At 38.4% G+C, this 229924-nt stretch overlaps 19 protein-coding genes and 1 pseudogene across 48 annotated transcripts; 8 read left to right on the top strand and 12 right to left on the bottom strand.

The window, feature by feature from the left end:
- Positions 1-3914: 3914 nt before the first annotated feature.
- Positions 3915-9485, bottom strand: LOC103718899 (phosphoinositide phospholipase C 4-like). Its single transcript, XM_026809247.4, has 9 exons — positions 9134-9485; positions 8188-8384; positions 7528-7663; positions 7238-7450; positions 6544-6773; positions 6137-6254; positions 4798-4950; positions 4637-4723; positions 3915-4498 (listed from the first exon to the last, which is right to left on the bottom strand). The coding sequence occupies exons 1-9, from the start codon at positions 9449-9451 to the stop codon at positions 4208-4210; spliced, it is 1743 nt and encodes a 580-aa protein (XP_026665048.3). The 5' UTR covers positions 9452-9485; the 3' UTR covers positions 3915-4207.
- A 4473-nt stretch (positions 9486-13958) lies between these two features.
- Positions 13959-15225, top strand: LOC103718906 (protein DOG1-like 4). The gene has a single exon (XM_008807918.4). It carries the CDS (start codon positions 14392-14394, stop codon positions 15223-15225), a length of 834 nt encoding a protein of 277 aa, XP_008806140.1. The 5' UTR covers positions 13959-14391.
- An 11312-nt stretch (positions 15226-26537) lies between these two features.
- Positions 26538-27892, top strand: LOC103718923 (transcription factor bHLH52-like). The gene is made up of 2 exons (XM_008807940.4): positions 26538-27442; positions 27695-27892. Exons 1-2 carry the CDS (start codon positions 26693-26695, stop codon positions 27890-27892), a joined length of 948 nt encoding a protein of 315 aa, XP_008806162.3. The 5' UTR covers positions 26538-26692.
- Positions 27893-29047: 1155 nt separating this feature from the next.
- On the top strand, positions 29048-30838 carry LOC103718465 (uncharacterized protein At4g08330, chloroplastic-like). The gene is made up of 2 exons (XM_008807306.6): positions 29048-29267; positions 30097-30838. Exons 1-2 carry the CDS (start codon positions 29185-29187, stop codon positions 30485-30487), a joined length of 474 nt encoding a protein of 157 aa, XP_008805528.1. The 5' UTR covers positions 29048-29184; the 3' UTR covers positions 30488-30838.
- Positions 30839-33888: 3050 nt separating this feature from the next.
- Positions 33889-44211, bottom strand: LOC103718471 (uncharacterized). Its single transcript, XM_008807319.5, has 6 exons — positions 43451-44211; positions 43315-43342; positions 35084-35311; positions 34910-34973; positions 34761-34820; positions 33889-34232 (listed from the first exon to the last, which is right to left on the bottom strand). Exons 1-6 carry the CDS (start codon positions 43561-43563, stop codon positions 34174-34176), a joined length of 552 nt encoding a protein of 183 aa, XP_008805541.4. The 5' UTR covers positions 43564-44211; the 3' UTR covers positions 33889-34173.
- Positions 44212-44919: 708 nt separating this feature from the next.
- LOC103718477 (C2H2-like zinc finger protein) lies at positions 44920-46541 on the top strand. Its single transcript, XM_008807330.6, has 3 exons — positions 44920-45503; positions 45614-46040; positions 46137-46541. Exons 1-3 carry the CDS (start codon positions 45362-45364, stop codon positions 46330-46332), a joined length of 765 nt encoding a protein of 254 aa, XP_008805552.4. The 5' UTR covers positions 44920-45361; the 3' UTR covers positions 46333-46541.
- A 451-nt stretch (positions 46542-46992) lies between these two features.
- On the bottom strand, positions 46993-63010 carry LOC103718487 (uncharacterized). 14 transcript variants are annotated; one of them, XM_088703512.2, is made up of 10 exons: positions 62758-63006; positions 54871-54998; positions 54078-54465; positions 53538-53983; positions 49118-49251; positions 48340-49029; positions 47852-48258; positions 47640-47738; positions 47400-47546; positions 46993-47262 (listed from the first exon to the last, which is right to left on the bottom strand). In XM_088703512.2, exons 5-10 carry the CDS (start codon positions 49212-49214, stop codon positions 47122-47124), a joined length of 1581 nt encoding a protein of 526 aa, XP_088559638.2. In that variant the 5' UTR covers positions 49215-49251; positions 53538-53983; positions 54078-54465; positions 54871-54998; positions 62758-63006; the 3' UTR covers positions 46993-47121. The 14 variants fall into 14 exon arrangements, with proteins under 14 accessions (XP_088559638.2, XP_088559637.2, XP_088559635.2 ...); XM_088703511.2 differs by lacking the exon at positions 62758-63006 and adding an exon at positions 55092-55932; XM_088703509.2 differs by lacking the exon at positions 62758-63006 and adding an exon at positions 55092-55932 and having other exon boundaries at positions 52972-53983.
- On the bottom strand, positions 60887-74107 carry LOC103702920 (serine carboxypeptidase-like 27; annotated as a pseudogene). Its single transcript, XR_015968407.2, has 9 exons — positions 73833-74107; positions 73519-73745; positions 73312-73397; positions 72955-73216; positions 72410-72536; positions 72195-72290; positions 70304-70409; positions 69994-70176; positions 60887-64446 (listed from the first exon to the last, which is right to left on the bottom strand). The product of XR_015968407.2 is annotated as a serine carboxypeptidase-like 27 (transcript).
- Positions 74108-75943: 1836 nt separating this feature from the next.
- Positions 75944-80177, bottom strand: MLO3 (Seven transmembrane MLO family protein). The gene is made up of 15 exons (XM_008785507.5): positions 79848-80177; positions 79647-79704; positions 79402-79559; positions 79205-79321; positions 79029-79089; positions 78468-78556; positions 78324-78395; positions 78133-78221; positions 77974-78023; positions 77848-77888; positions 77595-77768; positions 77176-77211; positions 77025-77092; positions 76746-76806; positions 75944-76559 (listed from the first exon to the last, which is right to left on the bottom strand). The coding sequence occupies exons 1-15, from the start codon at positions 79953-79955 to the stop codon at positions 76395-76397; spliced, it is 1347 nt and encodes a 448-aa protein (XP_008783729.3). The 5' UTR covers positions 79956-80177; the 3' UTR covers positions 75944-76394.
- A 9995-nt stretch (positions 80178-90172) lies between these two features.
- LOC103702875 (protein THYLAKOID ASSEMBLY 8, chloroplastic-like) lies at positions 90173-91294 on the bottom strand. The gene has a single exon (XM_008785506.6). It carries the CDS (start codon positions 91134-91136, stop codon positions 90420-90422), a length of 717 nt encoding a protein of 238 aa, XP_008783728.3. The 5' UTR covers positions 91137-91294; the 3' UTR covers positions 90173-90419.
- A 1323-nt stretch (positions 91295-92617) lies between these two features.
- Positions 92618-98793, bottom strand: LOC103702874 (putative serine/threonine-protein kinase PBL26). The gene is made up of 5 exons (XM_008785505.6): positions 97534-98793; positions 94484-94665; positions 94180-94369; positions 93533-93924; positions 92618-93437 (listed from the first exon to the last, which is right to left on the bottom strand). The coding sequence occupies exons 1-5, from the start codon at positions 97667-97669 to the stop codon at positions 93057-93059; spliced, it is 1281 nt and encodes a 426-aa protein (XP_008783727.1). The 5' UTR covers positions 97670-98793; the 3' UTR covers positions 92618-93056.
- A 2579-nt stretch (positions 98794-101372) lies between these two features.
- LOC103702873 (E3 SUMO-protein ligase SIZ1-like) lies at positions 101373-136669 on the bottom strand. Of its 7 annotated transcripts, XM_088703516.1 has the most exons (18): positions 135766-136264; positions 134243-134456; positions 134014-134094; positions 131468-131510; positions 130131-130209; positions 129820-129979; positions 127282-127415; positions 122869-122937; positions 118831-118918; positions 116665-116740; positions 113901-113974; positions 113541-113648; positions 106222-106383; positions 105079-105183; positions 104913-104993; positions 104050-104833; positions 103636-103959; positions 101373-103154 (listed from the first exon to the last, which is right to left on the bottom strand). In XM_088703516.1, the coding sequence occupies exons 2-18, from the start codon at positions 134249-134251 to the stop codon at positions 103012-103014; spliced, it is 2520 nt and encodes an 839-aa protein (XP_088559642.1). In that variant the 5' UTR covers positions 134252-134456; positions 135766-136264; the 3' UTR covers positions 101373-103011. The 7 variants fall into 7 exon arrangements, 5 of the variants coding, with proteins under 5 accessions (XP_088559642.1, XP_038980897.1, XP_008783726.1 ...); XR_603369.4 differs by lacking the exon at positions 134243-134456 and having other exon boundaries at positions 101373-102681; positions 102795-103154; positions 103636-104833; positions 135766-136669; XM_039124969.2 differs by lacking the exon at positions 134243-134456 and having other exon boundaries at positions 135766-136669.
- Positions 136670-143387: 6718 nt separating this feature from the next.
- LOC148702812 (uncharacterized) lies at positions 143388-144215 on the top strand. The gene has a single exon (XM_088703517.2). The coding sequence runs from the start codon at positions 143504-143506 to the stop codon at positions 144080-144082; it is 579 nt and encodes a 192-aa protein (XP_088559643.2). The 5' UTR covers positions 143388-143503; the 3' UTR covers positions 144083-144215.
- Positions 144216-145543: 1328 nt separating this feature from the next.
- On the bottom strand, positions 145544-151083 carry LOC103702872 (elongation factor 1-alpha). Of its 2 annotated transcripts, XM_039124970.3 has the most exons (3): positions 150965-151083; positions 147329-147795; positions 145544-146682 (listed from the first exon to the last, which is right to left on the bottom strand). In XM_039124970.3, exons 2-3 carry the CDS (start codon positions 147788-147790, stop codon positions 145801-145803), a joined length of 1344 nt encoding a protein of 447 aa, XP_038980898.1. In that variant the 5' UTR covers positions 147791-147795; positions 150965-151083; the 3' UTR covers positions 145544-145800. The 2 variants fall into 2 exon arrangements, with proteins under 2 accessions (XP_038980898.1, XP_026658713.1); XM_026802912.4 differs by lacking the exons at positions 147329-147795; positions 150965-151083 and adding an exon at positions 146776-146970.
- Positions 151084-153474: 2391 nt separating this feature from the next.
- On the top strand, positions 153475-158216 carry LOC103702871 (mitochondrial import inner membrane translocase subunit TIM14-1-like). Its single transcript, XM_008785498.5, has 3 exons — positions 153475-153647; positions 156314-156492; positions 157697-158216. Exons 1-3 carry the CDS (start codon positions 153645-153647, stop codon positions 157851-157853), a joined length of 339 nt encoding a protein of 112 aa, XP_008783720.1. The 5' UTR covers positions 153475-153644; the 3' UTR covers positions 157854-158216.
- Positions 158217-160089: 1873 nt separating this feature from the next.
- On the bottom strand, positions 160090-166900 carry LOC103702870 (protein IQ-DOMAIN 3-like). 3 transcript variants are annotated; one of them, XM_017841722.5, is made up of 6 exons: positions 166447-166900; positions 166054-166196; positions 165614-165958; positions 163929-164117; positions 161398-161517; positions 160090-161215 (listed from the first exon to the last, which is right to left on the bottom strand). In XM_017841722.5, exons 2-6 carry the CDS (start codon positions 166126-166128, stop codon positions 160463-160465), a joined length of 1482 nt encoding a protein of 493 aa, XP_017697211.4. In that variant the 5' UTR covers positions 166129-166196; positions 166447-166900; the 3' UTR covers positions 160090-160462. The 3 variants fall into 3 exon arrangements, with proteins under 3 accessions (XP_017697211.4, XP_008783719.4, XP_088559644.2); XM_008785497.6 differs by having other exon boundaries at positions 163896-164117; XM_088703518.2 differs by lacking the exon at positions 166447-166900 and having other exon boundaries at positions 163896-164117; positions 166054-166275.
- Positions 166901-174266: 7366 nt separating this feature from the next.
- LOC103702869 (uncharacterized) lies at positions 174267-190767 on the top strand. 3 transcript variants are annotated; one of them, XM_008785494.6, is made up of 7 exons: positions 174267-175642; positions 185206-185623; positions 186745-186889; positions 188031-188146; positions 188217-188295; positions 188697-188930; positions 190039-190767. In XM_008785494.6, exons 1-7 carry the CDS (start codon positions 174535-174537, stop codon positions 190387-190389), a joined length of 2451 nt encoding a protein of 816 aa, XP_008783716.1. In that variant the 5' UTR covers positions 174267-174534; the 3' UTR covers positions 190390-190767. The 3 variants fall into 3 exon arrangements, with proteins under 3 accessions (XP_008783716.1, XP_008783718.1, XP_008783717.1); XM_008785496.6 differs by lacking the exon at positions 190039-190767 and adding an exon at positions 189382-189656 and having other exon boundaries at positions 174350-175642; XM_008785495.6 differs by lacking the exon at positions 190039-190767 and adding an exon at positions 189478-189656 and having other exon boundaries at positions 174350-175642.
- A 353-nt stretch (positions 190768-191120) lies between these two features.
- Positions 191121-196628, bottom strand: LOC103702868 (E3 ubiquitin-protein ligase RSL1). Of its 2 annotated transcripts, none has more exons than XR_015968408.2 (3): positions 195808-196623; positions 192187-194589; positions 191121-191530 (listed from the first exon to the last, which is right to left on the bottom strand). XR_015968408.2 is itself a non-coding variant. In XM_008785493.6 (3 exons), the coding sequence occupies exons 1-3, from the start codon at positions 196507-196509 to the stop codon at positions 191329-191331; spliced, it is 1683 nt and encodes a 560-aa protein (XP_008783715.3). In that variant the 5' UTR covers positions 196510-196628; the 3' UTR covers positions 191121-191328. The 2 variants fall into 2 exon arrangements, 1 of the variants encoding a protein (XP_008783715.3); XM_008785493.6 differs by having other exon boundaries at positions 193811-194589; positions 195808-196628.
- A 7456-nt stretch (positions 196629-204084) lies between these two features.
- Positions 204085-206385, top strand: LOC103702918 (LOB domain-containing protein 1-like). The gene is made up of 2 exons (XM_008785557.3): positions 204085-204345; positions 205314-206385. Exons 1-2 carry the CDS (start codon positions 204085-204087, stop codon positions 205665-205667), a joined length of 615 nt encoding a protein of 204 aa, XP_008783779.1. The 3' UTR covers positions 205668-206385.
- A 5887-nt stretch (positions 206386-212272) lies between these two features.
- LOC103702867 (interactor of constitutive active ROPs 2, chloroplastic) lies at positions 212273-218011 on the bottom strand. 4 transcript variants are annotated; one of them, XM_008785492.6, is made up of 5 exons: positions 217846-218011; positions 216880-216935; positions 215553-215733; positions 212681-214324; positions 212273-212550 (listed from the first exon to the last, which is right to left on the bottom strand). In XM_008785492.6, the coding sequence occupies exons 2-5, from the start codon at positions 216897-216899 to the stop codon at positions 212545-212547; spliced, it is 1851 nt and encodes a 616-aa protein (XP_008783714.2). In that variant the 5' UTR covers positions 216900-216935; positions 217846-218011; the 3' UTR covers positions 212273-212544. The 4 variants fall into 4 exon arrangements, with proteins under 4 accessions (XP_008783714.2, XP_008783711.2, XP_008783713.2 ...); XM_008785489.6 differs by having other exon boundaries at positions 212681-214327; XM_008785491.6 differs by having other exon boundaries at positions 215553-215736.
- Positions 218012-229924: the final 11913 nt, after the last annotated feature.

The following is a 229924-nucleotide window of genomic DNA, read 5'->3' on the forward strand; positions in this document are numbered from 1 at the left end:
AAAGCCCAAAAGCAAGGAACTTTTTCTACTAACAGAGCCATCGGTTCCGTAATAAATATAAAAAAAACAAAAAAAGAAAGAAAGTCGCACATGATTTTCTCTTTCTTTCTCATCGAGCCTCTCTATCTATTCTCTTCCTCGTTAAGCTATATCTTTCGTCTGAGGTCTTTCTTCTTCTTTCAAAGTTTCTTTCTCCCCCAATTAAATCTCTCTCTCCTTTTTCAATACTCTACACTAAGGGCTTGTTTGGTTTGCAGAAAAAGAAGAGGAGAAAGTGTGGTCAAGAGAAGAGTAATGAGATGCCTCTTGTTTGGTTGGAGTTTTTAAAGGAGAGAGACGAAAAAGTTGTATTCCCATAAAAAGTGGAAAAACCAAAAGTACTTTCTCATTGTTAGGGCTGGAAGTGGGCCGGGCCGGGTCGGGCCAAACCCCTACCCAAGCCCGGCCCGAATTTTTTTTCCGGGCTTCGGGCCGGGCCGGGGCCCGAAAAATTTTTAAGGAACAAGGCTCGAGCCCGGCCCGAGCCCATTTGGGCCCTAACCTGGGCCGGCCCGTTTGGGCCAGCTCGTTTGGGCCAGCCCGATCCCGAGCCCGGCCCGATCTCGAGCCCGGCCAGCCCGTTTGGGTCATAGCATATCCTCCTTTGTGTTTTTTGGCTTTTTCTGATGTTTCATTCTCACCTGCTTCCTTATATTACTAACAGCATTTTTTGTTTGAAGCAGCAATCATGCACGACATGCAAACAAGTTCATGCTATTCTTGAACAAAGAGAACTTAAAATATCCTCTCTTGTTTCATTAGAAAAGTGAGCAACTGATTGGCTTTGTGATTATTATACTTTAATTAAAAGCAGATATCCCAGAGAGTCCAGATAAGCAAATATGTAGGCAATGATAAGAAGTAACATCTGTCAGTCAAAGTGAACCATCTGACTTCCAATACTTGTTAGATTTAGACAAACCTATTGGTAGCAATTTGACATTAGAAATATTGCTTTCATTGTTGTAGAAACAACAATATGTTACATCGAAAAAATGTAATATGTATACAGATCTTTGGAAAATTGTATTCAATTGGTTTGTGTCAAAGGTGCTTCACTAAAATTTGCACCAATGTAGAAATACAAGCCAACGAATTCTACTTTGAGTTATTGGCAAAATCTATCTGCTGCTTCAACACGTTGATACAAGTGGAGTTAATTACAAGTGGAGTTAAAATTTGTTAAAAACCATACTCCTTTGATGCTCACAACTAAAACCCTGCTAGGCTGCTACCGAGCATAATTATAAAGCATAAAGAGAAATCATCAAACAGTAGTGCAAGGAGATTAGGAGAAGCCGGAAGCGGAGAAACCGGAAGGAGAAGCCGGAAGCGGAGAAACCCTAGGTCCCTAGCTCCACGCCTCCGCCGCTCATCCACTCTGCGCCTCGGCAAATCCCAACCAAAACGAAGAAGATCCCAACCAAAACGAAGAAGATCTCAGCCAAAACGAAGAAATCGTACCTCAAAATCTAGCTTCGCCGACGATAGGGTGGCCGGGACGGTCGACGACGACGACGACGACGATGACGACCGGAGAAATGGAAGAGTGGACGAGCGGACCACGCCTCATCGCTTGCACCGCTCCACGCGCCGCGCCTCGTCGCCTCCACCGCTCGTCCGCGCCGCCTCTGCAAATCCCTCGGGTCGAAAATGGTGACGAGCGGAGCGACGGAGCGAGTCGCGATTCAAGCCTTTAGGTTTTCCTTTAGGGCAAATTGCTGATACAGTGATACGGGCTCGGGCTTGGACGGGCCGCGTTCGGGCTGAGTATGGGCGCGGGCTTGGGTCGGGCCCGGGCCGGGCCAATGAGATACCCGAGCCCGGCCCGAAATAGAAATGGGCTTAATTATGCAGCCCGAGCCCGGCCCGAAATGCATTGGCCCTAGCCCATAGCCCGGCCCGCGGGCGGCCCGACCCGATGGGCTTCGGGCCGGCCCGAGCCCACTTCCAGCCCTACTCATTGTCAACCAAAAATACTTTCTCAGGCATACTCTTCCTAGAAATATGCTTTACAGAAATCATATTTTTAGAAGAAAAAATGCTTTCCACGAATCAAACAAGCCCTAAAGTGTTTCTGGAATTAAGGTATGATATGCACAAGCTCCTTTGTTGGAGCGTGACACCTAAGTCAATAGCCTAAGTCAAACACACTTAAACCAATATTTTCAAGTCTCCTCTGCGCGCTGACGGGCGAACCACCGCTACCGCATGGCGTCCAACCAATGCCACGCCGAAATCCGCCTTCCAATCAGATGGAGGACTATAGATTCGGCCCCAGCCGCCAAGGCCAATCCATATCCCATGTCCCCCCTAAAGCATATCACGGGGCGCCGCCCTTCCCATCCTTGTCTCCATATAAAGTCCCGAAGGAGAAGCCCTATAGAGGCCATACATGTCCGAGTATTCCTCCTACGACGTTTGCTGCTACGTACTAATCCTACCCTTCTATTACGATGGCTTCTCAAGCGGCCAAGCAGGAGATCTTTGCCCACTTCTTCGACTGCTGGCTCGTTTTCAGGCACCAAGATTCTTATAGGAGATCGCGGTTCCTCCGCCGGCGGTTGGCCTACTGATGTGCAGTGCAGAGAGGAAGACGAATGGCGGGTGCTTGTCGGCACAGAGTGTGGCAGCGAGGGAGCGAAGAAAGAGGATCAGTGAGAAGACTCAGGAGCTGGGGAAGTTGATCCCTGGGGGAAACAAGATGAACACAGCTGAGATGTTTCAAGCTGCCGTCAAATATGTCAAGTTCTTGCAGGCCCAAGTTGGAATTCTCGGGCTCTTGAGCACCATTCGGGTAAATAACTACGGTCTTCACATTTGAATTAGTTATAGCTGTTCCGCTTTTGATTTTGTCTATCGCCAGGGCTAGGCATAGCCCAAAGGCCCAAGGTTGGTTGCAGAGTGATCATTTTTATTGCTTGAGAATAATGGTGGGGTCGTTTGAATTTTGTGTTTTCTATCTTTTCTCCTTTTTTTTTTTCTTGTTTCATTACTTTTTTTTTTGTTTGTCGCAACAATTAGAAATACAAAGATTATTTTTAGGTGGGATGAAATAGGAGGAAGAAGTTGTCATCCAATCTTTTGCAAGCTGCCCTTGTATTTTTTTTGACTTTGGACCAGATATCTCCAAATTCAGAGAGAAGTTTATGGTTGCAAAGAGTAGGCCTTTCATTAAATAAGTGAAGATCTTCTGAGGCAATATGGAAGATAGCTTGCTGAGGAAAATTCTTGAATATAGAAAAACTATCACAACAACACGTTGAGCGAAAGAGTAATGTGCTGATCCTAAAAGCTGGTGCTGCCGTTTGTCAGCCAACGCTCGATTCTCCGCTCCTGTGATATGTGGGAGATGGCCGGATGGCCGTCTCTCAAGGATGGGATCATTAACTTGACACCATGTAGCTGGTCCCGTTAATGGGAATTGGTCTTGAAAACAGGACATTCTGCACTAATATGGCATGATTTCCACAAGGTTTCTTCCACTCCTAGTTAAAAAACCAGAAAAATATGCCAACGACATTGGGTGAGATGATAAAAAGGTATAACAAATGTCATATTTAAGCAATATTTCTTAAGACTTTCATTGGCAACTGCCAACAAAATGTAAAGCCTACAAATCAGAAAGAGTTGGTGTTATGAATTTTCCTTTTTAAAATACAGTAGTTATTGATCACGGTGTCCGAACCTAATACCTAAGGTTTTTTATATTCTTGGCTTGATGTTCTCCATGCGTTATGAAGAGCATAAGAATGCCATCTCACAAAACAATTAATCTGTAATAGCTTGAGATCTGAATCCAAAGAGTAGAACGTTCTGAATAATCACCGAGCAAGCAATCAAGCAATCACCACAAAAGAAGGGGAAACAAAAGATTTGGAAGATAAAAATTTTGAATGGGAATCATTGCAGCATTTCATTGTTGCTGCTGCTGTCATGAGTATTATTCTTCTTTCACCATGTACAAGATCTAAATCACAAAATTACGAATATCATAGTCATTTAGATGTCCACTGAACTGTAGGAATGCATGTTATAGTCTGGAACCCTCCTCAATGATGTCCAACAAACCACAGCTTCTGCAGCAAACTGCACAATGTTATAACGCAAAGTGGTATAATTTCATGGTTAGGGGAAGTCCAGCAGACAACAAAGCTCCGCTACAGTCTCAGACAAACTCGAAACGCACGAGCAACTTTGCAGAATTTAGCTTTACTCCCTTGCGGTCGTAGAGCGGCACGGCTCGGACCCCCGGCCTCAATTCTAATACAGGCAGGCAGGTCTGTCCGCCGAAGTCATTCTGGGGCATGTTAAACTTATGGACTTCGAAACTCAGCAAAGCCAGTTCTGGAACAGTTAATGGGAAACCAAATTCCTCATCCCATACTGGTGTCCAATCATCAAATATCGTTCTCGTCCTCTTCTGCATTGAATCAGCTGGCACTCCAGCTATCCCTACCTGGAAATTGAAACACAAGTTGCTTCCCATGTTATATATCAACAAGATTGCACATCATATTAGTAACTGTGGCATGCAAGGTCCTAGTTAAAGATGAGCACAGAAAGCAGGGTGGAGACTATGGTTTTAAATTCTGACCTTCATATAGAAATCCGGAGGGGAATAGGGATCAAAATGCAGATGCTTAAAATCCAAGCGCCATCCGTCTCCCATATATACTTTAACCTGTTATGAGCATATGAATCTAGGAAACTTGGCAAAAGGAGGATAGATGCATATATAATTCACAAATGACCGACCTTTAAGGTTTTCTTCACAGGTAATCTTGCTTTGGGATCAAATACCTGACCATTTGGATTGGCCTCTAGCAAGAAATCAGGCTTTTTTACATAACCACAACCACCATTGGCTCTGAAAAATCCATGCATCAGCCAAAGAGATCTTCCATATCCCTATCAAAGGGGAAGACAGACAAACTAATCAGTCATGAAGTGCCAATTTGTGGAAATCCTCAATATATAGATTAATAAGAAAATGACATATGGGATTATCTGTGCTAGGGGAATTGAGTTTGGACAAAAATGGCAACTTAACTTTTTTTTTTTTGTTTAGAAATCAACAATAACAATTTTATTCATGTGTTCTTGTATTTGAAATTCATGTGATAATCTTGTGTATGAATTTCTTCTGGTTTCTATAGGAATTTTTCTAATTTTTAGCATTTTTTGTGATGATTTAGGATTAAAGTGGAAAAATATAATAAAGAAATCAGTTTGTTGAGTATTTTGTGTGATTTTATTTGTAAAACCCTGATTGCTGTACACTATCTTTTCCGCTCATATTATTTATGAACATTACTCTCCAAGTTTTCCCTTCATAATTCCAAGTCGGCAGTCGGCGGTGTTCTATCTCATCAAACATAATATGAAAAACAGAAAAAAAACTTATTCTAAGAGGTATTCTAATTATCACTAATTATTGATCTATGATGAGGGTAAAGAAAAATAAATAATGCCCATCTTAACAAGCAGCCAGCAATTTGACAGACCAAAATCTAGAGAGAGAGAGAGAGAGGCAACAAATATCAGACACCCAATAGTTGAAGAATTTGCTCATTCGGTATGGTAAGATGTAGTTTGCAAGTGAAGATGCTTAACATTTGCATAATTGCTTGTTTTAACCAATTAAATTTACAAGCTGCCCGAACTTTTACCATGTAGTATTTGGTACCGTCATCCAAAGGTGTCCTGCTCGTGTTTGAAAACAATGAATCAGCATAAAGAAAGTCTGCAAGGGATTTTTCTTTTTTCTGTCAAGGAAAAAGATGGGGCTAACAAAGTCTGCAAGGGATGTCTGTAACCACCATTTTGTTGTTAATATATGTATATAAACCTTATATAAGCCTCAATCTTAGCAGAAAATTTGATAAGTCTCACAACAACTATAATGTTGTTTCTTATTTTAAATCAAAAGTTTGCTGAATATTTCACATAGCAAGGATCTCTAGTTCTCATCAATTTACCCATCTGAAATTCCAACACTGATGTTTTTGTTAAATATAAAAGAAAGATCATGAGTTATGCGAGCGTAACTGATCATAGCAAATTATCAGCTCACTTGTTGAGCATGGAAGCTAACCTGCATGTTAAATGCAACCATCTGTGCACCATGCTGCCACCCAAGCAAAGGTTTGTAGTTAGAAGAGGTAATACGTGTACCTTTCGGGTATATCCTGATCAAATTCTTCTGAGTGAACCTATGATGCCAAGCAGAACAATTCTCAGTCAGATTAAAGAGGACAAGAATGTGTCAGGCTAGTCTCCTTTCTGCAGCTTCTGCTACACAGCATAAATTAAAAAAACACTAATTTGACTCATCTAGAAAATAAAATAGAACATCTGCAGGTGGTTACAGAATTAACTTGGAATCGCCATGACAAATGGGTGAGCTTTGTTCTGACATCCAAGGAAACTATCCCTTATGACCTACCAAACCACATATTTAGTCTAAAAAAGACTGATATTCATTAAGAATGTAAATATTACCTTACTACGTCAGCTCTATGGGATACTGCTGCCTTTCCAAACTCCTGCTCGCTCAAGCTAAGCCGCCTTACTTTGTCATGATCCAGCTTTAGCGACTCTCTTAACCGACCTTTAGGTTTCTGAGCATGAATAGTGATAAGTAGTCTGTATCGAGGTGCTGAATTCTGCTGGAAGAAGTCTTCACCATCAGTATCTTCCTCCTGATCATGATTGTTCCGTTCGTGATCATTCTGCCAGAGATTGATGGCATTCAATGGTGATCAGTGTCAATGCGTCATATCTAAGTTCTGAATATAAAGCTCTAGGATGAGCAAAATTTATACATGTATGGACATATCAAAAAATTCAGGCTCCCGAAGTGGGCCTCAGCACCCAGGCCAAGAGACCGAGCACAAGGGCCCACAATGCAGAAGCGGTGTTGGTTTACGGTTCTCTGTGTTAAGATCTTACGATGCTATTAGCCAGTCTATAGCACGATAACCGAAACTAGAACAAGTGACTATAGCCGACAATGCTTTCCTTCCCAAAGTGACTAAACTAAGTTTGATATAGGAAGTTGTTAATGTAGCAAAGCTTTTTGTGCCATACAATCGGTGTTGATCTTCATTTTATACATTTTCTTAGCAACTGCTCAAATCGGTATCCTATAAATACAAGATACATCATAACATGAAAGAAAAAAATATATGTGCACCTTATCATCATATTCGAGTTCAGGTTTTTGTTCTGCAAACTCCTGTGCCGTTGTTCCATCATCAGATGTTACCTTTCCCTTTTGAGAGTTGTTCTCCTTAGGTGGTTTACTTGAAATAATGATCATCTTCTTAAGAGCATCTGGAGAAGGAAAATCCTCAAGAGTTTCTGTCTGGGGGTAATAAAGCATGTCTCCAAATGTTCCAGTGATCATCTGAAAAAAAACGAATACTGCACTTAAAATTAAGGATCCAGAGAACTATAAATTCAAATGTAGAAAAGCATACTCACCTCAGCTACTTTATCCTGAAGATCTGGGGTGAGGTGGTCCTCTAAAGTTATCACAACAGGGTACTCCGATGCACAAAAAGCATACTCTTTAATGGACCTCAAACATTTGAGGAGTTTCACTGGTTTTGTCAGTGTCCTTCAAATGCAGTAAGTAAGCTACTAAGGGTAGTTGCAACATGAAGGAAAGAGTAAAATTTAAAGGCTTTAAATTAAAGATATATGTAATCAGCTGATTCTATAGTTGGTAGCAGAAAGAAAAGGCCTAATCGGCATACAAAGAGCACTTTTTCAGGCCTTGTTTCAAATTATGATTTCTAGGAAATTAACCTTGTTAGCAGTGTCTTGGAGAAAACAGCATAGCGAGCATCCCTAGTTAATAATGCTAATATTGTGCCCACTGTTGAAGAACAAAACTATCATCAAGTGGATATTGAAATTAACTATAGATGGATGGATAGATAGATAGATAGACAGACAGATAGATAGATAGGATTTTCAAAATTCTCTTACAACATCATCAACTACTTCTAAGGTGGCGAATATCTGTTGCTCGAGACAGCTAGGTTGCACATTTTATGCAGAATCCACAATCTCAATAACAAGTAATATTGAGCATCACAACAATACCATCAATAAAGATTTTGATAGAACTGGAAATACCTTCCATGGAAAACTTTAACATTATCTTTTGCAGAATTTGGCCACAAATCCAGCTCAATTACTCTGACACCTCTCTGCAACGCTTCTATGATTGGGACATCACTGCACTTGCTATTAAGCTGGTTTCCGGTCAAATATGAATTATGGCCTGTGTACATGTAATAATGAGACAATGGAGCAGTCATATCTTGGCGAACCTGGAATAAAAAATTATTTTGAAACGCCCCATGTTAGTACCAAAAAATAAATAATAAAAGAACAACTCTTATTCAAACAACTATTTTTACTTTAAGAGATATAAAAAAAAAGCAAATTAACATAAGGTTCGCAGCTCCCATGAGAAATAGTTTTGGAGGAAAATATCAGATATTGTATGATGGTCTAAGTTATGTTCATCACTTTACAACTAAAGTATTACTGTAAGTCCATGGGTGGTCCATATAAAAGTACCATAATTTAACTTAGCTATGAAATAAAAATTTTGCTCTCCATTTGTGTGGAATACGTAGAAAATGCTTTGAGACACCAATTGGTGAATGCAAAATATTTCTTGCGCTCACATAATGCTGCTCTGGCCGCTCGATATTTGGCCATTTTCTGCGTGCTGCACTACTTTTCACGAGTTATATGCTAGTCCCTTGGCTACATGGAAAGTAAACTATTTGTATGCATGAATTAGGAGTGCAGATTCTTTGCAATCTTAGTTAAGATTGCACGAGATATATCCGACCAGGATATGGGGCAAATTAAGGCACATATTATGTTCTCAGAAACCAATCTTTCATTTCATTATAAGAAATTTTTGCATGATGAACATATTATGTAATCAGAAACCAACCTTTCTTTTCATTGTAAGCAATTTTTGCATGATGATGTATTTATTAGCGGCATAGCGCTATGCCGTGTCTACCATGTTATGTTCTGGGTTCGCGCGTAGGAAACGGACCTGTGTCCGGATGGGTGGGTTGAGCTCGTCGGAGAAGAGGTAGTGGCTGTGGAAGTCCTCCAGCGTGAGGAGTGGGCGGCCGAGGCGGTGGTGGAGGCAGTGGACATGCCGGACCCGGTCAACGATCAGCTTAGCGTCGGCGAGGGTGGCGCCGGCCTCGCCCTGGGCCTCGGCGAGGAAGCAGAGGAGATCGTCGGGCCCCATGTGGTTGCCGCCATCGGTGTAGGCCTCGAAGGCCGCCTTCACGTCCGGCGGCGGCGCCGCTTCGCTCCGCCGGAACTTCTGTGTGAAGAAGAGGCAGTGCTTGTAGCTCCCCATAGGCTATTGCTGGACTTCTACCAGCAGAATTCCTTCAGTATCAATGCCGGTTTATAGCTCCGAGTTTGGGGCGCCAGCTCGATCTCTGATATTTTCTTAGTGGATGACATGAATGGGAATCTGATTCCGGTCGGCAGCGTAATGATTGACGGCAACCCAGGGAGGGAATTTAGCCAACCCTTCAATCGCAGCATCGGATTAATTTACATGAAAAGTGATTCGCCGTCCGGACTTTTCTGAGATCGAGTACACACTGGGTAATGCGAGGAAGATTTCGGAGAGAGAAAAAAAAACATCTTGCATGAGCATGATGCCAGCCTGCTTCGGTAACAACATGAAGTCATCTCTGATCAAACTTTCAATAAAATAGTTTTTCGAAAGCATGCATCACATAATTGCTTAGGTTAATATATGAAATGAGACAACAGTCTGACTTGACGTCCCTTCTTACGTGAGGATCGATATTTGATAATTTTACCTAGCTCTGTTATCATGCCAGGTAATCATTTAATTCTAAAATCTTCAGGATGAATTTAGTAAAGCAAATAAATTTAATAATAACTTTCTTGTGCTTTGCAGCATGTTTGTTTGAGCGGGCTAAGCCACATTACTCATGGAACCAAAAATTTATATATAGGATGTTTGAACTAATGTTTGGTGGTGAATTTCTATATTATCTTTCATGTCATTGACGAGAAAGTCATTTTTTTTCGATCACTCAAATATATAATAAGGATTCATGCCTTGCACGAGATTTGGTGGGGTTACCATCAAAGTTCCCCCTAATTGTCTTCTTGGGATGTTCTCAATGCCTCAAACTAAAACTATATCCAAGCTTTAGCCTCATGCTAATAGCCACCTTAAGATGGGAGCAGTGATGACTATGGTTTCTTCTCATTTTCATCAAAAAAAATATTTTTTGGTTCCTTCTCCAGCAAGTTTTATTATTTTAAACATCGAAATGATCTCGAACATTCATCCTTTTATTCGCGTCTTCTTCGACAACAGGTGCACATGGGTGATGTATCCAATGAGTTTTTTTTAAGATGACTTATCCATCTTCTTTTGGATTAAAATAAGAAGACTACTCATCCATGTAGCCAAATTCCATCCCAACAACAACCATACCGTGCACATGGAGTGAATCACTCAATTAGCTCCACATGGCCAGGTAGAAAGGACTAAAAACAATTTAAGACAAATTAGAAAAATTAGAAGAAAAAATATTTAAGGATGCTCTTTACATAGTGAAAATCTAAGAAAAATAATCAAAAAAAAATATTAAAGTGATCTTTTTATATGAATTGATAGTGAACCTGCCCATCCAATTGCGTGCTGGAGAATAGGATTCTCAAAGATAACAATTAAGGCTCCTTAAATTGACATGCATTGATGATCCGCCTAAAAGGTGAGACTTTTTGCCGAGTTGATGCCATGGGGAGAGAGAATCTATTTTTATTTTTTTAATTTTTGCTAAGGAAATAAAACCATAAAAGCAGTGAAGCTCACCTCTTCATGCACTAAGATGGATTTGATGCATGTGGAATAAAGTGAAAGAAAATCATATGACCGGCAATATCTTTAATTTTGGAAAAAAATCCTTTCCTTTTCCCTTTGAAGAATGGAATTTAAGGCCAAATGGAAAGCAGCAAGAACCGACTAAAAATAAAAACACTTGTCATTATCATATAGCTTCGTCTTGGAGGACTCCTTGGCACTATGTATAAATGGAAGGGATGAGTGGGGCCCAAGGAAATTCTACCTCGGGGAACAGGGAATGTTGCCGAAGATCATGATTTGGCAGTTTCAAGTTGGCGTTTTCGAGACTTTACAAGCCGGTCCATCCCAGTCCATCACTATTTCCTAGTCTAAATTATGAATCTTCGGATCAATATCTAATGTTCATATCAATTTTTCAGAAGCTTGAATATTTTTTAATAAAATTTAATTTCTATGTATACCCTCATCCCATGATGGATTTGGAGTCTTGATTGAAATCTTTAGCAAGTCAGGTTGCTGTCTCCAATAAGTGAACTCAACAAGTCAGTTCTGGATTGGCTTGGTTTGGATAAAATATATTTTTACTGAGAAATAACTCAGATAAGCAGATTCTAGCCTCCATGGCCAATCCGAAGCTTCATCTTTTCCTAGCTCACTGAACACTGACAAACAAAAATCATATGAGGCAGGCAGTAGAGAAGGAAATATGGGATGGACTCTCCATATTTTTCCTAGTGCCCATCTTAAAGCAAAAGCCCAAAAGCCAGGAACTTCTCTTACTAGCAGAGTCGTCGGTTCCGTAATAAATATATATAAAAAAAAGAAGGAAAGAAAGTCGCACATAACATCCTCTTTCTTTCTCATCAAGCCTCTCCATCCATTCTCTTCCTCGTCAAAGCGTCTTTTTTGTCCGTGAGGTCTTTCTCCTCCTTTCAAAGTCTCTCTCTCCTCCAAATCTCTCTCTTTCTCAAGACTTTGCACCAAAGAGTTTCTAAAATCTAAGGAATGATGTACATATCATTCCTTATGTTAGAGAAAGCTAAAAAATTGTGCATTATGTACTCGTACTGATAAACATCATATTGTAAAAACTGTACATCGATTTATCTAAAGATGTGTATTGGCATACTAGATGGCTTAATTTACTTGTTGTGTATCATCTAGCCATATAGTGTGTACCGGTAAGAAATATATTTTGAAAATTATATATTGATTTACTTGGAGGTGTGTATTAGATCACTGCTAGGTGTGTATCAAAAAATCTTGTAGTATGTATCAAAAAGTAGACGAGTATATATCATTTAACCATATTTGTGGATTGACGAACATGATATTTTGGAAAGTATGTATCACTTTACTTGGAGGTATGTATTGGGTTGCTAGATGACTAATTTGCTAAGTATATATTACTTGACCATGTATCATATACTAATGAACACTATATTTTAGAAACTATATATCGATTTACTTAAAGATGTGTATTAACTTGCTAGATGACTAATTTTTTTGGTAAGTATCATCTGGCCATGTAGTGTGTACCGGTAAAAGGCATGTTTTGAAAACTATGTATCGATTTATTTAGATGTGTGTATCAAATCACTGGTGGTATGTATCAAAGAAACTTGTATTATGTACTAGAAATTTGATGAGTGTATATCATTTAACTATATAATATGTATTGATAAACATGATGTTTTAAAAATTATTTATCAATTAGCTTGGATATGTATACTGAGTTACTAGATGACTAATTTTGCTAAGTATGTATTGTTGGAAAAAAATTGCAACCAAGGAATAATGATGCCACAATTTTTTTTTCTCTACAACATAATTTTTAATGTAGAAAAATCCTTATATGTGAAGAAAAAAACTATGGGACCTAGTCTAGCCAAAAACTTTTATTATTTAAAATATTGGGATTACAATAGATCCTCTTTAGTTCAACTAGAGGCTGCACAAACATCAACAAGATTTAATCTTAGCTTCCACAACAAAAACATTCATCACCAATAAGGCGAATTTCAACAATAAATAACAAAATATAGAATAGATCTCACCAAGTATTGATGCTTGAAATAATCAATAGAGAAGGCTTTTTAAAGATCCAAATCGTTCAATTTGTAGCTCTCAATGTCGGAAACAATATACTGAAATTTCAGCCAAATCTAGATACAATCAACCATCCAATCATCTCACAAAGCAGCACCTTTTCTATCTCTTCTTCTTCTCTATTTTTTTCTCTCTTCTGTTTAACAAAGAGCCATGCACTCTCTGGTTTCCTGGCAATTTACTCATCCAAGCCGCCGGTTCCTTCTTATCTCGTTTTTATTTTAAATTTAAATGAGGTAGCTCCTATATTAGGAGGGACCACACTAACATGTATCAACTAATCGTGTATTGTACATCGGTGAATATCATATTTTAGAAACTATATATCTATTTATCTAAAGATGTGAATTAGCTTACTAGATGGCTAATTTTCTTAGTATCTATCAACTGACTATTTAGTGTATACTGGTAAAAAGCATATTTTGAAAACTATGTATCGATTTATTTGAAGATTGTATTAGATCACTACTGGGCGTGTATCAAATAAGCTTGTAGTATATATCAGAAAGTCGATGAATATGTACCATTGAACCATATAATGTGTACCGATAAATATAATATTTTGAAAATTATGTATCAATTTGCTTGAAAATATGTATTAAATTGCTAGATAACTAATTTACTAAGTGTATATTATCCGATCGTGTACTGTATATTAGTATACCATGCACTGAAAATTATGTATCAATTTATCTAAAGATATATATTGACTTACTAGATGACTAATTTACTTGGTATGTATTCTTTGGCCAGATAGTGTATATCGGCAAAAAAAATATATTCTAAAAAAATAAAAATACCCTAACTATTTTTTTATTTTTTAACTATATTTTTTAATTTTTAATTATATAATTTATAATTCTATTAGTAGAAGAAGTTTTCGGGTTCGACAAATTTAGTACCTGCACAGGATCTTTTGTTGGAGCGTGACACCTAGGTCAGCGAAACCGCGTCCTGCAGGGCGCCGACTTGAGCAACGTGTCCATCGTCGCAGAGGGCCGGTGCCGGATCCAAATAAACAACACACAAACGAATATTTTCAAGTCTCGTCTGCGCCATGACGCGCGAACCACCGCTACCAGATGGCGTCCAACCAGTGCCACGCCGAAATCCGCCTTCCAACCTGATGGAGGACCATAGATTCGGCCCCAATCGCCTAGGCCAATCCATATCCCATGTCCCCCCTAAAGCATATCACGGGGCGCCGCCCTTCCCATCCTTATCTCCATATAAAGTCCCGAAGGAGAAGCCCTATAGAGGCCATACATGTCCGATCGAGTATTCCTCCGACGACGTTTGCTGCTACGTACTAATCCTACACTTCTATTACGATGGCTTCTCAAGCGGCCGAGCAGGAGATCTTTGCCCACTTCTTCGACTGCTGGCTTGGTCAGCTCGACCGCGACCTCCGAGCCCTCCTCGCCGCCGACGAGCCCTCCCTCGACACGCGGCACCACCCTCATGACGACGCCAACGACGACGAGCACCAGCTCCGGTCTCTAGTAGAGATGGTGCTGGGGCACTACGAGTACTACTACCGCGCCAAGTTGGCGTCGGCACGGCGCGACGTGTTAACCATCTTCTCCACCGCCTGGGCCTCCTCCACCGAGAAGCTCTTCCTCTGGGCCGGCGGCTGGCGGCCCAGCGCCGCCTTCCAACTCCTCTACTCCGAGCTCGGTCGCCGGATCGAGCGATGCCTCGTCCAGGGTGTACTCCGGGTCCAGGACCTGACTAGGCTCTCGGCCCTCCAGCTCGAGCAAGTGGATCGGCTCCAGAGGAAGACCATAAAGACCGAAAGAAAGATATCGGAGGAGGAGGCCAAGGCTCAGGAGTTGGTCGCGTGGCCACAGATGGTGGAGATCTCGCATGAGATCACGGAGAGCGGGCGAGAGGTGGCGGCGATGGAGGAGGGGTTGGTGGGAGCGAAGGAGGCGATGAAACGGGTGCTGGAGAGGGCGGACCAGCTGAGGATGGAGACGATCAAAGGCGTCGTGGGGATTTTGAGGCCGCGGCAGGCGGTGCAGTTTCTAGCCGCCGCCGGAAAGTTGCTCCTCCGGGTTCATAGGTTCGGAAAGGTTGTTGACGCGGCCGCCGCGGCGGTGGCCGACGGAGTCGGCTACCACCGCTGTCCTCTCGTTGGAGAGGAAACTACAGGTAGTAATTAAGCCTGAACAAGGGGTAACGGAGCAGCAGAAATATGTACGGGAGGTTAAGGGAAAGGGGAAGGGCACAACCGGGGCGATGCCTTATGGCCCTTGGTTGGTCACACACAGAATTCGCCCCCCTCGTCCGGTGCAAGCAGGGAACCGACCGAAGAAGAGTCCTGAGTCTGGTGGAGGGTCGACTTCAGCGGCGATACCGGCGAGCTCGGAGATGAGAGCGGCGGTGAAGGGAAAAGGTGCTGCTAGTTGCTCGGAGGATCGAGACGGCTGGCAGACTCCATCAAAACTTGCCCGCCGAAAAGCATCCGGGAAATCCTATGCGGGTGCTCCCTCGGTGGTTCCGTCCGGCGGAGCGGGTCGACCCGGCGGGGCTGCTTCTTTTCAGGCTGAGTCGAGTCGCACCAACCATGTCCGGGCTCGTGATGCGGTCCAGCCATCTGGTGAGCAGGAGAGGGGGCAGCATCCGGAGCGGGTTAGCCAGAGCCCGACTCGGGATGGGGCTGGAGTCAGCTCGCATTTGGTCGACGGGGTCCAGTCTGATACACCTGGGTTAAAGGGTGCGGATCCGAGCTCATTCAAACGGGTGAGGAGCCCGACCTCTGGTCTGATGGTGTTGGATGATCTGTATCTTAACAGATCCGACGGCTTGGAACTTCCGGCAGAGGGGCAGCGGAGATTCGAAGGCAAGGGTCGCCGGCGATGTCGGAGCTCCCCCCCACCTTCTTCGCCGGAGTCTGGCCGGACACCCAGCACAGGGCTGGCAGTTGGGGGAGGACGCCAGGGTGAAGAATCTCGGCCGGGCGGGACTTCTCGGCTCGTGTCCGCGGAAGACTCGTCGTCTCCGTCGGCTGAGGGAGGCTCGCCGTCGCCGGAGATGGAGGGTGTGGCGGCGCAGACTAAGGCAACGGGAGGCAAGGCTGGCAAGCTGGTGGCAAAGGAGCTATCGGCCACTGTGAAGGGGTCTGCTACTGTGGCTGAGGCGTGCCGGATGGCACAAAGGAACAGTGTGCAGGGGGATGCTAGCCATGTTCAGCTGCTGCTCCAGGTGATGGCCTCTGTGCAGAAAAGTTCAGAGAAGGTGAGTTGCGATGTAGGCTCTTCAGCTAGCAATGGGAACAGCTCCAAGGAAGAGGGCTGTGCCGTCATCTTGAGTGATTTATGAAGATCATACTATGGAACTGCAGGGGGGCAGGGAAACCTTCCTTTGCTCCGGCTTTCCGTAGATTAGTTCAGCAGCATAGTCCAGACATATGTGTCTTGCTTGAGACCCGTTTGTCCGGTAGTAGTTTACAGAAGGCTAGGAGAGCAGTGCCGAGATCTTGGGGTTTTTATGCAGTGGATTCCATTGGGCTATCGGGTGGAATAATAGTTACTTGGAGACTAAATTTTGGCAATTTGGACATCTTCAACATGTGTAATCAAGAAGTCATCATGGTGATATCTGAGGGGGGTAGACGGCCATGGATATTTGCAGCAGTTTACGCTAGCACTGACTTCAGGGTCCGGAGGACATTGTGGGAGGAGGCATCCAGGGTGGTTGATCAGGGAGCACCAGTGCTGATAGCAGGTGATTTTAATTGCATTGATGATCCACAGGAGAAAATGGGGGGGAAGAATTTCAGTTACAATAGGAAGGTGAGGGAGTTTCAAGAGTTCATTTCTGGGAATGGATTGATTGATTTGGGTTTTGTGGGGCCAAGGTATACATGGTGCAATAACCAACAGGGCTCGGCTCGGGTTTGGGAGAGACTAGACAGAGCTTTTGCTACAGCTGAATGGATTCAGGAATTTCCAGAGTTTCGGGTCAAGCATTTGCCGAGGATTGCCTCGGATCACAGCCCTATATTGGTGAGTACGGAGATCCCTATTCCACTTCGTTGTCCTTTCATATTTGAGAAGTTTTGGTGTTGTTATCCCCGGTCTTGGGAGGTAGTGAGTGAGGCATGGGGTATGCCGGTGAGGGGTGACGCGATGTATCGAGTTTCTCGGAGGTTGGAGCTGACAAGGAGACGATTGATGAGGTGGAATAGGGATGAGGTTGGGAACATTTTCAGAAGGATAGAGGAAATCGAGGAGGCTATCACTAGACTACAGTCTCAGGAGGTACTGAGGGGAGGGTTATTGGCAGGGGAGATGACAGAGCTCAGATCTCTTCTATCTTTGCATGATTCTCTTCTTCGTCAACAAGAGATATTCTGGAGGCAGAAATCAAAAGTTCAATGGATTTTAGAAGGGGATCGAAATACTAAATTCTTTCATCGATCTACACTAGTCAGGAGGCAGAGGAACAGGATCAGGGTCATCAGGGGAGAGGATGGACAGTTGACAGAGGAGCCGGACAGGATTATACGGGTGGTGGAGCAGTTCTTCAGAGCTAGGTGGACTGAGCAGACAGGGAGTGGGATTTCCACAGACCTACCCCTGCCTTCGGTGGGGGTCTCGGCGGAGGAGTCTTCGGTGTTGATTAGGCCGGTTACGGGGAGGGAGATTCAGGAGGCAGTATGGTCCCTTGCGGGGGACAAGGCACCCGGCCCGGATGGTTTTCCTCCGGTATTTTTTCGTAGATATTGGATGCTAGTTGGGCAGGATGTGATTGAGGCTATCCAGCAGTTCTTCCGTACGGCGGCGATGTCATCTGATTGGCAGAGAACTTTTATTGCCTTGATCCCCAAGAGACAGGACCCTACCGAGCCGGGCCACTTTCGCCCCATCAGTTTGTGCTCCACTTTGTATAAGGCAACGGCTAAGATCTTAGCTGTGAGATTGAGAGACATACTACCCAGGCTCATTAGCCCAGAGCAGGGAGCTTTTGTCGCCGGGCGGAGCATTACTGATAATGTGCTCATTGCCCAGGAGTTTATGCATGATCTTGGTAGGGCTCCTAGACGGGGAAGTTTAATGGGGATCAAACTTGACATGGAGCGGGCATATGACAGATTGAGTTGGGACTTTGTTCAGCATTCCCTACAGAGCTTTGGTTTCCATGAGACATGGATTAGATGGGTTATGGGATGTGTGAGGGGCCCTTCCTTTGCTATATTGGTAAATGGGACCCCTTCCTACTTCTTCGAGTCCTCTGTTGGTCTTCGCCAGGGATGTCCTCTATCTCCCTTACTCTTCATTATGTGTGCTGACTCTCTCTCTAGGGCTTTGCGGAGTGCCTCGGACTCTCAGCGGCTGGAGGCATATAGACCGGTACGGGGGACCAGGCCGATATCCCATCTATTATTTGCTGATGATTGTTTACTCCTGGCCCAGGCGACCAGGCAGGCTGCTCAGGTGATTAGATCTATTGTTTCTGATTATTGTGCTGCTTCTGGACAACGAGTCAATCTTGCTAAGACAACGATACACTTTAGCCCGAAGATCAAACCACAAGTGAAGGCAGCTATTTTGGTGATTTTGGGGGTTAGGCAGCAGGACAGTGGCCTGAGATACTTGGGAGTTCCGATTACGGGTCGACGACTACGCAGAGGTGATTGTCTTTCACTAGAGACCAGCTTCAGACACAGGTTGGAGGGTTGGCAGACACATACTTTATCTATGATGGGTAGGGTTACCTTGGCACGGACAGTTTTGAGCTCCATTCCGATTTACCTCATGTCTAGCTCCATACTCCCAGTGGCGTTATTGAGATCATTTGAGAGGCTTATCAGAGACTTTATATGGGGCAGGCGGGGTGACAGGGGTGGCATTCATCTGATGGCGTGGGAGGTGGTGTGCCAGCCGATTAGGCAGGGGGGCTTGGGCGTGACTTCTTTGATTTTGAGACAGGAGGCATTGGCGATGCGGCATGCAGCCAGATTTCTATTGGAGCCCGATAGTATGTGGTCCTCCTTGATGAGGGCCAAATATGGGAGACTGTTTATTGGCACCCGTGCTGGGCGCCACTCGTCCCCTATTTGGAGGGAGATTTGTGCCAGAGGTCCGATGGTGCTGTCGGCGATCAGATGGGCGGTGGGTGATGGTCGATCCATTGATGTACTCGAGGACAGCTGGGTGACGGAGTTTCCTATTAGTCAGATGCCGACGATGGTGGATGCAGAGCGGTTGCAGGGGTTTAGGGTATGTGATCTGATTTATCCCGGAGAGGGACGATGGCACGAGGGCTTGATACGGGAGGTTTTTGGAGAGCAGTTAGCGGCGAGAGTCATGGCATTACCTGTTCCATCGCGGGGGGAGCCGGATAGACTGATTTGGGAGCCGACGGGCAGATCGGGAGTCCGTGCCAGGGATCTTCTTGCTCGGATCGACACGACGCCTCACAGGCAGATGGATGTGGGTTGGATATGGAGGTTGAGGCTGCATCCTCGAGTAGCGCTCTTCCTTTGGAAGGTGGCTTGGGGCTGCCTTCCGACTAGGAGTGTTCTGGTTAGGCGCGGTCTGAGGATGACACAGTATTGTGAGGTTTGCCCGGAGACCGAGGAGACTATTCACCATGTCTTACTTCTGTGCCCTAGGGCTGTACAGATCTGGAGCAGCTTATCTGGGCTCCCACTTCCGAGGTGGGAGTTAGTGGAGGATTTGTTACAGTTTCTGCGGGATTCCACCAGGAGGCCTAGTATAGTACGACAGGGGATTATGGCTGCTTATTTGGCATTTCATATATGGCTGGACAGGAATGGACGCTTGTTTGAGGGGCGAGGGTCGGCCCCGAGGTTTGTGGTGGACAGAGCTATGACACAGGCGGCGGAGGTCTTCTCGATTACTTCATTGAGTTCATCTTTACTGGCTAGGGATATCTGGGGTACCTCTCTTGCTGCTGCAGCGACTGGGTATGCTTCTCTTTCTTGGGTACCCCCACCCCCTGGTTATCTTAAGATGAATTTTGATGGTGGTATGGCCATGGATAGAGCTTCTGGAGGAGTGGGCTTTGTTATCAGGGACCAGTACGGTAGGTTGATTGCAGCTGGTGGTCGGAGCACGCCAGGATTGACGGTTGTTGGGGCAGAGCTACGAGCTGCCTGGGAGGGTATCCGATACGCGAGGTGTGTGCTGGGGGCCGACAGACTATGCATTGAGGGAGACTCTGCTACTGTGATTGACTGGATACGGGGAGTGGATAGATATGGTGATGGTCATCCCTTGATTCGGGATACACGCAGACTAGTTCAGGAGTTATTAGCTGTCCGGATTGGTCATGTATATCGTGAGGTGAACCGAGCTGCAGACTGGGTCGCCTCATATGTTGCTCGTCATTCCGGGGAGGTCATCTGGACCAGCCTGGCAGCCGTTCCCCATTTGCTGCACTGTCTTTTGTCTTCTGATCTGGCAGGATGTACTCAATCTTGAATTATTGGTTATGAAATGCCGTTTTGACCAAAAAAAAAAAAAAAAGAAATATGTACGGACAGCATCGCATAGTTACCAACATTTACTGGGTTAAATTTTGTTGCTTTACGTTATGTTATGTTAGGCTAAAACTCCGTAACTTTGTGGTGAACAGGTTTTCTCTGTTTTTAATAAAATCTTTTTACATAAAGTAAATTTTGTGATTAGTTTCTTGTGATCTCATAGATAACCGAACAATTAATCCAAAAGTATTTAAATCTTATTTTAAGATTACTTATAAGTCTCCAAAATGCTGATATAAAAATGATGCCAAATTTAAAAAAAAAAGGATAAAAACAAAAATATCATCCTTTTTTGTCACTGTAAATATGCATTTACATGCGAAGATTTGACTCCCCGGTAGCTTCATATTATATTAAGCTGCTTCATGGACCTTCCTTCGTCATATATTATATTAAGCGCCAAAGTACGTAGCTCATCCGGTCAGCGTTCAACCAGTCCCCGAGCGGTTTGGGTACAACGCTTTCTCAAGAAACTACAAATAGCGCCGCGGACGCTGCGTCCGCGAGGGGAAACGTGAAGCCGAAATTACCATGTCCCGTAGCCCGTAGAAGAACGATAGACCGTGCCGGTTTCATGGCTTTCTCGATCCAATGGATAACAGTGAGGCAATCGCTTTCGAGCCATGCCGCAGCCCAAATCGTAGCCTCCCAAGGGGCTCGAAGCTCAGCCAGCACTCAGCAACAAAATGTTCCAGATTTAATTCTTGGATAGAGAGTAATTCCTCAAACTCTCTCTCTTTAAAAAGATAATAAATAATGCTGCACTTCCCATAACCATGAAATCATACAACTTTGTGTTGTGACATTGTGCAGTTTGCTGCAGAAGCTGTGGTTTGTTGGACATCATTGAGGAGAGTTTCAGACTATAACATGCATTCCTACAGTTCAGTGGACATCTAAATGACCATGATATTCGTAATGTTGTGATTTAGATCTTGTACATAGTGAAAGAAGAATAATATTCATGACAGCAGCAGCAGCAGCAGCAATGAAATGCTGCTATGATTCCCATTCAAAATTTTCATCTTCCAAATTTTTCGTTTGATTGCTTGCTCAGTGATTATTCAGAATGTTCTTCTCTTTGGATTCAGATCTCAAGCTATTACAGATTTAATTGTTTTGTGATATGGAATTCTTATGCTCTTCATAACGCAATGAAATCATACAATGAAATGACCTCACTAATAAAAGCATGCCAGACATCTCGTCTCATTTCACCACCAAAATCAAGAAATTCCAATACCCAAGTTCCTGACCTGATCAAAACTGAGTCATCAGATCTATTATGCACTTCCAAGCAAATAATGTATCAATACATATAGGTCAAGAAAATAGCACCTGATGATGTTCGTTACCACACAACCAAGCCAATCATAGTCATGATGCAAAGGGATGATTGGTGCATGCAAACAGGATAGACACGGAAACACAAGATGAACACTCACTCAAGTCCAGAAGAAACAGAAACAGCAGAGTCAAATAGTTTCAATCCAAATGGTCCAACTCTTGCTTTCTCAACGCATGAACCATGATGTGTAAGATCTAGTCTGATAGATTTTTTAGTACCTGCCAGTCCAATGGCCTGCCAATATCAATGTAAAGGAGGAGCAGTTGTGGGCAATTGTATAGTAACCAAGTTAACGAAATACATGAACCGAAGAAAAAGAACAGGCACCATGTAACTTCACTGCGTGGTTGCAGGTAGATGGAACGAAGTGATCTATCATAGCTAACTACAGAACATTTTATTGGCACACAAAATACTGGAATAAGAAACTGCAGTGAAACAAGAAGCTAAAATTTTTTTTAGTACATGGATGCTCCTGTTTCTGTCAGCAAGATCCAGCATCAATTGCCATTGCTAGATGCTGCAGGAAAACCAACACAACTACTATATTCTTAACTCCCAAGTAAATGTTCCTGCCAGGAAAATCTTAAAATATAATAGCTACTACCTGTTCAAGCTAGGCTTACTTAAAAACACCAAGTAATGGAAAAATAAGGGAAAACAGAGACGACTGCTAAATATTTTTTTTTTTTTTTTTGGCACAATGGCGGCTCACACCCTACGGGTGTGGATACGGCCGGCAAAATCTGAAACAAATAAAGCTAAAAGAGACTCCGACACTGTGTCGGACTCCCTCAAAATAAAACCTCCAGAATGGTGAGCCGCATAGGAAGCGACCCAATCAACTGCACAATTCGCTTCCCTGTAGACGTGTGTAGCCTGATAGGTTTCACACGCCTGCAGAAGACTGCGAATGTCCAGAAGCAACGGTCTACCCTCACCTGCACGACCTCGGCCCCTGACCCAGTCAATCACAGTGGCCGAGTCGCCTTCAAGAATGATCTGGTCTGCACCCAGTATCTGTCTCGCATAAGATATACCCTCCCAGGCGGCTCGGAGCTCAGCACACACCACCGACCCCCCAACGCCACTAGCCTGGCATCATGATCTCGAATGACGAAGCCTACACCTCCACCTCTCCCATCAGCTGCCATGCTACCATCGAAGTTCACCTTCAGAAAACCAGGGGGTGGGGGTACCTAGGATACGAACATATATCTGGGCGCTACAAGAGCAGAAGGGGTACCCCAGATGTCCCTGGCCAGCCCGGAAGGTGGCCTCACAGCAGTACTCAGGAACTCCTCTGCATGCAAAAAAGCCCTGGTCACCACCATCCCGGGGGTGAGCTGCGGCCCTCAAAGACTCGTGCATTCCTGTCTAACCAGGAGTGGTAAGCCAGATATGCAATGCAAGTCCCTCTCTCCTCCACCCCGGACCCTCCTCCCGGGATCTTCAGGAAGCGAAGGAACTCGGCAATGGACGACCACCTCTGCCCCGGGTCATAGGAAATCCGTGCACACCTCCAAATCTGAACGGCCCGCGGGCACTCGACTATGACAGTTCATCACATGTAGACTGATGCCTCATATAGACTTAACTGTTATTAGAGAAGCCATAGCAGATGTAGTTATTTATTATTTTAATCTTTTGATTGATTAAAATAAGAATATAACTGTTATTCGTAAGAATTACATGCAGCGTTTCCAGTTGCTAGTAAATAATATAAATAGGTACAGAGATCATTTACATCATAATTGGACAGTAGTCCATTTAGCAAATTTATTAGTAGCAGTGCATAATCTTAAAGGTGAGCCATTTGAGTAGTAGAATGATGAACAGAATCAGTGCAGAACAACGGAGATGGATAATTCAGGATCTCATGTTATAAACCTTCCTCTCTCTATATAACTTAAATCACTTCTAAAGTTTCCACATGACCACAGAAACATGGTAGCGGGTGTTTTTCTTTACAAACAGGAAAGAACAGAGGGGTGGAGACGGGAAGAAAAGGAGTTGCGAGTTGCCAGCAAGGGGACAGAGGAGGAGCACGGCAATGGATACATACATACTTGCAGGAGATCCATAAACAAATGCAAAGCAAACACAGAAGAAACAGAGCAAAAGCAAGCACGTACATAGTTTAGTAGACGTAGGAGTGGAAAAGAGAGGAAGAAGAGGAGACAGAACAGAGAGAATCTCGACAGAGAGAATCTCTCTACCACCGTGATCAAATCTGGGGCTCTTTCAAAGCGGCCGGGAATATTACGGGAGAGGAAAAAGAAAGGGCACGCGGCTTGGGACACGCCAACGGAAATGTGAACGGTTCGGATTAACGTTTGCAATAAATGGACAGGAGGATATAGTGCGTCGGTGTTATTTAATATATTAATCTGAGGTATGTGGATTCCTTTTCCTCTATTTTTCCGTTAACAACCTCCTATCTCTCAGCCTCCCCCTTCTCCCTCTCATTAACCTTCGCCTCTCTCGCTCGCTCGCGTACACATTCTCTTAAGATTGTATTAATGAACCTCAAACATTTGATGAATTTCACTGGTTTTGTCAGTGTCCTTCAAATGCAGTAAGCAAGCTACTAAGGATCAAATAATGTAGAATTTCTATTTCACTTGACTATGAAATAGAGATTTTTTTTCTTTTGTTTTTTTATTCTAAAATATTATTAGCTTTTATTTTTTTTCTAATCCAGTTGTAGAATTATCTTTTTTTTTTTATTTCTAAAAAGACACCTATCACCTAATTTTTGGATAAGATTGTGACAAAACATGCTCTCCAGTTCAACCAATGATTTTGTCTCTTTCCTTTGCTTACAATAAATAGTATATTACAAGCTTTTTAAAGAGCAGAGAGTAGATAATGGATTATTTATCTACGAGATTTCTGTCATAATCGTAGAAAAATTAAGCTTTTAATCATCATTAAATAGAAAAGGCTAACATATTCAGTTATCAATTTAACAGTAGGCACTACTTAGTCTCATTCACCAAGGGGCTTGATTGCGGCGATTTGGTTCTCAAAGAAAGGCCAGGATCTCAAAATCTCTTTCTTCTTATTCTTGGGTTCTTTCGTAGATTTCTAATTCTAATAATGTCATTAGCTTAGGATGATTTACAATACTAACAAATTTTCACCAAGTTTTTTTTTTTTTTTAATGTTCTTACCATTAGGTGATAATTAAGATCAATACACCTAGAGAGAGAGAGAGAGAGGGGCGGCGGTTATAAGGGAGGTGGCGGAGTGGGCGGTTAATGAGAGGGAGAAGGGGGAGGCGGAGAGATAGGAGGTTGTTAACGGAAAAGTAGGGGAAAAAATCCACATACCTCCCTTTCTTTTTCCTCTCCGTAATATTCCCGGCCGCTTGGATAGAGCCCCAGATTTGATCACGGTGGTAGAGAGATTCTCTCTGTCGAGAATCCTTTGACGACATCTATAGCCGACTTGGACCGTATCTTCCTTGCAGGTATGTCTCCAATTCTCTCTGTTATGTCCCCTCTTCATGCTCTCTTTTCTACTCCTACGTCTACTAAACTATATACGTGCTTGCTTTTACTCTGTTTCTTTTGTGTTTGCTTAGCATTTGTGTATGGTTCTCCTGCAAGTATGTATGTATCCATTGCCGTGCTCCTCCTTCCCTTCGCTGGCAACTCGCAACTCCTTTTCTTCCCATCTCCATCTCTCTGTTCTTCCATGTTTAAGAAGAAAAACACCGGCTGCTATGTTTCTGCGGTCATGTGGAAACTTTCGGAGTGATTTAAGCTATAGAGGGAGAGGAAGGTTTATAACACGATTCTGCATTGTTCTGCACTGATTCTGTTTAGCTAGAGGAAATCGTACTGAGAAAATTTCATCATTCTACTACTCAAATGGCTCGCCTTTAAGATTATGCACTGGCGCCGGGGTCGGTGGTGGCGGCGCCGAGCAAGGACTTGAAGTCGGCGAGGCCCACCTCGTCCTTGTTCTCGGTGGCGCCGTCGGCTCGACCGGGGTTGGGCCGCGGCCAGGAGGCGGCGTCCTCGTCGGCGCAGGACGCCGTCCTCCATCCAGACGATGCCGTTAACCCGGGAAAGCATGGGGTGCTCTGTTCCCCCCCTGCTTCTAAGGTGGAGAGCTCACGAGAGAGAAGAAGAAGAAGAAGAAGAAGAAGAAGCAGGGGGAAGGCAATGAGTGAGAGAGAGAGAGAGAGTAGGATGGGAAGGGCGCTTGGAACGTCCTGCTATAGAGGTAGACGTGTGGCTGTCTATCTACACTGCCTTCTGTCAGTAATTATTATTGCACCGTGGGAAGTCCCAAAATGACCCTGGAGAAGTTACACCGGTAAGGCTGTGGAGAATTTCGATGTATATGATCTCTGTACCTCTTTATATTAATTACTAGCAAGTGGAAACCCTGCATGTAATTCTTACGAAAATCTTCGACCACGCGACAGAAAACACTTTGATTTATGCTTATTTTAATCCATCGAAAGTTTGAAATAATAAATAGTTACATCTGCTATGGTTTCTCTAATAACAGTTAAGTCTATATGATGAAATGTCATATTTAGCAGTCGCCTCTGTTTTCCCTTATTTTTCCATTACTTGGTGTTGTTTTCGTTTTTTTTTTTGGAACATTTTTACCTTACAAAGAGTAAACCACTTGAGTTTTATTTGGTTTTGATTACAAAAGAATGCTTCTTACGAGCATATGATTGATGATTAGTTTCTATGAAGATGGGTGCAATCTTGTTACCTTAACTTGTCCCTAAGTCACTATTATGCTAATGATTGTTCCATTTTTTTTACCCATTAAAGCTGTCAGGCTCTACTGTCACTTCATGGCGTTGAGCTTCCACTCCAATTGGGAATCACTGGACCATCCAGGTCCGGAAATGGCCCCATTTCATGAGCACCAATCTGAAGTAGCCGACGCGCTCCTTGGTTTCTTCTGCGATCCTCTTGAGGCTTCGTGCCTCCCCATTGACTCGCTTTTTGATCCACCTGATGATCAATTCTATGCCGAGACCGACCCCTACTCGCTCACTTCCTTCAACCACCCCTCTCTCTCCGCTCCCTCCTTGCTCTCCATCCCACCCGACGACCATTGCGCACCCCGCAACGAGCTGGACCTGTACCAATGCCCCAAGCGACCGAGGAGCTGTAGTGATCTATACCACCCTTCTGATCTCATGCTTGAGGCCAAGTCCTACAATGGAGCAGCAGCTGCCGCGCCGACGATGGCTCGTTTTCAGGCGCCAAGATTCTTATCGGAGTTCGCGGTCCCTCCGCCGGCGGTTGGCCTACTGGTGTGCAATGCAGAGAGGAAGACGAATGGCGGGTGCCTGTCGGCGCAGAGTGTGGCAGCGAGGGAGCGAAGAAAGAAGATCAGTGAGAAGACTCAGGAGCTGGGGAAGCTGATCCCTGGGGGAAACAAGATGAACACAGCTGAGATGTTTCAAGCTGCCTCCAAATACGTCAAGTTCTTGCAGGCCCAAGTTGGAATTCTCGGGCTCTTGAGCACCATTCAGGTAAATAACTACTGTATTCACATCTGAATTAGTTATAGCTGTTCCGCTTTTGATTTTGTCTATAGCCAGGGCTAGTCGTAGTCCAGAGGCCCAAGGTTGGTCGCAGAGTGATCATTTTTCTTGCTTGAGAATAATGTAAATGATGAAAGATTTATTCATATTAAGAACTAGAGAAAACACCTTAAAGATACTCCTTTGCATGGTTTTGTATGAAAAAAAAAATTGATATATCGTATTGGGGTGTGTGTATAGGGTTGGAAGGCATCATCGCAGGTGGAGCAGCAGCTTCAGGTGCTGCTTGGTTCTACAACCATTCAAGAGAAGCTGTATGGTGAAGGGAAGTGCATGGTTCCAAAAGAATTGGTGGAGGCCATGGCTCAGGACCATGAGATCAAATCAAATCAGTTGATATCTAGAGATCTTGATCGGTTCACTGAATCCATGGGATGAATAGATGGTTGTGGTGCAAATTAGTTTGTATTACTGATTAGTAGTTAGAGTCATTTTTTTTTTTTTTGTGCCTTTTCTTCTCTTAGTTAAGCTTGTTGTAGTTGTAATATCTTTTTTCCCCTTCTGTATATATACTCATCTTTCAACAAACCAGTTCTGTCAATGTCCTTCTGTACAAAATCAACTTTTGTAGCATCTGTTAATCCCCCCACCCTACTCCTAGATTGTGCTTCCTATTCAAGTAGACAGCAACTTTCTGCTTTATTGAAGGAAAAAAGATTCAGAAACCTATATTTGGGATACAACTATAATCTGTTTCATTTCGTTTATTTTTTCAAGAATCATGTTTCATTTTGTTTAGTTAATTTTATATAAGTTTAGACTTTGGCAGCATTCATATATAGGCAAATATCCCCTACAACTGTAGTGAATTGCACCAACAACTGCTTGGGGTTCATAGAATTGCAAGAAGGTATGATGCTTGGCCCATGTGGTGTCCTTCACCAGTACTCTCTTGGCACCACTCTTTTCTAAGCTTAACCTAGTAAGTTTCCTTCCAACTAAATGATTATAATTTGTAATGGACAAAGAAACATCTATCATTAGATGATCTTGAGATGGCAATTTAGCCGACATCCTTTCTTATTTGAAGCCATGACTAAAAATTTGAAAGGCTAACAAGATCAATGAACGAATCCACAAACTTATTAAATGTGTTTCCTTATAACATCATACGAAAGTAATACAATTATCTTCAATTGTTAAAACAAGATTGCATTGCCTCTGCTCTTCATCATACAATGCTTGCTCATTCAAGCAATTTATTTAAATTGAGCAATTTTCACATACATCTTTTTCTTTTTAATAAATCGACAGCCTAACGGGAGGATGCTCTCATTCCTGTGAGATCATTACAAAGTATCCTTCATGTCTCATTAACCACTAGAACGGTAGTAAGGTACATAACATAATAATAATAATAATTAGGTTAATGATGGAAAGAGATAAAAAAACAAAGAATAAATACAATAACAAATCAAACCGTCGTACCAGATTAGGCAACAAGATAGCGTAATTAAAAAGACTAATGACGCGGACCGGCAGTGGGAAAAGCATTGCATAAAGAGATCCGTTTGGCTCCTCCGCGGCGTACTTTACACCTCGACCGTGAAACCTCTTGTCTCTCGCTCTCTCTCTCTCTTCCACTTTCTTTCTCTTTCTCGAAGGCATCGCCTCCTCCCCTGTCCACAGCGCCGACTACTGCTCTTCTCTCTCTCTCTTCTCCGAGTCCGATGTTTCTCCAAGACGGCTGCATGTCGGGGACCCCGGCAATGGCTCTCCATTCGTACCCCTCCCAAAGAGACGTTACTTATAGGTGTCTTTTCTTTCTTTCTCTTCTCTCTCTTCTTCTCCGTATTCTTTTTTTCTTTAATTTTTCCTTCTTTTCTATCAAGAAGAAGAGAATCTTGAAGTGATTTCTCTGAAGGTATTGAAATTTGTTTGAAAGATTGGAGCTTGGCCAGTGAATGATGAGCTCGATTGCTCCTTCTGCTAGATTAAGACAGCCGCTGTCTTTGCTCTCTGTCCTTTCCTTTTGAAAGCTGAAACAGAGGATTGAGCGGTTCGATTCGGGGAGATTAAGGCAAGCTTCCCCAAATTTGAAGTATTGAGCTAAGCCGGGCTTAAATTCTGACCCTTTGGAAACCTGAGAGGTTAAAGGAAAAGAAATTTTCTTTCTGTATCTGGTAATTTAGTCGTAAAGATTTGTTTACATAACCTTAATCATGATCTTTCGATCTCAAACCCCCAAAATAAAACCTTTTTCTTCTCATCTCAAGCCTGGCTAGCTGATGATCAATTGCTCCTTTTCTTGGCGACAAAAAGGAAAATTTACTTCTCTTGTATTCTTCTTCTCCTTTTTAAGCTTTTTTTGAGGAAAAAAAAACGATTTTGGTGTTTCAATCTTCATTTGCTCGGCCGAGCTTCCCCAAATATAAGCTGGGCTCAGTTTCTAATCCTTGGAAACAGTAGATTTTAGATTTTAGAGCTAGGCGCAGTTGCTAGCTTTCTTTTACGAGGAAGTAATTCGCGAATTTTTCTGTATCGGTAATTTGGACGGTAATTCCTAGTTTCATGTAAGCTCAGTCATGATCTTTTAGCTTAGCAGGCAAATCTTTTGATCCACTCTCAGAAAATTCTTGCAGCTGTGGTCACTGTGGGTATGCCTTGAATCTAAGCTCATCAAATCGGAACACCACCAACATCGGATTAAAGTACGGGAAAGCAATCAAGAAAGGAGTTGTGTCCTTCTTCTCAATAGACGAGAGTCGGTTCTCTCAAACAGATGAATTGAGGTGTCTACCTTACTTCAATTCGAAGAACTCATGGGGTCTCTTCAGGCATAGGACCAGACTCCTCTGCCGCAAGTGTGGGAGCTATATTGGTAGTGCTTATGAAGAGAATTCCCCTCCAATTGGGTCGGAAAATTCAGACTCGAGCTCTGCAAATGGGGCATCTGCTTGCAAGAAGTACAGTATCAAGATCAGTGCACTGCAGCCATGGTCAGATGACTCAGGTATTCCCCTTTTCACATGATGGAAATGAACAAATAATGAAGGGCCTTTAATGCTGGTTTGTCTCTTGGCTTAAGGGTTACATATAAGAGGAAAGAATGGAAGGTGGGAAGATGTCGGGCATGTTTGTTATTGTTTTGTTGACCTCAGATGTACAAAGGTGTTTTGGTTATCGATGGGTCGTCTGTGAAGGCATATGATAGATGTGCTTTCTTTTGCAATTTTGTTGTGTGCATATGATGGAATTGGAAATAAGATTTTGTGTGTTGTCATGCTTATTTTTGTTATCTGTCTTCTTTGCGGAAAATGGTAGTTTAAATGTATTATAGTCCATCCTTTTCTAAATATCAGTATTCGTTAATTTGTTGCTGCATGTTCCCATGTGTGTGTGTGTGTGTGTGTGTATTCAGCTTTATGAATTTAATAGTTGCTGTTAGAATGTTCGATGAGAGAGCACGGTGATGAATGATGATAGATATTTTTTAGGGCAGCATTCTTTGCTCAAAAATTTATTTACAATAATGTGATGAACAACTGACAACTTGATAGAGGGGCAGTCATGCAGTATGAATCATGGGAAGGCAATGTATTTTCTGTCTAGCTAGAAGGTACAGGGTTGTTCCTTTCTTGATTTCTGACTTTTTTTTTAAGTTTGTGCTGTTTCTGATTTGTTCTATTCTACCTCACATTGGTCGATACATTATAGAGACGCTTTTTATTTCTATTCTGTCGTCAATATTACTGGTTAGAATGTAAAGGTGCATCCGACTGACAATAATTGCATTTGTGTGGATGCATGTTGGTTTACTGTTATAGGAAGACATTCTGATTCTTACATTCTAGTTCTGTTTGGCTGGCCACAGATTCAATTTGCCACTATATTTTTCACTTCTTAAACCATTTAACTTTGTCTCATCAACTCAATTTTTTTGGGTGACAGTTCTTCTTGCTTCTAATAGAAATTAAGAAGTTAGCAATATCCTTCATTTTCATGAGTTACTCAAATCAACATGACACATTGCTTGGGAGTGAGCATTTTTGCTTTTAAGATTCTGAATTTGGACCTTGTAGACCAGTAATTGAATTTCTTATACGAACATCTCTCAACGAGGGGGTTTACTTTCCTCCAATTTGTGCTTATAAATTCCTAGAGTGCATGTTTGTCCTTTGGGGCTGCCTTGATTGAATTTTGAGCTCATCACGAAAACATGGCAACTGTATGTAAAGTTCATTTATTCTATTATTTTCTCTGCTTCCGTCTTGAATAACTAGTAACAAGAGCAACCTATAACATGCGTAGATGTTTAATTGGTTTATAAAGACAATGCTTTACAGCTCAGCCAAGATAAAATTGGCAAATCTGAGTCTCTTGTACTCTCTTTTATTCTTTATAAATTGGTTTATTGTCTCTGAAATTTGAAATCTCATATGGAGGTTTCTTAAATTGATCTGATTGTTCACTATCTTTCGCCGTTTAAGTTCTATCCCACATGGTCATAAAGTCATTTTAGTTCTAAAACCACTGTGTTATTGTTAGCACAATTGATGGACTTATTTTTATCACCTGTATATCTATATAGCTTATCTCCTGACTTTCTTTTGACCAAGACTTCTAATTAAACAACTACACAAAAAATTTTTACACTATTCCCTACATCACTATATCTGTGACAGATAATCTGTCTATCACAAGTGCTTCCAAATCTTAATATTTATGCATCCAACATGATATGAATCCATACTTCACCCTCTGTGGATTGTTTTTAGTGATCCCACCTTCGGAAAATCTAACAAATTTCTCATTCATGATTTTGGGAAATTCAAACTCTTTATTTATTTGAAAATAAAATATCATATGTCAAGCATGGAAAATGTTTTAGCCACTATTTGGACAGAGAATTCCCTAATTTTCTGTTACACTGCTTTCCAGTCTTCATCTGTGCTTCAATTCTTTAACACAAACAAATAACAATGAGATTCATCACTGAATTAGCAGCAGAAGCAGAAAGCTGTATGAACAGCAGGAAGTGTTATAACCATCCTATCTTTATTTTAGTTGATGCGCAAATTAAATAACAGTATAAATCCTAAGTAACAAAAACCAAAGAAAAGCATTTACCAAGACACATTCTGCAATAGCCAACCCAGACTACCAGTCATTCCGAAATGAGTTGAAGAACGCAGAAACTCCAAACGAGGCTCGCAGCGGAAGCACAAGCAAAGCCTCCTGATGCTGTACATTACTCTTTGACAACACCAGAGGCGTCAGCTGAATCTCTTCTAGGGCCCAATGAAGACCCTCTGAAGGACCAGCAGCACTCTTCGTCTGTCAAGGTGCAGCAGCTGGGACTGAGGATCCGAAGATATCCAGTCAGAGTGCCTGATCAACCTGGTACACTGCAAGCTGGTCATCGGAGTGTATATGGTGTTGGACATTCCAGTGTATACAATCCCAGTTGATATGTTCACCTTGTTCCCCATGGTCGTCGCATCCGATGGGTACTGGCCATTGTTGGCATTGCTTGCCTGTGTTCTGATCAGGCAGCTTGCCTGTTTGGATCTGGTTCACTGTGATAGGGAAAGGGATTTAAAGTTGGTCAGTGAGGGATTCAAAATTGGTGAAAGCTGTGTGTGTTGGAGTTAGCAAGTTGGCTGTTGATCTGATCACTGACTTGAGTGCTGTTGGATAGTTGTATCATTGTCCCACTGCCCGAGTTTCACGAGGATAACTGTGATATTTTGTCAGACTTGCTGGGGCTGGAGTTGATGCCGGCTGCCCCTTGGTCAGAGTAGTGCATTTGAGGACAGGCACAACCTCTCCATGCCTGATGCTTGGCTTCTCTTTACTTCTCTTGGGTTTTTCGAGTGGAAGACATGGTTCTTGTCTTGATTCCTTCTATCCTCTTTCCTCCTTCCACGCCCTTTTGTTCCACCTCTCTCACTCAGATTCCAGACTTTTCTGTTTGCCATTTTTCATGATATTGCTTTTTATGATCAATATCCAAGCAAAGATATCAAAGCTTGCTGGTTAGGTAGGAATTACTGATTCTTCCAGTTTTATATGAAATTTTCAGTCGATGAAAACAGGGCAAACCGATTCCAAATTTGAAGGAAGAAGTGCAAGAGAAGTGAAATTTGTAACTCATGGCTGAGCAGAATATAGAGGTACTTATGGCAGAACAGCTTGTTCTGGTCTTTCGAACTGCTATGAAACGACTTATTAGCAGATTAATAGATCATTTCGGAATCCAAACCAGAAAATATTTTTCTATTACGAGATAGACAATGGAAGAGTTATGGACGGCCGTTCAACCTTTTTTTATGGCGGCTCAAGAGGCGCTGCCGCCGGTGCCCCATTTGAAATGGTAGCAAACCAATCTGCTATACTTATACAAAGATGCACACTGGGAGACTAACAAATGCTACAATGAATAGCTTCGTGACAAGTTGTTCTATCATAAATGCTGCAATACAACTAAATCGCCAATCCCGCCATCTTGCTTTTTCCGAGTCATACATTATTTGACTCAATAAGGAGAGATGGATGTCCAGTTACACTGTTTGCTTATAAACCAATTAACCAAATGAGGCTTCTAAACTTTACAGAGATAAAACACGTATACAGTGCTTGAAGGTTCAATTTTTATAGAAACACGATGTGCCAATTGATGCAGTGATCACAACGTATGTTTGAAGAGAGTATGCAATTCAACTTTCTAATACTTCAGCAATATCCACGTAATGCTTGTGAACCATTTTTCTGTAATCTGCAAGGTCAACAAAAGCATTGCATTTAGGGTCAATGCATCAAAGGCCCTAGGAAGCAAGTGCCAAAATGTGTGTTGAAATTGCTCATAATCCATGAAGCTCAAGGAGTATATAGTGCAAACTGGTAAGTTTGGAATCAATCTATAGGTTATAAAATTCCGTCGCAAGCATCAAAGCTTGAGAACTATCACGAGGTAAGCTGCCAACGGTTACAAACTCAGAATTCGGGTCAAGGTCCAAGGCAAGGAAGATTTTTAAAAGATGGAACTATCAGGGGAATACTTAGCCAAATCAGCCAAATTAAAATCAACTTTGGTCAAAATGACTCTCCACTCCAGGAGACTATAGAAGGTAACCAAATACTAAATATGTTAAAGAGGATAAAGATCCTCAATGTCCGATAGCAACTTCTCCTGGACCAAACACAATGACAGACCTCCATTGCAGTTTACTTGTATTAGAAATAACACTACACTAGAAGATGGATAAAATGAACAGTTGAAAATAATAAAGACAGAAAATTACACCTTCTTGGCTGCTCCACAGTGTCGCAGCATAGCTATTGAGAGGACTTTCATTATTGGGTTCTGCATCAAATAAGTCAAAATTAGTTTGAGATGCAACTACTTGCATGAAACTTGCAATCCATAACATGGCACAGAAAAAGCCAACTGACCTCCTAACAAGCTCTGAATGGACAACAAGATTGTTCTGCAATCATACGCTGAAGACCACATATCCTAGGGAAGAATCCAGAGATTGCACAGCAGATGACTGGATCAGTTCTAATATAGTAAATAAAATTCAACAGCTATTGCCTACCCTTTAATTTGATCAGGCTGCAAATTACCTGCAGAATGTCTAAACAAATGTTGCCACAATGATCGATGTTTGGATGGAAGCATGGGGTCTCAAACTTAACCAGGGGAGGCTTAAAAGGGTAGTCAAATGGAAAGCGCAACGAAAGCTTGTAAGATAAACCTTCATATGGAGTTCCTTTACTTCCTTCAATAGTACCAATCCAAGAGAAGATGTTTTCGCCTTCAGGAAAGGCTGATACTCCTACATCTCCACTCATCTGTTATATACAGGGAGATAAGAAAGAAAGAAAAGAGATCCAATAATCCAACTGTCAAGGAAAGGAGCTACGCATATTAAATGATTTGCAAATGCATTAGTAAGCAGTTCTGTATGCATTGACACAAGATTTTCTTGTTCAAAATAATTACCCAAACAACAGTCAGTTGCTACTGCATAACCTAATTTACAAGGTACCACTGCATGGGATGCGAGATAACGAGAGGAAACACTAACCATGATCGACAAATATCTTTTTTTTTGATATAGGTCAACAAATATCTTTACATCTACCTGGGATCAGCTTTATACAGCAATCCGTCATCTGGTCCTAATTAAGGGAATATCCCCTACCTAGGTCACTTCACCACTTCCATCCATGTCTTAACCACCTCCAACACCCTCAAACAAAATTAGATTATGCTACTGCATAATCTAATTTACAAGGTACCACTGCATCGTGGTTCTGCCAAGGGATGCGAGATAACGAGAGGAAACACTAACCATGATCGACAAATATCTTTTTTTTTGATATAGGTCAACAAATATCTTTACATCTACCTGGGATCAGCTTTATACAACAATCCGTCATCTGGTCCTAATTAAGGGAATATCCCCTACCTAGGTCACTTCACCACTTCCATCCATGTCTTAACCACCTCCAACACCCTCAAACAAAAAGCCCTCTTAACATTTCTAACACATTTTATTTTGGGAAGACTGCTAACAGTAAAATTGGACAACAGATAATTCATCTCACATGTGTAGTACCCTTGGTCACTCATCTACTACAGTACAAGGAGACAACTATATATGTGAAAATTATTTTCTATCTCCATCTATTTCACAGCCACTAAATAATCCGGAGACTTCTTGACCTCAACTCTGCACATGCTTGATTGTCCAAAAGTCTAATCTGTCCAAAATATGTCTTCCATGGAAGTAAGGTTTGGGAGGAAGGTTCCTTCTCCTTACAGCTCATCCATGTCTAGGCTAAACCAGAAATTGGACAGAATGACCAGATGAAATTAAGTAGCATATGTCATTTCATAAGTATATGGAGATTCTATAGCTTCATCTGCAGATTTAGCTTATGCTTTATGATACAAAATGTTGCGCAGTTAGAAAACAACATGTGCACAAGATGTGTGTAGCTGTAATAAGAATGTTGAAATGGATGTATGGTAACATAAAATACATAGAATAAAAAGTGCAGTCATTCATAAAAAGATGAAGGTAGCATCAATTGAGGATAAATTGAGAAAAGATAACTTTGATGGTTTGCATATGTACAATATAAACTTATGGATACATCAGTACAATGGACCTCACTCAAAAAAGCTAGTCGAAATGTATTATTTAGGTTCTTTGGCTCTGTATAAGTACTCAAAATCTATCCAGTGCGTAGCAAATGTGGGACTAAACACACACCCACACAGGTCCTCACATACTCTCCTTATTTATGCCATGGCATCCTTGCCAGGCTAAGGGTTCAAATCCATTCAATCTAATCAAAAGCACCACGATCGGCCCGTGGTCAGTCCCAATAGATCCGTGTTGCAGTGTCCTCCAGTCCACATAGGCCATAGGCTGAGTTTGCTTTGATACCATTTCCAACAACCCAAGATCTCACCCAAAAGTCTAGCTAGAAGATATTATTTGGGTTCTTTAGAGTTGTATAAGTATCCAAGATCTATCCGGTGGCTGTGGGACTAAACACATGTCCGCGCAGGTCCTCGCGAATATATATAGAAAGAAAAAGGAACAGACAAAGACCGAAATCACATGGATGAAATAGTAAGGACTTGTATCGCCTCAAAAATGTGGCTCTAAACAAAGTGGAATGAGGAAAAGGATTCATGTAGCTGACCCCAACTAATTTGGGATTAAGGCAAAATTGAGCTGAGTTGAGTTGTGAAGATTCTGCAAATTATGTACTACTCTTTTGCAATTTTTTCCAATCCATCATATCAGCATTGTTTTTTGATGATTGCTCTGGACAGACTGAAAACATCAACTGCATAAAGGTTATACAATTTCTTTCTTGCAACATATGGTTGGCACAGCAGGCTAAGAAAAATCTTCCCAAGGGGAGATGCAATTTTACGTTCAAGCCTTCAAGAAGAGTAGTTCATGCCTGAAGCTATTGATTGGCTAGTCTCGTATACCTAGTTTCAGGTTCACAATCACCTAAATTTTATACCGGGTGATGCAGTAGCATGTTATCCAAAGCTTCAACTTCACTCTGTCAGAGGATACTACTGGAGGGAACTGAATATTAAGCTCTTTAAACCTGTCAAGGGGAAGTTTACCAAAAGCTGCTACCTGCTCAGTAAAAGGTTGTCGGCAATGCAACTAGTGTGCAAAATGAACAAAGATTAGAATATGAATGTTTCCAAGGGTAGACAGGAATTCAACACTTAAAGAATCCAAAATAATTCCTTTACATAGCCAGGGGTCCTAATAAAAACTTAATTTAGTAGGCTTCTAACTCCCACCACAAATTTGATGCGCTTCTCTGCATTTAAATTTTGAGGATAGATTTAAGAGGAAAGAATCAGCATACAAGACTAAATCCAAAAACTTTTATCACCTACATAACTCTCCTTGTCTGATTGTATCCAAGAGGGATTTTTTACAGAAAGAATACCTCAGATGAGCTCACAATAAGTAGCTCTCTTCCATTAATATTTTAAAGATTCAACCCATCTTTGTTCTATGTTTGCAAACAGTAGACAAATAAATTAAATTTAAATCATGCTCTCCACTCAATCTTTTGACAGACTAGTCCTAAAACGACTTTTCAATTTCTTTGATGATAGCAGAAGATGGGACTTTGAAGCAATCCAACCAACAGATTAGAGAACAGATTAACTCCAAAAACGCTTCTCCCTGTCAAGGTATGTCGCCATGGTTTCCTTTCAACGGATTTAGGATGTCTTTAACTATCGTTCAGTTCTTCCTCCAAGGAACAACAACCTCTAATCAAATTCAGGCTTTAGAACCTCTTGATTCAAAATTTCACTGAAGAAGCTTCAGAATTTCTAATAGATCTATGGTCTCCAGTACTACAGGTCATAAGAAAATAAACATGGATAGTGATTATACACTTTCCATCTTAATTGGATTAGTAAGTCCCTTCATCGGAATAGACTTCCAAAAGACGAGATAGACCTTAAATCACTAGTGTGAAGGAGACACTGGTGTCTCCTTGTCCAAGGCCACAATGTTGAAGGTGAAGCATGCAACTTATCCATTTGTCATGAAATGATATCTCATTGAGCATTACTATCAAAAATTCTCAGGGAATAACGGCATAGGCTTTACGAAACAATCTTGAAGCAGGACTCAGTTATGCTACCATAGATCTGAAACTACTTGATGGTTAATAAGCAAGTAAAATATCACCCAAGACACTCTCTTGTTGAAGGCAGATCAACTTATGGGTTCCATACGCACTGTCATAAACAAAATACCATGCAAAAGATAGTTCTGATATCAGCACCAGCAGATCTTAGAATGAGAGCTCGGAAGGTTTGAATCTGTTTCTTGAACAGTTACCAAAATTAAAATTAGTTAATGCCCCAAATTAAAATGATAGATAATGCCTAAGTCACAAATATAAATGGCGTATTAATGACTGCCTGACAAGTATCATATTTAACAATATACCAATCATTTTTGTAGAGACTGTAATTGTAGTGGATCTATCAGGGATAGAGACTTTGTCAGGACCAGCAGCATATGTACTAGATACGCTGTCACATAATAATGTATATATAGTTTTATAGCCATATTATACCTCTTTCATTCTAAGCATTCTATGAATATAGATATAAGCCATGGAATGGTGTTGATTCAGAAATGTTTAGAAGAGATCTCTGAAACAATCCTTAATTTCCTTCTGGTTAGAACTCTGAACTCTTATTTCTGCTACTCTCTTCTAGATGCTATTTCTGTCTAATCTAAGCAGCATTAACGAATGCAACACTGATCCAAAGAACTCTAGACTTGATCTTGTTTGTTCGACTATAGCAACTTGCAAATGAAACTAGTTGTTGCATAAAGAGCTCTTCCTTTTGAACTAGAGGATCTGATATCAGACAATTTTGACATCTGCTCAGCTTCTCTTACGAGTTCCTCTCTTTCAAATTACTGACCTGATCGCTCAGCAGTTTAAATGTTTTGCCCTTTTCTTATCACTCTAAACATAGGAGTACCTTTGGCTCAATATCCAAGCATGAGAAACTACAGCAAGAAAATCTTCTTCTTCAGTCTGTTGGAGCAAATCGGACTAGGCGTAGGGAAGAGGGATATACACAACATAGGAAACAAGTGGTGAAATCTGAAATTTATTTCATGACTTGAACATACAAAATTGGGCCCAAGTATAATACTATTTATAGGCTCCAATGGATCCTTTTAGCTTATACACTATTGATTACGGCTCTTCAAGTTTCCAACTCTTCATCTACTAGATACTTCATTCAATACAAAATCTTCATCTACCAAGTATCTAATACAACTCTGCGCTACCAAAGGACTTTTCAGCTGCTATAACCGTTGACTAGGACATTTGACTAGAAGACTTTTATTTTTTCATGTAGGATGGCACATAGAACTACCCATGCAGACCATCAAGCTTAATTTCCAACACAGGCCACTCATTAAAGCATTTAAAGGATTCAGCCACTACTAATGATGACATCAGAGCCAACTAGAATAGCAGTATGAACAAATATCTCCACAAGAAAAGAGATCTTGAAGCTTAGCGAACAGCATTGCCCAAGCAATTGGTTAAAGTTTTCACTAAAGCTTAAAGAAGTACTCACCTTTGCCTACCAAGTGTTTGAAACTTGTCAGTTTGGGTTCTAAATCCATGTATTGTGTGAGCAATCACTTTCAGGTGTTCTAATATCTTTCCACTCTACCGGTCTGCCTGAATTGGATATTACATGTAAGTTTGGTTCCAAGAAACATGTGCTGTTGATCTTATTTTACAAACAACCATTTGGATGTTCATAAAAGAGGCATCCAAGTGCATGAGGCCCCCACCATTGTAATGTCTAGAAACGATTAGATGCATGCAACCTAACCCTGCATGCAATGAGGCTATTTCTATATTTCGAACCTATGACACCTAGATTATAATGGAGCAATCTTACCATATTGCCAAGGCTAGCCTTCATTTGGTGTTCCTAAAAATTTGCAAAATTTTGTATAAGTACCTGACATAATCCTTAATAAGGACATAATCTGGAAATCACAAATGTTGAGTTTTAGATAAGTGGAAGGCATCAATTATGTGACACAAATAACTTCTGCTTTTTGTTCAGGTGAACCTAAATAACATGTCAACCAATTATCTATATTCAGGTTGTCAAATTGCAGAAGCAAACCTGAGTACCTTTTCTTCAGAATAACATCAATGTTAAGCACTTTCTTTGATTTGCAGAAACTGACATATGGACTTCAGTCTCGTCTTTTGCTTCCTTATAGTTTCCATTGTTTGTTCTCATAGTATTGTACCACCAAAAAGATAAAAAGTCAAATATGGATTGTAAATAAAACAATATCATTTTTCACTTCACCTCCGTGCTATGGACTTAACTAAATTCCAAAAGGCTAACCTATCAATCATACAAAATAAGAAACTAACCTCAATTCTATCATCAGGAAGGTCTCTCCAAAATAAAAGATGCATCCCTCCTAGTAAACCCGAGCCTCTAAATTAAGTGGAAAACTAAAGAACTAAAGGAAAAGGGTGGTGGTGGTAATCTCTTCACATCAAAAATTAAGACAAAATCTCATTGCGATCCTTCCCATCTTCAGCCCAATCTCCCATAAGCAATATTTTACAAAATCCCTAAAACTAATAACTCTATAATTCAGTCATTTTTATTCTGAGCTCATATATTGATTTCTGAGCATTGTGAATACAAGGTTGATCCTACTTTTATCCTCTCTCTCCACCCAATGTAAATTCTCATGAAAGCACCGCACATATAATTCACATTTAGACTAAAGAACCAGACAGGATGATCAAACTGAAGTTGGTCAGAGTACCAGGATTTCATCACAATAATGAACATGTACCATAACTGACCATCCTAGAAGCATCAGTGCTTGTGATAAAATCAACCTGTCACCTTTTGTTACATGATCTGCTAAAAGATCAATCATCTGACTTTAAATATAAGAGATTGGAAACCCTTAACAAAAACCTTTACTAGTACTAGTGAAAACTGAAGAAAATATTTGTGAGCATTGAGAATTAACAATTATAAATTCATTACATAAATTTCACTGCCCATTCTCTCTAGTTTTTGCTGATACCTAATTTGGACATACCACGAAATTCTTAGTTCAGTTTTCAAAAGTTTCTTTGAGGTTGATTATGTTGATTTTATGCTTAAAAACAAGCTAGCCTTTATTTTTCATTGTAAAGCATTTTTGTAACCGCATGCCTTAAAAAATTATCACCGATATTACCTTTAACACAAGCAATGTGATCCCTAAAAGTAAAATTTCCAACTTACAACTTTTTTGTCCAAATGCTATATGTTTCACTTAACATGCTTTCTGGCCTAGCATACCCTTGGTTATTCACCTCACCATTATGAACAAGATCAAAGAACATAGCTTTAAGAGCCCTTGAAATAGATGATATGAAAAGAACACTTGAAACTCCATCACCAGATAGTCCAAAAGAATATGTCAAAACTTTTGAATAGCATGTAATCAAGTCTATATGCTTCATTTTATTTTATTTTAATCAAGCATAGCAAGCCAAGCCATGAGACTGGAGCTAGACAAAGTGCCATGAGGTGACTAACAAACAATAAATAATAAATCAAGTAAAGGATCTTATCAAAAGGTTGTAGTTCTTGATGCTTGTACAATAGCAAGGCTGTTAGTGTTGGAACATTACAAGGTGCCAAGTTGTCAAAATCCCATAATAAAGCGAATCTAAAAATACGGATTATATATTAAAGAAAAACTTTTAGCAAAGTTATGTTGAATGCTTATGTTGAATGTTTTTCAGCATATATTTTATAAAGCAAAATTAAAAGCAAAGTTTCCATGAAAAATCACACATGATTAATGAGGCATCTATCCTTGATTATGTCAAAGTTAAAGACACAATTAACCTGGAAAAGGAGCATGTCCTACCGAGGCAATTGATCCATCATAACATAAATACAACTGATCCCTGATTCAAGGTCATTTATGCCTCATTACTACGACCCAAAATTTCTGAAATATATTTCCCAATCAAGTAGTGTATGGGAAGCAATCCTATAACCAAGTAGAATCCTCCAACAATCAGAAAGTCTTCAACATGCCTAACATACAGGTCAAGTAGAACAATCCAGGGAGCGAATATAATTTAACAACAATCAACCTTTAATAGGTCAAGCATATAGTTGTCCAGCTTAAGTTACAAGAGACACTCAATCCATTGTGCAGAACACCAGAACGCATAAAAAGAAACTGAAAACATACGGATTTTTTTTTTTTTTATAAAAAAAATGGAATCTTCTCTCCAGCAGATTAGCCTGAGTCTGAAACTTTCCAATTAATTCCCGTCATGCTGTGATCCACCTTATTACAAGACAATTACTCCTATCAAAATATAAGAACCCTGTGGACCTCAAATTGCAAATACACCAGTAAATGCCATCCCATCTTCTAGTCCAAACAAGAGAGGACAGGCAGAGAAGGGGGAAAAAAATCTGATTTTCCCCAACTTGCAGTGCTGTCATTCTCAAACTCATATCAAACAAGAAATCCATTCCCCGCCAGAGAATGCGATTACAGTCAAGAAATCAAAGCCTAAGAAAAATTCCACAAAATTTATCAAAGAAACACAATATCTTCCCAATATCTACGTTGCTCACCAAAGAAAGGGATCCAAAACCACCAAGATTCTCGATTTTCGATTCAACGACATAAAAAGAAAGAAATAAGAGAAAAGAGGGATGTGCAAGAAGCCAAACGCACCATGAGAGACATCAATTCCTTGTGGAGCCTGCAAGAAAGAAGAAGTCCAATGAGAGATCGAATCAAAACCAAAGAAAGCGAGAGAGAAGAGATCCAACAAGCGAGAAAGATCGGCGACAGGAGGCGCGATCCGAACCTCTGGGACACCGAAGTGGTGTCGACGGGATTGGGCGGCAGCTTGGGCTGCTTCGAAGACCGTGCCGGCGAGGACGGCGCCGCGGAGGCGTTGTCCACGTTCCGGACCTCCATCCCTTCCAATCCCCTTCCCCACTCGATTCGATATCTCGCGACCGCTCTCTTCCTTCCGTTCTTTTCTCTCTCCAAGCCTTATGGGACCATTTGATGAAGAATTTTAATAAGCGAAAAGAGGGGAATTAGAAAGAGACGCGTCTCGATAGCTGAGAGAAACCAAGCCCGGCAGGTAGCTGCAGGCCTGGTGGATCGCACGTTACAACTGCTGTTAATTCTTATCCTGCCTGGGTGGCGGCGGCGGCGGCGGCGGCGGTCGGCTGGTCTCAGAAAAAAAAAAAAAAGCCGCGATTTTTCTTTTTGCTATTTATTTATATACACCTTTTAGAATTAAAATGGAAGAAAGCAAATCATAACAACTAAAAAATCTTCTTCAAACATGTCAATTATTTGGCTTTCACCCTTTCAGTTCATTATGTGAATAGGGGTGCGTACGTACCATGTAAACTTTTAGAATTTGTGTGTTTCGACGTGTACATTTAGAAGAATTTAAATTTGCACAATCCAGCATCTTTACTATAGCAATTTTCTCTCATAATACATAAACTAGATAAAAAATAATTTTTTGCAAAAAAAAAAATGAAAGACCTTGCATGCTAGTTCACGATTAATAGCTTAATATAAAAATTCTAGATAGAACTGCACTACATATATTGCTAACTATCATAATAATATAAAGATTATATATCAATCAAGTAACTTTATGATCAGATTTTGGTATTCATAGCTTTTGTCATACACTTAATCGAATGAAATGCTTAAAAATAACCATATTAATCAATTGAATAGAATGTATCTCAATATCTATCTATATTGTAAATAAACCTCTATTCTTTCCGATATCCATTGGTATTCTAAATAAATTTTTATTTTTTTATATAGTTGGGCAAATTTAGATTCCTATAAGGCACGAGCTTAGGTGCAACAAAATAGCACCCACATGGTTGATTTTTTTTTCTCCTGCGGTCCCATCCCACATGGAGTTTTTTTTATCAAACCTCATGTGTGACTCAACCCTTCTTATTTTTTGTACATCGGTTTTTCCAATCTTAGAACTCTTCGCTCCCACATCTCCCTTCTTCTCCTTGGATTTGCGGTTTGCTCATCAAAGAGGATGTTATTCGTGAGTTTTGATCTTGATACACCTTCACAGCCAGATTAGCTTGCACACTGAGATGAAATCGGTCGGGATCTTTTTGCCTCGGTAAGACTCTCAAACAAATCCACCTAAGAACTCGTGGAGGACCACGAATGAAGTCAAGTACAATGTGCTGACACTTTCAATGGACTCGCTTTTTTTTTTTTTTGTCCAATTGAATCCCCATCCGACAGCTACGCAAAGATTAAAGATTCATGATAATCTTGACGTGGATAACGTGTCAGTGTAACAGTCGTCTCCAACAAATGATCCTAATCCTATCCAGTGGACTTTGAGAGGAGACAAGTTAATACATGACCACGCGTCCAGACATACTATAATTTTTTCCTGTTAAGTTAATGGTGACGGGATAATCCAGTAGGGAGCAGAGAATAGAAGAAGATGGGCGGACGGACAGGAGACGTGTCTCTGGCCTTCCACGCTTCCCGGTCTCCGCAGCAAGCTATTGGCTCAACAACGAGAACGCGATAAACCGGGAGTTCCTCAGGCACAGAAAAAACCGCCGCCGTGTCTTCTTGGTTTCGCGGTGGCGCCGCCCCTTCCATAGTTTTCTTGCCAAGCCTGATCCAATACTGGAGTAGGGGAAGCGGAAGAAAAAAAAAAGTTCGCTCCTTTACGCTTTGGATTTATGCGAGAGAGATGACCGGAGATGAGACCCCGGACTCAATTCCAAACCCTAACCCTAACCACAATCCCGAGTCGAATCCTGAAAGTAATCGCCAGGCGGTGGAACGGACGGCGGCGGGAGTCAAGAGAAAGAGAAATCTTCCGGGAACCCCAGGCAAAGTTCCCTACCAAGCTCCCTTCTTGTCTCTCTCCCTCTTTCTCAGTTTCAATCGATGCGAGTCCTGTTCGATTGATCAATAAAAATTCAATTTTTTTTTTTTTAAGATCCGGAGGCGGAGGTGATCGCGCTGTCGCCGGAGGCGCTTCTATCGGCGAGCACCTTCGTGTGCGAGGTCTGCGGGAAGGAGTTCCGGCGGGACCAGAACCTCCAGATCCACCGTCGGGGGCACAACCTGCCGTGGAACTTCCCCCAGAAGAAGGCGGCGGCGGCGACGGAGGCGGTCGGCGGGAAGGAGGCGGCGAGGAAGCGGGTGTACGTGTGCCCGGAGGAGACGTGCGTGTACCACGACCCGGCTCGGGCGCTCGGGGACCTTACCGGGATCAAGAAGCACTACAGCCGGAAGCACGGGGAGAAGAAGTGGAAGTGCGACAAGTGCTCGAAGAAATACGCCGTCCGGACCGACTGGAAGGCCCACAGTCGGATCTGCGGCAACCGCGAGTACGAGTGCCTCTGCGGCACCCTCTTCTCTAGGTATGCATGGTTTTATACTAATCTCTCCCATTCTCTCTCTCTCCCTCCCTTTTCCTCGTGGATTTTGTAGAGCTGAGAAAGAAATCATTGGTGCAGGAAGGATAGTTTTATAATTCACAGGGCGTCGTGCGAGGCGACGGCGGAGTCTCCGACGGCGGCGGCGACGGTCGATCTTAGCTTCAAGGCGAACGCCGTGAATAACGAATTGTTGTTTCCGAGCTTATGGGGACAGAGCTCGTCGCAGTCTACGGGAGTGAGGGAGGAGCAGAGGACAAGTGGAACAGGCACATGATCCGTCATCTGTGACCAAATAGATCGAAAGGCATATCAAGAGTGTCAAGGAAATCGACTTCATGTTGTATCTGGACGCAGAATGTTTCCAGGCCTTTGTAAACTTCCACAATATTTGTCAGGATTTGATGTCTACTGATTTTAGTTTGTACACCTTTTGCTTGTAATCGAATGGCAAAGCTGTGATGAATTAAACGGAGGTTCTCTCTAGACCGCAAGCCTTAATCATCTGCCTCAATGTTAGCTTTAGGAATCACATTGAATTGATTTCAAAAATTGACTCTTTTTTGTATTTTTGTGTGTGTGTTCTCTCTTTCGAGGCGTGCAGCCAAACCAACTTCAACCCTCACGTTTTCCATTTCAATTCTCAACTAGGGACCAGCATCAGTAAAAAAATAAAAATACCAATTAATCCAAGCATAAGCATTTACAGTTTGAGGATAAGTAATCAAGAAGTTTGACCAGTAGTAACAGCGTCATCCTCTCTCGTTTCCTTATTTCTCCGGCACCCAAACAATGCTTAGAGATTTCGTTACAAAAATTTTTCCACGTTACTCGTGTATTCGCATAGTGCCGTAGTAAATAGTTCCTGAGCAACGCATATCGGATCTCATCCCTAGCATCATGCAACAAGAACAAAATCTGAAACGCCTGCAACATATTAACACGGAAGAAATGCTTGTTTCAAATCTGTAAACATGTCATGTCCACCATTGGCGGGAGTATGTACAAATGAGGAGAGTGACTAGATCTATCTTAACCATCATAATTATGGAGAAACCATTTATTTTTACTTCATATTATCTTCCAAGGCTGAGGCTTTGCAGATCGGGCAGGCATTCTTTATCAGCAACCATTGCTTTATGCAGCTGGCATGGAAATCATGTCCACATTTTAGTCTCCCAATGCTTTCCCCATCTCGGTACTCTTCCTGTCAATTCAAAATGCAGACCCATAAAACAAACACCTAGTTACGTTATTGTAATTTAGTCAACAGAAGATTAGGCTTTTCTTTTTAATCAAGTCAATTAGACATAAATCTCATGGACGTGGTTGAAGAAACATTACCAGGCAAATTGCACACTTCAATTCTTCCTCGTCATCCTGATTCTGTTTGCAAGAATAGTATATCGTCTCCATCAAGCATCTTGAGATGGCATCTGACGACAAGCCTGTGCTGACATTTCCAATTCTTTCTCCCAGTGCAAGCAGCTCCTGTGCCAACCCCAATAACTTGACATTGTTAGATGATCTGATTGAAGGGAAAATAAAAGGTAATTTTCTTCAGGAAAAAAAAAAAATCCCGACCTCATAGCTCATGCTGTCGATGTCCAGTCTCATGTCACGGTGCTGATCAAAGAAATTCCTGGAATCATAGAAGTTTGACCGGTCCATTATAGCTACACCCTGCATAAATAAATCAAGACGGATAAGTCTTCTTTGGTGCATGCTAAGTAGCATTTTTTATTTCTGGAATAGCCAAAAGAAAGCTTGATTTCATCAACTAATAACATTATCACCTCAGAGATCCATCTACTGCGAGTATTGTCCTCATCTGAGAATGACTGGAATCTATCATAGAAATTCCTTGCCCTTCCATTCCTCTCATTATTATGCCCCATAATAGACGGTGGTCTTGGATGTCTAGGAGGCATCGCAGTTTCCACTCCTGGCCGCCTATCATCTTCCAAAGTGGCTGCAAAACCCACAGATGGGTAGTTTGGAATGGCCCTGTAAGTTCTTTGACTGTAACTACTGTGGGCCAGCCCTGCGCCTCGTGTTGGAGGACCCTGGAGACTTGGCATGGTACTCGGACTTCTACTTGCAATGAGATTGGTGTGGTACCCACCATCGATCTCCATATTGTTATCGGTGACACTGCTTCCCGCAAGGGACTGACTAATCTCATGATTGAAGGAGCTAACTTCTGCAATTTCCAGAACCATGTCGGAAACAAATTAAGCAGTCAACTTAAAAATCCAAAACCAAATATACTAATTAGACTAACCTGAAGAGAGAACCGTTCTTGGGGGATCCATAGAGACAGAATTTTGGCTCCAATGTCCTACCACACCCAAACCAGCAGTATTCACTGTTGCTTGAAAATGTTGAGGCAAGTTGTTAGATGCATGAACCCCAACTGGGATGGTTTCCATGTGACGGGCATGATTATGTCGGCTCCTGACATTCCTCCGGGGTCCTTCTCCAAAAGTCAAAAGATTGCTGCTTCCATAACTAGGGACTGTGCTAACGGGCTCCCAAGGCCAGCAATGAGGACCTGATAAAGGCTTTGGCTGTAATTGCTCATTCGACATGGGAAGATTGGAAGAACTACCAGCACTATAATATCCACTGGTGTTCCCCCTGTCAGAAACTATTGCGAGTGCTGGGATTTTTCTTTTGTATGATGCTCTTCCATAGTCCATTTGAGGATTAATTGTGCTGCCTACATCCCCAATTGCATGTTGGTTGTAGAAAGGAGGCCCATGCTGAACATAACTTGGTGGAAGCCGACTAGAGCTGGCAGCAGATGGAGTATGCAGGTAGGGATCATGTGAGGGTCCAACTGCCATGTAATTTGGAATCTCTGAAGTAGGCAATGGAGGGTCATTTGATCTAGGAATCATGTTAAAATAAGCCACTGAATTCACCCCATTGACTGCTGCATTCTCAGAAGGACGAACTAAAGAACCATTTTCTGCAAATCAAATTTCAAAACGTGTCATTCAATAAAGTTTCCAAAAATATTTTAATAACATCCAGAAGCATGAAATTGACAGAAGTACCCAAGTTCAGGTGAGAATCAGGGTGCGGATGATTCCAGATTCGGTCATGATCCATTTCAGACATTTGAGATTGATTAACCAAGTGTCTATGCCCCATAGAAGATGTTGCCTTGGATCAGAACAGCATATGGAGTCTACAAAAAATATATATCAAAGATCACCATATTCAGCAATTGTATTCAAGGTTGTGACAACACATTCAACTGAATTGCACCATGCATGCAAAAAAATGATAAGAGAAGATATCCCGGATGTTTGAAGCAGCATTTCATGGAAAATTGTTGTCAATCATATCAATATAAATATGCATTGCGAACATCAATTTAGAAGAACTAATTCTTTCATTGAATGAGAGAAGAATTAATTCTTCACAACAATAGACAACAAGAATCACTGACAAACAAACATTGCAGCATGGCCTGCTATATCCCTGCCAGCCGATAGCTGATGTAGTGCAACTTTTGCCAGTGATGAGGACAGATGCACAACAACCCACAGAAGGCCATGTAAAATGGATGAAGACATGTTACAGAAACCTTTTCTTTTTGGCCAGACAATTTATGATTGATTAAGATGACATACAGGTATATCTTGAATGAACAATAAATTCACTATGTCATCTTAAATCAAATGCAATATGCACACATAATCTGGATACTATATTTTACATTTACATATCCAAATATATTTTTCCATTATTTTGAAAATATCATCTGTAGAAAGGTTGAAACACATCAAAATAGAAAAAATAATAAAAAGATCACATAACAAGATGACCAATTCCAATCATGTAAAACCAGATGGCTTTTTTACTCATACAGATCCTGGTACAATTTGAGATGAGCACTGAGGAGAATGAGGCAAACCTCATCTTTCAGCTTCCCAAGAAGAATATAAGTAGGGAAAATTAAATCAGCCAATGTTTTGATAACTAAATGCCACACCAAGAATAAAAAGGAGCAAATTAACATCCAAAAATCCTTTTTATCAACCACATTTGCGAATTCCTTCATCCACAAGCACATTCCAGTAACAAATTGTAGAACTGGTTCAATGCTACCTTCAAGGATTATCAAAACATTATTTGATATAAATATATCTTTCTGAGTCCTTAACTTTTATTTGGTACGAGCTTGAGAATAATACGATCCATGCAATTACACCATTTGGGTCAACCGTTTCATAGGTTCTCCCCCAGTTTATTAATTGAACCATATCATTTCTTGGTCATGTGGTAAAGCTGAGTACCATGCAATATACTGCCAAAAATAAACTTTAACTTCCAGTAGATTTGCAAATTTTATTTGAGCTTAGGTTCAACTTCCTTTATTTTCAAAGATAATAACAATGCTACAAAAGTGTCTTCTGATCTTGTTTCAGTGCCTGCACCAAACACTCAAACACTGAGATAAAAGTTCACATAGAAAAAGGTTCATGCCTAGCGAGCGCCCAACTTCACTTCTCACTAGTGACAAAAGTTATCTCAGTCAGCTATTATCATTTTTTTAATTGACAACCTTTTTCTTGATTTTATCATTGTAATATGAGAAAAAAGTTTTTATTTTTTGAATTTTTACAACTTGTAAGAAAATTCATGATTTTTTTTGTGTTTAAATTATATTGATTTCTAAAGTTTACTAAATTACTTGCTCATAAAACTGTTCCTGGGATTTGTTAAACTATTTTTTCAAATATATATTTTCATAATTTTCTAACAACCCAGCCCACACCTAAAACCTTATTTTTTTTAAAAAAAAAGATTACAAACTCTTGGTGTTCTAAATCTTGAATTCATGACTATGCTAATCACCATCTTGCTCATATTCTCGACCAATGGTTTTGAAGAAAATCTCATGGTTTTTAGCTAATAACTGTTGCTACCCAAACTTCATTTAGGAGTGTAAAACCAGAATGCCCATGGTAGAATCAAGTGCCTTATGTATGCTACACCCATCTGGTGCTCTCCCAACAAGCAATATGCAAAAAGGGTGTCCACTCCACCATGAAATAGCAAAGTCCAAATGCCCTTCATATTTATTTTTTCCATCTATTTTCTATCTAATCTTACTATATTATGGTACATGATATGAATTTTCACCATATATGCCAAGCATATCTGAGTCTCTCCTTGCAGCCTAAGTAGCTATTCCTTAGAAACGAGAATAACAAGAAATCATAACAACATCAAAATGCTGAAGTTGCACAAAACCATCAAATTCCTTTTGCTTCTATGCAGATTTCAAATCAATATTCAGATTGCAAATTTACAGGGAGTCATATCATAATAAGCATTCAAGTATATAAGGAAAGAACTTTTAACATGACAAAAAAAGGACCATACTCCAACTCATCTGCCTTTGTTCAAGAGATAATAATGAAAACAAATCCAGTCCAACTCTACTATTACTTCTAACACAGTAACCTTAAAATAAGACAGCAACTAAAACCTAAGAGGTTAGCTGCAGCAAATGTGACCAAAAAGATACAATAGAAGCTAATAATTGGCTTTATGCCTGTTATCACCTTTCTACCATAGAAGATGTCTCACTGTATTCGATAAGCCAATAATACAGAAATGCTCTAAGGACAAAAGACCATTTTCTTAAATTAAATGGAATGGCATAATTTTTTACAAGCGACTAGTAAGAAAACAGAAGGCAAACTTCTTTTTGGGAGAAAAAAAAAAGAAAAAGACACCTACCACATAACCTTATCCAAACTATGTGCCAAAAGGATAAGCAGCCTTTTACAAAGAGGCAGCAGCAGAAAAAACTGATATCTGTACTAAAAAGTTTAGTGCTATTATACTAGTAATAAGTGATTCTTATGTCTTCGGTGAGAAAGTATACCCAGTTTTAGCCAACCTTAAAAACAATAAATAGCAATCTCCTACTATATCTCCATGCTATGAAAGCCACAATGGGAACTCAAAGAAAAGCATGGAAGAATTTTGGAGTGGAAACAAAATATAGATCTTAAAAGTGAAATAAAACAAATTCAGAATAGACGATCATAAGGATTTTAGAACTGATAGGTGGTACTTGCACATCTCCTGCCACAAACTATGTTGCAAGGTTATGACAGCTGTAAGAAGAAAAGCCCGTTCATCATCTGGCCAACAGAATTTTTTGCAACAGAAAGATTATAAGTTACAAAACTGAATAGGAAAACTAATAAAGCATAAGCTGGTAATAGCTCAAACTGAAATTTTCGTTTATCAAATTGCATGTAACCCATGCATGCCAACTGAGAAAGTCTTAGATTATCTTTCAAATCATCTTCTTTCTTCCTTTCTTTAACCCATATTCTTCATAGTTCTATGGTATGGAATCTGCTTTTCATGTATAACGGGTAACAAAGTGTTCTCCTCGTCACAACATCAGTAATAGCATCAGATAAAACAGAAAGATCGGGCAAACAAGACAATTAGTATAAAACATCCACTCCCACTATTTTGTTAAGAGTATATTTTGACACTAAAGTTAGCATATCTAAATACTCATAGCCAGATAGAGAGGTCAAATCTTATATTCCAGTTCATGTATATAGAAAATAAAATGCCCAATCACTCCAAGCAGCTGTTGTTCATCATAAAGCTTTTTAAGCACTAAGCAGTGATGGAAGCCAAGTCAGGGATTTAATTGAGCATACTGCGATGTCATCTACAGCAATTCATGGCATACTCAAAAATGTCAGTGGCTGTTAGATCGTGGATTGAAATGCATGTTTTTAGATACAATCCTCTCAAAAGAAGAATAAAAAAAAGAACAATTCACATATACAGATTATGGCACTAGAATACTAGATCATATACCAAAAAGTCTAGAAAGGCAAAAGCAGTCGGGCAAAATTACATTCTTCATAACACAATTAGATTTAGTCTGAATCATTGCCTAAAGCCTGGCAGACAGAACCTCTTCTGTTGCGTACCTCCAAGAGATCCATTTGCAGATGCCTACAGAACCTGTCTTGTCTTGTAAAGAGCCAAAAGTATGATAGACAAGAATATGGACTTATATCTGTAAAAGATAATGATCTAGCTACAAGAATAATCTGAGTAACATTTTCAGAACCTTTTCAAAACTGCAGCATTTTTTATTCAAAATCACCACTTCGAGAAAAGTGGAAATGCTTTCTATTGATATACGTTAATAACACTGTCCAGAACCTCTTTAACATTACCCAATAACTTTTCTATAACTGGAATTGAATACCAACAAGCCACAATGGAAAGAAGAGTGAATTCAAGCGAGAAGCAAACAAACTCTACAGAGTGAAAACAAAATGGAATTATACAACAGAAATCCTTATTTCTTAGACATCATTTAAATTCTAAAAGTGACTAAATATGGAAAACCTTGCAGCTCTGTTCAATAATCTCAAAAAAACTTTACATAATTAAGAGATGTCACCACTCAACTGAGATTAGTTGTCATAACAGTAACCCATTCATGGTCCTCAGACACCAGGAGCACATGGTATCTGAGAATATGGAAAACCTTGCAGCTCTTTCTATCATTTTCACGGACCAATGAATGATCATTAAGATGGATACCTCTGCCAAGAATATCAGATGAAAGTAAATTTACTCCAAACCGCATGCAGAACTTCCAGAGACCAGCTCAACCAGCTCTCTATGCAAAACCAACCAAAGATAGTTGGCATGCATTAGAGCTACCACATCGCTGCAAAAGCGATCAAGTCTTCAGAAATCCAGCCACCATCTGAGTGCTCATCCTAAATACTATGCTAGAAGGAATCACAGAATATTCAGTCACCAAAAGAATTCACATCTTTAGATCACCCTCGGTTTCAGCAAAGGTATAGCAGTCTGAAGGCATGAAGGATGACGAGAAGACAACTTGTCTGGCCCAAAATTGTGAAATAAGCCTTTGGTAAAACAGTCATCCCAGCTTTGAATAAAATGTAAGGAATCTTAAAACGGTAATGACTAACTCACCATCTCCATTACAGGCATCGCCACAACTTACTAGGTTAACCCTGGATCAAGTCATCAAGGCTCTGTGGCATGAACACCAAACACTTTGCACTAAACTCAGAGAAGCTAATTCTAAGGATCCAGAATGATTGCAAATTCATGCTTTGATGTGGAAATCGCAATAGACGACTCCAAGGAAACATGACCTCTGTTTCAAGAAGCATCATGGTGTCTGTTGCTATATTTGGCTCAATATAGACAAGACTGATATGATGAACTTATTTTACACATCCACATGTGAGGCTTACGTCATAGAGCCTCAAACTGCTGCTGCTCACACAATGATTTTGATGGAAAACTCAAGATCTCAAATCCTTGTCTATATGGTACAATAAGGCCAACAAAATGCCTGCAACACCATTTAGATTCAGTTGAAGACTGTCAAAAAAATGCCATCAAAATAACCTACCCTTTAATAGAGGTTAACCTATGAATGATTATTGTCTATATAAGCCCTCTTGAAACAAATTGCTCGTCTGATTTTTCCAACAGAGAAAAAGACAGAATTTAGGGCTGGAAAAATCTTAAACTAGAACCTTTTGGTAGTTGATAGATGATGCAACGGCAAAAGGTCCCCAATAGCTGCTAAAGATTTTTATGCCCAAGAAAAATTAAACCTATTGTAAAGCAGTATAAAATGGTAAACTATGACGGCATAAATTTTAGAGCAGCCTAAGATGAGAAAAGAAACTTATCTGATGATCTAACTATAGGATAGGAAGATACAAAGGCCAAGTTAAACCAACTACCTCACCTGTGACCATGAATTATGTCACATAAGTATTAAATGTCTCCAATTTTCCAAGTTGACCAATTTTGTGATATAGCCTATCATGAAGGCTTTCCAGCAGTTAGCGTGAAAGCAACATACACATTAATCACCTATAAATATACATGTTAGTCAACAAAAACTAATCTTTGAAGGTAGTGACATGTATGAAAATACTAACAAATCTAAGGGTCTCTGAGAAGCACCAAAAGTGATCAACTGAAGCAGCAATGAAATCTGTAACAACCCGGTGTAGGAACATCTGGAGCCATTGAACCGACACTTCTTAACCATATTAAGAGAAACATTGTTACTTCAAGCAACCATATATTTTGTTTATAAGTGACTCCAAATAAATATTCTAATAAAAAAGTAATATAAAAGGAGAAAAACAAATTAATGAATGATATGATAAACCCATCTTAAAAAAAGTTTTGCAATATTCCACCAGCAAAGTCACTTGAAAGAAAAAAAAGATAAATGGAGCTCAGAGATCATTAAGGCCTGGTTGGGGAAAAAGATTGTTAAGGTTTGTATTGTCAATTATTCGCCACTTAATTAATGCTTTGCACAGGAGTACATGCCTGAGATATGAGTTGGCACTGTTTTGGTAAAAGAAAATATATTTAATGGAAAAGTCATACTTACATGTTTTCAATATTTTCACTGAAATAAGGATTTTCAACAAAATCTTCAGACAACCTCACTTTTCTGATAGCCTAAAGTAGTTTGAAACCTTGGTTGTTGTTTTGTCCAGAAGTAGACATATTTGATAATGGAGAGGTGAGTTGGCTCAGTCTTGGCTAGAAGGAATTAATGGACACAGCTATAAATATTTTGTTGATGGCTTGCGAACAACCAGAAATACAACGAAAAAGATCCTCAATTTCCCATTTTTTTATCTTCAGTGCTTCAAAGGTCATTGACACGGTCACAATATCATCTGAATTATTAGTGTAACATATAGTTCATGGCAGATTTATTTTCGTATTTAATATCTGTACTATTTAAATACTATGTATCAATATAGCCCATAATTCTTTTTCTTTTTTCAGCCCATATGACATTTATCATCTTTCATTTTGTTACCAAAAGATTCATGGAACTTTTATATGTGGTTTCTCTCCAAGCATAACCCTACCACTGAAAATTGAATAACAAGAAGCTGATTACAAGATTCCAAGATATCACGTCAACAAGGGGTGATATTTAAAGACCATGACAGTCTGTCAAGATTAACAAAATGTGTCTAAGTAGCTTCTGTCAAAAAGCTCGAAGTGTTTGAAGTGATCCAATCAGAAGGATTAGATGCTTTAGGGTAACAAACATCAAAGTAACACAGAGTTAAAAAAAGGAGTAACGACAATTAGACATCGTGCTTTTGCAATTTCTGGTAAGATTTAAAGGGGAAAACATGGCTCTCACTGAATATAAGAACATATTTCAATGTAATGCCAGAAGTGATCTGACATTCATAAGCCAATATGCATGTACTTGAGACAATGGGAGTAATGCCCCCTATAAGAATACTTGTCATGAGAGTGAAAATTTTCTTCTGATGATAGGCCCAAACCAAGGGCAAGCTTAAGCCCTCCTCTCCTACACATACACAATTGAACCTTTGGTTGGCACAAATGGGTGTGTATTGTGTAACTCACAGAGGATGGTACATCATTCAATAAGACAAACATGAGTACAAGTAGATAGAAAATGGTACTTTTGTAGTTTCTGCAAGAAAAGGCAAAAGGTAATATAACTATAGCGTGTGAAAAGTAAGTCTAGTAGAAGACAACTGCAACAAGGCATCCATGAGTTGATGGCTAGCAGATCTCCTGGAATCAAGAACCTTGTGTTGCATACATCAAACAGAATAATAAAAGACAGACAAATGCATAAACAGTGTGATTGGATGAAATGGAGATGTGTTTGTAGAAAGTAAAACAATTGTTTCAGGCAAGTGAAATGAATATAAAGCAAAAAAAATGCTAATATAGATGATGATGGAAAGCCAAATGAAATGGCATGTGCAACAAAAATTAAGCGATGTTCTGGCCAGGAGAAAGCAAAAAAATTTGCAGAATGCAAGTCACTAGAGAATAAGAGAAGATTAAGTAGGTAGAAAAGCTTGAGATGAAGCAAGAAGAAAGCTAGTCTTCTATTTTTTGCCAGCTATGATTTTATCACACATCATCCTCCTGCCAGAATATGTGAAGACCAAGTCCAAGCTGTTGGCTCAATGAAAGGAACGAAGAAACTGAAAATGAAAGATGAGCCTTGAAATGAGAAGTTCTTCCACTGGATTACCACGCCATTATTAGAAATAAGAATATTAATTGGACATGCAATCCAAGACCGTGAGGCATGCTAAAAATGAAGCATCATGGAATACTGCTCCTATAAAAAAAATTGCAACAGAAAAGAAATGGCTACTCAATTTAGGAATGACTACAGATGCAGGTGTACATCCAGTTTTAAAATGTTGAACTACTCTAGATATGATGAAACTATGACTATAGAAGTGCAGTCAATGTCGAACCAGAGACTGCAATGTTCTTGTCACCCTAAATAAAGAACTGAAAAGGACATTAGCACATGCTTTGCTCCACAGCTAGTGGAATTCAACAACAATGCGGGCAAGTGACTAGAATATTACATCTGCAAATTGGTAAGCACAGTTCAAAGGAGGTCATAGTCAGGATGGCTAAGCATGACCAGTGGCTCAGTCAGCAGACATGCATAAGAAATTAATATTATATTTCATCCTTCCTTGTTAAGGAGACATTAAAGACCTTCAGAAGCATCTCATCCGACCTAACTTAGAGACTTGAAATAAATATTAGATTAAAATCACATGAGCACTCATTCCTGCAAACTTAGACCACAAAATAGTCCTTGATTTATATAGTACCTGCAAACAAGAAAATCATTAAAATAAAACCTTATTGCATAGGGTATTGGGGAACCAATCAAACTTCACAAGATAGGCATGGCAACAACCCTATAACAAGTGGAAATTCATCAAGGTGCACGATGACTCAACCACAAAATCTAAAGAGCAATGATGTTATCGATAACGAACCAACCCTCACAATGATAGATGTCCACTGGAAAAAATGGTAAAAGGGAAATATGTGCAATATTTTAAACAAATAAATTAAAAAACATCCATTTCTACTTTTCCCCCCTTTTTTTCTAAAGCCACATTCTCTCCTTCCAACTTGGCCCTTAAAAAAACAAAAAAGCCTTTTAATCTCCTTACCCAATCAAACCGCTAAAGATAAGCGAAAAAAATAACAGTTCCCTCCTCACTATTGCAAAATTGACCCCAAAAAGGATCTAAACAATGTTTATAGATCTCGTATTAGATCTAGGTTCAATAATTATAAATGATTTGGGCTTTATTTTAAGTTAATCGTTTGTTTATTTTATTGCCTTAGGACTCTTTTTTAAAGTTTTCTAGAGTAGGTTACTCGAGTCATATTCTAGAAAAATTCAAATTAATTTTTAGGGCAATTTCTTAAGTTTCATTTTAAGTAGAATATTTGTCTAAACATCCTGCTTTAAAATCTAGGTTGTATTTTTTAAAAAAAAATATTTGGAGTCACCGTAATTAACATTCTGAAGTGATTCAAATGACTTTTCCTGGAGTTTTTCAATAAAAAGACAAATTTTATTATTTTGTGAAGTCTAGTCATTTCTCATTTCAATAAAAAGTGATTTTATTATTTGCAGCCATTACGGAGGTCAATTAGGAGTTTTCATTTGAGACAAATTTATAAAAATTAAAATGTATTGATAATCGGGAGTTATTTTAGGATTAAATGACATTACTTTGCAATTTTTTAGCATCTAAAAATAGGGTCAAGAAAAAGTGATTTAGAAGTTAAATAAATTAGTTCCTTTATGCAGGATTTCTCTTAATAATTGTCTTTCTGCAGTCTCAAATTCCTTTCCCTTTATTCTGCCCTTGAACCATCTCTCTTGCCTTAGATACCTCTTTTATTTGATACTGTTTGTTCTTCATCAAGAAAATTTATTTTAGCATGTTACAAAATTCCCTCACAGCTCAAACACTAAGAGCCTGCATCACTAACACTTTTTCTTTCCACATTGAAGGAACTCCACTCTGCAAACTGGCCAAACAAAGATTTGGATCTTAGAAGGGTCTTCTTGTATTTTAAAAAAATAAATGATCACATCCATCAAAAAATCAGTGAACTTCACTTACAAGTTCTCTACTCAAAAGTGACCGTGACAGTCTCCTCCTTCACAAAAATCACTCCTATTCAGCATGTGCAGCCTTTGATTCTTAACCTTAAGTTGGCATGTGAAAATATTACCCCCTATGATGACTGACCAAGCAACAATCTGGATCTTAAAAATCCTTCACCAACAATCAATATCTTTGAAGAAGAGATACAGCAAGACTTCATTTAGAATGGAAGGATGCCCAAACACCGACCAACCTTAGCCATAGAGATTATTTTCACTTAACCAAGTGATAAATGCAGAAACTTTAGATATAAAAAGTAAATCCATTGAAAATATTAGAAGACACAAAGTAGCCTAGAGTAATCTACACTAGGTTCTAATCTCTTGCACTATTTTCTTTTTTACCTACCAATAGGCATCACAAATATCTCCAACGCGAAGAATAAATATCCACTCCTAATAATGATGACGATGATGATAACAATAACAATAATAATAATAATAATATGATGATGATGACGACGACATACTAGATGATCAGAAAACTTAAATTTCATGGCTCCTAAACTTGTTAATAGAATAATGTACAGTGATCATAAAGAATTCCAATTTTAGAAACAAATTATATAATACAAAATAATATAATACATCATCGTTTGAGGGGAAATTTGCATTTAAGTAATAGTGTAAAGAAGCCAAAAACTATGTGAGAGGTTGGGAGAAGACAACCCCTTCTCCTAGGTTTTGCACTTGAGCATACCCGTCACCTCTCAAGTGTTCTGATGCACAACAATCGGTTTGTCATGTTCTCATATTCCCTAGCGGACTGATTACAATTATAGGCACTATTGAGAGAGTCATTTATCTTTCCACATGTGGTGGAAGGACAGATTCAACATTTGGCATATCTTCAAGTTGAGTAAGCATAATAAACCCCAAAGTCTGAGTATCCATAAATCAGCATGTTCGAGAAGTGCTCGGCCTAAAGATGCTCAAGTTAACACGTGAATTGATTCGAATCAAAATTGTCCATCCTGCGTCACAGTAGATTGATTTAGCCAGATTGTCCTACTTAAGTAGCTCATTATTTATTGCAAGATTTGCTGTATGGGTCTGTATTAGTGCATCCAACTATATCATACCATAACAGTATCGAACCGGCATACAGTACAGAGGGCATACTGACACTCACTATGCCAAACCAGCCCCTATGCCAAGCATACCAACACTATAATAGGATGGTACTAGTGCCATCTCAATTTATTGTATGTAAAGTAATCTAAAAAAGCTTAGAACTAAAGCATCTTTTGACTTATTAACATTTCATTTACCCTAAATACTACTAGTAATCATTAAATGTTATCTCTAGCAGGGTAAATTTAAGTCTACTAAAATCATCATTGGTGATCATACCATATAACTATTAAGGAACTTTCTCAGCCATAGCAATTATTGCAATAAAATTGCAATTTTTGTGAGACCCAAGCAACAACTTTTACCATTTTCTCCAAACACCTCGGATCACAAATTATATGCTGATAGTAAAATATATAGAAATGAGAAAATAGAATAAACATGCTATGTTATTTTTAAAAAATCAAGAAATTTAAAATAATTCTAGGCAATTATATGCACTTCATATCTAAACACATAAATAAATACAAAATTCCATATAAATATCATTGATACCTCCCAATTGCTGCAGTGATTATGTCTTCATATAAGAAATTTCAGAAGAAAAAAAATCAATTGCAACTCGAAACTTTTCTACAGATTAGGTGTCTTTTGCTTTGTTTTTTCCTTTTTTGCAGAGTATGTCTGTCTCCAAGTCAGCAAGCTTTCAGTTCATAAACCTAAATTTAAAGTGCTTGGCTGTACTTAAAAATTTGCCCATTAGGGTAACTATATAACCATTAATGATGCACAAATATGGCTTCGTTCATCCATTTCTACATCACTTGTCTAATCAAGGCAAATCATGCCTACCCCATCCTGTATCTTTGCTTTGACTATGTTCCATCTCAACAAAATTCAAGCAACTACTAACTGGAATTAAGAGCTAATGTAAAATTCAACAGCAGCAACAACAATAGGGAGTTAAAAAATCCAAATTTACCATACCATTTAGAGACTTAAAGTTTCTAATTCCAGTTCAACAACTTACAGCATCATGCTTCTCTGAAAGTTCAATGACACCAAAGTCTTGTGTATGGAAAATTGAAGAACTTCAGACTTATAAAGTAACTAATAGAAACTAAAGATTTTATTAACAAAATTGACAAAAATGAAACTGCTCCTCAGGATACATAAATCTTCATAGAGCAGGAACTTTTTAAAAATGTAGAAACCAGTGCTTGAGATTGCAATTTGAAGAAAACAAGATCAATCAACCAGAGTCACTCTCCTATTAATTTTAAAGAATCATAAAATTAGCATCAAAGAAATACATGTAGGTAGTGAACAACATGCATGGATAAAGATAGTGCTTGAATCATGTTCACTAAGTTATAAAGCTCAGCCAACTTCACATAGTGTGGATAAATCTCACTATTAATCATACTGAGGGTGAATACCAATTGATGTGATAGTCTTTGCTGGGGAAGTTCACCTTAAGGGAGAAGAATTCATAGATGGAATAAGGGATTGCAAAGTTGATGTTAGATAAGATACTATATGATATGTGATCAAACAGCATGAAATTTTATGCTGCCTCCTGAACTAGCCATTAAGGATCCCTATAGCAACAAGCATCAGTTGTTTTTAAAAAAGAGTACTGGCAATTTCAAAACTTTTCTAGTCCAACAACCATCAGAATGTCATCACATAACATAATACCTAACCAGGAAAATCTTGGAAGAAATACCGTCAAAAGTTTACTGCAGAAATAAGAAGCAAACAGTATACAAAGTGCTATTCTGACATTAAAAGGCCCGAAAATATAATCCCTTAAATAGAATCTGCAACCCAAACAGAACTAGAGAGCATTTAATGCCTCTGGAACCCCTGAAGAACACCTAATCTGGAAAATCTTGGAGCTACTAACAGCAAAACTTAAATGCAGAAGCCTGAGATAAACAGCATTGAAGGGTCCGGAATCTTATCAGTTGTTTAGAAACGCAAACCGATTTCGCATAGAAAAGCAGATAACTGCCCAGCCTAAATACTTGGGTTTTTCCTGCCAAAGAAGGGAACATAAACAGAACTGCACAAACCATGAAAAGACTAAAAATCATCCCCTTTTTCTTGTACAGAAAAAGAATGACACCATCCCTGCTACGAATCTCAGGCATAATTACTTCACAATATCATCATCCAAGTTCAGAATAAAGAAAAATCACCACACAAACACAGAAAATATCCAACAAAACATAGTTTCGTAATATACAGTCCGATCTGACGAATATCTAACACAGACAAATAAAGAAAAGAGGAAAAAAAGATTAGCAAGATATAATCAAGATTACTGGAGAAAAGAACCAAGAAATCCAAACAAAAATACATTTTCAATTAAAAACTCAAAACAGATTATTATACATTAGAAAGAAAGCATAATAGCAACGATCTAGACATCAAAAGAACGAAATTCCCTAACAAACAACAAAAATTTGTGGATTGAAGGAAAATTCCACGGGCGGATCAAGACGGAAGGCTGCGTCATACCTTCCGATCGTATCCACCGATCAAGATCGCGATTCCGAGTTCCTTTCTCCCAAGGGAACGAATCCGAGAGGCAATCCCCCTTAATCCGACGCTTTGCCTAGGGTTTGCTGGAGGGGCGAGATTTGGGGATTTCGACGGTCACGCCACCGAAGAAAGCGGAAGCCAGACAAGGAGGAGAAACCACAGGAGAACTACGGAGACAAGGAACCGCCCTTTAATACTAAAAAAAAATACCACCCTTCCACCCGGCCACCATCCACGACCCTTCCTCCCCTGGTATTTATAGTGGAGGCGAGCCGAGGTCAGGATTGGTTTAAAAATAAGGAGAAAATAAATCTAAAATAAAGGAATAAGGTTTTATTTCTGTTCGTGGGCACAGGGGCCCACCAATTATGGGGCACGCGGAGCCACGTGGCAGGCAGGCTTGGCCGCGGTCCAGTGTTCCGCCGGTTCTATCCATACCGTGGGCCTCCAGCTGGCCCTTCTTTAACCCGTCACCTGCGAAGAAGGGCGTACAGGTACATCAGGGGGTGGGTCCCACCTTGGTGGATGTCACCATGGTGACACCGGCGAGATGAATTTGATGGACGATGAGTAATTAAAGACCCACATAAAAGTTTCCGCACGCCCAACTTAATTAAATCCATATCAAACCTTGGAATTACCTTTAAGTCCTAATAAATTTTTTAAATATGTCCAATTACACAGCTTATGTCCAAGTACATAAATTCTAAACCTGACATTTATGGGACTCTTTTTATATTTCTTTGAATTTTCGTTAAGCTGTTTCTAAATCTTTTACTATTTATCTATTACATTAAAATTAATTATTGGTTTTTTTGAATAGGAGCTATAACATCTAACCTAAGCAGCAGCATAATTGCTCAGACATTATACAATATTTTGACCGATCCTGAGCGCTACAACCGCCTTCTTGAATCTTATTCCTATACATTGCGATAAAAATGTAACATGATAATTATATGACAATAGGCAATTTATCCATCTGCCAATGCATCGGTTTTCATTAGACACCAAGAGTTCGGCTCGGAACAAAAACTACCAAAATCTATTTATATGACACATTTTTCTCCAACATTAGGTAGGAGATTGTCCCACGTTTCTGGCAATATGGGGAAAAGGAAAAGTAGCTCGTGACCATAGAATTTTTTTGCTAAGTTTGAATGTAGTTATTACTTTTTTGTGGTGGTTTATAATTTTATGTATAAAATTTTCTCAAAATTATACCATTGTATGTATTAACCGGTGGCCAATAATAATGAAAGCATGAGAAATGGCCCAGGAGCACTTACAATTAGGATTAGATTATTAAGCCATGACTACGAACTTGGCTAGTCCCCACAACACTCATGACCACAGCAATGATAATTTATTCCAAGTATAAAATTCGCAAGGACGTGGTAAAGTGTTAAGAGGAAATTGAGTATCTCCGTAAATCTTTGCATTCGAGATGTGAAACAAATTGCTGCATCACATATAAACTAAGAATTACAGAAATCTTATAGTAAAAGGTTAGCTAGAAACGGAGAGGAGACAAGTTAGCTGATGTTTACCGAGAAAAATAAAGGTTAGCTGCCGTGCACGATGCTTCTCCCCTTGCTTGGCTGACACTGTGCAGGTTCCAGGAGCAATACGGAAGCTATGCATCAAATTTTTTAATCCTCTTTTCTGTGAGAAACAAATAGAGGAATCCATCTTTATTTTGTGCGTAGGGATATCCAAACACCAATCAATTACTCGTCTAACTTTTGGTGAAAAAAAGAGCCATCATAAGCAATGAAAAGAACCATAGCTCGAGTCCATACCAGAGTCCAAGAAAAAGTTGGCTCACCCAAAAAAAAAAAAAAAAAAAAAACTAAAGAAAAAAGGTCTTAATGTCTTAATAGTAAAATGCCATAGGAAGCCACCTGTTACATTGAACATCCCCTGGAACCTGAAAAGGAGAGAAGGCGAGCTAGCTGCGGTGTATACTCCACTTCAAACGAAAAGTATAATCCAAGGCGTTATTGACTTCTTAAACTTGGTCATTCAGCAAACCAAACAAAGAGCAGCAAGAAACACGTTCAATTTGAGGAAGGTGCGATGCTTTTGCGCGGTCAGTTTGCTCCTGCTATGAAACTTTGACTGTGCAATCGCACCTTCCTCGAATTGAATGCGGACGCCCGTGGGCTAACAGAGGACAAGGGGCACTCATCGCCCCCAGCGAAGCCAGCCCGTGCCTCCTCCTATGAAACTTGAACTGCCTTAAACCACACCACGTGAATTACACACAATAAATTCTAGGAACATAAACCAGCAATTTCTGATGATAGAACTAATAAAGCTAGAGGCCTGGGGGATCCCATTCCTCCAACAAATAGACAATTTATGATACGTTGGACTTTCGAAAGCTCCGATGGCATGCATGTGAGATTAGGCCTAGAATGGGCAATATTGGATTGAAGTCGACGGGCCCAACCGACTTCGGTACAATGCTAAAGGAAGAACCAGAATAGAGGATCACAATAGCGATTCTTTGCTCCTTCCTCGAAGAGATAAGTCCATGGATGAACCTCGACTCCGTGGGGAGTTTGAACGGCCGCCAGCTGTTCGATCGAGCCCATCCGCCGCAAGAATCGTGGCGGAGCAATGGCCCCTCACCTTATCCCTTTGGAGGTGTCCCCTATAAATTCTCTCACCTCTCGGCGATTATCCTCCACCTTCGAGCTTCGCCGAGCCTTTTCCTCCCTCTCCTCCCTCCTTCTTCTCCTTCTCCGGTGACCGGCATGCCACCCCAACCAAGCACCACCGCCTAAAGCTCCCTTTTCTTCCTTTTTTGTTCAAGTGCTCTGTTTTCTTTGTTCCGAGACTCCTCCCTGTTTCAAGCACCGCCGCCACTAGTCGCCACCGGTTGAGCAATCCGCAGCCAAGATCGTCCATCTCCGCCACTCGCCGGTACCAAAGATGTTCTTAGTTTTTCCCTCCTCGCCCTTGCTGTTGACGGTTGGCCGTCGACCACCCAATTTTGGCCGCCGCAACCCTTCCCCGATCTCTTCCCTCTCCTCTTTCCTCTCTTCCTTCCCGACTTCTTCCTCTTCTTAGTTCTTATTTCTTCCCATACTTAATTTTTTGTATTTATTTATTAATCCCTATACATATATGGCTTTCATTGTTCCTCCCTCGTTGCTAATCTCTCCCTTGCCTATGGGCCAAATGTTGTGATGATTTATGACTCTATGACGGACCAAACCCAGACCCCTGTCCGACCCTAAACTAAGGCTCTCTCCTCGCCATCTTTCTCTCTCTTCACAGGCTCAAGAATCCTAGTGTAAGCCTTATTTTTCTTATTGGTCGGATCCAAATTGACCCAATTTGGAGATCTTGAACTGCCCCGGTATCTAGGCAGTAGACCGGCCCATTACTAAATTCCCAGCTAAATCTTTTGAAATTCGGTCATTTTTAATCTTTACCTGACTAATTAAATTCTCTTTGCTCGGACCGACCTGGGCAGTCGGGCACTGTCACCTGATCGACCTGATTTAGAGGCATGAGGCCGTTCTCTAATAGTGTTTAATTTTGACTTCAATTGACTTATAGAATGATAATGAAATCATATTAAAATAAGTGCACTTGACCCGTCAAACTGAAGTAGGATTTTTGAAGTGAGAAGAGGTAAGTAACCTAATGCTTCAATGAGTGTTTTTTGAATTTTTGGTAAAATAATAATTAGGTTATTAAATTTGAATATGATATATGTTTTATACTTAGTTAAACGGGTCAAGCATGTTGATGTTATGATAGTAATTATTTTAAAATATGTTATGTTAGATTTTGAAATCTAAAAAATATGACTGAGCAAAAAAAAAATTGTATATATATTCATTTTCTGCATGGTTATGATTTGACCCCACCAATGGAGATTATTCGTTAACCCTGTCAACTTGTAATCTGTGAGAAACTAGTTTCGACACCACACCACCGGTGATTATAATGGTGATATTTGGATACTGTACCGCCGGTGGATAATAATAGTGGTATTTGGTACTTTGTGCATTGACACATACTATTGGATTACGTGGCCATAGCCTAATATCTGGTTTCTGGTATTTCTTTATAAAAACAATAGTATACTTCAAAAGAAAATATGCATTATTCGAGAAATGATTTATTTTCTAGTCAATATCTTGTGTTTTTAACTAATTTTTTGGCATGCTTTGACACCACTTTGGGATATTATGTTGCTTACTAGGCTAGTGTAGCTTATTATTATATTTTTTTCTGTTTTTCATTTCTAGATGCATAATTGTTCAGGACTTGGAGCTGGTTCTTTTAAAAATACTTTTGGTTATTGGAGTTTTAGTCGGTTTAGTTAGAACATTTTATTTGATTTATGTTAGTAGTTAGCATATATTAACTTATGTCACTTTGGAATTATTGTAAGAATCATTTGGATAAGTTCTTAATTGAATAATTTTTCAGAAATTATTATTACTTTGATATGATCTGTAGCCCTATACATATATGCAGGATCTATTTTGCTCTGGGTTCGGGGCATGATAATGCAAGAGCGAAAGTGATAGAAAAAAACTGAGCAAGAGAATATCTGAGGCCTCAACATAATTCCAGGTCAAGAACATGTTAATTGGAGAATAATCAAGTGAAAAGAGAAGATCTTAGGTCTCGACATAATTTCAAGTCAGGAACATGTTAATTGGAGAAGAAACGGCATGTTGGCAAATGTCTTTTGGATAAGAAGATTTGCTTACAGAATTGACTGCCAAGGTTAACATGGTTAAAAAGCAATTTTAGGCAAATCAGCTGCATGGCAGAAAGGTGTAATTATCAGAAGGGAGAGAAAAAAAAAAGGACTTTGAGAGTTGAAATTGAATGAAGTGGATCCAAAGAACCTGATCCTTAGCCTTTTCAGTGAAACAGATTTGAGTTACCTTGCTGTTTATAGGCTCAAATTGGGACTAATGAAAATTTTAGCAAGGACCATCTGCTTCTCCATTTCAATACTATCAAATATTTTGAGTGCCAGATGATCAAATCCCCAAAGAAGGCTTTGATCATCTTCTGTCAAACTAGTCTGTTTTTTAGCCCCTCCCTCTCCATTATTTTATTCAAGATCTGCACTTATTCATACTTGTTTTTCAAACTTGTGACAAGTTAACAAACTATTCACCAAGAAAATGTTATTGACAAGAAAGAGCCCAAGCATGACTGACCTTCATCAGACTCGCTGAGTTCCTATTAGATGAAGGAAAGGAAAACATACTAAGCGTATTTGAAGCTCTATTATAATTATGCCATGGGAATGCACGCATCATACAGTAGAAAGGATGCCAACAGGAAAAGGTCCGAAGAATATATCGGTTTAACAGCAGACAAACAAAATCCAGCAACATGCCATGTCGTGTTTTACCATGGAAAACAAAATAAAAGCAGGAGAGCAAGCAAACTATACTTCAATAACGAAGATCACACAACGTTCAAGTCTCCATTGATTTTGGTCCCCCATTCTTTTTAAATCCTTTAATCTCTAATTTGAACCCTCTAATTATTTGGGTCCTAGTTCTCAGGGCCCCTTCTCGCTGCCTAATACTAAGCAACAGATCTTAGAATATAAAATTTCCTTTTAAATCATACCTGATGTTTTACAGGACATACCAAAGGCACAACCCTGCTTCATCTGCATAGTATTGGTGGAATTCTCATCAATCTGTCCGTTCCAATATAAGATAGAGTCAAGGTAATTAAATTGATAGGTTAGAGAATCTATTGTGTGCCAATTCTAACAACATACTCAGAAATACTGTTCAACTGAAGTTGCACTCCCTTTGGCCCAACACAGTTCTCCAAACTTTTATTCTCTAGATTTTTCTTCTACACCATAATACCCAACCTCCCTTAGTATCATAAACTAAAGCTTAAGCACCCGCAAATTGGGAAAAAAGGAGCAAACTTTTGGAACGCTAGTATCCACTGGCTTTCAAGGAATGGAATATTACCAAGCACCCTCCACTATTTCAGATAGTATTTATGGTTCTACCTTTTTCTCTGGACACAACGGGAGGTGCAATCCATTTCGTGAATTGGTAGGGGAGGCGGTACAATGGAATTTCATTCATTCAATATTGATTCCCGTAGTTCGGGAGTTCAAGCCAGGCAAGGCACAATAAGGGTTGGCGAACATGGTAGGCACATTACAAATCAATACACGAAGAGGTGCCGCCGTGAAGATCTAGGAGTGTGAGCAGTACGAGCTGAAAGGCTCTCATACTGTTTGGATTTTTAGTACAAGTAGCTACAGGTTTTGCTATGACTTTTGACTATCGTCCAACCGTTACAGAAGCTTTTTCCTCTGTTCAATACATAATGACTGAGGCCAATTTTGGTTGGTTAATTCGATCAGTTCATCGATGGTCAGCAGGAATCCACAAACCATTCCGACCGACGATCAGAATTTCTTCGAATATGTCCTTGAATTTATTCGAGATTTGAGCAAAACTTTCTTGTTCTAGTACCAATAGGTGATGATTAGTGCACTAACCGACTCTTGATTACCGTTTTTTGCTTACTCTTTTTTGGCCTGGAAGAGCGAACGATCCACCTGGACAACTAAACTGAGACTCCGACTTCTTGGGCCCCCCACTGGAGATGAGATGACGGGGAGCCTTTGGAAACTGTCGTGACGCTTTGGTGACGAAGGTCACCGGGGTGACGGTTTATGGATGGATTCCGTGGTAGTCTCTGACTCCCTCCAACTCAATCAATATCAACAACATGTCGTGACCATGACGGTTAAGCCGACTGTAATCACTTACAAATAACACACTTAAGGGCTTTAGACTCTTGGAGAAGGAAAAAATCGACCCTAGAAGCTCCCTAGTCTGATCAGCACTTGTCAATACCATTGTTGCTCCTGAAAATATTTTCTTATCATTACCAAGACGACATACCTCTAACTCATCGACCATCAAGCAAGGTATTTTGAATCTTTGCCTCTCTACCGCATAAGAACCAAGAATTTTTTGCTCTTTATTTGACATTCCAAGCACAAAGTCAAGTAGGTCACCTAAATCTATTGTTTATTTTACTCTTTCTTCAACCATCCTTGCCTACTCAACACCAATAGCTTTGTCTTGTTGCTCTCTTGTTTCTTATTTAATTAATGTCACCAGTATTTTACTGAAAAGAAAAATAAATCATTTTCTCCTCTCTCTAAAAGCTTACCTCTTTTCTTGCCACTCGTACTATCTTATTCAAAGAGGATAGCTGCTGGGCATGGGCTTATTCTGTAAGAAATGTCTGAATAGTATCAGATCTTGTTCAGGGCGATGGAAGTGGAACCTCATGTCCTGCTCCAGTGATGGTCAGTAAAGTAAGACCTTTAAATACTTGACTCCATCCACCGACCTATCACATGAAAAAGACAAAGGATTGAAAAGAAAAAAAACAAAGAAAGCAATTAGACCATGAAATGGAATCTGCAGTTTAATTATTGGCTTAAGGGCCATTCTGAAGAGGGCTTTTTCGAACTGACCTTTCCATGGTCATACCATGGATACCAGCCGATGAGGGCTGAGAGCTTGAAATGATCTATCGAATATCTGGTTGCAGTCACAGGGACTACCGCATCTGTGTCTCCACTGTCAAAGGGTGCAGTTGAAAGACAAGTAGTTAGAAGCAGCATGAGAAGTCAGTGCAATTGACGCATTCGAAATAGTTCGCACAATCCACAGATCTGTGAAATTATCTTCATCCATCACCAAGAAACATACAATTTAATCCATCATTCGTCATCTAGTGACTAGCAGCTGTGGATTTATTACTAATACCAATAGCTCAAGCAAAGAATTTATGCTCTTATGATATTCGTTCTCTTTATTTTCAACTTCTAACTCCAAATTCTGGACAATGCAAAGAGATTACTGGAAACAGTAGGTCTTGTCTTACTTTTCTAGGTGAGCCTAGATCACTTGATATCTAGAAGAACTAACAAGATAAACTTAAAACTTACTATTATCTTACAAGACATCTAACATTACCATCATTCATGTTCATATCTAGCTAGAGTAACATAAAATGTAGCACTTCTGTTCGGGTTATTTTCTCTCTCTCTGTGTGTGTGTGTGTGTCTGTTGTCTGTCTTTGGATAAGCACATTTGAGAGTACAGTTTGAAGTTTTTTCCTGATGCAATTACAAAATGTCTTGAACACTTCAATTCTCTATTTTCATTTTGATAGGCTTTGGGTGAGGAAGTACTCAAAGCAAAGTTTGTCAAATATATTTTCCTATTTCAAATACAATTTTTCATTTTCCTTTATTTTCGGACTGGAGCTTGATGGATATATTAGTTATGTGATCTTTTCCTTTTGATTTGTTTTATTTTTTAGATTTTCTGGAAAGCAAGTATCAGGCTGCCATATACCCATTTTGAGGTTGACAGAAGTCTTCGTAGAAAGCTAGCCTAAGTCAAATATGATAACAAGTAGGTAAATGCTAAAGTAGCAAAATGAAAATCATGGACTTCCACACAACTTAAAAAGTTGGAGAAGTGCCCAAACAACCACAATATTCACCACTTCCAATTGAAAAACAAATTGTAGTGATTTATGCAGCTGTCAAGGTCTTTACTATGCAAACCAAAAACTACACCTTCCCCATCTCTCTACCATCGTATGGATCAGAATCCTAGAAATCCACTTATTTTAAAACTTTATTTGATATTGTGAAGTTTTGTACTTAAGCTTCGGACCATACAGAAGACCAATGGTTTAATATATATAATGACACAGACAAAGTCTGAAATCATGATTGGTAAACAATAAAAGAAATAGAAAAACAATTAAAGCACAGAAATTCCCACATCCTAGATGCTGATATGCTGCATAATGTGAGGCAAAAGATATAAGCAAGTTTTCTTATTGCCAGGCAAAACATTAAAATTCTATTATCTAGACTTCATCCTGATACAATAAGTTTTGAACATTAGGCAGCATAAATAGATCTGAAATACAATATTCATTTAAGTAGCGAGCAGTAAACAATAAAAGCATGACCCACATGCACAAAAAAGTTATATGTCTCTCTTTGCAAATGAAATGCATGTGTTGTATTTTTTTTTTTTTTTCTGGAGTTAAACCATATAAAGAGATAGTAACGAATTGCTCCCTCCGTCCTTAGCTTTCTTCCATTGTTTGATTTTTGGTAAGCAAGCTTTATTCTAGTGACGACCCATATAAGCTGGAAATAATAGTCAATTCTAGCAGACATCCTTTAATGTAAGCCTTACTGAAAAATTATGCATTGTAGTGAAAAGTGAGGATATAATACGTGCTCCAATTGTTACACAGCCAGTCAGATGATTTGGAGAGTTCATTCTTAAAATCAGATTTATATAACATGAAATAATTTTATTGAGAGTGCATACTTCAACACTCATACTCTTAAACCAGCTGCAATTAGCTCTTGATAAATAGGAAGCATGGATCTTGGGGAATCTGCCCAGTAGTTTCCAACAAGATCTCTGTCATAGGGCACATTAGAACAAACTTTCTGATATTAGTTTAAAAAAGAAGACTTACCTGAAATTCCACCAATGTTAAAAACACAAAAAATCATGTTCTCTACAATAAGAAAACAAACCTGCATGTTTCCCAGGCATAATGAATTTCAGTAACATTAGCATGGAGTGCCCTCTGCACTTCCGGGCGATTGTAGTATACCTTGGCATACCTATCGGTGCAGGGATCATATGCTCTGGACATCCAAATTAGAAATAAGATGTAGAACCAAATGTATCAGATGTTGAAAATGTAGGACCATCTTAACAATTTGCGCTAAATTTAAATTGTATAGCAAAAACTCTCGGAGTCAATACCATGAAACATCTGAGTTGGCCAAAATATACACTCACTAATCCATATGGGAGAAGAGCATAGATAAATCAAGAGAACTATAGTAGCAGAGTCGGCATTGCTTAGTTTCAGTACATCAAAATTGGACTGCTATGCAGATCTATCAATCTTCACCAGTTTAAAATCACATTGTAATGCTCCAAAGTGCATTTATTTGTTTTAATTGTTGTGAAGAAAAGGAAGATGAAAATTGCAAGATACTCCATTTTCCTTCATAGACAAAAGCTAGAAAAGTTTTCAGGAAAAGCAAGCTGGAGGTGTGCAGAGGTCTTACATAGCGGCCTTTCAAGTTGTGTTTGAGTGCACAGGTGTCATTGCAGGGGCGCGTGTATATGCTGTATGGATCAATGTTGCCTTGTTCTGCCTTAGCAGCATTGAGATTCTTCACACACACAGCAAAAGGGTGCTGAGACAATTGGAGGTCGCAAGTAGCCCTAAGATTATGATATGTGGCGTCTGAGATCAGGCCATGGGTCCAACAGGACCCAAATTTGCCCATATAATCATGGTAATCATCAGCAACAGCATTCCCCACCTAATGAAACAATTTATAAAGGAAAATGTTGAAGTCCAATTGCACCAAAGCACTAGAAATAAAAAGGAAGCAGCCACCAGAAACTTCTTATTTACCATGAAACCCTAGATATTAATGATTGGATTCTGAGCGTCCTTGTTCTTCCGAAAGATGATGTGGGACAGTTAAGGAACACAATGCCCTGAGATGCAGTTGATGATTGATAAGAAATCGAAAGAATGATACAAATATAGATCAATTCAACGTTCAAGAAACAAAAGTGGATAAAAAAAATAAAAAACAATTGATCAGTAAAATAACACCTGCGTAGCTCTCTCCGGCAATATAGAATTCCCGATACTTGTTTTGCGGAAACCTCTCAAACCAATTCACAAGAAAGCATATGCATCCATAGCTAGAAGAAGAAACGACGGTAACAAACATTCTTTTTTCTTCTAACAAACACTACAATGGCAGAGAGAATAATTCGCATTATTCGAATAGGAGAAACCAACGCCGGCCGGCGACTCCAAGAAGCGCATATTGGCCACTAGAAGCACCGTAACAAACAAAAATTGAGAACCAACTGAAACCAAATCAGCTCAAGAACTGGTAAAGCAGGGGGCACTGGGATCACCATTGTTCCAAGCGTGGGGATTGAGGTAGAGAGTCTGGCCATCGGGGCGAATCCGGAAGCGGCCGAGCTCCTCGGAGGCGCCGTAGGCGATGGAGGAGCAATCGAGGCTCCGCAATCCCAGAAGAAGAATAAATGGTAACAATTTAGTTGTGATCGCGATAGTCTTAACGGTAAAGAAGACCTCCATTGCCTGTTTGGGCTGATGCGAGCCCCAAGAGGAGAAAGAAGGAGAGGAGGGAGGTGCGATTACCTCCTTCCCAAAAATGAAGAAGGGATGGGAGGGAAACGGGCAATAAAATTTCAGCTTGCACAAAGTTTCTATAAATAATAAAATTAATAGACTTGATCATCATTAAAATTTATTAATTAATATATAACGTATGATATCACTAGATTAATGTACATGGCCATCTCTAAAGTTCTCTGCTCAGAGAAATTTGGTTATTAAAATTTTTTTATTTATTAAAAAATATATTATATTCCAAAAATAATTAAAAAATAAAAAAATCATGCTATGTGCATGATATGGGATAATATTTACATTGCCGATATTAATGGCAAAAGTTTTGAAGCTCAACTTGTGCTAAGTTCTTCATTCATTGTACAGATGATACCCATATTAATGAAGGAAGTTTATGCTCAACTATAATTAAAGTTCATTGCTTAATATGCAACAACAAAAAAAATTGGTTATTGAAGCTTTCTATTTAGTATAATCTATTGCAGTGCAATATTTAATTTTAAGAATTGTTGGAAAAGGAAGAAAAATTCATGCTATGTGCGTTGCACATGTTATATGCTAGTATTTATTATATATATCTAAGATGGAGGCTCATCTTGTACAAAGTTCTATATTTGCCTGTATTAATATGCTCGACCATCATTAAATAGCGGTGCATTGCATAGGTTATATATTAGTACATCTAAAATAGAGGCTTGACTTATGTTGAGTTTGTCATCCAGCACATCGATGCCCATATTAACGATAGGGCAAGTTAATTGGAAGTAGCATATATTAAATTCAAGTCCTTTTCACATTTTATATGATCACTGATGGCAATAAATACATGCTTCTCACGTTCCAAATATATATCGGATTCAAATCCTTCTATCTATAATGAAGGTTTAGTTTATGCAGAGTCCTTCAATTACTGCAGATACCATGTTAATGATGGATAAAATTTCATTGTAGCATCGTCTCCAAAAAAAAAAAAATATTGAGGAATATAATACTACGGTCATTTTTTGTTATAAATATCCACGGTACTTTTTAAGCGGATAAGTAAAAATAGATCTAAAGTTTTCTTTGAGGTTACGTAGAAAATAATCCCATAGTAAGCCGTACATTAGCATTGGAATTTTTGTGGAAGTTGAAAATAGAGGAACTAAGTGAGGAGAACGATCGGAGATATGGAGGCTGACCTCTCAGTAGCTCTTAATTTAATATTAGATGAGAGAATCAGGGAGGAAGGGCCCATGGAGCTGGGTTGAGATGGCCATTGATGGATGGAAGAAAGAAACATCTCAGAAGTTGACGGAAGAAGCGAGTATTCGGTACGGACAGCGACGGATATTTTTACTCCCCGGCAAGCGGAGGAACCACTCATTTGGAAAGGAACGAGGGGCCCACAGACCGATGACATGAGGAATGAGCTGGGCTAATAGATGGTGTCGGTCGATTTCATTTGTTGGCTTCTGGGTGCCGCCTTGGACTTGTCGCTGATGACCGACCACGAAAAACTACCGATTTGGAGCCGCTCCGTTTTCCACCTGACTTTTTCTGTGAATGCTTTTTTTTTTCGGAAGGAATGAGACATTTCGGTCTGGTTAGTTTGTTCTATCTGCATGACTAATTAATTACAAGGAGTGGGATGGAATAATCTTGATGCACGCTACTGTGACCTAAATAGTTCTATGATGAACATGGAAAACGGTGTTGTAATGGTACAATATTTTTCCTCGAGCTGGACTTCCATGACAATAATATTGGACCAGAGTGTAACGTGGCTGAAATTTCTATTCATCAGTACTTGATAGCCGGTAGAAATTTGATGCTAATGGACTATTGAGTATGCTTGCTGACAAATAAATCATATCATTTCCACTCCTGCTTTTATTATATAGCATCAATTTATTTTAAATATTCATCCTGAGGATTTAAGAGAGAAGAAGTTAGGTTTTCCAATTCCATTCTTTTATACATCTTGAGAAAAACCCTATCTTTATTTTAATATACAAATAATTGTTTTTTTTGAGTCTAAATACATAATTGTTATTGAGAAAGAATTTTGCTACATGACAGGTTCATATCTTTAGGCCAAATATTTTTTTTTATTCCCATATCTCTTATACTAAGGAACCAGCAACAAAAGAAAAACTGGTAGCTGCAAAATTCTTTGTTTTTTTTTTTTTTTTGACCTTCTCAACTAAAGATGAACATATGGACCTCTAGATATATGGAATCATGCAAGATTCAGTACAGCCAATGTAAAGTTTCCTGCAGATTAACTGCTTCCTGGAGATATTTGTATTTACACACAAGATATCATAAAAGAACATATGTTAAGTGGTAGTCCGCATTGATATCCTGCTGTCCTGCATATGAAATGATGTTGGATTCTTGCATGTATGTTGCTTCTTTCGCTTTCTTGTCACGTCTTCATACCATCTTCTTAAGACTTCTCTTGTTCTATCTTCAAGCATGGATGGCTTGAAATCTGAGCCCATCTGTTATAGAAGGAACATAGCTAAAGTCTCAAATTGTAAGATTTTAAAGGGGTCTTTAGTAATCTATTATGATAAGATCTAACCCAAGCATGATGTCGATCCCTGTATGAGTAGGACAAGTGACGACATCGAGATCTTAAAGGATGAATACATATTAAAGTGGACATTGATTGATCGAAGAATTACCTGAGATACAAGTGCATACAGGGGAAGAGTGATGTAACTAGAAAGGAATTGAACAACCATCCTGAGGTAATGAAAGATAAAGGTTAGATTTCATACAACAAGAAGTCCAAATATCAAAATATCTTCTTAAAGTGATCGTTTGAAAATCTAATCACATAGTTGATGTTGGATGATCTTTTACGCAGATTGCTACAGTGAATCATATATACCTTAGTTTTGAAATGGGAAAATAAAAACTAAATCATTTGAAAGAGAGACTTATGGATGAATTCAACTTACGCTATCGTCACCCTTGCTATGGTGATTCCCAAGTTTTCGTGGTAACAAGACTTCAAACCAAATTCATACTGGAAAAGTCGAAATAAATTGGTTAAATTTACACGCAAGAAAATGCTGGCCTAACTTAAAGGGATGACTGGAGACTGCATACCCAGATCCAAATGAAGAATGTGAGCTCAAAAGCATTCTGTACAAATAAAAAATAGGTAGGCTAAGCATTATTAACTTTGAGCAGTAGTAACACATTCAAGCTATATATGATAAGAAAGCAGTAACTGATGTCATTTCCTTTTTTTTCTCTGAATGTGAATCACATTAAATGGAGAAAATTGCATATGTGAGTGAAGGTGCGGGCGAGGTTAATGTTTCTTAGTTCTGTATTCTCGAAGATTTTATATTGGACTTGCTTCAGTACATTTCAGGAGATATAGGAAAGCAATAGGCTGGAAATAAATACAAAAATGTTAATTATATCTTGAGGAAAAAATGAAAGGTGTTCTTACGTGTCGAGATTTACGGTATTTATACATCGTAGCATACTAGGCATTACTATTCTGAATGAAGAAATACCTGAAAAAAAGATAAATGGAGGAGAAATAGGATCAATCTAGGGTTGCCAAACCAGAAAAGATCATCATTTGGTTGCACTGGAGGCGCTCCTGATATTACAGTCCTCTGCTTGTCTAGTTGAAGAGCCATTTTAGTAACGATCATATGGAGATTCGCTCCCACAGATAATACAATCTATTTGAAGAAAACAAAAGCTACTGAGAATTTCTTTAAACAAAATCAGTGCAATAGATTTCTGTCAACTTATACTTACAACTAAAGGCAGGAAGGATAACCAAAAGTACGAATACCATCCTAGAAATATTACAAACAAATATCAACGATGTGCATAAGAAATCAAAAAGAAAAAAAGGATATTTAAAGAGTATCTGATACTCACTATGGATATCAATAAGCATGAAAATGACCATCAGGAACCACATGAAAGGGCTGCCAGAGAAATAATATTCCATTTATGAACGCTCACTAACTTCGCTGGAAAATATACTTAGAGAAAAATTCCAAGTGAAGCTACTGCTTTATGATTATAAATTAAAACCTGATTCTAATCACAGTTTTAAAGTCATCATCCAATGCTCTTTTGATGTACTTCTGGAAATTAAATGTTCTGCGCCTGGAGAAGTGAGCCTGCATTTTGTTGCCAACAGTTTTATCTGATCACCATAAGTCATGCTTTATTAAATTCAACATATTAACTGCAAAATGTTGGTAATTCAGAGTTCTTCTTACCGAGATGAAACCATTCCGCAATGTGAGATAGTCCACTTTATCTACTACATAGAATTGCCTAAAGAAGCATCTCTGTTCATTTCACATTTATTAGACTCAATTTTGGGCAGTCGAACATTACCAAACAGTTTCGCATAAACTTACAATCCACATATAAACAGAAGTTGTTGTCCACGGATTTACATGTCTTATTGCGAATGAAGTGTCCCTTGTGAATCGAAACCTCCTTGAGTCTGCATTGCAATACATTAGATCAACAGTCTTTTTCCCCTCCCTAAAGTGGCATATAAGCACAGTGCTGTGAATGTAGTCCTCGGAAAGAAGTACATTAGCAGCATGATATTATCCCTTTACAGGACTAATCCACTTAAGAAATCATGCAAACTCTAGTATCGACTTTTTTTGTTGTGTTGCAGACTTAATTTATGAACCAAAACTTCGTAAGCATACAGAAGTCTATCCTTCATATCTCAAAAGATATACGAACCATGCGATGCACACGCCTCAAATTAGTTCAGCATTTAGGTGTGTGAATCGCATGGCCGAACTGGTCTGCTTTCGGAGTTCATACGAAGTCGGGGGAATCGACTTAGCTTAATAAATGAGGAAAGAAATGGTGGATGAACAACCCTACCGAACCGTCCAGTTGTAACACTTTACACAGATAACATCCACTGCTTTCAGGAAATAAACAGAATTACTGACCATTGGCAATCTGGTACACAGTTGTTGCTGTCTCCTTCTCCCAAGCTTTCCAACGCCTCGTCTGTCATTAAAAAAACAAAAACAAATATAACATTACTAGCAGCATGGAACACTAGAATACCAAGAATTAGATGATGGTAAGGTTGACATTATGTATCCAAGTAGTTTAAGAATACCTTAACTCTTCCGAGAACCATGGTGACTACACCGCAGAGGACGTGCACGACAGCCAACACAAAGATGAATATATGGAGCTGATGGACCCCTTGTTGGCTCACCAGAGAAACCATCCCCTGCAAACCAATGCACTTCTCACAACATGCCTCAAATTTTAACATGTAAAGAATGAGATCCTCTGTTACAAAGCATTTACTCTAGCAGCACAATGGCCAGAAGAGGAAGAATTGGTTTTGTCGTGAACTTTGCTGCAAGGGAGCAAAAAGTCTGCTGCTTTGGTTGGTATGCAAATATATGAAATAGGTTTCTGGACTACAGCTAGGATTAGAGATAACAATCCCAGAATCATCAGCTCTGCACCTCAATAATTGCACTAGATGTAAGTGGATATGATAAAAAGACTATAAGGACTAAATTATTAGTCTTGTGACTTCAGCATACCCTCTTTGAGCTTATCAACTGCATCATACAATGAGATCTTCTGACGTCTCTTGAGCCACTGCAAGAGAAATCAGAAACACTTAAGAATGGATTTTGGAAGGTTACAACAAAATAAGAGGGCGATCTATTGAGTCTTCCAATAAGTAAAAAAGGAGTGCTCGATTTGAATAATGGCAGGGGGGAGAGGGGCACAGAACTTACGGTGCCAGCAAAATCGATGGAACGTTTTAGGAGGTATGAGATAAAGATTGTGAAGAAGAAGATTGTGGCAAAAGCCCAGGTTGGTGTATGCTCAAGGGAGACTGCCATGTCCCTCTGGAAGAACTAGCTCGAGCAGCTGAGGAAGAATGAGGGTGTGCATTAATAGCAAGATAGATGGCAATCGATGACGTGGAAGTTATAGGGCTACTAGTGGAGGTTACAACTGGTGGTTTGAAGTAATTCTCAGTTGCTCAAGAATTGGTCCAAGGTTCAGTCCTTTCTGCTGGTCAAAATGACAGAACTTTGAGTGTCATTGGCCAGCGTGAGAGAAAAGATCTGGAGAGTGATTTTGTGTCGAAGCGTCAACGAAGTTAAACCATTTTTCTAGGCTTCCATCTGTGCATGTATGACTAGCCTTAATGCAACAATCCAAAATGTCATAAAAAAAAAATAGGCAAAAAATATTTTTTGCATTCTTTCATTTTATATAAGTACCTAAAATCTGTCAACAAATAATCGAGGTACGACTAAACACATGCCTATGCGGATCCTTACATACTCCATTCGTTTAAATTCTGATATTCTCGTCAGATTAAAAATCCAAATCTATTCAAATCCAATCACAAACATAACGTTTGGCTCGTACTCAGCTCAAATATATATGTGTTGCAGCATTCCCAACTTAGGACCTCATTCAAAAAAAATAGCCAGAAAGTATTATTAGGGTATCTTGATCCTGTATAAATACCCAAAATCTACCTAAAAAATAAACAATGTGGGATTAAATATATCCCCGCATATGTCTTCACACTTAACCTCTTCCTTTAGCTCACGGCATACGTAATTCTTAGACTAGTAGTACTAGAAAATGTTTAGCAAGGGACTACTAGAAGTCCTGTGCCGACTATACATCCAGCCTCAATATTAGTAGCATGAGATTTTGGTGATGGTGGTTAGCTGGTGTCTATGGAAAGGAAAAAGAAACAATAGTTTTCAGTTTCACAGCGAAGTCAAAGAGTATGGCGTCCAAGAAATGTCTTCTTATTTAGAGATTGGGCATTGTTTGCAGCTGACAAGCAAATTGAGGCCATCAACACCCTGTCATCTCTTATTGCTTTTTTTTTTCTAGCCTTATGCAGTTCTCATCGCTTATTCATGTTGTAATCTATGACTTCCCTCCCTAGCTATTTTTCTACTCTATATGTGTTAGAAAATATAAAATATATAAATAAATCTACCTAATCCTATAAGCTTAAGCTTTTAGGATAAGTGGTGATTTCAACATGGTATCAAAGCAGAGGTCAGAGGTCCTGAGTTCGAATCCTATTTCTGCACTCTTTAACCCCATTATTAAAAAAATTTCACATGCCTATTAAGGAAAGTCTAGCCCATATGTGAGGGGAAGTGTTAGAAAATATAAAATATATAAATAAATCTATCTCATCCTATAAGCTTAAGCTTTTAGGATAAGTGGTGATTTCAACAATATGCACTCTTAAATCTTACCATTAAAAATATAATAGGCTAGGAATTCCTAGCTCTTTTACTCGAAAAAAAGAGAGCAGCAGCTGAATTACAAATCTTGACAATGTTCGCAAGAAGAAGTCAGATACATCAAGGATTTTTGGTCTATGAGCGAAAATTTTATTCATCAAAAGAGTTAAGCTTTTTTTTTTTTTTTTTGCAGAAAAAGAGATGCTTCCATCAATTCTTATTTGAAGAGAACAAAACAAACTAACAAGCATGGCGATTTGATCCAATTCAGACTAAGTAGATAATTAATTTTCTTTCATCCACTAATGCTGTCTTGTTCATGAGTGTATTTACTTTGATGAGAGATCACCTTCCTTTTTATTGGGCCAAACATCAATTAGCATGAATAATCCTTCTGGTAAGAAGGAAAATAGAACCGCACTAGTCACGGCCATGAGGTCAAGATCACTGATCACCCTTCCATCAGAACATATGATTTAACTTTCATGCACTGACGAGTATAAATTATGAAAACTTTACTCACAAGATCCCACTTCTAAAAATACAATACAGTAGCTGAGGAGAACAAAAGAGGAGAACTTAGACCAAAGAGATGAGGTAGCAATTCTATCACATTGACCATGAATGAGTATTACAAGACAGAGAAGAACGCAGAATATACTTCTTCTTCAAAATAAGAGAGAAGAATGAATGTTATCATTGCTTACATAAAAGATAAGCTCTAGTCTAATGCAGAGGTTACTCTAATAACAGTTTAATTATCTCTCTTGTAGTCTATCCTACTCTTTTTTTTTTAACGAATATAACCAGTCCCCTCCTTTGCTTTTGTCCAAAGATCAATACTGCTCCAAAGATAAAAAATAAATAAATAAATCTACTTTAGCATGCAAACAATTTTGCCAAATTATAGTGACCCGGTCAAGGGAGCTGTAAATTCCTCTTCTATCAGGTATCCAATTTATCTTTTTCAGAAGAATCAAGGATTCAATTTACCAAAGTATATCAATTATTTTTTGGATTAATCTCTCTCTCTCTCTCTCTCTCTAATATTCCATGGAGAAGAGTCAAGGCAAAGTCTTTTCAGTTTTCACCTTAAAAGGACATGTGAGGAAGCACGGCTTGGAAGACCGGTCAGAGTCAATAAAAGGATGCTGCGTTAAAACTCCGGTTGGGACTTGGGAACCGTGTGACTTGGAATCTGAGATTCATACAAAAGGTGTAGGTGGGGGCCAGGGTTTTTGATCTTTCTGGTGTAACTGCTCTGATATATGATCATGCTAATGCTGCCTTACTTGGCGTACGGGAAAATAATTCTCATGCTCCAAATTCAAATACGAAATATAACACGGCTATGCAGTCAAAACGTGTAACCCATAATAATATGAGGCTAAATATTTTATTTAATTTTTGAACTCATCTCATACAAAATATAATAAATAAAAATCTAATTTTATTATCCATTACATGCGATCAATGCTGGTTCAGAGTGTCTACATCCAAACATAAGTACCAAACTCATAATCAATAATATTTAAAAAAATCATTAACTACAAATTCATAGTCAATTTAATAAACTAAAATTTTTCTACAAAATTATCAAGCTTGCTAGTACAAATTCCAAACCTGAACCATCCTTCGTTCTTATCGACCCTATCCGTCTGGAGAGAGAAAAATAAAAATAGAGATATATGAGCGATATAGTTTAGCAAGTAAATTTTACTCTACCTTACCAGATCGAGCATAAGTCTTTCTATCTTGATGCATCATTTAAGAAAAATAACAGATATTACAGAATAAAGCATTTCATAGTATAGTATATTAAAACAAGCCATAAATCCAATCATGCATGTGTAAATCATCCATCTTTCATAACATAATTTCAAGTTTATTTTGTAAATAAATTCGTAAATCATTCTTCACGTCATTTAACCCTATCATGGATCAAAACATTTGATCTGATCAGATCAAGTCGAAATTCCACCAGGTAAAAGTATAGCTCTGATACCAACTTGATCCGATCGGGAAGAAAATTTTCTTCAATCTGTTCAGCTCGAATCTCTCAAAAAAAACTAGAAGAAGATGGAGAAATCTTAAAAGTAGGGTTTTAAGTCTCATTTTCTTTCATTGGTGATTCTTTCACACCTCTTAAACTAAAGTACATAGTCCCTATTTATAATATTAGTGAGGTCCTCCCTTTACAATTTGGGTTGGATTTCTGTTCTAGTTCAAATAGGACTAGATATTCAAAAATAAATATGATTAATAATTTTAAAAAAAATTAAATTTTTTGAGAAAGTAGATCTTAACTTTTACATCAACTCTGCCTTCTGTCACTCCGTCGAATTCTTATCGAATAAAGAGCTACGCTCGGTCAAAGTCTTATCTAAAAAGGAAGCTTTAGATTTGACTAGCCCCTTTTAGAACCTAAATGATAGAATTTCGGCTTGATTCAACCTCCTAGGAGGTTGGCCCAAAATTATAGATCTCGAAAAGATACCCAATTTTTTTTTTAAAAAAAAAGATCATCTCAATTGAGCATCATATAAGTAGGTTATGGTCTCTAGAAATTTGGCATGCGACTCGACTTTCTGATGTGGCAGATCTTGCTTCTGAACCATATCCAGCCCTGCTCATAGTAGCCAAAGTAATTCACATCGAGTTTATGATCCTTCTGAATTTTCATAATGACTAAAGTATACCGCATCGAGTTTGGTGATCCTCTTGGATACTCATAGTGGCCAAAGTGATTCACATTGAGTTTGGTGATTCTCCTAAATACTTGTAGTAGTCAAAGTAGTCCACGTTGCTCACAGATATTCGGCCTACAATCACTATAACCCATGATGGGGCCATTTTTGTGATCGACAAGATATCATAGTTCATATTTACCAACTTTAACCCATTGGCAGAGAGCCATTTTCATTGGATGCTAGCTCCAGGATGTTGATTTTCTCAATTCAAGAGATCATACATAGTTATCTAAGAGCTTTTACAAAATTATATATCTTTTTCTTAAAACATATACATATATATATATATATATATGAAAAATACTAAATAGCATGATCAAATTTATATTTCATAATAAAGCTATTTTTATTAAAATATTCATAGAATTATTTTTCTTAATAAAATATTATTTTCATAATACATAAGTTGATCCATAATTTTAAGAAAAATATGATATTTTTACTCACAAATCATATGCATGAAAAATATAATGATTTGAAAAATAATAAGGAGCATAAGATATATTTACTTTTTTCACCTTAAACCATCAAACTTCAGTTAAACCTATTTAAAAAATATTAATTTTTGTTCAATGATTTTAATAGAATTAAAATAATAAAGAGGATGGTTGGTCGGGTGACAGTGTTCAGCGGCTCCAGACAGGTCAAGTCTAAGCTACTCGATCATTAAATCATGGGGTATGGACTTGATCAGGACTAAGGTCGTTTGATAGGATTCATCATCAATGGATTCTAGGGACACTTAAGAAGACTGGGGTGATTGATCCAGTAGGCAACATAGGCACCAGGACAGTTTAGGACCTCTTTTTAGGAATCAACTCGGGTTCATAGATCAGATCGATAAGACTCTATACTAGGATCCATAGGGTTGTTTAGAGAGAGAAACAAAAAGAAGAGAGAAACTAGAGGGAGAAAGGAGAAAATAAGAGGAGAGAGAACCGTGAGGCTCTCTCTCTCTTCTCCTTCCTAAATGAAGGAGGGTGCTCAATGGCAGTAGCCGCTTGTGGCCGGCAACCCCCCAATGGTTGATGGCCTATGCGATGCCGGTAGCATGCCACGCCCGACGACGGCTGACCGAAACGAGAGAAAAAGAAGATGAAATAGGGGAATCTTGTCCGCGATCAATCCGGTGATTCGCCGGCTGGATACAAGATGGAATGCTGGCTTAAAAACCAAAGAATGAAGAGAAGAAGCTTACCTTGCCTTCAATGAGCTCCTCCAGCTGGATCGATGGCGAAAACCCAAATATTTCCCATAGATTACTTAGAGATTTAAGCCTTAATTGGAATAGCTCCCAAGGTTGATGCCAAAGGAGAGGGAGAGGTCCTCTTATAGATGAAAATTGGCCCAAAGAAGGTAAGATTTGGTTGCCACAGTCCCCTCCTCCCGGCAGAATCGGAGGAAGAAGTGGACTCCTGTTCGAAGTTCAATCCTTCCTCCAACACGTGCATGGCCGTGTGAGCCCTTGCTCACATGGGCTTGCGGCCCAATCAGTCCTATTCTTCCTCTGCTAGTGTACGGGCCGTGTGAGCCCTTACTCACATGGGCTTGCAGTCTAATTCATGTGCGAGCCGGTCAATAGATGTGGGCTCTGTTTTTGTATTCAGGTACTTTGCTTGGCCACTTTATGCGCATGTTTTGGCATTGTCTTTATAAAAAAAGAGAAGCAGCAGCTAGAAGCTTGATTTTCTACTTTCTCATATGGACATCCTTTTGAGTTTTTTTTGTAGAAATACTTTGCAAATGATTTTATAAAACATTAATTATTTTCGGAAAAAAATTGTTGCTTTGGAAAACACAGAAGCACTTTTAATGTAATATCCACGAATTATATTGAAAACCTGAGGGAAAAAAAAAGGAAAAGTAGGATTCCTTTTTTCGTAAATGAAGTTTTCCTGAGTATTTTATATGTTAATTTTCTAATAAATAAATAATTATATTTCTCTATATAAATATCTTTTTCGGTTATCTTTTTGCAACCGAACATAGCTTTAAGGACGTGTGCATGGGTATGGCAGTACTCGTCCCTGTTTGATTACGTGATATAAGTCAGCCAAGCAAAGAGCAGTAGAAAACGTAGAGATTGTACAGTTCTTAGAGGCACTAGCTATCCTGGTTTTTTTTTTTTTTTCCCCTTTCTTTCCCCTTTTCTTTTCCTTTAAATCCGGTGCTTCTTAGTAATTGCATTTTATGTTGGCTTCTTGAATGGCACATATGGGATGCATGTCCTCTGAAAACTTTTGAGGCAGTGTTTAGTTGCATTAACCATCCATTCTTACATTGATAAACGAACAATATCAAAACTTTTCTGGTGCCCAATATTTTTATGTTGGGTTCTTGAGTGACTGTGACTTACATATGTGATGCATGTGCTCTGAGTTGCATTAACCTTCCTTTTGCATACCGATAAAAATATGATTATTTGCCTTCCTTTTACTTTCTTTTAAGACGACCATGAGATTTTTGGTTAAATTTTTGTATTGCTATTGTTGTGTTTGCGAACCGAGGCCTCTATGCTAGTTTTAACTAGCTTCTGGTGAATAATGATTACATAGCCTCTAAGAAATATTTAAACCAAACATGGCAAGTAGACTGATTTGAATTGAGATTGAATATATAGTGCTCAAGACCTCACCTAACCTGAAAGTTAATAGTTCAGGTTTATTGGCTCTATATAAGTATCTTAGAAATATCTAATGCACAAATGATCTTAGATCGAACATACTCTTGCACGGATCTTCACATACTGCTATCGCTTAAATCATAGCATCTTCACCAGTCTAAAGATTCAAATCTAACAAAATTCAATTACGTACACCAAGATCGGCCTATGGTTAATCCCAAATGCGTTCATGCTACAACATCCCTTTGTCACATATGGGCCGTGGACCGGTCCACTTTGATATTATTTATAACAATAAGGCTGCAACCAAAAATACTAGATGGAAGATATTATTTGAATTTCTTTAATTTTGTATAAGATCCACCTATATAGATCCCCACATACTCTCCCATTTAAGTCATAGTATCCCCACTAGACTAAGGGCTTAAATTCAGGATCGGCCCACCCTTTAGGCGACTGAGGTGGTCGCCTAAGACCCCGGCATAAAGAAAGTCCACCACACCGCAGGGAAGGCCTTAAAACAAAACAGAAAAGAAAAATGCCCTCTTAGTGAGTTTGCTTTAGGCCTCCAAATGCATTAGGCTGCTCTTGGGCTTAATCTCAAACATAATCACATCTTAAACACAGTCATATACCATGATTGGATCATGGTCGGCTCTAAAAATGGCCATGTTGCAGTGTCCCTTGGTCTACATGGCCATGAACCAAGTCTACAAATCCAGAGCAAAATTGTTTTGCCTTTCAAGCAGGGTCGATTTGTCCTAATTTAGCTAGGTTAGGCGGAGAAAAAGGGGTATCCACTCTTTACCCTGTTGCCTCTAGGTGAAAAGTGGGTTGCAGAAAGTTGCTTCACAGAATAACGTGGAAGAAATTGGTCTATTTAAACATATGCGGCATAAACCGAAACCAAACAGGCTTTCGAATGAGATCAAACATTAAAGCAGATCTAATTAAACTACTTGTATTTGACTGCAGAATAAATTAGCCTGGAGTAGATGGCTTAACTTACTCCCTACCCATTTTACACTGGAATAAACTACTCCATCTCATGGTCCTATAGTTCTACTTTGTGTTAGGTGAGAAAAATTGCTCTACCAACTTTAAAAATTATCCACTGTTCCCTTTCAAAAAAATCTGTCACTTTTTGTTTTGGTCTTTGGTTGGTGAAAGTGGAATAAATGGGTTGAAGGGTCCCTTATTCCCTTTAAACCTCCTTTAATCCCGAAGCAAGCATAGCCTAAGAGCAGCATCTTGCATATGTTCCTAGATATGATTTATAACACAACACTTTCTGAAACACAGGTCTTGGGCTTGCCAAGTCTTACCACTCGGGCCTTGTTTGGTTTAGATGCATGCAACCTAAGGTGAGACAACCTGACATATTCGAGGAAGATGAAGAAGGCGGGCTTTGGCGAAGAATAATGACAAATATAGTTAATTGGTTACAATGAAGAACATAGGAAAGATAAAACGAGATCAATAGAAAAGTTTAGGAAATCGTTTAATAGTCTAAGCTATCAAAAAATTTAAGAGCTTGAAGGCTTTGAAAATTCTGGATATTCTTTTGAAGCAAGATCTTGGCAGGAAGTTTGACGTGGATAAGGCTGAGGTGCTTGCGTCTGGAATGGAATGTAAAGGAGTGATTTTGATTATTACTTTTGCATGATAGTTTGTAGAGAGATACATCTGTATTAACAAAGAGTCACCACAAGTGCTTGGATAATGTTGAGAGCATTTGGTTAATGCTTATTCTCAAGGGTGCTATGCAATTTGCCTTTCTCTCAACGGAAAAGGATTCTTTGCCATGCTGAAGACTTTAATTTTATTAGTTGGTTGCTTGGAGTTTATATGATTCTTACTGAAAAGCATGAGTTAGATATGGGATTTTTTTTCAAAATCTTGCATTCTTATAGAGTGTTTCTTGTTTTTTTTTTTTTGTTGTTGTTGTTGGAAAAATCATTCCTATTCTGAATTCGGATTTTACAGTTTTGGTAGAACATGATAGATAGCATGAAAATGGATTCTATAAGTTCATTTCTGTACCATGCCTTAATATAAATGAGGTACATTTTGCTATCTATATTTGGGCATAAGTGCATTCTTCTTCTTAGAGAGGCTTTAGATTGAGGTTTTAAATATCAGCACCAAACCTGAAACTTTTTCCATCTGAATGGTAAGGAATCAGTTTCGGAACGAATAATGCTCACCAAAACTAACAGCATCACACAAAATTAAAAACTATCAGCACTAACCAATACATCCGGTACCGGTATGGTAGGTCAAATGGTACATACCTGTATGAATGGTCTCGGCATCCAAGCAACCATACCATCGCCAGTTCTGCATTGGAACTGTACAATACCAATGGTGCTCTTCGTATCCATGTTTATATCGATACAACTGTAGGCAATTAGGGAACAACCGTATTGGAAGACTCCGTGGCCTTGTGTACAATGGCTTGCACGCCATGACAATTACAAAATTTCCATTTTTTTTTTGCCCTTAGTAGTTTCATACTCTGATGAGATTATGATTATATGTTCATCTGACCTTTCTTATGCCTTAGCTAGAAAATCTTTATGAGGAATATATGCTATCGATCCCATTATCCATCAGACAGATGGACTTTCTCAAATGGCTGTCCATCAAAAAGTCTGTCTCGCATGAAGATCTGCAGTCAATCTTCGAAGTAATCATTTGTACCTTCATCTGAGGCATCCTTATTGGCAACAGGATAAATTTTGGTCAAATTCTTTTGATACCACTATGTACTATTCCTATGCTCGCCCGCTGTTTTTGGTTGAATGTTTCTTATGCTGAACTAACTTTCACTTTGACATGTCATTAAAGTTCATGCCTCCCTTCCTACCTTTAGTCATGCATCAGCTGCTATTGCTTAAGCTTGTTGAGAGCAAGTTCCAGATTTCATTATTTAGCCCATTGTTGTTTTGTGCTAAACATAGTAGAAGCACTATGTGCTTATTTTAAGTAATCACCAGCGCGCACAACATAATATTTGCCTCTGTTTTCTTGTGACTAGATGGCCATCTTTGCAATGTACAGGGAAATGTTATTAAACCCAGGTTTGCTTGTCCTGCTTGTAGTAGGGAGACTTGTGCTGCTTTTCCTCAATGGTAACTTTGCTCGCTACATGTATGTATGCATGCACAGAAGACCCTCCACCAAGGAAGAAGAAACCTGTGTCCAAAAAGAAGATGAAGAGGGACAGGCTCGAGCAGGGAATTTCTGCTACAGGAGAGTAAGATTTTTTTTTTTTTTTCATTAATTTCGAGTCTGATTCTTTATTAAAGCTTAGTACATTGAGATTTCCTTTTTCATTGTGAAACAATGAGGATGATAAGGTGCATTAATTGTATTCTTCTTCATGTTGTTTTCTGTACGCATACCCTTGCCAATGACATTATAAAAAACTTTAACTACTTGAGCTTCTCAACAAGTTGACATAAAGAAAATTATCTATATAAGAACGAATAAAATGTTCTAGCAGAAGCAGAAAAGTGCATGTTTGTTGCATTTTCAGTCTATCTTCTTCCTTCTAGGTTGAAGCATTATTTACAACTCTCATACAACCTAAAATGCCAGCCATCCTGTGAAAAAGAGGTGCTCTGGTAACCCATTTTAGCAAGCATTCTAGGTCACCGATTTGAAGATAAACTAACCCGTTCCATTCGGCCGAGCATTTCATCAAACACGTAGCAGCTCACTCCTTGACCCACCATTTGACCAAACTTCGAAATCCCTCTCCACCTCATCGGCGGCCTCTCCCTCACCCATTCCCCTGAGTCCTTTAATCAAATCCTTAAACAAGAACTCATCGGGAACACAATTCCTTCTCTTCAGCTCTCTGTACATATTCTTCACGGCCTTCCCACTCCCCGCCCCAATCAAAGCCTTGAAAACCCGAGCCAACCCTCTTAAATCATCCGCCGAGAACCCATCTCCCTTCTCCCGCGCCGCAAGCAGGTCCGACACCGAGAGACCGATCTCTTCCCGCATTCCATTTCTCGCCATCGTCGCGACCATCTCAGCGTAGAGGGAGTAGTCGGGCTTGGAGGAGAAATCCTTGCGCGCGGCGACAAACACCTTGCCGGCGAGGCGCCACTGGCCCTGCCGCCGGAGCTCGGCGAGGGCGGCGACAAGGTCGGGCTTGAGAAGGCGGATGAAGGCCGTGGAGACGACCTGTTCGACCTTGGAGTCGTCTCCACGGGCGCGCTTGAGGGCCTGGACCGCGAGGATGGCCTCGGCGCTGAGGGTCCGGCCGCGGAGCAGCGGCCAGCGGTGGTCGCGGGGACCGCAGGAGATCAAAGTGGCGGGGAGCTTGGAGTTCTTGGGGAAGGGGCAGGTAAGGCGGACAGAGCGGAGAGTGAGGGGTGTGGATGGTTTTAGAAAGCCGGCGGCCATTGGAATGCTGTCGGTGTTCTTCGTTTCTTTTGTTTGCCCGGGAAAGAGGGAAAGGGAGGGGATGGGTCGAGACCTGCGCGGACCCAGAAAGGAGGTCTGGAGATGGAATCTTGATGAGCAGATCTTAGATCTAGACCGTCCAATGAATAAGACACCGGCTTTCCTTTTTGGCTTGCATCTCTTTGTATGTCAAAGAGTAGCTATGGATCCAGATTGGTTGCAGCCGGATATAGTCGGCTCCATAATACTTTTGTTTCTGGTGATGAGCTTAAAGCTACTTGAGAGGGTATTACTTAGCGTGATTTATCCTGAAAATCGGGTTCGCCTAGAAGGAGATTCGACGACTGTGATTGGATGGATCCAGTGCCATACTAGGATTGGCGACAAGCACCAACTGTTGCAGAACATCTGCTATTTGTTGAAAGAATGCGAGGCCTCCTAGGTTGCCTATGTCTACCGCAAGATGAATGAGGCCACTGATTGGATCGCATCGTATGTTGCGCAATACTTTGGTGCCTAAATTTGTAATCGCTATGAGTCTTCACCACCTTCTCTTCGCTACCTTCTTCTTCTACTAAGATGGTATGATGTATCCAGCCTACCAAAAAAAAAAGTAGCTATAGATCTTTGCATCGTTAGGTATTTATTTGGCACGTGTGGTTCCATGAAAAGAAAAGTGTAAATAGTTGACGTGAAAGAAGTAATTAAAAATTTTAATTATCTATCAAATAGAAATAAATTACTATTATTGTTTAATTTATAATTTAATTTGTTTGTATTAGTACATGCAAGTTGTAGGGTAATGCATGTATGATGGTGAGAGTTTTTTGAAGCACATGGAAAAAAAATGGCTAGTCAAAGAAAAGAGTTTATAAAAATAAAAAGTCAATATGGTTTTAAGTAACGCAGACTAGAATTAGAAACGGAGTGAAACTTATAATGGAAAGAGTCATCCTTTCAGAGTTCTGTTTTATGTTCTTAGTGATTAGAGATAGTCTTTGAATCAGGCTATGGTTATGTCCAATATCATTTTTCAAGAGAATAAAAATGAGTTCTTCATCGTACGGGACAATTCTATCACTCTTTTGTTATCTATAGCTACTTTTTATTTTTAACATTCCTAAATGGTGCCAACTTATTGAGTTACTAAAATCTTGCATCGATGCAAGGGACTAGGTTTGCTATTATATTGACTCTAATATTTGACTAGGGAAGACAAACAAAAGACATACATCTCCTAAGTGTTTTTGAAGGAAGATATATTAAAAGCCCAACGAAGATCTTTAGCAATATTACCATGCAGAAAGAATGAAAGATCTCTTGGACCCGGATACACTCTCAAAAGCTTTGCTGTTATCACCAACCTTTCATTCTGAAAGCCTGATGAGCAGATATCTTCCAGTCTGATTACTCCATGGCCTACACATCAGGTAGGAACCGGGACACTGGACGGTTTGTTCATTGCAACATGGAAGAGTTCATAAATACATGATCCTGCTGGAACGCGTAGTTCAGCATCGAAACACAGACATATATTACTCGCAATGCAGGAAGCACGATCGATTCCTGATAGACATTAATGAGCGTTTTCTCTAGCAGCCATTAACTCGATCACAAATAGCCAATAGAGAATTAACATGCTTGAATGAACATAACAGAGCTCCTAGTTCCAGATCACAATGCACATATTTGTCATATGTTCTCATGGTTCACAAAAGACGACGCATTTTGTGGCACAGCATAGGAACAGGGTGCAAAACGAGGTCCTGCTTTTGCAATGCATGGCCTGAAATCTCACTCGATGTACTAGGACTAAGCTCAAGCCAGCCATGATCACCACACGCTGAAAACGAAAGAAACCTTTTGGGAGGACATTGAGCTATGAATGCAGTTTGAGGAACGCGCTTGGGTCGATGCATTTTACGACGACTCACTTCCATGTTTGGATCCCTGCTGATGCCTGGAATTGGAAGAGCCCCATTCTATAGCGTCTGCGACGGCACGCTCACGATCGACAGAACTCTCCTCATCCGACGATGACTCCTCATATTCTGACCGCTCTTCTATTGTTGGGGACCGGAGAACCGGAGGGGGGCTCATCTCAGGAGCGACCGGGGCAGTTGCGAGGAAGCTCAAAGCCATGACCACATCGGCCATTAATGGACGAACTGAAGCCTCTTCCTGCAGACACATCGCGGCAACAGCAACTGCTTGGTTTAGAGCTTTGGGTGGGTAGTCGTTTTGAAGAAGTGGGTCGAGCAGCTCCGGAAACCTCCTCTGATCTCTGAACATGGGCATTGCCTGTCGAAATGAAGTATTTGAGTTAGAGTTGATGGAATGCTACCCATCTATGGAAATGGTATTAAGGGTGCATGAAAGAGTTCATGATTTCACACCCAAGCGACAAGGTTCTGTTCGCGTGTTGGTTTGGCGGCGTCGATGACTCTTCTCCCTGTGATTAGCTCAAGCAGAACAACTCCAAAACTGTATATATCTGACTTCAGAGTGAGATGGCCTGTTCTTGCGTACTCAGGTGCACAGTAGCCGTATGTGCCCATCACCCTCGAGGAGACATGTACTTTGTCCCCGACGGGACCGAGCTTTGCGAGCCCAAAGTCCGAGAGCTTTGGAGTAAAATTTTCATCTAGTAGAATATTGGATGGTTTGAGATCACGGTAGATCACAGGTGGGTTGGCTTTATCATGCAAGTACTCCAGGCCTTGAGCAGCACCATAAGCTATTTTCATTCTAGTATACCAGCTTAACGGTTTCTGATGGGGTGGTAAATCTGGGAAGATAAAAACCATGCATTACTAACTGAAGCTCAAGTCTGAAGCAATAAATTCAAGAATGCTATCAAATTTGATCGATAAGTCAAAAGGAAGTTGACATGTTGAATCCTTAAAGATAGGACAACTTCCAATGCTAGATCATGTCAAGAAAAACTTCAAAAGAAACAAAATCATATGGTCAGTTAAATGGCTGACAAATGCATGACAAGCTAATAAGAAAGTTAAGGACTAAATGAATGTAACAGCTGTACCAAGTAGATGGTCTTCTAAAGAACCCAGATGCATATACTCATAAACCAAAAGCCTTTGATCACCATCTGCACAATAGCCAGTAAGTTTGACCAGATTTTGGTGATGAAGGAGACTGAGCATTAGAACTTCTACGGTAAATTCTTTGTTTCCTTGCAAGCCATTCCTGTCTAATTGTTTAACAGCCACAATCTGACCAGAACAGAGAGATTAGCAGAAAATTTATAAATATTCCCAACAGAATGAGGTCTCTTAGAAATATAAAAAAAAAAAAAGAAGAAAAAGCATAGCATAGGTTTCATTTACCTCGCCACCATCAAGGCAACCTTTATAAACCCTGCCGAACCCTCCTTCACCCAAAAGACATTCAGGTCTGAAATTCTTGGTAGCTGTAGCAAGCTCGCGGAATGTAAATTGTCGTGCTGCAATATTTCCATTGCCGATATCTTTCTGGTTTGCTTCAGTTGGGGCCTTCCGTGTGGGAACTTCTGCATGGGAATGTTAGACCACAAGCCACCCTTTCATGAGAAGCAGAAAATGGTTAATCAAAAGATAGATAATTGAGTTAATGTTAAAGTTCTGTTATTGCAGATTGCTTTAAATTGAGTCACTACCATTACCACTAAATATACGTGAAGCGACAGCATTCAACTAACAAGCTAAAATGTTCAAATTTCTTAAGGTAATACTCTCCTGGTACAAATAATTGCAGAAATTAAGATTGATGTTATATATATAAGGTTGACTTTATGTGAGTTTTAAATAACACCTAATTGTAAGTCCCAATTTTGCATAGAATAGGGTAATGGAGAAACGAATTGAAGAGCTATCACTTATAAACTCATTTTTTAGGTTCCAATATCTGTTAGTTTTTCCAAAACAAGTATTACAAAAAGCAATCAAACAAGAATTTTAATGAAACATAATTATTTATTGTTTTAATTGTATTTTAACAAAAACTTGCGAACAAACAGCATATAGCATAAACATATTCTCATTTCATAAAAAACACATGCGTATAAAAGTAGTCATAAGCTGATAGTTTTTCTGCATAACCTACTCTCTTACTCTTACATTATACTAATGAGAAGCACATTGAAATGCACAATGCACCTTATAGGCCATTCATTGTTTATATTCATTGACTTCTACTGTTTGATCAATGGCTCTGTACTCTGATAGAGCACAATCTTCGCATGAATTGAAGAGGTTTGAGAAGAAAATAGATGAGGAAGAATTGGAAGAACAGAAATCTGAAAGAGAGAACAGGATAGAATGAATAAGAAACATAAAGATGCCATGGTTCCAACTTCCAATAGCAGCCTAGTTTTGTCAAATAATGTCCACATATTTCAAAATGTGTGCATCGTGATATAGGCCAGACCTTAAGTCTGACATTAAACTGAGGTAGAAGCTGCATTATCTATGGAATAGCTCACTGAATAAAGTGGACAATGCTCATGCCTGCTTCAAGCTGCAGATTAGGTGTCAGCTAGTCATCAAATACTACAAAGAGCAGCTAAACATTTTAATTTTGGAGATTTAAGATATTAGGTCCATCACTTGTTATATGAGACAGCAATCCTTAGTTTTACTAGGACAAAGTCAACGATGACAACGACAGAAACAGCAGAATGAATCATGAATGAATCAAAGAGGAAGTACCAAAGTACTGGATTGTCTAGAAGCCAAGACCTGCCTACATGGATGAAGCTTAGAATCACAAAAGAAAGACACTGAAAGAGCTGCTAGTGATGTAGTCTTAGTCTACATCTTCTTTTTTTTTTAAAAAAAAAACATATTATTTAACATATCAGATTGGAAGTGATTAAATTTGGAATTGGGATCACATATGACTTAGCACTGCCTTGAATGTTAACCTAAATTATAACTTGTCATCTTAAAATTAATTAGTTCTGCAAATACCAAGCATGTATTCCAGCAGTAGCTAAAAGTATGGCTACCAGATTTAGATGCATAACAACCAATCATGGTTGGAAAATATATTGCAGTATCAATTACCTAGCTCATGCGAATGACCTTCTGCAAAAATATTTTTTCTATAGATTAAATTTATGCCTCATTTGGAATGGTTTTCTCTTCTCCATGCAGTAGTTGTATTTTCCTCAAAATGTTTGATAAATAAATTTAGAATTTTGCAAAAAGCACCATAAGCCCCATGGTGCACTGTAAAGATAACCATTACAAGCTCTACTATCACTTTGTGCAATCACGAGAAAGAAACAATCAGGGTTTAAATTCAGATGTGAATATAAATTGTGAGGACCATGCGGGCATGTGTATAGTTCTACAACGGCTATGCACTGGGTAAATCTTAGATACTTATATAGGGTCAAAGAACTCAAATAATACTATATGGCTAGCTTTTTTGGATGAGGTTCTGAGTTTGTTACAAATAGTACTAGAACGGATATAGTCCATATCCTATGTGGACTAGAGGATATTGTAGCATGGGTCCATTTGGACTGACGATGGATTGATCGTGGTGTTTGACAATGGATCTGAATGAACTTGGTCCGTTAGCCTAGCAAGGATGCCAGGGCTTAAGCGGAGGGAGCATACGAGAACCATGTGGGCGTGTATTTAGTCCCACATCAACTATGCACTAAATAGATCTTGAGTAGTTTTATAGAGCCAAGGAACTCAAATAATACCTTAATGAGGGCCTGGGTTGTTATAAACCACTCAAAATAACACAAACAATTAACAAAAGTAAAAGAAACCTAAAATTTATGTCATCATGGCTCTAGATGCATGATGACCTAGATTGCTATACCGGCTAGGCTTCATGTCATCCAGTTGCAGTCGCATGGCCAAGCTCATCCAGGAAGATGAAAGAAATAGAGTACCACTTATTCATCTGACAACATTTGCTTCTTATGCTTGTGGAAAACTTCATGATCGAAAAGTCTACTTCCAACCAAGTCAGAGCTTGAGCCTACATTCTTGTGAGCTGCAGTTAATTCAAACTTTCCACTAACAAAGTTAAATGGGTTATCCGGAGCTTGTCATTTGGTACTGTTCTCCCATCCCATTTTCAAGGCACAGGAGAAGGCATCTTGGTGACTGAGCATTTAACCTCACGCGATGGAGGGACTAAAACTGTTGAGGGATTGTTCGCATTTTCCATTTACAGCATGAAAAGGTGGTGAGAGGTATACCAACGAATGACAACTAATTGGATGAATCTGTAGTAATACTATGCAAGTAAATGGTTTTTGAATCTATAAAGCAATATATCCATTTATCATCTTATGGTAGAATATAGAATACATTTGAGAAACTAACATCGATGGGATTATGTTTTGATCAAAGAGGAGGCAAGAGAAGCTCACCAGGCTTTTTTGTCAAGCCTCTGCCCTTAACAGAACCTGATGCGGCCGAAGCTGCCTCCTTCCTTAAGCCATGCTTCTTCTTCTTCTTCTTCTTCTTCTTCTTATCGTCAAATTGAAAACATGGGAAACAGTTCATCTCTCAAAACAACCACTGCAATCTCCCCCTGAGCCTCGAAAGCTCCTACCAAATGTCCAAACACAACCTCCGAACCTCCAAACAATCCCCCCACCGTGGTCGCCGAAGAGGTAGAACACCCCAGACCAAGGTCCAAAATTTCATGGAAAGAAGTCGAACACTTGACAGACACAGGAAAACCAAATTGAACCAGTCTTTGATTTCACTCACTCGAAAGATCGATCTTTTCCTACAAAAACACAGATCAAATTGAGCCCAAGTCCCCGAAATCCTCAAAAGATGCAAACTTTCAACATCCAGTGCGAGATTATTCGGGCCCAGGTCACAAGAAGATCCAACCAGATCAAGAAAATCCGGAGAGAGATCAAACCAAGCCAGGAAGTGACCCCCAAAAGAGTCCAAACACCTTTCGGGGCGATCGGACTCCCGAAGCTGGGAAGGGGGGGAGCGGTCCGCGCAAAGGGGAGGTCTCTGCGGGCGAGGAGGCGGATCAAAAGGAAGGAGAAGGAGAAAGATGGCGCTTTTGGGGGAGTTTGGGCAGCACCGGTGGCGCCTCCGGAAGATGGGGAGGGGATTTGCGGCCATATTTGAAGCCGCGCGAAGAGGGCCAGACGTGGATCCAAATTCGCGGGAGAGGCGGAGGGTGGAGAGAGAGAGCTGGAACGCGCGAAGGATCGAAGTAAATACCGCTGGGATTCTTGGTTTAAAAAGGGAAAGAAAGGAGCGAAACGAGGCGGGGTCAACAATGGTCAGTTGCTCCGTCGGAACTATTTAAACGGAATAATTATTTTCCAAACTTCTTTACCAGCTAAAAGACATAATCGATTATCTTTCCAAATTTGATGCATCTCAATCCACAACCATTAACAAGTAGCGGCCAAAGATCGAGAAATTTTGATGTTGTTTATCAGAGGATATATTGTTGTCAAAGATTTATTAATGAAAAGTCCTTCGAGCCTACATGTAAGCAACTCTGCAGCTAAATATTTCAGCAAACATAAAAACTACACCTATTTCTAGGACTGTCCGTCTTCATGTGAACTTCATCTTGGCTTTCGATCAACACTTGAGACATCCAAAAATAGAAGTTCAGTGCATTGACTTGCCAAAATCATGACCATACCGACTGTTACTAGATTGCAAGGATCTACAGTATAATATTTTTTCTAGCATTCTAGGAGCAAGACATATTGTGGTGTCGTGCACGTTTTGGAGCTTTAGAGACAAAAGGAGGTGGACAAGCAAGCAGACTCGCTTACATGTATCCAAAGAGACAGAAAGATAGTTATAAGATATATAGAGGAATGGTGATGCCTAAATCCTCCGAATTCAGACAGATTTTCAGATTTCTAAGACAACATCAAGAGAATTTACCATTAGAGTGATTGGAAACACATCCATAAATGCAAGCCAAACAATGTAAGATACATATGCAGCTAGTGTTGCGTAATCATTTTACCTCAGACTTCAATTCCTATTCTTCATTATTGTAAGGCAATGAGATCCAAGCAGAAATTGTTTGATATGAGTCTCAGTTCTTTTTTGAGGAGTGAGACTTGCTGGTTTTGGTATTCATGTTAATATTGGTCGTTTTGATCACCTCCAGAGAACAGATCTTGGCACCCACCATATGTTTGAAGCCGACGTCCCAATTGAGACCCGTTGGTTTCCTCTCACCGAACCTCATCTGAGCTGACTTCAACATAGATTTAATGTTTGCTCAGGAAAAAGAAGGGAAGAAGAAGGCATATATCTGTACAATTATATGGGAGGATTATAGCAACCCCATGAAACAAGAATCAAATAATAGGTTCTCACCACACAACAGGAAGCAGATCATGGCATCGGCCAAGATGGAGATGCCCCAGTTTTAAACAGCAGCGGGTCTGACGGCGTGGGAGCAGGTACCATAGTCAGCAGGTGAGGCACAGCACCACCCTGAGATTTGCATGCACGTATGTACTAAAATTATATAGAACATACCGCAAATGGGAAAATGCATCAAGATGACACAAACTAGAATGCTTCGACCAGGCAACACTGCTGCCTAATAATCGATATAATTTAAACTGAAAAACAATTATCGCATGAGATTGATATTCGTTCAACATGTCAGCAAAGATACTTCAGCTATCAATTTATATTATATATGTTTTGCAATTCCGGATGAATTCATCCACATTCACTACGACATGGAGGTAGTCAATAAGTGACTAGAGAAGAAGGAAATGATCGAGCAAGGTTGTCCGCATTTAGTACGATGTAGAGGTCATCAAATGATCGAGTGATTGTCTTAAACAAAAAGAAGGAAATGGATAGATACAGGATATCTGGGCAAAGTGTCTCGGGAAAAGTTACGTTCCACAAACAATCTTTGGAAGCTCAGTGATCTGGCAATCTTCGCACAACTATGCCCATGCAATTTCCCATCAGTCTTCTAACCCAAGCATTAGCATCAACTTTTACCATCTAAGAAAATGCTCGACCAAAGTGATATGATAATTAACGACAAGAGAAAATCCTGCCAGGATTACAATATCAACAAAATCTCCTGACAAAAGCAATCACGTAATGCCGATGGATCATTGGAAACATTACAGATATTAAGTACCTTAATTCCAATGAAACACTACATAATCGTGACCAATTTTGTGATTTCCCAAAAATAAGGCCTTGTTTGGGAAAGCTGTTAGCAGTAGAACTTTTGAAAGTAGATCTATTGGAAGTAAAGCTTTCTGAAATAGAGCTTTTATAAAAAGTTGTTTGCTGTTTGATAACTACATTTATAAAGTGTTGTGGCACTTTAACATGTATTTGGTAAACAAACTGAAAAATTATTTTTGTATGACAAAATTTCTATAAAGGATATTGCATAGTATTATACAACAGAGCATAATAAAATATAACATATATTAATGCATAAATATATAATATATTAAAATGGTACTGTAATGTAATATAGTATTATTATAAAATAGTAATATAACATTGTATACTATAGCATAATAATTTAATATAATATTAAATTATTTAACATAACATATCAATGTGTTATGTTATAGTATAATACAATAACAAAGATACAAAATGCTATAATTATTAGCGTATATTAATTTTTTATTATATAACATAATATTAAATTATTGATATAACCTATTAATATATAATGATATAATGTAATATAATATTATATTTATAGTATAATACAATAATAGAAAACAAAAATACCTTTTTTTACATGGAAGAAAGTCTAATCCACGGCTAGAATTTTTTATTAAAACTCCGATTTATAAAAGAATAAAATATGTAATTGTTATATTTTATTATGAGTATTTTGATATAAAAAAAAACTTTCTTATAAATCTCAAAACATTTTTTTTCGAAAAGCTCCAAAATGGAGCTTCTCCCAAAAGACTGTTTTTAGCTTTTTTAGAAAAGCTAAAAGAGTTTTTCAAAATTTTTACCAATTTTTTTTTTTTCATCCAAAAGGACTTTTGGAGAGCCAAAAAAAACTTTCTGGCCTTCTAAATACTTACCCAAATGGAGCCTAAGTCACAAAAAATGGTGGAACCAACTTTTAGCAAAGACTGATAAACATAAGCGGAAGCAAGAGTACCTTTCCACTGTATAGGTTAGAAGGTTAGTAAATCTTAGGAACTATAAAAACTGAGGCACAATTGAATAAAGACCTGACACGGTGACATCCACATAATTCAACCTAAATTTTTTCTTTCAGTCACTGCCATGTTTCAATATGATTGCGGGTACCGATGCAAAGGATATGAATGATACTAGAGACTTAGCCAACAGAATTTGCATAAGCAATATCCTTTAACAAAAAAAGCAAAAAAAAAATTTCTCAACTCAAAAATGCTCTCAGTGCGTTGCAATCTTGTTGCTCCCTTTGTATCTGCAATATGAAACAACGTAAATGCTGAAAGGCAATTGACTTCAAGTGACTTTTCCGAGCTACCATGCATAGCACTGCTCTTCCTTCTAACACATCAACTCCAGATTTTCACTGGTATGCACTGCTTTTAGATACGAAAATAATGGATCATTTAGCATTTTAATGCATTTATAATGATGCCTTAAATTTCTCCAGTCCAAATAGTAATTGCACCCAAGACTAGGTAACTTCCACGCTCTTCCAGGGGCAGCTCAGATAGCAATTGCACCAAAGACAAGTCCACCCTCTTCCGGGGGAAGCTCAGATGCCTCTTCATGCAAGATACAGCTTTTATAAGCTTCTGCATACGTAACAGTGTTGAACAAAATAAATGTAACTTCCACATGTTTTTGTAGACATATTTGCCACTACACCTGCACAGCCACGAAGAGAAGAGTTGATGTTCTGATTCAGTATCTTCACCATCACCACTAATTTGGTGTCTCAACTTCTGGGATCAACATAACAGGGCGTTCACGCTTCTGTGAACATATAGTTTGGAATTAAGAAGAAGAAAACCTATAAGATCTCAGACACATTAAAATGAGAACTCTGGTTGACTACAGCACAAAATTATTTCATCAACAAGAGCATAAACGAAAAGTTGAAAACCAGCATGTACATATGCTGTCTCGACATGTAGCAGCAGAATATCTAATCATCAAGACATCAGGCCAAAAGATCAGTTTGACAACATTGATTTGCTGAGCTCTGATCACATCAAAGATAGAACTGTAACAGACTTTCACTTAAATTACACGGGCATGATATGCTCCAGCATACTACTTGAATGTGTCCACCAACTCGTGCATGTCATGTACCAATCATGGTAAAATAGTTAATGCTGCCTTCATCTGATCATTAGTTCTTTAGCTACTAAACGGAGGCCATACTTTCTTCAATTACTGATGGAACTCTTATGCATATGAAATTACAGAGACTGAATCCAAATAGGGACATGACAGGCCTTCCCATTGATAATGCTCATGCCTCAGCAAAGGCTCCACTTGTAGTCACCTTTAGCCTCTATTCTGCATACTGATGCAGAGAAGCATGCTGAGGCCTGCAAATTACATAAAACTTTTACACCAACCTGGCCAAAATGGAAAGATCACTAGAGAAGCCATCAAAACAAAGGCACAAAACAGTGCAAGCAAGCTCAAATCTTAAGCTCACCATCAGACATGCATTTCTAGTATGTCCAATGCAATCTTGAAGTACACATGTCAAATTAACCCACTCCTCTGGTGATAAGACGGCCACTTTTCTGCCCCTTAATTACACAAGAATGGGTTAAGTAGCAATCACCAGACTCATTGCAAGCAGCATGTCAAGGTGGGTGTAGTTCTCTTTTGTCCATAAAAGAGCCACTACCCCAAAATCAGTCCAGCAACTAGTCTGAATCTGTATCTATTGATAGATACAGCCTTGGCCGAACTGAACGCGGTTGGCGAGGAGGTGAGAAAGGACCATAAGACCTTTGTCTACTTGAGGTTTTATTGACTCTGCCATCATCCATGCTTTGAAGCATCGAAGCTGCAACCAACAAATAAGAATCAAAGCATGCAATAATACAAACAATCAAAGCACAAAGTCAAGTTGAACATGAAGGCATGTCATACTTTAAAGTTTGATAACATAAGGGAGAAGGAGAGAGCCAAAATAGATCCAAATGAACAATATAGGGGATAGAAAGAAGTAAATGGTTTCAGATGCAGGTGAAAGAAGCAGAAGCAGAATGGATAGCCAGATAGCAGGTCAAATCATATGAAAATATTAGGAAGCAACCATGCAGTACAACAAAAAAAAAAAAACAGTAAATAAGAGAGCAACAGAGGCAAAAAATGACAGCAACATAAAAACATTTCAACCAAGATATTCTAGATAAAATGAAAAACTAATGCATGTATACCAAAAAGGAGGATAACAAGAAGATGGAAGTAAACTGGCACCATTTTGTCACTCAACATCAAAACTTACTACGAGGGAAAGGTTAATTCAAGAAAATGGTACAAACCAGCATTGGCTAATGAGTTTATCCCACTCTCCTGCTGTGTCGAGCAAAACTCATTTGTTGAAGCAGGGTCCACATCACCTCCATTTGCATCACCAAGCGTAAGAGATATCCAATCATCAGAATGGACACCATTAACCATCTTTCCATGATTGCTTGTCTCCGCCTGCTCTGCAACAACAGTTGGCTGGCTTGGAAGATAAATTTGCAGAGAGGGATCATTGTCACCAATTGCCAAAGGATTATCAACCAGGCCCCCATTTACTTCGGCATAAGAATGACCAGTAGAAAGGACATGGGCTTGTGAAGTTTCCCCTAAACCACCACCTGATGCCAAATCATACTCATTAAGTGATGAGCAGCCACGAGAATGTTGTTGCACATCAACTAAAGCATCTGAGACATTGGAATCAGTACCAAATAGTTGGAAGCCAGGACCAGTCTGTGGACATGACTGCAATGGCCATAGTGGCAATCCAAAATCATCATTGTCATTGTTAAAAAAACCAAGGCCTGAAGTACCACTGGTCCTGAGACCCAGTTCTTCAGAGTTTGTTCCTGGAGCTCCAGGATGGCTGATAGGAAAAGATATCCTAGTATCATCAGCTGGACCAGTATCATAGGCAGTTCTGGAAGAAATCAGAGTAACATTATCTTCATCAGAATCACTGAGGACAATGATGTTTGCATCATTTAATGGTGCTGAAAAAATTTTATCCTCAATAATGAAAGTTGGGTCAATGTCCACAGAAAGACAATCAAGTTCATGACCATTATTCACAGAGAAATCATAATGCCCCCTACCCTCTTGATTAGCACTTGGATCTTCCCCATCTCGGTAACTTCCAGTTGGACTGCCGCTCATGGGGATGACATCTTGGCAATGGTTTTCAAAATTTTCCAGTACATGATTTTCAGACGATGGATGCCCAATATCTTCAGGCTTGCTAACCTCCCATATTCCATTGTGATTTTTCTTGATTCCTAGTTTTAGACTATTATGCCCTTCAGAAAAACCTTCCGTTTTAATCTGCTTCATGATGTCCACGTCAGGCTTAACTTCCACATTGTTTGCCACATACAGACTACCATCAGGTAAATGCCACTTTCCAAGATCCTTATGTTCACCTACATTTTTCACACGCCAAGAACCATCAAGTTTCACATCAATTTCATTTACATCTTCTCCACAATTTCGCATCTGTATCATCAAAATGCAATGGTATGGATGAATATTGATGGATCAAGTTGGGGTAGATCCAAGTTCCAAGTGAACTTACCAAATAAGTGATGTGGTTGAAATATGGATCCATTATGATGTTTTCCAGAGAGTAATTCCTCAGGCAAATTGGACATTGCCACTGCAAAAAAAAAACCCAGAAAAATTATGAGACTAGCAGCGAGAGAGGGCACAGATCAACGAAATATTAAAGAAGACACAGTCACCTTCCGAGAACGTTGATTAAGCTCCACAAAACTTTCTAGATCAAAACATCCCATGTGAGCACAAGGTCTGAATCTACCAGCAATCTTCATTCTAGACTGAGTCATCTGCATAGGGACAAAACCACTGAGCATATTGTCCACAAGAGGATGAAAGACTGGTTGAGCTCTCTGCAGTTTAGTTCATTCAATTGACAACATTTTACTGGTGAAGTTTGAGTTAAAAAATTGACTTTTGTTCTCCATTGATTAAGGCACAGGCTTCATATTTCGCATTTCACTATGGAAGCTATATTACCATCAGAGAATAAAAATGGATGCGCGCAAATGAAAGATCTTAATATGTTCATTACCATATCTTGCTTTAAAATTAAATGACAAATAGCGTAATAGGCAGTCTTAGATGGATGCAGGCAACAGTAAGGGTTCAAGTTTGCACAATAGAGATGAGATAGAGGCATGCTCAAAATGGGGATGATACAAACTCATAATAAAAATTGGATATGAGCACAATGTTCTACATTATTACAAGTTCCCAGCGAAACATCAACAACAGTAACTAACAATGCAATAAAAGAACATTTCAGCAACACCATCCTGGCTGTGCCATGAAACACAAGACTGCAGTCTAGACAGCACATGCTGCATTTTTTTTTGCCTCCAAACTCACATTCTCATTACTCAACAGGCCATGGATTCCAAACCCAATCATTTTATATTATAGCTCAATAGGTTTGCTTCTTGCCTTTGCTGACTGGATGCTGTAATCTTTCCAATCTCTAAGATCTCTCCATAGTTCAAGTAGTTAATTAGTAAGACCATGCATGAACTTTCATTGCATAAATAAGGGAGGTTTGCCACCCTGCCAACCAGCCTATCAGGACAGCAGGCATGTCTCTTGCTTAGAGTAGCCTTGGCATGGATTTGGCACCAATTTGCAGGCCTTTATTATGCCACCAGCTGGTGAACTCAGTTCTAAGATTTCGTCAGATCATCCTTTGATCTGGAAGACTCCTCCATATAGTTGGGATTGAGAAAACCATTCAGATTGAGTTAAAGCAGAGTAACAGGTGCAGTAACACAGAGAAAGTGATCAGACATATACGTCATAAAAATTTGTGAATAAATACACTAGCCAATGCTTACAGGACAACGGAGATCAACAGTGACAGAATCTGCCACCACTTCGATGTCTCTGTCACTATCTGCATCGTCTGTAGCAGTTCCACCACCAACACAACGGCAAACACGGGCAAGGGCGTCCCCAAATTGTTCACCATCTTCTTCCTTTGGCACCAGATTGAGAACCTGGACAAGAAACATGAGGTTAACAACTGAACTGCGAATACAAACCAGAACTGCTGATTAAGAACATCTGAGAACATGATATAACAATAATAAGAAGCAGCACATAAAATAATATATATCAGAAATTATGGTACTTTATACTATGATAAACATTGATTCAGGAACTATTTCAGTGAGTGACATATGATAAGTTCTACACCAAACACATGAAAAAGTGTCGTTGTAACAGTACTAGCTACTGTACCAGTACCTTGCCAGAAGGTACGATACAGTCAGTATGGTACAGTTTACACATTATGCCAGTATAGCATTTCTCATGTGCAGCATGGTGCTGCCTAAAAACAGGTGGTACAGGTCAGCGTGACATGGGACCAAGTGGTACAAGGTAGTTCCATTTGGTTCGGACCAATTCTACTCATACATCGGACCCAACCTTAGTATCTACCAGTACCTTCCTGGTATTGTATGGTATGCCTGATACGGACCATATGGATCGGTACAGCAAATCTTGCACAGGATATATCTGATGGATGCTTTGATATGGTCAGCATTTCAACCTACCAAGCAAATTTTCCTGTATGACAAATATGAAATTAAGTGGAAACCATACTAAAATTTGATTATGCATAAACTTCTATCCATGGTGAGCCTTGTTCCAACTTGTAGATCATATATCACTATTAGAACCATCCCAACAAAAACCATTAAAATTGATGACTTTTTGACCTCCCAAACTAACCAGCCCAAGCTCAGCTCTTAATGTATGGATCAAGGTTTTAAATCCTGTGGGATGGGGGTGTCCCGATTTCTCCATGGAGCGGGATGCCCCGCTGTCCTACCCCATCCCGGCAGTAATTCCAATCATGCATTCCGGTAGATATCCTCCATCTCTCTCTCCTTTTCTTCTATCTTTTTCTTCTTTCTTTTTCTTCTACCTTCCTTTCCTTTCCTTTTTCCTTCTTGTTCTTCTACCTTCCTTTCCTTTCCTTTTTCTATCTTTTTCTTATCCATTTGTTTATTTCTTTTTTCTTTTTTCTTCTTCCTTCTGTTTTCTTTCTTCCTCTTTCCTCCCTTTCTTTATTTTCCTTCTTCCTTCCTTCCTCTTTCCTTTTTCTTCATCTTCTTCTTTCCTTTTTCCTTTTCCTTGTCTCCATCTTTTCTTCCTTTCCTCTTTCTTCTCTCCCCGTATGGATGAGTTTTAAAGATCCAACACCGTCCTAGTCCCATTTTCTTACAGGAATGGGACAGGATGGCCAAGATGCCCCCTATCCCGTCCTCAAGACTTAAAAAAACTTGCATGGATGTGGTAAGCTATATCATTTGATAGTCAAGTACTTGGAAGCACTCATAGCACAAACTTAGACAAGCCAAATATAGGTAGCATTGACCTAAAAGATTATTATTCTAGTGAATATCTTAGCAGCAAGAATCTTCTAACTAGGGTAATATATTTGATTCAAGATTTTCCTAGAATCACGAACCTGCAAGTGCTTGCTAAGCACTTTCTTATGCCAACAAAATACCCACTTTGCTACACCCATGCCCAGACCTACTGCCGCACCCACTCCCAATTTTGGCAACTAAGGTGAATACCACAAGGCTAACATTGGAGCATCTAAAAGCCATGTCAATATTGCATTATGTAATGACCTTCAAATTTTCTTTGACGTTTTTGTTACTGAGAATATCAAATGGGCTAGGATAAGCTGATAAGACAACATATTAAAAATAGTGTCTTCGGATGACCTATTATCTAACAACCATATCAATGTTTAATTATATTGATGACTTCAGATTTCTTCTGATTATTTTGTTGCCAAGCATATCAAGCGTATTAGGATAAGCCTGTAAGACAACATTATCAAAAATAGTGTCTCAGTCCACTAAGTGGCCACTTCCATGCCTATGCAGAATCCAATAATATATATAGTATCTATTAGGATGTTAAGGAGACCAGGTACCTTTAAAAGCCCACTAACATTTAAGCAGCTACTTTTTCCCTATAAAAGCTCAGTATATGCATGTTTAGTGTATGACCAATTTGCTAAGCTAAGTAATTTATAGTTAGTACACACTACCACTATGAAATATTATGTAACAATCGGATTGTATTTTTACTTTATTTATATTGCTTCCTTCCAGGAAATTCTATTACTTGTTGTCGTTGTCATCATATTTTTCATATTCTTATATGTGTGTGTATGCATATGCATATACATACATGTTATCATCACCGCTCATATTGCCATAGCTAGCAATGATGTTATGCCCCATAGAGATTAGTATACTAAAATTTAAAACTCCACTCAAAAAACTATTTAGATCCTTACAAGATAACAAGACCTTACAAAACATCTAGGTCTCGTTTGGTCCATAGGACGAGAGGGGAAAGTGCGATCGATGAGAAAATAGAGAAATTCCTCATGTTTGGTTGGAGTTTTCAAAGGAGATAGAGGTAGGAAAGCAGCTTTCCCATGAAAATAAGATTTCCACATTTTATGGAAAAGAAAACCCATATGGGACATGAAAAAGTCACTTCCCCACAGGCTTGAAATTTGGATAACTTTTTCATCAAAAATAGCCTTAAGCTTTTATGTAAAATGGGGTAAGGTCTCTCCCTTTATCGTCCGGTTCTGACCAATACGGCGTACCTTGGTACCAAGGCCTAATGTGCCTCTTGTATTTGAGCGTTAGTACCAAGAAACGTACTATACTAGCACTTGATACAGGGTGTATAGCATCAGTACAGTCCAATACTGTGATTGCAAACCTTAAGAAAGGTCATATTGAATAGGGGTGCACATGGGTCATGTTGGCTCGTGTTAAAGCATAGTATGCAATACGATGCCCAACCGCCAGGTTCAATTTGTATTGTACCATACCGAATATAAACAAGGATGGTTCATGCCTTCGGAACAGGATTATGCCCAAATCAGTGCCAACCGATCCTTATGAGGCCGAACCACCTGGAAATGCTCAGTTCCCTTTTCTCCCCTTATTTCAAGGTAAGAGATAAGAAATAAAGGAGGAGAGCAAAAAGGTGCACACAAGGTCCAATCCAGGGATTTCTCTTCTTTTTTCTATGACGTCCTATAAATGGGCAAAAATTAAAACTATGGAGAAATCATATCAAAATTTGATATTTTAGCATAATTTTGTGATATGTCATAGATCTTAGTCAAATATACGAAATGGTATACTTTTTGATTTTCTTTATATTTACTTTACTTCTACTAAAAATATTTTTTTGTTGGATTAAAACTAATAAAAAAGAAAGGAGATGTCAGACTCGAAAAGTTGGTCTAGCATAGTATCTACGAACTTTTTTGACAACAATTTGATTGATTTTCAGCATATTAAATGCTTGTTAAATAAAGCCCATTTTTAAAGTAATTCCTCAATTAATAGGCCCACTAGTGCTTAATATGGCCCCAAAGAATACATGGCACCTCCTACCAACTAGATTTTATTTAAATTTAATATTTTTTTAATAAAAAGTATTATTAATTCAAAATTTTATAAAATTTTAGTAGCATGTAAAGATATTCCAAACATGTTTCTTTTGGAGCATGTATCATATTTTTTTCATAGTTATGCAATTTATACATATTTTTTGTAAATTTAATATAAAGTAACAATACAATGAAAATTTATGAAAAATTAGAATTATAATGAATGTGGTTCGAAATTAATTTTTCAGGCAGCTAGCATTTTTTTTGAAAATTTTAAAAACTTTTCTTTTTTTAATAATTTTAAATTAATATTTTAATCAGCCAATAAAAAATCATGGATCATTTGTAGTTGCATAATGATATTTGATGCAACTTTTTTCTAGTATTGATGGAATTTTTTAAAAACAAATTCAAGTTAGACAATTGATAATGAAGCCAAAAAGCAAGACCAAGAAGGGTAAGAAGTGACAATCACCACTCAAGATGCAAGTAGTATTACTCCTAGTGGAGGAAGGGGGGGGGGGGGGGGGGTTAACCAATTGAAGCAGAACTTGATTGGTAGATATCCCATTTTTACGGCATCCATGAAATGTCCTCAGGAGGTTCGAGAGCTTTTCAGACATGCTCTTTGAGATTCAAGGAGAGTAAAGGACATCACAAGAAAAATAGGCCGAGTTGGATAGGAGGGTGGTAGGGCCACCATCCTATCCAGGGATCCAACAGACTGCAACATTTTCAATCTAGATGATATGGAGAAGGCCTAGATTCAAGCTACGATCTATGCTAGTAGAGAGTATTGCCGGCAAATGGATGAAGTGGCCAAGCACAGAGCTCGATTTGTACCCTCATAGTATAAAGGTGTTCTGAATCTGGATCTACTATGCCAAATCAAGGTTTGGGTAGGATCCTATTAGTTAGTGTTCCAGGTGTCAGCTAGAAAACATCCATGTTCGGGGCCTTCAGCGGCAGTAAGAGCAGAAATCTCATAATCAGGGATAACAATTGTACATTTGGAACCACATGCCTTCCCAAGCACAGACATTGAGTAACAAAGAATTGATAGCATGTTTAAAGATAAAAAGGAGGGCATGTGGAGGACTATTGAAAAATGATTCTACTTTAGCCACATTCCAGCGAATGCTACAGGTAAAACCTACTGCCCACATAGCAAGGTCGGCATCATCTAGAGGGTTAGTTAGGATGTTGACCCGCATGATCCAAGGGACATACGGTGATCTACTTGATGAGGATAGGGGTGAATTATAGGCAAAGCTTACATCCTATAAGAATAAGTGGCCCACATATGGATTGATATTGCTATGTGATGGTTGGTCTAGTCCAACCAGGCAAAACATTATTCACTTTCTCATATACTATAGCAAGAAAATAATCTTCCACAGGTCGGTTGATGGTCAAGAAAGAGTTCATGATAGTGACTATAGTCTCAACTTGGAGGTTATTGACATCACTGTGGAGCAATATATCATGCAAGTGGAAACTAATAACGAAGTACAATATAGGGTCACATATTTCTTAGACTCCATGTGCTACCTACTACATTGATCTAATTCTTGCAGACATTGGCAAGCTTCAAAGAGTGGTCAAATAGATAGTGTAGATAGTTCAAGCCACTTCATATACAATCACACATGAATGTTGCACTGAGTTAGCACACCGAGACATTCCGAGACCAACAATTACCAGCTTCACCATACACTTTGTCGCCTTTGATACCTAATCAAGAAGGCGGGGTTGCAAGTCATGTTCCTTGGCTAGGAAAGGATGCAGAGTCAAACCAATTCTATCTAAAATGCGAACCAAACCAACCCAACAAAATTGTAGTGACCCAAACCAATGTGCGCCCCTAAAATCAATCATTAGGAGGAAATCTCAAAGGTGGATAGTGAACCCGAAATAGAGATGCAACATATTGTATCGGTTTAGTGTTGGACAAAATGTCAATCAAACATGTTCATTTGCTTATTCAAAGGAGAGAAAAGAAGGCCATTATGATTGGTTACATCACTTATGCTACTTAGAGTGAACATCATGGGTGATCAATGAGTGTATTTAAGCTCTTATGTCAAGGCTTCTTCAGCTTGCCTTGCCACCTCAAGGCTCTTGGGCGTGGCTTTTGGGTTCAGGTTTAATTATCACAGGTTCTTCGGTTAGGATTTATTTAACTTGGCTAGTTGATTTGTCCATTAATCTGGCTTGAGTTATAGGGCTAATTTGCATTTGCATTTTCCCGGTCCTCTTTACATTCTAGGGTTAAAGATAACAGAATTTGGGTTCAATTGGTTAATTGAACCATGTCAAAATAAGATTAGTAGAAAAATTAATTTACCTGAGATTGGGTTCTTATGGCAACATGATGAAATCACCAAGTATTAAATGGCCTCTGATAATTAGAAAGAAAATGCCAGAAAGAAGGTCTTAGGCAGCTTCAGCTTTTCATAGAGCTTATAGTGGCTCAAAATCTGCTTAATCTAGCCGTAACTCAAAAGCAGGTGGTTGACAAACAATATGTAAATACTATATCTACATATAACATAAAAAACTTGTACACCACAATACACTGCCCCAGCATCTCTTATGGTTAATACTACCATAGTCCGATAAACAAAATATGATAAACTGATAAAGGGTGTTTGAGTATATGCATTCAAAGTAGTTCAGTATTAATAGCCCCAAGAATGGTTGAATATAATCACCATTATGACATTATAACATCCCTTATCAAGGTTCCCGAGGCCCTCATTATTTTTGTGAGTGAGAATAACAAGCATTTCAGTTCATAGCATTATCTAGTTGTTATTCCAATTTTCGGATATAACAACTGTTATTCCATATTTTCCCTGTTCATAATAATTATACAGAGGCATCAACAAAGATATTAATATTAGAATTCATGAATGAGATTTTCTCAGAAAATTAAAAAAAGAAGAAAGAAAGATTTAACATGATGATACTATCTGATATGTTAAAATTGCTGACAACAATTGTTAACAGTCAATATTCTATTCCACAAATAAATCTAGAAAAAGGTCGAATTAAGCAGGCATTAGCCATCACTTCCATAACAACAGTCAATAATAGTTACCCAAAGATGCAGGTGTAATGAGATAATGGCAACCTATCTAATGACACAAGACTTTTCAAAGCCTAGCAACACAGAAGAAACATAACCCAGAACCTTTCCTGATGCTTCTCCACCAATGACTCCCAATGTGAGCTTCTATTATGCAAGTATTGAATTACCTGACCTATTTAGCAGTAATATTGCACATTTAGATAAACTTTGAAGCAAGGTCCGCTGTACCGACCATACCGGTTCGGCTGGTCCGGGCCAAAAGCCAAAAAAAAATTGAAGTCGGTACGAGCTGGTACCGGTTCGGTACGGAACGGTACCGAACCGAATAGTCGGAATCGAAAAATATAGCTGTATCGTACCGGTTTCGTCCGGTACCGGTACGTACCGGCCCATACCAATCAGTACGGCAGACCATGCTTTGAAGACTTCTACTATTCAATGGCCAAGAGTTTTACAAAATTAATTTCTAGAAGCACAAACTCTAGTCAACCAGCAGTACAAGAAATTTTGCAGATAGAAGAAGCATAATGTAGGCCACTTGAGAAATGCCCTAAAAAGTTATCATGGTTACAAACTGATTACATTTATACAAAATGACATGACTGATTTACCTCTTGAATTGTCCGTCGTCTGGCAATTCTAATGCCTAAACAGAATATGCGAGCATCACATCTTGATAAACAAATCTCGTTTGTTCCTTCCCTGCAGAATGTGGTGATCTGAAAAGAAAACCAGAGAAGCAAGAAATACATTTTAAGACTCAAAAACTAACCAGAGTTCTATATATATATATCTGTGTGTGTGTGTGTGTGTGTGTGTGAGAGAGAGAGAGAGAGAGAGAGAGAGAGAGAGAGAGAGAGAGAATAGTAACATTAAAAAAAAGTATGAGATGGTACGAAGTGAACGGCAAACAAGCAGAAACAGGAGTGTAAGGACAAATTCTTTCCATTCAATGATAACAAGGGACTCACAACTGGACCATCATCCCGCCCATTAATTCCTAACTGTTGTGAGCCTGTTCTATTAGTTGTTCGGACTAGAATACCTGCAGGCATATGCACAAAACACATCTTTATTAATCAACTGAATCACAATATGCATGCAAAAGGAACAGCCTGAAACCCTTGTCATTTACGTTTTGAAGGTACCTCAACAGGAAACATGAGCAAAGAAACAACCACATTCAACAAACTCTAGAGAAGAATTTGAGGACTCCTATTAGCATCTATAGTGATGCTTAACCAAGTAACTCATGCAGTCAATGTGGAGGCTCGCATGTAGCATAATGGGTCAATCTTACCACCAGTCTGGAGAAACCCATAGTGATAATCTATTTGATATTTATATTAGCTGGAACATCTTGACGTACTTCCAGATATTTAAGAAAGTTCATGTTCGAGAACCAGTACTAAATCAATCCCAAGAGCGATGAGAACTTATAAGGGTGGCAGTAGAACGACAAATTATCTACCCTGTTGTTGAGGAATCTCAATTAAATTGAGCTTTGCTTCTCTGTCTCTGAGTTGCTCTTTTTCTCAGTTTATTTCCAAGCTTCATCCTTTTACTTCTATTCTCATCACCACTAATGGCAGCATTTCCTTGCAACATCACACTTCTACACATGGTGACTAGCAACAGCTGACGACAGATGTCATCACATGGAATTGATTGGAAATACTTTAGGTTGACTTCAGATGTCATGTGAGGAAAAAAGCCACTAGTCTAATCTAGAGCGGCAGACATAAATAACCAGGAACAACATAAATTAATTAAAGCAAAACCTTTTGTCACATGAGGAACAAAAGGTTCGCACTAGTAACATAACATGAAGCAACATAAATTAAGAAAGAAAGACTATAATTAGTATTCTATCTCAAGATAGAAGCATACGGATGTTCCACTGTTTTTAAATAGTTATAAATTTGACCCCACAAACATCCAATTATTTCCTGGTACAATGCTAATCAGAAATTACAATCATAATCATCTAACATTTTCCCAACAATCTGGGATCAGCCTTATGGATGCTTATCTAGGGTCAAGTAGAATACAAATCAAACAAATCACAATAATCACCAGAATATACCAGAAGTTCACTTTAAAAACAAGTCAAAAATTACAAGCACATTTACATAAATTAAACTATAGGGAACTAGTAACTTAAATAATAGAACAGGAACCCGAAAAAAACAATCATAACTTTTGTTACAATTAGGAAGATGCATTAGAGATCATCCAATTTTCATTAGTCACAATTAAGCAATGATAGCCACTAGAGTTCCTCAAGGCATTATCATTGAACTTTCACGTCTCGATGGAGTTCTTACTACAAACATTTATCAGAGTTCCTCAATCCATACATGTGTACAGAGAATTGCACATGAATAAGGTGCTAGTGCATAACAAGAGCATAATCTGTTTACTGCAACAGAAAATAGCAGCAAATAAACAACAAAATGTTGCATATGTCTAGTGAATTTCCCCCAGCGAGGATTACATATTCTTTAGATATCTACCCAGAGCATGTTTCTGGTGTATCTCAACTTTTAAGGGAGCTGGAAATAACTAATATTAAGTGATCTGGAAAATCCATGGATAAGCATCCCATCCAGCCAAGAATAACTTCTCAACCACAAGACAATCAAGTGTACAAGATTCTTTTGGCATCTTTGTTATAATCTTGTACTGGAATCACATACAAAATACAAAGAACATTCTGCTATACAAGATAGAAGCTGAAGCACGAGGTGAAGCTCAAGATCCTTGTGAGCCATTGCACCTTGCATTACCAATAAGCTCTGTTATGGCATTCCTATTATTGTTCAGTGGCCAAACATCAAAATTGGTCTCCTTCCCCCATCTGATCTACTATTCCCTTTTCTTTCAAGATTATATTCCTTATTGCATTATCAGGGGATAATCAAAGAGAAAAAACATAAGCAGAAACTGATAAAGGCTACGCACTTTTTTCTAATTTTTCTATCCAATTCCTTGACTTTGACTGATAGGTTCATGCTCAACAAGTTCAGATCTCATCTTGTACTTTTTATGGGAGCCCAGAAACCAAAGTTCATCGGAGTAAGCAGATAAAAAAAATAGTGGTATGCATTCAAGCCCTGACCCTTTCTCGGATTTTCAGATCTCTCTCTCATGTAAAAAATCATAATAAAGAGCACATGGACCTAAATGCTAGAAACTATCTAAGCCCTGACCCTTTCTCTCCTCCCACCCCACTAAAACTTGATTATAATTTCAACCCTTTTAGTGAATCTCAACCTCAGGCAACAACAGGCCACACAGACATGGGTTTCACCTGTCCCATGAATATGAGTGCTGTACACATCAAGTTTCTAGAATCCAAATACATCAAAATGGGAAGTCTATTAAAATAAATATACATGCAGAAATGTACCAATTCAATATCTCTGATGTCATTCAAGTTTTAACATGTCAATACAAAGCACAGTCACATGTTAGATAAGCATCTCATGCTCCAACATGATCATGCAAGTCTACTAAGACATAATTGATTTTACTAGGCAGAATTTAATGAAACAGACAGTCAGACAGCCAAATTTTTTGGCAAGCAGTCAGCAAATTCAAAATGACTCAAACCACGAATGGTTATGAGCATCGGCAAGTGATAGCTTCCAGGATCAAGAAACTCTCAACCAAATGAAACATACTCAAGAAAGTCAGTAGTGAGAACTGAAGACATGAAGATGCATCCCATACCATTAACTCGCAAATCTGCATATAGTGGCCACTGCATCCTGAAAGGAACTTTATCATTAAGAAGAATACACCAGATCTGCAAGAAAATGTTCCATACAAAGAAAACAGTCATTCAACAGAGAACACTGGTCTAAAAAAGACACATCCAATCAATAAATAAAATTACAAATACAAGCCGTTTTAGGGGGAGAAAGTAACATAACATGTTATGCCCTTATAAATCACTGGGTTGAAATACGTAGGAATGCATGACCAAGGTTTTAAATCCCATAGGATGGGACTATCCCGGTTTTCCCATAGAATGGGACGCACCGCCGTCCCGCCCCATCCCGACACTTGGGATAGGGGATGTCCCAAGATGTGCAGATCGGGATGCTTGGACGATGGTGGGATGGTCCTATCCCAACACATGGGATGGCACCCCATCCCAGTGTGCTGCTAGACATCCCGCCGGACTTGAATCCTTGTGTACGACAACTTAAGATAGCAATCTCTATAGCTAAAGGGAGAATATACAAAACTATTTAACTAAGGTGGAGTTAATGAATCCATTCTGTATCTATAGGTATGTACCACATGTTGAGGACTAGAAATCACTTTAATGCAAGTTACTTGTCAGATCTGGCAATGAGACCGGAGTGAGGCAAAACTACCAGACAAAACTAGAAGTATGTCAGTCAAAATGAAGTTTCACACAGGCACTGATAAGAAGAATGTTTTTAATGGCATTCATTAGCCCTAGCCAGCAATAATCTAGTAAATAGAACAATAAGATTTAGGCAGAATGCCCGAAAAGAGAAGCGAGAAATGAAAACTACCTAGCCGAGAGTAAAGAGAAAAGAGCTAAAAACAACCACTACTACAGCGGATATGACCCCATCAATACAGCACATGATGCTTTTAGTCCATAGCCGAATGATGGAAGAGGTTCTGACAAATGTTCAGTTTGTTAATCACGAACATCTTGGTTTATTCCCTTTTTCTTTAAGAAAAATGTAGTTAATGACAATAGTTAGATATAGCCAGCAGCAATCTAGTAAATAGAAGGAATAGATTGAGGCAGAAGGCCTGAAAAGAGAAGGGAGAACCAAAAACTGCCTAGGTGAGAGAAAAGAGAAAAGAGTTATAAAATGACTGCTACTAAAGAGGAAATGGCCCTATCAACATAGAACATAATGCTTTTAGTCCATACTCCATAGCATAAAGATGCTTTTAGTCCGTTTATGATAAATGTTCAGTTTGTTACATCTTGATTTATTACTTTTTTTTCTTAGGAGGCATAGCTTCTTTTGGAAACAGATTATTGTATTATGCAGTCTAATAAGCATAGTTAAGAGTGGACATTTCTTTTTTTTATTTTTAAATCGCAATCATGAAACAAGGAAACAGAAGATGCTTTAAATATGACATCCAGATCTTGTACCTGTTATAAATTGTATACCAGTACAAAATAGATGATTGAGCACCAGAAACTTCTGGAATTTACACAAAATTGAAAAAGAAAAAAGTAACTTGGGTCAATGAGTAAACCTACAGTTTGAGAATGCAAGTAGCAGATTAGAAATATAACCTAAAAAAGGGGCAGAAGAGAAAAGTTGCTAACATTTGTTTGTCTTAACGATTTAGTGGACAAAAATGAAGTTACAAATCCATGAGACATTAAAATGTAAAAAGGTAAGTCATTGTCTATACCCATCAAAAAATAAATTAGTTGCAGTTCTGAAAGGGATATGCCTGCGAAGTTCAGTTGCCTACGGACAGAAGAAAGGAAAGGGCATTTTGATTCATCTATTAGAACCCTGACTCCATCTTAGAATATAAGTTTTAGAGAAGCAGAAGAAAAGATCAAATTGTCTGAAAGAAAAAAACAGGTGATTGAATAATCAAGAATTCATGATCTAGTAGTTTAATTAACAGAAGAGGTATGGAAGCAATATATAGAGTATATGATTGTGTTACCATTTTCCAACATTAGCTTATGAAATATTTGATAAGCAACAGATTAGAGATTCTAAATTGAAGTACTTTCTTATTTCAAAATACACAAATATGAAATTACATAAGAAACATCTTGCAGAAAGATGGTCCAACAACATAAATATCCAATATAGGTGAACTGATTAAATCTTAAAGTAGGGATCAAGAAAATAAGGAAACGAAACCAACCTGAAGATCAAATTCTGTTCTCTGTAACATATCCCTGTCAGCTCTTGACAGTATAAATGTCATGTCATCGCTCTGCACTGCATTTGTTCTGAAAATAAACAACATAATATGGGTTACAGAGAGAACATTCTAGATAGTAACAAGAGAGATGAAACAGATACAACTTATATTAGCAGCTTGAAGTGACACTTATGTGCAATAAAAAATAAAATACAACTTCATTGTCAGCAATCAGTAGACATTAGCGTCCAGATCATTGACAGTTTAAATTTGTTACAATTTATCAATATAAAACAAGATAGATGCATGCATCAATATTGGCCGTCTAACATAGATGCTAAAAGGCTGTGTTGTTTCCCTACTTATTATAACCCGAGAGAAATAATACCAAGGACTGAAGTTTTGGCTGAAGCCAACCAAGGACCGAACGTTTGGCTGAAGCCAATTCATTTCAGTTAAAATGGACTGGTTTCAGTTTCATCCTAGGACAATCCACAAGGGACCAGGTTTTTCTAGTTTTGGTCTCTTTTGGCCATTTTTGGCCAAAACTAACCGAATTTGTCGAAGCTAACTAGAAATAGACTTTTACGGTTGTTTGGGGACCTATAGGATAGTTTTTTTCTCTTGTTTAACAGAAATTTGGGAGACAACAAGGATGGTTAATGTCACCTCACCCTCACCCACTCGGTTTCTTTTGTAAGCAGGCTGGTGGGAGACAGGAAGATCCTTAATCATCCCTCTCAGATTTCAAGAGCAAGTCGCTCAACACCCTTCCCTTTGTGATTCCTCTCCCCATCAGAATGGACACTATTTGTGCCTCACTATTAACCTCATGCCCATCAATACTCCCAACTGCCGTAATGATGATGATGATGATCATCATCATTATTTACATGACCCACCTTGCAATAGTATGTGATACTGTTTCAATAAATATAACTAATTTTATACAGTCATTTTCTTGGTACGATATGCTTAATTAGGCTGCATTTGATATTGATCCTATCTTGGGATATGTTTAATACATTTACCTAAGATATAATTAAATTCCAGTCTTGAACTACCCAAACCACAGTTACGGTGCTTCATAAATAATGTAAAATAACTCGCTTTGATTTCTTTTATCCTTCCTTTTTTTGGATTTATTTTTTATTTTTTTCACCAAACTCTGAAACTCAGAGCTAAACCATCAAAACAACAAATCCAACACTCCACCACAGAGGCCAAAATACAGAATCCTTGAATAATGCAGGTTTTACAGAAATACTTGTTTGGATTGCAATATAAAAAGGTCTAATATTTAACATTTGTCCACAACAAATGAAATATAAGATCTAAGAAATACCTGGGGGACCCTTTCCTAACCAAACAAGCTAAAAATAACAGCCTCAATAATGCTGTGATGCCATCCTCCATCCTTCTCATTTTTTATTCTTCTTTTCTTTTGTACAGCTAACTGAATTCTCACCCTCTAATGCCAAATTAACTTGAATCCTAACTCTGAATAATATTCTCGAAGCCCCAAACTGATCATCAAGGGAAGACAACACTAGATGAGGACCAATGTTTTTATAGATACGAGATATTAAAACATTTGATGTCATCATCTCATAAGAACCGAATCCACTAAGAAAAGCAAATTAAAAGTCAACAAAATCCCTGACAACAGATTGACACCCAATCACACAGGACAGGACAGGAGGACTTTGAAGCCATCAAGACAAGAGAGGCAGAGAGAGAGAGAGAGGTTTAGTCATGCTTTTCAAATCTAATTTCGATTTCTTATTCACTTCTCTCACATAGACTGTATCTTCCAATATCATTTTCACTCAGGTCATTGACGAAGAAATCCGAATCTACTATCTCTGCTACTTCATCAAATCTACAACCAGTGATTGACTTTGCTCTTTCTGTGCAGTATCTGAGAAAGTTGCCATACAACATCCAAAGGTGCTCACGTCTGGATTGACATCTTGTACCAGCACCAACCATTCTTCAAGCCATTTGTTTTATGTCCAAGTTCCCATTGTTTCACATGATTCGTATTTGTCACCAGCACCAACCCCGTTGCATACTCAAGTTTTAAGCATGGGAATGTAAACAAACATCTTTTTTAAATATAACCAGTTGGTTTAATCACATGAATGCCCATTGTTTGTTTCACGCGACCACATGAAAATATAGTTGGTTAAAATCAAGTTGCTGGTCGATATGGGAAACAAAAATAGCAAATGAAATTACAACGATTAAGATATACTAATAGAAGATGGTAAATGCTTTGAGTCTAGCCTTGTCCAGCTGGACTCAGAGCCTGAATCCTCTCCCATTTGCGGGTCTCATATTGAGAAGAGAAAAGAGTTGTGCCCCAAGAAAAAAATGGCAATCTTCCACTGTGCTAGTACCGGACTCTGAACCGGTTGCCAGGCGGCACGGATCGGTACGGGTCCGCGTTGTGCTATGCCGGGCCTGTACCGACGCTATAGAAGAGGCGGGGGAGAGGGAGAACAGGAGGAAAAGAGAGAAGGGGGAGGCCGAGAGAGGCCGGCGGAAATCCAGCAGAGGGTTAGGGAGTAGCCGTGCGGAGGAGGCGGAGCCGCGATGTGGAGGAGGCAGAGCCGCGCGACAGCTCCCCAGCCTCCGTCGGCCAACCTCCACCTTTCTCTCTCTTCCTTCCTCTCCCTCCCTCCCCTGCTCGCTCTCTCTCTCTTTCTCTTTTTCCTTCTTCTCCCCCTCCGTCGCTAGTCTCGTTTTCGTTGCCATAACCATCTCGGTCCACCGCCGGTATAGTTCGGGATGCCCCAAACCGGGCGATTCGGGACGATTCCGCCAACCATGGAGTCTTCATTGAGAAAGAAAAATACCAAACCATTATTTCTAAAAAGAAAAATAAGAAAGAGTCATGCTACCGAAAAACTCTACAGAAAAGAGAACCCCCAGTCACACCAACTATTTGTCCCCTTTCCTAAAAATTTGAAACTTTTTACTATTAACTTACAGATCTTATTTTAATGGCATCATACTGCTTGAGAAAAAATATATGTTTCCCATCTTGCATAAGCTCCATAGAAAAAAATTTGCATGCCCGTTGCACATATGCTAAACTCTAGTATGAGTTCATGAAAATATGAAATTACATAAGGTTGTGAAGTAACTAAGCCCACTGTTGTCACAAGGGACCACCCAACCAGATACCCAATTGCCAACTCGACACTAGTAGGTAAAGCAGGCACCTGAAGTTTTAGCCTAAGCACTGCCTAGTAGGGGAATAAACATGCTAAACACAAGCAAGCCGTATTTGCTTGAGCCCAGCCCAAGATCCCACACACCCATCTTGAGTTTCAACCATATTCTTATGTAATCTGAATTTTTTGTCAAAATTAGCTTTTATGAGAATGTGTAGCAAATGCTGGCATCAAAACACATTTTTGCATATCATGCTGACTACGGTGCAACATGACATGACAGGCACCAAATCAAAAAGATTCTATCAGCACTGCCTATAAACAAATTTCATGCTTATGCACCTACAAGCCAATCTTTCAATAAGCACATTATAGCATAAAGATATATATAGGATGAATATATCCATCAACATGGAAACATAATTACAAAACTCAAACAGAACTTTCCCAAACATGAAGCTTTTTTTCTGCAGTCTTCCATCCCTCAGGTCTCACTTGGGGACTGCACTTGCATGTCACTCGCAATATAAAGTGCAAAATGAATAAAAATATTTTTTAAATTGCTCACCATGGAAAGACAGTTAAAAAGAAACCAAGGAGCAAGGTTTGCCTACAAAAACAGTTGTATGTAAGCATTTCTACTGAGGCAGTTCCAACTACATGGATAACAATTAACAGCATTGGTAAAAAGATGCAATGCCTTTCAATATCACCAGAAGCCTAAAACTACTGGCAATACATAATATAAGGGAAAATTAGAAATTAACAGTACATAATTTTTGGTAAAATATTACGTCATATAATTGACTAACGAAACAAGAACAGCATGTGGAAAGAGTTTCAGTATAGCACACACCCATCATCAGCAACACTAGAAGAAGCCAACTTCACAGGAAGCAATGGATGCGCGATTGTCAACCAAAATCTGTACGTTTCAGAGGATGCCACTGTAATCTAGAAGTTCTCAACCTTTCAAATTAAAGAACATAACAGAGTAATTGAATAACCAAACAGACAGGATTACAACACAACAAGACAGATTACTGCTACTTTACATCTAAAAGAAACTGAGAAATCAAAAAAACAAAACAAGAGCATACTCTTCATCACAATATCAAAATATTAGAGGAAAATATGAACTGAAATCATGGACAAGCTGTCTCTAGAATAATAACAACCTTTTTTCGTGTCTTAATTGATGAAAAGAAGTATGCAAAAACACAACTATACACGGATGTTTGAAATGAAAGCCTATGAGATGATATAAGATTACCACATAAGAAGCATTATGTAGGCCACAAGAGAGTCCATGCCATTACAACACCCATTGGTGGATCCAAGGGGAGCCACAGCACCCCCTCCCCAGCCAAACAAACAGAAAATCTTCTTCCAATTTCACATTTGACACCACAAGAAATATCAAGAATCCCTACGTAGATGGGGTTTTGCAACCTCCCCCAACACACACAGGCGCACAAAAACCCAAATTGTTCCCTTTTTTTATAATTAAGTGTTACAATGCTAGAAGGAAACAGCATTCTTTAAGCTGTTTTCAATTTGTCGGATTCCTAGACGATAAGCCTCACTCATTAAAATTTAACAGGATTCCTCCACTTCATTGCCCACTAAATCTCGTTGTCTTTAAATAGAAAGATAATAATGTCATCTAGCCATCCCAAAATTCATAGAATGATGGAATCCTGCTTTCTTACTCCTAGTTTTGGCATGTGCTCCTAACAGCCCCAATTCATCAGTTGGTACTTAATTTCATATTGGGAACCCAACTTAAGCAAGAAAGAATCTTTTAAGTTTTTGATGTATAGTTTCAACTTATAAAGAAGGGAAAATATGAAACAAGATTAAAAATTTTAAGAGAAACTTATAAACCTATAACATGATAGGAAGACATCTTTATTTCTTTGGCTTCTTTTTTTGTATGCATTCTACATTTATTTTATTAGTCTTTTTTTAGACTAAAGAATTCTGGCATGCATATTTTACAGATTAATATGATTTTGATCTATAAGTGAATAGAATTTCTTTTGCATATGCGTGTCCATAAAACTTTATAATAATCCATGTTAAACTATTTTATTTTTAATATATAGCGCTTATAGCTTTTTACTTCCTTGAATATATCCTGTTGTAAATAAATTTTCACTAATGGTGCTGACTAGCACTCTCTAGAGGTCTTGACTGTTAACTGGCCTACCATCTTTTCCATTTTATATTGTAATTATTTAAATAATTTAAATCACACTCACACAAACAACAAGAAGTCATATGCATTATGAGCACAAATTTTATTATTTTAGTATGAGATTGTAATATTGATATTGGTTTCCCCAAGGAAAACTTTCTGGTTCCGCCTCTGACAGCACCCTTCCAAAAATACTGACAGTACAATGACCTATAGTTATGTAACAAATGCACAGCACTCCCAAAATCAATAACATGAAAAATATGTCTGTTCTACAATGTTAATACCATCATCACAGGTCACAAGCTTTTCTCAAAGCTACTGGTTTATAACCCTAGTTGGTCCACCACATATGCTTTACCAACATTATGTCTTCAAAGTTGTAAAGTTCTTAGTCAAAGTTCTAAGAGAATTTTATCGCCAAGTGTTTCTTCGTAAACCACCATGGCAGCAACTTTCTACTCCGGCATGCTCAAGAAATATTTTCTACTTTGATCTCAAGACGTTTAAAGCACATTGGTTAGTAAGCATTCCTGGATCCAAAGTCCTGAGAAAGAGTAAAAATAATAAGGCAGTAGGAATCGGGTGTTGGATGCCCCATTTTTCCGTTTCCAAGTGGGAATGGTAAAATATATTTGCATTGTAAATGAAACCTGGTAAAGCAGCTAACCTAACATATATACATTACAATGTTTAAATCTTCAGTGTAATGTATACATATGTTTTTTATTATGTTCTGCATATATGCAAGACTATCAATTGCATGCATAGGTTTACATATCAATGTGTGCACACATTAATGCATTGTCTTCATACAGGTTGTGAGTCCACTGTGTACCCATTTTGGGTTTCATTCCCTTAAAAGAAGTTCAACGAATGTGATATTTGGTCATCAAGTTCCATGGTAACAGAGAAAAGAATCAGTCATCAGGGCATGTGTGAACACTAAAGAAATCAATATTTGAGAATGACTAATCCTTTTTCTACACTGCACAGCCACAACATATCCATTCATTGTTTTCAACATTTTCGGATATTTAGCAGACATTGTTGCTAAAGCACCTTAGATGTCACAACTTGGCACTGATCAGCTGCAGAGCAGTAGTAGAAATTTTACTTAACCATAGGCTCTTGGTCTGTCATCCAGACAGTACACCTTATTCAAAGATTTCGATCAGTAAAAACATCTATGGTATCTATTTTGACCAAACATTCTTTTAGACTGAAAATGATTCCCGAAAGGTATCTTTTTTTTTTATTGTCCTATATCAGTAGACCACCAAATTGTGGTAAGAATTGCAATGACTTCATCTTCATATGGTGTATGATAGTTGCTGAGATAAGAGGGTAGAATTGGTCCTAGCATTTAGCCTCCATAGGACATAAGATACTACTTGGTTTCCTTTTCTCTAAATTAACTTCTATAATCCATAGACAATACTTTTATTTGTTCTTTAATATACATGTTCATATTTAAGATTTCTTATTTGAAGGTGTATAGCTCTTCTAGGTGTTGACTTTTGTCCGCTTGGCCATGAAATCTCTTTGGGTATAATCTTTCTTGCCATGTATAAATGTCCAGCCATTTGTCACGAGCCTCCTTAGTAATGAATTATCCTTATGAAACCTTGCAGAGAATCTAGTATTGTCTTTTTATTTTGCTATCATGTTTGCCTTTCAAAGAGCAAAGGCCATCAAGCATAATATTTCACTATTTCATTGTTTTGCGTCACTCAAGGATCTTTCATGGCTTCCTTTAGTTTGCTAGTTTATTTAGATTTGCTCCAATTATTTGGCTTTATCTCATAAATAAACCCTTTCCACCTTCACTACTTGTATCTATTCCAATCCTTGATGGTTGTTTTCTATGTTTGTCCTCTCTACCTGAGGACTTCTCTGCATCCCGCACCTCTTTTCATGCAAAACACATCTTTCGCTAGCTACCAGACCACCCATTGCCAAACTGATTCTTTGACAGAAAGATTATACAAAGTACGAACCACCAACAATATGAAATAATACTTTGTTAGAAAATTCGCGAAAAGCTCAAAAAGAATTTGGATCAGTAATATATATATGCATGTATAAGTAGAAACTAACAAAAGTAAAAAGTGTAGTATCATTATGGGTTGTCATGAAGAAAGAAACACAGGAGATCCAACAGCAATTAATGAAAGCAGAACCAAACACTAGCACCAAGAAATAGTTTATGATAAATAATTTCATGAGTATCTCTAGAATGAAGCATAAAATTAAACAATTTTTGAAATATACCAGAATAATTAGGGGAATAAATTGTTCAACGAAAAAACAGATAATAATTCAAGAAATTTTTGATGATTCAGAGAATATTCTTAGTTTCTCACTATGGTAAGTAGACATGTTATATGATGCCAATTGGTAGATGAGGTCTGGTATTAACAATTTCAATTAACATATTGCATATTCTGTTACATGTCATTTGGTAAATTAAGTTTACTTGCTAATCATAAGGAGATGAATTTAACAGGTTTCATTGCTTAATTAGTAGAAGAAATTTCACATATGATGAAGACTTCACTTTCATCTCATGAACATCCATGAATTTGCACGTGTGTGAGAGTTTTTGCGTGGAGAAAAGGCTCGCTCCAGATTCCAAGCCATAATAGACTTGTAATATATAGATGGAAGCAAGCAAATGCTTCAGTTATCCAAAAAAGCATATGTTGACTCGGAGATACAAACTATTTAAACTAAAATTTGGCTACAGCATAGCACACAACATTTTAATCTGTAGCAGATACAGATAACCTTCATAAACAAACTTCAGACATATGGAACACACATGCCATACTTAACAAAGTTTCCAGCCTTTTGCATCCGAAGATGAAATCATTCTGCAAAAGAACTATTAATAACTAATAAAACAAGTGACAGGCATGTTGTCACTTCATAATGAGAAGTAGCTGTGCCATTTAACATAGATAAATTAATCTCAAACAGTAATTAGATCAAAGTTGATAACCAATAAACTTCAAGGAAAAACCTAAGATGATTATTCAGTCCAATAGACAGATGGGATAGTCATACGGGTCTGCTCTGTTGATTCGGCATATTTCGCAATAAAAATGGGGTGGAATTTCAGGCAGAGCACCCTCCATAGGATTTTCAGGTATAATGACACAATTGAGATGTTGCCAGACTTGGCATCGAGATTCTTCACACTGCAATTAGTAACAAAAAGGACATCATAATGCAAAGTGACAATGAATATAAATTCCTCAGAATCCTCTTGATTCATTAAAAGCAGACAACTAAAATTGACAGAATCATATTTAATATTGCAATGCTTCATGACACAGTTTAATAACCAACAAATTAATATATGGTTAGCAACAGCACAGGAATACAAGGCGTGATCTTTAAGCACAGAGCCTCTTTTCATAGAATATAAGAATAAAAAAAGAAATAAAAAAGAAAAGAATTCAAGAAGTAACAATATTTTGTCATGAATGATGGTGCAATAAGTTTCTGCTCATTGTGTATTTTTTGAGGCAAGGTGAACCTCACATGTGCATCCAAATAAAAGTGGCCCAGTGATACAGTCCTAAATATACAATTCTTTCATCTTCAAGGAATTTGACAGTCTAAGGCAACTATTGTGTACATTTTACTTAATACAATCTAAATCAAGGATTGAAGTACAGGTACCAGTGATTCTAACAGCACATCAACAGTATAGTGGGAACTAGTACAGTGTCACACCATACCAACACACAATTTGCCTCAGTGCCAGCATACCAAAGAACCATTGTACAATGTGTCAAAACAGAACATTACCCTAGGGGAAATTTTGTACCAGTACATTGCTAGTATGATATGGCCAATATGGACCAGTATTTGCCAGTACTTAAATCCTTGACTCAAATAAATTGTCATATAGGAAAAATCTCAGTTAGGCTGGGTAAAAACCGATCAAAATTTGTCAAGCTCATATTAGCTGTAACAAGATATGTATTATTCAAGTTAGCACAAGTCTCGGTGATCCAAATCCAACCTAAAGAAGTGATGGTTCAGGTTTCGGAACTAGTCTGCGCCCAGCAGGTCTACAAGTAGGCTTAAGAAAAGTAAACTTTTGATGAATCTAAACATGGTTAGAGTAGACTTGGCCCACTTCAACTCCAAATAGCACTAAGGCAATGTCTAAAGAGCAAAAGTCATTTGCATTGCACAACCGAATACATCAGCACATAAAAAACTTCTGCTTGCAATCCTCACTCTCAATTTATTGCTGAAGATAAATGCACTAAACATATAACATCTGCTTCAGCAACATGCCGAATTACTTCATCTTCATTCCTGAGTGTCTTCTTGATCTTTCATTCCCTCCCCCACCCAAACTGCCTGTTTACATATAGGACTATAGTTGGCAATGTGTGGAACTTCAGATACATGTCATATAGTGTCTTACAATTAATAATTTAATACCATGTCATGGCCTCACCAGCACGAAGTGGATGTACATCTCTTTATAGGCTCTGTATTAAATATGTATCAACAGTGCCACTGGATGGCATACCACAATGACCAATACCTTATGATACCTAAGGTGTATCAAGTATCAACAGATACAAACACAACTGATGTTTATCAAACCCAACCCCTAAGTAATGTATGTCAAAGAAAAGGCAACTTTAGTTAATAATGTGATTTTTATATACATCTGGTAAAATTCATTGTGGATGGTGCATATCATGCAAATTAAACATCCACTACAGATATATCTAAAATGGTCTTTATCAGAAGAAAGTAATTGTTTTTTTTTCACGTATTTTTCGATAATAAATTGGCAAGGCTACATATCTCGCAATACAGCAAAATGTGTCTAGAATACAAACTTGGTGCTGGGTAAGTATCCCGCCTCCCCTACATCAATACTCAGACAACCTGAGACCTCCTATCTTCTCTTCCAACTGTTTTCTTTGCTCCCAAACTGGCCTGATTCATTATCCCCAGAATTGAGGTTGAGAATCAAAAACCTCTATAGTGCTAAACAAGTTATAATAACATTTATAACTAGACAATTAACAGTGCCACATAATCCTGTATGGTCATGTTGAAGCCAGCCCACATACTTCAAGCCCACACATCTTATAACTCATAATACTTGTTCTCATCCACAATTCAAAGCATCTTCTATAAAAGTTCACCCATATTCCCAATCCTATCAGTATAAGAGTCAGATTTGACAAACAAACTCAGCTAGTAATCTACAAGAAACACTTTCATTCAAAATCTCCTTCTCTCCGTCCAATCTAGAACCATTGATTTGCCTTGATAGACTTTTTGTCTTCACCTGGGGAAATATGCACTGATGCATGTGAATTTGTGACAGCCATTGTGACTTCCACAAATCTACCAAATAATGCCAAGTCATAGATGCTGATCATCCAACTTATGGCTGAATAATAAAAATTATCATCTCCAAATGCAAGTTATCAAAGACAAAAGCAAAGAAAATTATCGTACAGAAACAATTTTCTGGTCATGCTCCAGAAAGCCAAATAACTAACAGATGATGCTTAACCCTATGATGAAACCACTGAAAAGTAAAAATAAGCATCTTACCTTAATCATTGACTCCATGAGCAAGGAGTTACTACAAGGGCAACGAACCTTCATATCCAACTTGGGATGATCATTCACTTCCTTTTTAGGTTCCACATTATTTACTGAGCCACTCTGGTTTCTCGGTGCTAAATCAGTAGCCCCAGGAGCACGCACTTTTCTGCAAGAAGACAAAAACATGCAAACTAAGCACTTGACAGAGGTTTTCTATTGAAATGGAGAATCAAGGTTGTTAGAACTAATCAGGCAATGTAGAAAATACAATGAAACTCACAAAATGTAACCAAAATTGAAAATGGCTGTGAGAGCACCTGTAAGTGTCGTCAATAATTTTTGCAACTTGTTCTTTTCCAACAGAAATCTTCGTTGTCCAACCATGCGATTTTGAAACTATAAAAGAGAATACATATAATGAGGATGCGGTTTGAGGAAAAGGGACTCCTGAAACTAGATAATAAGGCATAGAAAGGCCCAAGAACATGTAACAAACATAGATATTATGAAGATACACCAATAACTTGACGACAGAAACTATACTGCAGAATTGAAAAGAAGCTACTCCACTTTGTTCTTACAACCTAGAAACTGGCATGTACAAAGACATGCAATTATGTACATATCTGTGTATGCATGGCACAGAGATACCTGCAAGAACATACATGCCTCTAAACATGTAATGCAAATCATACACATGCACATGTTTCAATAGAATTAATACATGTGAATAATCACAAATCATCGTATAGGCCTTAATATTGTATTGTTATTGTTTGATGCTTAATCATGTAAAGCACTTCCAAGCAAGGTTAGCCGAACCAACCAGTTCGGGGTGTACCGTACTGGACCAGCCGATTACCGACATGGTTCAGCTAGTCGGTTCGGTATATAATATCTGAGTTTTTTCAGCCTTTGATCGGTCACTTAGTTTTAAAGCCCTTCATCCCTGAAGCCCTAATCCCCGAAGCCTCCTAGGTGAGTCTCTCTCTCCCCTAGCCCATCACCAAATCCGGAGCTCTCGAAGCCTCCACACAACGGCCCAATTTCCTCCCTCTCTCCCTTTCTCCCTCTCCCCCCCTCCCTTGGTCCCTGTCGCCGAGTACAGAGCTCTCGAAGCTCCCCTACAAGGCTCAAACTTCCGCGGCCTCTCTCTCTCCCTCCCCCCCTCCCCCTCCCTCTCCTTGTTTCAGTATATGCCCCAGAACAGCAAGATACGGACCCATACCACACCAAATAGGTCACCGACCATGTACGAGCTCAATATCGGTTCAATTGACCTTGTTTCCAAGGGCTTTTACTAAAGATAGTTTAGGCAAATCTAAAAAAGCACTTGAATAAAGGGTTTGACCATCAAAACTTGTGCATGAATATATAAATACAAAACTGCAAAGTCATCCTTAAAACAATAGACCTGAACTCCAGGGCAGATAGATAATAATAGAATCTCAGATTTCCCTATATAATAAGAAGCAATCAATTTTAGGCTTCCAGATATGGTTAAATCACTTAGACCCATGCAACCAAAAGAGTATTCTTCATGTCTCTGGCATCACTTCAATTCACATGAATTGACATAACACAAACAAATAGAGTTAAAAATTATGAAAAAAAATACTAGTATGTTCATCCAATTTGTTGCACTAACATATACCTTGTTCGTCAGAAAGTAATGCTAAAATCCTGTCCACAAGTTCCTGCACAATAAATAAGAAAAGCGCATCAAAAAAAGGGCAAAAAAGTATGAACAAGCAGGCACCTATCGGAGTCAAAATGTTCTAAAAACAAGGGGCCATGTTAATTAGGTGCTCAAGCCAAATACATATGAAAACTTGACATGTCCAAGTGAACTACTAACAGGTGCAACTAACATTTCATCTGGTCAAAGAATAACATGCCAAAATGTCATATTTTTAAGAGCTCTTTGAAAGTATACCCTTGTAAATATGGTTTATTACATATTTACCCTCCAAATATTCTACTTGCATACATGTGCCTCAAATCATCTTGCTTTGCAATTATAACCCTTTCTTTAGATTTTTGACTAATGATGTTTAAAAATAATTATTTGAAGTATAAAAAGGCATTATCGCCCTTTTGCATTATTGTCCTAAAAAATTTTACTATCTTAATGTATAACGGACAAAGCTATATTTTTGCATAATTTTTTTTATGAGTATTAATACAATAAAGTCATTTAATACTTAATACAGTTAACACCGTTGGTCAAAAATCTAACGAAAGGGGTATTCTTGCAAAAACAGGAAGTTTTGAGGCATATATAAAAAAAGTGATGTTTGGAGGGTAAAAATGAAATAATCCATATTTGCAAGGGTAAATAAGAAAAAAAGACTATTTTTAAACATCTGCTGAAAACTTTCTGGTAAAATGATTACAGGCAAATTATTTATATGTAATATGCAGTACATAATAAAAATTAAGCTTACAAGAAAGTGGAAGAGTAGCTATATGATTTCTGCATGACTGCAGAACATACGCTTGGCCATTGTACAAATTGCAGGAGACATAATCTAATGGGAGATTCACAAGGAACCTAAGAAAGGGATCAATCAACAGAGAAGATTGGCTTTAAATGGTCTATAAGCCCATTTCTAACAGTCACAAGATGTCAAAGTTAGACCTTATTTATCTGTTGGTCAATTCTTTATCATTGTAGGTGACTCCACCCTTAGTCTCTCATTGATTGCTAAATAGCTAAGTCACAGGAGATTCTTCTTTTGAATTGTCTGCCAATGGAAACAAATACATGGAGAGAAAAATAAGGAGAAAATAAGAGATAAATATTTTACCTGCAAAGCTTTAAACTTTTCCTCTCTAATTGGTTGAGAACTAGTGAGTTTGAGAAAATAACAATATAAAAGTGGACAAAAACAACTCAATCATATTCTCACCACTTTCCCTACAATTTTTTAAGTTCAACAAAAAAATTCTTAATTTATTTTTTTTGTTTCTTTACTACTGTTTTAGGCTTTTAGCATTCTTTTTTTTTCAATCTCTCAACAAACAAACAGAGCCTTATTTATCTATGCCATTTTCTTTAAATTCTATGTTTCATTCTTGTTTTCAACTCAACAGCCATCCACCACCTTTTTTAGACAATCCTCTCTCAGGTACTATTTCTCAGTGATAAAATCTGTGCATGTGGCCGCATATGCAGATGTGGCCGGCATTGCATTGCCTATATGTAGTTATTATATATGGTCATATCGCACAGAGACCAAACAAGCAAACGACTTAGCATTGTGGAGGCATGTGCAACATGCTTAGCATTGTGCAGCTGCGTATGCTAGCCTGTTTAGCATTCTGAAGCCACACATCCAGCCCAGCCTTATGTGGGTCTTTGCGATGGTTATGTTTGATGAGGGTTCTAGGTAGGCCTGATACAGAGTACTGGTAAGGCTACAATGTTGATTATGCTATAACTATTGTCATAACACGTAAGTACCAAGTACTAAGTCCTAACTATTAGTTATTATTGATATTAAAATAGATGCCATCCATCCAAAAAATTGTTACCATCAATATCATTGTTGTTATTGTATTTAATGTATTACATTTTAAAGAGTTAGAAAATGGTATTATATGTACCAACCTACGCCACCCATATACAACATATGCACTATGTAGCCCTTTTACTAACCACATCAGGCAGCGCCTTTTAAAACACAGCTATTGTCAGTAATACTGAGTCAAAGAAAATGTAGCCTAGAAATAGACAACTCTTTAACAAATATTTCTGCAATGCGATGACCATATGTATTTTTTATTCTAGAGTGTAGTTCATTGTGTATGTTAGTGTTGCCCTTGGTTTACATCCACCTCTTAATCAGTTTCCCCGACATACAAATTGTGCAAGCATGCAAATGTACACACATACATGCACCCGCACATGTACACACATACATGTACCGGCACATGCACACAGATATGTAATTTATACAAGATATAATTTTACAGCACAATTTTTATGGGGCATGCTAAGACGTATAATCTGTACACAATAAGCTATAATCCTAGGTACAATTAAGTCAAAATTCACAAGTGCAAAATCCTGACAAGCCATTTAAATTGTTGCATGTACACATTTTATATCACAAGAGTAACAAAAAGTACATTGACATGCAGATCAAAGAATCGACATATATAGCAAATCAATTTATCAAATTTTTCCCAGCTAACCTGCTTCTTCCCTTGTTTTGCCAGACCAAGTTGAGTCAGGACATCTTTAAGCTCTTTTATTCTGAAGCATACCAATTTATCCTGAAATAAAAGCAAGCAGTTATGAATTTCAAAGGAAAAAGGAAACACTGTTTACTGAAGATTCTGCTTCATCAAATGATGTCACGCCACATGAAGTACAGGCATAAGCAGATCAAATAAAGAAGAAGTTTATTTATATTAATCTCACCAGACTCATAGAAATCAGCAGCTCATTGACAATTTTGAGAAACTTCAACTAGCCAGACACAATCAAACTTTGAGCCACCATTCCATTTACAAGGTAGGAATAACCAACTTGCTTCATGCAAGCCAAAGTTCAATACAAGACTTGCTATATTCAATTGTGACGCATATTGCAGTTGTCTCCTTAACAGCCACTTGATCATTGTGAAGTTTTGACACTGAGAGAGCCAAACAAAGCGTTGCATGCGTTGTCTAAATCTTGTCTACATTGTCAAGATTCTGAGAATTATAACAATTTGCATTTGTAACTATAAACAAAACCATTGAACCTTGTTACAAATATTGAAGTCAACTTTTTGAATCCTCCTTTGCTAAAAGTTTCTATTTAGGACCCAAAGATCGAATTTCAATTTATTTAACAGTTCTGGCCATCAAACCTGATTTGCTCTGTTCTATTATATCTGCTACTTCATTTCATATTCATTCAAAAGTACCTTTTTTATAAGAAGTATGAACCATAATTCAGAAATCAAAAAAAACTTGTTAGAAAGCATAATTAAAGAAGAAAGTCACTATACTATTTCCCATTTCACAGGCTTAGATTTTTGATACTTGCATGTAACTTTGACTCCTTAAACATGACGAATATGTGGGTCCGCCACATTCTGTACTAGAGACGCATGAACATACATTCAAAGATTTTGTTTTATTTACATCTATACTTGAAATCCAGTCCATGCAGCTGCAAATAACTTTATTCAACTATTCTAGAAAGAGAAACATATATCTACAACTCATTTTGCAATGAGTATTTAACGATAACTCAAGAAGTAGATATGTTTCAGCAATCAACCATCAAACCAGCAGCATAGCCCAAGTGACATTATAGATTAGTTCAAAAAAAAAAAGTAAATGGTGACTTCATCAAGAACGTGAAGGACCAGGATCCATTGAACCACTTCTAATTATAAAAAAGGGTATTCACCTTCTCAATACAATAAAAGGACAATTCATCATCAAACCAAGAATTCATTCCTGCACCTATTCACCTAATCTCCAGGAGCATGCACCTTATATGCCAAATTTCAAGCACTCCCTATAATCAAACACTTAGAACTTGATGATGGATAGCCAAAGAACCCTCACTGTAGAAAGGCGTAAAGTAAAGAAAGTAACAAAAGGACCGCAATAATTCAAGCATCTGCCTGTCAAAGGAGATCTAGTATAATCTTCGGACCTCCTGCATTGCCTAAACTTGAAAAATTATATTAAAATAAAAAAAACCATGGTACGGCAATAGCACTACTGACTGATACCATCTGCAGTTTTCTTGTTATGTTCCAATCAAAACCCTAAAAAGAACCCAAGAACCGATAAACCCCAACCCATCCAAAACTAAACCGTCCACTTGCAACCAATTAAGTAAACTTTAAAAAAGAAGATCCGGCATACCATTAAAATTCCAAGAAAGCATTGTAAAAAAAAATCAATTACGATAGACGAATAATGAAAATGAAAAACAGATACCCTGCAACTGGCCGCCAAATCCATCGCTCTTAATCACGAATGCCAGCGCCGTACCAAGCCGAAAAGATAACAGATTGACCACTCCTGCGGCTCGGTCTCAATCTACGTGCGCCCAATTGAGTCCACGACCGATTCAGATCAATCACGGCCGGCGGAAAGAAAAGTTGGAATCCAGACGAACCGTCCGTCGCGAAATCGGAGAACGCAAAGATGGGAGAAGGGAGGCCCGGCCTAGGGCGAGACGAAGCAGCAAAGAAACGCTCCAAGAAACCCTGAAAGAAGAGAATGGAGAGCCAGTTCTTGGAGAAGGGTGGGAGCCGGTGGATATAACACTACGGAAAGCATCGGAGAGGGGAGAGAAAGGGAATGGCGGAAGAGAAGTGGGAGCTGCGTCAGGGTGCCGGTCGTTTAGCGCTGAGGTCTTTCCATGGGTGTCGTGTTTCCCCTTCTCTCCGCTGCTTTCCTTTTCTTAGTACATATATACTTTCTCTCGCGTTTTTTTTAATAAATTACACAAATTATATTTACATCCATTAATTTAAAACAATCTCCGCTCGATACCCTTGAGACATTTAAATAATTATATAAAATGGGCAAAATAGCTTTCAAATACAAAGCTAGAAAATCTTCTCTATTTATCTCTTTCTCTAATAACCAATCTCTCCTCCCTTCCCACCTAGCTTCATTCTTCTCCTTGGACGATAACGTCCTCCTGCTCCCATGCACCTCAGTTTTCAGCTCTCGTGCGCCATCGGCATCCTCCCAAGCATTCTTTCAAATTCTTCCCTCCCACTCAGAACTTGCTTCGCCCTCTCCATTCCCAGCCCACGCTCTTTGCCCGATCTCAGATAGGCCTATCGAAACTCTAGACTGGCTCCCTGCACTGGAACCATCAGCCGGCTCTTTGCACCAAAACCCTAGGCCTCTATGATTTAAATTTATTTAGAGATTTATCAGATGTTTATTGTTTGAAATTAATGCCAGTGCTCATACTATTCTTTCAAATGAAGTTTATGAGGTTTCTAATTGAATTTATCAGATGTTTATTGTTTAAAATTATTAGAAATTTATCAATAGCTTACTGTTTGAAATTAATATTACTAGATTTCATATCAAACATGTGTTTACTACTTGTTTTGACCATTCTCACTAATTGAATCTAACTAAATGTAGTAGAATATATTTTGCATGCTATCCTAATTTAGAAATTCATAATGAACCAAAAAACAAGTTTCAATCACATGTTGTTTTGACCAGAAATTAATGTCACTTCATTAATTTCAAACAATAATTTCTAATAGCACTACTTATTTTTGTAATAGTGTTTATATTTAAGTGACAATAATTATATTAGTATTTCGGAAAACTTGTTATTATAATGGCTGTTGGAGTTAAATGAATATGGTGTTATTTCAATTAAATGGCTATCATGTTTTCTTATTGTATAATGCTATTTTTTGCTTCATTTATAGCACTTATTTGTACTCCTTCAACTGAAAAGAGAGAAAATTGATTACCCTTATTTAGTTGCTTTAACTATAAATTGCTCAACATCCATGAGTTGCCAATATCTCCTCCTATGATGTTAACTTATAAGGCTCGATGACATCTATGGGTGGAATATATCCTATCTATAGGGCAGGAGCCAGACAGACCAGGGAAGCATCTGGCGTAACAAAGTATAGGATTCCACTAATGTCTCCATCCACTTTCACAACACCTTCAAACTGAAACCTAATTGTTGGAATGTTCACTTCTTTATAGCCAGCCAAGTTAAAGCAAGTGTCTAAGATAGAAAATTCAGGTGCCAGTGGATAGCCAAAAAATTGTTTCAAAAACTTGGTCTTTTGTGCCTTATAGATTGAAGGCACAAGCTTGGTAATCAATGTCCTTGAGTCGATAAGAATACTAGCATCAGTAAATCCTGAAGCTCAAATAACTACCCTACCAATGCTTATTCTAGTAAGGTTGAGAAAATAGAAGGGGCCTCGCTGAGGATTAGAAATTTATGGCATTTCCCTATACAAACCATTGATTCCATGAAAATACACCTACTAATAGGACAACATAAAAATACACCATTGTTTAAGATGGTGCTTAGGCAAATGTTGCACTCTATCTTAACTCCCAATATAGAAAATACGCACACGAAAATACACCTGTTTTTTCAAGCTTTTTCAAGAATGGTATACTTAAAAATAAGAAACAACAATGATATGTAAAGCAGAGCACTTTAACCATATTAACAAAGTAACAAAGGCATGCCTTGGCCATTGGTCAAAAAGTATGCGTTAATTAACAAAGTAACATATTCCAAAAAAAACAGAATACTAGAGTACTTAAAGCGAGGTAGTAACCATCCTTTGCATTCATAGATATAGAAAACAAACCACAGACATAATATACAAACCACATAGCATCAAAAGCAGTAGCCAACTTTTACATCCGAAAAGATAAAAAAAAATCCAAATAGCCCAAATAGCCCACTTTAACCAGAGTCATCACTCCCTCTTGTGTTCTGAATGCTACTCCCCCTTGAACCAAAGCCACCGCTCCCTCTACCACCTCCTCGAGGTCTCTCTCTTCTAACAGATCCACCCCTTTCTCTTAAGGCAGATCCAATTTTAGGTGTTTCAACACATACTTGAAACTATTGAAATATATTGGCTTGGTTTGAGAAGTGTTCTTGTGTTTTTTTTCTGTAAAAATCACAAGAAAATGGCGTAAGTAATATGATCTAATGAAGTTAAAAATCTTGACAATATGTACCTATTTTGCCATAGGGGCATGCTAACATGTCCTCTTATTATGGCCAAAATTCTTGCAACTATCGCACCTCACAGTGGTTGACTTTTTCCTCTCTACAGGTTCACCTTCCTCTTTTCTCCTTTTTTTCTTGGCCTTCCAAGCATTCTTTTGAGAGGTGAAGGTTGTAAATTCTCATCATCTTTTCTTAGATCGAGGTTTGTATCAGGTAATGGATGAATCACATAGTTCTATGCTTTCAAGTATTTTTCTACTATATAACATTCATCACAAAATTCTTCCAAATTTTCTTTTGCATAACCAACACATACCACAGCATGTTTATAAGGTAATCCAGTGATCTCCCACTCAACACAAGTATAACTTCTTTTACTCAAATCAACAATAAATTTTCTACTTCCTTCCAGCACTTGGAATTCTTGCTTGTTTCGTGGTATCAACTTACAGACCCTTGAGGCTTGTATAGGTTTATCCAACCTAGATCTAGCAAAAAAAGTAAGTTTGTCCTCCTAAGTACATCCCTCTGCATACCTCTTTTGTAGTCTACTCATCAACTTCATCCTCATATTCTCAAGCAAGCCAAGAATGGGCTTGCTTCTAAACTTTCCTACCCATTGATTAAAAGACACTTATTATTCGTGATATGGCCACTTCGAGCTTCTAGACAAAAAACAAGCCTTGCCCACATTGATGGAGGTATTTTTGTCACGTGTTGATAAGCCTCGGAATCATGCTCCTTCATTCTTTTCATGGCATCTTCAAACAAAACCTGATCATATGCTTTCACAGCATTCCAAAAGTCAAACCTTAGTAATAAATTAGGAAAATTGATCTGAAATTGCTATATATATGCCTAGCACAGAATCTATGACTGGCATTTAGGAATATCTCATAAACTGCCTATACTAAACCCTACACATTGATTAGGCCGTATGAGTTAACTATACACATAATGGAAATTAAATAACTTGTAAGCATATAAAAGCACAGAATATGAAAGAACTACGTACATTTTGCTTATCAAACATTATAATTCATAGCCTCTCTACTGTGTCCCCACCAAAGCAAACATATAGATACTCCAAAAATAACCTTCAGTTATCCTTACAATCTCTACCACACCATAAGCCATAGGAAATAGTCACCTATTTTCATCAATGAAAACTACACAAAACAGTACACCAACAAAGGGCCCCTTTAAATGACACCTATCCAATTCTAAAAAAGGTCTGCAACCCTCTAAATAGCCCTTCTTCATTGCCTCAAAACATACAAAGATCCTTTTAAACATTAGGGGCTTTTTAGAGTACACATGCCTCTTATGTAACTCAATTTTGACCAATGTACTGGGATTCTTTATTCTAAATAATTCATATCTGGGCAGCTTGGAATAGGACTCACTATGCTTCCCCTAAACCCCTTCTAGAGCTTTTCTTTTGCTCTATATAGCTACATCATGTGAGACTCAATACTATACTTTTCAGCCAAAAGTTGGTACATTAGCTCATAACTCATATGTGGATTTCGCCTTTAAATGATGCTCTAATACACTAGCTATCCATTTGGAGTTTGCATTATTATTTTTTATAGGCCTTACACATGTATGCTGCCCCCGTAAGATTTTTAGCATGAATGTTCTACTGTCAGGAGTAATGGATGTACGAATTCTCTAATTACATCCCTGACCTAAGCAGTGGGCAATCACTCTCTTAGATTCATTCCTATCCCTCTTAAGTTCATAGCCACCCTGGACAGCATAATATTACTCTTAATGCATTCCTGAACTCATTCACATCCACGAATAGTTGCCCTTCCTCAAACACAATTTGCCCCACCTCTACAACCTTAAATGGTTTGCAATGAGGAGAACTTTCTTCTCCTCACCCTATAACTGGACTCTTCCTTACTCTTCACTAGATCAATTGACTCACCAGAGTTCACATTACCCAATTGATCATCACTGACATCATCCTTAGATCTCTCTTCATCACCCTCATCAGTTTAGTCATTCCCATCCACATTATCTGAATCTTCCTCCATCATCCAGTCACCATCATCTGAGTCAGAAAAATCATATAACAATTCAAGCACATCATCTTCCATACCAATATCTACTGATGCACTCTTTTTTCTTTCTCACATCTACCTCCAACTTCTCCTTCAACACCCCCTCCAGCCCGACCTTTAACTTCAACTTCACCTACATCCCATCCAGAAGGAATAACTACAGAAGGAATTGGATTATCAACATTATCTTTAACAAACAAATAAATCTCATTAACTCCTTTATGTGTGCTAAACATATGGATCACATCATTATCATTCTTAATCAAATACCCACTAGTACTATCACATGAGATAGTAAGATTCACATCTCTCTTACCAATCAGTGCATAAAAATCAACCACCATTTCTAAGTACAAATAACATTCTTTGTCTACATTGTCAATCCAATATTGTATACCCCCATAGTGCACAACCAAATTATAATAAGTCATTGCACCCCTACATAAAGAAGATGATGGGTTGGGAAAAAGGGGCCAAGATCGACAGGTTAGGCATCAATAATATCCAAGAGTATTTTTGTCTTTTCACATTATGTACGAGTCCGCTACGGTAACGCGGTCGTACAGAGTGATTTTCCAAGTGAGCCCTTACTTTTCTGATATATTTGTAATAGGTTCCTCTCTTTTTTATTCCACTGCCCTTTTTTCCTTCCGGTTTTAAGACAACCCCATGATGGCCTGACCTTGGTCGGCAACTTGCTTGTTTTCTGTACCAATGAGATGGAATTTATCATCCACGCTCTCTGTATTATCCCCTCCCTCTCTCTCCAATTTTATTGGTACATTGTATTATTTATTCTTTTTTAAAGGTGATCAATCGACCCTTCAAAATAATAATAATAATAATAGGCCAAAAGAAAGTGCTCTCTGACTGTACCCTCATAAGGTCCCTGACATCATTCTAAATCGCAGTCTTTAAGCCCCGTCAACGGTAGAGTTAGAAATTTGGCATCATTTGACGAGCAGAGTCTTGTATTTAGGCTCCGTTTGGTTATCCGAAAAAAATAAAAAATATATATCTTTTTCTCTAGTAAAATAGAATTAAAAATCAAAACTTTTTTTATTGATTGGTTCTTGTTTAGAAAAAACAAGAAAGAAAGTTGGTGGAGAAAATTTTTGTTCGTTTGGTTGGATAACTTTCATGTTACCTAAATCATCTACGAGGGGGCTTTTCTGCTTTCAGAATCAAGACACCTTTGGTTGCCGAGAAAGTGAGTCAAAAAGAAAGAAAGATCAAGAAGTTTTCTTTGATGGGCAGTTGTTAAAAAATGAAGAGAAAACCGGTGAAAGGCAGCTTTTTCCACACCTGGTTAGAATAACTTTTATCTCGGCTAAACTTCCTATACTTTTTTTCTTGAAATTGCTAATTATTGGACACAAAAAATCTTAAAATAGAGAAAATTTTGATCCCGAGTTTTATCTCATTTAAAAATAAAAAATAAAAATCCGACTACTAAATATCAGAAAAGAAAATTCAATGTATCTCATTTATTTCTTTCGCCTTATGAACTTGAAAAACTGGATATAAAATATTTTAGAAATATTTTGGGGAAAATATAGATGTGCTCTTCAATCAAATTAATCTGGTCTTTTATTATTGCCTTCTACTTCAACCTGGGCCAACTCCTTTATTAAGGATAAGGAAATAAGGATGATAGCATGACAACAACATCCATGCCACACTTGACAAGGGATTATGGGCTTTTTTAATTATTCCATGAAAAATTGTATAACCCGATGCTTTAAGTACATTTTTATTTTACACAAATAGATATGGATCATAAATAGGTTGATCCAACGTAACCCACTTATTAAATGAGTTAGGTAGTTCTGCCCCGTCTAACCCATTTTGATCCATCGATCATGACCCGGCTAATTTTAACTTTTTAAAACTCATTTAACCGGTTTAAGATCCGTTTAACCAATATAACCATACAACTTGATTTGGCTAGTTTATCAAACAGTTTATACATATTATGTTGGGCGACATGTTTAATAAAAAGATAGAGTAATGTTGGGCGATAATAAAAGAATAGAGTAACACCATCAGAGAAGGCCAAATATTAGCTTCGGAGCAAAATAACGATTAGTTGGTTGTTAGCAAGGAATTGGTGACATTTATTTCATTGATTGATGGATTATCAATGCAAACCCCCCAAGATCTATCCTTCTTGGGAGTATGGCTGGTACTCTACATGGGCTAAGGCTCTCTCATATGAAGCCCTTAACAAGCCATCCTCTATTCTGTCGCTTTAATTTTTAAAATTTAGCAAGCCACATAGAGTAGTGTGGAATGCTTGCCAACGACGCCTTCATTAGTAGGTCAGTGACCCTTAATATCTTCTTTTCTCCAATTCTATCTTTTTCAACTTTTCATCAGGCCAAGTCATGAGCCTAATTTTATGATAGATATTTCTCGACCATACAACCATGACCATCCAAGAAGGAGAACTAATCCTCTTAGGGATAGTATGATACTAGACTCTAACCTTTTCAGAATGCCGAGCAATATAAGAAGCGGTCTAGTATGCTGCACTGTTCGCCTCTCGATACAAATGAACTATCTAGCAGGAGGTCAACTCCCGCACAAATCTGTGGATATCCTGAACCAATGGATGGCCATTTTCGTATCTGTCGGCTTTCCAGATCTAACCAATTACCATGAAAGTGTCATCTTCGAGAAATAAGCCGTCAGCCCTTAGCACCAATCTCACGTATTAGGCTGCCGTAGCTCTGCTCCCACTGTAGTCAAATCTGGTATGCTCCAATAAGCTGCAATTATTCATAAACTCCTTTTCCCTCCCAGTTCGGACCCATCCGATTTTAAAACCTCAACAAACCTCCCCCGTACCTTGCTCGCTCACCTCCTCTATAGCTCTATCGTTCTTCAGCACAACCGCATCGCCATGGCTTCCCCACAGGCGCCACCGACCACGCCGGCCGACGAGCACGACCCGACCCCTCTGCCGCTCTCCGTCCACCGCCCCCAGCGACGGCTCTGGCCGAGATCCCGCTCGAGGTCTTGCCTGCCGAGACCCTGCCTCCGGCCGAAGAAGGTCCTGATCCACTCCTCCTGGATCACCCTCGTCGGCCTCTTCCTCATCCGCCTCGCCACCGCCGACACCAGTGGCGCCACCGAGGTCAGGGTCTTCGCCATCGCCGGCGCCGCCGTCTCCACGCTACCCTGGCTCCTCATCTTTCTCGCAGCGGCCGCCATCATCGTCTTCTTGGAGGCCGGCTGCTGCGACTTCACCTGGATCTTCTCCGGATCAGGCGGCGGGCCGCCCCCGAGGAAGCGCCGCGAGGACCGGAGCGCGGAGGACGACGGCAGCGACGACGCACTCGACGCCGCCGCAGCATCACGCGGCGGAGGTGGAGCAGACGATGGGGCCGGGAAGGACGGGAGCGGTCTGCCGTCGGCGGTGGATGAAGCGTCGACGTCTTCGGCCGCGCCGGCGGCGGCTGAAGAGGCATCGCCGCCATGACCGAAACCCCTGGTCCGAGTTCTTGGAAGCCTAGTATTTGGACGGGCTCGCATGGGTTCACCGTGGGGTTCTGCAAATTTTCTTCGGGTGAGTAGTTGTTGATTCTAGTTTTCGGGATGGAGCGTTATGCAATTGTTTCTATTCTCTCAAACATGAAATCGATTTGGAAATTTAGATTTAAGTTCTTGGAGGCCTAGTATTTGGACGGGTTCGAATGGGTTCTCCTTTGTGGGGTTCTGCAAATTTTCTTCGGGCGAGTAGTTGTTGATTCTAGGTTTAGGGATGGGGCGTTATACAATTGTTTCTATTCTCTCAAACATGAAATCGATTTGGAAATTGAGATTTAAGTTAGGCAATTTTCTGTAATTACCTTCTCTGATAGCCGTAAGTGCACATTACCGTTTTGACAATTTCATCCTCGATCTAGCACCAGAATTCTTAAAAAATCTTAAGAAAACGCATAATTCTGTTTCCACGTTATTGTCCAGATATTTTCACAGATATTGCCATGAGATAAAAGGGCCGAGGAGAAATGGGACCCAACTTTCTTTTGATTACGATATGCTTAAAGAATATTATCAAATACACTTCGGAAATACATCAAGAGCATGAAGATAATGAAGTCATCAATGTGTTACAATTGCAATGGTCATGGACACCACTGCATCGTATTTTTGTCTGTTTCTATGTACACAAAACCTTAAATCAAAACTTTATTTTTTTTAAGAAAACTGATTAAGATATGTACTTTTTAGTTATGGAAGACCAATGCTTGAAACTGTGTTTTCATTCCAACTTCAATGAGAGTAGAATAGAAAAAGGGGAAAAAATCTATTTTCCGATGCCATACAAGAAGGTCCAGCAATTGATGAAGAACCGGCACTGCGCTGCAAAATTCATGTGCTCATGCAATCCTTTTGAAGTTTCCCACAAACCCCATGCTGGCCCTAGTGTCTAGGGTTTAGGTACCTAATTATCAAAATAATCTGTGATCCGGATCAAGCTGTTCAAGACTGAGGGGTATGTTCAAATTTAAGCCTGCTATAAGCCGAAACTGAGCTATTTATGAACAGCTTCTTTCCTTAGGAAATGCTTGAAGCTTTATAAGTCCTATGTGGTTGCATGATAGATGATGCTGAAAGCAAACAATACACTTGGGATCCCATCAAGTACTAATAGCAATTTATCAGCTTACGATCCATCACACGCATAAACACTCCAATCTTTGAAATTCTGAGAAAAAAAAGTGATGCCAATCAACTTCGAGAATGGCATCTTTCATGACGGTATGCTCCACACAAATTCAGAGGTATTCCAAAACACAACCAACAAGAATATTGAAACCTGAAAAGTTGCCAAAGCCAATAGGTGCAAATTTATGGTAAATCACCGGCAAAAAATTGGACATGGTGATAGCATCGACCTACCTGGAAGTATAAACAAGTAGCCAGAGAATATAAATTCTTCCACAACAGTTTGAAGTCTCCAATAAAACCAAATATGCATAGTATATAGCTGTAAATGACATACCTCAAATCCCAAAAATCATAAAATGGAATCAAAATTTCAACCATATTAAGATGTATCTAACCTGAAAAAAACAAAAGGAACTCTAACACAAAAACCTAACTCCGACCTGCGGTCAACATCACCACCGCATGACTCAAAAGACGAGCTCTATTATGGCTGTTGCAGCCCATATCTCGTGGCCTCAAGCTTTACTTCTTCTTCGCAGCAGACTTGGTGACCTTGGCACCACTAGGATCCTTCTTCTCAACGCTCTTGATAACTCCCACAGCCACGGTCTGTCTCATGTCTCTCACAGCAAAACGACCAAGAGGGGGGTACGCAGAGAAAGTCTCAACCACCATAGGCTTAGTGGGAATCATCTTCACAAATCCAGCATCACCATTCTTAAGGAACTTGGGCTCCTTCTCAAGCTCCTTGCCAGATCGCCTGTCAATCTTGGTGAGGATCTCGGAGAATTTGACAGCAATGTGAGAGGTGTGGCAATCAAGCACAGGGGCATAACCATTACCAATCTGACCAGGGTGATTCATGATGATAACCTGAGAAGTGAAGCTGGCGGCCTCCTTTGCAGGATCATCCTTCGAGTTGGAGGCAACATAACCACGCTTGAGATCTTTGACGGCAACATTCTTAACATTAAATCCTACATTGTCCCCAGGAAGTGCCTCTTGCAAGGCTTCATGGTGCATCTCAACAGATTTCACTTCAGTAGTCAGCCCACTCGGCCCGAAGGTGACAACCATACCAGGCTTGAGGGTACCAGTCTCAACACGTCCAACAGGGACGGTACCAATGCCACCAATCTTGTAGACATCCTGAAGCGGGAGTCGAAGTGGCTTGTCAGAGGGCCTCTTGGGCTCCTGGATCATGTCAAGGGCCTCAAGAAGAGTTGGGCCCTTGTACCAATCTAAGTTTGTGGACCTCTCGATCATGTTGTCACCTTCAAAACCGGAGATGGGAACAAAAGGAATCTTCTCAGGATTGTAACCTACCTTCTTCAGGTAGGAGGACACTTCTTTAACAATTTCATCATACCTTGCCTTGGAGTATTTTGGTGTAGTCGCATCCATCTACCACAATTCCAACAAAACAAAGATAAAAAAGCAACCATATTAGAGCAATTAATAACCAGGAGAATCACATGTTTCAGAATGACTCTTAACTGTATATAGGTTATAATGTAGGCAGAGCCATTTGAAACACTTGAAGGACAACTTTTCCCAAAAAAAGTGGGGCTCTGGAAGCTTGTTTGGAATTTGAAAAAGTTAAGCATCCATGCACATACACATGCAGGGAAAGAAAGGATGCTAAAAGGTTGCAGAAAGCTTGCTCTTTGAAAAGCTGCAAATTCAGACCAACTACAAAATTAGATAATTGGACATTGGTCAGAAAAAAAGGAAATAACCCGTTAAGGAAAATGTCATGAGAAATTGAGAACAGAAAACAATGTAACTAAGCAGGGAACCATCAAGCCAAACAAACCAAAAATTATGATAAGCTAACATTGGCATACCCAAAAAATCTGAAAAATGAAAAAAATGAACTGAACATCATAAACCCCCCCCCCCCCCAAACACACACACACACACACATATAGAGAGAAAGAGAGACAGAGACAGAGAGTAGCAAAGAGCATTCATGATAAGATCAAGAATAAATACCATTTTCAAAAAGTATTTGGGAGAAGGAATGACTATTTGGCTTCGAACTTCTTACCTTGTTGCAACAGCAAATCATCTGCTTCACACCAAGGGTAAAGGCAAGCAAAGCATGCTCACGGGTCTGCCCATCCTTTGAGATACCAGCCTCAAAACCACCAGTAGTGGAGTCAATAATAAGGACAGCACAATCAGCCTGGGAGGTTCCTGTGATCATGTTCTTAATGAAGTCACGGTGACCAGGAGCATCAATGACTGTGCAGTAGTACTTGGTGGTCTCAAACTTCCACAGAGCAATATCAATGGTGATACCACGCTCGCGCTCAGCCTTCAGCTTGTCCAAAACCCATGCATACTTGAAAGACCTCTTGTTCATTTCCGCGGCCTCCTTTTCAAATCTCTCAATCACACGCTTATCAATTCCACCAAGCTTGTAAATGAGATGCCCAGTGGTGGTCGACTTGCCAGAGTCAACATGACCAATGACGACAATGTTGATATGGACCTTCTCCTTACCCATGCTTGCTGTAAGCATTCATAAAACAAATGAATCAGGAAAAGTAGGAAAACATGAGAAGATGGTAAAGCAGATACCAAATTCAGTCACATATTGCAGTCCATACATCTCAGCAATTATGAAAACTAAAATAAACTGCATTTTAATCTTGCAAAGACGGAGCAAAACTAAAACAAACTGATATGAAATAGTACAGTTGATTTGAATAAAAAACTCAGATACTGTTGTCATAGTTTATAAAACAAAAAATAGCTGGCCAACTACCTCAACCGACTAGCCATGTGTAGCTGGACCAAATAAAACATAAGATATAAAAGTAAAATATACCATCGCCTAATATGGCTGACAAAAAAAATTACCATCGTTTAATATAGGTACAGGAATAGGGGATCCAAGAGCTAACGAAAAAATAACTCAAGATAATGATAACTCCCTGTTTCTGAAATTTCATATACGCCTCCAGAACAAAGCCATCAAGATATGATTAAGATTTTCTTGCAGCCGAAAGAAGAGGCAAAACCCACTTGAATAATATGCAACAAATAAGATGCGTAAGAAACAATGGTGTATATACTATGGAAAAACAGACATAGAAATTCATAAACTGGTAAAAGACCTAATTCCTCCAAAACACACTCTGGGCTTTGAAAAATGAAGTTAATTAAAAGTTGAGAGAGGCTCAAAGTTCGAATTTTTCTGTACCTATGGAACATTTACCCACTAAATAACAGAGAAAAAAGGAAATTTTGTCCAGTAGCACATACAAGGGATGACAAAATAAAAATAAAAAAGAGTACATGATAAAACATTAAGTTAACTCCTTAGTAATCAAGGAATCATCATTTGTAGTGATGAAACTTGGAAGCTTAAAGACTGTTTTGCCGATATAATGAGTGGGTTCGGTTCCTCAGGTCATACAACTGTTTGCTACGGAAAACTAACTACCACCCGCTGACTTTTGATGGTTGCCCGCTGCATATGCTAGAGATGATTAAGTTCAAAAATCACACTAAAAATATGATGTCTAAAGTATTCAAAACATGGTTACAATTCTTAAGTCACTGCAAAAAAAAACTCACATAATAAAACTGCTTATACACAATTAATAGACTTGCCATTATGGAATGGATGAGATGCAAGGGGAGTCAAGAATTAATAAATTCATGATAGTGATTTCATGCACATATAACATATGGAAAAATCAAGACATTAACCAATGAAATCAATAACAACAAAGTTAAACAAGATCAATCTTCTATCTCATGTTTTAGCTCCTAGAATGCGAAAAATTTACCCAGAACTAATTGAGGATCAATATTAAAGAAATGGTTTCTGTTTAAATATTTTCAATAAACAAATTCAATAAACCATGTTAGTCTTGGCTTCAAGAACCACTCTTCGAACTGAGTCATGGAGTATGTGTTTAGCATATATTATTAGCAAACTTTTAGGACGACCTCACACTGTTGAAAGTTAAATTGAAATGTAGAAAGCAGCAAAATTCAATCACAAGAGATATTGACGTAGGAATAGCTCTTAAATAGCTAAGACGCAACTAGCACTGTAACTTCAATATGTCAAGCTAAAAACAGAAAATTCTAAAAGATACTATTTTGTGATGTATGAGAATATGATATCCATGAGCTAGCAACAAAAAATGAACTCAGGATATGATGACTCCCTATTGTCAAACTTCAATATATGCCTCGTGAACAAGGTTGCCAGGATTTCTTTTATGTCCTTGCAGCCGAAAGGGGAGGCCAAAATTCCGACAAGGGAGAGACAATGCACAAATATTAGGTAAGACTGGCAAGGAAATTCATAAATTAGCATGGTTATAATTCTTAATAGTCACAGCAAAAACAAAACTCACATAATAAAACTGCTTATACACAATTAATAGAATAATCATTATTGAATGGATCAGATGCAAGGGGAGTCAGGAATTAATAAATCCACGATAGTGATTTCATGCGCATATAACATATGGAAAAATCAAGACATTAACCAATGAAATCAATAACAAAGTTAAACAAGATGAATCTTATATCTCATTTCTTAGCTACTAGAATGCAAAAAAATTAGTCATAACTAATTGAGGTTAGATATTAAAGAAATGGTTTTTCTGTTTAAATATTTTCAATAGACAAATTCAATAAACCCTGTGAGTCTTGGCTTCAAGAACCACTCTTTCGACTGAGTCGTGAAGTATGTGCTTAGCATATATTATTAGCAAAATTTTAGGACGACCTCCCACTGGTGAAAGTTAAATTGAAATGTAGAAAGCAGCAAAATTCGATCACCAGAGATATTGATGTAAGAATAGCTCTTAAATAGTTAAGACGCAACTAGCACTGTAACTTCATTATGTCAAGCTAAAAAAAGAAAAATCTAAAAGATCCTATTTTGTGATGTACGGGAAAATGATATCCATGAGAGAACAACAAAAATGGACTCAGGATATGATGACTCCCTATTGTCAAACTTCAATATATGCCTCGTGAACAAGGCTGCCAGGAGTTCTTTTATGTCCTTGCAGCCGAAAGGGGAGGCCAAAATTCCGACAAGCGAGAGATGATGCACAAATATTAGGTAAGACTGGCGAGGAAATTCATAAATTAGCAAATCCAAAAGATAATTCTGGCTTTGGAAATAAAACTTTTTGTAAGTAAAGAGGGGTTCAAACTTCACAATCCGGTCCCTACGACACTTGGATCCCTAATTTTCACTTAAAAGCAAAAGAATAATTTCTTCTAGTAGCATATTCAAAGCACGATCTAATAACTATAGGAGAAACACTAATATACCCCCAATAAATAGAAGCATGTGAAAATTAAAGCACGCCAATGACCAAAAATTAATATCCTTGACGTCAATATGCTGTGAATCCAAAAGCAGCATACAGAATAGCAATCAACAATCCTTTCGATAAAGAGAACAGAAACAAATTTCTTGATGAAAAAAATCGGATGCACAAAATGAATCAACTTTAGGTAATCGTTCCACGATATAACTTGATAAAGAAAATGTGTCTTTCAAACAAGCGCCAGAAAATCGCGCATAAATTACAAGAAATCCTAGACTTATTGCCTTAAAAAAAGCGATCTTTCTCCTTCTACGACAAGATTCGACATGAAAACAGACAGGATCGGATAACAAGAGAACCAAAGACCTCACCTTTTGGAGGTGACGGCGGTGTCGAACGACTCGGCCCTCCCAAAAAGAGACAATTAGGGCAAGAATCAGTACTCGAAAGAGCTGGAGAGGGTTTTGGGAGTTAGCTCGCCGGCGTTCTTATAGCCGATATCTGAAGCACTTTAATTACCACGCTAGGTTTTCTTTCCTCGCCGTTGGATCGTCGAATCCGACGGTTCATGGAATAAGCCGCATCTGATCGTTGGTGAAAAATCGAACGGATAATTAATTAGGTGCCACATCGACGTGAGGAATTGTCGGAGCTCACGTGATCCTTGGGCGCTGATTCCTCTTTTACCTGACATATCATTCTTATCAAAATATTTGGATAAAATATTATTCCCTTTGTAAATATTATTTTTATCAATAAAAGCTGAGTGACTGTGCTGTAATAATGTGCACAGTTTTTTTAATAATAAAAATTCATTTGGTTGGTAAAAAATAATAATAAAAATAATATTTTTTGTTTAAGTATTCTCATATTTCATGAAAACAAAAACCAATAAAAATATAGAAAAACTGTTTTCACGCTAGTTGAAAAATTATTTTTTTTTCAAAATATCTTTAAGCCATAAAAATACATAGATAATATGTTTCCCTTTATTAAGAGTATAATAAATATTTCATGCAACTTTTTTAGAAAAATAAATGCTTAACCAAATACAAGTCATTTTAGAATGTATTAATCAAGCATGTCAAAACTATTTTCTTAAATATCATATTTTTAAAAATTATTTTTTTAAAAAAATATTTAGAAAAAATTCTTTCTGCGAATCAAATAAGCCTTAAGAATATTCTATAGATAACTCACGGAGAATTATGCTGGCATTTCTTAGCTTACATGGTCAAAATCGTGGTGTAACATGCAAAATTAGATGGTGGCAATCTTTAAAAAAAACAAAAACTTTAAATAATCACGTATATTTTTTCCAACAATAATAATAAATTAATTCTTACTTTCAAACCAGAATCGACTAAAAATCTTGAGCACCTACATGTTTTTGCAAGTGCATTATAACTTGCAGTTTATTTCTACAACGAAAATATTGTAAAATGTCAGTCTAACAATAGCGTGGAAATTTTTTCGAAAGACATTTAGGCACGAGTTAGTGATCTTTAGGCCTAGGTAATCCCAGTTTCTGGACGAGGTGAGGAAACAGCATAAATTAAACTATAATAACCATTTCCGAGAGAGAAATGAAACATCTTAATATTAAACTAAAATATTAAATGCCTGAATCTTAATCAACCACAAATCATTTTAATTAGTAACATTGTAAATATCTCACTTCATATTTAAAGTTTCTCAAACATCTAACAAAAGAAAGTCAGCAAAATTAACAAAGATACATAGAAACCTAAATAATCCTGCCACTACTTGTGCACTGCATAGTTTTGTAATCTGGAACTAGGGACAGACATTAGAACTGACCAAAACTCGCTATGGATATACAGCAAAATCATAATTCCAGGATTGGTCATGGTAATATATAAGATAATAAAATACAAAATTAGAGTATATTTGTTGATATCGAAATTTCTCCTTACCAACGTTTGATATCACTAGAGGATACTTGTTGTGTACCATAAATTGCAGTCATTATTTACAATCATGCCAACTAGATTAGGTTATGTTGATTGCTCAGGCTGCACTTGCAGATAGGTTGTTGATCTCCTGATAAGTATTTGTTTAAAATATCTTAATAATTTATAGGACATAATTTTTGAATAAAAGTTTCTATAGCATAATTAGTTTCATTTCTGTTAAATTATTTTGCTTTTTTATGATTATGATATGTTGCTTTGTAATTACTCATTTTTTATTCGTTATTAAAATTTAAAAAAGAAAATATTTTTTAAGGATCGACGAGGATAATATAAAGTATAAGAGCATTTGCAACATAAAAAGTAGAAAATTTTAGTTTATTGAGTAAAATCTGTGGCAAAATTAAGAACTAATTTGATTTCCATCCCTGAATATAATATTCAAAATTTATGTCAATTGTTGTTTTTAGCATAACAAGGTTTTTTTCTATAATTTTTTTCCTCAACAAATCATTAAAAAAGAAATCATTGACTAACAAATCATTAAAAAGAAATCATTCGACTAACATCATAATTGCCTAAAACTAGCATTTCATACACATAAATTATTCTCCTGCCAGATGGCGTAAGGAATCAAAGAATTTATTATGTTACACAAAATCAATTGACTATAAAATTACTAAATCAGATTTTGTGAATCTGATAAATTTTATGTACACATAAAGGTTGTCTTAAAAATATTTCAATTGCCTAGCATGTACAACTACAATATGTTTGATTGCAAGAAAATTTATTGAAAAAAATAAATTTTTATATAGCAAAGAAAATTTTTTCAAGAGATCTAGCTATAAACAAAATTAAACTTTTGCTGCAAAGTAAAATTATCCATTATGCCATTTTAAATTTGGGCCCGTCAAAAACCTGAAGCCGGGGGGGCCTTTCAGCTCGGACCGATGACAACTAGAGCTTTGGCTTGGGTGTCGAACATTTTTCCTTCTTTTTTCTACCGAGGTTGCGAGGGATGGATGGAGGCGAGAGGCGACGCTGGTAGAAAACCTCGATCAGTCTAAGTGATCCCACTGATGCTTATCATCACCTTGTCTGGAACTCGCGAAAAATGGTCAGTTTTTTTTTTTTTTAACCTGATTTCTTTTCAGGAGAGTTAAAGGGGGACTTGGATATGTGTTTATGTTCTTCCTTGTGGAGTTTAGAGGGGTTTGAGGGCATATGAGTCGCTAATTAGATCAAAGTCTTTGCTATCTTCTATCTTTCAACAAAACTATTCCTTTTTTTTCTCGGTAATTCGGCATATTTTAAGAGAGTTCACCCTACGATTTTGGTGATTTATGGGCTTGTGTCTGTTCCATGAGGATTTAGGAGTTGTTTTCACTCTTTTGTTTCTTGTTTGTTTTTGTAAAGAAAAACAGCACTGTTACTTACTGTTTTTCTTCTTAGGAATCTGGATTTCTATGATCTCTCTCTCTCTCTTTTTGTGAAACATAGTGTTGGAGATGATTCCATAGTTTATCGATTTTATATTTCTTGAAGAAATGATCAGTTGAAGAATTGGTCTCGGTTTGATGCAAAGTATGTGCCTCTTTAGGTGCAAAATCTTTTGTGCCCCCAGATAGTTCATGATTCCAAGGCTTTTTTTTTACCCCCTAATTTCCGAGGGGCAGGTATGCAGTGAATTATAGATGTATGTTGTTTTCTGCTGGGAAGCATGGGGTATATGTTTCCCGAAATCCATTGTATATACATTCGAACCACTCTTGGAGTATTTCTATCGATCGGTCATGTCATATAGGCCCGAGTCAGACATCAAATTGCTTCGATTTGTCACACCTTGAAAGGCAGGGAGAAGAATGAGATTGTGAATGGGTATGAGAAGGAAGTATAGGAAATAGGCACAATATCCTTCCTTTCATCCTTTTAAGTGGAAGCTTTTGGGGTGAGACCATTTTCTGTGATGACTGGACAAGCCCAAACATGAAGTGCGTAATCATCATTTTGATATGTCGAGGCATAGGCATACAATGCCAAGGTCCGCTAATACTTTAGATAGCTCAACTGAGAAGCTTGTTTTTGTTAATAGAAGAGATGGTTGTTGAGATTAGAAAGAGGATGTAGTGCAGTTACCATGATGACAAACAAGGAAGCGCAAAAATGCTTTTAGAAAAATTTATCGGGTGCCATTTCTAGCAAATTGCTTGTATCTCATTCGCAAGGATGATATTATGTGATGCAATTTGTGACATAGGTTCAACAAACTATTGGCATGTTGCTCGTTGCAGCCATATGGATAACTATTCAGTAATGTATGTTTGGCATAAACTGTGGAAGGAGAGGGCGGGTCTTATTTTAGCATCACAAGAGATATAGTTGGTGATTATTAATCCTCCACCAATTATTATTATTATTATTAAATTTTGGAATCTTTTATTGAGTTATTGTTTGATGCAAGCAGAAAGCGCAAAGGATCTGGTAATATAAGTTTGTGGCTGTTCCAATCATAGCTCAGACATCATTATGAGAATGTGGGTGAGATTGAACAGTTTGAAGGATAAGCCCCTTGATTCAGGCCACACATTCAAAAAAATGTCCAACGAAATAAATGGTTAGCCAAGAAAATGGTGGAGATGATTCCTTGGATGGTTTGAAGGACAGCTTTGGTTTTGGGGCAGTGCCAAATCATGCTAGTATCGGCATCCCTGCAAAGCTGATAATGATGACAAGGATGGAGATGAGGGTTGGGACTATAATGGTGGTGGACATGGGGTTGCTGCTGATGGTGGTGATATGATGATGTGATAACATTCATGCCTTTTGTTTAGATTTCTAGAATGACTACCGATTATCAAATACTTTGCAATTAGGATAGCAATTATACAATTTTGATAGGCAGTGGTGGTGGTTAAGAGATGAAGCCATGATGATGAAGATGTTGATGGTCATTGGAACCATGTTGAGGTGGATCTGTCATGCTGGTCGACAGATAGCGAGTCAATCAACTTTGAAGGTTTATTTTATGATTATGCATCTGATTGAAGAAAAATAGTTTGTACCTTGATGTAATCATCTAAGAGGAGGAGAGAGGTGGAGATTGGAGAGACTTTGATGGAAGTGGTAAAAAGGATTTAAAGAAGCTTCACAGTTGTAGTACATAGCATAACTTGGATGTATGGTGAAGCAAAACTATCAAGGAGGATCCTAGATAGACAGGTTATACTTCTTAATCAAGTATATACAATGAAATGGAGACTGAATATAAATGAGGGTGGATGGGTGCTTAAATTGTCCTGTTCTTGGTTCGAGGAATGATGTTATCCATTTAAAACTTGAGAATTTTGCAAACTTGGGGCCTCTTGGTGCCTGCATAAGCTGTCTGGTGGATAATCCTCAGAAAGGGGGTAATGGCTGTGAAAGAAGAAACTGAGGCAATTGGGGAAGCCCCAAATCTTAGTATACCCCAAAAAATATGAACTACAGATTCCTTTTCAATAGGTGATTCCTGGTATCCCTGTTTGCCAGGATTATGGTAGAAATTTGTGCTCTCCCCACTGCTTACCTTCCTCTTACTGGGGTCAGCTTTTTAACATTGAGTTAATTCTAGGGATAACCCATGCACGCAGCCAAAAAAGGCCTTTCGTCAATTTTGGTTGTAAAAATTGCAAGAATTTTTTTAGAATAGAATTGCTGTATTTTCCTACTTCAAGAGCGTAATTGTTTACATCCAATATTCTAGGTTTAGTTTTGTTTTATTATAAATGTTGGATATGCTTGCAGGTTCTACCATTATTAGCAGGACTAGCAGTTGCTGCGGCTGCTCTTGCTGGTAGATATGGAATCCAAGCTTGGCAGGCATACAAGGCACGGCCAGTTGTCCCCCGGATGCGCAAGTTTTATGAAGGTGGCTTCCAGCCTACCATGACTAAAAGGGAAGCTGCTCTCATTCTAGGAATTAGGTATGTGTAACTATTGACGAGAAACCGAATAAGTAAATAGCATTATTTATATTATCATTTTGTATCAGCATGCATAGACTGGTTATATAGCTGTATCTTCAATGATTTTTTTCATAGCCTTAAACAATTCTTAAAAGTGCATATTTGTTTCTGCTCTGTATTTGCATCATAAGTTGTTTAAAACTTCAGTTACACATTTATGTGGCTAAAACAAGTTTTCTTTTTATTATTTTTACATTTTCCTTCACTAACTAGACTGCCAAATCACTTGCATTGAGGGCTATTATTTTTTAAATATGTACGGGCTCATTCTTGTATGCACATGTGCGCTTCCTCATTACCTTTCTATTTGTTCTACAAGAAGTTCAGCCTATGGCAAGTGCTAATGATTTGTCAATTTACGTAGGATACTAATATGATATGAAGGATAGGTGGAGATGGAGTATGCCGCATTGATTTGATTTCTAAAAAAAATAATTGGTGGTTAACTTTTTTTTTTTACTCAGAGACTTAATATTATTTTTCTTTTAATGATGGTAAGAGACTAGATTAATATTTTTTTTAATGATGGTAACAGATGTAGGGTTAGTATTATATTCTAGTGAGGCATGGATTATACATAAACTCTCGGTGCTGATGATAGTTTGGGGGCTCGAAAACTGAAAAGCTAGAAGCATCATCGTGGAATTTGCAGGGTATATTGGAGATGGTCATATTGATATTCCACTTTTTCATAGAGTAGATTACATCGGTCCAGGAGTAAGTGGAGTAAATACCGTAGAAGGGATTTACGTGTTCTGAAAAAGTATTTACTATTGCATTTGATCTCTTCTTGGAAAGTTTGAAGTTATGCTTCCATCAGCCAAATGTGTAAGAAGTAGGAATCAGTAAGTGTTCAAAATGTCATGAACAAACGTGCATGAAAAAAAAAAATCAAAATGGCACGAACAAATGTGTATGGAAAAAAAAATCAAGATTGTTTTCTAGGTGTCTGTTCATTATATTCTGAGCATGGTTTGCAGGTGGTAAAATATGAGCACATCACAATAGAACAAATCTTAGTCCATCTGTCTTTTACTCTATAACTGGTGACCGTTTATTTTTGCTTAATCTTGTTGTTTTGTCCCCGAGCAGTGTGTCTTTTTTTTTTTGTCATTGACCAATCTGAAAAAGTGTTTCTTTTCTCCCCGTTATTTTGAAACAGGGAAAATGCCACACCAGAGAAAGTAAAAGAAGCGCACAAAAAGGTGATGGTTGCTAACCATCCAGATGCAGGGGGAAGTCATTACCTTGCTTCAAAAATTAATGAGGCAAAAGATGTGATGCTTGGGAAGACCAAGGGTGGTGGTTCTGCATTTTGATTTTTCTTATGTCAGATATTCAGCATTGGTCCTTCGGTCAAAGCAAGACAGCATGGATCTTAATGATCTGATTGTTTTGAGTATGGAATCCAATCTTCTTGGACCAAAGAAAGGGTTGAAAAGAGCTGTCTTGGAACCTGACTAAGCACCATGATAGATCTGATGATATATAAATTGATAAAGGTAGGTCGTTTGGAAATTCTGCTTCACATTCTGGGACCTCAGTGTAAAGATTATACAGCCTGGAAGTTCTTTTTGTTTTTACTTTTTTTATAAATAATATCTCCACCTCAAAGCAGAACTACAATTTTTTCCATGTTACTGAAAACTTTCCCAAATAGTTATGAATTATTGGCCTGACTAGTTCTATGAATTATTCCCAAATAATAAAAAATTCCAGAAAGTATTTGGCATTTAACACCCACCACCCTTACACAGGTGCACAGATTAACACCTACAGCAGAAGAAAAAAAAAAGAAAAGAAAAAAAGAGAAAAATTTCAAACAATTTGCATTTGTCATCTCTTTTCCGTATTCAATAATGACATTATTTGCTTGCTGTGTTGCTGGTTGCTTTCACATGCTTTCATAAACAGATTAATTATATTCGTGTTAATCTTCTACCCAAACTTTTGGTGAGTGTTCCATTAAAAAATTTAATTCGGCCCCTTATGAAGTTACTCCCACCATGCCTTTAATGCCTGTTTGATAGGCCTATTTATGGACCTGCTTGCAGATTTTTATTCAGTATGGAGGGGCTCTTATTCAAACAAGTTTTATATAAATGATGAAATGAACTTGTAAGGAACTTTAAAAATCTATTACCATCAAAATGAACATTATGAAATAAAAGATGAAAGAGTTATCCACATTGCAACTCTCTGATCTTCTTTTCCATTCTACAATCACTGAGAACTGATGCTTTGCGAAGATGATCATGAGATGATGATTAAGCCTCCTCCTTTTTTCTCTATTGTTTCTAAGATTTTTAGTGTGTCTTTATTCATGACATTTTGCTAAGCAATCTGTGTTACGGGCGGGCAGATACAGATATCTACCATTTTGACCAGGCAGGCTAGAATTACACTGTGATCAACAGATAGAAGAAAGGGTAAATGTTAACCTACAAAGGAGGAAACAGAGCCTGATAGGTTTAGCATTAGTAATAAGAGAAACTGGAGAACTAAATGCTAAATGGCAGGAGATACTTGCAGTCACAGACAATGGAGAAGGGGAGAGCAACTACTGAAGAGAGGACACTATAGTTTGTGGATTGGAATGCATTCAACAGTATCACCTGTGGAATAGGGAACACTGGGGAGAGAATTTATAGCCTAATTGAAGTGTCACCATGCGAGTCTTGTGTAGAAAAAACAAAAAAGATTTCTGGTATAAAATCTGGACCATTCGGTTGGTACGGATAACATAGAAAGAAGAATTTGCACAAAATTATAGACGTCGTTCATACAAACTTGTATTATAGTGTATAGAAGATGTTGAAAGTATCAACCAGCCAAATATTCAATATATGACTTTGGCTTCTGGAACGTCCTATTTATTGTGTTCTTATTTCTTGATCAGTTGATTGTAAAATTTTGCACATAGAATTTTCCAGGATGAAAGTGGGCAGGTTAAGTTCTATTAGACTGGTTTTCAGTATACTTGGGACCATGTACTTACCCAATATGGGCTGGCTTCAAGTAGGATCCCGTCTAAAACTTCAAAGTTACAAAGCAGAGGCTGGTTTAGAATTGGATAACCTAACTTAGCTTTAGGAATAAGATCATACGTACGCAGATATATCAGGCATGCACGCACGCATGTATACCTGTTTTCCCAAGTCTATCTCGACAACCAACAAGCAGGAGAATTTGCTATCACCAATTTTCAGATTCTAGATGAAGCTTGAGAGTTCTGTGGTTTTATTCTTTTTTATAATTGACACAGTTAACTTTTTCAGAACATTTATCACTAGGCTAACTTTTTAGCTGATTCACAAATCTTCAAATGGTTAGAACTCTATTTGCTGCTGCTCTGATCCATGATCAGCTAAGTACCATTCATCTCTAATGACATACCGGACAATGTTACACCATGAGCCTGCAACAGATATAAGATGTCAAACAATTACCGAAGCCAGCATTAAGGGCCTGAATCACCACAGAATGTTGATAAATAAACTGCAGATTTTACTTGGACAAGTTTTGTTCACAAAGTAATTAACTTGAGATAGTGCATTGTTGCTCCATACTCTGCCATGTATATATATTATTACTAAACATCTCGTCAGAAATTTTACAGACATTTCTCTTTCATTCAACAACTAATGTCAGACAAGGCACCCCACAATCTTGCACACTCTGTGATCAAAAGCCAATACACTCCTCATTTGTTGAAAAACATACACAAACAGAACCAAAGTTAAAAAAAAAAAACACATACATAAAAGAGAATCAAAAGCCAATACAACATATGAAACCAACCCTTTTAAAGTAAGCTCTCAACCAAGAACAATTCCACTAAATAAGTTAAAAGTAATAAACAAATTAGCTGTACCAGTAGTTTCCTCCATGCTCTTCTGTATATGTTCTGGTTGAACAGGCTACCTGCTCAATCCATTGCTAATCCATTGCTTGGAGCCCACTCGGAGCCAACAACCACATCCTTCAGAGGGGCAATATTCACCTTCGGAGGACCTGAGTGCCGTCTCATGCCTCCTGGGGATGACATGCCTCCTGGGGATGACATGCTGTACTTATCTGTTTCTGGAAATGACAAGCGCTTCTTTGCCAAACTCAAGGATCTCTTCTCTGGTGTCTCAACCCTATCATTCAATGTTGATGGGCTCTGGAAACGGGATTTTGCCCTTGCTGATTCTGTGGATGCCATGTAGCTAGGATTTGCTGGAGAACTTGCTAGGCTCTCGTTGTCTCTTATTGATGACCCTGGAATACCCTGCCTTCTGGGTGGCCGGTCTGAGTGCAAACTTTGCATGCTCCTCGAGTCGTCCTCTAAGTGGCCCCAACCACCTTTTGGGCTCACCGATTTCAATTTCCCTGCTACTAATGATGCCTTCGAGGGTGGAGTTGAGGGTGACCGTCGGCTGACAGAGCAGCTTGGTTTCTGTGGTGTGGGTGGGGTTCGTTCCAAGATGCTGGCTCGACGAGCATAGGCATTGCTTGTATCCCTTGTGATGTTGCGGCCGGCACTCTTCACCAGGGCACGGTCATTCAGGTCTTTATCTGACATGCTGCGATTCTCCCATGGCCTTGCTGCCATCCAGCGCTCCAACCAGCTCCAACCCCAGTGTGGATTGTTGGGGTCTGTGAATGTTGGAGTCAGTGATCGTGAAGAGCTCTTCCACTGTTCCACATCAAATTTTAAGAATTAGAACACTGGATATTGCATACATCAAAACTACGTGAACTTTTAAACCTAAATTGATCCAAGTAAATAATGATAAACAATGACACCAAAGCAGACATGCTAAGGTGGCAAGAGGATATCTGATGAGAAAGCAAGTGAAGGAACCAAATGTTAGATACCTGATGGGAATAGGCATAAGCAAGTGCCCTTTCTCTTCTAACAGCAGCTTCCTGCTTGTTCAATAAATTTGCTTCAATTTGCTCTTTGGACGGAAGACTGTCATCCCATTCCTCTCCCAGCTGTCACAAAAATAGGATCAGTATCCTAAATATGTCTAAAGCCAATCTGTTGTGATGTGGGAACAATAAGCAACATAAATCAAGCAAAAATTATAGCAGCAGATATTAAGGTAGAGCATGCAATAAAGGTCATGGTACCACTGGGTGGAACCATATTAATAAGTCATATTCTTTTTTTGGTCTTTCAAAAGACTAAAAGGAACTGGTATTAGATTTCAAGTTTTATTAAAGTTGAATATAAAATTAGAAAAAGAAGTAGAAATGGCAAAATTGCTCAAGTTAAATTTAAACCTTCAGTCCAAAAGGCAAAGAAGTCATTGTGCTGACAACAGATAGATGAGGCCTGTTGATTATGGCTATCTTTTTGGTTTCAGAAAATGTGACAATAATTTCCTTCATTAGCAAATTATACATAAAATTCGAAACCCACCTGCTTTCTTGACATTGATAATAATATACAAAGAGATTGTAATTTGGCAAGCTCGTGCCTCAGTGAAACAGATGATAGAAATATAGCTGTCTCTGAGGCATATACATTAGTATCCTAAATGCACCATGAAGCAAACATGATTAATTGCTAATAATTTAACTGTCATCCAATCAGAGAAATAGACCAACAGAGAGGCATGTTTCGTGCTTCAGATGAAATTAGGAAAAAAAAAATCTCTTAATGGCTACAGAATACATCTGACTTGAAGATAGTTGAAACCTATAGAATAGTTTCTTTTCACAGGACCAGAGAAAAGTGTCTGCTTTCACCATTCCTCTAGTGCCATGCAGCAAATTGGTTGACTCTAAGGTGATACATAAATTTGTTCATACATTACATAAATATGCTTGTGCATCATAATAGGCAGCATAAATGTATATAGATCCATATCCCTCACACTGTCATGTCCAAATTTTGGAGATTTGTCATCTCCAACAACTACACATATGTGACCATGCAACACTCATATTCACAGACCATGAAAAAGTGTAGGGCTTCCTTGCCATTCCATTAACAAAAGAATCATAAGCCCTGTCTAGGCTGTAAGGTTCCTTCGCCACCATCCCTTCTATCAAAGGCTACGACCTCGTTACATTATTAGAACAAGTTTCTAACATTGATCCTCACAATCTCCAACCGGTTTCTGTTTTAGCCTCCCTCTCTTTTGTTGTAAGCACATGCATGCATGAAGACAAAAGCTCAAGTGTGCAAGTGATAACAGTTTTCCTATACAAAAACAATCTTCCTAACCTAGCTAACAGATTTGGGCCCTTCCCCTCATTAGCAAAGCCACATCCTGTATTCACTCCACATTTCCATACCATCCCAATTGGTTTGTCATAAACTGTTGTATTCAGTCAATGGATTTGATGTGGTCTAATATCTGCTGCAAACATCTCGTGCAGAGATGCAGAGAAATTTGTAGCAACAACTACTCTTACTACAGAAACCAGATAACCTTGATATTGTGGGAGTTTACGCAGAGCACCTGAAAGTACAAATGTAACACAAAAAGGTATTTCAAACTGACTAGCAGACAGGTAAATAAGACCAAGCACACAGATGGAGGCATATGTAGAAAATGAATATGGGGATCATGTAACCTCAGAAAACCTAAAACAGTAATTCTCTTGGATAGCAGTATAGGAAATTGTGCATGTGAATCATTTTCTTCATGAGGCAGGTTTTTCTTTCAGATTGAGGAACCATGTTCTGACATTCATTCTTAATTTGAAGGCTATAAACTCCATCAAGATGAGCCTATCCAAGATATCCAAGTCTAGCACACCACTTATAATGGAGCCTTTTAAGGCTTTCCTCTTTAGTGCTCATGAAATTCTCTTTTGAGGAGGAATTTCTTATCTTTGTTGCAAATGGCCAAATTGCATCTGTTAATTCCATACTACTTTATCACCCATGATAGTAACATGTCATTATTCGTTGATTTTATTTCAAAAAATAAAAAAAAGGAAAACATATGCACATTTCGTAACAATGCATTACAATAGCCTAACTATTAGCCTTACATTCCGATCCAGATATTATAGCAGGTTTGAAAGAATTCAGGGAACACCTAAAGAGGAAGAGGAGGGGGGGGGGGGGGGGGGGGAGAAAAGAGTGAAAGAAATCTCCATTTCACCTTCCTTTATATCTATTGTTGGAACATCTTTATTAGATTTGGTATCCTTTACATGTCTACTCATCCTTGTCAAATATTGAGCATCATATCAATATTAGATTTGATACACGTCCTTTTGTACTGCTGAGCATCTAAACTTCCTATTGGTTTCATGCATGTATTAATAGATAGCTGAAGACATATTTTAGGCACCATGGAACGCACAAGCCAGGTGATAAATGTAATGAATGAAACATAAATAAAATAAACCTTTGATCTTTCAACCCCCCTTTCACAATTGACCTGCAGCTGCCTCTGAAGAGTATGATTGTCCTCTGTCATCCTGATTCTCCTTGAATGGATCTGTGATTGAACTCTTGCCAATGTCTGCATGCAGCGTAAAGTGTTCGTGGCTTGACGCTTCACTGCGTTTCCTTCAACCAGTGTTTTCAATCTAACCAATCCTCTCAAGGCCCGCAATCGTCTCCTTGCCTTAATAAAAAATTTGAAAAAGGAAAAACGAAAATCATAAGATCAGCTACAGAAAATTAACATAAGATAGTAAGAGCGTCATGAGTAGAAAAAATAAATGCAATGCTGCAGGGCACCTCTCGGTCATGCAAAAGTTTCTTTGTGCCGTGTGGCACAAAGATATTAGTGCAATTAATGGGGGTTGGTATGATTCATGTGGGGCTGGTCAAATTGTGACATATCACACCATCCCATGTCAACGTAGGGAACTTTTTTCTGCCAACGACGAGCACCCAACAGAGTTCGTCCAAAAATAATGACAATATGCTCGACATAATATGGGTTTCGTTACATACCTATTTACTTTACTCCTTAGTAGATCAGAAAAAGTGATGTCAAAACTTTGCAATTAAATTTTTAGCTCTAAATGGTACCATTCACAATATCATTAAAATTTAACCATATTAGGTGATCTAACCATTTAGTTGTGTCTTCGAGCAACAAGTTGTGGCGCCTTTGGTATTGTTTCTGTCTTTCTAAGAGTTCTTATAAAGAAAAAAAGGCAGAAGATAGGTTTTTTAGATTCTCCTAAGAGAACTTTCTTGGCTTTTCTTCATGTAGAAGTACTTTTCAGATAATACTATCAAACACTTATCATTTTAGAAACTACTCTTTCTGTTTTAGAAGTTACCATTTTCTCTTTTAACAACACCAGACACGGCCTTGAACTGATCATAAACTAGTTTCATCTGTTTGCTGTAAAAACATGATGGCAAATAAACCAATAATAACCACAGCTTACCAGAAAATTTCTTGGCAATAGAACAAAACCCTTCCTCCAGGACAGAAAACTGTCTAACTATAAGAACAACTTAAACTTTTCTAGCAATTTACCCATCCAAAATTATAGTCTATAGCATATACAAGAAACAACATTAATTTCAGAAAAAATCAACCAATATAAGAAGATAATGTGGGAGTTCTCTCATTTTTCCCAAAAAAAAAAAAAGATGATCAATCTAATTATTAGAAAAACTTAAACTTTTTCTTCTAGCAATTTCCCCACCCAAAATTATAGTCCATAGTATATAAACGAAACAAAAGCCTTGTATGATAATGTGAGAGTTCTGTCATTTTCTAAAAAAAAAAAACAAAAAAAAACAAATAGATGATCACTAGGCAAACCCCAGATTTTACTGCCATAAATGTAAGGCCTTCTTTTCTAATTCTTCTATTGAGGAAGGATGGAAATTCTATTTCTTTTCTTTTCCAAAATTTAAAAGCTGATCAAGTGAAGAATAAAAATTCCCACTATTGTATGATTACGATGAACACAACTTCGCTTCCAATCAAGAAATTTCTAAATGAAAGATTCTACAGCATATACCAAGTGAACACCCAGAAAATATGAAAAAAAAACACGTCCTTTATGCAATAAAGATGGAGGAAGCATTAAAGAACGTTTCTGAAATTTATTAAAAAAAAAACCTATTATCCAAGTATATTAGTTCTCATACCATGTAACCTCTGAAAGCAGTCTGGATCTTGATGGCCGCAATCTCTTCCCTTGATCTACCAGCAAACCTTGATGATGCAGTGAGGCGAGCGACCTGCGCAGCAGCCTGAGCTGCGACAGCAGCAGCCTCCGCCGCAACAGCAGATGCGAGCGCCACAGAGTACGCATGATTCCTCCGCTCGTTCTCCATGTCCGGCCTTTTAACGTCTACGGCCATCGGCGGCGGCGTGGGCGGAGGAGGAGGAGCTGGAAGCGCCTCCCGAGCAGAACTGTCCAACGGCCCAGAGTCGAACCGATGGGAATCAACGAATTTCCCACATCTCCAAATACTCCTCTGTTTGGACTTCTGATTAAAAGAAGAATAAGGAGACATTTTGATCACATCCCTTCCAGCTTGAGAAATTGGAGAGGGTAAAAGAAGAAGAAATGAAAAATTCTGACCTGGCCTTTCTTCTCCTTGGATTCATAGCTGAAAAAGTTCTTAACGGTAACATACCACTTCCCCTTCCTCCCCATCTTCTTCGTCCTCCTCCCTTCCTTCTATTATTATTATTATTATTATTATGTCACTCCTCTTCTTAAACCTTGTTACAATAAACAACAAAGAATTAATCACCAAACTCTCAACTTTTTTTCACACCTACCTCAAAAACCAAAAAAAAAATCCCCCAAAACACATAAAAAACGATCTTTTATCTAAAATCAAGAACCATAGCCTAGAAATCAACAACAAAAAGAAAACTTTTACAAAGAACTCATCTTCCCCTGAGAGAAAAAGGACCCAGAAGCCATGGAAGGAGAAAAAAAAACCTTCGCGGGACCCAAAGCTAATACCTGGCGGTGGTGGTCGACCGGCGAACTTAGCTCTTCTCTCTGCGTAATTGCACAAACAAACAACGAGCCGGGAAACGGATAAATGGATCCTGTGGTCAGCTGAAAACGACACGAAGACCAAAAAGGAAACTTCTTTCCTTTTCTCTAAGTGGAGGGAACAAGAGAAGAGAGACACGGCGAGAAGGAATCAAAGCGAGATCTTGGAAGGCGAAATCCAACGACGAACGGAGGGGGCAGGCAGCAGTCAGGAGAAGAACTGCCGCAGGAGCCGGTTCTCCCGCCTCCACCGGGCCCCACCGTGGGAGGTAGGCGCCGAGGTGGGACCCATCGCCAAGGACATGGCCGTCCCCTTGCCAACGGAACGGAGCTGTCCCTCCTCCATTTTAAGCGCTCAGTTCCCTTCTCCGTCTCCCAAGCCGTAACATTCCCTTACCCCGGATCGGATAACCGCCCCACTTTATCCGGCTCTAAAATTATATTTAAAACGATAAAGGTCTTCTAAAGGCAGTAAAGTAGTTTGAGGTGCGCTCGCGGTGATCGTATTTCTTCGCACCGCATCACGGGATCTATGATGTCCCGGAAACTTATTATACGAGGCGCAATCCAGTTACACATCCACATTGTCATCCACATGGCAAGATATTATTGGTAAGCTGGTCCGGCTGTCCACCTTGCAGTTAGGTTGGGTATTATCGTTGGGCCTCGTAGTATCATTGATCTCTTACCGCTGACTAGGTCGCTGGATTCGTGAGGTCATTGATTTCTTTGGGGGGTGCGGTCATTGATGGGTCCCACCAGCGTGACCAGTGGGGATCGGCTTTAAGAAAGGGCGTACTCTTGTCGATGTTAGTTTCCCTCCGTGTCAACAAGGTGAGGTAAGTTGACAAAGAAAGACTTTTCCTTTTTCTAATCCCTCCAGTTTGTGTTCAATGTGCTCGATTTCCTTTTACGAATCCACTTTTTCTTTCTATATCGCACCTATTTTTTTTATAATATATAAAAAAATTATTTTTATGAAAATGCTATCCCCGCGTTTCATATTTTTTTTTTTCTTTAGAAACTTCGACAAAATATGAAATTTTTCTCTTTTTTTTTTCATTAACTATATTTTTTCCCGTTCCTTCGCCGAGAACCAAACAAGTCTAATTCGAATGCGTGCTGCCATCTCGTTGTTTGGGAAATGGAGACGGAGGTGATAGAAATAGGAAACACGTTGGCATGCTAAAAAAATGCAGGTCCATCGTTGAACCGGATGGAATTTTTCGCTGTTGCCTCGTTCTGGGCCATTCTGGCCTGGCCGGGACCATCCTGGATCGGCTTCTCCTGGGCCCCACGGCCAAGCTGGGCGCCCAGTTGCACAAGGCTCTCCTTCAAAAGACACAGGTTTTCTTGATCTTTTGACCTTTTTATCATTGATCCGTGATGAGCGGAATTGTCTCTCTATCAAGATTGAGATCCTTTCAACTTATAATGAAGCTCGACGAGGCCTGAAAGCGTTATTGGTAGGTCCATAACGGTTACAAGCTTGACGAAATAAAGAGTTCCGAGCTTACTCGGCTTAGGAGATCGACTCCCTTCTTCAGCTCTAGGGACAAGGATTGCATGTTGCAGCACGGATCTACTGTTGGATCACCTAATGAATGATGTAGTTTAGAACGCTTTGAGATATGTAAGATGGTGGAGAGGATACCGGAGTGAAGCTTGTGCGAGATGTCGGCTTCCCACTGTATCATTTTTTTCTAATATATATACATATATAAGTTTTTTTTTTGGCATGTACACCCTCCTAAATATGGAAATTATATGAATACCTCGTAAAATTATTATTTACATGTGTATCCTAATAAAATATTTGTTTTGCATGTATATCCTTCTTTTTTTTTGCATATATATATATATATATGTGTGCGCGCGCGCGCGCGCGCGCGCGCGCGCGCACACCATTTAATGCGGTTAAAAAATACTCTAATGGGTAGACTTACAAAAAAAGAATATAAAGATTTACACGCAAATAGAAAATTTACACGAGTATTCATACAATTTTTCATATGTAGGGTATATGTTCAAAAAATCTATTAAAAAAAGATCAAAACTCGACCGAGACTTGCCAAATCTTTCATAAATCAATTGGATCAATAAGTCAGAAAAAGATTAAGTCATTTCAAATTTTTTATTTATTTTAAAAAAAAGAAAAAGAAGGATATACATGTAAAATAAGTATTTTACGAGGGTAGACATGTAAATAGTAATTATATGAGAATATTTATACTATTTTATATATTTAGGAGGGCGTACATGTAAAAAAAAAATATTTTTTGAAGAATTGTAATGGCCTGGCCTTGTGGGTTGCGAAAGAAATTATTATTTTGGAATGGACTGTGTTCTTGTCTCTAGGCCTTTAGTATTTTGACCCAATGAGGCCGAGACGGTGTGGGAGGCCCAGGATGTGTAACTGTGGTCTTGTTCGTCAGTTTACTATCATCAAATGAAAGAGCTAGTAATTGAACTGGTCCGTTTCAAATCGTATGCTGGAATCAATCAAAGTTGAGTACTTGATGAGTTATACCTAATGTGGATGTCCAAGGATCACAAGACAGTCCCCAGGAAATCCATTTGGGCAAGATGTAATGCAGCATTCTGCCAATCATAGATTCTTGACAAATAATACGATTTGATCACTAATTTGCAGCAACTATGATTTGAATTTGAATCATAGATTCTTGGAAAATAATTCTTTTTAAAGCTTTTTTTTAAGGAAATGGTGCAATTTCACCATCATTTCATTATATCTGAAATAAGGATAAAATGATTTCAAGCTACTTCAAAACAATAAAATATTTAAAGTCGCTTTCCATATACTTAAATGTAACATTATATGCATGCTTACGGACCCAAAACATGCTTATATTTTGCATGTCTAATGTCTCACATCACACTAATACATGACTATTAGACGCATAATAGAACTACAATGATAATATTCTTGAAGCACCAAAGCTTTTTGGTGTATTTCCCAACCCTAAAATGCCTAGACTACTATGGTTAGGAGAAAGTAGGCCTAAACTATGGACTTGATCAACCTGATGATTCTAATCGATTCTATTTGCTTGGAGTTAGCAAAATTATACCCTACACCAGATGTACCACATCAGCAATGCACTATAGGAACAATTTCAGGCGAGATGAGAGTCGATAATTCGAGGCGAGTTACAAGGTGAATGAGACCTATAGGAATGAGAGATCTGATCGGTATGGTGCACTACTGATGTGGTGCATTTGGTGTAGGATATAATTTCTCCCGGAGACCCAAGATGCACTTGGTCTAGAAACTTGTTGAACCACCTTGCGTTGTTGATGATGTTGGTCCCTAATATGCCAATTGATCACGAGAGGAAGCATGGTGTCCCTATAATATTTAAAAAAATAAATATCATAATCTTTTAAATGTATTATAATTTAAATGTAATGATTAACCTCTATAAGTTCATCTTTTGGTGCTTATACTTTTTGTTATATATGTTTTCTAGGAAAGATACCGTTCATTGTTTAAATGTTCAATATATTATATTAGTGTTTGGTGCCAAAATAGCTATGCTATTTTTTCTTTAGGATTTTGTGCAAGCTTGCTTTTGATTTTGTTGAGAAAAGATTATCACACACACACACACACACACACACACACACACACACACACACACACACACACATATATATAGAGAGAGAGGGAGAGAATTTCTTGAAATAAAAAAAGTGAAAAGAAAGAGAAAATAAATGACAAAATTTTCTGGATTTATCTTAATCACTGTATCCTATTTCCTCTTTGAATTTGAATCTTCTTTTTCTTTCTCTTTAATTTTTTTAATAATCAATTGTTTAGCAATCATTTGTTTACTTTTAGTGGTTATGTTTAACCTTTTATTTTAGGAAGCATAAATGGAAACAACAGGATGTTGGCGGTAATGATTAATTAGTTTTGTTCATTACTTTGATTCTCAATATCAAAGAAGGTAATGAGCCTTTTTTTTTTACTTTTTATTCTTTTATATACTTAAAAATATAGATATTTTTTCCTATTTCTGTTTTTAGGGGGGATATAAGAGAGCAAGGGTCATTAAGGAGGTTGTCCTATTTTTTTTTCTACTTTTAGTTATTTTAGTTTTTCCATCACATCACTTTATATTGTCTTGTTTTCTTTGATACTTGCTTTTTGTATCGTTATTTTTTAGTTTGTTTTTATTTTTAACTTTTGTTATGATTTTACAGAGCTAATGGATTTATAATGATACCTAGTCTAGGTCAAGATAGTTAATGATGTCAGCATCAGGAATCCATCTAGACTTATATAAATGCTTGATGAAGTTATAAAGAATTTGCTACATTCTAAGGTTTTGGTTAATGCATGCTAATATAAATACTGGGATGTAGATTGGTTTAGTAACTGAATACACGTAAATTTAACTAGTACACTTTATCTTGATAATTAGATGATTATTAACCACATGAGATGTTTTTTTTTGTCAATTTATAGCTCATATTCTCGTTTTTTTTTGCTGAACTTATCTATGATGATGGGATCTATACGCTTTGTTTTGTTAGTTTGATCATATTTGATGACATAGAAAGAGCCATATCCATGCTAAACTGGATTTAATCCATGAGTATTTTGATTGAAATCCAATAAAATTAGTATGTTATATGTGTATGTGACTTATCTATATTTTAATAGTTACATTTCTCTTTCCTATCATATCACTTACCATTGCATGATTTAAGTTTCAATTGGAATATTTAGATCTTTTGTCTACGAGAGACTAAAAACATCAACCACATCAGTACTTCCAGATTCTTAGATAAATTAGTAAATATATTGGATTTCGATTATAAAGAGGCCCACATCTACAATTCTTGGAGATTATCTATAAGTACCTAGGTGAAGCCCCCCTCCATCTCATGTACCTAGAATCATTTGCACCTTGCAATCTATTTGTGTCCAAAAATGAAGCAAGTATCTTGGCTTTGAATTTTAGGAATGTTTGAATAGTTTTGCTCTCTGTTAAAAATAGTTGAACATATGCTATCTATCTTGTATCTCTGATATGCATCTATATTATAATGCATATATAAATTTATGCATGACAATGTTGTTATTCTAGAAATATACATCCTACACATTGCACATACACATAAAGATTTGCAAACAAAAATGTTTCCATCAATGATATATAAATTCCTGTTACAGTAGATTTCAAGGTATTATATATTTATTTTTGAGTTCTAAGTCAAAATAACTACAATTGATGATGTCTCAATAATCATATTCATGTTCTATAGTACTTATTTAAATCCCCATGCATAGCATGGGGGCTTGTACTAGTTTGATATAATAGTTGATAAATATTCTCTGGCATGTGTTTTTCTTATCATGATATGGTCTGTAGATTTAACTATGTAATCACGGATATCTAATGGGTTGACTTGGAAGACTTGCATGGTTCTATCTGCAACCATTATGTATACTTAGATGAATCCAAGATAAAAGTTGATTTTTTGGGTCTTTTGGACATGCATGGAAAATCACAGCACCTGTTGGAGAAGGCTAGTTTTATTAAAACTTGGATCCACGCTTACCAACTAAGAAATCAGGATCTACACCCAAAAAACAAGGAAAAAAGGAGATCTACAAAATTATAGGAGGTTGGTGTGAAGGTGTGGGGAGGTTCATCTCTACTTTACAAAAGCTGGGTGTATGATAAGATGGATTGAGGGTCATGTCTTTCTACTGGAGAGAGATTAGCAATCCAAGAAATGGATTTGTATAGCCCCTTTTGCCTTGTGCATTTCATTTATCATGAATTTAAAATAAGGGATGAACACAAACTATGTTTTAGAATGAGCAAGGCTTGGCGAATGCCCGGTTTATACCCTTTTTGTTTCCATTTCTTTTCCTTTTTTTCAATTGCAAAGGACTCTAATCTTCAATGATGGTCAACTACTGTTGTTTCCCAATCACATGTAACAAAATGGACCGTTGTTTATAATTTCGCTATCTATGTTGGCTTAAAGATAGGAAGAGTAGCTCTCTTCAGACACGACAGATGTTGGGTTGTGGGCAATATACTGATAATTTTGGACCATAAAGTATCTATCTAATAATATTATTTTATTTTTACATGATTGATGTATCTAGCTAACATCTGATTTATGGTTTCATACCGATTCGAACCGAATGGTACGGGACATATCATATCATATCGGTTTCCAGTACAGAAATGTACTAATACTCGGTATGCCAAAAAAATTTCGTACCGTACTATATCGATATAGTGCTAGTATGGAATCGGTAAAGGTTCGGTACCCAAATGGCAAACCTTGATTTGATTTATTGATTGAAAATATATTCCAAACAATAACAATTCATGGTATCGCAGACTTGTTGACAACTGGGATTTGAAAATCATCCACCTTTGCGAAATAGCTTTTTCTTTTTCTTTACTGAAAAAATAAAATACCGCCCGGTGTGCAGCATCCTTTTTAAGATAATTTGTGATATCTTTTTGCATATCTTTTTCCCCACCATAGCGTAGGACTCTCTTCTAGTACAAATATGTAAAATATCTTCTATTGCAGCAAAGATTTGTTATTCCAATATCATTTGATTGTAGAAGAACTGATGTCACAATGTGCCATTATAAATTTGATCAAAGAAATGAATAGATTGATACAATATACAGCGAATGGTGCCATCACAAAGTCTTTTGAAAGAATCTTACCGCGGAGAAGAAAAGCATTACTCTTGCAACAAAGCAATCCACTGCAAATGAACCAATACATAAAATACTTTACCAATACATTAAGTTTTCCATACAAAATACTTCGACTAAATTATATAAACCAAGAGCGAAACAATATTAACTAAGAGTAGTTGCACAAAATGCTTGGTGAATATCTTTGGTATCTTCTCAACATCCCGGGACAACCATCCATTGCGCATTTTAATGGGTTATAAGCTCTTTATTATTAGAGAATAACAAATATGCATTGATAAAGAAAACTTTTTTAAAATAAATTATTTTTTTAAGATTAGAAATAAATTATATTTACATCTAATTATTTGAAAAATTATATTTATTTTTTAAGAGGTTTATTTGTATTCAATACTTTAATTCATAATTTAAGATAGTATTAGTCAAATCATTAATTTTAAATAAAATTCAAATATTATATCTAAAAAATTTAAAATAACTGAAATAATCTTAATAAAAAATAGTTGGCCTTCAATTCAGGAAAAAAAAGTGAAGGTGAAGATAAATTTCACAGTTCTATATTTTTTTGCTTTGTTTTTATTTTTTTTGAAGTTCGAGAAAAATATATCACACCAAACTTCCTCATCAAGAATGATTAGCTGTGCGCATCATTCTTTTTAATCAATTTTTTAATAAAGTAAATAGTTTTATCAATATTATTAATTTAATTAGATGTATGTATTGATTTTATATATTATTGGATATATAGCGAACATAAATCTCAAAAAAAAAAATATATATATTGGAGATCATAAATACTAGGCTGTATGTAAGTTTTGGACACACGTCCTTGTTCCGTTATTCCGAGAGTACTTTAAAAATCTCACCACATAACCTTTCTCGATCGGGAATCTACGTGGCGCGTCCCCTGGTCGACCCACTACAGCTTTATCTCGGCGTTATCCACCCATCCCTCCCTACCAAAGCGAAAGGATAAAGAGACTCGCAAAAGGATCCACAAAATGCGACTAAGAACTAACGGAAAGAAAAAGAATGCAGGTGAGCCCCACTCTTCTCATAGCTAGTTCCGATCTCGGTCCCTTGTAAACAACGAATGCATTGATATTCTCACCCAATATTTTGCCGCACCCAAAAGCTCACTCGCTTGTATCGATACCCGCAGGACCTCACATTCTCTCTCCTCTTTCTTGGCTCCTCTCCGTCGTCTGCTCTGCTTCGAGATCGCTCTAGGGTTTCCATTCCGCCAGTTGGACCTCCGGCAAATTATGCGATCGCGTCCCGCCGGCGAGCTGCCCGGTATCCGATCATCTATAGGGTTCGCGCCATGGTTTCCGGCGACGATCCGGTGGAATCCTTCCTCCACGCCGTCCGCGATGCCTTCTCACCTCTCGAGTCCGGGTTCTTGCGCGCCGCCAAGGATCTCGAGTCCCATTGGCTGAATTCAAGAAGAAACGAGGCCAAGAACGGCGAGTTCTTGGATGTTTTTCATGGATCGGCGAAGAAGCAGCCAGGCCGTGATGCGGTGGTCGCCGTCGCTGTGCTGGATGAGAGGAAGACGGGCTCTGCGGCCATCAAGATCCCAATCAAGTCTTTTTTCGGAGCGCTCTTCCCTAAATCTTCCGGTGGGAATGCCGGAGCCGGCGGCCGGAAGGGCGAGGCGTCCAAGAAAGAGGCAAGCGAAGGAGACGGGGATGGATCGTGTGCCAATTGCTTGCATTTTGCGATGACCTGGTCTCTCTTGTTCAACAGTTTCTTGCAGGTCTTCCCGAGCCCGTTCAAATCCGCCAAGAAGTGTTTCGGGAAGCAGTGCGGCCAAGAAGATGACCCCTTTGCCGATCCGATGCATGTTAAGCCTAGAAGGAGAGGACCACAGAAGATTGTGTTCTGGCGTAAGTCTAAGGATCCGGCTTCGGAGGATAGGGATACGTTATCTCTTGAATTGCTTCTCTCCTTTGCATTCGAAAGTTTGGTTCAAAATCTCCACATGTTCGATCTGCATTGCCATGAGAAAAGTTCGAAGAGCTGCGGGCGTCCACCTCCTCAGTTCGATTATATGAACGTAATCAAGGGTCTAATCGATGGGAAGAAAGCTGATTTTGATGGGTTCCTCTCAAGTATGAGGTTTGCAAGGGTAGGAGGGGCACCGGGGAGTTTGGCAGGGGCGACGCCTTCGGCAAAGGAAGAGGGCGAGGGTCGTGCCTCCAGTGGTGACAGGGAAGAAACTGAGAGCAGTTCGCCGCACAATTTTGCTAGTGGATTGCTCAATATTCCATTATCAAATGTCGAGCGTCTCAAGTCGACGCTATCAACTGTTTCCTTGACTGAGTTGATCGAGTTCATTCCTCAGCTGGGGAAGTCGTCGTCAACAGATCATCCTGATAAGAAGAAACTATTCTCAGTCCAGGACTTCTTCCGGTACACTGAGGCCGAAGGTAGATATACTTATTTCACTTTTTCCTTTATAATTCCATGAGAATCTAACTTCTAGCGTTGAGATTTGATGTATTTGTCTTTGCATTAATTTTATGGTGTCACAGCTTTTTCCTGCTTGTCGTTAATGTTTTATCATGTAGAATTTGATGTTCTAATGATTATGGGATACAGACAAGTGTTCATGCATAGCGACAAAGCTCAATAAAATTAGGAAAAGTGTCGGGATAGTATTAGATAATAAACTAATGATCAAGAGTCCCAATTGGAACAAAGGACATGATAGTTTCATGGTGAAAATGTTCGTTTCCAGCCAAAACATAGACGACTCCAGAAATACCAACGAGAATCAAGCTTTAGGAATTTTATTCCGGGAGGTCTCATGAGTATGGGACATGATTGTTGGAATCCCACACGTCTATAAAATGTGTAATTTGGCAGACTTTAGATTATAGAGTCCATCTGTTTATCAATTTGTACAAGCCGATAACTATGTTAGTTTTGTAAGAAAAGAAGTGCTTTATCTTTATCATTTTAAGAGTTTGACAAATCAGAAAAAGGTAGAGATCAAGCAAATTTCTTAGCTTTAAAAGAAGTTTAAGACTCGAGAAGATGTTTACCGAAAACATGTAAGTACATAAAAATTTATCTGATGATATTGAGTATCTTGAAAGGAAGAAATTTTGGACAAGTTTCCTTAGTCGTGCTGGAATTAGATGGTCAGGACACTCATCCCAAGATTATGATTCCTATGAACATGAATAGTGCCCACATCTGTCAATATGGATTTTCTAAGCAGTTTAAAGAATCAAGGAAAGCTAATCAAAACATATCCAAGTACCTACTATCATATGAATACCTGTATATCCCGCTCCCACATCTATCAACACAGATTTTTGAAGTTTAAAGAATCAAGGAAGCTAATCAAAACATATCCAAGTATCTAATATCATTAATTCCAGGCCACAGTTGTGACAAAATAAGTTGGAGACAGCAACAAAAGTCTGAAGTAATCGGGGAATGTTATGACTAATAGTTGCCGGAGTTACAATCAGAAGTACAACATATTATGAAGTATAATCCAAGCTTCTAGGCTATGACCACCGTGACATGAACATAAAGGTCAGACTGTTAGACCTTGCTGTCATTGAGCATTGGAGATCAAATTTGTCCACCTTCCACTATTACATTTCCATATGCATAATTATAAAGGTGGTGCATGCTAATGTTGCCCTGGCCTGTCACTAGCACACAATTTCATGTCAGTGCTTGATACACACTGGCATGTTAGGCAAGTACCAGCATGCAGCCCGACATGCCTCTTTTATGTGTTGATAAGGCAGTATTATGGTACATGATGATCAGTGCCAATTGGCACTTTAAATCTTGGGTTGCATGTATGCCATGCCGATTTAAATTACTGACGTTCATATGCCCTTATTTATTTCTAATATGCATTTATTTTCTTCTTTCACTGTCAATTTTCCATGGAGTCTAATAAGATGCAAGAGTATGCTTTTCTTGTGAATGAGACCTACATGTAGGAAGCAGCATGGAAATGTATGTCATGAAAGTGCTTTTTTTAAGAAGAATTTGCTGGATGTGGCATGAAAATTAAAAAATGATACAAATCATAAAATAAACAACATAAAATATTCTTAAATCAAGTAGTGACATGAAAATTAAAAAATAATACAATCAATTACATATATTTAAAGTCCAGCATACATACCGATATTTAAAATCGAATCGAGTGGCGATGTCTCTTATAGATATTCGGATCATCAGCATAGTCAGGAGGCACATCAGCCCACCTCTCTAACCAAGTGACATTGTAGTCTTATACGTTCATCCCATAAGAAACGCGTGCAGGGTTGTAAGCACTCTCGGATCTCTCGCTTAAGCTCTGATTTTAAGAGATGTCCTTTAGTTGATAATATGGTTGTGGAGGGGCCCGTCCGAATATGCTAGCAGCAAAATTCGATCCATAAAATGTTTCGAACTGCATAGGATAGTAGCTACTAAAAGATGCCTTAGCTACACTATATCCATATCTGTATTTGTGTGAGTCATTGGCTGTCTGTGGCTGCGGGTAATAGGATCTAGTATACAATTCGGAACCTGATACATTTATGGGTCCTACTCAACGTGCGAGGTCATTTGCAGCTACATCGTGTCCTCCTGAATGATCTCGAGGAGTCCGTCTTCTATTTGCAATTGTATTCTCGCGGGCTCTGTCAGATCGTGCATCGTGGTCCCTATCTTTTATAGTATGCGTAAACTGTGACTCACCGGTGAATTGAAGACTATCCTGCGACTGTCTCATAAACAGTAATCTTCTATCCTCCATTTTCTCTCTGGCCGGTAGATCTATGACCACCAGAACTGTCATCGCTGCTACTTCTGGTCTCTGAATTTGAGTGTACAGACTCCTTCACATTCTCCATTGGGGCTGCACGTGCTTTTTGTTTTTCTTTCTGGCATGCTGGGCAGCTGCCTTTTTACCCTTCGTGCCCCTCTCTGCCCGGTTATACTGAGAGAATGTATGTCGCTCTTCTGACCGAGTCGACTGGATAGCGTAGTGGCCTTGTCTAAGCATCTCTCGATCATATCTTTGAGAGGATGTCTCGGATAAGGAGTATGTGGTGACTGGCTCTCCTATGGTTGTGACTGATTAGCTGGAAGAACGCGTAGAATATTGCGCTCAGCCCATTGCCCTACATCAATCCTAGTCTCGCTGGCTACGAAACTGGCTGGTCATGGAGGCGATTCTCGCTCATCAAGCTCCGACTCCTGCTGCTGGCCCACAAGCCATCTGATCATAGGATCATCCTTATCATCAATGAAATCACTATGGATCGGATCCGTATACTTGAGCTTCACTTTTTTTTGAATGCACTTCAGCCTCAATCTCAAATTGTGGTGAACATATACAAGCTCGTTGAGGTGCTTTTGTGTCAAACAGTTCCTCTACTTGTTGTGGATGAGGGCGAAGGTGGACCAATTGCGCTCATATCCATTCGAGAAAACCGTCTAGGAGAGGATCTGGATAGCTAGCCTTTTAAGATTTTTTCGGACAACCCAAAATGAATCTACCATTCAGTTGCAAAAATATTGAAGAAAATTACATATAAGATAGTACCATATTAGTAACCATTTAATGCCAGGTAAATATTCTTCTGATGTGTAACATATTTGAATTCATACTTTTCTTACTTACGATATCGTCGATACTCCAAAGCTGTCGCTGCCCTCTCTAGATATTTTGATCTGTGAAAAAGAACCATGTTGTACTATATTAATAATAGAATATATCAGTTAACTTATACATATCACTTAAGTTAACTTACCTCTTCTAGACATAGGGCTACGACTTTTGGATCTAACTCCATCTTGTAAATCACATTACGGAGAGCGGCCAGAAGTTTGTCATCCATATTGATTCCAGGTACAATGTATTGGAACCAAAAATTTAGGTAGTATGCTGCACATAGAGTTTGTTATTGCCTTAGTAAAATTAAATAAGTAAAGGAGCAGTCTAATTTTCATTGTTCTTGTTTACCTGCTAGATGCAAGTCTCTACCCATCTGATAGTCCCACCGCCGCTCAATAATGTCGATGTACTTCTGGGCATGCATCGGATCTACCTCGATGATCTGGATTTTTGCCCTCTCCATCATGTGATACAGAAAGTCCATATGGGGGGTACCTCTCGCTATCCACGGTCTGAAGCACTTCATACAATGGTTTAATAGCCTTCACTATCGCAGTAGCTTGCTGCTAGAATGTTTGCCTCATCATGAAGCCTTCAACACTGCTCCTTCAGTGCCGGCCCTTGCATATCTACTTTTCTACCATTCAGGACTGACAAATATCTGATGTAGGGTTGCTTTCTTTTCAAGAAGGCTATCAAGTGCAACGTAGTTGGTAGCAAACCGTGTGACTCTTAGTCTTAAGATCTTTTTCCTTACATACCTCATCAGTGAAAGGACCCACGTATGGTTATAAATGTCTGGGGATGGTTTGAGCTATCTCCACTGTCTGATGCATCCTACGAATCTTCGCAATGTCCATCAACATGAGGTCGATACAATATGCAGCAAATGGGGTCCAGAAAATATATGGTCATCACCATCAAGATCTCTCTGATGGTCTTATATTGTGGCCTATTATGAGTGATGACCTGCACAACATTCTCTTCTCCTACTTGATCAATCACCTTCTTTATCAGTTTGAGGATGTACGCAGCGTCATGCACATGATCAGAAGCATCAATTTGAGTTGTAGAAGAAAATTTTTGTATCACCGTATGTCGGAAAGTTTATGCTCTGCCTGGTAGGACCAATCAAACCATCACACATTACAATCAGTCCATATATGGATCACTTGCTCTTGTAGGAGGCAATCCATTTATCTAGCTCCTCTTTATTACTATTAAGAAGCTCACTGTAGATGTCCTTCGGACTTGGAGGATCTACACCAGGACCAGCAGCCTGTATGGCAGAAATTGCAGATCTGTAGTACGTATTGTCTATCACATTTGTTGAAATATGGCTGAAGTGGATCCAGGATCCAATAGCATGTCACATATCCTTCTTATCCTTCTTCAGCATTAAGTCAATCCTCTGCCGTTTTGAATCTCTACTGAGGAAGACATGTGAATCTAAATTATAGATTGCTCCTGCTGGTGGAATATCTCTGGATGACTTCTTTCTGCTGCCAAAAGCCTCCAGCATAGATGCAATCTGGCCATCGCCTCTGCTGATGGCCTTTATGACTGAGGTAGTCCTTCTGAACTCTAGATCTGGCCTGCTGCTTGCAGAATCGGAGCCCAACTCATAGTACGAGGGCCCAAATCAAGCCTTATGCCTGGCCACCTTATCCTATTGCCACTGATCATCCAGGCTCGCTTGCATGGTTCTTGGATTTGTGCCTCCTTGTCAGCTGGAGTGGACATCTCCTCTGACTCCCTGGAGTGATAGAAAGGTGGCTTTGCGGCTCGATGGTCCACCTTCGCCTTTTTCTTGACAACTCTCTCGTTTGCTACTCTAAAATCAGCGAAGTGCTTATTCATAAGCTGGCAAACCTCATATGGACATTTCCAGCACATAGATGCGTTGGGGTAACCACCAGCTAAGTATTGCTTCAACTTAGTTACCCTTTCTTCTTTGAACTCTGTGTTACACCAGTTGCACCGGTTGCACTTTCAATGGTGCCGACCCAAGAGCATTTGCCCATAATCCCAGCCAATATCATGCTTTGGGTCCTGCAGGTTTATCAAGTACGTTAGTTTATCAATTATTTAAAAATAGCAAAATTAATTTACGACGAAGATAATTTTTTTACTTTAAAAAATACATCAAATTTATTTAATACATAACCCTAATTTTTCTTATTTATTTATTTATATATTTCTAATAATTTTTTAAATTTAAAAATATGTTTAAATATCATAAATTTAAAAAAAATATGATTTCTACCTCAGAAATTACTTTTGAATTATATAATACGTACTACTAATTTTTTTCTAATTTTTGGAATTATTTATATATTTTACATTATTTTTTGAATTTAAAAATAAATTTTAAATATTAATATTTAAAAAAAATTAATTTCAGCTTAGATTCATGTAGAACCTAATAATGTATGCTATATATATTTTTTTAGGCCTTTGGGCATGCATCAAAGGCTATTCTTCATTTTTTCAAATTTAGGCTTAAGTTACTATGCGCATGATCACATCAAAACTTAAATGAATGAACACCAAATTTTTATGGATAGTAACTTGCATGCCCCTAAATACGTTTCTGATTATATATTTTATATTTTTTATTTACTTTTAAAAACTATCCTTTTTTAATCCAAATATATATTTTTAATTTTTAAAAATTATATATAATCTAAAAATTTAAAATTTTTATGTCAACATGTACATCATCCATAGATCTACAACATATAAAAAAATCAAGCCCAAATCAAAAAAATTGGCATGATCTTTTTTATTTTGCAATTTTTAAGCTATTTTTTCAAGTCTCTTCTTCCGAAAAAAGGAAAAAAATGAGATAGAAGAGAGAAAGCCCACCTTTTTTGGCCTTGAATTTTTTTTTCTGATAGCCTGAATCGGTGTTGTTTGTGAATTTTTTGGGAAGAGGAAACGATGGAGCCACTTTCAAATTGTGTTGGGAAGGCCTTTTCGAACATTCCCAATGCCACCTGATGTCTTTAAAAGGCATAAGTTGGCAGTGGCAATAACGCCATACCCAACCCGGTTTGAAACCGGATTGACTCGGTGTGAACCGGCCGGAACCGAATAGGATTGCCGAACCGATCCGGTTTCACACCGCGTCGGCTCGGTACTGCCTGAACCGAGCGGTTTGGCTCGGTTCGGCAGAGCCTGGGATGATGCATATTCAAGCAGCATGGAAATGTATATCATGAAAGTGTTTTTCTTTAGAAAAGTCTGCTGGATGTGGTAGCATCAGATGATGCATATTCTATGATTATATTGAATTTTTCAAGTGCTAATGAAATTATCAATAAAAGAAGCAACATTTAGAAAACCAATGTGCCTATTCATGGGCATAGTTTTAAGAAAGAAAATGACAACAAAAAAAAAAAAATAACTGCTGGCACAAAGTGTCAAAAATTTGTATGTTGAATACTGCTATCAGTTACAACCTCACCTTCCAAGAGCACAATAGATGCCCAATTCTTCCATTGACTTGATTTCCAGTGTAAGATCCATGATACCTGAGGTTTTGCCTTCAAAAATCTTATTGTTGCATTGTTGTTGGGTCTTCACAAAACACTATTATCTGTAATCGATGATTTTTATGTTTTAACACTTGAACCCCAATCTCATGGAGATAAGTTGTGATTGAGAAAGGCTAAGGCCATGTTTGGGGAAGAGAGCTTTTGAAAGTAGAGTTGTTGGAAGTAGAGCGTTTATCAAAAGCTGTTTGTTGTTTGGTAACTACATTTTTAAAGTGCTGTGGCACTTTAACATGTATTTGGTAAACAAATTGAGAAAGTACTTTTGTGTGACAAAATGACCATAAAGGATATTACCAGTATTATATAACAGAGCATAATAAAATATAATATATATAAATATATAAATATATGATATAGTATAATATTAATGTAATGTAATATAATATTATTATAATATAGTACTATAACATTATGTATTATAGAATAATAATTTAGTATAATATTAAATTATTTAACATAACATATCAATGCATTATGATATAATGTAATATAATATTTTATTTATAGTATAATACAATAATAAATATATAAAATATTATAATTATTAGTGTAAATTAATTTTTCATCCTTCTAATGACCATTTATTTTTCTAACAAATTTTCTAGCTAGGTGATAAAATTGGTTAAATAATTACTAATATTTTTATTTATTGATTGATTTATTTATTTAGATCAGATTATTTGCCACTCACTCATTATTTTTTTATTTTATTTATTTATTTATTTATTATTTTATTTCATTGAAATATAGAGGGGTAGCCGGCCATGGGTGGTGGCCGACATGGTGGCTGCCACCGTGGGTAGCCACGAGCTTCCAAAACAAAAAAAAAAAGAAAAAAAAAAAGAAGAGGAAGAAGGAACAGAGGCGGTGGCGTTGAGAGGAAGAAGAAGATAGAGAGGGAGAGGGAGAGGGAGAGGGAGAGGATGGGTGAGAGAGGGGAAGAGGCGGGATGAGGGTTTTGGGGAAAAAAGTGTGATTTAAATAGGGGTATTTTGGTCCAAAAAACAGCTTCCTGACAAAGCTGAAAACATCATTTTTGGAAAGCTCCAAATTGGAGCTTCTCCCCAAAAGCTGTTTTCAGCTTCCCACAAAAGCTGAAACAACTTTCTGAAAATTTTACCAAATACCATTTTTTATCTAAAAGTACTTTTGGAGGGCCAGAAAGTGCTTTTTGGCCCTCCAAAAGCTCCCCCAAACAGGGCCTAAGAAGTATTCAATAAAAAGCCAGAAAGTCTGCTAGGTTCTGTCGAAAAAAGAGAAATAATCAGCACATTTAGATTATCCTCTACGAGATAAAAATTGCAATGAAATATAGATGCCACCTTCCCCTTTAAAAGGTTCTTGAGTCAAAGGTTTTATAATGACAAGAAAAGAAGCATCTGCATTTACAATGAAATATAGATTTTGAAACCAAATTTTGGATGCTAGAGCGTATATCCCTAACAGTGAGAAAATAGCAAAAGGAAGTCATGCTTATGCCACTTCCTCAGCTTCGGTAATGTTCTCTTAGATTGATAATCTAAAAGGATGTTCCATCTTCATCTTGTCTCACCGCAAACAGTCCTTAAACTATTGAAAGCATTGAAGAAAGTCCCAGGGAAAATAAACTCTACCATCGTAGAAACTCTAGCATCGTAGGACCACGTCTGAAGCCTTTTTTAAACCTTTACCATATTGAACTGACTACACATTCTCCCCATTAGCCTGAGGAATTTCCTCCATACAATTTCTCTTCAAAGTTCAAAGCCAATTACCTAACATGGTTAGGTTAATGTTTCTAGCACTTCTGATGTCAGGACCTGCCTTTTTTCTCTTGAAGATGCTTTAACCTACTTAGAAATGTGCTATTAACTCCTGGCATCAAGCCCCTTCCCTTTTATCTAAATTTTTTTCCTCAAAATTTTCTTCAATTTGTTGGCTAGCCTGCATGCAAAAGCATGAAATGACAGAACGTTGACTAGAATTATATATATGAATGAGTCAACAATGTTACCTGGACATGTAGAAGTCAATTGTCCAAGTGTCCCATAGAGTTGGACACATGAACCTTCAGAAATTGGACATTGGGATCATTCACATTGTATAATGTGTTTGTAAATGTCTATAAGTGTATGTAAATAATGTATAATTTGTTAGGATAACTTCTTAATAATTCGATAGAATTGGCCAAATGTTTGCAAAATGTTATATTAGACTTGAAGTTTCAAGGTATGAATGCCAAAAGTTGATAATGTAAAAATTTGATGATATCATGATTTGTTAGAATGAAAGTGTTAAGTAGTATCATGAGGTTTCTAGGTGTCAAAGTGTCAGGACATGTCAAAAGAAAAGCCAAAATTTGAAGTGTTTGGATAGTGTTTACCCTTAACTTCAAAGCAGATGAGTGTATCCTTTTTCTTCCATCCCTCAAGTTACAAATCAGACGTTGGGACAAGAAGTTCTAAATTTTTCTCCCTTGTACAAGAAAAATGAAAGCAGAAAACATCATTATTGCTAACAAATTACAAATTTCTTCGCCTTATGTATTCTACAGACGTCAAAAGGTTGACAGAGTATATCAAAGGAAAAGTTTCATTGTTTTAAAATCTGAATGCCAGCTAAAGTTAGTAACGTGATTAGGAAAAGGTACTTCATCAACTTTGTTGGCACTTATTTTTCAATGAGAAACTGCACATATTTCTCTACACCCTTAGCTAATCTGTGAACCATCTTACATACTGCTTCTTTTTGATGGTTATTTAATAGGCTGAATATGTTTCGTCTTGTAATGGTGAAATTAAAAATTCTACAGGAAAGCGTTTTTTTGAGGAGTTGGATAGAGATGGTGATGGTCAGGTAACTGTTGAAGACCTTGAAATTGCAATGAGAAAGAGAAGGCTGCCAAAAAAATATGCTAGAGATTTTCTACGCCGTACTAGAAGCAACATATTTTCGAAGTCAATTGGGTGGAAACAGTTTTTGTCCTTGATGGAGCAGAAGGAGCCGACCATGCTTAGAGCTTACACAACCCTCTGTCTAAGCAAGTCTGGAACACTTCAAAAAAATCAAATCTTGACATCGCTCAGAAGTGCAGGCCTTCCTGCTAATGAAGATAATGCTGTTGCTATGTTGCGTTATCTGAATGCAGATACTGAAGGATCCATTTCATACAGCCATTTCCGTAATTTTATGCTTCTGCTTCCTTCAGAGAGGCTTGAAGATGATCCTCGGTATGGTTAAATCAAGCTATTATCTTTAAGAACATTTTATATGGTGAACGAAGAGCTAATGGACAATAAATTATTGCTTCTGGAGCTCTGATTTTTGTCGTATTGTTGTTCTTGAAATTAAAAAAGCTTCTTGAAAAAGTATAGTAGCCGATGATCTTGTTTATGTTTCCATATTTTTTTAATCTGTCTCATTATTGTGATATATTAAATCTCATCTCAATCTAATAACATCTTTAAGGCTCAAGGCTTCAGCTGCAGATTGGCTTGTAATCCTTGTCAACAAATTCATACCAGTGGTTCATGGTTGAACTTACTTGCCACTCTTTCAAGGACTTCTTTTTTGTTTTTATTGTTGCCCCTAAGAAATATCTACCTGTGGATACAGCAAGTCCTGGTTTCTTGTGAAAGATTATAAATACTGGATTTCTTATATAATGAAGCATGAATCACTTCAATGGGATGGTTCTGTTTTTTGCATGTGTTGCTAAGTAAGACTAACATGCCTGACCTGTCTTGCTAAGAATGATGTATTCAGATGGTGAAAGGTTTTTCTGGACCACTTAGCAAAATGATCGTGAACCTGTCATTAGCTGTTTGCTTTGTGGTCAGTGACATGTAAGAATGTTGTTAAACAGAAAAAACTAAGAAACTGACTGACTTGAACTTAAATTTGGTAACAGTTTTACAAGAAGTATGATAAGCTGTAAATAGAAAATTCATCAGGTAGTAGATGCCTGTATATGAAGATACTTGATAAACAGAATATGCACTGCATAGCTGCTTCCTCTTGCCGTTTGTAGCTTCTTACTTTTGATCTGTATTTCTGAGAAAATGGATAACATATTTGATCCTTTTAGATATATCTCGGAATATTTTTATGTTATCATATGTTTTATGAAAGAAAAATTCTCAAGTTGAAGGAGTGGCTTCATTTTATTTTTTATCATAATTCTTGATACGTATATCCATCCATCCATTACTTTAATATAAAAGTTATATGTATGTGCATATTGGAATCAGAGTCTAACTCATTATTATCTGTTACATCTCTCAAGGGAATAATTAGTTGATAGTCGTTTTGTTCTTTTTAACTTGATGCTCATCTTGGATATTATGTACAGGAGTATCTGGTTCGAAGCTGCTACACTTGTGGCTGTTCCTCCACCTGTGGAAATATCTGCTGAAAATGTTCTCAAGTCTGCTTTGGCAGGAGGTCTTGCTTGTGCACTTTCTACTTCTGTGATGCATCCCATCGATACAATTAAGGTGCCCTCTCAGCCACCCGACATGCACATACATGTAGCATTATTTATTTTTTGGGTATTTAAGTGACCAAATGAAATGCAGTCATGTCTTGGTGAAAAGTGTGCTGCATTACCAATTGATCTAAATGACAGGGAAGTTTTGAACTTGAATTCTGTGTTATGTTATTTTTATTTTTTATGGTTATGTTGCATGGTGCTTTTTTAGTACTCTAGAGAACAGCAGAATATATCAACTGTGTTGATATTTATTGATCCGATAGCAAGTTGAGTTTACACGTGATGTTTACTGATCTTATCCAGGAAAGGACAGAGTTCCTCTGATTTGTTTTACCTCAAATTTCTAGTGGGAGAAGGGGGGGGGCACGGTTGGTTCAGTAAAAGAAGAAAACAAGAATCTTGGAATCCTGTTCCTTCCTGAAACATGCTGAAACCTATACGTTGTTGTTATATATGACAGATTTAAACTTTTAATTGGGCTAAACCTACAAACACGTGGGTGAAAACTGTCTGCATAATGTAAATCACACTGAAACACTCTTAATATGTAATCCTCTGTAATTTGATGGGGGTCACTTCAAGAGAAGGGTTTTTGTGTTTAATGCTGCATATACATGGTTTGACCTACACGGACGTGTAATATATATATTGTCCCTTGGGGGGGGGGGGGGGGGGATAAATTGCAGTAATTCAATGATAATATAGTATGCAGAAAAATTAAAAGGCCATTTATATTATTCAATTTTTTATTTCATGACTCATATATGTTCAATCTGGAAAAATCATGGTGCTGATTATCAAGGCAATGCTATTCACATGATTCACCTAATTGATGGAATGAGATAGTATTTTCTTTTGTCCATGCCCCATTTTATCATCTTAGAATACAAAAAAGAAAGCCTCTCGACCTTGCATTGATCTCATAATAAATATAGCTTCTTCAAAATTCTAATACCCTGCCATGAGCAGGAAAAAAATAAAAGAAATAGCAGACATTTCTGCCAACCAAGTAATAAGTCGAAGGAATTGTATCTTTTGAATGCTATGCTGGTGCAGTTCTGATAGTTTGTTGCTTCATTTCATTTTAATATGTGGAATTTTATTTGGTAGATGTTCCCAATATAATGAATTTGTGGTTTTATCAGACACGTGTACAAGCATCAACTCTTTCTTTCCCAGAACTCATATCAAAGCTCCCGCAAATTGGGCTTCAGGGATTATATAGAGGTTCCATCCCTGCTATTCTTGGGCAATTTTCAAGGTTAGCATTCTGTTTCCCACTATTAACAGCTTTGAGCTTCTGTAGCACTCAGCTCTGTTTTCACTGGCAGCCACGGGTTGAGGACTGGTATCTTTGAGGCAAGCAAGCTAGTATTAATAAATGTTGCCCCAACACTTCCAGATTTCCAGGTAAATTAAAGCATGTACATTTGTATGTATTTGTTTGTATAACATATTTGCAGCCATTCTTATGGAAAAGTTGGATATCTACCCATGAGCTGCTGTAAATTCTTTCAGCATGTTAACTGTTGTCAATCTTCATTTGGTAGCTTTGTAGCCATATAGTTTTATTTTTTTATTATGAAGTTGCATAACCATTGGATTCTCTTCATATTCACTGAAACTACCTTTCCCATCATAATGCACCCTATACAGGACATAATCAAGAACACTATTGCTGCATGAATTTGTAAAATTGAAGACTCCTGTTTGTTTCATCAAGGCTGTGAAATGGGACAGCTTAGAATTTGAGATAAAGTAGTCTCACATGATGCAGGTTCTGTAAATGAGACATGTATATTCTCATGTAGGTGCAATCCTTGTCATCCTTCTGCAGCACAATCCTGGGAACAGCTGTTCGAATTCCTTGTGAGGTTTTAAAGCAACGGTTACAAGCAGGCATCTTTGACAATGTAGGAGAAGCAATTGTGGGTACCATGCGCCAAGATGGTCTCAAAGGTTTCTTTCGAGGCACAGGTGCAACACTTTGCCGTGAGGTCCCATTCTATGTCGCAGGCATGGGTCTCTATGCAGAAGCTAAAAAGGTAGCCATTAGTCCTATATGAATACTATATATGTTATTCCTTGATGTTAATGATTCCTTTATTAAGGGGCATTGCTTGGTGCAATGGTAAAGGCTTGGGCTGACAAGTGCAATAGCATGAGTTCGAGTCCTAAGGCATAGCCACTTTGTATAAAAAAATGCTGAATGTTAGGTCGAGGACCCTGAATTAACATGACTGAGTAATGCCCTATTAAAGATTCCTTTCTTGCAGTTGAAATTTGATTAGAGGCTTCTGACTGACTGGAGTACAGGTTTTCGACATGCCTAGTTGATAGATTTGCTGTAGGATTCCCAGAATTAAATGTCCCAGAAGGAAAAAAATATTCCAGACAGTCAGAAATCCTCAACCAAAATTTGCCATTTTATTTGCCTATTTAGCTTTATCTATCATTTTCTGGACAATTCATATATGCATGACTTATTTTCTGTAGGATTCATGGAACTAAATTTCCCAGAAAGTAAAAATTCCAAACAACCAGAAATCCTCAATCTGATATGATGTTTCCTTTTGTTCCAACTTGAACCAGGCTGCAATTTGCCTTCTGTTGATTACAGGCACTGTTTATAGAGCTTGTGGATACATACCTGGGTATTAGTCAATAATGCTTATCTGAATAAAAATGTTTGTCAACAAATTCATGTAAATTTATATGACATTTGAATGTAGCATGCAGTTATTCAATGTAATGCATTATAACTTACTGTAGCCCATGGATAAGAAAATGGCTCCATTTGGTGCTGCGTTTGTTTTCTGTTTCTGTTTTCAAAAATCCAAGACGAAAATTGAACAGGACTGTACGAATATATATGATCCAACTCCTTTCCTTTTTAAATTGTTTGTAAAACCTTAAGAACTTTTGGCAGCAAAGATTTCTTGCTTTCAGAAAAGTGAAAAATAAGAGCAAGGAATGGCAAAGTTTTGTGCAAACACTGTCAGTAATGTCAAGCTTTCTCTAACATCAACCTCCATGTGGTATTTCACTAATTGTATGATATAGTTTTCTGTAGTGCTCCCCACCACCAGTACAGTTTTTCTATTTATAAAAGCTTGGACGTAAATTGACTATTGGCTTTGACTCTTTCTAAAGGCTGCACAGAATCTTCTAAACCGAGACTTGGAACCTTGGGAGACTGTCATTGTGGGGGCTTTGTCTGGTGGGCTTGCTGCCGTCATCACAACTCCTTTTGATGTGATGAAGACAAGGATGATGACCGCCCCTCAGGGCCGGCCAATCTCGATGCAAATGGTGGCGTTCTCCATTCTTCGTAAAGAGGGTCCCAGTGGGCTATTTAAGGGAGCTGTGCCCAGGTTCTTCTGGATTGCACCTCTTGGTGCAATGAATTTTGCTGGCTACGAGCTAGCAAAGAAGGCAATGGACAAAAGCGAGCATATGGCTGGCGAGCAGTTGCACGAGAAACGGATGGCTGGTTCTGGTTAAGCCATCTACTGATGTCTTCCTTTACGGGAAGACAGGAATAGCCTGGGCAATGGAGCTACTATTGCAAAACAGGTTTCATATGAATAGGTACTCTTGTTGATGTGTTAGTTGTTTGCAGAAATTTGGTTACTTCTGTGGGCCTGTGGCAGAGAGCCACTAATTTTGTACCGTGAGTCTTTTTGTTTTTTATTTTTTCAGGTAGAAAGCCACATCTGCTATTGAAGTATGATTGGCTGGATAGACAGTTTTGTGCTTTTTATTTTTTTTTGCCCCCGAAAAACTTTTCTTCTGTGTACATACTTCATAGTTACCTGTGAAGTTGGGCTCCTTTCTAAGCTGATCTATAAATCATTGATGGAGGGGGTTATTTCTGGGTTCCATCATATTTTTTATCATGGTATAATAAATACAGAAAGTCACTAGGCCGGTAGAACCCAAAATTTAGTCAGAAAGTCACTAGCTGAAAGGATGATGCATAACTTTTTAAATCCCGAAGGATTCAGAACGGTTTCAAGTGCCTAAAAGTTAAGGCTAAAACCCTTCAAAGCTCTTCGAAATAGTTGAGAGGTCACAAGGATCCACAGGCCACAGCCATACCTATTTTCTGGCGTTGAACTTCACAACTCTAAGCAGCAGAACATACTTGTTGGCAAAATGTACATAGAAAGACATCAATGGTGGGTCTCGTATGAGAGCTGCCTAGTGCTATGATGGCTCCCATAGTGCTCAAGTTGCGATCCAAGCAAAAAAACATTTAATGATAAATTTAGAGTTATCAACATTGAAGAGTTTCTTCACATTCAGGCCAACTGATGGCTATATATGAGCTTTCTCAAAAGCAAAGTTTCAAAAGTTCAGATTCCAAGTTTAACAGAAAGAAGTGCAGTGATGAGCTTCTGCACACACAGGTGGGTGAAATAAATGAAAAGTGCAACCTTATCAATGGTGGCCATAATCATCCTCGTAATCATCATCCTCATCATCATAATCATAATTGTCATCATCATCATAAAAGTCTTCTGAGTCCTCGTCTTCACTATCATCATACCAAATGTAGCCCTCATCCCACAATGGGCAGGAACACGTAGCCTTTTTGTCCTTCCATTCAGCCCCACAGGTATAGCAGAATTCATAACCACACCTGCAAAACAAGACAAACAAATTTCCCTTGGTCGAAAACACTAGTGAAAAGGGGCTAGCAAAAAACGAATCCATAAATCTGACAGTGCATGCACTTTTATTAGGTTATAATATATGAGAATGAAGTAATCGCAAAAAGATAATTTTGGAGAAGAAAAGAAAAATCCCAATAAAATTATAGCCTACCACTTAAGGGGAAAAATTAAAATTCAAATTGGAAAAGCAAACAAGGAATTCTGACAAGCACACTGTCAAAATGAACCAATCCAAGCATGTCAGACAAATCCATAAATCTGACAGCGCATGCATTTTTAGTAGGTTATATGAGAATGAAGCAATCATGTGGAGAAGAAATAAAAAATCCCAATAAAATTATAGCCTGGCACTTAAGGGAAAAAATTAAAAATCAAATTGGAAAGGAAACAAGGAATTCTGACAAGCACACTGTCAAAACCTGATACATACATACATGTATACCCTTAACAAAACAACCACCCTTGATCAGAGATTAAAAATTTGAGATATATGTAATACAACTTCTAATTTGTACAAGATTCAGATTTACATATGACTTAAATAGTTGAATTTTCATATAAATGAAAGATATTTTGTTATCCCACTCCCACTTTTTTATCTCATAACAACCTGAACTCTTACCAGGGTTGACCTGGTCTTCAATAAGTGGTACATCGAAGAAGCAAGCAGACAAATTCAAAGGCCTTTTCATCACTCAGAGGAGGAGGAGGAGGAGGATCACAGCTAGGCATCTGGTCAAGATCTCCATTCTCGACAGTAATTCTCCATCTAGATACATTTACTTGTTTATGCTATCACAGATGTTAGAGATGAATTTGAAGAATCATGTGGAGCATATAACAATCATACGCAAGCAAGAAGATGCCATTCAACCAACGTATACATTGCCCATGAAAAATGAGCAAGCCAGGGACAGAAAAATTCTTGCAACTAACAAATAACTGAAACTTCTTGCACGGATTCCCTGATATATTGAGTTAACCTTTGAGCAGCCCATTCACTTGAAGATAGTTTTATAAGACAAGGTCAACTAAGTGTTACACATTCAAATATCCAAGAGGGCAACATGTCTAAGCCTTGATATGGAGCATGGACTAACATGCATAGAAAGAAGTTGCTGCAGCATGGAGATTTTAGCATCTCTTAAATTGAAAAATGTAAAGTAATTTATTTCAGACCACCTATGCCCAACATTTTATAAATCAACTTACCAAAAAAGGAATCGTGACAAAAGATAAGGACAAACTTAATAAGAGAAACATCATAATATGAATTTGAAAAATGCTAAGCAAACTGAAACACTGAAGTTACTGATATTAACAGAAGCTGCACGACAGGCAGGACACTCCTAAATTCCACTAATTTTTAAAGAAATATGAACGATTGAAAATAGCCTTCATAGTGAAGCAAAATTTTAATTGAAGAGAAGTAATTACCGGTCATGAAGTTACCTGAATGCAGTGCAACAAGGATGATTACTAATGTAAAGGAGTGATAAAGTATATGCCATCTAATCAATAAACACAAGCATATTTCAAAGACATGGGCAAATAGATCAGAAAAGTAAGAATTCTCTTTACAGGAAAGCAAGAGAAATGAATACATATACAGTATACATCTCATTATGAGTTTCAACATATTCCATAATATTGTTTCGATCTATGCCTTAGAAATGAATGCTATTTCCACTACTAAACGCTGTCTTCCCTCGTCATCTAGGTTCTTTTCATGTCCAGAGGAACCACTAAGGTTGCTTTGTGATGAGCTTTAACCATCTGACCAGGAAGGCTAGTCTTCCCCTTTTATTCCTTATTTTCTTGGGCAGGGGAGAATGTTCGTTCTCCAACCACCAAATGGTCTGCTTTTCATAGTAGGCTACTCTCATCAAAAGATGCCTTTTCCGCCATGAACAATGCGCTGCTTTAGTGAGTGGATTTCAGGTTGAGGTTGGTGGTAACACTTTCTCCAAAATATGAATGATCATACATTGATTTTGTATCTGATTTATGTAGACTGGACAAGGTTTGTTGATCAAGGTTGGTGTTTTGGGTAAAAGTAGTACCATGAAACCTATATAATCAAGGTTCTCCCGTAAAATTGGCATTTCAACTTTATAGAATAAACACATGTTATGGAAACAAGAAAACACCAAATAGTGACCCCTGTTATAGAGTAAGAACTATAGAACTACTGATAATGACTGCGAATAACAGACATGGAGAGAAGAAAGCATTAAATAAAATACCTGCAAGTCATATGGAAACAACCTTCTGCTAGTTCAATCATATGGTTACATTTCACACATTGGCGCCACAACTTCTGTTTTGCAAGGGACTGTAACTTTGAATCCTCTGCAGTGGGGTTTGGATTTAACCTTTTATACTCAAAGCATGACATTTTCTCGTGCCATGGAACCTTACAGTTGATACAGAAAAGGCCAGTGCATTTAATACATTTTCTAAGTCCAGATGTATCAATGAATTGCTTAGAAGAAGCAACCTGCTGAGGGTGTATTGCTTCACTTGTTGACATCAGAGCTGAGCACATTGGGTATGGGCAATAAATTCTCTCTCTTGGAGGAATTGATGCTTCCTTTATGCGCTGGACCATAATATCTAGTAATTTAGGTGACAAAAATTTCCTGGAACTCTCCACATCAAGCCTAGTATTGCAGCCATCATGTGGGCAACCAGGGAGCATTGCATGAAGTAACTTAACTTCCACATGTTGTTTCATACAGGAATAGCAAAAGCAGTGCAAACAACCACCAACAACAAACATTTGAGGAGGATCTGTAACTTCTAGACAGATCTTGCAAGTCTCCTTCAGATTTTGATTGCCACCCAACTCAACATTTTTGTTGATCTGAGAATCTATCACATCCCTTGCTAATCTGTACACAAACTTGATATGGCATCGTGGAAGCAAGAAAATTTGACATCTTTCGAATTTCCCTTGCAGCAATGTTGCTTGATTGATTATGTTTGCAACCTTGTTCTGTCTCACAAACCATCTCCCTGTAATCTGAAAAAAAATGACAATGTCATGAGTTAATAGAGGATATTTCTTTGCATGAGCACGCATCAGAATTTTTTGACAAATCAGTATACACAAGCGTGTATATTTAGAGCTTTGTGCATGAGTTGTTACCATGAGAATACCAAAAAAGCCCCAAAACTAATAATTATGTAGTTTATACATCAGACAATTATATGAGTGCATAATGGGAGAAATGAACAGGCAGAAAAATAGTTTAGACATAAGCATCTAACAGACTATTTCAATTAATTTGTAACATACTGGGCTCTTCAAATAAATGAGATAACAACTGCCTTGTTATGAATAGATGTTTACAACATTACTTCATGATCTAAGATTATCAATCAAAACTTGATGATGATGTTTAGGAATCGTATCCCTTGAATAGTGAATATAAAATGCCTAAATTTTTCTTGCACCGAGTAAAAAAACAATTTACTAGAAAGAGTTGCAAATTTAGCGGGAGGGTATGGCTATAACAATGTAGGGAGCAAGATATACCGTACCAACCCAAATCAGATGGTATAGGGTATATCGTACTGTACCAATTCAGTACTAGTATCCGGTACGGATGGTGTACCGGCACTCAGTATGTAAAAAAATCTATACCTTATAGATACTATACTAGTGTAGTACCGGTACGGTGTTCGGTATTGAGACGGTGAACTTTGGTAGGGAGAATATGCAGACTTAGAAATGACCTTGTAGATATCAATTTTCAATCGGAACTTCCAAAACTGATCCAAAACACTTTGTCACGGAAAAAAGAAAAGTCATAATCAAGAAGATCAAAGTAAATAAACCACACTATACCCATTCAAGGTGCAGCCACATGCAATGTTCCAAGTGACACCATGGAATACCATTTTCAACCCTATCTAAATGGCATCTTTACAATCATGAAAGAGACCAAGAAAAGATATCTTTAATGAGATGATTTGACCTATTTTTGAAGAAAGATGGGAAATATATACAGCTGATAAACCACAACTTTAATCAACAAATTCTTCTAAATATTGAAACTCCGGAGGGAAAATCCATAACCTAACTTGACGAGATAACCTAATCACAAAATATATAGCTATCCAAGCTATACATTAGGGTTTCACGAATCAAGAACTCCGGATTAGATGATCATCCATCAAAACCCCACCAAGTCTAAATCAGAAAATCATCAAGAACATAGCAGTGCAGATGTCTCACGTGATTAAATAGAGTTCTATAGTCACAGAACACATCGATCCTCTTGATGCCCAAAGACAGAGCCGCACTAAGCCCCTCGATCAACGCCTTGACCTCAAAAACTTCCCGGCCAGCCGTCGGCATCGGCTTCTGGATTTTGAGTAAGAGGTTGTCCTGGGGATCGCAGACCGCCGCCGCAATGGCGGAAAGCTGGAGCCACCTCCCCCTCACAGAGTCCCGGCTCGTCATGCCCTTAAAGTAAAGCCGGAACGGCGGCTCCTCCTCGTTGCGAACCGCCTCGATCGGCCGCTCGAATTCGTCCCCCCACTCCTCCCATTCTTTGTCCGAGATGTGGACGATCTCGCGGGCGAAGCGCTCGTCGTGGGTGCGGCGGCGGAGATCCTCGGCTATGCGGCGGAACTCGGCCTGGCAATGCTCACTGTCTCGTCTCTCTTGGTGGAAGCGTTCGAGTTCTAGGGCTTGGAGGGCCATGACCTGGGAGATCTCGTCGTCTTCATCGCCGGAGGGGGGCGGAGGTGGCGGCGGCCGTGGGCCGGAGGAGGAGGAAGAGGAGTGGGAGGGGAGGACGGCGAGGGAGGCGGCCATGGCCTCCTCCATCTGAAGGCGGAAGGCGAGGTCGAGGTCGGACTCGGCAATCCGGGCGGACATGAGTTCGCGGCGTTGGTTGGAGACGAGGATTTCGAGCTCGTCGGTGTCGTCCATGGGCGAGGGTGAGTCGGCGAGAGAGGAGACTCGCCCCCACTTAAGTCTTTGGCACGAGCCTTCTTCCTCTCTCGATCGATAGCATCGTAGCCTTTGGTTTTGGACGCGTGTTGAGACTCTAGTTGATGGAAATCCCGTTCTGCCCTATTATTTAGTGAGCGTGGTGTGGGTCGGGTACTTGGTTTCTTTTCCGAATGGGCTTGGCCTTCAAAGGCAAGTGGCAAGGTCCAATGGGCCTAATGGGGCGGCTACCATGATTTGGTTGTTACCTCTACCTTGAATCTTAGCCAAGAGGCAGGTTATTAGCTCTTTTCACAAACACAGTTTTCCTTTTACCACACCGAATAGAGAGTTCGTCGATTCTTGATTTATAGCAAGATAACTCATTCCAGGACACTTATGGCAAACGTAAGACTAGCATTTTGATATTTCTTGGAATTTTTCAATGAAAATTACCAGAAGTAAGACAACGCAAACTAGATACGGCAATGTTAAGTCCGGTTTTGCAGTTTCTTGGGTTTTATAGAAAAGATCACAGAAGGAAATTGATGTAGCCTGGATTTGTCGGCTTGTGATCGATCAGATCAACCGACCATATTAGCTTACACATTCATGAGGCACGTTGCATGATAATTACAACTCGTCTCGCATGATGATCAATTATTGTATGACCAACGCTTATAATATATCTCTGCTCTTTTCGGGCAACGAAGTCTTTTTTTTCTCTTGCTCCACTCTATATAGATCTCTATTGTTCCTCAAAATACAATCTAACTTAGGCATTGGAGAATTTTTTACGAAATCAAGTATGGCAATCTTCGGTATTTTTTCTCTTGTTTGCAGTTTGGATTTTCACCTCCAAGCAAACTGCTTTGAACAGATCGGTCCGAACAGGCCGATCCAAGTAGAAATTGACCACTCGCAATTCACTAACTCATCTAACTCCGTCAGATTGGATTTTGGCGGCAACAAATATGTATAGCACAGTCATGTAAGATGTGAGCCAAAGAAAAAGGAGAGAAAGAAAGAAAGAAATGCTTGAAGAAGCATTCCAAAGACTATGGAGAAAAAGGATGATTATGCATTAAGGATTCAAGATCTTTACAAATGTCCATGGTTTTTATTTAGAATGATATAATCTATATCACTCATAAAATTTTGCATCATCGTTCTCACATATGCCACTCAATGAACAAACAAGAAATCTTTCTGAGATATTGCTCCTCGAGATGTACAAAGCTTAGAATACTCAAGAAGATTTTATTAACTAACAATTACGTGGTTTCTAATTATAAGATTCATGTAAGATCTGTTGTTCCTATATTTTTGCAGAGGTATCTTAAGACAAATGGTTGGGCTATATTGTTTGGATATGATTATGAAGTCAGGATTGAATAATAAGGCATAAAGTGCTAGAGATTGGGTTTTCGCTTAGTCGATCCAGCCTCCATCTTGCTGTAGGCCTTGGGCGTGATTGATAGGACCTATTGGGCCATGTATTTTCTTCTTCTTCTTGTGACCAATCTTCGACCCTTCGAAGGATTTATAGAATCTGATAAATTGTTAATGTTTCATTTGATCATCTGATGTGTTGAGTTTGGGCTGGTATAAAGGTTATGGGGCAATTATGGTAGGAACAACTAATTTTAGCGATTGAAGAATGCTTAGTATGCCTAATTTGATAATACCAACAACTTTGAATTGGTGCAACACATGAGGGGTTGGTTGAGGGTTTGGTTGAGTGCCTACTTGCCAAACTAACATCATGTGGTTTTGGTTAACTTTTTGTGTGAATCAATGATATCTCATAGAACTTTCCTAGACAATTTCAAGCTTCACTGATCTACAAGCAATTGCACATCAATGTTGTGCATTGTTGTTGGCTTAGACATTTCAAGATTTCTAGACATCAATTGCATGAGTTAGCAATACCTTTCAAGGTTTAACAAAAGCTATTGACATATTTGGCTTGGACTTTTATTTGAACATGGCTAATATTGTCAATTGGTTTTAATTTGGAGGAGAGTGGTATCCTGTTAGCTGTCTTTGAACACTGTTTTGGAGATTCCAGAACTTAATGTCATGTATTTCTAGACACTACTTATTGCAACTAGTACTATTTTTCATCAGTATATGACAAGATCTTTGATGTTGAAAATAGAAATGAAAAGAAACTAGATTCTATAAGATTTTTCTACCTAATAGATCCAATTTTACTTTTGGAAATTTGCATGGATGAAGCATTGCCGCCTTCTCCTTTCTTATCTAAATCTTCTAATTCTCAGAGGCCCCTAAGCGGTCACTCTAATTGTATGGACTTCCATTATATGGCTTCTAATGTAGACACCTACATCACCATTTTGTCATTTAAGTTCAATAATAGGATTCTTTTTCTCATGGTCATGCCTTTACAAACACTGTAATTCTGATGCATTATTCAATTCAGGAGCTAGCTAGCTATAAAGCTTTTCACTGATGGATCATAAGTAGGTTCATTAAATTGTTGCGAGATATACCGGAAAACTAGATATTTGAAATGTTTAAAACATTTGTAAATTGAAAATAACAGTAGGCGAAGCATCGTACAATTACAACGGCGAACCTTTAGAATACAATAATCAATAAAAGATTACAAATGTATGAAGTCTTGCACTAAGCAAAGACTATAGAACGGCTATTTTTCAGAATGAAAAGATGCTACAGTAGACAAAATATTATAACATGTATAGTATAATAACCACTAGCACTACTATTATAAGTATATAATTAAATCTACTAAACTACAAGAACACAAGTATAAGTATGTATCAAAGTAGCGACATCTTAACCGAACCAAGAGAGAGAGAAACTTGCCATGCGAGACAGCTTCCTCCCACCACATTAGTGGGAAACCCTTTGCTGGATTTTCGGGCGTAGTCTATCTTTTGTGATCTGGTTGTCATATTTAACTTGTCATTAAATCATGGAACCACAGCCTAATGTTGCAGAAAACATGCGATCTGATACTTAATGAATATTATATTGATAAAACAATCAAAATCATGAGTCGTGGATTTTAATTTGCAAGAAAAGACAGTGATCAGCAGATTCAATCCTTATAAACAAATTTCATATTTACGATACATGATTGAAATCATCCACAGGACGCTGTTTTGCAATTCAAATTGCAGCAAAGAATCTAAAACCTTGCTTCAGTCGTCAGCTTAAGCTTAATTAAATGAACCAAAGTCGCACATGGGCGACACCTTATGGCCAACTGATGGGAACTTCTGAAAGGAGGCCATTTGGAAGAAGTCTGCTCACCCGAGACCCACCAATATACGGGCGCCCACAGGTCCACTTCCCAATTCCCATATATTCTTTCGTCTCATTAGAGCAACACAGACCGAACAAACACTTGGCACTTGTTCGTAGGGGTTGTAGATTGACAATTTGGGATAAGTGCTGGCCAACTCCTTCAGTTGGAAACAGTCCTCCACGCAGCAACGGGAAGCTAAATCTAGGGAAAGAAAAAGGAGAGCTGGGGGAAAGAAGCATCTCTGGGTGTCATTATAGCTTGTCAGCATCAAACTAGAGAAAGAGAGAGGGACTTCATTGTGGCTAGAGCAATTTATCGTGCCAGTAGAAGTGGCAGCATATCTAACGAAACCATAGGGTCCCGGGTGGTCTGGTCGGGACCATCCCTGCTTCGGAATATTCAGTTGATGATCGAAGGTGCGGTAGTATTTCAGGCCAAATACATTTTTAGAAAGATCAATGAAACTGTAGATTGAATGGCTGCTTATATGGGTAATCATTCTAGCAGCACAATATGAGTTGTTTACGATATTTTGTGATATGGTCTAACTCGTCCGTTTTAAGGAAAAAAAAAAAAAAGTCCCGGGCGAGAAACTCGGAGGATCCAAGCGGAAAGCAAGGCAATAGATGCCGCGTGGGCCTCGGGGCACGTAAGCATGCAGAGTGGATCGGGACAGGTGTGGCTCGCAAAATTGAGTTGGTGGGATGTGGTAATCAAGCGAGCAACGCTCTTTTTTTTTTTTGTTTTTGGGGTAAGAGAAGTGTGCAAACCTCCGAGGCCATGTTAGTGGAAGGCAGCTTTTGTTTGATGTGAGATCACTTTATTGATGCCAGATTCTAACTTGATGTATAAGATATATGTTCACAAATGGTACACAAAACCGCCGAACCTTTGGTTGGATTTCGATTTTTCCAGTTCCTAGAGTTGTTCGCGCTGTCCGGGAGTCTAAGCTCCGATTTAGATGGGTTGAGATGGGTATAGAATAGGAGGAGGAGATTAACCACTTATGTATCTTAAAGGGAAACACAAAAAAGACAAAGGAATGCTGAGTAAAATATATACAGTGGTATTGCAAGATCTATCCTACTTTCGTATGGTTACGGAGAAGAAGGTTTTGTAACTGGGGAATGAAATGTGTGCTTGTTTAACTTATTATATTAATTAATGTTGATTAATAAATGATGAATATGTTTTTAGTTTACAAGCTCTAGAAAGATAAAAAAGAACTCTTTTTTCTAGAGAAAGGAATGAGAGAAGCAAGTGGAGAGGAAGAAAAGAGATCCATTTGGTAGTTGTACTTGTTTTATTTGGGCCATACAATAAGTTAGTAGGGTTCAGTAGTAGAGCCCCCGCAAGCCAAAACTACCCCAATTAGTTAGCTGTTCCATATCGTAACGCTAGCCCACTAGCATGGGAACCAGTTTCGATACTGCGGATCTTGCTTGTAACTCTGAGAGCAATTTAGTATTCTAGATATCGGATGTATGGATGGTTAGATTTTGTGAGAAAATCTTGTCTTTGCTCGTGGATATAAGTCAATAAACCGAATCACGTATATATATTCTATGCTATTATTTTTTCTCTTTTTTTTCTTCTTATTTTGTTATTCCCCTTACCTAGCGTAACATTAAAGAAAAAAGTGGGTGTACATAATTCTACATCTTTTGCATGTTGGTATATGATATGTGGTTCTAGTGTAGGATCTAACCTACTTTGGTATAGATGTATAATGATATGTAACTTTCTTATTGCTTCACTTATTAGACAGTCAAACGGAGATCGAGTTTTGTGATAGGAGAATGAAGTACATGCTTGTTTAACTTATTGTAAAAATCGAGGGAGATTCTAAAAATTATGAGCCTATGTTGTAATTAATTTGCTTTTGAGACAACTTTCATAGGGAAAGAGTATCAAACTATACGAAACTAATATAAAAATACATTACTACTATATGGAAATTGATAACACTACAACAAAAATGAGTTTTGCCGACTCTTTTTTTCCGACGCTAGGGGAGAGCGTCGGGAAAGTTTGGCTCAGCTCCAGCCTTTGCCGACGCTTTTTCCTAGCGTCGGTAAAGGTTCACATACAACGACGCTTATAAGCGTCGGAGTCTGATAGAAGAAACGAGTTCTTTTGCTCCAACAATCTTTTGAAGAATTCACGATCGTCGCAGGGTTGAAACCAAGAAATATTTGTTATTTTCCTGATGTTTCCGAACATTTTAATAAAATGTTCTAAAGGACAATGAATTAAACTAAATGAAGTTGGACTAAACCCGTAGTAACCAACCCTTCTCCCCGGGAAAAGCAAGCCTTTAACGACGCTTTTAAGCGTCGGACTAAACCCGTAGTAACCAACCCTTCTCCCCGGAGTCTGATAGAAGAAACGACGCTTAAAAGCGTCGGCAAAAGCTACCCTTATCGCCGACGCTTATAAGCGTCGGAGTATGATAAAAGGAACGACGCTTAAAAGCGTCGGCATAGACCAACGACGCTTTTTTAACGCGTCGGGTTAAACCCGACCAACGCCTACCTGCTCGACGTCTGAGCCACGCTTTGGGAAGCGTGGGCTGGGAATTCGCCGACGCTTATAAGCGTCGGTAGAGGCAAAAAAAAGCGTCGGGAGTTATTCCTTCTTTTGTAGTGTAACAAGCTAGGAATAACCAGGAAACTGAAATCCAAAATATGACTCATGCTATTTCTTGAAAGACAAAAGAACGTGACTCATACAAACACGCCAGAAACTTCTCCCGTCCAACCACATGCTGCTTGTGTAATTCAGTGGACCGATTTTTCAAAGTTCAAGCGATGCAAGAACATATCGCTATCGGATCATTATTCACGTTCTTATCTACCTAAAATAGCCAATTGCCATTGCATCACTAAACTTTAGATGGATATGTTTACAAGAATGCTCACGTCAGTACCCCGATACAAGTCTCTTTTTTTTCACACGGCCTTCACAAGATGTCTCTTTTTTTCAAACGACCTTCACAAGATTAAGTGATTAACTGCAGAGTAAATGGGTGAATGCCGTGCCTCGTTCGAGGTGTACTAGGTCCACACGACAACGAGATGGAACTTGGAAGTTAGCTAGAGAAGAGGTTAAAATGGTCGAGAAAGATTTCAACTCTTCAGAGATACCAATTAGATTCTTCTTGACTATGACATCCTCAATGAGAAACTTACATGATTAATAAAAGTTGTGATGCACAGTAGATCTAGTTCTAATATTATTTTTTATGACTTTACAGCAAATAACCGGTTTAGGCTAATATACCTATGTAGTATTTTTTTTTATTAGTGAATATAGGACTACGATACAAAGATCCCACACATTTTTGGTGAGAGGACAATGTGGGGGCAAGAAATCCAGAGTGAGAAAAATAATAGTGGGAAAACCGGAAAACATGGTCATCTTCTACGGTGGTTGCTTTCACCTACCATGGATGGGGACCGGAGATATACAATTAATGTGGCGCGGACTCTAATGGTTAAAAATGTTGCTTCGCACCAGTATGTCACAGAGAAGGTGTTTTTTTTTTTTTTGACCTTCATGATGCATCTAAGTCACGATTCAATACTGCACCAAGTACTATTGCACCAATTCCTGCAATCTATTCTATACTACATCATGGGACTTCTTTTTTTAATCATTATTTTTTTGACTACATGCGCCTATAGTGCTACTTGATCAAAATGATATCGTAGATGGAGTAAATTATGATGCAATATATATTTTAAAAACTCTTGCTCCTAACCCATTCTAAATCAAGCTGAGCCACATGCTAAAAGGCTCAAAACCAACTCAAATTATCATAATTTCTTCACTAACCTTCCTGTTATCAGAGATAAATAATGTCTCTTTGAGGCCGAAATGATTAAACAGCAAGTCTTATTTCTTTCATTAAGTATATAGAAGGCCACAAGTTTGCTAGTGGTAAAAAAATTATCAGCAAACGTACCCTGCTTTTCTAGACCACAGAATTTACAAGCACCGCAATTTTGGAACCTCGAGCAAGTGCAGAGACTTCAAAGTTAAAGCACGACCCGTTGGTGCAGCAAACTAAGTAAAATATTTTCAACTAGCTGAAGTCAGTTTTCCCAGCAGCCGCTAACGTTATCAACCTCAGCCTCCATGTCCCTCCCACTCTCTATATATTTCCTTGTGTTTCTCGAAGATCTCCTCATTGGGATCCTGACTCATTCCTTTTCATCATTCTCCCCCGCCGGAACTCGCTTTTCCTACCAACTCTTCTCCCTCTCTCTATTCTCATGGAGGCAGGTGACGCAGCCACTACCACCACCTTCCGTCATCCACTCTCTTCCTCTCCCTCCTCCTCTCCTGCTTCTTCTCCTCATTTACCCCCGGCATCTCCCCCTGTTGTTCTCAGCCCTTGTGCCGCCTGCAAGATCCTCCGCCGGCGATGCACTGAGAAGTGCGTTCTTGCGCCTTATTTCCCTCCCAACGAACCCCTCAAGTTCGCGACCGCTCATCGAGTCTTCGGTGCGAGCAACATCATCAAATTCTTACAGGTAATGCATCACTTGGAATCCTCGGTAAATTAACCTACATATTCGGAACTGCAAAACTCATGCTCCAGTCCATCAGTAGTCTAAAGCAATCTTGCATTGGAACTATGTCTTTCTTGACCTAATTGTCGCCTAACATAAGATGGCTTTCAGTCACCTAGGCCACGTTTGGCTGCGGAATGAACTTGGAGAGAATAAGCAAAAACTATCCGGGTTTTTGGTGTTTACTTGAAGAAATATGTAGGTGGAGATAAAGAGGAAGAAATAGAATGTATCTAATGGGCAATAATTTTTATGACAATAAAGAAAGGAAGCATTCTGATAAAAAGCTAAATTGAATCAAAGACAAAGCTAAATTGATCTTCTTCTCATCATATTGTTTGTTGTTTCATCTACTTTTTTTTTTCACTCGATGTTGCTTATTTTCCTCCTGCCTTAGCATTGTACCTTTCATCGATGCCTCTTTTGACTCTCATATGTAGACTTCTCTCACATGTTCGATAAATTGGGTGGCTCGGCCTCCCCTTCCCTCAAATAATAATAATAATAATAATAATAATAATAATAATAATTTTTATTACAAGAGCAAAATTGCCCTCACATGTTTTTTGCATAACTAAGACTGTGGAGACAACATTGAGGGATGATATGGTTACTTGCCTGTAAATTACGGGACGAAATAAGCTTATCCCACCCCGCTCCACGGAATTAGATTATGAGGCAAGTGGAAGAGGATGGAATAAACCTGATCCATCAACCCAAAAGACTATTTGGCAGGATAGGGAAGGGAATAAGGCGTTATGATCCCCTACTTCCACCACATCCAAAAAATAGAGACTCAAAATTAAATACAGCATCATCAAGTTATGGCATTCTCTCATGATGAGCATGTCATTTAATTCAATACAAAGATATATTTTGTGGCTTCCTAGAATTATCGAATGGAACTTAATGGATCATGGCTGTTACAGGAGCTTCCAGAAAGCCAAAGGTCTGATGCAGTGAGCAGCATGGCATACGAGGCAAACGCTCGAATCAGAGACCCAGTGTATGGGTGCGCAGGGATTATTTGCCAGCTCCAGAAACAAGTTAGCGAGCTGCAAACCCAGCTAGCCCGGACACAGGCTGAGCTCGACACTACGAAGACCCAGTACGCAAACTTGGTTGCGATCATCTGCATGGAAATGACTCAGTCTCAGCAGCAGTTCGTGCGACAACCTCCTCACAGCTTCAACACAAATAATCCTAACTTATTTCAGAGTGATGCTTCCATGCAAGATGATTATTTTCAGGGTTCAATTTGGGAAGAGCCCTTATGGACATGAGCAAATTCTAAGAGAGAGAAACGTACGCCACCAGATGAATAAATGGATATAGGCATATATATAAAAAGCGAATAAGATGTTCATCTTCGATTTTGAATTCGTACTCGAGATGGATAGGTAGGAGAAGAGATGTGAGAGGCATGTTTTGTACCAAGGAAATAACACTAATTTGTTATCCTTCGACTTGAGGAAATGGTGGTGAACTCTCTACGCATAACTTTGAAGCTTCATGTGGACATCTCTTGTGGAATTGTTACAAATTGTTTATGGTCCATCATGGTGAGAATATGTGGTCATATACAAGGCTATTCCTTGAATTAAACTGCTTATGGTCCAGTGTGGTGGGTTCCTTGTCAAACAATCTTTATGACATAATTGCACAAAAAGTTTTTTCCTCTGGAGGCAGACTAGCTAGTGAGTCAATTGGAAGGCTTTGTATCTCAAAAGAGTGAGTCGCCATGTAAAGCATGTGGCCTACAAGAAAGTAAATGAGTTTTCTTTGGTAGAAAGAAGAAAGTAAATGAGTTGAGTGCATGTGCTCAAACTGTAGTTGAATATCAAATCACCTCTTAAAATCTAACAGCTAATGATGTGATGTTAGAAAATTTATCTTCTTATCCCGCAAGTATTTTGCTCAAGAAGAAGTATTTTGCTAATTATTGAATTAACATGATTAAGTGATTGTTTCTCTCAAAAGTATGATTAGTGTTTATTGATAGTATGGAGCCAAGCATTATGATCATTATTAGAGTGCTTGTTAGGTGTACCCAAGCTGTTTCTCATAGGAGAGAGTGGCCCTTTAACAATTATTTAGTATGAACATGAGCCCAACAATTTAATGTCATCTATTCCATTTTTTAATATATATATATATATTGCACAGCTGTTGAAACTAGGCTCATTATCATGAATTTATTTTAATCATACTTATGTAAGCTGTTATTTAGATTGCTAATCTATTAAACTAAGCAGAGATAGGCCTATGGAGTGATAAGTTCTATGCCTAACCACCTACTTCATCTAGAGAGGTTTGAGAATATTAACAGAATGGTTTTGTAGCTTTGTGTTCATGAGCAATTTCGAGTCAAGGAAGGGTGGTTTTACTTCGTCTCCATTCCAAGGCATCATGCGACATATCGTACAACATCATGATGCATGAAACCAATTTAGTGATCTAGAAGTACGTAAGACCGAGCTCCACTACATTCTTCTGAACACCTTAAACGCATTTAGTTCACATGTGTGTCAGATAATTTTTGATAATGTCTACAGTCAGTAATGGCGTATTATTCTAAACAGACATGAATGTTCTGCCAAACACCATCCATCCCTTTCCAAGTGGAAGCTTCTTGGCTTTTGTCCTTCACCATCTGATATCTAACGTTTCATGTCCCAGTTAATTGGAATAATAATTAGGTGAATGAGTCATGACTTTGTGCAGTGTTAGTCTAGTTCAAATCATTATATTATAGTATTGTATTATTTATGGTGCTTTCATGTTATCACTAATAAACTAGCCATTGACATGGGCGATACATGTAGTTCGGTTGATTTGATGTTTTTTTTATTTTTTTTCGATTATTTAAAAAAAATGAATATAAAATTAAGGATAACTATATATATATATATATATATAAATATTTATATAAATAAAAGGATAGGAAAGAGTGCAACGGCAAGTCATTCAAAAATATAAGGGTTAGACATGGAACATAGATAGGTTTCTCATCCTCCCATCCTACAAAATATAAAAAGGATGGGAGACGGGATCCTTAATGATGTATGCTCCGCATCACAGAATGTTGTACATGATCTCTGAAATAGATAGTTATCACCTATCTATTAATCTGCCATGTTTGGTATGTCGAAAATATTTTTCAACAACTCGGGTTCTTACCAAAAGGGCTAATCGGAAAATATTTTTTGGATTCGTTGATCTTATATAAGTACCCAAGATCTATCCAACAAATAACTAATATGGGACTAAACACATGCCCGCATGGGTCCTCACATACTCTCCCTATTTAAACCCTGACGTCCTCGTCAAGCTAAGAATTTAAATCTATTCAAATCTAATCGCAAACACCACGATCGGCCCATGGTCAGCCTCAATGGATCCGTGTTGCAGTGTCCCCTAGTCTACATAGGTTATGAGCCGGATCCGCTCTGATATCATTTGCAACAATTCAGGATTTCATCCAAAATGGCTAGTCGGAAGGTATTATTTGAATTCTTTGATCCTGTATAAGTACCCAAGATCTATCCAATAAGTAACTGATGTGGGACTAAACACACATCTATATGGATTCTCACATATTTCGCTAGTATATCACCCCTTACAAATTTGGGTTCTATAAACTGATATTTCTTGGGGATTATTTTCTTGAGAATGTTTACCGGGCTATCTCGGTTGGCAAGTGACCGCAACTACATAGGCAATAACGTCCAATCAAGTTGGTGCAGGGCACTGTACAGAAAGCACTCGCCCGCTGTGATCCCAAGCGGGCGGGTCCCTCCGCCACCTATTTCAACGTAGGAATCCAAATCCCACAAAGAAAAACTAGAAAAAAAGCAAAGCAAAAGTCTAGCTGTCCTTCCGTGTAATCACAGCTTTCATGGGGTGTTTGATCTGGGTCGCACCAAACAAATTCCTGGAGACACAGTGGTGAAATCCATTGTATTTGACCATTAGAAAAATTTAAGAGGTCCAGGAGGGTATGGCCAAGCGTAGAGCATAAATAAAACATGAAAATAGTAATTAACATTTCAATTCGTTCCATCTAGATCTGTTTGTTAAATAGATTGGATTCGAATTTAGATCTTTAACCAATTTTGTTTCATTTATTAACTAGATCGGACGAGGTTCATTTAATCTATTTAGAATATATTTAATCTATTTAAAACCTGCTTAATCTGTTTATGAAATATTTAATTCGACTCACTTAATTTGTTTAACTTGTTTAAATTCATTTAATCTGATTTAATATATTTAATAAATAGATTATGTAAGCCGAATAGAGTTACTTGTTTAATAGCAAATCGTATTTAGATATGAAATTTTGATATTTTTAATAAACAGGTAGGATTCAGATTAACGAATTTTTGACCTAATTTGTGTCTGGCCCGATCTAAATCTGATTTGATTGCCGCCCCTAATAAAATATATTGTGCTTGTATTTTATTATAGATTAGATCATTTTAGCATTATTGTAAACTCTCCTAAGGACGCTATTATAAAGCTATGGTGTACATAGAATGGGAAGGTTGGATAGCGGGGCGGTTTTCTCTAGTTTCTCCAAAAAGTTTTCCGTGACTTGTTTCTCTACCCCCCCAGTCTGTTCTCATGTGGTGCCAGAGCCAAAAATCAGCCACTTTGAGATCGTACTTGGAGGTCCTACTCACGACTTCAATTTCATGTTTTTGGAGTCCTCATCTGGGTTTGAAGGTTGGTTTGGTAATTGGCTTAGACGGGGATTTTCTAGAACTAAGCAGGTTTACATGACTTGGTATGGTACGATACCGTTCTATAATCGAACATAAAAAAAAAAAACAACCCATAACCCGAAACTCAAAACACTTCCACAATAGATCCCCGTCACCAAAAGCTGGGCCCTCCAAAGATCAACCTCGGCGACGACTCAATCCAAAAATAAGGTTTTTTGCTTGGACTCGGAGGGAGAGCATATGTCAGCTGAATTTGAGCGATTTATTCTTAATCATGGGAGGCAGAAGGGAGCCAATGAATGTAAATATCACCATAATATTGTACGTAACTATAAGCTCCCTCCTTACAGAGTTTGGAGTTGCTTAGAGCTTTTGGGCTTGAAGCCATTTCGACATCCATTAATCGGACTCCGTCATCTTTTATCAGAAATGTCTCTCCTCGAGAGAAGTTGAATTCCAATGTGTTCCACATTACCCTCGACTTTGTCTTTGGTTGTGTTTGTCATGCATTACTCCCAGTTCATGAACGAGGCAAACTATCAGCTAGAACCATGAAATGAGTCTTTTGAGGTCATGGTGAAACTCAAAAGTAGTATAGATGTTATGATCCTATCGCTCATCGCTTGCACATCTAAAGACATGTACAATTTCTTGAGATAATGCCCTTCTTGAGTCTCCAATAACTTGATGATTACCTCATGTTATGTTCAAACCTCATCTAACTCTAGTTCTAATCATGCTCATGAAGCTTCTCCTGAGGTAAAACTCTTCGAACATACAACTACGCCGTTCATCACATACTCTCATACCTCCCAAGTACCATGCAGATTATGACAGATCTTTGTTTACCATGTTAGATCTTATTCCTATTCCATCTTCATATCAAGAAGGCCATTAGGCCCATTACCTCCCAACATTGATGTGATGCCATGCAAGAAGAATGAAATGCTCTTGAACAAAATAACACTTGGGATTTGGTTCAACTTCCACCAGGAAAGAAAATTATAGGTTATAAGTGGGTGAATTCCAGTGGCGAAGCCAGAATTTTGGCTGATGGGGGCAAAAAAAAATAGCTAACGAATTACTCGCTCTTAATTAAAATAAAAAAGCTTGAATAATTAGATTGATCGTTTAATGCGATGAGACAATGTTCTTTTAAAGAATTTGATATATGCCAACTATATATTATTTCAAATCTTTATAGATCAATTATTGAAATCTGAATAAAAAGGCATTGAGAGGGAGAGAGAGAAGATGGAGAATTACTTGTTGCTAGTCATTCATACAGCTTCCTTCATTTCTCTATCTTCTAAATATGATTTGGGACAGTTTAGAATCTAGAGATGACCAAGTATTGAAAATGCCACATAAAATGGATACGATTTAGGTATCTTTTTTTTGAAAGAACATGATATGGTAACATTTTGCTTAAGAAAATTTAACATCTTCTTCTTTTTTTTTTTTGATGAGAAACTGCCTCCCATCAGAGTACACATTTAACTACGTGAAAACCTTTTTTGGGACATGATTTGCGGAGATCCCAATAACAATTCAGATTTATGGTGAAGAAACATATTAGGAATTTCTTAACAACCCATTTAAAAAAAAAAGAATCCTAATTATGACGGGCAAAACAACTCGTTTTCCTGAACCAGCAAGTCATAACAAGTAAAATCCAAAATCCATAAAAAGTAAACCTTTCAAGAGAGAAATTTAATTAAAGTTATCATAAAAAATAGTTTTAAGGATTTGAGCAAGTTTTATTCACTTAGAACTATGATTAGTACAATATTGGTCCCTAGAAGTTGTAAAATAAATGTTCCAAATATCCAATCAATTGTTAAAGATGTAATTTATCACATAATCCACTCTAGTGGACACCATGAATATTTATGCTAGAATTTTGTTCCACAAAAAGAAGATTATAACATGCAACTTATTTTGCTAGCATTCTTCATGTGCCTAGTTCTCATCAAATCTATATCCAAAGAAATTTAGAGATCCTAATATAAATTCAAAATTTTTTAAAACTTACGATCAGTTATAAATATTTACTAGTAGTTCCAAGAACAATTCTACTTTGATTGCCCCTGGAGAGAAGTTTCAACCATGACAAAGCTGAGGCTAGGTACGTTCTATGCTAGGCTAAATATAAAACCTTTTATAGGCCCATCCCTGGCTACTCTTACTATGCCTTCTCATGTAATATTCTCTTTACATGAGATTACTTTTTTTTTTTTTTTGGCAGAAAACTTCTTGATCATTGATGGCAAGATCTGATTCACATACAAATCTTGGATATTAATTTACCTCCATATTTGTTCTTCGCTCGGACTTTCAAGACTCCCCAAATCTTATGGAGACCAAACACAAAATTTCAAGAACTCTTAGGCTTCTTGAAATAGTGCTCCAATCTTTTGTTGCCTTACCTGCCAAGATTAATGAATCAAACATGGACACTAATAACAAGAATTCTAACCTCAATCTTTTAGCCACACTTGAAACATGCTTAGATCATGCTTACCCTTCTCTAAAGAACCCTCAAAGTGATGGATTAATTCTAAGACAGGTTCTATTTATCTCAAATACAAAAGATAGATGACCTTATTGTGTTAGGTTCAATCTACCTCAATAAGTTCTTTTACAGCAAAGGCAAATCACCATGGGTACTTCAAATTAAACTTTTACATAGATATAATATGGCAGACATTTGTAAGCCAAATCGGTTTCTACAAGATCCAAAACACAGTTGGTTTACATGAAGATATAGATTAAAGAACAGAGTAATTAAAATAAAGATGATTTAGTTTAAAATCATTCACCATCACCTCTGCGTAGGGATTTATTCCAAGTTATTTGGTTGCGCTGTGACTGCCTCTTCCGGTCTAGAGTTAAAACAAAGCGGTTTGGATTAGTCCCATTGGTGGTTAATCCCCGTAGCACTTGCCGCATGATCAATCTATTCAACCATGAACACTTCTACTCCCCATGGTCATGTTGCGGTCAACCAATGGGGCAGCGTAAGAGCACTCTTGTTCTTCCATATGACAAGACTCATGAACGAAGTTGTGGTAAGGCAAGCAAAGAACAAAGCTAATCACACACACAAAGAAAAAGGAAAAAAATAAAAGAAATTTCTGACTAATGCCAGATTCTCACAATGCAATAAAGTATCTCTATATTTTTTGAGCAAATCAAGTACCTACAAGTTCACTTAGCAAAAAATATGTACTCCAAGGAAAATTGGGAATCATTTATACAATCACGGTGTCTGGAATACTAGCAAGTAAAACAGCAAGGTTTGCATTAGAGCAGAGAGAGAGAGAGAGAGAGAGAGAGAGAGAGAGCAAGCTGGAGTTATACCTATTATCACCTTTCTCTAGATGTATTGCCGCTGCCCTTTCATTCGCATGGATCACCCAATGGAAAACTCTCAGCTCTGGACACAGTAAATGAAAGCAAAAAATTATTGTCTCGATGACAAACAGCTGAAAAGGATTTGGATCAACGGAAAATGGATGGAGAAAGAAATAATTAACAAAGATGAGATACAAACTGGAGATGCTTACTAAAGATAGCTTCTGGCCCTTCTTCCACAATCCGCTGATTCTCCTTAGCATATTATTGTTCTTCTTCCTTGGAGATTCATCGTCCAGGTCATCAGAAAATGGCGAGCTCATCAACTTCTCATCAACAGAATTGCACTCAAAATCCAAAGAGCCTGTCCTCTCCAACAACCTCCCATTGTTGCTAGCTGTAAGCACAGCCATGGCAGCTTCAGCCGCCTTCCGCCACTGCTCCGCTTGCACCTTCAGCCTCCTTAGCTCAGCTTCCATTTCTGATTTCATTGCTTGCACCGCATCCAACTGCTCGGCTACACTTGTGGCCATCCTGCTGTTTTTATCTGCCTCCTCGGTAACAAGTCCGAGCCTTGTCAATGCCTCCTTCTCCGCAGATCTGGCCAACTCAACCTCAGCTATTGCTGCTTCATAAGCTTTATGGCGCTCCATTTCTCTCGTCCCCGTCTCAGATTTCAGTTGTTCATTCTCCTCTGAAATGCTCTGAAGGGCTGTCTCCTTATCCATTAGATCCGCCTTCAAATCCGTGATGTCAGCAATCAACTGTTTTAGCTTTAGGCCCAATTCAGATTCCATTTGGTCTGTTCTTCCCTTTTGTAACTCCTCATGCAGCTTCTTGTTCATATCCGATAAGCTTCGAAGTTCTGCTTCCTTGTCATATAGAATAGCCTTCAATACAATAATCTCTGATTTTGAATTGTTCGATGCTGATTCAAACTCGGTTTCTCTCACTCTAGTGTCGATCTGCATTTGCTCCATCAATTCATAAACATGCTGTGTCTGCACTATCCGCTGTATCTGTTCTTCCTGGTATTTCATCTCAGCTGCCTCGAGGGCCGATCTCAACTGTTCTATTTCCAACTCCAGGGAGTTGCACCTGATTTTCTGTGGACCATAGCAATCACCATTATAATGCACCAAAGATTCGCTACAAGCATGAGAGTGACCTTCCTGCAATTTTCTCACAACTTCTTCAAGCGACTTCACTCGAGCTCTGGACTCCTCCAGTTCAGAAGCCACTAAGCTGAAAGAATCCATGAATTTTGACCCACCAGTAAGGAGATTCTCTATAGTCATTCTAGCTGTTTCCAAATGCTGTTTTGTCTCAATAACTGTTGCTTTTGCATCAGCTTCTGCCTTTTCACTATCTCTAAGCTGAACTTTTAGGTTTGCAATGATGGAGATGGCCTCCTCCATATCTTGTTTCAAGGCCTGAAGCTCAGAATTTTCTACTTCAGATTGCCTGGCTTGGGCAGCCTCAGATTTGAGGACCATTTCAAGCTGCAGCTTCAGCCTCTGTACCTCATTCATGGATGAGGCCAGAGCTGCTGAGTCAACAGAGTGCTGTTTCTGGAGGGCTTCAAGTTCAGATTGCCATGCACGATCTCGTTCCTGAGAGATTTTGCGGAGTTCATGGAACCTAGCCTCTTCTGCTTCAGATAGCTCTACAAGCTGGCGTTGAGAATCTTCAAGTTTTGCAGACATGACCAAGAGCTGCTTCTTGGCCTCTTCTCCTTCCTGCTTTGCTCGTTTCTTTGATGACTCTGATGAGTTAAGCTGGTCTTTTGTCTTCTTTAAATCCTCTTGGAGCTGGACAAGTTGAAATTCCAACTCGGCCATCCTACTTGGACGTTTCTTCTAGGCACAAGAGATCAATGTTGATCAATAACCACCAATGTCCTTTGTAACATAAAGACAGCAAGCACATACAAGACCATCATATTGTTTATCTAGGTAGGAAGGGGATGTAAATATTTTCTTTTGCCTCTTTTGTTTTAAGGGACAGTATGACAGCAATGTTAATTAAATGCTTGCTTCGCAAAGATGATTCAAGAATGAACCAAGATTGCTGAAGCAAATCAAGGGTTTCAGATCACTGATATTTAAGCCAGGTCCAGTGACCAGCATGACCAAAATCCATGTCTTTAAATACCAACCATTGCAATGATTTCAGCTTATAGATACCTGACATCATTCATGATCTGATGCATTATGATTTACAGTGGCAATATATAGAGGCAATGACAGCTGCTACTGATAGCGACTGTTATTTGATATTATAATTTTGTTCATATTATCTACTTAGCAAGCATTTATTTAATACAGAAACTTATATGTATTGCCTTTAAGCTGCTATAAAGATCAGATGGTCATTCAAATAGAGAATTGCTCAGAGTATGGGAAAAAAAAAAGAATTTTGCTTTATATCGGCTAGTAACATCTGTCACAATCGTCCTTCATGATTTCTGGTTGCAACTATTATATGTTCACAACAACAATAGACCGCGAATCCGTCAGGCATGGGTCAGATTGAGTCTACATAATACAGTCCCAGACCAGCTAATCATAGATTTGGACCTGGGTAGTCAGATTAGATAAAGTTTGGGCCATGATAGCAAGGCATAACATGTAAGATATATATGTACATATGTATGTTTATGCATGTATATATACCTATATACATGTACGTATGTATACATCATACACATTGCCAAAGATACACATTAGCATATAGCATTTAAAACTTCATAATGCTAAAATAAAAATCTACCGAGTTTGCAAATACATTTTACTTTGCTAAGTTAAATAATCATTAATTTCTACAAAGTATTATTTATTAGAGCAGTAAAGCAAGCTAATTTACTTATTAACAACCAAAATGCAATTGAGGTTTCAGTCAACAAATCTGGGTCATTGTCTTGCGTTGGTTACTTTGGAAGAGTTGAAACTTAATGTTCATTTGACAACAAGGAAATGAAATTCTATGTTAAGAAGAATCTAAACATGGTAGATCCATCCGATATCAAAGCCCCGAAACTGCTTATACAAAGAATCAGGCAATTTTAATGGATATAATATGTACCTCAGGTACAGGGGTTCTAGGTGATCGACGCTCAATAACCTTAGGACTTCTATCAGTTAAAGCCTTCATTGGTGGACGTGTTGGAGAAGCGGAGTCAAACGCAGATCCAGCTGCCTTGGGAAGACGATTCGATCTAGGGGTGGCTGGAGATGTCCTCAGAGGACCTTCTGAAGACCCACTCCTGCTTCAAGATGAGAAAGGAAAATATCAGCAGACAACATCGATCATCTACATTGATAAAAATGAACTAGAGAGAAGATTCATGAAAAATGCTACAGAAAATATGCTTAGGTGCAGGGATTCTAACCTCTAGATAAACTTATAAAATAACATAAAAACAATTATGTCATCTGTTTTTCAATAAACATTTTTGAGAAATGGAGTTATAAATAGCTTGGCTTGCCATGGATTACTGCTGCAAATTATGTTTATGGCAGACAAAATTTGTAATTAAGGGTGGCAAATAAATAATGTATAAAATATTAGCCAGCAACTAGAACAGGTCATACCACTTGTCCTACAAATTCTCATTTAAAGTACAAAAATAATATCTCTTTTCCCAATGTTCAATTGTCAGCAAGAATTAAGCTGAAAAGTCATCATAATAATGCAATTCACAAAATCTATGAAAATTGAAACCCATTCAAGCATACTCCAGGTTGGCAAGCTGCCAAACTGATGAGCCAAAAAGGAAGTAATGTGTTTATGAACATCCCATACTCAAGGCTACTGCTAAACCCATTAGCACAGCACTTTCTGACTATGCTCAAAATATCTAAAAACAATAAAAAGAGGTTAACCTCAACAAGGAACCCAAAGTAAAAAATTCAATGGATGAGATTTCAAAGGTCATCAAGTTTACACTGAATTAGGAGGGGAAAAAACACTTTGATGAAAAGGACCCACAGCTTCAAGGCAAGCATAAGAACAAAAAGGGATAAGAGAATCAAACAAAAGAAGATTAGTGGAGTCCAAGAACAAGAAAAGGCAAAAGGGCCATGGTTTAAAGCAGACTCTCTCTCAAAAATAAAAGCAGCCGGCAAAGAAGATGTGGTTTCAAATGCACGGGCCATCCACCCAAGCTCAAAACCAGACAAAACGAAGAAGCCGAATATTACTCACAATCGCATGCTAACGTTTTTAATCTATATTGTCTGGAGTGAGAAAAAAAGAATTAAAAAAGAAGAAAGGGAACCCCTTTGCTCTCATCCATACTTAACAAAGCAGTAAGTTCTATTTAGATTCACATTGCCCACACTTAATATAAATTATTGAACGACAAAAAAAGCTTAATTTTGAAAAAGAAACGTCCAAGTTAGGAGCAGACCTTGTTCTGGTTGTCTGCATGTTTTAACTTTTTTCTATCGTTCCCACGAGCCAACCCTGCAAAGCAAGATAACAAAGCAGCAGAAAGAGAGAGGTCAGTATGGTGCATTGTATCGTAACATGAGCAAATAAATGAACCATGGACCACCAAATGAGATCCAAATCTATCGTTCTTAAAGTACGTAGATTTATTTATTTTAGTTTTTGCGCACCCTTTCAATATGCTGAAATACAAGAAAAAAAGATATGAAAGAGCATATTAAAAAATGCAGTTCCTTTTTTCTTACTTTAATACTGGTCCAGTACTCATACCCTGATCCTACAACATATCATAGCACTACAACCACCAAACGTAAACTTGGAGAAAGGAATCCATGAAGCAATCCTTGTTTTCCCTTTACCTCTACTCAACAAATTCCTAATGAAGAAACAATATACTGTTATTTGTTCACTCATAAATAAGAAAGCAGACTAGAAAAATTAACTTCTTTTATGAACCGTTCCTCCTTGGCTACGCAGTAAAGGAGAAAAGAAAAACGAAAACCATATACCAAGATCTTTAATCTGATAGAAGTATATGGCTTTAAAAAAACAGAGAAAGAGCAAATGGGAACCAAAAGGACACAATGAGACAATCAGATGAGAACTCATCATGCCGACAGCCATCAATTATTATTTCTTTTCAGTTTCTCGGCACTTTTTGGATTGGAGATCCCCAGAAAGCCTGCTGAAAGAAATTTTTGTTTAAAAAAAAAATCACTTGACCCAGCAAAGGAAAAAAAAAAAAAAAACAGAGAGCCGTCCTTCTTTCTATCTTTTTGAAACAGTTATCTTCTCATGTCTCTTGTTTCTGAGCCCATTTTACGATGGAGATGGAGAGAATGGTGAATCCCCATGAACAGAGGAAAGATGGTTTTGAAACAGAGAAATTACGAGGAGAAGTGGAGAAAGAGGTGACGACACTCACGCTGACGGATCCTTTGGAGGAGTTTGTGAAAGGCTTCTTATTTCTCTCGTTCTTTGGCCTTCTCGGTATTCTTCTTGGTCTTCCTCCTCCTTTACTTCCTGTCTCGCAGCTCCGGAGGTCTCCTCTCTTCCCTGTCTTCGTTTCCGGAGCAGAGATAGAAAGAGACGGGTGTGAAAACCGATGCATACTACATTTATGTCAGATACCAGGGTTTGTCTCGCTAACGGGAAACGAAATGGGAACTGTCAAGACATTGGAAGAACAGAGTCCGGAAACGGACGAAAGAAGTGGGAAACGATCTCGGGGCCCTGACTGGGAAACGGGATGAGATTTGATTTTTTTTTTAAAGTTAAAGCGAATCGTAACGTTGCTTTTGCTTCGGGATAAAATTATGAAACAATAATAAGCTAATAAAGTATTCGATCATGCGATCCAAATGGCACCTGTTGTTTCCCGCCGCTGCTTTCTCGCATACTAATAGTTATGCCGCACTACAATTTTCGCCGTTCAAGTTTAAGATGACGCGGCTTTTAATGAATGGGTCGACTCTTTTGCGTTCATCAATCACGTCCTGCCACATCAGACGCGGATATGGAAATGGATACTGTGGTGCGGTCTTGAAGACAAAAACGGACCCACAGGGCCCGGGATGGACAACTGACAGGGTCTAAAAGTTGGAGCCCAATGGAAGCATGCGTGGTTGCCTGTGGAAAACAGAGATCTGAAGCCCCTGGCACCGTCACACGAACGGCTCCCCGAAACAAACAAAAGCCAGCCTACAGCCTCCTCCCACCCCTGGGTTCACAACTTTGGCCATCCATCTCTCTCTCTCCCTCTCTCTCCCTCTCCCCACACCCTTGGATTCACAACTTTGGTCATCCCCCTCTCTGGGTTTAGGCATGGTCCGAGCCAAAGTACACCATCTTGATATCACATCCAATACAGATGCCACATTAGTACTATAATAATATAATATAACATAATAAAAAAAATTAATATATTAAATATTGGTACGCTATCTATATTAAATATCGATACCGAACCGATACAATATGGTATATTTCGTACTATCTGATTTAAATCGATATAGCAAATTATAGCATAAACTTTGAACTTTAAAGTATCTTCGGCTCAAATTCGAGTTCTGGTTAGAAAGATTTGAAATTTCTTATTCTGCTGATCTAACTCGATAAATTCTAAAGTAAAAATAGTTAGTGGTTCTTACCGAAAATTTATTTTTTTAAATTAAAAAAATAGAAGTTTTTAAGCAGATAGTCTTATTTTCTATTATTTATGGATGGAGAGCAACTGCATGGTGCCCAAAGGTTACCAAGGCTTCTTGAGGTTTTTACTTTGAGAGACTTTCAGTACGGTTAGAGTGGACAGAAAGGAGAGGGAGAATGAAAAAAAAGAAAGAAGAGCCATGTTCATAGAAAAGTATATGAAATTGGGCTATGAGGGTTTGATTGAATTGAATGCTCTAGGAATGGGTAATGTATCAAGAAGTGGACTCAAGAGCTGGCATTATCCTTTTAGGTGGAGGGACCACTGTGAGGTGGGTCAACCGCACCCTGAAGGGAGATCCCTTGATTTGCAATGAAAGCAACACTTCATGACTGGGGACAGATTTGTTTAACAAAAAGGAGTGCAGGAAAACCATAAAAAGTTTGGTACTGAGAGAAGGTATGCATACATGCTGACTAGGCCCAGGGACCAAAAGGTATGGAGTTGAGGTGAAGTAACCAATACTGTGACTTTAAGTATCATATTCATTATTTTCAAGAGCTAATCTTCTGGTGCTAATTATCTCATTTGCAAAAATCCAAACAGGTGAAATGCATAGTGAAGTAAAATGAAATTTTAAGTTAACCCTGAACAAACATGTATGATCTAATCAAAATGAAACGAATAGAAGTGTTACATGGATTGTTAACCTTTTATATTGGCAATCAACTGGAAGAGCGCGGCCACCTTTTATATAGCTCTCCTCCAGCCTATTCAGGAACTCATTCGAGAGCACCAAAATTGTAGCTCAGGGCTGGGCCCAGAGAGTACACACTGTTCAGTTGTGTTATAGAACTGGAAAATTTAAATAGCATCTCTTGTCCTGCGCCCTTCTGCGACCAAAGGCAGCACCGCAGCTCTACTTTGAGCAATTTTTAAGCACAACTTAGATTTTTTTTCAAAAAGAGAGGAGGGGGGGGGGGGGGGGGGGGGGGGGGGGGGGGGGGTAGGGAGAGAGAGTTAATCATAGCCTGAATTTTATTTCAGCATTTAAATAGGAGAAAATCCAGCCAAAATTAGAGCAACAGCAGCATTCAAGTCTAGGTCACTAATATCCAACATCTAGGACTAGTTTAGCTCAAAAATAAAAGAGGAAAAAAAGTGTGGTCAACAAAAAAAAAGAAAACATACCTCATATTTAGTTAGAGATTTTCAAAAATAAAAATAAACAAGTACTTTTTTTTATAGAAATAAGTTTCTCATATTTTATGAAAAAAATCTATATAAGATATGGAAAAGCCACTATTCTACATACTGAAAATTATTATAATTTTTCTTTACTAAAAATATCCTTAAGTCATTGTGATCTTCATAACAGATATTTTTACTAGTTATTCGTATAAATTTGTCACGACCCCCGCCCCATTCCCGGCGGGCCGCCGCGACGGTCCTAGGGTGCGGGTAGGCATAAGGCCACCAGCCACCGCGTAGAACCCTACTACCTATAAATCATCAATAGATCTTGAAAAAAATTGGCATGATACATGCACAAAATGATCACTTTTCCTATAGTGACCTGTCAGGATTATCTCAATACATACAACACACTACCTGTCAGAGCAGCAATCACATAATCTGTCACATAATAAACCTGGACAATATATAGCAATACATTATCACAGGCACACAATTGATCTGCACACATATATATATATACCTGCTTTCCAATCCATCCATGGTCAAACCCATATCCACAACAGGATCTATGACTGTAACTATGCACTATATATAATAGAAGGTTTATAATACACCAAAAGATATAAACCTCTATCTACATTATACTATACTATACTATGGAGCGGCACAGCTAGCAGGCAACCACTAATCCTGCTCCTCTCTATACAATACCTTTCCTGCAATCAAAAACATCAACTGGGGAGTGAGTATATAAATACTCAGTGAGTGGAGTAGAGAGTACTATGCACATGAGACAAGATATAATCATGGCTCGAGGTAAAATCTCAAGATCAATAACAAGATGAACATGAACTCAACATAAAGAATATGGAGTAAATCATCAATATCACCACAATCAATATCAACTCATCTGAAGCATATATGGAATAATCAAGTCAACATATATGCTACTCATGAATATGTTCAACAGGTCATAGTACTGAATCATATAAATCAGGTGTCAATAGGCTGAATCATCAACAAGACAGCTATCGGGAGGTGGGTTTTACGCCCCAGGCGAACCAGCAACAACTCCCTACTGCCATATGCATACATCGAATATGACACCACACCAATATGTAAATCATCACTAGACAGCTGTCGGAAGGTGGGTTTTACGCCCCAGGCGAACCAGCAACAACTTCCTACTGTCACATGCATATGCAGGATAAGATACCATACCGATAACATAAATGCTAGACAGCTATCGGGAGGTGGGTTTTACGCCCCAGGCGAACCAGCAACAACTCCCTACTGTCACATGCATATGCAGGATAAGACACCACACTGATCATATAAATGCTGGCCAGTATCCAGAACAGAAATCCATCTCACATCTACATACTAAACGGCACCTCGCGGGAATTCTACATCCGCGGAAAGCCATACTGCACCTCGCGGGGTCTTACTATGCCCGGCGGCAAGCAGAATATAAGTCGTAGGACCGGCCGATCCTACGCCTAGGGCCGTGTCCCCCCTAGGAAGGGACTGGGCTCCGCCCACCCAGAAGGCTACTATGTGCACAAAGGCCGATGTTCAACCCCATCGACTATAGGTGTCCTGCAGATACTGCCAAGCCATGCATAAATGCCATAATGCACCCTCCCAATACTCTACTAAAAAGGAGTATAATCAAGATTACCACTCACTCGATCATGACCCAATCATAAACTAACATCAGGGTTAGGAGTGAGGGTCAAGGAAGTGCAATACAACTCAATATACCACTAAAAAGGCTCTACAAATCTTTGAAATGGAGGAAATGAAATCAATTTACAAAAGAAGTTATTTCACAATTTGGAACCAATTTAATTACTCATAAAAGAGTATAATCAAGCTACGACTCACAAGTCTTTAAAATAGAGGAAATGAAATCAATTTACAAAAAAAATCATTTCACAATTCGGAATCAATTTGATTACTCATCAACCCCTCGTAATTTCTCTCAATGTTCCCTCAAATGCATGTACAGAATAATCAAGCATAGAGAATCAAGATTATAGAGAAATCTACTACAATATCAATCAATATGCTCAAGTGGAATCAATTCATACTTGGCGACATTCATGAAAATGAATTAAGGATGCTCATGGTGCAAAGTACATGACTCCCACTCACCTGTCAATCCGGCACGGCCTCGATACGCCTCTAGAATTTTACAGTAGGCAGCAGGGGACTTCTTCCTCTTGTTCCCTAGCTTCTTGCCCAACTGTGACATGCATTTACAATACATTTAGTTTTGTATCAAGGGCTATAATCTACGTGCCAATTATAATATAGGGAACTTTAATTGATTCAACTCCCCCATTCCCTAAATCTTTTCTTTTCTTTCTTCTTTTTCTTTTTAATTAATTAACTTACCATTTATATGTATTAGGGACTCCCTTGCATGAGTACAAGGTCCCTTTTAGCTTGATCTAGGCTTAATACCCTATTATAGCATGAAATCCCCTATTTTCCACCCGGATAAACAGTAACCCGAACTGACAGTGGGTTACTTCATCCCGGTTTTGATCCACTTTCAGGACTCCAAATTTGATAAAATTTTTACCTAACATTCTACACTCATAGAGGATTCCAAAGAGATAACATGCATCATCATCGGAGGCCGTTTGACCCCCTAAATAATTCGCCGAAGTTGGGACTTCGACACAGTTTTTCCGTAGTGCCGGAAAAATTTGTCGAAATCCGATTCTTCCTCTTTTAACCACCTCTACAACCCTTATCTGACCCCTCTAGACTACATCCACCCTTTGTATAGCCTAATATCATCAAAAGACTAGGTAAGGACGGATATTTACCTTTTTCTTTTTTGGAAATCGAGGTCCTTGCGTAGAGGGGAAGGAGATCTACGTTTTTCCCTTTAGCTGGAAGTGCACCCGGGATTTCTTTCCCTTTCTTTTTCTTCTTCTTCTTCCTCTTCCTTTCTTCCTTTCCTTTCCTCTCCTTCTTTTTCTTCCTCTCTGTCCGTCTGAGACTCCCTCTGTGACTCTCTCTCGGTTCCCATCCAAAAGCCACAGCAAACCCCTAATTAAATCACATCAAAACACTATTCACCCTTTGTTTAATATTATTAAATTCCCATTTTGCCCCTAACACTTCAACATATCTACCGTTATGCCATTAACTTTTGATTCCTTCCAATTTTACCCTTACCACTTCAATGCATCTACAACTATGCCATTATCTTTTGATTCTTTCCTATTTTACCCCTTATATTAATTAAAAAGGACTATTCTATCCCTTTTTATATAAAAAAAATATTTTGGGGTTATTACATCCTCCCCCCTTATATAAAATTCGTCCTCGAATTTAAAAGAGTAAATTACCTGATTACTCAAAGGGGTGAGTGTATCTTCTCTTCATTTTCTGCTCGGTGTGGTATTGGAAATCAAATGAATTGGGAGTGTTTTACCTTCTATCTCTACCACACAGGTAGGATATACATACTTCGCTTCTATACTATCCCCTACATGTGTACTAATAGCTAAGGGGATATGCATTAATATCTTATCCTTAGCTAACTTTTTAGCAAAATAAGGGGACACAAATGAATGGGTAGCTCCAGAATCAAATAACACTCTAGCTTTAATCTTATCAATGAGGAGCATACCTGTCACAGCTGCATTTGATGCCCGTGCCTCCTGTGGATTTACCGTGAACACCCTTCCTTGCCCTCTGCCTACTGGAGCTGACAGTTGAGATGGTCCAGCACTCTGCTGTGATGTTTGTGCTTGACCTCTACCTCTGCCTACAGGCTCCCTACTACTAGGCCTGTCCATCTGCACAGAAGGGTAGGATGTTAAAGGCATAAACTGCTGGGTGGCACCCTGCGGGCATTCTCTGACAAAATGACCCGGCTGTCCACATCTGTAGCACACTCCCTGACCCATTCTGCATCTGCCAGGGTGCTGCTTCCCACATATGCCACATACTGGCCATGATTGGAACTTGGATTCCGTTCTGGCCATAGTGACCGGAGGACGAGGTACTGATGGCAGAAAAGTATCTTGTGATTGACCTCTTTCCCTCCATTTCCTCTTACGTGGGGCAGGTGGAGCTGAGCGTATAGACTGCTCCGTCGGGCCCTCCGAGAGATCTACTCCCTCAGATCTATTTCTACTGCTTTGCCCTTTCCCCATACTCATTTTCTTCTGTTCTCTTTCAGCTCTTTCCTCTTTGTTTCTGGTCTCCCACTGTTTTGCTTTATCAATCAGCCTAGACAAGGTGGGGACCTCTACTGCCAGTACTGCATTATAAAGCGGAGAAATCAGACCCCGCCTGAATCTTTCTATCCTGGCAGCTTCAGTGGGGATGATGTAAGGAGCATACTTTCCCAATCTAGTAAACTCACGAGCGTACTCAGATACGCTCATTCCGGGCATCTGCTTCAGCCTCTCAAACTGAAGAGCCCGATTCTGCCTCTCAGCCGGAGACAAAAACTCATCCATCACTGCTTGCCTGAACTCTTCCCAGGTTGGAGGATTCCTACTGTACAATCTGTCCTCCATATGCCTCTGGTACCAGTCCCAGGCATCTTCTTTCATTGTGAGCCCTACAAGTTCTATTGCCCTTGCATCAGAACAGGGCAGTCTCCGTATCATCTTTTCAGTCTCCTCCAGGAATCTCTGAGGATCTTCACCTTCTTCCCCCTTAAACTCCGGGGTTCTGAGCCTAAGAAATTCCTGTACAGTAATCCCCTCATCATCTAGAGCCCGCTTGGCCAAACTTCTTGGCACAGGTACAGGAGGTGGGATGGATACTACTGACGGGGCAGGAGATTTCCCCCGAGCAATCTGCTCCCTCAGAGCTTGATTCTCCGCCAGTAACTGTCCCATCAATGCATCTCTACTTCCTACCTCTCCTTGATCATCGACCCTCCGTCTATCAGTAGGAGGAGGTTTTTCTCTTTGGGGCTCGACATGTGCGGAACCCGCATCCAATGCTATATCTGGCTCCATTCTCCTTGGAAGTATTCTTTATATGTCTCTAAAAGAGTCAAAAAGAGAGGACAGTCGTTACACAGAGCCATAATATATTTTACTGAATTGTAAATGACTCATAAATTAATATACAGAAAAATCCTATGCTCCATCGTATAATCCTATACTTAATCCTGACTCACCCTATTGCTCTGACAGGACTCTTGTTTAACCTTTGCTCTGATACCAATCTTTGTCACGACCCCCGCCCCGTTCCCGGCGGGCCGCCGCGACGGTCCTAGGGTGCGGGTAGGCATAAGGCCACCAGCCACCGCGTAGAACCCTACTACCTATAAATCATCAATAGATCTTGAAAAAAATTGGCATGATACATGCACAAAATGATCACTTTTCCTATAGTGACCTGTCAGGATTATCTCAATACATACAACACACTACCTGTCAGAGCAGCAATCACATAATCTGTCACATAATAAACCTGGACAATATATAGCAATACATTATCACAGGCACACAATTGATCTGCACACATATATATATATACCTGCTTCCCAATCCATCCATGGTCAAACCCATATCCACAACAGGATCTATGACTGTAACTATGCACTATATACAATAGAAGGTTTATAATACACCAAAAGATATAAACCTCTATCTACATTATACTATACTATACTATGGAGCGGCACAGCTAGCAGGCAACCACTAATCCTGCTCCTCTCTATACAATACCTTTCCTGCAATCAAAAACATCAACTGGGGAGTGAGTATATAAATACTCAGTGAGTGGAGTAGAGAGTACTATGCACATGAGACAAGATATAATCATGGCTCGAGGTAAAATCTCAAGATCAATAACAAGATGAACATGAACTCAACATAAAGAATATGGAGTAAATCATCAATATCACCACAATCAATATCAACTCATCTGAAGCATATATGGAATAATCAAGTCAACATATATGCTACTCATGAATATGTTCAACAGGTCATAGTACTGAATCATATAAATCAGGTGTCAATAGGCTGAATCATCAACAAGACAGCTATCGGGAGGTGGGTTTTACGCCCCAGGCGAACCAGCAACAACTCCCTACTGTCATATGCATACATCGAATATGACACCACACCAATATGTAAATCATCACTAGACAGCTGTCGGAAGGTGGGTTTTACGCCCCAGGCGAACCAGCAACAACTTTCTACTGTCACATGCATATGCAGGATAAGATACCATACCGATAACATAAATGCTAGACAGCTATCGGGAGGTGGGTTTTACGCCCCAGGCGAACCAGCAACAACTCCCTACTGTCACATGCATATGCAGGATAAGACACCACACTGATCATATAAATGCTGGCCAGTATCCAGAACAGAAATCCATCTCACATCTACATACTAAACGGCACCTCGCGGGAATTCTACATCCGCGGAAAGCCATACTGCACCTCGCGGGGTCTTACTATGCCCGGCGGCAAGCAGAATATAAGTCGTAGGACCGGCCGATCCTACGCCTAGGGCCGTGTCCCCCCCTAGGAAGGGACTGGACTCCGCCCACCCAGAAGGCTACTATGTGCACAAAGGCCGATGTTCAACCCCATCGACTATAGGTGTCCTGCAGATACTGCCAAGCCATGCATAAATGCCATAATGCACCCTCCCAATACTCTACTAAAAAGGAGTATAATCAAGATTTCTTTGCGGCTCACTACTCTGAAATTTTTGTCTGGGCAGACCGTGGATCAATGTCAGAGCCCATATATAGTCTTTTGTTTTTCAATTTTATTGGCCGCATCTACATCCCATGAACTGCCGTTGTTATAAAAAATAAAAATAATAATTAAAAAAAGAGCAAGAGTTAAGAACGCGATTAGGAAGCATGGAAGCAGAAACCACAAACATGCAATGATAAGGCGCTGCACCTATCGACGGTTTGAAGGCGAACGCATCGTGATGGTACCTTCCACGGGTTCGAAGAGGAACTTGAGTTCGGATGGATCGAATTTTCTAATTTCAAGTCGGTTCGAATTATAAAAATGGATATAAATAGGTTATGCAGTGATGAAAATGGAAGTAGAATATACGGGTCTAAATTCAAAGCCAAGAGCCTAGATTTGTCGTTTAAGTTGGATCCATTAATCCTGAGGTGACTCCTAATCTACTCTCTCAATCGCAGCCGCACCCTATGCACTTATAAGTGGGTTTTGTTTGAAAACAAGAAACTAACTTAAAGAATGACCAGCACCGTGCTGTGATACCGCAACCGGGACAGCCATAGGACTTACACATCATTGTAGTACTCCAGATACCTATGACTTGTTTAAATAAAAAATTGGCACTAATAATTATCATCTGATGGTTAAACGCAAAGGACATGCTTCGCACTCTAATGCCATCATAAAAATAGTTGTCAACCAACATATAAGTCACGCGATATACGTGATCGGCCGGATCAGGCATAGGATGGGTGCCACCTTTTGCTGCAAAATATTCGGACCAAATATATTTATAGAAAAGCTAAAGGGACTATGACTTGAGTGGCCTCATATATAGCAGATCACTTCAAAAAAGTACTATGAGTTAGATAGAGAGTTGCCTATAACACTTTGAGACTTGCTATTCTTTGATCTTTTTTTAGATGTATCCGTACCAAAACTGTATAAATCATCCATTTAGCAAAAAAAATATTTTTTAATAAATTAAATTAAATAGTAAACTTTAATAACTAAAATTTTGTTATATATTAAATAATAAATCTGAATGAAAGCCCAGTAGAAACTCCTATGAGGTGCAGTTTTTTCCTTCCTTTTCAATTATTTTTGAAATATATTATTATAATATAATAAATTATAACGGATATAGGTCTTCAATAACAAAATTTCTGTTTTACATCAAGTAATGAACTTCGATTGTGGTCGAGAAAAAAATCTCGTCATTAATATTGGCATCCATATGGCAAACTGAGAAAATTGCACGAACTGAGCATTCATATAGAAACTTCCATTATTAAAATTGATATCCATATTACAAATGATGTTCGAGCAAAAGCTTCACGGTGAATAAAGAGCTCTATACAAGAACCTCCATGCATAAACTCATATCATTACTATCCATATCTTTAATACTGGCATCCAAACGATGTATGGCCTTTTTCTCCATTTCTCTAAGTACTTCTAAAATATAATATTTTAATAGTATAGCAATTTATAATAATCATAAAGTTTTCGTAACTAATTTTTTTATTATAAATTAAACAATAAATTTTAATGGTGGCCAAGGATATTAATACCGATGCTATTGATATTGGTTGCATATTAAGCAATGATCTTTACGCTCGCTGGCTTAGCACATTAATACCAGCGTCCTTCGAAAGGTGTTACTTGAAGAGCTAAGTCATTTTTTGATCTAAATATAAACAACGAGCATGGATCAAAAGTGTATATCTAGTTAATGCTCCTTATTGAGCAATACATCTTTCTTGAGCAACCAATTGATGAATGCCTCGTACCCTATATAATAAGCTATAGCATAAAAAGACAACCATTCTAACCTGTCCCAAATATGTTCCATGCCATGCAGCTATCGAGCTGGATGAAAATATTACCAATTTACATCTAGCAAATTTATATATATATATATATATATATATATATATATATATATATATATATATATATATATATATATATATATATATATATATATATATATATATATATATATATATATATATATATATATATATATATATAATTATAATACAAGTTCCTCTAGCATCCATCCAAGAAGTTTATTGGTCCTTGAAATAACTAGCAGAAAAACTTGTTATAGGTACGCTGTTCTCTTAACAAATGCATCCACTTAGATTTACTAACCAGTGTTTGGCATATACAAGGCACTTGTAATGCATTGAAGATATCAAAATTTGAAGAGATCTAATCTCCATCAATTGTGGATAATTAAGATTCTATTGTGATTTTATTTAGACTTTTAGTTTTTTCAAATTTAGGAATTTCTTTTACGAAAGAAAACAAAAATTCTAGCCCTGCTATTATGCTATGTTTTCTTGCAGAGAAAGTGAAAGAAAAATAATTTTTCTTTAGTGGAAAAGAAAAGAAATTAGAGAATTCCTGTTATGTGGTTTAAGTAAAAAAAAATCAAGAAAGTTGCTTTTCTTATTTGATTGGGATAACAAATATCTTGACTAAATTATCCATGAGTTTATTTTTTTAGCTTTTCTTTCTCGATCACTATATATTAGTAAGAAAAAAAATTAGGATGTTTAGAAAAAAAATCATCTCAAATTTTTTCTCAATTTCCGCTGCAAACATCTGAAAGGAAATTCTAGCATAACTAACTTTCTTTTCTTTCACATTTTTCATGACCAAACAAAGTCTAAGAATTAAGAGATTCTAACAGAAAGCAACTTGGCATGGTCCAAAATTTCAAAAGAAAGAGAGAAAAAAACTAGCCAGCCTTGCCTACAATGGAGACAGTAGAAAATTATAAAATTCTGGTCAAAATAAAACGCACTCACCATACTAAGTAAACTATATATATTTTTAATTCAATTATGGGAGGACTCTAGTAATATACTGAATTGTCCAATTATAAAATATTTGCTTATTAAAATAGTAGAGGTAAATAAATATGGAAGAATATGTACA

This window comes from Phoenix dactylifera, chromosome 8 (genome assembly GCF_051530095.1).
Source record: "Phoenix dactylifera cultivar Ajwa chromosome 8, Ajwa_hap1_PhDact_Kaust_v1.1, whole genome shotgun sequence".
NCBI classification, from domain to species: Eukaryota; Viridiplantae; Streptophyta; class Magnoliopsida; order Arecales; family Arecaceae; genus Phoenix; species Phoenix dactylifera.

What these genes read in the sequence shown, in the direction of transcription:
- LOC103718899 (XM_026809247.4), bottom strand. Translation starts at nt 9,451, where the DNA reads ATGGGGAGCTACAAGCACTGCCTCTTCTTCACACAGAAGTTCCGGCGG. An exon ending in GTTAAAGTTTTCCATGGAAG is followed by an intron (nt 7,664 to 8,187) that starts GTATTTCCAGTT and finishes CTGCATTTGAAG; the next exon opens with GACACTGACAAAACCAGTGA. An exon ending in CTCCGGATTTCTATATGAAG is followed by an intron (nt 4,499 to 4,636) that starts GTCAGAATTTAA and finishes TTCAATTTCCAG; the next exon opens with GTAGGGATAGCTGGAGTGCC.
- LOC103718906 (XM_008807918.4), top strand. Translation starts at nt 14,392, where the DNA reads ATGGCTTCTCAAGCGGCCGAGCAGGAGATCTTTGCCCACTTCTTCGAC.
- LOC103718923 (XM_008807940.4), top strand. Translation starts at nt 26,693, where the DNA reads ATGCTAATGATTGTTCCATTTTTTTTACCCATTAAAGCTGTCAGGCTC. An exon ending in GGCTCTTGAGCACCATTCAG is followed by an intron (nt 27,443 to 27,694) that starts GTAAATAACTAC and finishes GTGTGTGTATAG; the next exon opens with GGTTGGAAGGCATCATCGCA.
- LOC103718465 (XM_008807306.6), top strand. Translation starts at nt 29,185, where the DNA reads ATGTTTCTCCAAGACGGCTGCATGTCGGGGACCCCGGCAATGGCTCTC. An exon ending in CAAAGAGACGTTACTTATAG is followed by an intron (nt 29,268 to 30,096) that starts GTGTCTTTTCTT and finishes AAATTCTTGCAG; the next exon opens with CTGTGGTCACTGTGGGTATG.
- LOC103718471 (XM_008807319.5), bottom strand. Translation starts at nt 43,563, where the DNA reads ATGGAGGTCCGGAACGTGGACAACGCCTCCGCGGCGCCGTCCTCGCCG. An exon ending in TTTGTTTAGACATTCTGCAG is followed by an intron (nt 34,974 to 35,083) that starts GTAATTTGCAGC and finishes ATTCTTCCCTAG; the next exon opens with GATATGTGGTCTTCAGCGTA. An exon ending in CATTCAGAGCTTGTTAGGAG is followed by an intron (nt 34,821 to 34,909) that starts GTCAGTTGGCTT and finishes TATTTGATGCAG; the next exon opens with AACCCAATAATGAAAGTCCT.
- LOC103718477 (XM_008807330.6), top strand. Translation starts at nt 45,362, where the DNA reads ATGACCGGAGATGAGACCCCGGACTCAATTCCAAACCCTAACCCTAAC. An exon ending in AAATCTTCCGGGAACCCCAG is followed by an intron (nt 45,504 to 45,613) that starts GCAAAGTTCCCT and finishes TTTTTTTTTAAG; the next exon opens with ATCCGGAGGCGGAGGTGATC. An exon ending in TGCGGCACCCTCTTCTCTAG is followed by an intron (nt 46,041 to 46,136) that starts GTATGCATGGTT and finishes TCATTGGTGCAG; the next exon opens with GAAGGATAGTTTTATAATTC.
- LOC103718487 (XM_088703513.2), bottom strand. Translation starts at nt 49,214, where the DNA reads ATGGGGCATAGACACTTGGTTAATCAATCTCAAATGTCTGAAATGGAT. An exon ending in TGATTCTCACCTGAACTTGG is followed by an intron (nt 49,030 to 49,117) that starts GTACTTCTGTCA and finishes TTTGATTTGCAG; the next exon opens with AAAATGGTTCTTTAGTTCGT. An exon ending in TGAAGTGTGCAATTTGCCTG is followed by an intron (nt 47,263 to 47,399) that starts GTAATGTTTCTT and finishes TTGAATTGACAG; the next exon opens with GAAGAGTACCGAGATGGGGA.
- MLO3 (XM_008785507.5), bottom strand. Translation starts at nt 79,955, where the DNA reads ATGGCAGTCTCCCTTGAGCATACACCAACCTGGGCTTTTGCCACAATC. An exon ending in TGGTTCTCGGAAGAGTTAAG is followed by an intron (nt 79,090 to 79,204) that starts GTATTCTTAAAC and finishes TTTTAATGACAG; the next exon opens with ACGAGGCGTTGGAAAGCTTG. An exon ending in TGTATGCACTTGTATCTCAG is followed by an intron (nt 76,560 to 76,745) that starts GTAATTCTTCGA and finishes CTTCTATAACAG; the next exon opens with ATGGGCTCAGATTTCAAGCC.
- LOC103702875 (XM_008785506.6), bottom strand. Translation starts at nt 91,136, where the DNA reads ATGGCCGCCGGCTTTCTAAAACCATCCACACCCCTCACTCTCCGCTCT.
- LOC103702874 (XM_008785505.6), bottom strand. Translation starts at nt 97,669, where the DNA reads ATGAACTGTTTCCCATGTTTTCAATTTGACGATAAGAAGAAGAAGAAG. An exon ending in GTTGCCTTGATGGTGGCGAG is followed by an intron (nt 94,370 to 94,483) that starts GTAAATGAAACC and finishes TGTTCTGGTCAG; the next exon opens with ATTGTGGCTGTTAAACAATT. An exon ending in TTTAGAAGACCATCTACTTG is followed by an intron (nt 93,925 to 94,179) that starts GTACAGCTGTTA and finishes TTATCTTCCCAG; the next exon opens with ATTTACCACCCCATCAGAAA.
- LOC103702873 (XM_088703515.1), bottom strand. Translation starts at nt 135,789, where the DNA reads ATGGATTTGGCGGCCAGTTGCAGG. An exon ending in ATTACTTTCTGACGAACAAG is followed by an intron (nt 130,210 to 131,467) that starts GTATATGTTAGT and finishes TCTCTTTTATAG; the next exon opens with TTTCAAAATCGCATGGTTGG. An exon ending in ATTATTGACGACACTTACAG is followed by an intron (nt 129,980 to 130,130) that starts GTGCTCTCACAG and finishes GTCTTCTTGCAG; the next exon opens with AAAAGTGCGTGCTCCTGGGG.
- LOC148702812 (XM_088703517.2), top strand. Translation starts at nt 143,504, where the DNA reads ATGGCTTCCCCACAGGCGCCACCGACCACGCCGGCCGACGAGCACGAC.
- LOC103702872 (XM_039124970.3), bottom strand. Translation starts at nt 147,790, where the DNA reads ATGGGTAAGGAGAAGGTCCATATCAACATTGTCGTCATTGGTCATGTT. An exon ending in TGATTTGCTGTTGCAACAAG is followed by an intron (nt 146,683 to 147,328) that starts GTAAGAAGTTCG and finishes GAATTGTGGTAG; the next exon opens with ATGGATGCGACTACACCAAA.
- LOC103702871 (XM_008785498.5), top strand. An exon ending in GCTCTCATTCTAGGAATTAG is followed by an intron (nt 156,493 to 157,696) that starts GTATGTGTAACT and finishes ATTTTGAAACAG; the next exon opens with GGAAAATGCCACACCAGAGA.
- LOC103702870 (XM_008785497.6), bottom strand. Translation starts at nt 166,128, where the DNA reads ATGGGGAGGAAGGGGAAGTGGTATGTTACCGTTAAGAACTTTTTCAGC. An exon ending in CCAAGGAGAAGAAAGGCCAG is followed by an intron (nt 165,959 to 166,053) that starts GTCAGAATTTTT and finishes TCTTTTAATCAG; the next exon opens with AAGTCCAAACAGAGGAGTAT. An exon ending in CTTATGCCTATTCCCATCAG is followed by an intron (nt 161,216 to 161,397) that starts GTATCTAACATT and finishes GATGTGGAACAG; the next exon opens with TGGAAGAGCTCTTCACGATC.
- LOC103702869 (XM_008785494.6), top strand. Translation starts at nt 174,535, where the DNA reads ATGGTTTCCGGCGACGATCCGGTGGAATCCTTCCTCCACGCCGTCCGC. An exon ending in CCGGTACACTGAGGCCGAAG is followed by an intron (nt 175,643 to 185,205) that starts GTAGATATACTT and finishes AAAATTCTACAG; the next exon opens with GAAAGCGTTTTTTTGAGGAG. An exon ending in AGGCTTGAAGATGATCCTCG is followed by an intron (nt 185,624 to 186,744) that starts GTATGGTTAAAT and finishes TATTATGTACAG; the next exon opens with GAGTATCTGGTTCGAAGCTG.
- LOC103702868 (XM_008785493.6), bottom strand. Translation starts at nt 196,509, where the DNA reads ATGGACGACACCGACGAGCTCGAAATCCTCGTCTCCAACCAACGCCGC. An exon ending in ATAGAACTCTATTTAATCAC is followed by an intron (nt 194,590 to 195,807) that starts GTGAGACATCTG and finishes ATTTTTTTTCAG; the next exon opens with ATTACAGGGAGATGGTTTGT. An exon ending in TGTTTCCATATGACTTGCAG is followed by an intron (nt 191,531 to 193,810) that starts GTATTTTATTTA and finishes CTTGTTTTGCAG; the next exon opens with GTGTGGTTATGAATTCTGCT.
- LOC103702918 (XM_008785557.3), top strand. Translation starts at nt 204,085, where the DNA reads ATGGAGGCAGGTGACGCAGCCACTACCACCACCTTCCGTCATCCACTC. An exon ending in ACATCATCAAATTCTTACAG is followed by an intron (nt 204,346 to 205,313) that starts GTAATGCATCAC and finishes TGGCTGTTACAG; the next exon opens with GAGCTTCCAGAAAGCCAAAG.
- LOC103702867 (XM_008785488.6), bottom strand. Translation starts at nt 216,899, where the DNA reads ATGCAGACAACCAGAACAAG. An exon ending in ATGCAGACAACCAGAACAAG is followed by an intron (nt 215,737 to 216,879) that starts GTCTGCTCCTAA and finishes CTCATCTTGAAG; the next exon opens with CAGGAGTGGGTCTTCAGAAG. An exon ending in CTAGAACCCCTGTACCTGAG is followed by an intron (nt 214,328 to 215,552) that starts GTACATATTATA and finishes TCTTGTGCCTAG; the next exon opens with AAGAAACGTCCAAGTAGGAT.